Genomic DNA, 250,916 nt, shown 5'->3' with positions numbered 1-250,916 from the left:
ACCCAACAGGACAGCATGGTGGTGCTTGTAGGAGACACTTTGTCACCCTGACTATATATTTTCCAGCTGAATATTTACATCCCTGTAATCAGTCAAAGGAATAATAAATCAAGATGAATTTATTAGTTTGTGGGAAACACTTCTACAAGCCTTTTGTTGTAACACAGGACCACAACAGTTGTTATAGCAAATGTACTGGTGCCTCAGTCTAACCAGACTTGTATTTTAAACATCCTGACACAACAATTGATTGTCAGGAAACCTATCTGAATGTACACATCAAAGTCTGTCTACAGATGTTGGAGAGAGAAAAAACAAGTCCTCCAACCCACATAGGTCACTTGTTTCTACTCTCTAATTCAACCCACACAGCATTTCCTAAATTAGTCCCCTTACCTGTGGCCAGAGGTTAACAAGTCTTCATACCTAAATGTATTAAAAAGGTGGTTACTGCTGTCAAAAAATTGTAGTTTGGGCATGAACAAGTTAGGCACCAAAACTAATTAGTTAAGTTTAGGAAAAGATCATGGTTTGGATTAAAATAGGGAGACCTACGTTTGTTATGTGACCTAAGTGACAAATGTAAGTTAACTTTCAAACATAACAGAATAAATCAGAGGAAACTGTACACTACACATTCATAAGAGTTAGCTCAAAGTTCAGTTTACACAGATAAAAGTAATTAGTTCAAATGTATTTATTTTATTAAATTTTTCTACTTCACGTGTTGTTTTAAATCCATTGCTGATGTTCCGACTTGTTCTTAAGATGGAGCAGGTAAAGCTTGCATAAAACATAAGATTGAGTGACCATGTTTACTGGTGACTTTATTAAGTTACATTAATGGTTGGTATTGATAATACACATTCATGAATATGTATTTCAAATTGATTATAGTTAAATTGAAGACTTTTTCGAGGACACTTGCATGGTATTTTTGTGTTTTTAACAGCTGCCATCACTGCGATCGACCAAGGTACATTCAGCAGTCACCAGTTAACACGGTCACTCATTAAAATGTAACACCGGTCATTATTTTAACAGGAAACTCCTTTGTGTTTCTTTGACTCATCCATCCAGCCCAGCCCCTTCTGATGCAGACTTTGTTGCTCTTTATACTACGTCACCTAGCTTCCTCCTTTGCTCCCATCATGATCACTACAGCCACTAGAGGTCGCCACCTAACAAAATGGGTCAGAATGAGCGGCTTTTAACAACGACCTATGAGGTTGTTTTTACAATCTCGAAACAAAAAAATAAATTGTTTAAAAACACTTTGTAGCTCGACAGTGATTAAAAAAATGTTTTGTTTTTCGACTGTATGTTGGTCAAAACAAGCAATTTGAACATGTTAACAAGGGCTTTTTACTATTTTCTAACATTTTATGTGTATTGTGTGTGTGTGTATTGTATGTGTGTATAACATTTAATTAATCAATTAATTTAAAAAAAGCAGCAGATTAATCAATAACAAAAATTACTATTATTTGCAGCCTTGAACTTAAATTCCAATTTGCAACAAACATGTAATCTTTTTTTATTGCATGCAAATTATCTGCCATTATTAACATTTTAAAAAAATCTAAATGATAATATGAGTATGCTGCAGTTTTGTGCCTCCAAGTCTGGTCTCTGCTTTATCCAAATGCTTCCTTTCCTTCTTTTACTGGCCGGACAGAAATCGATCAGTCAGTTTTCTCATTACGTGCTGAATAGGGAGGTAGGGCAGTAATTGTCACAAGGGGCAGGGTGAGGTTGAGGGTAGTGGTGGTGATAATGTCTGACACTAAGGAGCTGCAAGACTGCACAGTACAGCACTGAAATGGAAGTCTGCAGTCCAACAGCCATTCTGCTTTATTTTATACCCTATTTAACAGGGTCATAATGACCGAGGATTATCTTTGTGTTGTAGACCTTGCAAAGGAGAAGGTGGTTCAGTTGAAAACATGCAGACTCTAAAGTGGGGGGAAAATATTCATCACACCTGACAAATATCACATTATTCTTATATTTTTGACCCAATGATGCATCTACAAAACAGCAAATATAAATCTGCACTCTGATGCAGGTTGGCTCTTCAACTCCCGATCCATACCTCCCACACATCAGTCTTCTTAGGTCCGATTTAAAAAATCAAGGGCTGCATTGATTAGTGTGAAATATGACCTAAAGAGCTTGTTCTTTTTGCTCTCAATTCTAATTTATTCCACTGTAAGCCAATAGGCTGAAATGACCTTATTGCTTGTGAATGCATTTGAGAAAGTAAACTCTGAATAGAATAAACAAGACCTTATTTGTGGCTCTGATTGCTGTATTTCAGAAAAAGCAGCATTTCAGGCTTAATGAATGAAAAAAAAATCATCTGACATCGCATATTTTCCCTCCATTAAAACCAAATGTGTTGTTGCAGCATTAATAATCATGCAAATAAAAAGGAAAAAGTGGGATTTGATTATAATTGCAAATGAATTTTGATGTAAAAATATTCTTATAAATAGTAGATGTTTTTCTCGAGAAGTTGCAGAGTTGTTTTTCAGAGACTAAAAATGTTAATGCCAAGCATGTCGGTATTCCCAAAAGAAATGCGAACTAGTTGAGTTTGTTGAGTTGTGTTTACCATCATCCAGTGAGGCTGCGCTGATGAATATGGAAGAAGACAGAGTGTACCATAGATTTGAGCACGCTTTTGTCTAATTTTTTACACAAGCAACCTAAAGTAATATATTTGTGTGTGTGTGTGTGTGTGTGTGTGTGTGTATATATATATATATATATATATATATATATATATACACACACACACACACACAGTACAGTCTCATGTAATGTGTTTGTATAGTCTACCCAAATTAACATAAATAAGCAGTAAAGTAACACTTGAGAAATTAATTATAACAGACTTCAATCTAGTTGTAATCAAATATAAGAACACAATTATTATTTATTTGTGTTTTGTTAATGTATTTATCAACTACTAATAGTAATGGATGCTTCATGAGAAGAGTTATACAAGTTTAAAAAAAAGTTAATAAACATAAAAATGTTCTTATATTTTCATACAGCTACATTATTGTATAGTATAGTGCTTTATTTAATGCTTAACTGAGGGATTTCAGATATGTGTTACCAGCCATCACATAATCTACCAAAACTAGACTGATTAGTTGACCAATTATTTGTCAATTGACGGAAAAAGTAATCGCCATCTATTTTTAAAATTGATACATCGTTAAATAATTTTTTCCTGCAAAAATGGCAGAAAATGCTATTTCCAGCTTCTTAAATATGGATTTTCTGCATTTCTCTGTTTACTGCCATATTAAATTGAATATCTTTGTGTTTTGGACTGACAAATCAAGACATTTAAAGGCATCACCTCAGACTTTGAAAAACTTGGATGACAATTTATGGACCAAACAGTAATTGCGGAAAATAATCTGCAGACTAATTGATAACGAAATAAATCATAGTTGTAGCCCTAAAGCAAACCTCAATATTTCAACTTTCATAACAAATAACAAAACATAAACAAATGCTGACTCCACAGCACACATTCTCCTATCTGGACCAGGGTCAAACAACTCCTCCCTGAGAGAGCTGCAGGTCAGAGCAGGGTAAGTTATGTATGAGCTAGGAACACACCGAGGGAGAAAGCAGCAACTGCATGGCACATCTCTCCAGGAAGTAACCTTGATGAAAAATTCAGTTGTTTGCAGCTCTTGGCGTCCCTCAGGCATGAATAAAGTGAGGCCCAGACAGAGAGAAAAGACCTGGGCTCAGCTTGAAACTACTCACCAACCCACTGCTGGAGAACACACACATCGGCCGGCATTAGGAGATGGGCACGAATTAAACTTTAATCACACCTCAAATAGATTAAGCGACAGGAGCCGAGTCAGCGTTTCCGAGCCCTTGCTCTGCCTCTGTTGACCATCCTCCTTTGAACTCAGGATGAATTAAATACCCACAAGTTTCTTTGCACCTCAGATTAGCTTTTAAGCAAAAGAGGTACTTGAAACAAACCTGAGGTAGAAAGCAAAAAGCTGCACAGCTGCCCGGCCATTAATGTGATGTTATATATAAATCATCTCATTAAAGGGTAGCCCCAGAGATTTAGAAACCATAAAGTTGAGAGTGTTGTGAGAGATGTATTTACTGTCAAAAGTGATGCAGCAGAGGTCAAGATATCCTTTTAGTCCTATATGCTTTATACCTTTATTCCCCAGTGTAGGTCAAGGCCTACAATACTGCTTCTACTGGAGACATGTCAGTCGGAAAATAATAAAATTATGATGGCTCAATTCCATTTAGCTGCTTCAGTTTCAGGGTCCTGATTCCTTGGTTTCCCACTCACACAATAATAACAATAATTTAATGTTATGGCTGGATGGATCAGGTTCTGATAATAAATATAGTCAAGATGTTTGAAATGTTAAAATATTCACTGCTTTATAGCTGTTCCTTTTGTCATGATTGTGAATGGAAAAAAAGTATTCTTGCAGCCACTGTGATAGCTACCTGATCCTGCAACACAGGGCGGGGCCACTATGCCACAATTGCCTCACCGCTGAGTGATGGTCCAGGGTCCAGTCTTAATGGTGCCTTATTAACCATGTTTCGATTCACACGTTTTATGCACTTTTTTTATTGGAAAATTGCAAAAAAAAAAACAATAATACTAAAAAAGATTTGATGTGTTTAATAGAGCATAGAAAGGCCAAATAACTTCCAATGTAGTGAACGTTTAACTTGTGGCTGATCAGCCATTTCTGCTGCCAGCATCGTCCCAGATAATATATTTAATTGTCTTTATCTGCAGGCAGCATGAAAGTGATATCTGATATGAAAGAACAATTAAAACTTGAACCAAACTGAAGACCTGTGTCAATTTTTGACTCTTGACATGTGTTAGATGGCCAAGGCAACCTGTTCTGTTTCCTGTTCTCACCGTTACCAGATGACTGAATTTACAGCATGCCTATCCTATACTGCCAACTTCTGATGAAGCCTAGTTTATTTGCTCACTTAAGTGAGCATTAAATCACTTAATGAAAAAAAATCAGCTTAAAATCCACTTGAATTCAATTGAATTGCAACACATTGACAAGTGTCAGACCATCAAGACTTACAGGGACACTTTAATAGAACCAAGCCATTATGCAACCGTCTTCACAGGCCGAATCTTTACATGCAAAATTAGGGTAGCGGCCCTTTAATTTAGCTCTGGCAATGAACATGATGGCAGTATGTCAGTAAAACAAAGATCAATGTAATTGTTTTATCTTTGCCCAAACTTAATCCAGAAATCTGTTTTAGTTGCAATGGTCAGAGAGCGCAGACATCTGCCAAGGCCAATGGTGTGTTCAAGTGCTTGGGTCCATTTCCCCAAATGGGAACCCATTCTAACTTTGTTGTGTTTGTGATGTTATAATGTGGAAACAACATGGATGTTACAAAGAAGACGTGTTGCATTTAATAGTTCAGAGTGTTTAAACAACAGGTAAATACCTGTTCTCAGTGTTTGCGTAATGACGAAGACAAAGGTAACAGATCAGGTGAATCATAAAAAAATGATCAGGAAACTCATATTTTCTCATTACTATTACTACTACTATTATTTTCTCACATATGAGTGAAGCACAAATACCCTGTTTTACAATGTAAACAAAAGTTAAACAAGTTCTTTCTCGGCCCATGCTACACCCTTCCACCAAGTTTCATGACAGCTGTGCTAGCAGTATTTCCATATTTTTGTTGACAGACAGACTGACTGACAAACCTCTCCGAAAACATAACCCATATCGGAAGAAATAAAATATTTTTTATGGAGAACAGGTGAACTAATGTCGGCCCTGTCTTTGCACCTTCATTTACGTCATTTTAGGACTCAAGAATAGCTTGGTTGGAGATGGAGATTTTATGCAGTGTTTTCCTGTTAGTTTGAGTAAACAAACTTCTGCCTTTAACCCGGCAGCTTGGCCTGTATCTTGTAGCTAATGATCATTTTTACTGTGGGTAAGCTGGATGTGTCTTTGTGCAGCTGAGGCTGGGTCAGGGTGAAGGATGACTGATATGAAGGGGTTGACCTGTCACATAGCATTTGACTTACTATCCTTGGAACAGGATAAAAGGGGAGCCAAATGTCAAGTGATACAAGTGACGCATCCACACACATACACACACACACGTACACACACAGAGCAGGTTGAGGAGATGAATGTTTTATAATAAAACCTAAAAACCCACAAGCCATTCTGTGGATGGCATGTAAAAACAGTAAGCTTATCATTTCCGTGGAAATAATAGTCACCGGTGGCACTCGCAGTGTGTGTCAGCCACAGGATTTCCATGCCCTTTTCCGTGAGTGTGTCTGTTCTTGCTGTAGGGCCCCTGTAAGCCCTTAGACCTCTTGGCAAAGCGTGGGCTGTGCCTGGTGGGGGGAGATGTGACGGATGCCAGAGCCTCGGAGCCCGCTAGCTGCTCTGTGAATTTTCCCAGACTCATTTGCATTCATAAAGAGCCTACTTCTTGTCACAGAGTGTTTTCTTTTTTAGTCTGCCTCCAAAAATCCTGTGCGACTCCTGGTGGGAGTGCGCCGGGAAAATCCGACTGTCAAAGACGACAAGATGAATGAATCCCTGTGTCAGACAAGTGTGGCTTCAACGATGACAGATGGAGGAGAGCTGTCCCTCCGTCGATCAGTAGGCTTCATTTTGGAATAAATAAATCTGAATTTCACCCCCTCCCATAATTACAAGTGTTGCTTTATTTGACAGCTCTCTGTGTTTGTTGATGGGAGTGCGTCTGTTGTGTTTGTGTGTGTGTGTGTGTGTGTGTGTGTGTGTGTGTGTGTGTGTGTGTGTGTGTGTGTGTGTGTGTGTGGTGGGTGGAGGCACTGACCAGGTGACAGCTTGATTTAATTCCACATGGGAGGGACCGCAGTGCGGTGCAGTGGTTTTCAATTCTGACTTTTCATTCTAGCTTTTTAATCAAGCACTGATTTACACGTGGAACAGCAGGTGAACATAAACATGCAATTATATGTAATTATTTTCTAAATTCTCCACTCTCCTCAGGCATCTGCCTTGCTGAAGTGTCCTTGAGCAAAAAGCTGCATCTCTCCACCTTTAGTAAGAACGTTTTGCATGCAACCCTGCACTCTGACCTTTTGCGGGAGAAGGGTAAGGACATCACAAGGAATTCAAGGGCCCATTATCATTATCTTTTAAAAACCAAACTGCGTTACAGTGAACTGCTGCTACTCCAGGACCCGGAACATTAATTTCAGTGATTTTTCTAAATGCAGATATGAAAAAAAAACAGCTACACAAGGCTGTTTGAAGAGCTTGTCGCTTTTCCACAAAACAGGAGAAAACAACAGAGCAAGTTGAACGTGAGCGACACAGATTCCCTAAACCTCAAAGAACACGGCGCAAGTGGAGGATGATAAAAAAGGAGAACATCTGGTGAGCCGAGCACAGTGCCAGGACAAGACAAAGCCATGTGTCTGGCAAACACTTACCTACACACATACCTAAACACACACACATATACACACACAAACATTTATTCATGCATGCACACACAAACCCGCCTGCCCCCGAACTTGCAAACAAGCCCCCCCCCCCCCCCCCCCCCCCCCTTCACACACACACTCACAATCACACACATACACGCACGTTACATTCATTGTGCCAGCACTCACGCACAGCAGGGTGCAGTTAGAGAGAAAGAAAAAAGAAAAAGAAAAAGTAGGATGTGATTGGAGAGTCCGCTGTTCAGACAAGACTAATCTGCATACTCAGAGGCTTAGAAGTGAATATGCATGAGAGAATAAAACGATATGCCTTCAAGCAGACCACCCGCTCTCTTTGGATTACTGTGCCCACCTCCGAGCCTTTTATCTTCTTGTTGGCATGCAATCAAGCTGATTTAGTGTGCACTGGCTGATGGTTTCATACAATGGATTGGACTTAAGAGATCTTAACCTGTTGAGAAAAAAAAACACTGTAACCAAAGAAAATTCGAAAAAGGCTTTAAAATTTGACCAAAAAAATGTACCAGAATTATCCTCGAGGGTGGTTTTTGTGCATATTTTTCAGGCCTGATTTGATTTAAGTGTAAGAAGAACTAACTGAAGACAGAAAAGCAAAACAGACAGAGAATGGGTATTTGGAAGAACTGTGTAGTATTAGACACAGAGCTCTGATGACCCATCAAATATTGAAGAAATGTCTGCTGGAACCGTGAATTCATATTTCAGACAGACTTCCTCTAAGACTGTCCTCGCCAATGAATGAATATTTCATTTCAGAAAATAGAGTGGCCCTGAAAGGCACCATTACCAAATCCTAATGTCAGGGGGAAAACATTCTCCACGTTTAGTTGAAAGTTAGGGTGAAATGATAAGAGCCGTCCATGCGTAACACAATCTGATGGGGTAATGCATTGGCATCACATTAGCATGACTGTATTTGACTCCATGGCAGCGCAAGTGTGTGTGTGCGTGTGTGTGTGTGTGTAGGTTTTCCCAAAGGACTCAAATGAGAAAGTGGGGAACTCGCAGCACAAGGGTTTTCAATTTATCATCTCGCTGGTGAGGAGAAGGAACAAAAGTCAAAAATGTTTCATAACTCAGCTCACACAGAGTCAGTGCATTAACATGTAGAGTAATGATCTGATCTTTTCAGTAGTGATCTTTTTTAGTAAAGGTAGCTTTTCGGTTTTTTTTAGCCACCTCTTTATTTGACCAAGTATACCAAGTTCTTCAGGCCTTATAAATGTGAATGAGAAATTACTATATTGAGACTTTTCACATGTTACCACTACACATTTTTTGCTTTTCATCTGTCCTTTCCCACATTCAGTCTTTACTGACTTTTATTGTGCAGATCTGATTTTCACAATATCAGATCTGGCAGATCATTAGTTATGTTTCCATCAACAAATTTCTATGCGCATTCTGAAGATTCGCATGAGAAAAGCTTAATGGAAACAACCAAAATTTGATAAAACTTTCGAAAAAGCACATCAAAATTCTTACACTCTTGCCTTTTTGAAAAATAGATAATGCGGCAAACGGGAGATGAAAATAATTTTTTTGAATAAGTTCTGACGAATCGAACATTTAACTCACATTTAACTGATCAGCTGTTTCCGCTCTGCTGGTCAAGACGAGCTGACATGAAAGAACAATTATAAGTTGCCCAATTGAATCCAATTCCTGATGACTTCTCTCCATTTTCTCTCGTGAATGGCCAAAGTTAGCAAACCCTTTTTTGTTGTTGTTTTCTTCTTGCACAATCTTCCTCTTCTACTCTTCACTGATGGATTAGCCTACAGCAATACATTACACTGCCATCTTCTGACCAAAGTACGTTTACACAGCTTTGTTTATTTGTCCTAAACCAGTTGATGGAAACTTCGCTTAATCGCATTTTTTAAATGCCAAAATTTTAAAATTTCAGCTCAAAATTCACTTCGACTTAAATGGAAACACGGTGTGAAACCGAAGGTCAATGTTGACTTCTTTACATTGATTACTGATCTAATGTAAGTTGATGTACTTATTTTAACCCAAACCATGATCTTGCTAAGTCTAACCAAGCAATTCTGTTCACAACATTAACCACGTGTTAAAACTGCAACCTTAGTGGAGCAACAACTCCCTTATCTCACACTATTTCGAAACCTATTAAAACATTTTTCGCAAATACTCAAGTACTATAATATTTTAATGGAAGTACTTGACAATGGAAATTATTTAAAGTGCCCATCCCTAGTAGGAGGAAATCTGATTACTCACCAGGCTGAAATTAAACTGGGGTTTTAGAGTAATCAGACTAATGCGACACATGCAATTGCTTTATTTGATTTCCCACCTTAAATTTATTTTTTATGTGCGTGCATTTTAACACAGCAACTCGTGTCGTACTGCAAAGTGTATATCAGATCAGCCGGAGAGGTCACCCCTCAGCAGCAACACCTACAAAGTCTCTGCTTCTCTTCCTCTCCTGCACATACAGAAAGACAAAGCAAGGGCGAGAGGCACAGACAGAGATGTCCGTGGTGTGGAAATAGTTAAAGCCATAAAGACGTACAGTACCTCAGCCCTGACCCCATGCCCTCCTAGGTATCCCCCTGCGCAGAATTCTTATTCCCTACCAAACTGACAAAGTGTTTTTAATCTTTTCTTTCCCTCTCTCCTGGAGATTGGGGAAACAAAAATCAATAGCTCCTGGCAGGCGATCTAGCAGGCCGGTGAATTACAGGGTCTGCGCTGCAACCAGAGCGCTGCATCATAGGGGCCTTGGAATGAGAGACCTTGGGAGAAGCATCAGAGACACGGAGGTTGCAGGGTCACTCTGGGTCCGCAGTCTGAGGAGCGGGGTATTTACTGCCTAGGCCAGCTCGCCGCGATGAAAAATAACTGCCACACAGCAGAGAGAGAGGGATGGGTGAGGCGAGAAAGATGGCGAGAGAGACTGATAAGACGGACAGAAAGGAAGAGGGAGAGGGAGGTTGGTGGTGCATACGAGCAGCTGAAGTCTTGAGAGAGTTGCAGTGATTTGTGTGTACCCCCCTCATGTGCTGTGTGCAGTACAGGTATGATGTCAAGCAGATGACTAATGCTTTTTTCCTTCTCTCTCCCAAATGGGAAATGATTCATTAGCGTTTGGTTATTTAGAACGTGGCAGCGCTGGCCGATCAATATGCATGGGCCCATCTGTCAATACGTGATTTCTGCTGGTAATTAGCTGATGTGGGCCAGTGGTTGTGAATATTGCCTGGCAACTGACAGCCTGGTTGTTTCTGTCATCACTGGGGGGTGCACAGGTGGTAGTAGCTCACTGCCGATCAATAAAATACTGTGCTTCAAGGTCCAAACCAGGTTCATAAAGACATCCTCCTTGATAATATATGGAGTAAAGAGGCATTTCTAAATTTTCATTCATTCCCCTTATGAAGGAGGGTTTTAGATTTATGTTTAAAAGCTAAAGTCATTCAATCATGAATCATAAATAATAACAATGAAAGTTGAACAGCCATTTCTGTAAACATACATTTGCTCCAGAGGTGGAGGCTGCTTCTCAGGCACTATGAAAATGTGTCAAATCACTCAATTATAACAACTCAAGACAGCTGGCAGCGAGACAATTAGGAGTGTGAAAATGATAATGATGATTATGATGAACAAAAATTTTAATTGCTTTGTTTTCAAAGCGAGGAGATATCTACAGGCTAGGGTGCAACCTCGAGTCTGTCTGTGGCTAACGTCAATGTCTTGGTTCAGTTGTATACTGTCACCTGGAGTAACTTTTACAAAGATCATATCATCGCTGCTTAATCAAAAAAGCTGCATGACTTAAAATCTGGAGATTTAAAATTTTTAAGATAAACTGAAAGATTAAGTGTTCCTATATGGGTTGAGATCATTCTAATTCTTTAGCAGAAAAAATTCTTCTTGGAAAGTAAATCAATCCAATACAAAGAGACACAACATCATCACAAACAGATGCAAATAGACACAAAACAACCACAAAGAAACATTAAATATTCACAATGAAACGACGACAAAAAAACAAGAAACAACCGCAAAGAAACGCAAAACGGCCACAAAAAATATGAAATGACCACAAAGACACAAGGAACAACGAAAAGATGACAGATGATCACAAAGGGACAAAAAATGACCACAAAAAAAATGAGATGACCACAAAGTGGGCACACAGAGATGCAAAAAAGCTATAAAACACAAATGGATTACAAAGAGATGCAAAACCATCAAAAATAAACATGACACGACCACAAAATGATGCAAAGTGGCCACAAAGACGAGCAAAATGACAAATGCGATGCAAAACAACCAGAAATAGATGCAAAATTATCTCAAAGAGACATAAAATGACTACAAAGAGAAACAGAATGACACAAAGTTACACGAAACAACAACAAAAAGATGCAAAATGCCAAAAAGAATTGCTGAACAACCATAAACTTGGTGCACGTCTAATAATCAGTCCATGACTGTGACAAAAGGGCACCTTTTCTTTATTCATTAGATTCATTGTTTTCACAGTACAGCGACAATGCAGTTTGCTGACGACAGACGTCTTTATGTAAAGAAATCGCCACTATATTACTACCATTATATCGGAAGTACTGACTTTGTTTTGGCTTCTATTTGCTTTCCATTACACTAGTATCAGCACTGTGAGAAGTTTATTGATCCCGTGTCAATAAAATGATGCTGTTCATTGAACTCTAAACATTAAATCCAGAGAAATTCACCTATGCTGTTAAACAAGTTGCCTTGTTACATGTGCTATATTCCTTATTTTATCCTCACAATATATGTTCAAGTTCATAAGTTCACTGTTTGAGAAAAGCCAACAGGCAGAGGTGGTGTAAACCCTGCAGAAGCATGCCTCTCTGTCTCTCATTGGCATTTGCATATTAGAGTGTTTTCTGGGGAAAATGAGCTGTAGAAATTAATTCAGGATTAATTGGTGCCTTTATCTCGTTAGGACAATCTAATTTAGGGGATGATGGAATTGTTTAGACTCCCTTTTGCATAATTGGATTGCGGTGAATGGCTGTCATTACCGTCTTTTTAGCATCGTCTGTGGGCCCCCTCTCTCTCTTGCAGGCCCCAGCCTCATAAAGAGCGATGATGTGTTACGCCAGTGTTTTGCTAACCCCTGGAACACACCAAGCATGCTGCAAGAGGCAAGCATGTGGCTAACCGCGCAGCAGTGATTAACTCTCTTCTCAGAGCCATTAGCATTACAGCGAGCAGCACGCTGTTGAGGAGATTTCACATGAACACATAAGCATGTGGCTAACAACACGGCGATCATCGACTGTTAGAGACGGCGATTAGTTTTTACTCTCAGACGCTGTCACGCCTCGTGGTCAGTGGTGGAATGTAACCAAGTACATTTACTCAAGTACTGTAAGTTCAATTTTAAAGGTGCTATACTTGAGGATTTCCACATATGCAACCTTATAGTTCTACTCCACTACATTTTAGGGGCAAACATTGTACTTTTTACTCCACTACATTTGCTGACAGCTTTAGTTACTTTACAGGTCAAGATCAATTTAAAACGATTTATAAAATAAACCACAAAAAGTATATTAAGTAGTTAAAATTAGCCCTACCTGGACAGTAAAATGCAGCTTACACAATAATATATTTGGAATATATAAAAAAAAATCTGCATAACAACTTTTACTTTTGATACTTTAAGTACATTTTGATGTTGATAGTTTTGAACTGTTACTTGTAGTGGAGTCATTTCACAGTGTGCTATGAGTACTTTTACATAAAGATCTTAATACTTCTTCCTCATGGTTTGTGGTTCTAATAACATTACCTAACCCCCCCAACCCCCCAGAGGAGCTGGACATGACATCCTAAAATCTCTCAATCCCTTTTGAGAGGCTTCTATTTTCTCTTCTTTTCTTGTCCGGCACATTTCCGACACATCTCGCCCTTTCATTACTTCCACAATATCTCTGAGACAGTTTGCAGTGGGCTGTTTTTTTGTGTGTGTTTTTTTTTGTTCAACGTGGGATGAAAATCAATAGCAGAGGAGCAAAGCTCATGTAAAGGATCACTCACTGGAATACCTGATCTTCTCACTTCAACAACATTGATGTAACTATGGAAACAAGTTCCCAAGATGAACAGGGATATGCCTATCTCCTGACAAAAGCCTTTTTTATATCTCTCCAAGCCAGTTACCCTATACCACAACACAGGAGAAGCTTATATCTGCTGCTCCCCTGCTATGATACCATCATCATTTTTCTGAAAGCACAAATTGTATAGATATTATTCTGCGGGCCGCTCTCTGGTAAACAAGGCAGAGTGAAATCTAATCTATGGTGCTGATACTCAGGCTGTGCCAGGCTAATTGAGTTGATGTAGTCTGTCCCTGGAGGAGCTGGACGTACAGTAAAGACGGACTCTATCAAGTCATATAGCTTGTGTACTGTACTTACTGGAAGTGACTTGCGTTTATTTTGTCACAGTTGTCAACGAAACTACTCAAACTGCAATCCGATTACTTGCATGTTATTATGAGGAATAAGCTGCAGAAAAGAAACAACATGCTACAGTGTGTTTCCTTATGTCTGCCGTCATTCTCTGTGCTCCCCCCCTCTTGTCCGTGATGCATACTGTGTCATGCTTTTGATGCATTTTAGCCCCCCTCTCCTCGTCTAGTGCCATTTCCATTCTTTGCATAAATGCAGTCTAACAGTATTAAGTATTCATGCGTGTTGGGGAAGGTGGTGCCTGTCCTTCAGGGTAAGTGTCAGGCCTGCGTGCGGCACAAGAAAAGCCCCGGGGAGAGGAGAACATTAGGATCCATCAGCCTGACAGACAAATCATTCTCTCATGTAAACATAAATATGAGGGTATGTTTCCACCGCCATCCCACTATCTGTTGCTAGGCTACCTTGCATTAAGCAGTGTAGCTGTCCCTGTTCATTTTGCTCCAGGGATTCCAGCAATACCATCATATAACCTGCTGAGTCTTAATGAGAAGGCCTGCTCATATGAGTGGATATGAACATGGTGAGATGTGAAATTTATTCAAAACACAGGAATTCAGCTGTCTGTCAGCATAGTAGCAGCGTGGAAATGTTTATGAATTTGAAGTGTTTTGGAAAAAGAAGCTTTGAGGGGAATATTTCTCCGCTGCTGCACAAACGCACCTGACACAAGAAAAGGTCACAATGGATCAACACACACACATGCATGCACTGATGCAACACACATTGGCTCACACACACACACACACACACACCGCACACAATAAACAATATGTGACGCCGAGCTCCATAAAGGTCATTTGTTGTTGAGAAATCACTGATCCCCAAAAGCATTAACAAAGTCAATTAACTATTCTCCCGCAAAGAAGAAAAGAACCCATCTCCAATAAAAAAAAGCATGGAGCGTTGTCCAAGCACCCCCACAATTATAACAACTCCGTGTCCCCAGATAATTATGTGAGCCATAAATGGCGAGAGAAAGACAGTAGAAGGCAATGGTCACTGAGAAGAAAGAGCACGGAGATGAGGGAAAGGAGCGCCAACAGCTGGTTTGAATAGATTGTGTGTGGGATGAATTAAAAAGTTGAACCTTTCCCTGGCCGTATTCAGATGTCTGCCTCTGGGTGATTAATCATGGCCGTCAGGACCTGTAATCCTTTTCAATGGGAAACAAATGCAGCCACTGTCCTCTCTTCTCCAAAGCGCCAAGGGCCCAGGGCCACCAGCCCGCCTGCCTGGTCACAATACCTGCGCCACAGAGAAGGCACCCTGGGGAGCTGGGATGTGTGGACACACTGTAATCTGCTCCGAACATGATGGGATGAACAAAAAACGGGGGATTTCAACAAAATTGTATGGCACCCTTTATTGGTTTTGTACATCCTTTTTGTATCTCGCAGTCAATAGTTGATGCAGGTGGCACGACTGCGGGTCCAACTGGTGAAACGTAAATGGAGCAGCGATTGGAAAAAAACAAACACGCCTTCGGGGATTTAAAGAAGGCTTTCAGATGACAGAGGAGTTTTCTCCCTGACTGATATCAGACCTCTTCTGCTTGCAGCTGCTTTAGTCAGTGAACTTCATGTCACGTTCCTACACAGTGGTAAACAGCTGATCTAGTTTAGAAAAGACAGTGAGAAAGTCAAGAGCCAGCAACATTGAGAGCCCGGGAGAAGAAAGTGTGTCATCAGCATAAAAATAGAAGCCCTCTAACGAATTCCTAATCATATCCCCCATTTCCTCAAGGGGCTATGCTAAAGAGGTTAAAACACCAGCCGGTAGATGAGAATATGTGGCGCATTAGCTCTAGAGATTAATTCCTGGCATTCCAAAGGTTTTTGCTGTTATTGATTGCTAAATTCACCATTATCTCCTCAGAACTAGAAAACATGACTATTCTCTGTGCAGCCATGTGTCCTTTCTGCAAATGTTAAAAGCTCAATAATGGAGAGTAATTTCTCCTCAATGTCTCACACTAGTGAGGGTATCAGGGCTGCTTTGTGCCTACTTTGTCAATCAATCAAGTGCAAATAATATCTTAAAAGCAAAATGCACTACTTACACATCAAAGGCAGAGGGCAAGCATCAATCTCGACTTAAGCTCGACTGAATCAAGTAATGCCTGTGTGGTTTTTACGAGTGAATAAATTGAATGCCCATCAAAAGAGCGCCCCCGTACTGATTTTAATGGTGTATATGGCCTCAGAGTGATCACCTACAGAAAAAACATAGTATTAAAAAATCTTTTGTATCCAACAAAAGGCAAATGTCAGTGTTCCCACTGAGGGAAAGAGTGCTTTTATATGTGTGAAAGGTTGTGAGGGTAGTAATTCAGCGCGGCCGCAGAAGGTGGTGTATGTTGGCAGCATGGCAGACTGTGGAGAATGGGCCACGGCCAGCCGTTTCCAGAGCCTTTGTGTGTCTCTGTTTGACCAGGCGTCTCCAGGTCCACAGGAGCACAGCTTCAACACATCTAGCAAAGGAACAAAGCAGCCATTATCAGCCCTATCTCATCCCCACCCTGCCTCGACTCACTGACACCCAGGGACAAACAGTGGCAGGGCCCAGCCACTCAGCTTTGCTGGGGGACTCTGAAGCGGACACTGAAGCGGACTGGGAGGTCCATTAAACACATAGGCGACACCTTAGCTGTGGACAAACATCAACACAATAGCATGCAGCGCTGGTTGCCACGGAGATGGGAGAAAACAGAGTACAGCGCCAGCGGTGACAAAGAAAGGGAGGGGTCAGGCATCATGGGCCACTGGCAACTGAAAAGCCTCTGCGAAACACACAACAGCCTTTCTACTTTGTGTCACAAACACTGTATACTTAAAGCAGCCATTCAGTTACATGTGAGGAATTAACAACAAGTCAGCTGCATGCAGGATCTCTTCAAGGAAATTACTCTGCAATAAGGCAAAGTGTTTGCAAATTAAAATAGAGTTCTCCAAAAAAAAAATCCTGAAACGTGTAGTTTATAACCTCAAGTAACTCTACTCCTAAATTAAATGCTCTTAATATCAGTGGATCTCCTGTTAGCGAATAAACATTATACATTATTCCTTCGGTAAGTTAAACATACCATGCTTTGTAGCAGAGCTGCTCCAAATAGTGACTGTGATGTTGTGAATCAAAACACTACATACTATATGTATTCATCTATGTTCAAGTAATTCAATTTTGTCAATTTATCTTTCTATAACTGGACATTATGGGCTAACCGCAGTAGCCAGGAGCGAAAAAAAATTATATACACACACACATATATATATATATATATATATATATATATATATGCCCATAAAGTTGGAATCATTTTGTTTTCAGACACAATCCTGTGTTAATTGTGGTTTCATTTTCATTGTGATATGTTTGGAAGAGATTGATTAATAACGTTTTGAGAAGATCACTCTTATCTTAGACTCTTTATCTGCCAAGAATAAATCACATTGTCACAATCATTTCATGGAAAGAGGTAAAAAAAATATTTTATTCCAACTTATTTGATGACCATGTATAATTCATTTTTTATTTATTTTTATTTTTTTGTTAATGTTAAATATTTAAATACTATCCGATTACTTTGATTTCAGCAGGTCACATTAATCAAATTACAAATTTCTAAAATACAAGCGGTCGCATCTTACTCCATGTTCCTGCTTCTTCACAGCTTCATAGCAATCTGGTTGTATTTCAGAATCAAAGCATTTTGCCTGCATTATTTTGTTGATTTTGTAATTTTTTTCTTGATGTTTGTGTGTCTACCATAAGTAAGTAAATAGCCTACTCAGTTATACGGTTTCTGATTTGTCTTTTGATTGTGTCTGTTGTTTGTTGTTGATTGTTATGCCTTTGTTGTGCTGCAGCGTACTAACAAAGTCTTATAACTTTCTTCTCAAGCTTCACATTAAATCTCATTAAATTATCTAAAGAAGTGCACTGTCAAAAAGCCTAAGTCAAGCCTGTTTTATAACTTGATCAAAGGAGTAAATTTTGCAAATAAATGGCTTGTATTGGACACTGAGAATGTGTCGTAAATTTTGTGCCATCAATCTGTTAACAGAAGCTGTTTTTGTTTATTAATGATGGATGGCTCATGATGCCAACTGCTCTGACCTTTTAACAACCACAAATGCAGTTCAGTGAGTTACATGCACTGTTTTTAATTTTAGCACGTAAAATGGGAAAGTAGAGTGAGATGAGAGAATTAGCGTGCACAAAAAAGAGTTTACACATTTCTGTCCGTATCTTTAGTGACTGTTCATTTGAATACTATAAATTAATTATCACGACATGGCTGTAATATCAGTATAATGTGCTCCATACTGAGGCATTTACAACTGACCAGTTGTATGTTGGGTATTTTGCATTGTTTGCTGATTCCATGCCTGCTAAATTATTGTGATTTCTTGCTGGGGTGCTAGAGTCAAATACTCTGTGCCGATGTCTAGAAATGCCAATCATGATATCCATAAATCATACAGTATTTACCAATGAAAGGAGTTGAGGTTTTGCCTTTAGATGATAATTCAAAGTGTAAATCCAATTCAAAAGCGGTGTGGGCCAAAATAAATTGGACACGTTAGCTGAGGTAGCAAATACGCTGAAATTTATAGAGTGTGTGTGTGTGTGTGTGTGTGTGTGTGTGTGTGTGTGTGTGTGGAGTTTCTTGCCTTCATTCAGTTTTCATTCAGCACAAACTGCATGTGGTGATTCATGGTCCTTTTCTGCATCACAAGCTTTTGCTGTTCAAGCCTGCTTTCTGTCTCTTTTTCACTTATGACCGGCGAATAAAACCCGTCGATACAATCATCCCCTCTGACCTCTGAATCTGACAGCATGTCTGCTAAACACTTCAAGTATAAGACTCAGAGAAGCAAGTCAGTTTTTCTCTCTCCCTCCCCTCTCTGCCTGTGCTGCCTGTGTGCACAGCTTTTCCTTCTCTCCACCTGCCTGAGCTGCTGTGGCCTTGTCTGAATCCTCTGAATTCCCACTCCACTGCAGTGTATCCGCCTGGAAACACCACAGATGCCAGCACTTGGTAAGTTGCAAAAAAAAAACAAGTAAAGTGATAGGATGAAGATGTCAGTTATGGCAAATAGAACTCTGTCACACTCCTGTAACATCTCTGTCACTGATTATCAGACCGGAGAGTCAAAAACACACACACACACACTCACACACAAACAAACAATGTCGGGCTGTTAATCAGAAGCACAAGATGAGCTCTAATAACACAGAAGGAACCAGGTGACACAGATTTGGAAATTAAATATGAACAATGAAGGGCACTGTAAAGTGGTTGACACTGGGAAAAATTTAGAACAAATGGCAATCAGCTGCAAAGTCTTCTCAACGTTAGGACCAGCTAGTTGTGTTTGATCATCGCCTCGCTAATTTAGCCTTGTTCCCATAGAAACAGAACAGTGTTTCAAACTGGTTTGATAGGAAAGCCGACAGAAAACCACATCATACTGCTAGGTGTCGCACTGGACGCCATTTGAATTAGAATTACAACTTCAGTCCACTTGGTGGCGCTAATGGCTCACCTTTTGTCCAAAATGTTAACATATTGGTGCACTTTTAGCATTTAACGTTGAGCCCTGTGTTCTAAACAGACTGGTCTCCCCTTAAAAAAACGACCCCTTGGGTCATTTGTACAGGCAGCAAAATACGACCCATATTTATGCTTGAGACTGTAACCCGCTGCCCTCTAGTGGCCATAATGGTAATAAATGACTCCGAGGTGGAGTTTAAATGGCGGAATTCATACTTGGGGTGGGGATGAGGGGAGGCGAATCACCAGGGTGGAACGGGGTTCGTGTCCCATGTGAAAACAAAAGTAAACCACGTGATTTAAACGTAACCGAACTTTCGTGCCTCACGTTTTGTGGTTCACGTTTTTACCTAACTATGTCACCAGTCACGTCACCCTTGTAACTACTTCACTTCCGGCATTTACGTGCATTTATTTACAGTCATTAACTGTCATTTATAACACCTTACCAGGGATTTATTTTGCCCTAAACCTAGATCAGTGGCCTTGTAGCCTAAATTCAACTAAACTGTTGCCTTTTTTTTTAAACTGCAAACTGTTCATATATGTATAATGACATGTGTGCTATTTTTAGAACGCTCTGTTCCGCTCTGTACCGCCAAACGAAAAATGCTCATACGGGTAATTTGGGTTGGAGATCTTGTTGGTTCTAAAACTTACTATATGCCGAGAGAAGAGGGCTAAAATGTGCTGAGATTTCAGATTGTAAAAAAGTAAAAAGTCCGTTGGGTGACACAGAACTAAACGTTGCAAGTCATCTGGCAGACTTTTGCTTGCAGATGCCATCCATGCATCCACTACCAGTGCTAAAAGGGCACAGAGTCAGTTGAAAAATTGCTTTAAAATGCATTAGAAACACTCTATTAGTGATTAATCCCCAAATAACATGATATAGCATGCGTTTACTTGTTGTTTTGATCGTTTGTACAGCCGTGACAATAGATGTATTAATAGAAGAAAGAGGCCCACTTCTGTCCAGGTGTTTGTGCTGCCCCACTGGAAAGAGACAGAGTGCTCTGAGAAAACAACAACCTGAGGACCCAGCATTGATTTCATATCTAATTTATTTCAGTGCAGACGGGTCTGAGCGAAGGGAATGTCTTCAGCACTTGGGTTGTTTTTCTTGAGTCCTTTGGGGTGGGAGGGAAGGATCACGGGGTGAGGAGTCAAGGGGAGGACAAGGTGACTGATTGAGCTGAGGCATTAGGTCAGCGTCGGGCAGCTGAATCCAACCCAAGCAAGACCCTCCACACAACTAACTATGATCAAATACATCATCCGGCTCTGTCAACATGTGTCTAGCTGGACGCTATATCACTTCCACATGTGCATATGGGCCGAGCTACACAGCAACACACATTAGCGGCCTTATCAGCATGCGGCTCAAAGCAGAGCACTGACAAAAGCAGCGTTTCAGCTGAATAATGGATGCATGAAATCAATCTGCGAGTCTCAAAAGGTCATAATGTGCAAAGAAACCATATCATCTCTAAAAGGGTCCACAAAGAGAAATCCAACAACAGGACATTAATTGGAAACGGGTGAACACGAGTCGAGTTGTTTTAAAATTCAAACCGTGTGTGCTTTATACATTAGCCAGATAATTAATGTGCTGCAATCATCACTAGTCGCTATTGGGATGAGAATTAATCTACACCAATAGCTCCATTTCAAAGAAAATGTATCACAAAGTACATGATTCTTTTCAGTATTCTTCCAACATTCATCCACAGTATTTTCAATACAGAATTCAATTATGCGGAACACCTGAACAAACAATATCTCACAGCCAATTATTCAGCGCCTTGGAGACCATTGGCAAACAAATTAGCAATGTTAATGTGAAAGAGTGTCTTGATATTTTTGGCTGTGTGTGCTTACAAAGGCAGCAGCACAGCTCCCCCACTCTCCAGCTCTTTTTGGGCTATTGTTGACTGACGAATTAAACAGATCGGACTTGATTTGAGAATAAAAAAGGAAATTTCAGGTGTCAGTCTGCCCCCTCTTCCTCAGATGAGAGTCATCTCCAGACTGCGACTGCTGCGTTCGTTATTGTCAGAAGCTTCTAGATTACGAAAAAAAAATGATGTTTTTGACTACAGACAGCAGTATTTCAGCTCCAGTTTGAGCAGTGCTGCTCTGCTTGACATTTCAGCTTCCAGACAGAACAATGAAAAGCTACCATGAGATATCTTGGCAAGGCTATTGCCCTGTGTATTGATTGGGCAAAGGCCCAACATCCCCTCACTAAAAAGAGATTAAAATATCAGACTTGTCTAAGACATTTATGGAGTCTGTGACCTCAGCCAATGCTAAAGTGGAGTACATACATCATAGTCCATCTCTGTGAGCTACACTGAGTCTTGAGTAGCACTGACAGAGAGAGAGAGAGAGAGAAAGAGAGAGAGAGAGAGAGAGAGAGAGAGAGAGAGAGGAAGGAGGCTGAACATTCACCTTCATGGGGCTGGTGTGGAAGGGATTTAGCTAAAAAATCGTAGGTGTAAATCAACTTAGCTGCTGTTTCATTAAAAATTCACACCACATCGTTGCATGTAAATGTTTAACACTGTGAGCTGTTGTCTGGGACGCTTCTCTTACACCTTCTTTTTTTTGGTTAAAATGGATGAGATAGATTCTGTGGGAAAGGCAGGGAGACAAAAGCGTGAAAGATGTGTGTATCCATTCACAGCTCCAGAGGACCTTCATTACAGAGCAAGCAGGTCCTGTCAACGTCTTTTCATTACATGGTCCCATATATCCACCCCTGGTGTCCAAACGGTCCGCTCTGTCGCCTGTCAAGAAAAGGCACTCTCGGGGAAAGTCCTCCTATCTCCCCGATCCCCCTCACCACGCCTGATTCCAGACTGCGAGGCGGGAGAGGCCAGGCAGAAAGGGAGGAATCGTGTTTGCCATCAACAGCTCAAGAGAGTAGCATGGCAGCAAGATTGATGACACCCTCCCTGAAAGTAACAAAAGAACTCCTGTGCACGAGGGCCCGCTTATGGGGCTTGATAGAGTTGTCATCCTCTTAATAAACAGCTCTGATATGTCAGCGGCAGTGGCAGCAGGGACTACGCCATGCTCACCCACCAAGCCATGGGCAGGACCACCTACTGGCATCACCACACACATCCATGGGCAGCGTCTCCATATGGAGGCCCCCGTGGGCGTTAGCGGGGCGATTACTGGAGATGAATAAATAACTGACAAAAGCATTCCTGTCTCTTGATTTCATTCTTGTGCAAGAGAGGCTGAAGGTAAATTATGCAATAACATCTGTGAAAAACATTCATCCTGGTTCTGCTGTGGTTGAGTTTATCTGTGTGACACAAACAAGTGGCTTTTTTAAATTTTATTTTAAACTTAATGAATGTGGGAGAACAGGGTGGGCTCTGGAGCAAATTAAACAAGCAGATAAAAGGTTTTCACTGAGGGGGCGGTGTGTGCTCACAATGCAAATTAAACCCACAATATTCTAAAGTTTTCAGCATAAAACCTCTTCTTCTTGTTGATTGTTTGTTTTTTCCCAATGAAGATGCCTTTTTTCAAAGTTTCATGCTCTTTGTCCGTCTCCACCCTAGTATCATTGGTCATAAAGGCCCACACCAAACAGACACCAAATAGATCGCCTATGTCTGAGCCAAAAGGTTACACTTATCCACTCCCCAAAGAGTTTTGTGACTGTGCGGCAGAAAAATCCAGCAGGTGGTGGTAGTCTGTATTTATCTTTAAAAAGGGAACCCAGAAGAACTACGATGGTTAAAATGTTTACATGAAACAAAGCAGCATTTGCCGACCATTGTCACACTAATTAGTTGGTCTTCAGTTATTCCAGGTGGCCAAGTCGTTGTGAAAATGTTTGTGTATTGGAATAATCAGATGAGATGAAGATGAAAAATGAAAAGAGCCTTCTGTGTGCGTCCTCTTGGCTTAATTGTTTGCCTGCTTTCCTCACCTCCATTTTTCTTCTCCTGCATTCATTCACTTAAGCTGAAGAGCCAATCAAAGTGATTTCGCTCACGGACAGAGTCCACTGCCAATTGAAGCCACTGACAAGGGCCAACGATGAAAAACACACCATGAAACTTGGGCAAAAGTCGTTAGCTGGCCGATGTAGTAACTGAAAATTATACAATATCACTCTTTATGACAGCCTAATTGCAAGCCTATACAAAAAAAGAATAAAAAACTTGCTGTGACATCGCTAATGTTTTATCTGGACAAATTTTCCCGCTCCATCCACCAGAGACTCACTCTCATTACTACTATTTATGCGTTTTATGAGAAAAAACAGAACCTTACAAATACAAACCAAACCACTTCCTAATGTCCATTTTGACTGGTGCACCAGAAAAGAAAAAAAATCATAGAAGCAATTGTTACAGGTATTGACATTTCAGGGGGGAAAAAACACTAATTCACTGTCTCGCCTCGTTAGATGAGAGGATTGAGCCCTTCAATATGGATTCGGAGTCAGGAAATGGTTGGTAAAATGAGGCACAAACATTCAGTATCATGCTGGCTTACTGGTATAGCTAAAGTTAGCTAGGATTATTTGTTTGATAAGCTTCTCTCCTGACGTAAAATATCTTCTAATAATCTCATTACAATGACCAACTGGAGGAATCTGTAATGGTCTTGTTTGACCTCATGCTGCAATCAAATTTTTTCAAGTTAAATGGACAGAAAACTGATCGTCTGTAAAATAAAGAGGCGGTGAATACATATAAGTTAAGACATATACAGGTTATAAACTATAATAAGACTAACAATATTAATATAGTATACCAGTTACTATAATGAAGCATAATACTACCCTTTCCTTTTTTTTAAAAAATGGGTTCAAAGGAGCATGAATTCTGTGCTCATTGTTCTGTTTCAATACAATTCTTAATTTAAAAAAAAAAACAGTACAAAGGCAGCAGATTTTATCAGCTGCAGTCATCCCCATGTGAATTTGAGAGACCAAGATGACAAACACACAAATTCATGCCGAGAAAATGGAGCAAAAAATCATTTTATATAGTCTGCCACTTACAATATTCACTTATTTTTCACCAGAAACGTTGTTGTCTCTGTCACGATTCAATCTGCAGCACACTCCCCACACGCTGTATAATACCTAGTTAAAGCCAGCAGGGTGTGAAATGGTATTTGGAAGTAAATGAAACTGACTATGAAACAGTGGAGTTGGGAGATATTGCCATGTCAAGATGACAGACAAGTCCTGGAATGGAGCAAAAAAGTTATTATCCCAAAGAAGAGCAAGGCTGGATTAAATATAACCCATGATGCCTCATGCTGCTCTGCCTTCATCCTCACTGATACCAGAGAGAGAATATAGACAAAAATCATGCAAAGGCAACAATCCCAGCAGCAGCAGCTCGTGCTCCTGCTGATTTTCATTTGAACAATCAATAGTATTTCATGCTGCCGTGCCAATAAGTGTTATTGCAAAGTGTTTGGTTATTGATGCTCCACATAAAGTGTTTTGAAGGAGCTTTAGAGGAACACAATCCCTCGAGGCTCCTCCTGGCCTGATTTACAGCTGAACCGATGAGTCACAGAGGACATGCTGGGCATTGAAATAGCGACAAGTATGTTGTCAGCCTTATTAATTTTTAAGGTAGAGTGTTGTCCTGTGGTTTAGCAGAGGACATGATGATATATGACGGCAGAGGGATCGCAGGGGTTAGGGCCTAATTGTTATAAGGTTGAGTGGGGTGAAGGAGTAAGATGTGTGGAGGGTTATTTATCAGCCTCAGTGCTGAGTGACCGAGCTGCAAGCCAGAAGGTGAGTTTAAAAGTCTGGGGAGAAAGTTGGTTTTTTTAAAAATACTTTTCTGAGCATATAGACTGAAACTAAATAGCTATGCAGGAAGAGTAACGCAGTCAAAAAAAAAAAATCCTTCTTTTACATCTCTGACTGATACATAACAATAACACGATTGCAGAAAATAACCCCACTGAACCTCGTCCTCTCACTTTGCTTTCCTATATGGAAACCTTCAATTTTTGCTTGACAAAACAATTTGCATTATATCACACAAGATCAGACATGTTATAATTTTCATCAAAGTGAATGTTGAATACTGCCTTTATAAATAAAAAAAATAGAACTACACTGAATCCAATAAATAAATACTTTAGGTTAAAATGTCCCTTTAGTTGCTCAATGGTTCGGTAACAGAAACTCTAGTGCTGCCACATGAAGTTCTTTGTTGGTCGTTGCTGCCCTCTGCTGGAATATCAGGTGATTCTCCAAAACAAAGAAAGTTCCATTTTCTTAACAATGCCAAATTATATAATAATAATAATAATAATAATAATAATAATAATAATACTAACAATGATAATAATAATAATGATAATAATCTTGCATATTCTAACCTTTTGTCATGTGTACCTTTGATTAAAAGCTGTGCAGTGAAACTGATCTGTACTGTTTGTGAATATCAGGTTTTGCAACACAAACTGTTCTTTGTTATATGCTCAGATTAGGATGTTTAGTACAGCACCTAACAAGTGCAACTGTTTAGTCTACTAAATCAACAGCTACGACTCAAGGAAACTAATGTTTTTACATTTCTCAAACGTGCAATATCTGTGATATACAATATAAACAACAAAAACAAACAACAAAACAAAAAAATATAATAATATAATATAATAAGTGCCAAATAGCAGCTATGGAAGTATTTATGTATATAAGGTCGGTGTATATAATTAATGTATATTATGCATTCATATGTCTAATTTTTTCATTCTTTATTCTGTTTTATATGTTTGTAAACTCCCCTCCCCTGACTGTAACTTGAGCTGCTGTGACGACTATTTCCCCACTGTGGGATAAATAAAGTCTCATCATATCATATCTTGTTTCATTTAAGCAGATTCTCATTTAACATTTGTCAGTTGATGAACGTAGGTATGCAACAATCCAACTTTTCTCTAGACTTAGAGCTTCTGCCAGTACAGGAATACCAATATAATATCAATGTTCACTGTTTACGAAAGGTAAAAGCTATAATCATTTCGTTAACATGTGGCCAGGAAGGCATCGAAACCTCGACTGGCTAAATAAAACTGATGGAGTAAGCACCGAATTTCATGTTGGCCTTGATGAAGAAACTCTACTTAAATGGATAGTTCACCTAAAAATAAAAATAAAACATATTTTTTCTCATATCTGGGATGCTATTAAATATTTAGACGAATTTGTTGTGAGGTATCAGCTATACAGATGGTTGCCTTCTCTCAAAAAAATAAGTGGACTCGATATTACTTAATTTTCTTTCTGCACGGTGATATGGCTGGTGGGTATAGTTCAGTATAAAGAAAATAGCTCGTAGATGACACTGCTAAGGTCTTTGGATTATCTTGACTAACTGGGTAATGATTTCTGGAAAGAATCATTGCTGCTGAGTTTTTCAAATGTATTTTTTGGCACTTTGAACACCATGAGCCAAGAACCTTCTAGCTTCATTATATTAGAGAGAAGGCAGACATCTCTACAACTGATATTTCCAACACTCAACAACTCACACCAAAACAGTCTGGAATGACAAATAACGCTACAAGTGTTATGTGTCCACTCAGTGGCATCATTTGTTGGCGTCAAATAGGAGCCGTCTGGGCTTTCTGCTCTTATGAAGTCACTCATTTTCTTTGGTATGTTTATATGCATTTGGGATAATAAGTATGATATGGTGAACTTCAAAAGACGTAAATGCAGGAAAACTCCTTCATGACACTTCAGTTGTATTATGAAATGAGTGTCCTCATATCAAAGTGGCTGATAAGACTCGTACTGACAGCCACATCAGATTCCTACATTATCAGCAAGTCTACACTCTGCACTGACGTATTCTGTTGGAAACGTCTAAAGCACAGCACGTTATATTACCCTGAGTTTAAGAGATAACTCAGAATTACTAAAATTTTAGCTTTGTGATGAAGAACGGCCTGGCTACTTTCAGAAAAAAAGTATCCTGTTGATGACATGCTCATGCAAACATCCACTAACTGTCTAACCTTTAAAAAAAGATGATAATTCGACACAAAAATACATGGGCTGAATCCACAAATCCTCTAAATGCTGTAATTGCGATTTAAATGTTTAATAAATAAAATGTAAAAACTGTGGATTGCATTAAAATGTCTCTGAATAGTGGGAAATCTTCTTCTCTGTTCTATTGTTTCCTTTGTGGCTGACTTCACTGGACATGTTTCATTTTAATGTAGTTCTGCCTCCTGTTTTGATGCAGATAGAGTGATGATTTTAGCCTCATGAAAAATAACACCAATTTGTTCGAGATAACCAGAGATATGTCAGTCTGACAAAACACTGCCGTCAGATAAGCTGAGAGTGAGAATGAGCTGAAACGTGAATATTTACTCTGCTTATTAAAATGGGCAAACTGGTCCTAACAGCTACCAGATGATTGTGATGAGACAAATAAAGCCCTGATACAGGACTGGAAACACCCCTTTTTGAACTGTGAGGTGTAACATTTCTGTAAGGAAACCTCACAAAGGAAAGATAAAATAATATATAAACCTGAAACAATTTCAAACTACAAAATGCCTAAATCATCTTCATGATGCTGGCCACCTATATGGTAAAATCACCTACATCCTCAGTTGATCAGATCATGTGATTTTACCCCTTTAAGATCATCACTTCTTTGACAATTTGCCACATTCATAGGCATCAGATAAGAACCCAGCAAAGAAAAGCTATAGGGAGATTGTTTAGTTATCACTTTAGTTTATCAGTGTTTTATTGTTGACACTAATATTGTCAACACTTTACTCTAAGGTGTCTATATAAGAGTGACATGAGCGTGTCATAAACATGACATGGGATGTGTCATGAACATTATTGACACTTTGAAGTAACATTAATGCTCATGATACTTGTCATGTCATGTTTCTGACAGGCTTGTGTGACTCTTATGTAGACACCTTCAAAATAAAGTGTTACCATATCTTGCTTAAGTCACAAAGGCATGTTCGAAAAATTGCCTAAGTCATTTATTTCTCTTAAGTTACATAATTTACACACAGTGTTATAAGTGTTATTATTACTATGCCAGTGGCCATCCTTTGTTACATAATTTTTGAGTGAAATGATCAATAAATGTCATTTGTTACACTTTTGGTGAAGTTTTTTGTGTTTCCTGCAAAACTTGAAAAAATTAGTTGGGGATTATTTTAACAGGGTGATGATATGTAGGAGAGTCATGTTACTTCAGATACTCGTGGTATCTTCTCTCTATGTCAGGCCACATTTCACAGAAAAGTCACAACAAACTGGTGCAGCAGCTTTTATTGTGCCTTCAGGAAAATGTGGCAATGATTAAGAGGTGAAAATTGAACATGTTTGTGTCTGAGAACGACGAGTGACTTAACATGAGCTGTGATTTCATCATCCACTGGGAACATGATCTGATATTGAATCTGATTATTTTATAACTTCCTTTGTGATAATAATAGATATTGGAAAAAAATATTTGTACCAATATGTATATTATAATATATACTATACGTATATATTATCTCTTATATTATCTGTTGTATTATTACCGACATATTATTACATGGCTGCTCAGAAAGTTGGAATAAAATATTTTTTTTACCTCTTTTCATGAATGTGATTTATTCTTGACAGATAAAGTGTATATCTCAAAGCTTTATTAATCAATTCCAAACATGTCACAATGAAAATGAGACCACAATTGACAGAGGACTGTGTTTGAAAACAAAATTATTCCAACCTTAAGGCCAACCATTTATATTTATTTTACTTAATCAAATTGTCTGTTTATCTTTTGTGTTGTTTTATATGGCATTGTTACATTATCGATTTTTGTGTGTGTGTGTGTGTGTGTGTGTGTGTGTGTGTGTCTGCATGTGTATTGTTAAATGTTTTGTCAAATCTGTGTTATATTGCATTGAAAATGAAATGGCACATCTCAAGGGGCTATTCTGAATAAGGAATTTCCATATATAATATCAGGATATTGATTTTACACATATTGCCCAACTTGAGTGATTCCGACTCACAACTGAGGCGCTTTTTGGTCCTACCTGTATTTGTATAGAACAGGTAGTGACCTTCCCCTTCTCAGGTCCTCCAAAGGTCCTGAAGATCTGATGTTTCAGTGTTAATGAAACAGAGTCTCCTCATCCTCATCTTCATCTGCTGCTGTTGAGCTCTGAGTCCATGAGGTGGTGCTGTCCTTCCACTGAACTGCAAGTTAAAACAATAGCATAGGTTTCTCAGGATCACTTCATGATGTAATACAATGTTTAAGTGTATCGGCAATGCAGGGCATCAGATGTATTCACAGAGGGGGCCAAATAATTAGTTCTATGTCAATGTTTTTCATACATGGAAGAGTATGTTGAAATGAATACTAGTACTTTGTTGCTGAATTCACTTTGCACACTCCCTGCTCACCAGTTCGAATTCAGGGCACAACATTACCAGAGGGCTGCAGGCTTATAAGAAGCATGTTTGTGGTTCATTCCTGCCTCTAATGAAACCAAGACTATCTGCAATAACACTGTTGTCCTGATCCAGCTGCAGAGGTCTGGTGGGAACATCCTCTGTCTTTAGAAGTTCAAAGATGTGTGTGTCCAGGTCCTGCCACAGTCCCAGATGATGAAGCATGGCATTTTAGCTTGAGGACCAACCAGTGTGTCAGCAGATGATCCCAAGGCATTTTACTACTCCAGCATAACCACAACAGACCTGTTCATCCATGCCCCCCTACAGCACCACCCTTTCTTACAGTTACTTAAAGGTTCAAAGTGAGCTTAATGCCACAAGGTTGACAGGTATCTTAAGGAATAAGGTCTGATGCAAGGTCTTCATGCTCTTTGGCACTGAGGTCTTTTCAGTTTGCTTTGCAGCCACAGAAGGTATCCAAAAGGTGCATCATTAATGACATCAGTGTCCTCACCAGCTGATACCATCAAATTTACAATGCATGTACAAGGGCACAGTTATATTGTGAAGTAAACCAGTACAATAATATGATCTGTGTGTGCTGCTTCACCTCTGCACCAGAGCTGGAAAAACCACTTGTCCCCTTACAGGAATTCTTACTGAAAATTGATGCAAAGTTATTCTAAGTGATCATCTTTATCTGAACATGAAACATTTCTATCCTGTTGGAGGGATGAAGTGTTCTCCTAAAGGAAGACGATGTCCAAAATCAGGGTCATATGCCGTGGCCTTCACAATCACCCGATCTCAACCCAGCTCAACACCTATGGGAGGTTGTGGACCAATGTGTTAAACAGCACTCTCCACCACCAAATCATCAGAAAACTTAATGAAGGAATATTTTATGAGGTAAAGAAAAAATCTGAAAAAACCTGCCTCTCACCTCAATTTTGAGTGAGCATGTACTTGCTGCTTCTTGGCTTTGCAGGACAGCACAGATGGCTGGCAGATTAAAGGAAAAAAACAACATTAAGTGTCTAAATGAGGTGTTGGGATACCACAAGCCTCCGTAACAGTTTCGGCGCTAAAGGGCTTATCACTATTTTTCCAAAAGGCATTCCCTCATGGGTTTTTTTTTATGATTTGGTGGTAGAGAGTGCTGATAAAAAAAATCTAAGAACCAAATAGGTGTTCAGATAGGTCGAGAACAGGAGAACACTTTCAACAGAATAGAAATGTTTCATCATTAGATAAAGGTGATCGCTTGAAGGTGCATCAACTTGAATTGAGACATGTTTTTTGAGTTTTTCCTGTTCTTATGCTAGGGTGAAGCAGCACACGGAAATGTTTTTTGTACAGGTTGATTTTACAAGATAAATGTGCCTTCGGTATCAGCTGGCAAGGACACTGGTGCAGTTGAGAACGTACCAGCCTTTTTGGATACCTTTTGTGGCTGCAAAAGGTATCCAAAAAGCCACAGCTAGCTTTAGCTAAAGACACATACTCCTACTCCTTTTGGCTGTTTCCTATCATTGAAAAGTCAGTACCATTCACCCAACATTTTAGAAACCAGTCAAATCCTAGCATGACAAAAAAGTAATAGCACCTAATCCACTTGTATAGCTGCTAAAAGTTTACTAGCGTAGCCAAGTCTAGCATTAGCAGAGTAGCTACAGATATTGCTTCAACCTACATCTTTGGCCCTGAACCCCTCAAGGTTCAAAGGTTTGTTTCCTCCTAAATAATATGAAGAGATTAAGTGCCTTTGTACACAAGTAGAACCACTAGGAAATTAAATAAATATGAATAAACAAATCAAATGTGGTGATCATGCTATTATTAAACCAAAATATCACCATTGATGCTGATGAAATACTAACATCACATTCATTTCAGATAGGAGTCAAACAGACCTCTGCATTGTTTGAAAGGAATATTGTGGGTTCATTTAACAGTTTGCTCACATGTGCATCCAGGGATAAACCGGACTGGACCAGACCATTATTCTTGGTGACATTACATAATATCTCCCATTAAAACCAGTGCACTGCTGCAGTGTATGTCTTCTACCACAAGGTGGCGTCTTGCACTGAGAACAACCTGGTTGCTGGGATGTTGTACATTTTGACCCACGTGTTTGAATCCGTTTCCAACACCGAAGCGCCTTTTTATAGAAAAAAGGGATTCATCACTGCATCGTTCACATATTTTGTTTATACTTTAATTCCTTACACGGTATCTGCATGTGAGGAGGAGGATGCACGCACAACTCAGCAGCACGCGGCTGAGCTGAGCTCCTGCTAGAGGGCGGTGCGGCTCCGTGTGCAGCCTGTCCAATGACCGGGCTGCATGTGCCTTCAGTCAGCCCTTGGAGTAAACACACTACCGCCCCTCCAACCAATCAAAGACGCGACGTCCCAGTTCCTGCTCTTATAAATGTGCACGGATCCCGCAGACTCGGTACCGGAGAATGAGAGAAGCACTAGCGATACAGCTCACGACAAGACATTGGACCTGTCAGTCCTTTAGTTATTATTTCGATTTTTTCCCAGGTAATTATACTACTTTTTCACTATTTGTCTTAACTCTGGGGCAGCAGCTTGAACTCATTGTCCCAAACTTTTTATTGTTGCAGACTTTAGACAATTAACTCTTATATTATTTGGGTTTTTTTAATCCCTTTTCAGTGGCATCTTGATTAGTCTCTTTTTAGATGTGATGTGGTATTTTAGTTAAAATAAGGCTTTTATTTGTAAGTAGCAGGTGATGGATTACAACGAGCAAGCTATGATGTAATATTGTCTCAGTGTTACCCAGCTGATACCATGACTACGACAACAGACAACAGGATGTACACTAAAGATGTGTTTTTAGCTTTAGTTGTGGGTGTTTGTTGCCTTGTATTGTAACGTGGTTTTCCATGAGGCATCCTTTGTGAGCTGGCAGTTATGCACATGCGGTAGCAAGTGGCTTTTCCCTTTGTTTCCAACCTTGAGAGGGGGGAAAAGACTGGAAAATGTGGCTTCTTTTACATCCTCAACGCGTTTTTTCATCTCTCCTTTTCTGGAAGAGAAGACAATGGGGTTGTTGTTTTTTTGTTTTTTTAACTGCGCCCTCCCAAAAAACCCGGTTATAGCAACATGTGATCCAGAGCGCACCGAGGTCTCATCTCTGCTCTTCTCTCCTCTGCTCCTCTCCCTTCTCTCCTCAGGTGTGTTATAGTAGGAAATAAGATGGCCACGTCCGCCAGCGCCACGTTGAGTAAAGCTGTCAAGAAGACGTACATGGAGCTCCCTCAGGGGGATAAAGTCCAAGCCATGTACATTTGGATTGATGGGACCGGAGAGGGGCTCCGCTGCAAAACCAGGACGCTGGATTTTGAGCCCAAAAGCATCGAAGGTAAGCAGTCTCCTTACTCTACCTGAAACTTTCTTATTTTTAATGTATCACAGTGTAGCAGCCTAATATAGCTTTACTCCATCTCCTCGTAAAGATCTACCTGAGTGGAACTTCGATGGCTCCAGTACATACCAGTCTGAGGGATCCAACAGCGACATGTACCTGATTCCTGCTGCCATGTTTCGGGATCCTTTCCGCCAAGACCCCAACAAACTGGTCCTGTGTGAAGTGCTCAAATACAACCGCAAACCTACAGGTAACAAAATGCAAAACCTGAGGAGTTTTAACTTGTAATGAATGGAATCAATAAGACACAATGTACACAGTAATGTAACAGAAATGGCAACTATTTTAAAACTCTATTTCCACCTAAAGTAAAATGACAATAAAAAGTAATTTTAAAAGATGCTGTAACTGTTGTTGAAAAGGCTTGCTTAACATGGGGCGGATTTGATTGGTCTGACAGTGCCAGGTGGGTGGGTCATACTTTATAGGGAGAACAGTGAAGGAGAAACTTGGATCTACAAATGTGCAAAGCTCAAGCCAAATAGTTGCAATAAATTTACCTTTATATAGGCCTATTGGATAAAACAAACATGTAATGTGACCTGACTGTGGCCACTGTCTGTGCTTCCCCCTCAAAATATTCAGCTATTAAAAGATTGAGCCTGGCTGTGTTTCATTCCTTGTAGGGAGAGGGGAAAATGGCACACAAAAATGACCAGTTATGCACAAATTTGGATGCCTTGACACTTGTTTTTATATACAAGCACTCATTGATTATGTGCATACATTTACAAACTGAGGCTTGTACATGAAGGAGAATATTGACATTTTAGCAGTTTTAAGAGGACATCCAACACTTTCTCCAGAAGCCTAAAGCAAATTTGAAATGGTTGCATACCTACCATGTACTACTTAGCTGACACTAAAGGTGCTTTGCAATCAATACTGGCCCAGGGAACTGGATTTGACTTCTAATTTTATGAATTTCTTTTGTTTTGTGCAGAAACCAACCTTCGTATCACATGCAACAAGGTGATGGAGATGGTGGAGGACCAGCATCCTTGGTTTGGCATGGAGCAGGAGTATACTATTCTGGGCACAGACGGACACCCTTTTGGCTGGCCATCTAATGGTTTCCCTGGACCACAAGGTAAGCAGCTAGTTTAAAGTTTTTTGTGTATATAAACATGAATACATGTCTGGATGGTTTGTGTAATAATTCACATATTTACAGGTCCATACTACTGCGGCGTGGGAGCTGACAAAGCCTATGGCAGAGATATAGTGGAAGCCCATTACAGAGCCTGTCTGTATGCTGGAGTTGATATCTGTGGCACAAACGCAGAAGTGATGCCCGCTCAGGTAAAGATAAAATCCTAATCCATGGTGGGACTTCAAACATGTTTTGATGGTTTTAACAGCCAAACTCATGATTGTTTGTTGTTTTTCAGTGGGAGTTCCAGGTTGGACCATGTGAAGGGATCAAGATGGGCGATCATCTGTGGGTGGCGCGCTTCATCCTGCACCGCGTGTGTGAAGACTTTGGCGTCATTGCGTCGTTTGACCCCAAGCCAATCCCTGGCAACTGGAATGGTGCTGGCTGCCATACAAACTTTAGCACAAAAGAGATGAGGGAAGAAGGCGGCTTAAAGTGAGTGTCAGAAGCATCATGGAGGTTGACTTGACAGCTAATGCAGTGTGCTGCATGAATGAATGATTATACATTTCTGATGGGGATGTTTCTTTTCCTTTCAGAGCCATTGAAGATTCCATCGAGAAGCTTGGGAAGAGGCACAGCTATCACATCCGTGCCTATGATCCTAAAGGGGGCCTGGACAACGCTCGCCGTCTCACCGGCCACCATGAAACCTCAAACATCCACGAGTTCTCCGCAGGTGTAGCCAACCGCGGCGCCAGCATCCGCATTCCTCGCAACGTTGGCCAGGAGAAGAAGGGCTACTTCGAGGACCGCCGCCCTTCAGCCAACTGCGACCCGTATGGCGTGACCGAGGCCCTGATCCGTACCTGTTTGCTGAGCGAGGAGGGGGATGAACCCACGGATTACTAAATCCACAACTCAATGACTGACTCCCACTCCCCCACTTTTCTTTAAACTAGTACTGTATTTTTTTTTTCTTCTCTCCCACCGAGATGATTTTAACCTACGTTTTTAATGGCTTAAAGTTGGCTGGTCAACTTAAAAATATGACAAGGTAATGATATCCTTGGTAGTTATGCGCTGGTAATGGCAGGGTATGTCTTTCCCCTCTTTAGAAGGGATCGACTTTTGTAACACTGTTTTATAGCCCATGTCATATCTTTCCCTTTCTGTCTCTTGACTAAAATTAACTAAAGCACATGGACACTGAAGAGTAGAGCTGCTAAGGCTGGACAGCATGTGTAACTTAATAAATCTGACTAGTTCATGTAATGTTAATATATGTTGACCTGCCTTTTCAAGTATCCAGTCTTCATGTTACTAATTCTTTGATTTTATGAAGTGTCTATTTTTTAAATGGCAATGTTTGATGTCTTCAGATTTTTTGACACACTGGGTCAACGTGTATGGTACACTTTGTAGATGTCTGTACCCAGACGTATGTTGTTCAAATGTGGTGGATCTGTCCATAATGCCATTTGTAGATTTCCTCAAGGAGTTTTATCCTTTTGTTAACTGCGATATTGTAATGCACCTGATTTGGTAAAACATCATGTTTACTGGACCTGGTGTTTTTTATTGATACATTTAAAACTTTTATTTTTATCACAACATGGCTGTATGACTCTTCACTTCAACACTTTAAGGTATAGTTTGGGCAAATATACTTACACACTTTCCAAGAGGTGGAGCCTATGAATACCACTCAACAATGCAGCAGGTTAGCTTAGCATAAAGAGTGTAGAACTAGAAGAACCAGCACCTTAAGTTTTCTGATCAACACAAATTTCCTACCTTCAGACAGAGCCAGACTAGCAATCTCCCTTTCTGGCTACAGAGCTGCAGGCCAACAGTTAATCTGCAGCCCAAAGCTTTTCAACACATGAATTGGTAATTATGGAGCACGTCTCCCATTAAACTCTAGTGCTAATTTCTTACAACTTGGTCTAAAGATCTTGTGCACACTATAATTTAACAGAACTGCCCACAGGAACAGCTGAAGCTGGTCTCTTGTCTAAAATATAAACACACAACTGTAAAAGCTGTTCAAACAGCTGGTGATGGCAATTATCTGAATGAACAGAGTAAAATGAAATGCACCTGAAGGTAACTTTAGTAAAGGCTCTCTGGCTGTACTTTCTATTGCCAAATGTTCTGATGTTTCAGTCTAGCTGATATCTTGGCAGGAGCTCAACAGCAGCTTTGTTCTGGCTGGTTTTTAGGACCCGGTGGGAAGTAACTGGAAACTGGTGTACTCACTAGACAGTTACACAAGAACAGCCTGAAGCCCACATTCCCTGTAGTGCTGCATCATAAGCGACAACACCTCTGATTGTTGTGGCTGAGAATGAAACTTGCCTCGTCTGGACCCTGTTATTAACTAAACAACAAACCAGACAAGTTCAGACTGCAGAAATTGGGTTATTTTATTTCTAGGTAAAGCTCTATGGGACATGTGAATCTTTTTTAGGATCAGTTCCTACTAAAAAAGAGCAAATCAATATATATTTTCAGTTGCACATCTGTTTATAATCAAAATACAGGTAAAGTGTAACTTTGGCATGCTAATGAAAATATTTCCTAAATACCTAAGTATATTTATAGTACCTTCCAATCTGCACATAAAGTTTGTGACTCAGCTTTTCAGCCTGTTAAGAACAACAATATTTGCCAATTCAGCAGTATTTAACTCAAAGCTGCCTTTAGGAAAAAGTTGTAAATCACAACTTCAGTTACAAAGATTTCAAAGATTTTTTTTGTTTTCCTACGAACAGGGATATATTTCAAACATATTTCCTTCTAAGAAGCACACACCGTCCTCGTTTTACTGACTAAACATTTTTTTTACAAACGTGTCCTCTCTCACCTCGGGGGAAGGGAAACAAGTTTGCTTTGAGACCTTTCCCCTACATCCAAACTGCCCTCACAACAGCATGTTAATCAGCTCTCTGATTGGCCTTGCCAGCAAAAAGTTAACCAATCATAAAGTTGAGGGCAGGCTCAGTCTCCTTTCAGAGGAAGTCAGCTGGACTAAAACCAACACGTGTTCTAACTTTGTTTTGGTCTTTTTTTTTGGCCCAAATCTGGAACATCTCTGATCGTTAGACTTTGTTTTGTATCTGCCTTTGCAATTTCCTAGAATCTGTGGAAGGCTTTTCAGTAAAAACATGCAGCTTTAGGGAGAAACAGCTTAAAAAGCGTCAAGAAACCACAATGCTTTAATATTCTATACAGGGTTCATAGAGAGTCTTGAAAGTTTGGAAAATGTTAAATAGTTTATTTTCAATATTCCGAATTGCTTTAATTTGAATATACTCTTTGAATAATGCTTTTTCAGCATAATCTGGTTTTTCTTCTACACAATCACTCATGTGAACCAAAAACCTTTTTCACAATATTGTCATTATTTTTTCACTTTCATAAGTAGAGGATGGTTACATAATATGGTTCACAGAAATAAAAAGCAAAACAAACAAGTAAACAAAAAAAGAAAGAACACCAGCTCAGTTCCATATAAATAATACTTGGGGTTACAATAATAATGTGCGGTATGAGCAGTCAAGAAAATCCCTGCAGCATGATATTAGAGACATCAGGCTCTACATAGTTCAAATAGGGTTCCCACACTTTATAGAATTGGTCTGTTTTTAAATATACATTTAAGGTACTCTAATGGCACCAGATCAAACACCACTCTTTGCCAGCCTTTAACAGTTCGTACTTTTTCATTAATCCACTGTAAGAAAATATTCTTCCTTGCTGCATAAGTAAGAATACAATATAACCTCTTATTATGTTTGGATGTTAAGCGTCGGCTTGGGAGGCCCAGTATGAGAGACACAGGGTCCATCTCCAGTTCTAAGCCCAATATCTTTTCTATGTCAGATAACACATTACACCAATACATTTGCAGTTTCAAACATGACCAAAAACAATGAGTTAATGTATCAATTTCTATCTTGCATTTAAGGCACATGGATGAGAGAGTAGGATTGAATTGATGCCTGCGGTAGGGGGATATGTGCATTCTGTGTATAATCTTTGACTGTGTTGCTGAAATTGATTAGCATGTGTTCAGACATCCTTCAACCAAAAATCTTTTAATATTTGGAATGAATAACACAGTAGCAATATTTTCTCTTGAAATATAAAAGCATGAAATAATCATGATCCAAATGTACAATTAGAGCAAACAAATATTGGGTAAAATAGAGAAAATGTCTAAATACACTGATTGCTGTGGGTATAAAGGAATAATGTAAGTTATTTTTCACAATTGCAATCATAGTAAAATTTAAAGATGATGATAAGGGCTTTGAGAGCTTTTGAGTACCTTGAAAGAGCTTGAATTTTACTCTTAAAAGCTCAAACCCTGTTTATGCAGAATAAGTCCAGAGTAATCCATATCTACAGCAGGGCTAATGCAACAAAGACATATTCTATTTCTGCCTACATTTAAGCCGCGTGTTGTGCAGTTCAGGTGGCAGATAGTGTAAGAATAGTGAAGAAAATGCAGTCAAACTCCCTCCCACATGCACTAATTCTTGCCATGCACCAAAACAGACCCAAAACATCCAAAAATTCCATCCACTGACTGCTTCACACAATTACAGGGGAATTAAAGTGGCCCACACACAGCCAATTATTCACAGGAAAACGTCCGGCATTCCCAGAGGCAAACAAGAACACAATGTTCTTTTCCCCAGCCTACTCAATCATCCCACCTTTGCCACTATTTTTTCATTCCTTTGACCATGTGGATAGTCAAAACATTACCAAAAGGACATCAACTTCAATCTCTCCCTCTAGCCATGTTTCCATTTATATATGTGTCAGAAAACAGTACACATTTATTGCATTCTGCTCTTTTTTTCCAAGACTGTGAGTGTTAAATGCCGTTGCAGGATGTGGGGAGTTTACCACCTCGCCACGATCTGTGAAAAGCACCTAATGACATTCAGTCACCGTCTTAACTCCCTTTCACTTCTTCGCTCCAAAGCTCAATTAAGGGAGGGGGGGGCTTCGATTTGCATGCAGAATCCAAAACCACCTTCCGCCTGGGAAGCTCAAACGATGGGGAGACACTGGACAAAGGATGGAGAGGGATGCTGCCCTGTTGCTATGACAACCACTGAAATGTACAGGCTGGATTGCGGTGGTTCTGTGTGGAGTGGGAGAAGAAAAAAAAACGCATGTTATGTAAGGAGGGGAGGGGGGGGCATGAAATAGGGTCTCATAAATGGAGCTGCACAATAACCCCCCCTGGCCAAACTCAGTGAGGATGCCACTCAGTTGCAATTTTCACATATTATGATGACTGATGTTTAGGTAATCTAACATAAAAATGGCACATGCAGCAAGGGGGGAAAAAAGCACATGCACGGAGCAGCTATTATTTTTTTGAAAGGTTGTGGCTTTGCTGTGAGTGCATGTAAAGTATGACTGTCCTCACTTGTGCTGTGTTGTTGTATAACTCATCATACTAGTTCAAACCAGCCCTGGCTCTTCTTTATACAATGTGCAACAGAGGAAGGGAACTCTGCACTAAAGCCATGAGTTAGGATGGATGAGGGGATGATGAAATGTGCAGCTTAAAAAGGAAAAAAAATGTAGCTTGTTGTTTTGTGCAAAAGACTAGATAAGAAAGATACAAGAGTTGGAGGTGTCAGTGGAGGACAGAGTTGTCTCATGGCTCATTTCTTGGAGAGAAGCATGTATAATCCTATTAAAAAGAAAAACACTACAGGTTCAGTTTGGGCTGAGAGGTTTCATTATTGCCGTTTTCATGGGATTTAATCAATAACCAAATATGTTTTTAGAACATGCTTTCTGGCAGAACCCCCTCCCACACATGTACAAAATATTCCCTCTCACATGCCTTCACACACTAGAGAAATCTGATCTGATGGCACGTGCTCACGTTAGCTCTGGAACACGTTGAACACAGTGCTGTCTGCAGGGGCTGAGAATAACAAGCTGCTGCATGTTTACATCCACAGTGTGGTCACACATTCGCACGGTTTGGTGTTTCCACACAGACAGATGTTGTGCCCTCACTCCACGCATCCTGATTGGCTGAGCACTCTGATGTGATTGGCCTAATGCGAGATCCCCCTTCAGCCAATCTTGCCTACCTGCGCTGTGATTGGTCATGCCATTACGTATGACACAGTGACACAGTTTTGACTGTACTGCTGCAGCGCAGACACAGTTATCTGCCTTTGTTCTTGCAGAAAGCAGATAGGCAGTCAGAATAGATGACATGGTAAAAAAGTTGTATAGGAAACAATAAATCAATGTAAGTGTCTTTAGAGCTTTTGCACAATAACGCTGTAAATGTGGAGTAAAGCACAGATGCTGGTTCAGTTATTAATAATGTTAAGTAATTTCCACACGTAAAGCATTAAGGATTATAACCCCCTGCTAGAAACTGTGGTGCCATACTTGACCTACTTGGGTTTCTGCATTTAAATTCTTTGCGCTTGAGAGAACATTGCATTTGCACAAAGATCCAGCAATGCTAAGAATGTGCTAAACTGTTTAAAGGATTGTTTATCTACTCCTGTGTGTTACTCATGGGAGGAAAAACAAGTAGGGAAAATATATTTAACCAATTTTAGCACACAAACAGTTCTGCTCAGTTTCACCAAAGTTCAAAGGGTCCACACTTCCATCGCTTGAATAGTTGGCAGGATGAATGGCCAGAATCCAGTGCTCTTGTGATGCCAAATTCACAAGAAGTGCACCCCCTTCCTCCCCAAAAGCTTCCCACTGATTTATCGGCAGGGGATGTCCCTTCTATAACACACAAGACAATAAGTGACCCGCAAATATCCTGACAGAGGAAATGCTTTGCTAGTATGTTTTGTCCTCATGTTTGTCCGGTAAAACTGAAAAGAAAAATTTAGAACTGATATGAAACTTTTGTAGGGACACTGGACAGTTGCAGCAGCATAAATATAAAATAACAGATGGCAGGCAAAATATCAAAATGCAACTATTTAAAGGATCTATATGCAACATTAAGAACGTTAATGTAGCAGTAAACAACTTTTTACAATGCAAAGGTACAGTGGAGTAGTCGAGTTTCTCTGTTGGTTGTTTTGGTAGCTGGTCTGACCACATGAGCGTGTTAGTGCATGTGAGTCCATTACTCCCTTTGTGTTCATGTCCCACTGGCTAGCAAAGTATCCTAGCTGTGAGCATGTGGGAGAGCGGAGCTGCTTATATGGGGTATACTGCTAATAACAGCCTCACCAGCACTGCTAGTGTAAATTTGGCTGTGTCAGGTTATTGAATTTGCATACAAGGAAATGTATCTTGGGTAGTAGCATACAGAACAGCATGCACAACAGTAGGCTACACAACACAAATAACAACTACAACCACCATATCTATCGTCACCCTGTTAAAATAATCGAATTCAAAAAATTTTTTTTCAAGTTTTGCAGGAAACACAAAAAACATATGACATTTATTGATCATTTCACTCAAAAAGGATGTAACGAAGGATGGCTATTGGCATAGTAATAATAACTTAGGAGAAATAAATGACTTAGGCAATTTTTTGAACATGCCTTTGTGACTTAAGCAAGATATTGTAACACTTTATTTTGAAGGCCTCTCAGAAACATGACATGACAAGTATCATGAGCATTAATACTTACTTCAAAGTGTCATTAATGTTCATGACACATCCCATGTCATGTTTATGACACACTCATGTCACTCTTATGTAGACACCTTAGAGTAAAGTGTTACCAATATTAGTGTCAACAATAAAACACTGAGAAACTAAACTGATAACTAAACAATCTCCCTCTAGCTCTTCTTTGCTGGGTTCTTATCTGATGCCTATGAATGTGGCAAATTGTCAAAGAAGGGATGATCTTAAAGGGGTAAAATCACATAATCTGATCAACTGAGGATGTAGCCGATTTTACTTTAGGTGGCGGGCGTCATGAGGAGATGATTTAGGAAGAGGCAGTAATCTTTAAGAAGAGACTGAAGACCCAACTCTTTACTGAACACCGTCACACTTAACCTACACAGATGACAACGATAAATAAATTAAACAAAACAAACTGTTTGCACTGACCGCTCGCACAACCTAAAAGCACTTAAACATGGACTCAAACTTAAACCATGGCACTTACTCTTGTGTTGTTTCTTGACTTCATCTTTGGTTGTGTTGTATTAACTTCCAAATGTAAGTTGCTTTAGATCTGTCTGCTAAATGACATTGTAGAATTGTAATTAAAGTGATAAGTGAATCAAAATAACACCAAAATTCATGAAACTAAGCAATATTTAACAATATATATTTAATTTTTTCCCATGGCAGCCATTATACTAAAAATGTTTGCTGAAAAGATTGACCCACAAACAGGTCAGTGTTCTGGGTCAACTAGAGCTGTGAATGGGCACTTATGCCAAACAGGCGCTTAACGAAGAATGCCGCCTTCACATGAGTCAGCCATAAATTCCTGCGCGCCAGGAGCTCCCTCCCTCACACCCACTCTCAATGTTAGTCACAGCTGTACACACCTTTTCTAAATTAAAAGCTGAATGACACCACATCACCAGTTTTGTTACGTACTCAGCATTTACTCACATACCTTCAGGCTCATCGGCGATTACCAGGAAAAGTTTCCATGCATCAAATAGGGCAGTAGTATCAGGGAAGGGCGGAGGTGGAAGAAGTTTTAGGATCCTTTACTTAAGTACACTGTAAAACCCACTTGTTGTTTCAACTTAAATATTTGAGTGTCAATGCTGCAAAATAATTTTATGTCAAGACAACAAAGGCAAAGGAGTTACCTCAAATGAATCTTGCTATTTGAGTCAATATTTTAGGTTAAAATGACTTTTTGCACAGATCTTGTTGTATTGAAAAGGAAAATTTTGTTATAATAACAAAAAAACAACATTAGGTTTTACAGTGTACAGACACAAAAACAAGACTGTAAAAATGCTTGTTTACAAGAAAAATTATGTTGATGATGTTTTTGAATACTGGTGTGTTGTTGCTGGGTTTTAATACTGTAACTGGTTGAATGAGCTGGTTTAACTCATAGGCTGTGTAAGAATTGGTTGGTACCCACCGTGATGTCACCCAGTGGTTTGTGGGCTATGGTTTTGAAACCTTGAGCCTGGCATTTTGGCCATTGCCAACTTGTTTTTATTTTTTGGAACCAGACGAAAGGTCGTATCTGAGAACCTGAGGACACTATGCACACTATCCACCTTGACAACTAACCAGCACAGCGACTGTCAGATGAATGTAGTGGAGTAAGGAGTACAATACTTCAATCTGAAATGTAGTAGAAACGTGACAGGAGATTGCTTGAGTAAGCACACTTACTTTTGACCACGGATGATTGAAAAACAGTGGTGCACTTATGTAATGTCATCAGTTATGACTTTGTCTGGGTGAGACAGTGAGACGCCATCAGATTAGCCAGTCACACACAAAGAGGAACCAATAAAATCTGCATGGTAATAGCTGCTGCCGTAGCAGAAGTGAACAATAAAGACATATATGATACATAAACTTCTATATTTGTCACAAGACAGATTTCCACCTTTCGCTTTCAGACACGCAGGTGGCCATTCATCTCAGCTCCTTCAGATGCAGCATTTAAAGGTGCAATGTGTATAATATGGCCAGATTCTTGGTTTAAAACATTATAAAACATTATCAACAGCATGTGAAGAAGTAACAGTGTTGTCATGTATTGTGAGATAGCTGTTTGTCTTGTAATTCAGCATGTACGGTAGTAAGTCACTGTAGCATCCAACTGCCCTCAGAGAGGACATAGAAGTAGATGCAACCACACTGTAAGCTGTATAACAGTTAGCAGCTTTTTTTTTTTTTACACAAAACTACTCTACCCTATAACTAAAAAAGTAAGCAGCTCAAGTGAAATATATTATGTTTTTTTGGACACAGTTTATTGGTATGATGGAACGGGGTGGGAAAACAGGGTCCATGATGAAAATAGCACGGTTTATATTTAAAGCCCTGACAAGAGCTGCCTGAGTAAACTGTACTGTAGCTTAAAAAAAAAATCAATGACAACTGCAGCAGGTAATCCATTTCCGGGGATTAGGATCAAAAACTTACTCAGCATATGTGTCTTTCATGTTTTACATTTCTCTGGATATTACACACAAACATCAGAAATGTTGCCCTCTCTGTTCTTCTTTTTCACAAAGTCTGATAAACCACAGTAGCTTTCATCAAGAGTATCAGGTTTTAGAAGCAACTACATTTGTATCCAGACAACATATGTGTAGGCAATATTAGTACATTTGATGTGATGATAGAGCAACACAGTTATCGGTTTACTACCACAGTAGTGTGCTTACTAACATGCTTGCTTCACTGCTTGACAGAATTTGGGTCAGTGCAGCAGTCAAAAACTTTTAAATATATAAAAAGAAAAAAAAACACACACACACACACAAACACACACACACACACACACACACACACACACACACACAAATTACTGCAACCTAACATCTCTGCAACACATACAATACACACAGTTGATGCCTTTGACATAATATCAAAACGTCGTCACATTATGTTTATGATGTTAGTTAATTCCTTGAATATTTTAAACAAAAAAAATCTAACACCAGTGTACCTTTAACACCGAAAATATGTTAAAAACTGTGTCAAAAATCACTCCCTAGCTAATTCATCACTTCCTTATAATAAACACTTACTACTACACTTATCAAAGTGACTCAAACATTGTGACTTTGGATATTTTGCGTCATCATTATTGAATGTTCTGCCCATCTATATTCGAAAGGTTTTTTTAGAGAACAACGAAGTGGACACATTTCACACTCTTTGAAATACATAGACAGCGAATATACTGCACCTTGCGATAAAAAGAGGAGTGATTTAGTGATTTCTTTAACATTAAAATCCTGCAGCAAAACTACTGGAAATGCTACCACAGTTAGAGAATAATACTTCCTGATATCTAAATGTTCGGAACATATTGTACCTTTGGCACATATTTATGTAACCTATTAACTTCCTGGTGCCTCTCATGTACTTGTATTGAAGTCTCATGTACTTCTATTGAAGTTAGTCAGAACTCAATGAGGAAATAAGAGTAATCAAAAATGTTACTGGAGCAACAACGATACAGACACAACAGACACAAGAATCTGAGAGCTGCTCCTGTCATTTAAAGGTATAATGTGTAACATTTCTGCCTTAAAATGTCTAAACACCACGAGATAGATGTTTTGTTAATTTGTGTACTGACAGTCTAAATATTTCCAACGATGATCAAACACAAGAGAAATTGTGCAAATTGATTTTAAAAAACAGTTATAGTGTGTTTCATTGAGTCGCTTGTCAATGACATCATATAGCCTTTAACCCTTTAGTTGCTCTAACTTCCAGGGAAACACGTCAGAGTCCATGGGACGTCAGAGAGTAATTTTAAATCCTCCAGCAGAGACCAGATTTATTGATAGAATATGTCAATGTCAGTCCAGCTTACTGTGTGCCACAATGGCAAGTGAATCATGCCAGCAACCAAGCAATGGTAACATTATAACGTTTCAAAAACATTCAACACACTCATAAGGTGGTTGTTGATTGTTGTAATGACAATAACAACTCCCATGAGCCCACGTAGGCTGAGCTCATTCCCCGTTTGCAGTAATACATACGAAAAGTAATGCACTTGAGCGACACAAGGCTCAACTCAGTTGCGACTTCTAGTGGTCATTGTGATTAGGATGGGATGGGAGAAAGCAGGAAATGAGAAGACGCAGTATAAAGATCGAGAAAGGCCATTTAGGGAGATTGGAAGGGTCAAACCAATCCTGGATGAAAGAAGAGGCCGTTCTTAGCTGTAAATAAGCTAAAGATGTCACCTTGTATGACACGTTACCAATGTCACCTTCATAACTGCATACAAATAATAAATATGGAAGCAGTTATAATAACCCATTCTTCTTTCCTAACCTTTACCAAGTCGTTTTGGTGTCCAAACTTCACCAAGACATTACGTTTCACAACACAAACAATCATCGTTCATGTGACTGTTTCACAAGTTTTGACAGATCATATTTCATAAGATATCGTATGAATTGTTGGTATTAAATTATCACATGATACTTCATGACTTCATCAAAGTCTATTTTTTTGGTTATTGTTTTGATTGAGAGACCCCTAATGGCAGACATTACATACTGTACATTGTAAAGACTTCCAGGACTTTCTTTGAAGGCAGATGATAAAGGGTATCATTTACTACGTGCAGCTTAACTCCAATCCTACCACCTGCTTCTGCCCCGTCACCACACCAAACAACATGCTGCATGTCCCGAGGATATTAAGACAAGGCTTAACTGTGCACAAGGCAAACAACCTGGGTAAAGTCCAGTGTTGGTTATGGTGCACAGGCACTTCTAAGGCCCAGAGAATGGGTAGTGGAATAGAGTAAAAACACAACTGCTTTGTCTTCTTTTGTTTGTCCATCCATGTGCTTCTAGCCCTGACCAGTTAAGACAGGAGAAGCCCATTTGTCGTTTCCCTATTGAACACCTCTCACTATTGTTTAAAGGCCTGACAAAGGGAATGCTTATTCTTCCAGGATTCATGTTGACCTGGTGTTCACCGCCCTTTAAGCATACACACATATGCCAACACGGATGCTACAATGCACACACGTCTCTGCAAACATGAAGCCAAATTGGTACGTAAAAAGTAATGTCATTAAAGAAACTCACAACTGCAGGGACAAACCACAATGTCAAAGTGTTTTTTCATTATTAAGTAACACAACACAGCATGCCCGACCTGAGTCTTGATAAGAGTCACATGGAAACATAACAGTGAGATGGAAAATAAAGAGAGAGATTATGCATCATATTAATTTAATCTTGAGTCTGTTTGTTAAAGCTTTAAGATTAAGATACGACGGGTTAATGTTACATAAGATGTCTGGGTGATTGGGTGTGTCAGAGAGGGGGATGACGTGACTTTGACATTTTCTTTTATTATTTGTCCTCCCTTTTCTTCACGTCACCAAGTTAATCATACTTTATTTTTGCATTGATGTTATGTGTCGTTTATTTTTACATTATGAAGAGTTCCTTAAGAGTGCTGGAAGAAGTATTCAGATTAAACTGCAACCCTAACCCTGCATTCTTTTTTATAGCCAGCGGGGGGCGACTCCACTGGATATAAAAAGAAGAAAATTACCCTACTTCTCACTTGATTTATTACCTCAGTAAAAAAATTCCTAATGTGTTTATGGTCTCAATCTTTAGTTTCAAGTCCACTTCAGTATAGCGTGGAGTTATTTTGGAAATTATGGTCCCATTTAGAGGAAAATTCAAGCAGGGGATGCTTTTGGGCAGGACTATCTTGTGATTGACAAGTTACTATCACATCTGTGTTTTCATCTTAGAACTTTGTACTAAAAGACACTCTAAGGCAGGGGTGGGCAACATGAGATACTGTGAAGGTGGCAGAGGGCCGGACCAATACTCTGAACTTAATTCTGCTCAATATTAACTTCATTGCTTTATAAAATGCAGTAAATTATATGGTTTTGAGCAGCTACTGGTAAGAATACATGTTATGATAATACTATCTTAATGTGGAGAATGTCAAATATAGCAGTAAAAAACACATGCACATATGTAAATTGCCTTCAACATAAAAGAACTGCATTTGTATTCATTTCTAATTTCCAGGTAACTTCACGCAGGCCTCTCCATTCAAATATGGTCAATTCTGGCCATCGGCTAAATTGCTATTCAAGCGTACACTTCTTGAGTGAATGTACTTGTTTCCTACCACTGAAAATTTTCCAACATCATAATCACACCCTTGTTTCCAAGTAATGAAACCTTTAAATTTCACATTACACCCAAATATGTAGATAAACTTGTTTCACAGGAGACAGGAGACTTACTGGGATCCTCCCCAGTTAGTCATGTGGAGGCGGATGTTTCAGGAAACGACAAAAGTCCTGTCAGTCCTGTCAACCAGCTGAGCAAGGCTCACGAGTGCAGGTGATTTAAGAACAGCTCACCGTGTGACCAGCTGAGGGTCTGAAACCTCAGATAACCTTGTGGTGTAAATAGCTGATAAAGTTAAAAATGTAAAGGTTCAATTAGTAATGATAACAGGAATAAAGCAAAAGTAATTTTGCCTCATGTATTGCTCTGCACCTGTGTTTACTCCTTGTCTCCCATGAGTGATGCTGACCTACACTGTGATTATGTAATGCTGTGGATGTATGGCCCCTGTGCTTCAACACAAGGGCTCATTTTACACACATGATTCGACATATAAAACACACTGACCCTCTGTTTAAAGCGGGTGGATTTTGTACCCATTCACATAATTGTTGTCCTTTTCCATTCATGTTTACATAATGCAAGAACTGCTCCGTAGCCACTCGTGTGTGAGATGACATAAAAAGCTCATATGACGGCTATAATTTGATGATTACATAATTATTGCATTGTGAAAGCAGCCCATTTTACCAATTAGTTTCCAGTTACTGTCAGTGCATTTGCTTTGTTTCTCATCTATGTGTTGTTTATTGTCTTAATTCAATCCAAGTATCCATTCGCTACAGTTTAGATCTTCAAATTAAAGGAGCACTACACCAATATAAGACATAAAGGTCAGTTTATTAGTCATAGAGAGTATTACTCAGCCTGAGCAAACAGTTGTGTAATGTCCTCTGTGGCTCTGGCAAAGATTTGCTAAATCTTAGAAAATAATCTCAGTTAAGGCTTAGAGAAGGCAAATTTCAAGCCAAGCCAAAGATGTGGGTGTAGGAATGGCAATGTTGGTCAGTCAGTCAGTTGTTTCTTTAAGGTCACCACTTTGGTCCAGACTGAAACGTCTATAACTATTGGATTTCAATGCAATTCTGCACAAATTATTGTAAAACTAATGATATTACAATAAGGTCAACACACGGGGCGTGTGACAAGCATGACACAAAAGGGTTAAATACTCGCCTGTGAATATTTCACGTTAAAGATGTTCAAATCGACAGCAATGCTTAGTTGCAAAAATTTTTCAAAAAAAGGTTGGAATACATTTGTGTGGCATCCCATTGACCCAGAACAGCATCTGGCAGTCTGAGTTGCGGATTCCCTGAACTATTTTTTTTACAGTGAAATGCTCTGAGGGAATTTAAGTTCCCTCTCGTAAACAGATACACATGCGTCTGAGGCTTTTAGGTAACAACAGAGGGATTGGATCTGGCATAGTAAAGTTGCAAATAATAACCCTCAGCTACACTGGTGTGAACAGTAATGCAAATTTTGAATATGTACGTAACACACAACCTGATTGTATGAGGCCTTTATTCACAGTGTTAAAGCCCATACAAATCATCTTATTGAAAGAAAATTATTGCTTTTTCAGCACTATTCAGATATATTCGTTGTGAAAGTACATCTGATGTAGTGGCATGCAAATTAATCACAGGAAAAACAGCTTCAGAGGTAGTTTATGCCTATAAACTATATATATATATTAGTATTATCTCAAAGCACTGCTGTGCCTACAGCCTCAGAATCTAGACTTCCTTAAATCTGTCTGTTGTGAGTGCTCCAGCTTTATGGAATTACTATATAAATTGCTGGCATACCCCTTTAACTAATGTAAACAATATGTCCTCATTTAATCCCAAATCATTAAAGGATAGTTGGGTCAGAGTTTTTGTCAGTGCTTTTGAATACAGAGCCACATTTGAGTATGTGTATTTACTGGGTACATGGGTTTTTACTGGAAAAAAATGTGTGTGTGTGTGTGTGTGTATATATATATATATATATATATATATATATATATATATAGAGAGAGAGAGAGAGAGAGAGAGAGAGAGAGACTGAGGTCTGTTGTTACATAATCGCAGCATTTCAGGGTTAGTGAGCCTCTCAGTCAGACAAAAGATGAATAGACACACACACACACACACCACGCTGATGCAGTCATGCAACTTTCTACGTCTTTTGTGATTCTTGCAATCTGCCTACAACGGCGGGTAAATCACTTGCTCAACACTCGAGGCCTCGCTTTAACCCAGAGATTTAAAAATGATTACACGAAAGCAGTGCCCTTTCCAACCCCCTACACTCTCTTGAGCTCCTGTAAGATTAAGGGCTGATCATGTATCTGATGGTGCCACAGCAAGTTTCCTACTGCCATTAGTCTGTTGCAAGGACCTAATCCCAGCAAATCCTTTATTTTCCTCAGTACATCCAACACACACACACTGCTGCCAGCCTTAACGGCGGCACAACAACAAGTAGGGTAAATGAGCGAAGTAGGAGTGAAGAGTACAAACTGCTGCATCGTCACTCAAAGGATTGTCATCATGGTGAATCAATTTTCTTCTAATCCACAGCCAGTAATCAAAACAGAATGATGCAAAGTGGACAGGAATGACGCATTTTACCATAAGGCTGTGTTCGTCTGCGACCTGTTCAGAGTAATAGGATCACCCCGGTGGAGGGCAGAGGTTTGAGGGAGGTCATGAAGCAGTGGGGGTGCAGGGAGACCGCTGAGAGTGATCCAGTGATTGGACAGACACACGTCTTGTACTCTTTGAAGACAAAACACATGCGTCAAAGCATGTGTTGAGAGCTCAGCGTGAAAGAGACTTTCTAAAGCCACATCTTGACCATGTGAGTTGCAATAGTTCTGTTGTAGTGCTTTAAAGCCCCATTATTATAACAGCAATCTGCAATTCAAAGCCAATTAGACAAAACATAGCAATAAATACAATAAGTTAAGATATTTAACGCAGTATTTTTCTTACTAGAGTTGAGTATTGAGCTTTTATTTTCACACTGAGACAAAAACACGGACAACAATCAAAAACAAGTTCACAGCTATTTTAAAGAGCCATGGATATGCATTCCTACACCCTAAATCATACCCAGCTTTATCATCTATTTTGCTCTAAATGGGACCATTTGGTGATGGGAATGTGAAGTTATATAAAGAACATGATACTGTATTAAAGATGACTTGAAACTAGCGATTGAGACCATAAACTCATTGTGACAATGTTTACTGAGGCAGCATATCAGGTGAGAATTTGGGTCATTTTCTCTTCTCCTCGACTTCTACACAATCCCATTTCTTTTTGCAACCAGTGGAGTTGTCCCCTGTTGGCCAATAAAAAGAATGCAGGTTTAAGGCTCTTTCACATTGACCTCGCTTTTCAGGCCAAGAGGCTATATACACATCTTTGATACAGTCACTGTTTGGTATGTTGTTATCAGGAAGATTCATATTTTGATTAAAAAAAACCTGTGGTTCATTTGTTGCTTTATTTTTAGATAATCACCAATAACAATCTCTACTCTTCTTCTGTCCTCTGAGTAACGCACCAACCTTGGCAGCTCCTCTGAATGTACCGTACCCATTCAGGGTTATTCCTCACAATGTAAATAAAGCACATATCAAAATGATAATCACTCCTGTGAAACTCCGGGCAGAGCAGCTGTCTCTGCAAGACAACCTACGTCAGCAGCAAGGTGAAATAACTGAGATTACAGTGTGGAGAGACGGTTCATAATCTTTCTCACAGATGTTTGACTTTTAGCAACTCGAACAAGGAGTCGGGGACATGTGACTCTACCCTTTCGATAAAGAAATCTTATCAGTTTATCTGTATTTTAATGCAAGCATTAGTGTTTTTTCATGTCTGACACCATTTGTAGTTATTACTTGTTGGCTGATTCGTGCAGTCATGCCATATAGTGGCTTTCCAAGAATTGATGTTTCATGTGGCAAAAAATATGATAACTTTGTGGCTAATGGCTGATAAAAAAGAAGAGCAAGAACTTGTTGAACCCTTTTTTTTCTCCCCCAGATGCAGCTATATTTTTACAAGTGTGAGTTTGTTGACCTGTCACTAGGACATTTCCAAAACTTTCCAAAACATTTACAGGACAAACAAACTTTTTACTGAGAAACAAAGGCTATTTTCTTTTGGAAGTGATTTGCATTTGCTGCATCTTTTTTATCATTATTATTGTTATTATTATTAGTATTATTATTATTATTATTTTATTTTTTACCCTAAATACTGCTATGGAATATATTGAGCTGGACATACATGGACATGATTGCATAACGTGAAGTTATGTTTATATTCAAAATATATATTTTTTAGGGGTTTTCTAAGGGGATTAAAATAATTGGTCATTGGAGGATATTACTTCATCCAGATTTTTTTTACAACAATAAATATAATTATTTATGATTTACAGTTATAACTAATACCCAGGCATCTCAATGACCACTTAAGAATCTGTGTCAGTAACAGAAATGACATTTAAATAAAATCTTTTGGTAATCAATTATTCAATACACTCATGAGGACTAAAAACAGAAGCAGTCTACATAGCCATACTTTGACACACACACACACACACATACACACACACACACACACACACACAACAACAACAACAACAACTGCTACGAATAAACTAAGCGTGCAAATGGACAATTAGAAAGTACAAAGAAAAACATCATCATCATCATCATCCAAAACTGTTGGATGATCTGTTATATCTACAATAAGTTGCTGTTGATCCGCTAAAATAAACCACAGGCTCATGAACTCCACCAGAACATGTCTAAAGTTATGAAAGCATTTACATTAAACTATTATTACTTTCAAATCACACACAAAGTGAGGTGCAGGCCAGGGTCAGCTTTAATGCAACTCTATCAAAACTATTCTTCTGTAGTACACCAGGCTTTATTTACCCAGCGTTTTCGGCAATCTTGCCTTCATCTGAGTTTGTTCGTCTCACCAACTGGAAAAACAGAGGTGTGGCTGATTCTCAATATACTATTCGTGGGAATCAGCAGACGGAAGGGGAAAGCCTCTGTGTTGGCACAATTGAACACTGTGACGGTGAGGTCCTTCTTCATTTTAACAACTCCAACCAATGTCTGCACAACTTTGTAGAGTGGTAGAATGACAGCACAAACGGCTAATGAATATACATTGTGCTGTCTGCCATACATTCAAATAGTTTTGATCCATTCTAGCGTCAGACAAGATTATGTGCTTATTTGCATGGTGATAACAAAGTTAGAGCGTCAGGGAAGACGTTACAGACAGATGTAGTATCATGCTGGGCATGTTTTTCTAATTAAAGTATCAGATTATGTTTAGAAAATACAACTTATATTCAGTTGACAGAAGATGTCTAATCAGTGCTTTTATTCCTGTTCTACTATATCCCCTGAGGTGCACTGTGTCAAATCTCAAGACTCAAAACCAGTGGAACCACTGTGAACACTGAAGCTAGGGATTGCCCTCCAGTGGCCAGAGGAGCGGGGATTTTGCAGAAAGAGGGGACAACCTCAAGGCTGCAGTGCTCATGAATATAATAACTGCTTAATGTACCTCCTGCAACATCAGAGCAAAAGCAATTACATAAATGCAGCAGTTTGGCAACAAACCAAGCAAATCAAAATCTGATGAAATTATGGTTTATTATCTACGTTTCATCTTCTAGTTTTTATAAACTATTTAACTTTACAGTGATGTTTATCAGTCTCATTAAAAGACCAGATGTTTGCAGTTGCTCGGAGAAAGACTGCAGGAGATAAAACTAGAAAATCCTGTTGCTACTGAAAGCACCAGAAGTTTGGTAGGGTACAGGGTATAGGGTAATGTATACATCTGGATCTTTTCTGTGTAAATTATTTCTGGTTTATATGTATGAAACAAAATGCCTCTTGTACTTTAATGTAAGTCTGATGAGAACACTTAATTATATTTCAAGCAAACATTACAAATTGAAATCTGTTCATGTTTGGTCCAAAATAAACATTAAAAGGAAGCCTGAAGGGTTTACAAATCCCGCCAAAATAAAGTTGCCTAAAGGGAATTTCTTCCAACAACTCAAACAGCCTGGAATATATATTTTCCACTTATTGGAAAAACACACACCATGCCCTAGATGACCTTTTTGCTCTCTTTTTGCATGTCTGGGCCAACTTCCTCTGCAGCATTTTCACATCTTCTTTGTCATTTTGGGGTTTCCAAAGAAGGTTTTCACAATAGAATGAAAAAGGCTGTTTCTTTCTACCTGCATAAAGCTTCCCCTGTCCTTTGAACTCTCATACTGACGTGTAAAAAGGTGACATTGTCTGCTTATTTCTTTGTATCTTAAAGTTTATTCATCGACCCTGTTCTCTGGGTGTCATTTAATCACTCTCCTTGCATGCTCAGCTGCTAAACAGACACTCAGGTAAGCTCACACTGGTGCTCTCTTACAGCACCAGTCACATTATGTGTCCCAGGTTGCCCGCTGCACCGTGGGAACTGTATTTGCGGAGTGCAGTGCATTGTGGCACAGGAGCTGTCAAGAGGGACAGCGAGATAAAACAGGAATTGTCCTTCAGCATGGACCCAATTCATTTAGCTGGCAGACAGCAGCCTGTTCGTGTAACATCACCCGACTCAACCCTGGACCAAGTCAGGCTCAGAGCATCTGATTGTCCCTCTCTGGGGTCCAACACTGAGTACAGACTGAATCTGCTCTATTATTCAATCTTTCATGATACAGTGAAGAGCACACACACACACTGACAGAGACATTTAGCTGAGCCATCTTAATTAAAACTCCTACACAAAGAAAACAAATGGCCTCTTTATATTTCCCGGAGCTGTGAGAGAAAATCTCTTGAACAGGAACCAAGATCAGGTTAAAGTTTACAATGACTCTCTGACACCTTGTGTTTTGTGGCAGGAGTTGAACCTTTGACAGTGTAAAAATTCAACAGGAGCTTTTATTCATGCGAATAAAACCAGCCTTGTTTTCACTTTCATTTTATTGCCACTTTACTATTCTTACTACGATGATTAACTTTTTGCAACATTACTTTGAACTTTTAAACTGCGTGATCAGTTACGAAAGGTTGGAGACTGTCCTCCTTCTCAAGTTTGTGCAAGCAGCTTGCTACAGCCTATATTTACACTTCTATTAGGCAGTGATCTCTAGTGGATGGAGTAATAACGACAGGAGTCAAAGAGGAAATCAGGTGGTGTAGTATACAGAGCGACAATGTCCGCTGATGGAGGAGGTCGAAGTGGATTGATGGGTCAAAAAAGTGTTCCATATGTGAAACCAAAAGTCTATTATTATTTCTAACATTTCTTACATAATGTAAACTATGTAGCATACTTGATGTAGGCTAACAAATTGATCTGCAACATTTTTAATATTCAATTAATTACTACAGTTGTTTCTCAAATGTGAAGGGTTGTTGGATTTCTTTGTTTACTCCGACAAGCAGTTAAATTTTTATTTTTTAGCAGCACGATTGCAGAAAAACTACTGGCCTGATTGTCAGGACTTGGTGGATAAGGGTAGCATGGGCCATAGACAAACCCATTTATATTTGGAACAGAGACAAATCACAGGTTGGATACACAAATATTTTTTCACTTTAGTTAAAATTGCGAGAGAAGTACCCTTCTAATTTTAAATAATTTATCAATTTGGTTGATTTGGTTTTTAATTGTTTTTTTGGGACAAAATAAAAAATATAATAAGAATGAATTCTTATAACTTGTGATGGGGAAAAAAAATAAGTTGCAGCCCTCAGTACAACTCACTAATCATCTTATAATTAATACATTTTCATTATTTATTATACTGCAACATATATTCTCAATTAATTGGTTAATTGTTTTTTTTTTGTTAAAGACTACAAGTGATGCCTTTAATCTGGCTGGTTTTTTTTGGAACACCACACCAAACATATATAGTTTATGATTAAATGAGCCAAATCTTCCCATCTGAAAAGGTGGAACAAGATAATGTTTTTTTCCTTAAAATTAGTTTCAGATTTTCTTTTATGTACTATACCATCAAATCATACACTATCGTAGATATATTTTAACCTCAAATTTCTGTGTAACATAACACAACCTTCTGTTTTAGTTTATTTCTGGAGCTATCTTTGCCCTTAGGTGACTGTGTGTACTGGTTGACTTGTCATGAGGTCAAGGACAGGTGACAGCATGAGAAAGGGCAATAGCTCAATAACTTTGCTCTTGGACCATTGGACTGAGGATAACCTACAAGAGAATGACCCCAGATGACCTGCACCCAGTCATTGTACTGTACAACAGCACTGAGAGGTACATGTATGTTGCTTACTTTGAAAATCAGATCAATATTTTTTAATCCTATTATTGCGTTTTATCACAAGATGAAACTCATGCTTACTTCCGTGCAGAGAGAAAATAATTGGCAGCATGACTAAATCACCACGTTGCAGTGAACAGCAGGATGATGTCACTAAATGTCCAAACCCATCATAAAAAAAGTCCAAACCAATCCTGACACCATGAAGCTCAACTCGGAAGCCCATTGTTCGTAGCGATATGATAATTAGAGTTGGCCCTGCTAGCTGTTTATGTAAGAGGGGCTTGTTTATTCATAGTGAGTTCAGCCCCATCGGATCTCAATGGCTCCATTATTAGGCGAGCGCTTAAAGCCTCTTTCAAACTTCAAACATAAGAAGCCGCCTACTCATGCAAAACTGGCCTGGTGATCTGCTAAAACTGAATTGTATTGGTCCTGCATCGGTGTGCAGCATAATTACATAATCTGAATATATGAAACATGTTCTCTATCAATGTGTCCCACAGTGTTACGCAACTTTTTTACCTTTGATGAGCGGTCCGGAGAACACCTGAGCACGCCGTGTTCCTGATGCACTAAACAACATGCAGCTGTGGTTCATCTGTGGCCATAACACCACAGAAATATTCAAAGAAACAGCTGAGGACGCATTATATTTCCTCTGATCGCTAACAGAGCTTTCCATATGTTCTCCATAACCGAAGTGAAAAGGACCACACACAGCTGGGTCATTGTTCTTGACAGGGGGGCATAGAGTGTGCAAAGCCTCATTAAGAGCGGATATAAGCCTCTTTGACTGTACTCTCTGCACCGGCAGACACTGAAGGTGGAGTGAAGTGAAGTGCACGGTAAAACCAGAACATTGCGTGTCAAATCCCGGTTTAAGGAAGAAATAGTTCAGCTCGGATATGACCGAAATCTTAATGCTTTATTGCCGGGTTGTGTATGGACCCACTACCTATCACCCATTCATGGTAGTGAAATCTGGTAGAGGATTAGCTCACTAGGAAAACCTAAAAAGTAGAACAAAAATACTCTTACTCTACCTTTTGCACACGCTTCGCCTCCATTCGCCACTGCCGTCCTATTTTCCAAACAAGTCATCCAAACCTTACGACCATATAAGATGTTTGTTCCTACCCTCAAATAAGTCCCATAGGAGTGTTTCCTAAATTAGCGGCCCCCAACTGGTGGCAGACAATCGACATGTCTTCATAATGGTCGCCATTTTAAACACGCTGTTAACTTTGTGAAACAGTCATTTTGTTTCAGGTGTACATGGTTTCGTTAAGAAAAAGATGGTTAAAAAAAGTAAAATAAATAGACAAAACTAAAAGAAGTGAGGTAGTTACACTGGTGATGTAAGACTTGATATAGACTGTGACATTGTTATGCACAGGTTTATGTCCAGAAGTTAAGTTACATAAAAATAAAAATATTGGCTTTTGTTTTAACATGGGACACCACAACAATCTCCTGTGTCATAGTCTTGTGTTTGTTCAACCCTTCCACCCTCCCTTAGTGGACCTTGTTGTTCTTTATACTCCATATCCTTACTTTTCTCTTTGGTTTTACACTCTGTAACATCATCTTCACCTTGGCATACTTCAAAACTAGTACAATAGTTGGATTAAGCTGCTCGTGGGGTCGTATTTTTGAGGAGGAAAGTCTAGCACAGTGTTGATTTTCCTGTATATAGAGGACACTCCCAATACAGTCAACTAAGTGCCATAAAAAGTATATAAAAAGTATATGACGCTCATGCACTGATCTGTTCAACAATCTTTGTTGAAACAGTCTGATTTCGCCGAGACAGAAAAAGAGGAGGATGCTCTGATATAACAGATGTGTGAATCTCATTCTCATCATTCTGGTGCATTACATCAAATCAAATGTTATTATGTTGTCAAGCTGTTTACAATGTTGTATCAGGAGCCACGGATCTGAAGATGAAATGACAGGAGCCATTCATCTCCTGGTTGTGCGACAGCAGTGTCTCTTTATGGCCTCTTGATTACGCTGAGCTCACCATCATGCTGGCTGCATCACATGGCTCGCCTTATGCAAATCACAGGGTAAGGGACAGTGACACCGGGCACAGCAATCCTGGCATCTCTCAAAGCCTTTGAGCTCAGCTGAGAGGGGAAGTCCACTGAACTAAATGACAACATTATACCAAACTGCAAAGAACACTCTGCAAGAGATGTCACTTTCTAGTTGAGGTGATTTCTAAGTGCAAAAAGGGAATGCAATGTTCTCAATAAGTTCGTTTCCATGCACCTGTTTGAATGTGTATTTTCAATTTGCACAATAAAAATTGAAAAACAAACAAAACAAAACAAAATTCGAAGTATTTCAAACACTCAAGCTTCCTCTCTATGGGAAAGACAAAAACTGAGAGCAGACAAAAACATCAGATCAGATTAATTATCAGGTTTAATGATTTTTAAATATTTTTTTATTAACTTTATAATCGAGGTATTGTTTTTACTGTTGGTTCATCATGATTATTTTCACACAGAACTCAAATTTTACATGGTGAAAAATCTCTTTTATCACAAAATGACGTGTGTGGCCATTTTGTCTTCAATTCCCTATTGTTTGTCCATATTTAACTCTCTATTGTTTGTGCTCCATATCAATGTGATAACAATCATGCTGTTTGGAGGTTACATTGGGGCATGGCATTGCTTTAAGGTAAATGCAAACATCAGCATACAAACATGACAATGCAAACCTGTTCAGCAGGTATGATGTTTATCATGTTCACCAGTTTAAAAAATCTTCTTCAAGACAATTTGATGTCAATAGTTCAAATAATGGCCCCATTTAGAAGAAAATAGAAGATAAAGAATCATATAATTTGTGGCCTGGTTACCCTTGATTGACAGGTCACTAACAAAGCGAGCCATCATCAGGAGAGAATATAGTTATATAGAGATATTAAAAAAAGGATGTTTACCAGTTTGGTCTCATAACTTTGACCCTCTCACACTGTATTTTCACCTAATGACATTTATTTGAACGTTTTGTTCAGCGTTGGACTAACAGACACTCCAAGGAGTCGCTGTTCATTTTTCTGTTTTTGTTTTTTGCTAGCCAAAATGAACATCCCAGTTAACGCTAACATGAATTAGCAGTGGCTTCTCTCAGTCAGGTTGAGGTGTAGAGAGGCGTGTACTCAGTGTCGTCAGATCTCTCTCGCTCCTCCGCAGTCCAAATATGGTCTGCTCCCCGTATTGGAAACAAAATGGCGACGAGTGTAATGCTGAACTTGATGCTTCCAACGGGCAGTCCACAAACCAATGGGTGACGTCACGGTCACAACGTCCATTATTTATACAGGCTGTGTCCCAATGTCAAGGATCCTTCCTTGGTAGGATCCTTCCTTCAGAGTCGTGTCCTCCGAAGGCAAGGCAAGAGTCCTTCCTTTGACTGGTGTAATGCACAAATGGGACAGCCTTCGGAGTGTGCAGCTGTGCGTCATTGCGTAATTGGACGTCCTGCTTAACTTCAGCGCCGCTTTCGGCCCTTTGGCTAAGATCAAGTGTAGCATCTGTTCTTATCAGTTTAATAAAAAAAAAAAAAATAAATTCAGCAATTTCAAAATCAGTTCACGACATGAATGTGTCTCTGGCATCAGCACTCTGACACATATTTGTGAAAATGGAAGAAGATGCTTTAAGGTTGAATCTCCACGATTTATCAAGTAAAAGCCATAAAGTCGACTAAACCTGAATATTTAACTGATCCTGGCTGAATTCGGCCGCTACTTAGTGTCATGAATGCAGCGGCGCATAATTCATCATGGAAATATGTTCTGTGATTTTTTATTTTTTATTTTACAGTACAGTACAATAACAGTTATTTATAAATAACAATAACGGATAATAGCGGACTTTCGGTCCCTGTAAACACAATAAAGAAATGTATAACTTTCTGAATGGCACAGTTGCACATAGTACATCATCATCGGACACATATAAATTAATAAACAATAACTTTAGCGACTGAAACGGCATTAATTAACTTAACTGGCAATGTATCAAGATGACGTTTATTATCTTTAAGCTTAATATTCTGGCATATGCTTATTCATATGTTTATTGCTTGACTTTAAACACACGTTTTGTAAGTTATGTGATAACATTCAGTGTAAACTGAAAATATCTACATATTTAAATGCATATTGCGCCGCCGGCGTCGCTGTTTCTACGCTTGCCATTTTTAAATCTCCCGGTAGGCCGGTGTGCGCAATGCTTTATGGGTAGTCGGAGCGCACGGAGGATACACACATGCATCCTCGGAATTTGGGCAAAAGAAGGACTCTGTCCTCCGGAGCATCCTCGACATTGGGACAGTCCTTCGGCGGATGTTGATGACGTAGTGTCCTTCAAATCCAGCCGTTTTAGCATCCTTCCTTGACATTGGGACACAGCCACAGTCTGTGATATAGATGGAGTCCTAACATCTCCCAAAAAGTAAAGCCAAAATATCTTGATCGCCCCTGGTGGCTGGGAGTAGTATATGTCACAAACCCCGCCCATCACAAACTTAAAACTCAGAGTTGATGTCAAATTCATTTTTCCCAAAGATGTTTTTTTTGTCATTTTAGAAAGTCCTTATCGCACTGATGTTTTTCCAAGTGTTCATTTTTCAGATAGGTTCGGTTTTAATTAAGTTATTGATGCTACAAAAAAGGGGATGTAAAGTCATAATTGACAGCTAGCATTATGCTCTTTAATGGTCAGCTGTATAATTTGGCGAGAATTTGATACTGTGGTTCTACTCTTTGTCACTACTGCACAAACTCCAAATGATCACCTGTCACTAGTTAAAGATGGCACCGGAGACATGTTGTCCATCGTTAAATATAGTCTATGCATGTAGCCAGTGTGCCAAACTAAAAATGTATTTATTTTTTTCACACCGCTGAAGCTGTTAGACTTTACACAAATGAGAGACAGTGTTGATCGAAGAAAAGCTAAGACAAACCAACAAATATGACAAATGTGTTTTGTGTACTACATGATTTAAAACACATACAATATAGTAATTTTAAACACTATATTTGTGTATGTTTACTTTGTTAAACATCTACATTACTGTGCAAAAGTTTTAGACAGGTGTGGAAAAATGTTGTAAAATAAAAATGCTTTCAAAAATAGAAATGTTAATAATATATTTTCATCAATTAACAAAATGCAAAGTGACTGAAGAGAGGAAAAATCTGCCTTTTGCCATTTACAGACTTTTGCAGAGTATATCTTGGACTTTGTCTTTCAATTTTTATGTCTTGTTACCCTTCCTGGACCATGAGATCCATTTAAAGTTTGTATTTCTGTGCAAACAAGAAGGAAGCAGAGTAGCACCAATATTTTCACCTTTTTTAGGCCTACACTACGACATCTACAAACACGAAGGAAGGAAAGGGGAAAAACCACCACCGACTGCCTTCACAGTGTCAGACATCTAAGTAAGCAGTATGTGATCATGATGCAAGGGAGGTGACTTAGTTCTTCATGAGTCAGCTGTGTCAAAGCCATGAGTCAGGGAAAGACAGGGAAACAGCTGCATCCTTGTGTTGCCTGACTTTTTTTTTTAATTTCCACTGTAAACCCTGGAAGCTTTTTAGAGCAGTTGTAAAGCTATATTTGTATGTGATCCATCGACCTTCCAACATATAGGACATGGTCACGGACTCAGGTCACACTGTGCATCATGTAATGTCTCATTTAGCTGCGATCGCATCTACAAAAGTAGAAAAACAACGTTTGGTATGACCCATGAATGACCAGGTGCTATAACAATAGTCTATTTAAGTTCTTATTCGATCTCAGTTACAGGCCCTAATGTCTGGTTTCCAGTTTCATGCAATTCTTTTTTTTTCTTCTTCCTCTCTGTCTTTATTTACCACAGACACCAACAGGTGGATGCATGTAATCAGATCGCGAAAAGAGGAGGAGTTTAGTTGACTAGAACACAGACTTAGAACAAATTTGATGGGAACAGAACAATAATTGATTTCACACAGGGCCTTTATTTCACAGCATGTTGTTCGGAGATGAACTCTCAAAGGTCATTTCTTCTTTTATTCCCTTTTGGATCTGCTCCATATGCTAGTGAGAACGAGATAACTGTGACTGTCATTTGTCATTGTCATCACAGGAGTCACATAAGCGGCTATAAAGGTAAATGCTAGCATGCTAACTGTTCAGCAGGTATAATGTTCTCTATATTAACCATTTTAGTTTAGCGTGTTAGCATGCTAACATTTGTTAACAAGCAGGTGTTTCTTGTGTTTGTTTGTTTGTCTGTTTGTTAGCAGGATTACAGAAAAACTATTGGCCCAATTTTCATGAAACTTGGTGGAAGGGTTTAGCATGGTGCGTGAAAGGAAAAAAAAAGTTAAAGTTTGGAGAGAAACAAAAAAAATTTCACTTTCATTAACATTGCAAGGTTGGGCATGGCATTGAAAGACATCTGCGCCCTCCAAGTTTAGTTTTGTAAATTAGACAATTAAATAAATAGAGATTTTGACTTGATGGCACTAAAGCAAAAAGTTAAAAAGTCACCAAATATATAACAATTCATCCCGAAGGGGACATGAATGTCAGAACCAAATATCAAGACAATCATTAATTTGTTGTTGAGACATTTCACCCAAAAAAACACAAATGTCAACTTTAAATCACAGAACTTGTATGGGAAAAAAATGCCGAAACATACATTAGAAATCTTTGCCAAGGAGGTGGTGGTTCGGTTTGTTTGTTTGTTTGTTTGTTTGTCAGCAGGATTACAGAATAAATACTGACCCGATTTTCATGAAACTTGGTGAAAGAGTATAGCGTGTACTGAGGAAGAACCTATTGCATATTGAATTATTTGTCACTTCACCCTTTACCCTGTTAGATTAGGTGAAGATGTATGCTTTCTTAGTGTCCTTCTAGTCCAGTCCCCCAAAAAAATAATAATTAAATGATACAAAAACAAAATAAAACATGTATAAAGTTCATTAGTTACTTATCCTTTCAATCATTTTTATTCCTTTTTATTTGGGGAGAAAGCAGCAGTGGTGATTTCACCAGCATGGATTAGGCAGATAACAGAGCAATGTCCTGGACAGGTCACACAGGTTTTTAGATAACAGAAGAACATCACAAGATCAAACAACCTACATATGCCGTGGGGGCAGAAATAAAGAGTTATCTGATTTGTAAATTGTCAGTATTATTATAAAGTCATATTGTATGACGCCAGTGTTTAAAAAAAAGCTTAGACAGAGCACGTACTTAACATACATACCCTTTTGATTGGTTATAACACACACACACTCACTCACAGACACACATACAGCTGGCTCAGTAAGGATTTACAGCTACAGCAGGGATTATATTTTATTACACATGCCGTCACTGGCTGTAATCCACTTTAACAGGGCCTTGTTTGCTGACACCTCACAGAAAGAAGATACAACTGAAATGGAAAATTATGCTAAAATTAGCATTGTTAACTTGAGAAACTTGTGTCAGTTATGATGACGTTACAGACACATAACTTGTTGATGCACAGAATTAATGAATGTTTTTATACACTGATTTATTAATGCTTAACTGATTACATAAATTAATGTTTAGCATTTTAATTAAAATCTGATCAAATACTGTCCACAACCTCGACATATTTTAAAAATCTAAAAATATTATTTATAGCAGCAATGTGGTCATCTATTTTCATTTTAAAAATTCCAGGAGATTAACGCTGTGGACAGAAGCTAACTCTACTGCGTACCCTGCCTCATGCATCTTAGTGGTTATGTAAGTGACTTTAAGATCAACATTTCTCATGTGGAGCCGACATGCGGATTGTGTTTGGAACAACTATTGTTGACATTTCTTTCCTGTTTCCATTAAGTAGAAATATGTATACCAGTATCACCCTTTGGTAATTGTCCAGTTGTACTTCTGTCAACAGGCAACTCCAACAAAACAGATAAAGCTGTGCAAAGGACTTGGAAGGAGACAGTGACCATGTGATCATTGTTAGCCACTTAAATCACAGCTCTGGATATTTACTTTTATGAACTTGCCAACAGAAGATCTAAACAAGAACAAGTACCTGGAAACAAGTGCTATTAAAATTCATGTGATAGAACAAATTGCATCATGTGTTTGCTTTAAACTGGACATCCTCTGGCTGATGGGTCAGGGTTTACTAGTGAGAGTAGGTGCACAAACCCAAGTTTGGAGTTTTGGAGGGTGTTGCAACTTGTCCATGTGTTGGATTCAGAGAAACAATCAAACCGGGATAAGAGAGGGGGCTGTGGGGACAATACCAAGGCTGTCCCCTGTAGGCCCCATGCCACATAAAGACCTGATTATTCCCTCCCTGTTGGCTGGCCTTTCCGAGTGGACAGACAGTGGACTCAGTATTTCCCTTCCTCTGTTGAGCAGTGGGGACTCTCCTCCAGTCTCAGCCAGGGCAAAGCAATTTAAGGGGAGCTGTTGTTTTGGAGAGCCACTGTGGGAAAGTCATTAAAGTGTAAAGCATCTCTCTTTTATTTCCTTCTAAAGGACTCTTGGAAGAGACATCCACCAAGGCGGTGGATGGTAATGAGTGCTGACATAGACCGGCCACCCCCACAGTGCCGTGTGTGCCGATAGCCGCTGCCATGGCAAAGCAATTCTCTGCTATGAAACCGGCCGCACAGCAAGAAGGGCTTCCTCTCTTCGACAGGTGGCCAGTGTCTACCAGTAAACTACTAAAGCAAACCTTTGCTTCCAACCGGAAAAAAAAACTTTCAGTCACTTTGGTAGCCTTTGGTAGTGTGTTGCAGAATGTGTACATAGAGAATAGGACTGTGACGTAAAAGGCAGTAAAAACGCAAGGCATTGTGGGTTTGTAAGATCAGAAGCTACAGAAGAGAACATGTGACAGGCTGTGGCAATCAAGAGTGGATGGGAAATACAATTTTAACATGGATTAAAATTTGACATCCACCAAGTCAATGTGCTATAATCATATGTTATAATTAATTAGCTTATCTTATTTTTGTTTACTTACTGCAGTGCGTGTTATTACAGGATATCAGTTAGGAGATTAATAGAGACAGATGGCTAACATTAGCCCTCCAGCTGTCACAGTCAGATTAGCTTCAACACAATGTTTTATCAACTTACATAATAGTAGTAATTTTCAATTACGTGACACTGTTTACTAATAAACTGTTAAAAAAAATGGTGCCAGTTACCAATGCTGTTAGCATGGTGGCTAACCACCGTATTCAGGACATGACGTTACTGCTTCAGGAGCTTCATGGAGACAGCTAATGTTAGCTCGGCCTTCAGCTGTCATCATAGACTCACATTTCAACTTCTAGTAGCTGTAATCTCATTAATGTGACAATCTGCAAGAAACAGTCTGCAATAAAAAACACTCAAAAAAAGTTGGGACAGCACAAGCTGCCGCAGTTATCAATGCTGTTAGCATGGAGGCTAACCCCTTGACATTGGTGGTGCATTTCAACATGTTGTAGTGTGCAAACTGAGGACCTTTGCAATAGACCCACTTCTGTAATTGTTAGATGTTTAATTTGAGATTTCTATTCTCTGTTGTTGTATTTGTCTTTGCTGTGTGCTTGTGGTTCAAAAAGAATGACTGAATGTAAACAATAATGTGTATCATGCACATGTTGTCTAAGCTCTATTCTGTAATGTGTTCCAAAGATCAGCCTGTCATTATTTATTTAAAGGCGACTTAGTGAATACATGATGCACAACACATGGCTCTTAGGGATGCTGAGATGAGGCCTTTAATTTAATCAAGGGTAGTTCTTCAACCGTCTCCTCTTACTGATCATATCATTATCACTCCATGCAATATGTATTTAAGTGGTGAACTGAACAGTGTACAGGTACAAAACTACTTATCATCCTTTCTCCAGTGAGATGACCCACATGGCAAGCTATTATCATGGCATTACAAAACCACAGAAGGAGACGCAACAGCATGTGGGACAAGGGCACAATAAGTGACTATTTGCACTGCATTGTAATGACTGAGATTGCCTTTACTGCGAAACACATGTACAACTGCTGCACATGAAACAATCAGAGGTGCTTGCCAATTCATAAATGATAAGAAGGTGTCCACATCACAGTGGTGCAATAAGGCACAGAAAGAGCTGACAGATGAGTCCAATGTTGAGCTTCCGAGTGTGACAACCTCCCTTAAATGTGGAGCACACAAACCGGTCTGAAGCAGTCTGCTGTGTGGAAGTGTGGCTTCAGTCATTGCCCCTGAATTTCTTTGAAAAATGGGGGCCTCTGCTGGAATCCATTGGTACAACATGTTGTTTACCAACGCCTTTGCACCCCAGGACATCCCAGTACAGTATTCATTCATTTTGTTCTTGTCACCATAACATGCAGCTGTCTCATTAAACGTGATCCATTAAAAACACTGTTCTGTACACATTATCCTGGCCTAGACACAGGGATGTAGATTTCACAGTTCCTTATCAAATCACGTGCAACTCACTTCAGTTATGTTTACTGCACAGCCTTACAGACAAAATATTGTTTTGGCTTCTTGGACTCACATGTTGAATATTTGTCTAGTAGTCATCTTTAAATATTGGCACACCACCGTTCTATTTTCGGTCTGTGTATTGATTTTCTTGGTTAAACAGTGGGCCATGCAAAAGGATAACATTCACAGAACAGGTCAGCAACACCCAGTCATGGTGAAGAGAAGCAGGCCTGGCTGTCGACACAGAGTTCATGGTAGCCAGGCATTACTAAAGCAACTGAAAGCAACACTGATTGTGTTTGTTAATGGTGGGATGTATAGGAAAGAGTGATTGATTTGACTGCCTCTGCATTAATGCTACTCACATCAAGCTATGTCCTGGTGGTCAACCCTGTTACATGCTTGTGCTTTTATAATTTCCCTGAACTGCATTGGGATCCCCTCTCTGTGCGCTACTGTGTATGTTTCCTTCTCCCAGGGCCCACATATAGGCTTGTGAAAAGCGAGGTTATGCAACACTCCGGCCACTTGAATAAACTGCCATTTACTGAGGGTGAATGGAGGAGTTAAGAATGGCAAGGGACCCATTGTCAGTTGTCATTGGTATGCAGAGCGCTGCAGCATTACTATTAGGACCCTCGTTGGTTTTGATCAAAATCTGCTGAATCTTTACCCCCTGATCTGTGGGGTGCTTTATTCTCTATGCCGCCCTCAAACTGCTCCTGTCATAGAGACCAACGAAAACAGCCAAGCAGTCACGCCAATGCATGGTACATGGAGGACCAAAACACCCATATCAACAGTTTGTCTGATATGTTTTCTGATCAAATCACATGTTCAAAGGTACTCAGAGACCAATCTTGAGTAAACACTGCCCTGCAGGGCAGGCCTGGATTGTGATGTGCTCACTGGTGCAATGAAGCAATAACCAAAGTGGACACTTTGTCAATAACAACAAAACCATTAGCATTTTCTCCTGGACTACAAAAGGGCAATGATATTTCTGACAAAACAATATGCAACCTCCTTATTGACCTAGATTGAATAAGAATTTGATACTCATTGTCATCTGAGTCGACAGTGTGTGCAGATAACCGATGGCCACATTCATTTTGGTCCAAACACAAGGATTCACCCCAGTTCAGTAAATCCCTCCATCTCCCCCCGCCCCAGTCTGTCATGGAAGCGGAGTGAACTGGGTTGGGGTTATATAACCAGTGTCTGCTCCCATAGATCCTCAGCAGCTCGTCTTCCCCTAATCTTTTCAGCTTGATTACACCCTCCATCCCCCTCCTCCGCCGACTCATTCAATTGAGAGCGTTCTCACACACAAGCACATCCACATAGGAGCAAATGAACAGTGCGTCGAGATCCGCCACACTCCGGTTTAGAGCGGATCGGATGCTTGTGATTGCAGGTAAATGTGTGGCTGCAGAAGTGTTTTGTCATTGTGCAGCATCTCGTCATGATAAACAAGAAGGCATCTGAGGGAAGCTGCACATGTTTGCCTCTAATCTCCAGATTTTTTCGGCTGTTTACACCATATCTTAGCTTCACAAGCATCAGTGTCAGTCATTGCTGCAGCTTGATATCTATGTGAACAAGAGCAATGTTACAATCTGCTCAAAGATGTCAACAAGGAGAGACTGAACACTGATATTATTTGACGTACCAGCAGCCTTTCGATGGTTTTGCAACACTGTGGTGCTGGGAGAAGCATGCTGACACTGGAGGTGTTCCTGCAATCTATCAGTATGGATGCAACATGCAAATAGAATGTTATGAAAGAGACAAACAGTGGTAATGTCAACATTTACAACTGCTTGTTTACAGCATGCCTGCTCCATTTTAAGTGTTTTTGCCAGGAATTTCTAACAGAAATCAAACACATTGCCAACTGTAGAGCAAATATTTTGCAGTCACCGGGTGCATGTGATAGCTGCTGTGATAAAAGAAAAACTAGGCCAAAGCATTAGACATTGTGTCAGCTGAAAACATTTATCATTACCCATAATTTGGCATGAAACAGTCACGCCAAAGAAGCTATCAAAGAACTATGACTAAATCTTAGCAATAAGGAAGTCTGCATTCATGTACCGTACTGTTCCATTCAAAGTAATATTTTGTGGAAACCACTTAAAGTGCTTATAAAATGGATTTTAAGAGATGTCTGTGGTCAGAAGGGAGACATGGAGGTTCAAAGGGCAAAGGGTGCATTACACTTTGTCCTTTTTTTGTAACAAGTAAGCGTAACTGCAGCGGTAAAAGCTGACCCCTCTCTCTGACCTTTGCTCACAAAGAGCACAGACATGTGAATATTCTCCTCAGGCTGCAGCTTACCTACAAACCTGTGCACCTCCAGAAGGCAATAAATCTTCCAGCCTCCAGCTGGCTAAACATTTAATATATTTTATGAGCCTCTTCGGTGAAGGCCAACAGGCAGAAGATGCAGGAAGTGGGCATGTTTAACAGTTGTAATGCAACATAAACCTGGAAGCTGTTAAAAGGTGGAGAGGGACGGGTTTTAGCAGCATAGTGCTTCAGCAGTTTTCACTGCTACTGTTCTGGTGCAGGAATAATCACAGAAAATCCCATTATATGCTGCAGAGCTGCATTTTTTGGCTCATACAGTGACCAGTGATTGTTTTGCGTACCTCATTGCTACTGCATGTAAAAATGCATCAGGCATCATTAGGAGCAGAGCAGAAAAAATGGGTCAGACACAATCTTGTTGTTTTTATATGTATTATAAAACCAAATCAAACTAGATTTTTTTAATCGCTAAAGCATCCCCTTATGAATCAGCGTCTCTAAATCCCATTAGCCTTTATTCTTTTGCACTACGAACCGAGACTCACCGAATGTAAAACTCACACTGTTAAACTTTTATAAAAATGCCAACTGTGAAATTTAAATCAGCCGTTTTTGGAGCCTCTCTGATAGATATAGAAAAAAAAGAGAGATCCTGATTCTGTTCTGTCATCTTAGGGCTGCCTCAGAAAGTAGGCCACCCCAGATCTATGCCATCATCATCTTCATGAGCACAGTGGGAGCTTTATCAGCATAGTGGACAATCAAAATCACACTCCCATTGCATCGTGTCATTAATGCTATCAGCTGAGATTGCCAGACACAATCGACTCTCACAAAGCGATAAGAAATCTTCTGAAAGCACAATGTTGGCACGATGTCGACTACTGACACTTCTGTCAGGTTTATCTTGCAAACTTCACAACACAATGCTTGCAAACGCAGAAAACAATAGCAAATGATTTTGCAGACAAATAATCAATATGACGTTTGCAATGTCACCAAATTTACTTAAATGTAATCTACAGCATTTGTTCTCCTGACAGTCTCAACAGGAGCCAACAGTTTATTATGACCTACTGACATCTATTGGCTCGATGTAAAATGACAGCCACATTTTATATAACCTCACTGGAACTCATAGATGAGGCTCTGGCGCCCTCCAGTGTTCAAAACTTTAAATATACATACGAATATCTACATGAGCCAGATGGAGCTCAGATGGAGCTCTTTACTCAAACGCACCTTGATGTGATGTGTGAGCAAGGAGCATTTCTTGTTTGTTTCTTCACAACAAATTTTCAACCAGCCCGACCTTGAATTTTCAAGGCAGAGGCAGTGCCATTTTCTAAAGATTAATTCAATAAAATATTTTGCAGAGGACACATCTATTTTCATTTGTAAGTAGAGCATAAATTAAACTTACTTAAGATTTCTTCACTCAAGTTTTAAGTCAAAGTCAAGATGGACAAGTTCCAAATTAGAAGAAGAAGAAGAAGAAGAAGAAGAAGAAGAAGAAGATTACTTGTATTAATCCCACAATGGGGAAATTCAACCTCTGTATTTAACCCATCCTTTAAATTAATCCTTTAAATCAATTCTCAAGTCGAGTCCTTAGTCAAGACAAGCAAGATATGAGTCAAGTCCCAAGTCAAGACAGAAAAGTCCCAAGTCAAGACAAGCAAGACCCTAGTAAAGTCCCAAGTCAAGTCTCAAATCAAGTCCAAGTAAAGACAGACAAGTCCCAAGTCAAGGCAAGCAAGACATGAGTCAAGCAAGTCCCAAGTCAGGATAGACAAATCCCTAGTCATGTCTCAATTCAAGTTCCAATCCAAGACAAGTAGGACCCGAGTCAATTCCCAAGTCATGACAGACAAGTCCCGAGTCGAAATAAATTTGTAACTCAAGTCTGACTCGACGCCTCTCATAATTTGTCAAGCAATAATGCAAATAGTTCCAGTTTCTCACATGTGAAGTTTTGCAGCTTTTGTCTGTTTTATGACTATAAATTGAATATGTTTGAACTGTTGGAACAAATAACAAGTTATTATTATTATTGTTCATTATTGTTATTCAAAATAATAATCTGCAGATTAATCAATAGTGAAATATGTGACACTGGAAGGAGCCTTCAGGTGAACAGGAGGCTGGTTCGGCATGGAAAGACAAACTGGAGCGCAGTCGCCAGCTGTTTTGCACCTTTTTTTTCCCTGACACATCTGGGGAATCATTTATGCTTTATGTGTTGTTGTTTTCCTACAAACTGCTGTTAAACAATCTTTATAGACTCCATCTTGGAATAAATAATGCTTGTAAAGATGATTGCGCCACACGAAACAGCTGCTATCCTCCAAGATCACACTGAACTTGTTTGAGAACATATAACAAATCCAGTTGGACATTTTTATTCATTTCACTTGATGATGACACAAAATGCAATATAGCAAGAACACGGTGTTATGCCGCACATACATAATGAGCAACCTCATGTTCTACTGAAAGAGCTTTTTTATTCATATCTTTTGAATGATTCACATTTGGGTAGTTACTTTTTTTTTTTTTTTTAAATAAACAAATTATAATCTTCACAAAAATATTCTATCCTTTACATTTTCCAGATTTTTGTAGAAGTGCTTCACAAACTAAAATACATAGATAACACCAATAGTTCACAACAAGGTGTTTGCTTTTCCATGAATCAGTTCTCTGGACATGCAAAAAAAAAGCTCAGCACAAGAGGGAGAGCTTTGGCAGAGAAACTGGTCCTTTTGAGGAGCTGTGTCACAAATAATGAAGGTTAACACTGTATAAGGGAGTGCTGTGTATCTGTACACAAGTGTTTACTCTCCTGCTACTCCATATATATTTCTGCTGAAATGGAACATTTAAACCATTTGCATGCATTTGTTTCACCCACAAAAAAACAAGAACTTGTTGAGGCTTTCCTAACAATATGGAATAGAAATCCAGAGCCAAACAAAGGCTTTCTGAAGAGAAATGCTGTTGTGCACTTTTGTTGTAGCCCTCATTAGTTTGATCCTGATATCTCAGTCTAAGGCAGCTTTCCTTTCAAAGGAAATCAGGGTTTTAATGTCTTTTTAAACCAGCTCAAAACTGACAAGAAGACATCACAGTGATGGGGAACAGATACTTTTTATGCAATCTGAAAATCTAAACTCAGTGTCAGACTTCTTGGCTTGCCTATATTGTGTATACAAGGTCCAGTGGAAGTTAACTTAATGTTTCTCATAACAGGCTTTACAAATAGGAATTCAGTACTGTGAAATTAATATGGTTCCATTTGTAAAACATTCTTGTCTTGGGTCCCACTGCAGATACAAATCCATGATTATAAATATCATTATGGTGCATTTTATGCCTTACATTGAGGTAAGTCCCTAATCCACTCAACTGCATTACACTGTATACGAATTACTGAAAATATCAACATGACCTTTAAACTGAGTTTCGACTACCTTTAATGTAAGTCTACGTGTGAAATCAGGAAAGAATGTATTAACATTCACAGCATTTATGTTGGTGTGATAACAGATGTTTGTGAAACAACGCTTCCATGATCCAACATTGCATTCCATATACTGTTAAACACTGTTGTTCGTTACAAATGTATTGTTGCATGTAATCACTTAAAAAGAAGAATAAATGCAGAGAATTAAATCTCAGGTGAGAGGATATTGCTTTGGGACCCCTGTGACCTATAATATCTTATGCCCCCAAAACAAGTTCAGCACTGAGTACGGCACACAAAATGCCAAATGTCACTACAAACGTACCTGTACAGTTCACTGTTGACCTTTCACATCTAATCTTTACGTTTTCAGAACAAATTAACAATCATATTTTTCATTCCAGCCCTCTGAAATCACTGCCGACAGGTGAGGTTTCCACCAGCCAGAGAAGCAGTGAAAGATAAATGTTCATAGTTTCAGACAGTGTTGATAATGCCCCACTTTAAAAACAAAGACCTGTAGGAGAAAAACAGCACAAGAGAGGTAGGAATTTGAATTCCGAAACCTATGAGCCACAAACACTTGGATGTTTTATTAACTTTGCATGCTAATCACCAGTTGGCTGCACAGCAAGAAGATCAAAAGCATACTGTTCACAACCAGAAATATGGCACCACGTAAACTAGAGGACACGATCACACTCAGCAAGCCCTCAGCCAAGAAGAATATTTACACTGGCAGCACACGGCCTTGGAAGAGTTTCTGCTCTGCTAGGTGACCACTTCTTCACGTGGCAGGTTGAGCCTCACCTCCCCTCCTGCTGCTGTGGAGGCTGAGTAGACTGCAGTGGCGGAAACAGACGAAGGGCCGTTAGTCTCCATGGTGAAGAGCTTGCAGGGCCCTGGTAGGGCCACATCAGGAGCCTCCATTTCTGGGCTGGATGCCCGGGATGATCCAGGGGATGACGTGGGACTTAGCTGCACAGCTGTAGTATCCTGCAGCGTGTGCTCACTGGTCTCTATTTCGAACGCTGCCCCGCCAGCCAGCCCGCCATGTCCCATCAGCCCGCCACCCCTGCCGCCCACCTTCGACCTCCGTGAGCTGTGGGGAGGGGGGAGGCGGCTGCACACGCAACAAGCCCCGAAAAAGGAAAAGGCCACCAGCAGAAGGATAGGTCCGATGATGATTGGGGGATTGGCAGAAGGCACCAGTGTGCTGAAGGCGAACGCTCCCACCAGGGTGATGTTGAGTCCAGCCAGCATGATGCATAGGCCACAGGCACAGCAGAGGGCCGGAGAGGGCAGGCCATGAGGGCGAGACTTCCTCCTCGTCTTCTTCTGGGGCTCCTTCTTAGGTACAGGGGTGCCGCTGTTTCTGTCAGTGATGACCATGTCTTCACCTCCAGAATCTCTCTCCAGAATCTCTCTTCCGCTGAGTTGTCAAATCTCCTTGTGTTTCAGTCCAAACTCTTCCCCATGGCAATGTTTAAATAAAATCACAGCCAGGAAACGTCTTTGTCTGTAATTGACAAGGCATGACAGCTGAGTTAGATACACAAAATAATAATAGAAACTCATTACACCGCTCTTGTTCTGTGCACCAGCGTCACTGCACTGCTATCTAATGATCACTGTGGGTATAGTGAAGTGTCTTCTCTGTGTAATCCATGAGCTATGAACATGCATCTGCCCGACACATTACACATGTCATGATACATATATAATCTAAAAGCAGAATACACCGGCCTGCATGTAGGTGATCTGTGCAGTTAAAGTGGTTCTTACAGTATAGCTGTAGTCTATACTGGTGACACCAGAAGCTTGTGGAAGAACTGCTGAAATATTTAAAAATGAACAATGTTTTTAAATAGGAATTAACTCACACAGTCAAAATTATATGCATGCACACTGTGACACTTGTACCACCATTAAAAGTCATAAGTGCTTTTTACTAATTAGGCCAGACACTATTAGCAAGAACATGTTTTTTATGCACTGGACAATTCTGCATCCATAACATGTTTTCTTTCAGACCAGTGCAAAGATAAAAATCCAGAATACACATTTATGTGTTTATTTTACGACACGTTGTGTACTTTTGTCTGTAGATTTCACCCCAATTCACCAAATATTACCATTAGATAATGCTTAACTTTTATATTTCAAAAAATACTATTTCAGAAAACATGTAATTTAAAAAAAATCAATCAACTAAGAAAGTTTGATGGTGATATATATTAATTCCTTTTCACTGTTCACCTGTAGTGTCAAAAAAAGAAGTGTGACATTTTTTAATACAAATCAAAATTCATTTTTCTTTTTCGAACTCTGATCCAGAAATCTTCACGTCAGTAAAACTTACACAAATCAAATCAGCTATATTCTGAAGGTTTTAACAGAGAGGTTTGTTCATAAACCATTCATAGCCTGATTTATATAATTTTATTATTTTATTTATTTATTTTATCCCTAAAACATTTTTTTTTCATGGACGTTGACAGTATTTTATTTTTATTTGTTGATTAAGAGATAAGAAGAAATATCCAAAGTTCTCTCTGTAAAAACCTTTGACTCTAATATGTCAACAAGATAACATTATAAAAACCTGGCTTTGTCCAATGTTCAGATTTCTGTTCTGGAAATGCATGCAAATTAACACATATTTAATAAGAAATGCACCATTTGCATATTTAAACATAATATTTCAGAAAACTTGTCATACAAAACACAATTGTTTTAATGTAGGTAACTGTAACATTAGTATAAAAAAAATGCTACCCAAATCACCTGTGGTGTCTCCGTCTTACCATTATCAGAATTGCTATTTATTTTATCTTGTTATATGAAATGTGGGCAGTGGCACTGCAGCTGCTTCATTTGTGCCATGCTAGGCCACTGTGTGAATGGCATTTCAGTATTTAGTTGCAATCTAATCAGCCCTGTTATTCAACTGTGCATCCATTCAATACAATAGTGCAAAAAAAGAGGGGATGTGGGGAAAGGATTTTCAGTTTGTAATTCTATGACCCTGAATATATTACATACAGTACGTTTGATTATGAACTAGGCTTTGTGAAGAACACATTTAAATGCAAGCCTACTGCACTGATGGTGTTGCATTCCTGTAAAAGTAACCCATAAAAATCCCCTTACCCTTTATGTCGATGAACTGATGGTCTTTCCATTGTCTGATGAGTAGATTTTCACCGAGATTCCCAGTCTAATTACCGGGTGTAATTGCTGAGAGGTTGAAAGGACGCATTAACACCAAACGAGGGATTTTCATCCTGCTTTCGTTGCTTCATAGTCATGAGGGCACAAGTCATGACAGCCATTCAATCAGCGGCCATGGAAACACAAAAGCAAAGCGATGCGACCTGCTGAAGGATAAAACATCCGAAGGGAAGAGAGGAAAGATCACTTAGGTGAGATGGCATTTCTTCTGAGTTGACACACAGACGCAACAGCCGCGCGCTGCTCCTGATGTGGACCGATACGCACGTAGCACCTGACAGGTCATCCTCCTGCAACGGAAATGGAGGGAAAACCGCTATTATATGCGAGGCATGTCTCCGGCAGTCGGTGTGATATCGTCATATTTCATTATAACATAAATTTTATTTTTCGCGCAGAGCACCTCCTCTCCTCTGTGGACCTCTGGATGCGACTCTCTCCTGCATCCTCCTCACCGATCCATCCTTCACCGTCTTCAACCTGGTGTGTGTGTGTGTGTGTGTGTGTGTGATGATGACGATGATGATGATAAAGGAGAAGGTTGTTGCACCTTGTAACTCAGCCAGCTCACCTTTATTTACTTGTTGCAGCTTTTTCAAGAAGAGCATGTAAATGTTTCATCCACAATCACTGCTTGAGGCTATTAGTATTTTCAAAGTATTTATTTTAATATAATTCTTTTTTTTTCTTTTCTTTCTTTAAAAAAATTGTTAATGGTTTATTGTTATATTATATTTCAAGTTCTTTCTTGTTTTCTCTTCTTTGTATATTACTGTATACAAGGGTGGGCTGGGGATTGTAAAGCACATTCCCTGTATGTCCATGCTCCTGACATTGCCATCCTGTTGATTCCACACTGCACAAAATAATATGCACGCTGCACAAATATATATATATATATAATAAATAAAATAAATGGTCAAAAGTCCCCCAATAAACCAACATAAATTAATATAATCCAATTTATTAGTAGAGTTCAAAAGGTCAAAGGTCAAATTGTCCAATGGAGGAGTCTTTCTGACAGAGGTAAAAAAAAAAGAAAAAAAACATTAAATGTAATCCTGTAGGAGGATAAACACCATTTGGCTACTCAACAGCTGATAAATGCTTACAAAGTATCACTTATTAACCATAATAAACTTTACCTGGTGAAATTAGCACCAATAATACCTTTGAACTGGGGTCAGCAGTTTATTCATTGGGCAAAGATTCCATAATAACCTTAAAGCATATTGTGAATCTATAGTCTGAGAGATAACTAGACTTCTGCACTTCTTTTTTGCTCTGTTTTCAGGCTTTAGAAAATCTAGCCTGTGACGGGAGACTTGGTGTTCTTGTTAACTGTTCTACAAATGCAGATGCACATACATGTCCCTTCAGATGATGAAAGCCTGATTCAGTAGCGGAAAATCCTGCAGAAAAAGCTGCTATTCCAACATTGACAACAGCTGCAAATGGACCAAAAAAAGGAATACAGACCTATCAAAAGAGTCTAAAGGAGAGTCTGACAATTAAAACAACAAACCATGAATGACACGAATGTAGTGTTTTTTGTTTCAAGCCATTCATATTAGATTTGAGGTTTATTTAAAACTCTTTGCATGTTTAAAATGTCAGTTAATGTGTAAAAGAGAGTATTTCCAGCACAACTTCACTGACTTCCCAGCTGATTCAATCATTACCGGATTAATGAATGGGCAGTTAACAGCATCCAATCAGCCTACTCTACCTCATATAGGTCCAGTTTGTAATCAGCTGATTTAATGGGCTGCTAAATGAACATGTATTGTTGGTAGCGTCCTCTAGTGACCATAGTAATCATTAGTAATTATGCCCAGATCGGGTGGACTTCCAAGGTGCATAGAGAAGGTAAATATCTGAAGAGGTAAAACTCCTTAGAAGACAACAAAAACACCCTTACTATCTATAAACTAAAAAGACCATAAACATAGTAAATGTAGTTTGCATCCCAACGCAAAATTACTTTAAACCACCTTTCTTTCAGGGTAATGAAAAAAATGTGGTTTAAATGTTCCAGTTTTGTTTTTAAGGTGAGTTTTACTGCCTTAGCATGGTGGGAAACGTATCTGGGTACAGCTGAATGATTTATAGGTGATAATATTGTTTACACATTATGGTTTTAATTCCGCCTTTTATTGAGGGGAGTTTTAACTGTCAATCACTTTAACCCATTCTGAATTGTGTGCAATTAAGCATTTGTTACGCGTCCCCTCTGTTATTAAACATCACACAGACGCAGAGGGATTGTGATTTGAGGCCTCTCAATCAGACTGCTGGTTGTCATCAAGGCACTGCAGACTCCTCGGGCTCCTGTTGCCGACAATATTCAGCCTCACAACATGCCACAGTTTTTGTCAGAGCACAGCGTTTTTCCCCACGCCACTTTCCATGCAGCAGCCATTCTGCCTGTGCTGTCCTGAATATCAATGTATTATGTTTCACGGCGGGGGTGCAGTTCGCTGTGTGCATGTAGCGGATGTAGCTGTGTGTGTGTCTGTCTGTACACATGTATTCCAATTTGTGTGCTCATGACAAATGCAAGCAGGGGAACTCCAGCTAAATCTTGCATGAGTCCCATCATCACATAACGACCATAATCATTTGTTAATTGGTGTCTGAGAACATTGTGAGATGATGAGATGAGCTGCACATAAGTGAGACCACTGGGTTTAATTTGCTTCATTCATTGGCAGGAAGTTTGGAAATACTTCCTTCACAATCACAATTCAATCTTTGGAGATGTTTTATTAGATCACATTAGTACAATATTATGAGCCAATCTCAACAAACAGGCAAATTAAGCTGATATTATGTTCTGTTCTGCAGATATCAATACCCTTTGTCCCACATTTGAAAGAAACCCAATGAAGAAGATTTAGCAGGGAAGTTCAATAATATTGGTCACTGGTCAGTTCAGGTGATGACATCATGGCAGGTCTTGATCAGTAGGTTGCTGCTTAAGTTTTCGTCTAGATAAGACGTCTGGCATGTCTGTAGATGCCCTGCAACACACCAGAGCATGACTCACATAAGCAAGGGGTGTTGTATCGTCTGTTAGAGTCTGTCTGTTTGTCAGATGAAACTGAACTAGAAACATCTCTATAATAATTAGTGTATTGGTATGAGCATTTGTACTGTTTTAAGAGTATGAGAGATTGCCCAGTTAACCTGCTATTTTCTTCCAGAGGTAGAAATCAAAAGACTTAAAGGGGACATATCATGAAAAACTCACTTGTGTACATATATTTGGATATCTGTACTTCCTACTAACCGACAAACTGTGAAATAGGACAACATTCAGTGTTTTGTGGACTGCTTAATTCAGGAAACATTGGATTTAACAAGCTATTTAGATTTGTCATATGTAGGCTCATTAGAATATACCGCCCACCCATGGCTTGAGAACTACCTTTGCAATGGTGTGCATATTTTTCTCACATAAGAGCAGATTGGGCTATTTTGGGAGGGGGCAGGTGTTAAAATGGGGCATTTCAGACTGAGGATGAATAGAGGTATATTAGGGCAGACAGTATGAGAAAAATCTTGTTTTTTGATTATTTAAAGCATGTTCCAGTAGAAACCCAAATCACAAGTAAGGACATGAAAATGAGCATAATATGTTCTCTTTAACTGGACAGGCACTCTGAGAGAGTAGACCTCTGCCAGTAGTTTTTATATAATCCTGCTGATAAACAGACAAACAAACTGAACTGAAAACACAATTTTGCTATAATAAAAAAATATATAAAGAAATATAAGGATGAGATTCACTTCCTCATGTTGCATGACCTAATTAACACCATGCAATTTATAGTTAGTGATTCATCATTTTGTTCATGAATCAGTGCAACAGCTTCATCTTGTCAAAGTAAACTGAGTTTGTGGTATATCATCACTTTTCTCTTTTTAACAAGAGCATAAAAAATGGCTCCTGGACATACATATAGAAAGATCAGCAAGAATCCGATTAATTAGGCATCAAATCACGTATATCAAATCCATATCAACTCATACTTCAGAGTGACTGCCTCAAACACAAAATTGACTCTGTGAGATGAAAGCAGACACACAGTGTAGGTCAAATAACTGCATTACTTTGAAGTCTCCGTCTGGCAGGGCATCATAATCTCATAACAGTTAAATAAAAACATGAACACATTCCTACTGAACATTATCCAAGAAAATGTGTTAGTTAAATTGATAGGATAGGATAGTTCACTGCTAACGGCTTTATGGAAATTTGTCACTTTAGGTCTTCAGTTAATTCATTTTGGGGGCATCTACATTAGAATGTGTGATGTATCCAAAATATTCCTGCAATATTTGTTGACAAATGACATAGATTGATAGAAGCAACTTTGTTAAGGTTAGGGAAAGATCACTGTCATAGTTTAAAGAAAATAATGTTGACTGTTGGCAAGAAGCACGTGCCTGTGTTTTACCTGTGCAGGTATTCTTTTAGTGTGAGTGTCTCTTACCAAGAATAATATTTATATGGAACAGTACAGCGAAACCTAAATAAGGAATACTTGCATTCAGGAGGTTAAAAGCACTTTGAGATCAAGGAAATACATGGATTGTATACAAGAAGTAGACCCAGCCACCATGACCTTCACCCATTTGTGGACTACGGTTTTGAAGCCTTGAGTTTGGTATTTTTTGCCACATTAGCTTTTTGGAGCCATGATTTTATTTTGACAAGAGGATGGAGCTGGGGACCTGTTGTACACAGGTTACAAAAGGCCAGGTACCGTTAGCATAGCAAATGCTACCAGCTAACAATAGCATTAGGTAGCTAGCTAGCTTGGTTAGCAAGGTGCATCTGTAATTTATGTTTACTCTGATATTAACTGGGATTTTGGTTTGTGAAAAATGCACTAACTGTAAAAAAAAAAAAATTATACATTGCTACGCCTTTATCCTGATTGAGAGGTTTATGTTGTAATGAATTGTCTGACACGAGATAGGATTCCCTGTTTTATCATCTGTTTTAAATAGGACCATAATTTACATTATGCTGTATTGGAGAAGACTTAAAACTAGTGATTGGGACATTCTGACCATGTTTACTGAGGTAATAAATCAGGTGATAGGTAGAATAAATTCTCCTAAACTTCTGTACAGACCAGTGGAGTTGCCACCTGTTGGCCACTAGAAAAAATGCAGGTTTAAGGCACTTCAGCAGTGACTTAACTTCTGGTAACTGTTTTTACGTACCCCTCATCTGGGTTGGTCTCAGCCATCGGTCCACCTTCCACAAAAGTTCCCATTCGACTCTTAGAACGCTCCAGGTTCAGTTGACTCTGAGTCCCTGCAGAGCACAAGAGGGAATATCAACATGCTGCAACATTCAGTATAACATTTTATGATTCACCAGTCTGTGGATGTCTGAGAGTTGCATTGTGCTATGATGGTTGGCAGGTGAGAGAAAACATAGAGGATAGAGATACTTGGATTGTCCATTATGTAGTCACTATTCACCTATCTGTCTAGATAAAAGCCTCTAAAAAATAAAGAAGAAAACACCCATCATATAAGTGTATGTGTTCAGTTAAATAGTATTAACAGAGGGAATTGCTGTGTGAGGAAAAGAAGGGAAAAATTGGATTTCAGTTATTTACTCCATAGATACTAACTCACTCAAAAACTAACTCATTTTTCTCATTTAACCAGTGAACTCTATCAGAAACATTTGGGTTTGATTTAAAAAAAAATTGCATGTGATTTCTGTAAAAAATGTATGAATAAAATTCATTTCTCATGCACAAACACCAGTGTGTCAAAACTCTCTTTTAGAAATTATCATGGTTGTTTGTTAACTTTAAATGTCTCTTTTTTTATATTTTTATATTTTATATTTTTATTGGCACACAAACATGTATGTCTTCTTTTCAAGTTCTATTTATCTATTTGTCTGGCTGGTTGCTCAGTACTAAAACAAAGTTTCTTGTGATTTGTAATGACAGTGCATTGCTATGTGATGCTAATATCAAGTATATGCTGTCTTGATTTTTTGATGAAGTAACATTTAAATGAAACTGTCGCAGGTGTTACATTAATGCAGTTTTAGTCAGATTCTATCAGCATAGTGGCTCTTTTTTCTCTTTCAGCTTTCCTTGATCTTATAATGTTTTCCATCTAGGTCAAGAAAAAAGTGGTTATGAAAGAAGAAAACATGTCAGTTTTTATTATTCAACTGCACCCCATGAGATATTAGAGAGAGATGACTGATGCTCTGCAATAACGGGAGACACAAAACCTCTCTCACTGGCGTTAACTGCTCTCCGCTGTTCAGACAGCTGGCAGATTTGCTATCAACAAGTAACCTTGACGGCTCACTATCAAATAGAAAACTGAACAACATATCTTGTTGTATGACACCTGTATGTGGTTAGCTGCCTCACTGGTGAAACATTAGGGGATATCCTCACTCACTCACCTTCTCTTCTTAGTGTCTCTACAGGTTGATCAGGAGCTGGAATGGCAGGTGTCGGATGCACTCTGAAGTTTCCTGCAAAGTTAAGACATTTTCAGAGCCAAAATTATGTTTTACTTGAAATACTTATAGGTATATAGGTTTTTCCTGTCTGTGTACTATCATTTTAATTTGATATCTTTGACATCTGGACAGGCATTAAAAATATCTACATAGGAAGCCAATCTTGTCACTGAAGTGGAAATTGTCTCCTACATACTTACTGACAAATGCAGTAAGCAGTACATACCACATATAAATCACTATAAACAGTTTGTGCATGCTCTGAAATTAACTGATTTTTGCACTTTTACATATTAAATTGAATTTGGTGTCTCAGTACTTTTGTGCAATAACAATGGAAGAATTATAATTATAATTGTAAGTTATAATTTAATATTGTTGATGTGTTACTGATTAATATATGTAAGACTGGCAGTTAGATATACCCAAAACAAATTACACTCAACTGCCACTTTATTAGGTGAAACTGTGCAACTGTTTGCTAATGCAAATATCTAATCAGCCAATCACATGGCAGCAACTCAATGCATTTAGGCATGGAGACATGGTCAAGACGACCTGCTGAAGTTCAAAGTGAGAATCAGAATGGGGAAGAAAGGGGATTTAAGTTAAGTTGTTGGTGCCAGACGGAGTATTTCAGAAACTGATGATCTACCAACCATCTCTAAGGTTTAGAGAAAATGGTCCGAACAAGAGAAAATATCCATTGAGCGGCAGTTCTGTGGGCCAAAATGCTTTGTTGACGCCAGAGGTCAGAGGAGAATTGCCAGACTGGTTGGAGACGAGTGGGAGAGATGCAACAGTTACTAAAATAACCACTTGTTACAACCAAAGTATGCAGAAGACCATCTCTGAATGCACCACACCTTGAACCTTGGAGCAGATGGGCTACAGCAACAGGACGCCGCCATTTTATTAGGTACACCTTGCTAGCTAATAAAGGAACCAGTGCATGTATTCCTCATGTTTAAACTCTACAAAGATACAAGAGCCAGTGGCACATTTCAAAAGGACTTGACGAGATAAAGCTGTTCTTGGCAGAGTACTATGAACATGCACCCTAAATCACCAAGAGATTTGAAGCTTAAACAACTAAATTCTTGCCTGAAAACAACATCAAGCTGCAACGACAGTATTTTTTTTTTTTTAAATGATAACTTACAGCTGTGCCTTTTCTCTTCCACCATTGGCAACAGATGGAAACTGTAGATAAGGTAGACTGAGACTGAGATTTTTTGTCCTACTGCATATATTGGTTTTGTTTGCATACTACTTACTACATGCTACATTTTGGTCAAATCAGTTCACACAGTTAATAACGTATGCAATTTCTAAAACAGCCGTGGTCTGGTTTGCTTATTTAGGTCATGACTGTTTCATCACAAGCTACGAAAAAAACTTCTTATAGCTGCTTTAAATTACATGTTCATATAATGAGTAAAAATATCAAACAACTTACCAAAGGATGGAAGAATATGGTTGATGTTCAGCCAGGCTTTTATGAAAGGGTAGATCGATATGAGCAGGCCTGGAAAGCAGACAGCATAATTAATTTGATGAATGATATAAAAATGCTGCTTTGTGTCCTAATTGCTATTGATTGAGTAAATAAGAAGTAAGAACAGATAAACTGCAGTGTTTGTGTGACTATTTGTCACTATTTTAGCTTCAAAGGAGATGATTACCAATCAAATTTATTCTTTGACCTGAATGTGCTCTGTAGTGGACTGATTCAAAGCCAGGAATGGAGGAAAAAATTGTGTACTGCAGGCAAAAAGAAAAAAAAAAAATCTTAAAGATATCTGCTTATCAATCTGCTAATTTAATTTGCCATAGATTACATGTGAGCCGCGCCAGAAGGTAGAAAAAATGTCTTCCCTTTTTTCATAGAAGTTCTCATACTTGCAGACATCACAACCAACAATAAGACTCTTTGATGAAATAGCCTTCAGATTATTTTTTAGTATGGTAGATACAGTGTGTGATGTTTCTTCCTGTTCAACTCCAAGTATAAAGTAATATCTGAACTGTGGGGCTTGTGTGCCTCTCAGTGGCACTCTGCTCCAATTCAACACAGTTATTGATTTCCCTTATAAGCCACAAGAGCTGGCATTAAACCATTGCAGGTCCTGAGGGTGGCTGTGATGCATGCATGTGCTTAAAATGTCATGAAACTGCAGAAGGAGTGAAAAGAATCTGCCGAGAACACTCAGTTCATACTCATTAGTCAGCCTATGTGTCGGAGGAGGCATCAAGGCACATAAGCCCCAAAACACATAATTAGATGCTACTTAGCTTCACAAGTTCTGCCAGAGTGAATGCCTCCGTCAAGCTGCTTTGCACATTTTTGATTTGCCAAATTCTTGTGCACAATAGAAACACAAATTAATTATTGAAAGCTGATCAAACCATCAGTAAGAATGCATTGCCCATTAACAATGCATGCTGATGTTGTCGTTCCTTAGATCAAAAGCCCTGCCCTTTGCTCTTTCTCTTTCTCACTTCTTTATCTTGGCAGTGCAACTCCTCAAGCTATCAGTTGGCTCCAGTTACACTGTTGTATCAAATGCTCACATGGTGTGTTTTTCAAGATCGAGGGAGGGAAAATGTCACAGGCCACAGACCTTACACTTTAGAGGGAGATAGTTCAGATTCGTTCAGGTGGGGTTGTTTGAGGTACTTATCCATAGTCAGTGAGTTGCCTAGTCAGCATGCCCCGAGTTTTGAGAAGCAGGAAGAGGTACCGACACGTAAGTGAAGCAATGTGCTTGATAGGGGCAGCAGCAAAATGTATTTTAGCCACAAAAAATTATAAATCAATATACTATATATATATATATATATATATATGTATATATATATACACATATATATATAGATAGATAGATAGATAGATAGATAGATAGATAGATAGATAGATAGATAGATAGATAGATAGATAGATTGATTGATTGATTTATTGATTTATCTTTATCAATTTAAGTTTATCACTTCCAATGACTTCTGCACACTGTCTAACCTACAAGGCATTTGTTTCTGGCAACATTTCAGGTGCTAGACTTGATCAGACAGAAAAAAGCCTTTTTTGTATTTATGATCTACTCATGCCTCTCCTAGGCACCTGTCTATGAAATAGATTTGCAAAGTTTTTCCTGTTTCCAATGACTATAAAAAAGGACATATATGACCATTGGTGTTTTAAGTTGTCAAATGTTTGCAGTTTTAAACAGATGTTTAAGGGTATTAAACATATAAACAAATGCTTAATGTTAGGTTAAGGCAACCAAACTATGTGCTAGTTTGTGCTAACATTCTTAGCCTATGTAAAATCAATCGAACAAAAAACATTTTTGCAGAAAATTAGAATATATTTAATGATATATATTTTGTATATGCTATGAATGAAAAAAATGTATTCCTTTTGTTTCCCAGTAACTAATTTATAAAGGCTGTTATGTAGAGAAGGTTTTCCTACATAGTGATATAACCTGATCCCTGTTTGACCCTGACAGAGTTGACAGTTTAGTGTGCCGGGTAACCACCAAAACATTTAAAAGTATGGCTACACTACATAATTTGATGTGGAGGAGTGGCAGCGGAACTTTATGCAACTGAATACTTGCATTCACATGAAGGGTATCAATGGAGCAGGAAAAAAAGTATCAGATTAAGTAATCTTTTGGTATCAATATAATTTAAAAGCACCCAGCCCTAATCACAGACACAAGTTATGTAAAAACAAAACAAAACACAATTGTTTTACCCATGTATGACAGCTGAAAATATGAAAAATAAAATAAAAAATAGGAAAAGTCATTTAGTATCAGGGCGATAAAGTTGTTCACACAAATCTTTCATCAATATTCAGTGAAACAATAAGATAACCAGTGACTTTTAACTATTATACAAAAACATTTTTCTAACAACCGGGTCAGTAGACCCTAAAAAGTTTCACATACACTCACCGAGGCCTCCCGCTCCCAGGAAGATACCTCCTACAGCATCAGCGTCACACTCCCTGGACACCCCAATGATGATGCAGCCCGCCACAATGCTGAGCAGGGCTGAGCCCACCCGCAGCCCATGGTACTCCCCGATACTGACGGGGTTCATTCAACAGGTGGAGACCTCCCACCTGCCCCTCATGGACACACACACACACTCACACACACTGAACAGTCCTGACACTGTGCTCCGCTTTGGGCCCTCGCTGCCACTACCAACTTCACTGTTATCTGCACAAGCCTTTCCCCTCCTGTTTTTTCACTCTCGCTGAGACAGAAACACTTTCTCTGGCAGAGCCTCCATCTCCTTTCTCCGTATCTCAAGACGTCTCATGCATCTTTAAAGATGGAGCTCTAGTTTCCATTGCCACCGAAAATTAGAAAGCTTGGGGCGCTGACTCTTATGACAGCGATACGTGTGCTACAAATCTGATCATAGCCCTCTTCCTACCAGCGCTGGCATCTTGTATCACAGACGCAGTGAATGCCTGGAGTGTAATTTAGGAACTAAGCACGCTAAAACGACAAACAGCACTAAGGTCCTAAAAGTAAGGCACAATGGTATGAGCACAAGGGCAGAGCAGCAGAGACACAAAGACAGAAGGGGGTCTGGAAAGAGAGACAGAGACAGAGTTAAAGTATGTGCTACTTGTGTGATTTGTCTGTACGCTTGAAGGGAATGTGTAATGAAAGGTTCAGAGAGTCCTCTACGGCGGGGGCCCGAGGCCATCCACAAAGGCCTGCAGTTGCCATAGGAATAGCATATCCATGGCAACAGAGGGAAAAGAGGGTTAGCAGGATTAACACCGGTGAAAAGGATAACAAATGAACTTAGTGGGGAGAAGAGAAACAGTGGCACATTTCCTGTTCAGCAAATCTGTGTTGACATATACAGTGGGAGAAGTATTCAGAAGTATTCAGATCCTATACTTAAGGGGAGATACTACAGGTGAATAGGGTTTTTTTTTTAAAACAAAAAACTTATGGATATCACCATGAAACTTCTCCAGTTTGTTATACACATTAAGACAACTTTTTTTTCCATCACAAGTTATCTGAAATGTTATCTTTAGATATGCAAATTAGGTGTGAAGTCATTAATTATGCAGTAATTTGCACATTATCTGGACAGAAATCGGAACATTGGATACAGCAAACTTCAAAGTTATTATATGTTGTTGATATTTATTTGATTCAGGGTTTAGGGTTTTTAGTCATTTCAAAAATCATAAAATACTGTCAACAGTCATATAAAATCGATTTTCGTCATGTTTTAGGAACAAAATTTTATAGTACAGAGTATGAATGATATATAGACAAACCCCTCCATAAAAACCTTAATAATATAGTCAGGAATAGAACTGATAAGTTTTGTGTATGTAAGTGTAGCTGAAGTTGAGATTTATGGTTCAGAGTTTCAGAAAACAGACGTTCCTAATGGACATGATTCCCAACAAGATCTATGTTATCTTTCGGAAGAAGGTATGGTGTTGCTGAACGGCATATCTAGTGCTAGTACTAGTGTTCACAAAAATGAACACACTCAATCAACACACCTTGAGCTATCAGGGTGAGAGGCTGAGCACACTAAAGCCATAACCATAGCTAAAGCAAATATTAGATAATAACACAAATGTATCTAAACAGTCTCTGGGGTTTCTTGCACTATATCCTCTCAAAGGATGTGGGTTTAAGGGTCTATGGCTTGCTCAATGCATTCATCATTAATAAGAAATGCAGACCGAACAAAATAGCATAGTGATTATCAAGTAATTACTTGTCTTTTCCAATGTATTAAAATGTCTTCATTCGTTTTCAAATTAAGACTGCATTATGGAATAACATACATTGACTTAACTTTGTTCCAACAACTTGGTAATTCCCTTTCAGGGAAGGGTAAGTAGAGAAAAGTTCTGCGTTGGCCGGGAATCGAACCCGGGTCAACTGCTTGGAAGGCAGCTATGCTAACCACTATACCACCAACGCCTTGTAGATACATTTTTTTAGACGCATCATGGTACTGAACAGACCTGACATGTCTTCGTGAATTAATTCACATCATTGACCCAAACGTTTTTTCTGTTGCAAGCCAGTAACGTTGCCAACGACTACCCCGCGGGGCATCTGGTATGTAAAATATGTCAGATGTTAATAGAGTTTCATATAGAAAAAATAGCGTAAATTGTATATTTAGTCAAATAACAACATCATAATCTCCCTCCGAGTACTCTTAGATACAAAGTATAAAAAGTATATCATATAGTCTGTCTATTATTATTCCAGCTGCTGATGAAATGTTCAATGTCTTGTCCAATCAGAAAGTTGTTTTGCAATTTTATTTGCTTTCAACAGCGGACTTGTAAAACATTTTAATTAATTAACCAACTGACTGATTAAATTCAGTAAATCCGCATTTTCCTTACTGTGGATGTCTAATGTCAAGTCCCGATGAAGTCCACCTGGCGGCACTGTAGGCTTCATGTAACTTAACCATGGCTGAGGATGAATGAAACAGAACATCGTGCTCCATGTATGCGTACAGCAAATGTCCTTCTCTCCGGAGATCAATAAAACATTTCTAATGTTTCTAAAAAGACATGGCCCGTACGGGGATCGAACCCGCGACCTTGGCGTTATTAGCACCACGCTCTAACCAACTGAGCTAACCGGCCACGGTTGACTATTTTGCAACTATATTGGAATATTACAGTAGAGGTAGAGCAATGGTTACTGGTGGTTTTATTTTTCTTTTAAAAAATATATATAATATAGGCGACTGACAGAGCATCCTAATGCCAAAATGTATGTCATATATTTGTTTACACTTTTTATCTCCTTAAAAAACAACTCGGTCTGTTGACGTTCACTTATGTTTATAATTTATCTATACACCTATTGTGTTTCAGACCTCGTGGCGCAACGGTAGCGCGTCTGACTCCAGATCAGAAGGTTGCGTGTTCAAATCACGTCGGGGTCAGTTCTTTTACACTTATGAAAGTAAAAATTGAACAATGCGTTAATATCGTTAGGAGACGAGACTGTGGAGGATTCATTTTTAAAAGTTGGTATAGTACATTATTTTGGCCTTACTTCACTAGTCAGACCTCTTGACTTCCCACCTGATGAAGACAATGGACAGGATCATACTGAGACCTCTGGTGGGCAAACAGCTGGACCCCCTACAGTTTCCTTATGGTGTCGCTGCTTCACCTGGAGGACAGCGGTAGCATATCAAGTCAAGTCAAGTATACTTTATTTGTCCCAACTTGGGCAATTTCTTTGCAGTCTAGATGTATAAAATACATTAAAAAAACAATACATTCCAACACACATACATACAACAGATCACAGCCTCATTATATATATATATATAAAGATAAAACAAACAAAACAATAGTGCAACAGAAGGCAATTCCAGGCGAAGTGTCAACCACATAAGTCCCCAACCTTAACATCAACAACATCATCCTCATCGTCAATATCAAACTCATCGTCATCATCATCACTATGACTATCAACATCACCATCATCGTTTAACCAGGTTCAGTTCCCTAATGGAAGTGGGGATGAATGTCTGACATTCATGACATCTATAGTCACATCTTTTGCTTCTGTTTTTGCTGCTGTGACAAGTGAATTTCCCCGTTGTGGGATCAATAAATATAGTATAATATAGAAACCAGGAATCAAACAAAGAATAAACCCAAGCAAACAAAAGATACAGCATGGAAAAATAATTAAACTTGAAATATTTCAGCTGTCGACACTACACTGTGGCACACAGTGCCATATTCTTACTTACTCGATTCCTATGGTCTATGTCTAGTACCATCAGGTTGAATGCACTTATTGTAAGTCGCTTTGGACAAAAGCGTCTGCTAAATGACATGTAATGTAATGTAATGTAATGTAATATTCACTTACAGCAGGATAGATATGAACACAAGACAACACAAAACAAAAATTGGGCTCGTCCGGGATTTGAACCCGGGACCTCTCGCACCCTAAGCGAGAATCATACCCCTAGACCAACGAGCCGATGTCGTGTACAGCGAGAGGGAGACTTCACAAAGCTCATTTCATTATTTACTTAGCAGTTAAGCGAAAGTCAATAAACTAAAGTCTCTATTTAAAACATACCTTCAATGTCCCTTGTTTGGTTTCACATTTGTTAGAAAAGCACATTGTGTTCTTTTGTAACATTTAAGAGTGACAGTAAGGTGTCGCGAAAGGCAGTCCCAAAACAGCGTTAATTATCACCATTGCGTGTTAGCTAGCTATGTAAAAATATTGTTTGTTTAATTATTGTATTAGAACTTTTTTGAAAAGTGTTACTTACCATGAGCATTTGGAATCACATACCGGAATTCATAACATTAGTTTTATTCTGTAAGGTCGAGAAACTAACAAAACCAAGCGCCACTTGTTGTATCCTTCAGTGCTGATAGCTGCGCTCATTAGCTTGGTAGCTAATGTGTCGTTTGCACCAGTTAGCAGTAGTTGCATTAAAAGCAGTTGTCTACATTTACTGTTAAAGTGTGTAAGTTCAGAGTTTAGCAACAGTTCAGCAGTAATATCAGCCTAAAGACAAATGTTTATACTGGTACTTAGGTAACTCGACAGTGATATAGTACAAGTAGTCGGTAAGTCCGCCACTAACTTTAGGTTGAGCGTTAGCTTACTGTCAAATACATACGAGTAACCATAGCAATGACCGTGTTAATTATAAACTTGGCCAGACTAGCCTATCAAGGGGCACACTTTGGTTTGCATTTGTTTGTTACAAAAAGACAGAAATTGTACAGATAAATAAAGTAAATAATAATAATTAAAAACAAACAAACAGAGAGAAGCTGTTGTTTATTTTCAATTACACTAAAATAAGAATACAATCAAATATAGAAATAACATATGGAGATTTTAAAAATACAAGGCAAAGTGACAGTGGCATGGTTAGAGTTATAGTAGTATTAATTGATAGCAGCAGAGTCAGCAAGTCTATATTAACAGTGTAATATAAATATTGTAAATAATATGATGCAAAAGTCAGAATCCAGAACGTATTGACACAATATAGTATGATATAAATTATGATGGTATGGGATAAGTGTTAGGATTTAAAAAAATATATATTATTATTATTTTTTATAATTGTAGTTACTGATTTATAGCAGTAGTCTATGCAGTCACTATTGCCTTCAAACACATTTAAAGAGTGTACAGTAAGAAGCTTACATTACTGTGTACATTGGCTTCTTGGGGGTGGACAAATGCCATATCCCTTCCTGAATACTTTGGATGTGTAGAAAGAAAGTAATACCCGCATTGTATAATCGTCACTTCATGAAACATGGTTAATATGACTGAATGCACTGTGCACAGCAGGCGCATATTACATTAAAGTGATAAAAAAAAAAAACAATGGCAATGTCCACTTCGTTGTTTGAGAATACGCTCCAGTCAGCAAATCTGTCCAGAGCATACGGGTTTTATCAGATGTCATGTGACCAACACTCAGCCATCTTGTGGAAAACGAAGAGAGAGAGAGAGCCCAGAAAGAGCCACACAACTCGCATACAAACCTTGTGCTGTCAGATCAAGCAGAGGTAAGACAGCCAAAGTTTAGGACACTAGCGAAGGCGAATCGTACATTTAAGTAAAGTGCCATGTCAGAGGGTCATATTACGATGAGCTGCGGTGCTCGGGATTGTTGTTAAACCACCATGTTTACTTGGCCTAGCAGCACCGGGCCCCAGTGGCTCCGTGTGCGTGTCCGGGTCGTGTGAACTGTGGGACGGTTTGACAAGGAAATGTTGTTGTGGATCCAGGCTGCTGCAAGGCCGCATGTAGCTAGTTAGCCAACCTGTTAGCATGCTAGCTACAAGTGCTAAGGATAGGGATTAACTCCTGTGTCAGATCTGTGTTATATTTGTCTTACAGCGTAATAATATATGCAAAGATGTCTTCTCCTTTGGTAAACGAAGTTAATGTCAATGTTTACGTCTGCCTTTTCATATGACACGCATATACTTGTTGGGATAAAACGCTGCTAGCTAGCTAGCTAGTTGGCCAACTGCAGATAGCTAACGCGCTAGCATAACCACCGTTGGCTAGTGAAAATGCCATGGTGTGGCAGCAGCATGTTGTAAGTGGCACTTTAACTATAAGTCTTCTGCCACCTTTCAACATAACTACACGTCTGCTGTCAACTTTTAACAGTTGGGAAATGCTAATGTCAGTTACTAGTGGCATGTGTTTGACGTTATCTGAATCATCCATGATAGCCTGTTTATTAGCTAGCTGCGTTAGCTCACGCTATGTTGTAACCGAGGATGATTTCCACGCAACCTTCCGGAGTAACAACCACGGCTCTAGCCAACTTTTAACATTTATCAGTAACTTTATGTAACGTTAACAATATACGACAGCAGGGTGGGTAGGCATGACAAACGTTAGGTAATGCTAGCCGTTTGATTTTAACGTTACATGGGGAAGTCAACCTTTTACCACAAGGTAACAGTATGTAACTGTACAGTTTTTTCCGCTGACTACACACTCGTTATCAAAAATAAAACTCTGACATAACCAAACTGATAATAGTTGTTGCTTTGAACAGATTGGGAAGTTTGGCGACTTTGGGCTGTTTTCGAAGAAGTCATAACCTTTTGTAAACTCAGCCAGTCGTCCGGTTTTTAATTTAGGTGAATGTGCAGAAGAACAAACGCAAATATCGCTAACTTAGATGCAATTGCATCATCTATTTCTTTAACTACCAATTTACACGTGGCTTGTCCTGGCACCCATATGGTCAGTGGTACTAAGTGTCCACTGTCGCTGTATGTGGCCGATATTTGAGGAAGCCTCGCTATGTAATAAATCTGCTTCCAAGCCTACAGGAAAGTCTTGATAATGTAAACATGCATGTAAAGAAACAAAAAATTCTTGTTGGCAAAACACGATTATTTTTGTTTGTTTATTTGCAGAAGTATAGGCAACCCCCGTTGTCAATTACAGGTGTCTGCCATACTCTCTGCAGACTGGGAGAGTTCCTAAAATAGCTTTAGCAGATTGAAACTGAACCCTACTTGTGTGCTAGTGGGAAGGGCCATATATCCTGAGGAGTTGTAATACATTAGAGCAGGTGAAAAAGCCTGACTTTTTTTTTCAAGTTCTGTCTAGCAGAATTATGCTATGGTACACATGTATTTAAAGTGGTATGATAAAATAACTTTGGTAATCATAATACACATAGCATGCTTTCTGGACAGTCAATCTCTTTGTATACTCCTGAGTGAATTAAGTTTTGAGGATTCTCTCATTTGTCTGTTTGCTTGTGCGCTGCCATCAATGTTGTCCTTTTGATTAATATATGCATTGATTTAACAATTTTAAAAAGTCTATTGTAATGACTACTTAAACTATCAATGCCTTTTTTTAGGTACTGGTGTTGGAAATTTGCTTTTCTGCACCTGTCTTTTACAAATAAACCTATAAATAAATATATTGAAGTAAGAAATGTATTGCAAAATTAACTTAACTGTTTCAAATGGAATTATAGAATAAAATAAATATAAATACATATATACATCAGATTTTCTTTTAAACTTGAGTTAGTATGTGCTTGTAATTAAGCTGTAGAAACCTATACAGAATAGACATTTTATTTTTGTTTTAACAGTATTTATCGTTCTATCATCCAGTCCTAAATGTTTTTGTACGTATAAAAAGTGTCAAAAATGTTATGGGTAAAAATGCATAAAATCTATTTTGGTAAAATGTATACAGGTGACTGTTGTATCACTAGTAAACCACCACTTAACTATTACTAAATGTTTGTTAACCTATTTATTCCAGCAAATCTACCACACGGTTACAATTTGTACATTTATTTTTCTTGAATTTATTCAGCATTTGTTGTGCTGTTCTAACAGCGGCATGTACCAAGTTACACTAATCCTTTTCCTTGTCATATTTGCAGAACTTGAAGGAAGAATGGCTGAAACCCAGACACTTAACTTTGGACCAGAATGGTAAATTAACTGACATGAATTCATGATAAGTTAGAGAGAAATTATTTGTAGGTTGTGAAACTGGTTTTCTTTCGGTTGGGGCGCAGTACAGCATTTCCATACATGTCCAGACATGTAAAGTGCCACTTCAGCTTAAGTGTTGTCTCCCCTTCCTCTGTCCCTTCTGATTTAACTACCCTTTCTCTCTCCCTCCCTCTCTCTCCCTGCAGGCTCCGTGCCTTGTCTGGAGGTGGTGGCAGTGGTGGTAGTGGAGGCGGCGGCTGTGGGATTGCCTCTCCACCCCTCTCACCTGCATTGCCAAAGTATAAACTTGCAGACTATCGCTACGGAAGAGAAGAAATGTTAGCACTTTATGTAAAGGATAACAAGGTTGGTAGGCATATAACGTAAGCCTCTTAGCTCTAAATGCAGCCTCCCATCAACATGATTTGAATACAAATTACGTCGCTGTCAGGATCAGATTTACATCTTCCTTATTTTGATGTGTTATAACACATTCTTTCAAACCCTTATACATCCTAACAGTGAAGCCTGTGATTGTTTGTCTCTCCTCCAGATCCCTATAGACCTACACGATAAGGAGTTCCTGCCCATATTGCAAGAGGAGCCCTTGCCGCCTCTGGCACTCGTGTCTTTTACAGAGGAGGAACAGGTAGGAGTACTTGCATCAGGTCTCTATCTTGATATTAAAAACCGTTTCTGACGTGTCACCCAGACCAAAATAAATTATGTTTTGACCTCAGGCCAGTTAGCTTCTTATTTCCAAAAGTACTGTATAATACAGGAAATTACTGTAGGTTACCAAATAAGGAGCAGGTGCAAAAAAGAGAGCTAAAAACATGCCTTTTGTCCCCCTTGTTCCCCCTCCCCCGTTTGTGTTTGCAGAGAAATTTTTCCATGTCTGTAAACAGTGCAGCTGTACTTCGGCTGACAGGGCGAGGAGGCGGTCCGATAGTAGGGGCACCAAGAGGCCGAAGTACCTCAAGGGGTAGAGGTAAGAATTCAACCAAGATTATAAATGTATCATGTGTCATGTTTCCTTTCTCATTTCTTTTTTCCCCAATGAGCATTTATTTAGCTACTCAACTATTTTGTCTATGCAGTTTCAGAAGTCACAACAACTGCAAATAGTTTAGATGCCTTTGAAGAATCCCACCAACTGAGACAAAGAGTGTAATATAAGCGCTCTGTAGGTGTTGGGCTTATTCGGCATACTCTTCAGCAGCTGCTTAAACTATTGATGTCCCTCAAACATGGAAAACCCTGTTTGTAATTGTTTTAAGAAGTTTGCAATATCCTGTCAGGCCATGGGTTGTGTTTACTGTAACAGAAAAGAAACACATCTCTTGTTTATATACAATGCCATCTCTCATGGTCATAACCAACTGCTTTCTGGAGATGCACTTCTGGGAAGGCAACAGGGCAATAGCCGCTCAAAATTGAAAAGCGTTAATGGAATATTACCACTAACTGCTAAAACTCTGGTTTATAACTTACTGCACAGCTCCAAGAGCTGCATCATGATTTTGCTAAGTCATTGGCCCTGTCTTTATCAATCTGCTCTCAAACTGAACATATAACCCATTTCAACTAATTTCTTCACAGCTTAAGATCCTATGCTCTGTACTGTTGACCACTTGATTCGCACAGACCAAGTTCACATTCCCAGCTATAGGTCCACACAATGGATAGAGACTTAATGTCTATGTCAGCTTCTGTGTACAAATGAAATGTGTTATCTGACCATGTCAGACACTTAAGTCGTTCATATAACTTTCTCCTAACTACCTAACTTAAAGGTTGGTCAAGAAGCCATGTCATGTAGAGGGTTTTATGAAAAACAGTAAGTAGTCATAGGTACAAATCACAGATGTTGACAGCAAGTGCACAATATTGTTGTTTGTCATCTGAGAGATACTGTGAAAATCTGAGGAAAATACAATGGCATACTACAGCCAAACTGCTGTTAGAGGATATTGCCTATGAGTCATGGAGACAGATAAATTAAAAACCGCAAGAGTTTATTGGCCTAGAATGAAAAGGGAAAGGGGAGTACAGCATCATGATTCAGCAGATTTTGTGCAATGGGTGATGGTGGTTCAGGTGTATTTGTGCGTGTTTGGTAAAGTTTATTCACCTGTGACTAATGGCTGCAGTAAGTGGAGTTTTTGATCATCTGTCATGGTTAATCTGAAATGTGTTGTGCAAACCCCTTCTGATGTTTGACCCACACTTGATTCTTTGATAACAATGTTAAACATCTTACCTAAAGGCCAGTTCATTTTAGCAGTTGCACACATTCAATATCAACTCGGCCTCTTCAGGTCACATTAATCTGATTGTGATTATTTTCAGGCCGGGGAAGAGGAGATGGAGGGTTTTACCAAAGAAGTTTTGATGATGTGGAAGGTTTTGGTCGTGGAGGGAGGGAGATGCATCGCTCCCAAAGCTGGGAAGAAAGGTATTAAGTCCACAGTTTTGTTTTTTTTTTGACCGTGTACAGCTATTCAATAAGTTTTTCTCTGGACAGAAAAAAACAAGAACAATGTGTTATGCCTCTACATAATTACTTTTATTTCACCAGGGGAGAAAGGCGATTTGAAAAGCCAGGTCGAAAAGACCCAGGTTGGTGTTAACTTCTTATCTCAAATAATCAATACATGATGTATTCATTGGCAAATGCAGTGGCTTATCTTTTGTTGCTCTCTGTCACCCTAGTGGAAGTTGCTCCGGGACACTTTCCGATGAATCACAGTAAGTGGCCCTTTTGTAGTTTAATATTAACCAGTGAGTTCAGATCTCTTGGATAGGTGTAAATGACAGATGACGTGAGTTTAATAATCTAGCTTTAAATGTAAACTATCTACTAACTATATCTACTCCCTACTCTCTACAGTCCGGAGCAACTATGAGGATGCTCTACCAGGTCTACCGAGGAAGCACGACTTCACGCGTTCAGAGAGTGAGAACTGGCGTTCTTCTCAGAATGGTGAGGATGATGAGGGGGGCTGGCGCGTGGCGGGGTCTCGACGGGACGGTGATCGGTGGTGCCCCCCGAGCCCAGGTGGGCACAGCACTGACCATATTAACAATACATCTATAATTGATAAATGTATTTGTGGTGTATTGCTGTTTTGGTTGTGTGGTTAAATTCAGAATGAGGTACATGTGTGTGTTGCACTTTGTACGCCATTTTGTGTCATTTTAATTGCGAAAAAATTACTACTACCATACAACCAGCTTGAATTATGGGTTATTCTCCATTTCCACTTTCATGTTCTGTATTGTTGCTAGTTTGTCAGCTTGGATATAAGAATGATATTGCATACAATAGATTAAGGGCACAACTTTCATGTAAGAGAGACAATTCAATGATGCACTTGTGTCTCCTTTCTTAACTTTCCTGCGCTTTTGAATTGCACATATTGATGTATACAATACAAATAATACTGTTACTATGTGGATTCCCTTAAGTAGCTGGTAGACACAACATTAGTCCATCCTGCTGAAGCTAAGGTAGATCATGAGATTAAGATTGGTATTAAACGCTTATTATTTTCCCCAGATGGGCCTCGGTCAGCAGGATGGCGGGAACACCCAGATCAGCGCCGCCGCTTTCCATTTGATGCAAGAGAAGACGAGCGCGGCTACAGGAGGCCTCGGTCAGGCAGTGGCAGCCTGGAGGATGAGAGAGACAGCCTGCCAGAGTGGTGTCTGGAGGACGCAGACGAGGAGGCGGGCACCTTCGACTCATCAGGGGCCTTTCTCTCGCTCAAGGTAAGACGAGACCTGTGTTGACTAAATCAATGAATGACTAAACTTATTGATCAAGTATAGATGTGCCATTTATTTATATAAATGGCTTGTCCTAACTTAATATTATGGAGAAGACCATTCCTAAGAATGAAATCTTTATTAGATAAAATAGCGTCAGGTTACTGGAATTCTGTTCTTTGTTGTAATATACAGAAATCCTCCAAGGAGCCAATCCTGGAGGAGGCAGAGCTCGACTTCAAACCCTTGGAAGAATGTGAAGAGGGCTTGGAGGACGATGACTGTCAGCCCAGGGAGACCAAAGAAATGGAAACGGAGGCAGAACGAAAAGGTTGGATAGTACTGATAGGTTTTGTTTTTTTAAATCAAGAAACAAAGTTCTATTATGATCTCATCTCACGTCTTTACAACATTTTTTTCTAGAGTTTTCAAGAGCATCAGAGGAAGCTTTACCTGTGGCTCCACCTGTTGCTCCTCCAGTCTCAGAGCCCCAGATTCCTGTCCAGTCTCTGTCCCTGAGCCAACCCAACAGAACAGAAGAGTCTGAGAGGCCGGCTGAGCGGCAGCCACCCCTGGACCTTCCACCGGAGCCCTGCAAAGTCCCCCTGCATGTCCCCACATCCCGAACCATGAACCACATTTCTACCACCCATGCAGGTTAGATTTTGGTCTTCAATTTCACTGTAAATAGGACTTTTTTGCCAGTTGGATTCACCTACCAGAAATTGGAGGTGGGGAGCGGATACAACACAGTATTGCGATATTTTACGTAGCAATATTATATTGATTCATGGCGGCCAAGTATCGATATTTTTTATCATATTAATTGAAATATGAAGTTAATTTTATGGTACTTAGAATAAAATCGTTTTTTTGTTGTTCAGTTATATTCTGGTTAGGTCAGTAGAGGTGAAGGTCAGCATGAAAGAAGAAGTTGGTACAACAAAGATGGAGGCACCTGAGAATGAAATGAGGGGAGCATCGTCCATGCTTAAGTCAAATGTGTGGACTTATTTGGGATTTTTTAACAAGGAACGGACGAATGAGATGGATATGACGCGACATGGAGTTTGCTAAGAAGTGCTGCATCAAATAAAAAACTTGGGGAATATAACTAATTTGCTGGCTCATCTAACTCGCCACCATCTGGAGATGGCATCACTGATGAAGGCAAAGCCAATGCTAAATCAGCACGGTTCAAGTGAGATGAATAGACTGAGAATTTTCTTTTATTTGACAAAACAATTCTTAAATTAATTTAATTTTGTGGACACAAAATGCAGTTAAACATTTCAATCGCAATACTCACCATATCGCAAAATGCTTAAAATCGCAATAATATCATATTGTGAGTCAAGTATCGGGATAAAATCGTATCGTGAAAACCATCTCAATATGCTTAAATATCTCAATATTTGCTTTTCTCTCCTGCTGTTCTGTACAGAAGTTTCTGCTCCATCGCCCAGCGTACAGCTACCACAAAAGCCCATGGAGGTTTCTGTGGCGATGAACAATCCTTTGCCCTTCTCTTCAAGTATAATGGCACCAATTGGCAGGCCCACTGCTGTGCCACACGACACAGACGAAGATGAGGGACTGAAACACTTTGAGCAGGTAACTTGGGAGACTTTTACCATCAAAATCTCAGATGGGATGGTGGGGCTGTCTTGTTTTATTGCCTGTCTTTAAGCACCCTTCCAAAAAAAGCCCAGTCTGATCTAATTGGTTATTGCAGTCATTGCAGCTGTGTCATGACTGTGACAGAGTATAGTAGCACTTTCTACCCTTAGGAAATCCCCAGTAACATTTTCTAAACCAAAAACTACAAAATCAAACATTTCAGCAGGAATGTGATCTGAAATTGGTTAGTTACCCCCACTATTTGAAACTTTGGCCAAGTGTCTTATGAATATCCGACATTCTAACATTATGAGTATAACAGAATATAAGGAGAAGCATAACAGATTCCCTTAAAATACTCCAACAACCAGGAAAGGAGGAAGCATGTTAGGTTTTTTTTTTATATTAGATGGGGGTTATGAGTAATGTAATATCTTTCTAAAATCCTCTTTGCTTCCATCCTTCCCCAGGAGGCAGAAAAGATGGTAGCGTACCTACAGGATAGTGTGGTGGATGATGACAGACTTACAGCAAAGACTTCAGAGAAGCCTAAACCTGCAGGCCTGCCGCTCACCCACGAGGCTGCTCTCAAGTGGTTTTACAAAGACCCACAAGGGGAGATACAGGGTGAGAATGGAATAGGTTTCATGAGCTCAAAAAAGTGACTAAAAGACTGTACATTAATTTTTCAAACTGCTCCAGCTTCACCCCTGACTTTCCTCTGCTCTCTCTCTGATCTCAGGTCCATTCAGTAACCAGGAGATGGCTGAGTGGTTCCAGGCTGGTTACTTCACAATGTCTCTCCTAGTCAAAAGAGGGTGTGACGAAGTATTCCAAGCACTTGGAGAGATCATGAAGATATGGGGGAGAGTACCATTCACTCCAGGACCTGCACCACCACCTCTACAGGTAAAGTGTGTTTGCTAAATGTGGCTTGCTTATGTCCAAAGGTTTGCTTAGTCTTCAGCACTAGTTGTCATTACTGGCCATGGCCTGCAGGTGGTGTGGTATTCCACTCTTCTTTTCGTTTTTTTACCGGTAAGCTGTGGCAAAAGGAATCCTTCATGTATTAATTGTTTTAAGACCCTTCCGCTCTCTGACTTTATGGAGTTTGTGTAGGTTTTTTGTGTCGCAACTAAGATTTTCTCTTCTTGATCACAAAAGGATGTAAATGCATTCAAGAAGTTTTTAAGATAGATTGAAATCACGTTTTGGCTGGATGTTGAAGGTTAACCCTTCATCTTGCCCTCCAAGATGCAAACATTATCTTGACTTCTTCATGTCAATAAACAATCTGTGGACTGCCAGACACTGTTTGATTTTTCGTAATACATCCATGAAGAGCCCAACTGATGCAGGACTTTTGAGGCCCATACCTTTTTTAACCCGAACCTCGGATGTCGTATACAGCACGTTTTGATATCGTAGTATGAAAAACAAATTGTTGATCATCACTTCAATCGTCAATATACAATCTGATCACCAATCAGGACAACCCTATGATCTATGTCAAAGTACAAATGAAAAAAACAATCAATTAAATAAGTATTCACCACGCTTGGCTGTTGATATTAAGTATATCCACTTTAATTTACTTAACTTTGATTTAATTATTAAAGGTGGTTATTTGCTTTTGCACAACCCGATGCTGCTCAAGTTCTGTCAAGTTGTTTAGAGGTCATGAGTTTTGACTTTGAAACTTGGTTGTTTGGAGATAAGTTTTGCTTGTTTGACTGCTATTATGTATTCTGAATGTGAATTTTTATGTTATACAGGGTGATGGTGATCAAGAAAGGTTGAAGAGGCAGCAAGAGCTCACTGCTCTCAACCTTTACCAGTTACAGCAGCTTCAATATCAATACCTCCTCAGGTACGGCAGGCCTACATCTGACACTTTTTTGTTTGCAGGTTCAGCACGATCACGTCTCATAACGAAAATATCCAAATACACACATTTACACACACACACTGCCTCACTTCCTGGACTTAATACAGGAATAGGTTACAATTAGTCTAATGACTCTCCACCACCTAAATGAATTGTGATTAAAAAATATATATTTAAGTAATGTCCAGTTTGTCTCTCATTTCTCCAAATTCTATGTCTTCTACCACTCAGGCAGCAGTATGCTCAGGCCCTGGCCCAGCAGAAAGCTGCAGCTCTTAGCTCAGCTCCTCTTCAACAGCAGCAACAACACCAACAGCAGATCAACCTGCTTCTACAGCAATACCAGGCTCTCAAGCTAAGGTTGATAATACTCGCACTGTTTGCAAAGTTATGCCTGTATCCAAGAATTCAAACTTTTCACCGTCTTTACCTGTGCTTCAGAGTTTTGAATGTGTGTGTGCATTTTCTTATGTTTTTACAGAGCGTCAGAGAGTCTCCTACCTCCTGTCACCCGGGCCCTGTCTGTACCAGACTCTGGTTCTGTTTGGGAAATGCAGAACCCGTCCTCTCAGGCTTCCTGCACACCAAACGTCCAACAGGCTGCTCCAAACAGTGAGTTTCTACCTTAAATTTGCCTCAAATCTGCAGTGTTGCTTCTTTTTTAACCACAAGAAAGAAATAGATATGGTCTATATAATGTTACAGCAGGTTTGATGCATTATATTCTGTCAAACTCAACAGCATGGGATGGCAACAGTGTGTGGGATTTACCTATCGACTCCATGGCACAGGCTCCAACCATCGAGCAGATGCAACAGTTAGAGAAGTCAAAGACTGCAAAGGTGAACTGTTTATCTGCTCACTTTTCTGTGTTGTCAGCTTGAAATGATTCTGAAAAAGTCTCATGTAAAGTCAAGACCTAGTTTTAAATACAGCAGCATCTGAGTGTCTTTAAAGACACAGTTCTTGAATCATAAGATGAAGTTGATTGCATTAAAGCTGTTAAATCTCAAAAAGATGCTGATGAATCTATTTTAGGATATAACATTTGTCCAAAAATAGGCTCTCTAACATATCTTGCATCCCTGCAGATAATATCACAAGTTTATTTTTATTTTCTCATGCGACAGTTGGAGTTGGAGTTGGCGATGGAGAGGCGTGAAGCAGAAATGCGAGCCGAAAGGGAGGAAGAGGAGAGGAAACGGCTAAAGGAGGCCCTGAGGGCCCGACAGGAGGAGGAACGCAAACGCTTGGAAGAAGAGGAGCTGGCACGGCAAAAACAGGTTGAGTATTCCAACAAAATCAATTTGAAGCAATTAAAGCCTTTGAGTTAGTGTTTTATCGAGACACTTTGCTATGATGGCGGTTAGCCTCACCCAGTGTTTTAAATCTTTAGGAGGAAGCATTAAGACGGCAGCGAGAGCAAGAGGAGGCACAGCGCAGACAAAAAGAGGAAGAGGAGAGAATGGCACAAGAGGAAGCTCTCCGTAGATTAGAGGAGAGGCGGAGGGAAGAGGAGGAGAGAAAGAAACGAGAAGAGTTCCTTCGGAAACAGGTATGCTAACAAAAATCTGTTACATACTTCCTACCTCCTTTCTGGATTTTGAAAGGTCTCCCTAAGGCCCCGTTTACACGAGAACGCTTGCGGGTAAAAACGACAAAATATTTTATCGGAAGTGCCTTTCGTTTAGACGGTGACGGCGTTTTGGGGGCTTAAAGACGCTAAAATCTGAAACCACCTTCCAAAGTGGAAAAGTTAAATACGCTCCGCCGTAGCGTGTCCGTCTACACTGCCAAGACGCAAAACTCTGCTCAGATCTGCTCACGTCACGTATGTGTTTATGTCACATACATGCTCCAGTACAGGAAAATAAACAAACATGTGGGATTATTTCCATGCATCGGACCTTCAAGCTGCTCTGGCAGCTCTAATAAACTTACAGGAGTCTTTCCACCAAATGTACAGGATATGTAGAGATAGTATTACTGAACAGAGAAGGATCTGTAATTACCTCCATCACATTTTGGATGCAGCAATTCGTCGGAGGCGAGCCAGACTTCTGTGAACGAGACCTGGGAGATCTAGTGGATGGTGGATAACTTTGTGGAAGGAGTAGCTGATGAAAATGTGTGGCGTGAAAACTTCTGCATGCCCAAAGATGCTCTTATCGCTTTAAGTGATGCCGCCTGGCTGCATACAATCGAATTTCACACACTTTTGCGTCACCGTATGCACGCAGATTTCCTCCCGAAAATGCTTGTCTAAACGAGGAATAAAAAGTGAAGACGCGACGCCACTTTTGCGTTTTCTGTTCAGACTGTCCTCGTGTAAACGTAGCCTAAATTGCAATGTTTTCTACCTCACCAGGAAGAGGAGCGCAGGAAGCAGGAGGAACTTGAAGCATTGAGGAGGCACGAGGAGGAGAAGCGAGCAGAGGAAGAGGCAGCTGCCGCAGCAGCCGCAGCTGCTCTGGCCCAACAACAATTGGAGGAGCAAAAGAGAAGAGAACAGGAGGCCCAAAGACAGCAGGAGCTGCAGAGACAGAGGCAGCAGCAACAAGAGGCCCTCAGGAGACTTCAACAACAGCAGCAGCAGCAGCAGCAGCTTGCACAAATGAAGGTAAGGGCACAGTGGATTAGTCAGCAGAAGTAGACCGTAAAAAATACATTTAAAGTTGATAAAAGATCTCGTCCTGCTCTGCAGCTTCCATCCTCTTCAAAGTGGGGCCATCAGTCGGTCAACGCTATAAACCAGACTCAGAGCGCCCTGTCACTGGCTGAGATCCAGAAACTGGAAGAGGAGAGAGAACGACAGGCGCAGGAGGAGGTAAAGGCAGCCTAGTTGTATTTGGTGGCTTCATCACCAGCAATGTTTAAGTCCCTCTCCTGGGAAAAAAAGTAATGTCTTTTATGCTAATGCTAATTCATGTCATTGTTTTCCCTCCACCCCACAGCAGCGACGTCAGCAACAGGAGCTCCTGAAGCTGCAGCAGCAGCAGGCCTTGCAAATGGCTCAGCAGCCCCAGGCTAAGCTGTCTGGTTGGGGTAGTGTGGCCAAGCAGCCAGCTGCTACCAAATCTTTGCTGGAGATTCAAAGGGAAGAAGCCCAGCAGATGAAACAGCGGAAGGAGCAGCATCAGCAGCAACAGCAGCAGCAGCCGCAACCACACCCCATCGTCAGCCAACAGATCCGCACTCAAAACAGAACTGTACGTGACCTCCATGATGCCATGTCTTATTGGCCAAAAGAGGATAAAAGCTATGTAGAGCCTCAAGGCTGGGTGTGGATTGTAGTGGATTCAGCAACATTTAAATGTTAAAATTTAGGAATAGCAGCTTGAAGGCTTACAACTGAATAGTTGTGGCTCTTTGTGTTCCTGGTTTTTTAACAGTTTCACTTCACATTTTTTGGGAAATTTAATCTAAAATGTTGTGCTCCTCTGTGTATTATATGAAATGTTGTTTGAACAAAAGCAAGTTGTTTCCATCAAATTTGGTTTTAGGAAATTATGATGGGCATTTTCTGACTTTTCATTGACCAAAAACACTGAATAATTAAGAAAGTACTAAGAAGATTATTCACAAAATGTATTATAACCTGAAGCCCTGGAAACAATTGTTATGTCAGTAACGGTATCTTACTCTTGTCACAGACGCCATCTCTGAGTAACTCGGTGTGGGGGTCTGTGAACACCAGCACTAACTGGGGCTCAGACTCCAGCAGTATCTGGGGTGACACCCACAACTCAAACATGGGCTTCTGGGACGAGGCTGTGAAAGAGGCTGTCCAGCAACCTCCTCCAACCAAGAAAAGCAGCACGCAAAAGAATAACAAAGGCAACGCCAACCTCAGGTATTTATCAAGAATGCCAAAATAGATGCCTTAGTCACAACCTCCTGATGAAAAGCATGACCATATGAAGGATATGAGTAATTCACAGATCTTAATGAATTCTCTTTGTCCTCTTCCTGCACTTTTCTGTACTTGTCAAGTAACTCTGTGAGTGGGCGGGCCAATAAGAAAGTAGAAGAGGAGGAGAAGCTGCTAAAGTTGTTTCAAGGGGTCAATAAGAGCCAGCAGGACACCTTCATGCAATGGTGTGAGCAAACCCTGCACACTCTCAACACAGCCAACAATCTGGATGGTAAGACTTTAAAAATAATCTTTGCAATAGCACTCCACCCACAACTATTGATCAACCACAAATATCACAAATATCCTCCATCTGTCTCCCTGCCAGTTCCAACGTTTGCATCCTTCTTGAAAGAAGTGGACTCTCCATATGAGGTGCACGACTACGTCAGGGCCTATCTGGGGGACACTCCCGAGGCCAAGGACTTTGCCAAGCAGTTCCTGGAACGTCGTGCCAAACAGAACGCTAACCAACAGAAACCGGCACAGCAGAACCAACAGCAATCCCTCAAGCAGCAGCAGGTGAGCGCGACTGAAATGGTACCAACGAGCTCAGCATATGAGGTACCATATGTTTTGGACCTATTTTTTTTCGCCTTGTTAAGCCATGCAAGTCTTAAAATGGGATTAAAAAGACAGACGTCTGTCCCTTTTGCTCCAAAAAAATAGTTTGCGCTCTGATGTATTTCTGCCTGGCATGTTCAAATTAATCCGAGCAAGTCATCCGACACAGTCGGTGACGTCATACTCCAGGGCCACAACTGTTATTTACATTTCTGGTGTGACACTCTCGATCGCATCACAATTTTGGATCGGACCCAAAGATGTCATTGCACTGTTAATTCCTTGTTTCCTAATGGGAATGAAGACCAAACATGTCCATGTGGTCCTCTAATGTGACAGATTTTTACTTTTATAATTCTTTGTGTGTTATTCCATGGTGCTCAGAGTTAGAGATCACTGAGCAGGACGCCTTTATGGCAGCATTAGATTTTAAATGTTTGATGTCGGGATGGGAATAATTAATTGATTATGGGTCGTTAAGAATTTTGTCGACCACATGGAATTTTTAATCGATCTGTTGTTTTTCTTTTAAATTAATCTATGACTGCGCATCAACACTTACTGAACTGAAACACTGCCAAGCTTTCAGTTCTGCAGCCGTGGGTGAATAAGCCAATAAGATGAGAATTAAGTTGGATAAAGCTACAGTTTACAAACTGAAAGTTACAATAACAATTATAAAAAACAGAGAAATACAAGAGTATTAAATTAAGCAAAACTAGCTTAATGTATCAAACCTTGATAACATGAATTACTAGGTTAATTTGATCCAAAACTTATTTAAACACAAAACACACTTAAACATGCAAGATTACTGTGAAGACTAACCTCATGCCTCTTTGGGGGCTAAAACATAAAATATTGAACTCCTTGACATTATCTTTAAAGTTTAATCTCAGTTGAGTTAGTTTTAAGATCGTCAGGAACAAGTCTCCTTTCGTCCTTTCAAAATAAAAGTGTCCATTATTAAACAGGCTTTTGCATACTACTGTGTGTATATATATCTTTTATTTCGCACATGTATGCATGCAGCGATTAATCGATTAATTGATCGTTAACATTATAGATAATCGAGTCGGCAGGTTTCTTCCAAACGCCCATCTCTAGATGGATGCATCGGGGTGGATTTGCTGTACTTGCCAGGCTTGTGATTCACTTTACTACAACACTACATTTTGATATGTCAGTGTACCATATTTAATTTTTTTCACATTCAAAGCTTCTAATGAGGTTTTCAAGGAATTCAAATGTTTTTTTTATTTTTGCATGCTTCAGCAAAAGTAATGCTAAAGTGACACTAGCAGATTTTTTCTCAAATTTGACTCTGTTCAACCAATCGCCGCACACTTTCCTTACTCATTTTATTCTGAAGTAGGAGCTAAAAAGTCCTCTAGAAACAATCCTATGCAGCCATTACGGGAATTTAATTATAGCACTATACTAGTATTAGTGTAGCGTAATCTTTGAGTTTTAACAGAATGGATAAGCATGCAAAAAATAGAGGATTGTATCTACACCACCCACATCTAGTGTGTGCACTTTAACTTTTAAAGGGCAGTATTGTCTTCATCTTGAATATTCTGACTGTCTTCAGGCAGCTTCTTTACCTCTCTTTAACCATCAACACTTACTCCTTTGCTTGGCACAAATGGTACTTTGAGCCATTGATCTTACATCTTCAAAAACCACACTGAAAACTGGTTTCAGTAATTGGATTGCAACATTTTGACTTTGGTGGTATCATGGGAACCTAACAGAGTAGTCTTATATTTCTATTTTGCCCAGGATTCTGTATGGGGTGGAACAGGCTCATCGTCACTCTATCAGTCCAACCACACGAGTGCTCAGCAGCAGCGATTTGAGACCGTCACCTCAGGGAAGAAGAAAAAGAAGCAGAAGATGGTCCGCGCAGACCCCAGCCTTCTAGGTGAGCGCAAACACCCATCTGCTAAATCTGTTAAATCTGCAACGACGTGTCACTGCTTTTTATATCTCATCTGCTAATTGGATCTTATTCCTGTTTTCATCTTCAGGTTTTTCTGTGAATGCGTCATCTGAGAGATTGAATATGGGAGAGATTGAGACTTTGGAGGACTTTTAAGGGACTGCAGCCAAGCAAACCCCACTGACTGTATCCGATTTGAACAGCAGCTGTTTTACCCGAACCCCCTGCCACGGCCCCTCGACTGCTTCCACAACTTTTATCTTTATTTACAGTTTCACATTTATCAGATGTACTCTGGTAATCCCTCATAAATTTTGAATTGTGAACAAACTGTGACCTATAAGACAGGGTGTTTTCCTTCTGCTTACGGACTTAAAATCTGATGAAAACCCTCGAGAGAAATGGACTGGAGCAAACTGGCCAGTGAAACATCCGACCAGCCAAGAGAGCAATCATCAGAAAACTCAAGTTTCTGGAGAAAGTCTGCAGAGGCGCTGGTGTCTGTCGGGCATCAGCTGCTTGGCCCCGAATTATGTCCGGAAATTCAGTGACAACAAATTTCAAATTTGGCCTCCATTGTATGGGATTTCTTTAAAGTGTGGATATATGGGTGGGGTGGTTGGGTATTATTGGAAAGGTTAGAGAGATTATATCCATTTTGTTTTTGTTTTATTTATTGAAAGTTTTCCCCGTTACACTTTAATCCCCCTCCTCTCCTCTTTCCCTCCCTGTTTTCTGCTGGGTGTTCATGGATAATGATGGCAAAGTAGAGCCCAAGGATTCGTGCCCACTTATGTCCTGTTTTAAGGACATGTCAAAAGTTCCAAGTAGTTATCTATTTCTTGTAAAATACTAGGCTGTTTAAAGAATAAACTTTCAATTCTGCATCTGTATTATAATATATGAAAATGATCTGCTGGAGTCATACTTTTTTATTGCAGTATGAAATAAACAGTCTGTGTGGGCTGTTCACACCTGTGTCTGAACTATTCAGAAAAAAAAAATGTGCAGAACTCATTTGATTCACACACACTCACCTGGACACACTACGATATATTGCATTTTTTAAAGATAATGTTAAAGGAATATATTGGATTATTTAATTGGGGTTGTAAGAGGTACTTTGCCATAGTCTGAAACCATTATCTATGTATGAAATGTATACATTTAAATTAATCTTTTCCAGGTGTTAAAAAGAACATGAGTGTAGCCAGGTATCAACTTTCACAGTGTTAATGTAAATAACATTTTTAAATTCCTCCAAGCATGAGAATTTAGAGATACTTTTTTTTTTTTAAAACGAGTAATTATATCACATGCTGTATTCCCAGTGATTGCTACATATATTCTGCTGACTCATTCTTACATGCTATGTCTGTGTCAAGCAGACGCAACACATTATCCCCACAGGAGATGAGACTGATGTGTAAAACGGAAACTAACACAGACAACTTTTCAGGAAGTAAAAGCGCATCACCTCACCGCTCGGTTGTAGTGCATATTTGACAATAAATTAGTCATGGTTTTTAAATCCACAAAGAGGAAGTGAAACCTATCAAGTCTTTCTAATGTAAAGCAAGATCATATTTCTATGCACGCACATGGATTGCACCATACTGAAGTGAAAACCTTTTTCAAAAGCTTTCGCTGCCAAACCTCTGCACCAAACCTTTGTTTTCTCAGTCTGATTGCTCTTCGGCTGAGACAACACTTGTGACTTGACTCTCAGAGCATCACAATGAAAAAAAGTGAGAAAATGAATTAAGAATAACACTTCTAGAAGGGAAATACTACACTTTCACTTACTTTACAAGTTTAATTTGACAGTTAAAGTTCATAGACTTGAAAAAAAGAATAGTGGACCTAGTCACAGATCAGGTTTTGAAGCCTCAAGTTCAGGAACAACAATCCAATGATCGAAAGCAACACAAGGAACTGTATAATGAGTTTATTTTTGAAACTTGTTTACATGTTGCTGCAAATAATCCTACTTATAGATTTTGACACTTTTAGATCTCAATACTCCTGCCATCGTTTGATTTTGAAAATTCTTTTTTTTGCTGTCACAGATTTCCTATATACAGTAGTGTTCAAAATAATAGCAGTCCAACGTGACTAACCAGATTAATCCAGGTTTTTAGTATATTTTTATTGCTATATGGCAAACAAGGTACCAGTAGGTGCAGTAGATTCTCAGAAAACCAACAAGACCCAGCATTTGTGATATGCATGCTCTTAAGGCTGTGCAATTGGGCAATTTGTTGAAAGGGGCTCAAAAAATAGCAGTGTGGCATTCAATCAGTGAGGTCATCAATTTTGTGAAAAAACAGATGTGAATCAGGTGGCCTCTATTTAAGGATGAAGCCAGCACTTGTTGAACACACATTTCTCTTTGAAAGCCTGAGGGAAATGGGTCGTTCAAGACATTGTTCAGAAGAACAGCATACTTTGATTAAAAAGTTGATTGGCGAGGGGAAAACTTATAAAGAGGTGCAAACAATTATAGGCTGTTCGGCTAAAATGATCTCCAATGCTTTAAAATGGAGAGCAAAACCAGAGACACGTGGCAGAAAACGGAAGACAACCATCAAAATGGATGGAAGAATAAGCAGAATGGCAAAGGCTCAGCCAATGATCAGCTCCAGGTTACCTGTAAGTGTTGTGACAGTTAGAAGACGTCTGTGTGAAGCTAATCTATTTACAAGAATCCCCCGCAAAGTCCCTCTGTTAAATAAAAGGCATGTGCAGAAGAGGTTACAATTTGCCAAAGAACACATCAACTGGCCTAAATAGAAATGGAGGAACATTTTGTGGACTGATGAGAGTAAAATTGTTCTTTTTGGGTCCAAGGGCAACAGACAGTTTGTGAGACGAGCCCCAAACTCTGAATTCAAGCCACAGTACACAGTGAAGACAGTGAAGCATGGTGGTGCTAGCATCATGATATGGGCATGTTTCTCCTACTATGGTGTTGGGCCTATTTATCTCATACCAGGGATCATGGATCAGTTTGCATATGTCAAAATACTTGAAGAGGTCATGTTGCCTTATGCTGAAGAGGACATGCCATTGAAATGGATGTTTAAACAAGACAATGACCCCAAACACACAAGTAAACCAGCAAAATCTTAATTCCAAACCAACAACATTGATGTTATGGAGTGGCCAGCCCAATCCCCGGACCTTAATCCAGTTGAGAACTTGTGGGGTGACATCAAAAATGCTGTTTCTGAAGCAAAAACAAGAAATGTAAATTAATTGTGGAATGTTGTTAGAGAATCTTGGAGTGGAATAACAGCTGAAATAGTTTTGAGTTTGTAAAGTCAATGGCAGACACTGCTATTTTTTGGAACACACCCCTTTCAACTAATTGCCCAATTGCACAGTCTTAAGAGCTGCACATCACAAATGCTGGGTCTTGTTGGTTTTCTGAGAATCTACTGCACCTACTGGTACCTTGTTTGCCATGTAGCAAAAAATATATAGTAAAAACTTAGATTAATGTGGTTACTCACATTGTACTGCTATTATTGAACACTACTGTAAAATGTCCAGCAGAGACCTTTATGATGTGACCCGGCCAAGGTCGGCATCTACCGAATGTTTACCCCTCACACCCAACTATGTGTGCCGGAGGAGTTTGGAGTGGGTGGGCCCCACGATGATGTGCTCACAAAGTCCACACTGTCCAGATAGTCCTGTGCACACCTAGTCCCACCCCTTCTCTCACCCCTCAGCTGCCTACCTCGCTCCCTCCTGCGTTTCCCCCGTACTCTTCTCCTGTTCCTCTCCCAGGGCCAGCTACTTGTTTGAAGTTTGGGGACGCTTTTCCTCTGTTAGACATCTCATCCCTCACAGCCATCATGGTTCACATCTGTAGATTCCTCCTGCTGGTGCTCCTCGGCCTCTTGGTAGCCTTTGCACACACAGGTAAACCTCCTTTTGAGTGTGATTGATATGTTTGTTTCATTTCTGTAGTTGAGTGACAAATATGCAGCCTTACCTGTATGTGTGTTGCAAGTTATTATGGTAGAAATGATGCAAGAAACAGAAAAGGACAAAGCATGCAAGACCTGGGTCTGAATTATAGAGAAAATGAGGCGGTCACCCTCAAAAAAAACCAATCGAACGAGCAAAATCATTCCCAAAAAAAACAAGGTGGCAAAAAATTGTATCAAGAAATTTTGATTTGCACCACTAGCCTCTTGTTATAGAAAATTTTAAGTCATTGCTCGTCTTTTTTCCACTGTTATGCTTTGTCCTTAAACAAGTGGAACATTTATAAATATGCAGATTTAACGTTATTATAAATAAGTTGTTTGCTTATGTTATTCATGGTCTGATGTTTGGTCCGCTGTAGGTATCCAATCAAAGATGTGTGTATACGTGTCATTTATGCCCTTTTTTTCCAAACACACACACAAACACACACGCTCACAGGTCTGGATGTTAGTCTGCAGCCCGATGTAAATGATGCAGTTGTTGAGACTCTGAGAGCTGTGAAAGCTGCTCTTTGACAAACAGGATGATTCAGTTGCTTTAATGATGTCCGATGTTCATAGGAAACTGAATACCTGCCGCCCTCACACTCCAGCTATAAATCTGAAGTGATTCTGTGTAGTATCTATTAGAGGTACTGAAGGTCCACAGGTATGGAATTTATTCCATGTGAATGGATATATTTTGGAGGTGGTAAAAAGAACAATTTTTTTCATATTGTAGCAAGTGTTTACACCCAACATCAACTGGTTCTCGGCAGAAGTGCTATTTATGACTTGACAGATCCACACACTCACTCACCTTAACTTTCACTTACCATTTTTCTCTGTTCCTCTTTGCGACATCTGTCGAATCAACTTGAAAAAAAGCTTTGGACGCAGCAGAGTGGCTCTCAGGCCCAGAGGTCACAGTAGAGGTGAAGAGGGCAATGAGACGACAGGGATGTAGCGAGTCGGCAATGTCCTGTCAAAGATAGCATTGCTGTCACCTTTTACAAAACCTACTGTGACAGAAAAAACGGCCCTGTGCCAAACACTATGTCAGGGTTTCTGACACAAAGGTGCCATGACCTGCCTGCCACCTTTCAAATAAAAATATGTTGTTGCTCTTCTTGCTTTGTACAATTTCAAGGTGGAAACATTTTTTAATACCCAACCACACTCAGTCAACACAACCAAGAGAAATGGATGAACATGTTTCGATTCTCACAGAGTCTGCAGCACCCTCATATCTGTCTGTGGTTATCAGGGGGAGTTTTCAAGTAGCGCCACTAATTTTGACCACATTAACAACCAACCCTGCAAATGTGGAATTGCTGCCACCACTTATAAGTTAAAGAGGGTGAAGCAAGGACACACAACATCACCGATGTCATGTTTGGGCTGCGGTTTTCGATGCTTGGCCTGGTTTCTTTTCACACAAACCCGTCTGTGCATTTTGTCATTTCTCTGGTTGGTGTGAAATCCTGACCGAAGAGGCCTGAGGTACCAACAAATGGCCTTCTGTGTTTTTAGTGTCTGAAATCCACCTTCCCTACAGTCTGCCAGGCTTTTATGAGTCTGGACTTTTGTATGGAGAAGGAGAGTTTTTGATTGACATGTGGAGTCATGTCTTTAAAAAGTGTGACTAAGGGCTGTGATTCCCAACCGGTGTCTCCTTGGGGGGACATCTGTAGTTAACAGGTGATACATTCAAAGCTAAAATAACTGAAACCAACCCCTAAAAATATTTTTGATTAAATTCAAATAAACATCAACATATAAAGTGCTAAGAAGAAAAACAAATTTGGTGTGATTAATCTTGCCTCTTCCTAACCTGAGCCTGAGTCCTTAACTAAGTTTATGGGAAGAGAAGTTGAAATAATTAGCTAAAAGTACTAAATAAATGGTTGAGATAGTTAGACTGGATAAACAGTGGAATTAGTTAGTTAAAAGTAATGGATGAAGAGATGATATGACTAATAGTAATGGATAAACAGTTAAAATAATTGCATAAACAGCTAAAAGTAATGCATAAACAGCTAAAAGTGATGGATACACAGCTAAAAGTAATGGATAAACAGCTAAAAGTAATGGATGAACAGCTAAAAGTAATACATAAACAGCTAAAAGCAATGGATAAACAGCTAAAAGTAATGGATAAACAGCTAAAAGTAATGCATAAACAGCTAAAAGTAATACATAAACAGCTAAAAGCAATGGATAAACAGCTAAAAGTAATGCATAAACAGCTAAAAGTAATACATAAACAGCTAAAAGCAATGGATAAACAGCTAAAAGTAATGGATAAACAGCTAAAAGTAATACATAAACAGCTAAAAGCAATGAATAAACAGCTAAAAGTAATGGATAAACAGCTAAAAGTAATGCATAAACAGCTAAAAGTAATACATAAACAGCTAAAAGTAATGGATGAACAGCTAAAAGTAATGGATACACAGCTAAAAGTAATGGATACACAGCTAAAAGTAATGGATAAACAGCTAAAAGTAATGGATACACAGCTAAAAGTAATGGATAAACAGCTAAAAGTAATGGATACACAGCTAAAAGTAATGCGTAACAGCTAAAAGTAATGGATAAACAGCTAAAATAAATGGATAAACAGTTGAAATAGTAACCTAAAAGTTATCAATAAACAGTTGTAAGGCATAAAGTATTGGATAAACACCTGAAATAATGAGCTTAAGTTAATAAACAGTTGAAATAGCTAAAAGTAGTCGGGTTGTCTAAAAGTAGTGGACAAATAGCTGAAAGTAGTGGATGAACAGTTGGAAAGTATTGCATAAAGAGTTAAAAGTAGTGAACTAAAAACTATAGAAGTGATTCTTCAACAGTAATGTTCAAGTGACACACAACATGATGGTCAACAAGTTGCCACTGACCGAGGAGCAGCTGTCAGCTAAGAAGAATGATTTTTTTCTCCTTGAGGCTTCAGTAATGTTAATTCCATTAAACAGAAATTATAAGCTCAAGTGAACTCCTCGTGGAAACAAACACCAACGGAAAACATCATGTTATAATTTTTTGCCTTCTTATTAAATCAAGCTGTCCAGAAGGCACAGCCTTTCACACACAGGGACTATTTAATAAACAAGTTTGTTTGACATCCAGTGCCCAGCCGGTGCCTGGTTTGGGCCTGGCCGGTTGTTACTGGTTGCAGCCTGCCGCCCTCCGTGACCACACAAGCTCCCTTTTGTGCCCTCTGCTGAAGGCCTCATTGATGGCCGCGCTGGAGTAAGGCCCGGGCCTCCAAACCTTCAGCCAGCTCCAGGACAGGAAGCTGCACACGACTCCAAGTCAACACAGCAGCATCAAAATACTCACATCAAAAGTGCATATCAGAAATGAGAAGATACTGCAGCAAATATGCTGACGTTAAAGACTTGATAGTATTTCCTGTGCACTAGTGTCTATGAAGTGGTGAGAAGAGATAATAAGAAGCCTGATAATGAGAGAGAAAAGACCATAGAAAGATGTAAAGCAGGGTGAAGGAGTTTACTGAGGGCGTCAGAGGCTACAGAGTAAATATGTAGCGTTAAATAAACTGAGTGTAAATATGTTTGGATTACGGTTTTGTTGGTATGCGTAGAGTTGAGGATAGGATAAGTGAATCAGTGAGTGGGTGGGCTTATGTGTGAAGAGTTTATTTTCTGAGGGAAGAAGTTTTGCCTCTGTTCTTCTGAAATGTAAAAGAAAAACTGTGCAGCTGTTCGGTTACCACAAAGACGTCAGCTACAACTCATTTTGGTGGTTTAACCTCAATTGGGGCTGCAAAAGAGTCGCGTTAGGAAACGGAAACATGCCGAGAATGAGACCTTGTTTTCCTGGCGACCTTAGAAGTGTGAAAAGTCTCAGGGTAACTTCATGCTCAGACTGGAGGAATGTCAGAGGACAATTTAGGATGGAAAGAAAACAGACATTAATTGACAAAGAGAGAGAGTAGAGCACAACCGGAGCTTCATGCAGTCTCCTACGGGCATAAAATACACTTCTTAACTGTATTCATTGGTCAAACCTTGGTTGAAGGAGTTTTTAGACAATAGACAAGCCTGGTTGAACTCTTAAAACATGTCAAGAAACTACCTGTAGCTCAAACGGACGAAATGTCCATCCTCTACAAAGACATCTTTATGCCTGGGCCTGAGCCGTTAGCCCAGTAAGACAGAGAGAGGCTGTTGGGGTCATTACAGACAGGGCCATGTGTGCAGCTCTGCATCCCCGAGGCCTCCGCGTCCACAGAAAAGTCAAACAGAGATTACAAACAGACATTAGCAAAAGCCGGGGAGCCTTGTCAGTGAAATTACCACCTTAAGAAAACATACAGTAAATCAAATACTTCACAGGGATTAAGTGACTGCTTCTCGATCAGCCTAATTAAAAAGAAGCACAAGTTGTCCATTGTTTTTTTTTTTGTTTTGTTTTTTTCAGAAACAATCTCCGACTCAACAACCAGAGACAACCAGGACACCATGTCTGGAGAACCACCCAGTGACGTCACCACCAAAGATCCTTTCCGGGACATGACGGAGCACTCCTTCACCTTCGACTACGAGGACACCACACACTCTCATACCCTGGACGAGGAGGAGGGTAAAAACATACTCTGTATTCACCAAATTGTAGTCCGTTTTATGAATTGAAATAACTAAACCAGTGTGTCTCTGTATGTGCAGGGGTGCTGGGGCCAGGGGCCATCACAGCCATCGTTATAGCGGTCTTCCTGGGAGCGTCGGTCCTCCTCGCCCTCATCGTCATCACACTCAGGAAGTTCACCGCCTCCTAGAGTGAATACATCTCCCCGTCTTGTATGCATGTGTGCGTGTGTTTTTCTTTTGTCTCAACCTCTTGACTCTTTCTGTCAAATATGTCTTTCGCTTCACAGTAGATGCTGAAAATGGTGGCAGGTCCCTTGACTGACTTTTTACAGATTTCCTCTTGTAAACACACTCTGATTGTTGCTCAACATGTCCACTTGTTACTGAAGGTAAATGTTAGAAACTGGCTGGCTCTTCCAGTGGAAATCATAGTATGTCCATGTCATTCACTTTGTTTTTCTTTTTCTTTTTCTTGCATGCTTTACTGTTTGTGGGCTGTCTGTTTCCTGATGTGTCCTTTTATTTGTACATGACGTGTGTGTGCTTTTTGTCTGTCTCAGTTTTTTTCAATAAATGAGAAAGATACACATTAGTTAATTTTATACTAGTCTTTCATAATGATTTTAACTTGTGCCAAGCTCATGTCGAAACATTCCCTCGGTGTCACCAGTGTAAAAGTTTGTATTGCACCATTTACAAACATTTGTAGAGTCAAAATAAGAAGAAAACATTTTAGAAAGGCCTCTTCGATGAATGTAAACAGGGTAGTCGGGTTGTTTGTTTGACCTGCAAATATAAAGTTAGAGCGTGGATGAATTTCTGTTAGCACTCAAGTGTTTTGTGAGTCATTTTTTATGCAGGAGGTTGAAAAGTATTTTAGTAACATTTTATCTTTTTATACACGCCTCAGAGTGCTCAGCCGTACAACTGCCAGGATATTTTGTGAGGTTTAAATTGAATAAATAAATCTAATAAATCAGATGACAATGTCTGTGACTATTGTGTGGGTTTTTGTTGAGCACATGACTACTGAGTAACACAGTGGGGGGAAAAAAGCTAATTATGGAGGATTTTTTCAAATGTATTTTCATAAGCATAACCTTTTGTTGTTTTTGGTTAGCATTTAGATATTATATCAAAAACTGTGTAATGCCATTTCCAGTCCTAGTGATTAAAAAAAATAGATTGATATGAAATAGACAAAAGATAAACAAGTCCTGCACAACAGTAATTTTATAGTTATAATCTTTAGCCATTTACAACAATTTATAAACACATTATTGTGAAATACTTGTCATGTATTGCTGTTTGTGTTCTTTTAAAATGTACTTAAATAATGCTATAGTAACAAATGATGCAGCATATTCTAATTGTAAAATTATTTTTGTCTCAAGTAAGGACAAAAAAAGTCACAACAGTAGGTGGCAGTGTGGCTGCCAACTTCATTTGCATTTACAGAAAAATGGGCAAAGGTTTTCCCTTGAAAGAAAACTTTCTCACACTAACATGCCCTAAACCTTCTAATTTTTTCTACTTCTAGAATATTTTTCTGTTGACCTAGTTCAAAGTTCAAACGCTCCTCTAGATTAAAATCGTCTTTTATTTCACTTCTGAATAAAAGAGCCCAAAAAACAATCTTCTTACACTTTAAATACAGTTTAGTCATCTCAGCACCTGAAACCAGGAAAACCGCAAATGTAATCACAGTCTGAATCTGTCTGTGCAGCATCTCACAGGCCTGAAACAAGAACGCTTTGAATGTCTCAGCTTTCGGTGCCTCTTTGACACAGGAAGACTGATTTGCACAGATACAGTGAGACTAATAGAAATACTAATAACAGTATCAGTACACAGATTATAGCACTGGGGTCATCAAACTTTGAAACATTCACACTTTGATGAAAAGATGAAAGCTAACTAAATAAACTAGTCTTTGGCCTTATATACAATGACATTAAGTCACCAGGCTTTTGCTTCATACATGTTTCAACATCAAGGGGCTTTCTTCATCATCTTTTTAGTTTGTGCACTTAAAGTCACAAGATGCAGTGAATACATCTAATATGACATTTTTTAAATTGGTGATGGAAATTCCAGTCTGAGGAAATATAATACCACAGTCTTGACATGTGATAGACTGACATGACAAACATGTGATGAAGGCCACAGTTACAACTAAAGTTTCCACAGTTTTGTCCTGTTTAGGCTTGTGTCCTTTTTTTTATATTTGGGTTGCTTATCTTGTCTTTCAGGTCATTTCTAGTCAAACCACAAGAGTCACAAATTATTTTTGTAATTACTGCTTAGTTTGAGGAATATTTTTTGAATAATAATTTTTTTATGTCTAGAAATAGCAAAAGAAAGCCCGCCACAATTTCCAAGATAAGGCCAAGATGATGTCTCTGAATGTGACGCTTTGTCCAGGCAGACGTTCAAACCATATAGAATCTTCTCTCTTCTTGCCGTTTGCAGTGATCATGCATGCATGCATCTCTAAAAAGCATATAAAAGTAATACCCGCTGGACCAGTTCACCTCAGCTTAGATTTTTAACGGCTATAATGCACATCTGAACACATACGCATAATATGTGCCATGACTCAGGAAGTGGTGATGAAACAACAAAGAGAGAAAGCAGAAGTGTGTCTGGCACAGCACAGACTGTCAGACAGACACAGTGAAGGTTCCACTGAGGGAACTGGCATGCATGAGGTAAGAGTCCAATTACATTTTCCACTTTATATATAGCCGAGAAAGTGTGTTAAGGTTAAATGTAAATAATGAACCAAACTTTCATTTAAATGTTAAAATCAAAGGCCAGACTTTCATTGTAAATACGCTGACATTTCAGGATATAAGTAAGGCATAAATAAAAATTAATTTTTCAATATGTAAGACTACTCATTTTATTGCAAACAACATTGATCTAATTGCAAATGTCCTCATTGTTGACCACAAACATACAATATATTTATAATATTTTAATGTTTTTGTCTTTTCTTTGCATTTTTCACTCAGAGTAGAAATAGTCGTGGTTTCCTCTGTCACATTTCCTCCAGTGAGGACTGCAAAAAGACCTGAATCTTTGTATTAAATTGTATAATGTGGTACTCTTTATGAGTGTTTGATTGAAGTCAGGTGCACTGAAAAGGTCAAACATCTGAGTCAATATCAAGCTAGATTCATTGAAAACTAAATTAAATTAAAAATCTGAATAAGTCACCAGTTTACTTTAACCTATACCAAAAGTACAACTTTTAACATTGAACATACAGAGCATGGCATCAAAACTGATGCAATCTCTTGGTGTATTTGGCCTTTACATCAGAAATCAGATACAAAAACAAGTTCACAGCTACTAAACCCACACAGGTTTCACATAGCTTGGCATATAACATATGTTTTTTGTGAGGGGAAATACAAATTCACTTTGATATGCCTAAGGAGCTACTGAAATTATATCAAATCAAACCATTTCCTCTGCAGCAGCGGCAGTGACACCATGCAAAGCAACTGTTCAATGGTAGGGGTGGACAACCTGATGAGATATTTGGAGCTGATCATCTACATGCCCATCTTCCTCTTTGGTCTGATTCTCAATGTTGCAGCGCTCTTGGTGTTTTGCATTTTTCTGCGGAAATGGACGGAGTCAACGATCTACATGACCAGCTTGGCTCTGATGGACCTGCTTCTTCTCTTCCCTCTTCCTTTCAAAATGCACGCCGCCAATAACCTCTGGCCCGCCTACCTCCAGCCTCTCTGTTCGGGCTTGGAAAGCCTGTATTTTATTGGGATATATGGCAGCATCTACACCATCATGTGCATAGCCGTGGACCGATGGGTGGCTATCTGTCACCCGTTCAAAGCCAAGCAACTGCGTTCACCCAAAGCAGCTCTGGGGACCTGCGTGGGGGTCTGGGTGCTGGTTTTGGCTGCGATCTCTCCAACCAGCTATCGCTTCAGGGAGGCCGGGCAGATGGACTTCCACTGCTTCCACAGGTTTTCACAGAAAGGCTGGAGCCCTGCGGTGATCATTTGCGTGGAGGTGTTTGGGTTCCTGGTGCCTGCGCTGGTGGTGATTTACTGTTCTGTTCGGACCATCTGGGCGCTTCAGCAGTCCGGTCAGCGCAGCCTCCAGAGCCGGGCCTGTGTGAAGATCATCTACAGCAGTCTGAGTGCCTTCCTGCTGCCTTTCACCCCCAGCCACCTGGCCATCCTCCTGCAGTTCCTGGTGAGAGAAACTGCAAGTTCATTTTAAAGAAAACTGAACTCTTAAGTAAAAAAAAGTGAATCAAGTACATAAAAAACAAAGGTGAAAACCATCTCACCTCAAGGTCCTTTAGAAGCTGTTTCTGGAGCTTTTCACAACACATAGTCTTCATCAACAGATGGGGTTTGAAACAAGTTAATTCTATTTGTAGAAGTCTTGATTTCATTCACGAGTGGAAGATTAATTCCAAAATACAATGTGTACATTAAAAAATGCATAAAGTCATTTCTGAAAATATATATATGACGCAAGATGTTTTGTGTCACATTGCAGTCAGTTGCAATTCACACTGTGTCACATTGCAAGTTGCAAATTTATATGTTTTTATATTACTCTTGTAACCATGGTTTTAGAAATAATATTTAGTATTTTAGTTTTAGTTTCAGTTTTTGGGGGATTTTTGTTTGCTTGGTTTGGAGAAATAACAAAACCCGTGGGCGTTTTTAATTTGAATATTACAAAATATGCATACAGTGCCACAAGAGCAGCTTATTCAACCAGTCGTGCATGTTATGCACTATTCTTTTTTTCTTTTCTCTTTAAAAAAAGCAAAAATCGCATCAGTGACTTTTCTATGTCAGCCACACAAAGAACGGCTGCAACGATGCTGTAGCTGAGACATAAAAACTAACTTTAAAAGAGTCAAACTAGTGAAAACTGACGGTGATCTGGCAGACTGTTTAAGCAAGTGCAGCAAATGTACAAAGAGATCATCTTCAAAAAGCCTGATAAGAGCATGACAAACCACAGCACAGTGTACACTGCTCTGGTTATTTTTAGAACCATGATTTACATGCATGTAGGCAGGATGGTCGACTAATGTTTCTCTGTCCACCACGTGGGACTCTCCACGTAATTCCAGGTGCGCCAAGGAGCAATTCAAGATTGCAGCAACCAGGCCAGGATCAGCCTGTTCATACAGATAGCTATGTGCCTGTCCAACATCACCTGCTGTCTGGACGCTCTGTGCTACTACTTCATCGCTCATGAGGTGAGGAGCACCAAACACTCCTTCAGGATATCAATGATCAGCCAAAGAAGAGCCACCTTCAGCACTTCAGAGGTCTGAACATGAAAGACTATTCAAGTAAATTTGTTGTCAAAGCACGGTGATCGTGGTGAATCCGAGATCTGGCTTCTTGAGTTTTAGCAGCACAGTGAAACTTGCAAAGAGCCCGTGTTGTTTCCCGTCGTTGGGGCAAAGTGAAGCATTCACTTTGCGCAAACGGTCAGAGTGCAATCTCAATTAACCACAGTGCTTGAGAGTAAAGTGAAAATGTAGTACAGAGAATCAGTCCAGTGACAGGAAGCACGTAGACATCTCTCTAACCTCAGAGAGCTCTTAATGTAGGCGGTATAGCGAAAATCATTTATGGGTGCACGATAAGAAACTGATGCTGGGCTCAAATCATTCCAAGCAGTAAAACTCTATTTGGTCTAATGTATATTATGCCCAGGAAGGCAAGTCAAATGAGCTCCTCCTCCTCTGAAGATCAACCATTTAACGTTAGGGTTGACTCTCTTCAGACCATTTTGGTTCAATAGATACAGACATTAAATTGTGAAACATTTTCATAATGCACAACTAATTCTCATAAAATTCCTATATTTTATATAGCATCTCTCAATTCAGATTTACTTTGATTTATAACTGACATGTCCAAATATTAATTGAAATATTCACTTACCTAGTACATGAAGTGAAGACACCGTCCAGTTGAGATCTGAAAACACAAGAATTTAGTTGATTATTATCAATTAAGAATTGTTTATAATTAATGACAGCAGAATCTTCAAAACTTTAAATTATATATTAAAACAATTTATGACTATTCTAAATGTCTTCTTGGTTATCTGAATTCAAAGTGCATGTATTTACAAAACAAAAGTTCATCAATTTTGAACATTAACCTCTTAAAACCTGCCTGCCTGGGTAGGTTTAAGGGAAGGGGAAAGGTTAGGATGAGACCAAAAAACTACATCTACCAGTAATCAATAAGAAACTGGAAATATAGCATCAGCAATAAATTAATCAATTTATACAAATTTAAATTATTATATAAATACAGCCTGAGGCTCAGTGACTGAAATGTTTTACTTGTATAGATTTTTAATGTATCTCAGATTGTCCTGATACGAATGAGGAAGCAAATAAGTGAAAATGTCTGCTGAACATTTGATGAATGCAAACAGTGTTTGTTATCAGCTTCCTTAAACTCAACACAATGTACAGCCTATATCTAACATGCTATTAGTCATGACATATGGAAATGTAATTTTATATGTATTTGGTATTGTATTTTTTATTAGATAACTCTTTTTATACAATGTAGCTTTAAATGTGCAATAACATTATTAAAACAGTGTTAAAAGCCAGCTGTTCCTGGCAGTCGGCCTGACCTGTGTATTTACACTGTTAATAAGACTGTTTTGATATTAGTATGTTTACAGGAGGACATTTGATTTATGTGAAAGTAGTCAAAGCTAAACCCAGATGGAAAGTTGCACATGCAGTACATTAAGCCGCTCTGCCTTATTTTGCTCGTGTAGAACAGAGTCACCTTGTGGCAACAGTGGTAGGTGTTCGTAAGTCTCAATTAGGGGATTTACTGTACATTGATTATTGTTAAAAAAAAAAAATATTATTATTTAATTAAAACCCAATATGTTCTAAAACCAGTACAAAATGTGAAACTGCCATGTTTTGCATTTCTTGCATTAACTGCATCACGTTACTTTCGTTTTGCACAAACCTCCACTTTGGTGAGTTTCATTGTTATTTGTTTGTGTTCAACTCAGCTTTTTCTGCATTAATTTCAGTTTCTGTTGTTTTTCCCCAAGAGAAAATTGTTTTAATGAAGCCGCGGACAATCTTGGGCTGATCTTTTTCTGTTCTTTTGTGTAACTGGTCTTTTTGTCAACCCACAGAATATGCTTGTATTTTTTATACCATACAAATGTTCCTCTTCCATTTTAAAGTGAAATAAAACCAACCATAGCAAATTCATCTTGTGATGCGTGTGTCACATTGACCACAATGCCGTTGCAGTTTATGCAACACATTCAACAGAAACTGAACTGATCAGGGCTTTACCTTTGTCCCCGTTACATTATGCCTGGTAGTCTTTGCCTCCCTTTACAAAGACTAGCTGCCATATTATTTATTATTTTTTACAATGTTTAGACATTGGATCATTTACTCCAATTATTCTACCCCATAATTTGTAGATCATGATGTGCATGATTTACTGAAACCATTGTTGAAGAAAATCCAAAAGACAAAGAAAGTTTGATCATTTATTTTTTTACAGCAGCGAGATATTACAAGAAAAATCGACTGTACATCGAAATAAAGTACCCAGGACGATGGATGACGAGCACATCATGGGTCTCTCTCATCAGAGACTTTTTTGCTCCAGTGTGTTTGAAAGACACCCCAAATCTTTTTTTTTTTTTTTAAGTTGGGACAAATCAACATTGTAGAGATAATAATGCCAAGATAGAAAGGATTGGGGAAGTGGTCCTGCTTAAGACAACAGGCAAAATCCAAGTGAAGGAGGAAGAGCAAGACAAAATGAGATTTAGCCTTTGATATCATCTACAGTAAGTGATCTAAACTAAAAAAGCAATTCCTTCTAAATATGTCATATATCCTCTACATTAAGCATAGCATCGCTGACTGCAGACTTTGGTTCCTTCTGTCCATCTAAAGCATTGCTACCAATTACAGTCTAAAGCCATTATATCCAAGGAGTAGGAAAGTGTGATACCAAAGGAATTTAAGAGACAAACCAGAAAGAAATCATTCACAAAACAAGTCGATTTTAGATAAAAATCTATGCATGTAACAATATGAAATCCAGAAGAAAATCAATTTACAGTATATATTGCTTAGGAACAATCAAAGGTATATACACCATTCATGAATGATACAAACAAGCAAAGAAACATCTAAACTACATGAGGTATGTTTTGCCATTTTCTGACATTCAAAAGAAAAGAACAAACATAAACAAATATAACATGAGTACACCGTGCAAGCAGCATTCACAGTGCACTGAGTTACTAAATAATAAATAAAAAATAATAGGACAAGTTTAAAATCAAATTAAATCAAGTCCTTTGATGAAAATGTCACATACGGACACATTAACATCATATGCACAGCTTGACAAGCTACAGATATATCCAAACACATTTATAACATTGTCCAAATATACAGACTGTCTGAATAAAAAAAGACATTGACATTGTACACGAACCATAAAAGAGCATTTCCAACTTGAAACAAAAAAACAAACATTAACACTGAAAAGAAAAAACTATCAGACAAAGACTTGCTCTTAAAGTGCAGTTAAAAGCCTAAAGAATTCAAGAGGTATGGTTTTAAATTGGCTTCAGAGTTGGATGGCTGTGATTTCCGCCTCAGATTTAGAGCCTGTCGCAGATGACGGTCTCAACCACAAAAGTGTTCTCGAAGTGACGAATGCTGTGGCACCTCTTTGTCTCGCGCCTCTCAATACCTGGAAGAAGAAAAGAAAACTCATTTAGAAAATCTGTTCGGCTTGCAGTGCTCATATCTTTTCTACTGCTACCAAGCCCACGGCTGTGCATTTTTAATGAGCAGTGGTGATCCCCGCAAATCTTTTCCTTATATGTACTCGGGAAGTCTTTTGCATCATATCTCTCCCGCCAATCAAAGGGAGCATCACTACCACCTCCATAGTGTGTGGATGTGTCCACTGCCAGTGACTCACGTAGCAGGAAGTTCCCAGAATGCGCCCACATACACACACACACTGACAGGCTAATCAGATGGCCAGGCTGTTAGAGGAGGATTTTACACTGCAGACACTCCGTCTGAAATGATCACTAGGAAGCCCCTATTTGGTTCTGGTTGTAATCGTTTTCTGCATGGTCACATGACTCAGTATCTCAGAGAGGTTGGGGATGAGAGGGTGATAAATTACCGGAAATGACCCATCACTCATTATTTGGCATCTCATATTGCCTGAGTAGATTGAAAAAGGAAGTGTCTTAGACTTACGTCTGCGCTGATTGCGGCGTCTGAGGCGGTAGGTTTCTTTGCCGTAGCAGAGTCTGTGGATGAACGGGCCCAGCTGCCTCATGTTTCTCACCCTCCCCGTCACCATCATCTCCTCCTGGATGATGTACGTCTGAGGAAGGTACGTCCCTCTCTGTGGCAAAGAGACAACACAAATGAATCATTCAGTTGATCGGTCTGTGGGAGGAACACTGCAGAGCGGAAGATGGGAATACGCTGTCCTTCACTCTTTCAGACAGCCATTCATCTCTAACAATGCTTTTACAACAGCCTTCCCGGTGACATCAGTGGCGAGTGTAGCGAATGCCTCACCTTGACATTGACGAGCAGCTCCCACAGGTTCCGTGGAGGCATCACCAAGGTTGTGTTCAGCTCTGTGATGTAGCATTTGTCCAAAGCAATGTCATGATAAGCTGTGAGCCCCTGGAATCAATTAAAAAAAAAAAGATTTTAACACAAGCTTTAATGAAACACTTTGACAAGAAAATGTAATAAGAACAAACCAGTGAACATATGGATGCTTTAACCTACCCTCTGAAAGTCGTGGATGATATCAGCTGGGTCACTGCCTCCAAAGTGTGGCACGGGTACACTGATTTGCTCATAGTTGTCATCAAGATAGATGCCGACATTCTCCTCCAGTTCTTGACGGCCCCTCAGAGGAGCATATACAGAGTCCTCGTAAATCACCCGGCAGTGAAACAAGCTGTCTTCTGGGATCTGCTAATGGCCGCAAATAGAGCTGAGTTAGCATGTGACAGATCATTTAGGTTGTGTCTTTTTTTAATATGCGTGTTCTTTAAGGAAAAGGAAGGTAGAGTGAACTGACCTGAGGTATAAAGTAGTAGCGATAGACGTAGACAGAGGCCAGCACCAGTCCTGACAGGAAGACCACCAGGCCAAAGGTAAGGCAGCAGAGGCCGGTTGGAAAAGGCTTCTTGGTCCTGACAGGAAGAACCAGCTGCTCCTGTAAGAGAAAAAGCAGTTTGGTTAGAGGACAAGTCGACGAGGAAAAGATAGCTAGTAAACAGAGAGATTGTAGGTTTTACAATAATACAAAATATGTGCAACAAACATTTGAGGTTTTTCCATTTACTTTTAGTTTGATGTTAAAGTAAAAGTGTAGAGAAAGTTTTAATAATTGTGATCCCTTTTAATCTAACTTCAAAGCTACTTAAAGAGATTTGGGCAAAACATTAGGAACATGGCTTCGTAGTTAACTTGAAGTTAATCACATCCAGTTCTATGATGTATTAGTGAACGTGATGTCCTCTCACACTGCCATGCTTTCCTGTGCCAAGTTAAAATCGTAACAGAATTAATTATGACGAGAGGCAGTTACAAACTCGTCAGCCAGGCGAGGAGATCTGGTAGACGTAGGATGGACTGAGATGAGACATGCCAGATGCCCACCCACAGTCTCTCAGTCAATCTGCTGCCTCTCCCTACTACTGTTGCTATGGCGAGCGGAAGCAGGGAGAACAGATTGTGCCAGGTTCTGACGAAGATGCTGGCACGTGGCCGTCTGGGTCTATTCTTGGAAGCCTACTTCCACACTCCATATTTGTTAGTTCCCTAGCACCCACAGTGGGAGTCAAAGCGAGAAGAATTGCGTGGAGGAGTCCCTCAGCAGAGGTGGACATATTAATAGATCTACACACATTGGCTCTGACGCCTTGGCTTCTCTCACAGCCAATCAAATTCCACACAGCCTTTTAGATCATGTCTTATTCTTCTGTTGACGTAACAAACAGGTGAAAAGAAATGTGTTTGAAGACATGGATGCGTCATCAGGATGTATTGGGAAAAGAGACGTAGCTTAGACAGGCTTACATCCATTCTGTGCCAGATATCTAATTATGTTTTCCTCCTGGGAGGTAGTCTAGAAAGGAGTCTAACAAAAGATGGATTTATTGCGACAAGCCTGACTGCCTACACATTTAATTCAGATTTAAGCCATTCTACAAACCCAACTCAGAGATAACACGATCAGGCCAATTTAAAACTTGTTTAAAAATAAAAACAGGCACAATAAACTGATTTTAAAGCTCATTTTTATTAGGATTAAAATGTTGCCACACTACTGTAGCCCTATAATTGAGAATAAGAGACTGAAAACTAAGGACTTGATACATGTCATGTTGCAGAACGCATGTATCATGGAATCAGTTGATTTTGTTAAGAAAATGAGATATTCAGTTCCTTTCTGAACTCCCTTCACATTAACTCCAGTGAGTAGCCCCTTAAGCTGCTACTCAAAAGATAAAGCTATAGCTAAAACTATAGACATTAATGTTTGTCCATATTTTTACATATTTTTTGCCAAATTTGAGAAATACAAAGCTAAGATATCCTTAGATCATGCACACTGTTTACGTACTGTATAACACACGTTAATCCTGGATTACCACCCTCAAACAGGCGCTACCTGCAGGATTCACGTGCTATAACACCTCGTGACGTCACTGACTGGTGCAGTGACCGCATCTAACAGCTCAGTTGTTTTCTCGTTTCGACCAAAAGCGGGAGGAAAGCTGAACTATTTGCACATCTGCCTAGTTAACCGAGAGAGAGATTTTTTTATTTAATATATGCATACGTATATACAGTTTAAATTACCATAATGATAACCATTTTAGAGTAATGGTGTCATATTCTGCTGAAGGCACATTTACATCTGCAGTGTGCCCTCGCGGTGGCCAAACAAGGTGACGTAATGTCAACATCCCCAGGCTGATATGACCTGCCATGATGGGTCATTTCCCTTGCTGGTATAACATTATAGCAAAATAAGCTTTTTTCCTGTCCGAAATAGTGTCCTTTATCAACTGCACCAGCAAAATCAAGATGCAGTGCGTGGAGTGTTTTTAACCATTTAGTTTCGTTGGGTAAAACATAATTGCAACATATTATTTTAAGCATATACTGGCTTTTGTTTGTATACACAAGGTTGTCTGCATAATTAAATTATGTCAACAAATCATATATTCCCAGTACAAAATCAAATCCCATCAATTGACACGATGCATGGACAAACACATCAAACATTACAACTAAGAATCAAACAGATCAACGTTAATCTACTTTGCTATAACCTTTGCAAAATAAGCACTAATCCTATACTAAGACACAAGACAAATGCACAAAACAAAAGAAAGAAAAACAAAGTGTGCAAACTCACGTGAGCCTGAGGTATAATGATCTTGTCTTCATCGATCTCTTTTTCCTGCTTCTGCGCCGAAACTGGCTGGAAAGTGATCTTCACCATGTTTGCTTGTGTAGTGTGTGTTTGCTTTGTCTCGTTAGCTGATTTAGTGAGCTGGTTTCATCCACCGAGCCGGGAAGATTATATAGCTGCGGACTGGTGTCGCCCCCGAGGCTCAATGACCTCAGAAGAGCGTCTTCTCTGACGAACAAGCACTGTGTGGGTCTGAAGGAAAAGCCGCCTCGCCGCTGTCAAAATAAGAGTCCATGTCCGGCTACAACGTTTAACGTTAACAGGAAATACGCCGATCGAGGGAACTTGGCTAAACAGATAAATATACATGAAAGTCAAAGCTGTTTAGCTTGAAAAAAATATATTTTTATCACTCGTTTGTTGATATTAGACTACACCGTGCTCTTATTCTGAAGGCAAGTGCCCAATATGGTAGTGCTTTCCGTATTTTATTTAAAGCTGCATATCCTCTTCTCAACACTATCATCCGGAAATGTAAGGATGTTTCAAACTCTCAGCCAGCTACTAGACTGCAATAAAGTTAGCTTTAGGTCAGTTCTAGTCCTAATAATAATGATGATAAAATAGCAAAAATAGATTTTTGCATATGAGCACCGGCAAGGCATGCAATGCATACAGTTTAGTACAATACAGTACACAATGTACTGTACAGTGTGTGCTGTAGTACAATGTGTGCCTTGGTTTGAGTCTTAAATGTGTGGTTTAACATAGTATAACGTAGTGCAATGTAATTTTAAAGTTTAGTATAGTATAAACCTGTAAGAGGACCTTAAAGCAAATTTTCTTAAATAGGTCACAGCATGTGGTTACAAAGTGGAATATTATACAAGCTAAAGTTGAATTTCATCATGAATAAAACTTTGAAATATTACAGTAAAATCATCAGATGTAATTTTTATTTTTTTCATTAACTAAACTAAAATCTTATGTCCATCGTTTAAACCCAGCAGCCGGAATACCATTTGATCACTGCAAAACACGTGTAGTCATACACGTAGTTACACTCAAAATGCAAATTACACAACACATGCTAATTTACAGACATGGGAACATCTTTCATCACCATATATGAATAGCCATGACAGTGTGTTCACATGACTCACTACATACATAAGACACACGGTGTGAGATCTGAGCTGATGATACCACAAGCACTTTTTCTGAAAAGCTCCATTTACAAATTATGCTAGAGTATGTAATGGCAATGTGTTTAGAAAACCTTTCAAATACAGGGATGATCTCTTTTTCTGCCAGCCCCGTTTCAGGCTGTTTGTTCATTTCAAGAGGCCTTTACACTCTTTACACAAGAGCACTGTACTTGACAAGTGGCTCTTACTGTCCAATTCACATTAGTTGCTTTTTTTCCCCATTTACAGAATGAGTAGAGCACTAGCCTAGTCTGACTGATGGCTAACAATCAAGCATGAAATGGGCCAAGCTGACTAATGATGTGAGAATTAGCAGATACATGGCCCATTGTGGTAGTACACATTAAAAGAGGGCGCTTAAAATGTTAACATTTAAGGGAAAATGTTGAAGTGTTGTGTTTTTCCATGATGAGCTTTATGTACGGGACTCATCTACATGTCTTTTACCACGGTTGACAACTGATGTGTTCACAATATATTTACAGAGATTTTTTTTTAAGCAGTAATAATGTATAATGTATAATATCAGTGGAATATTGACTAAGTGGATAAAGGCAGATAATAGAACAGCTAGAATAGTCTAGTAAGTTCAGGAAAATTGCAGAATTGTACTGTAATGCCAAAGACAAAACTTATATAGACCCTATATAGTCTCATATTGCCCAGCCCTAGTTGTTGTCATGCAATTCTATCCAAGATAAATGCTTCTTCCCCCCTCCCATTTCGTCACACTGTTAAAATAATCGCCCAAGTCATTTTTTGTCAAAATATTTTTTTTTGCCTAAATCATCTCCTCATGCCGCCGGCCACCTATGGTAAAATCGCCTACATCCTCAGTTGATAGATCATGTGATTTTACCCCTTTAAGATAATGGCCTATGTCAAGTGTGTAACTTAAGCGGATTTATTATGCTTAAGTAAAAATAAAATGTGACTTTGGCAATTTTTTGAACATGCCTTTGTGACTTAAGCAAGATATGGTAACACTTTATTTTGAAGGTGTCTACATAAGAGTGACATGAGTGTGTCATAAACATGACATGGGATGTGTCATGAACATTAATGACACTTTGAAGAAACATTAATGCTCATGATACTTGTCATGTCATGTTTCTGACAGGCTTGTGTGACTCTTATGTAGACACCTTCAAAATAAAGTGTTACCATAGGGTGAATTTGGGTAATGTAGGACACTTTTTGCAATTTTGACTTTGTTATATTTTTCTAAATTAAAAAATATTGTATGTAATTTCAGTCACATGACACCCATGGTAGACCAATAGTAAAGGTTTTGATGACTATATTTACTTTAAACAGGAAATAAACCAGCGAAACCTTAAGTGTCCCACATTACCCGAATCCACCTTATCTTGATTAAGTCACATGCATGTGCCAAAAATTGCCTAAGGAATTTATTTCTCTTTAGTTACATAATGTACACAGTGTTATTACTATGCCAATAGCCATTCTTTGTTACATCCTTTTTGGGTGAAATGATCAATAAATGTCATGTTACACTTTTGGTGAAGTTTTTTGTGTTTCCTGCAAAACTTGAAAAAAACGAGTTAGGCGGTTATTTTAACAGGGTGACGATTTAGTTGATTGCTTATATCTAGTTTGTTTCTGTTGTTGCTATGGAAGTTGATGATCACCTTTGGAGCCACTTATTGATGATTTTAATCTGCATGTATGTTCAGACCATAGACTGTATATAAATAAGGTTTAGACTGAAGTTGGGGACAAAAGCTAGCATGACCACTGGTGATTGGCGGGTACGAGCGTTGCGCGCCCTCGTTGTGTCTTGCTCTCGTAGCCAGTTCCCCCATTCACATGTAAATGAACCGTCATATATACCTAGTACATGCCCCCTCGGAGCAGCAGTAAGGAGCCCAGACTCTCTGCGAGCTTTGTTGGCCGCTAGGATCCCCCGGCCATCTGTCCCATTGACAAGCTGTAACGGCTCTTTGGATTACACACACCAGCCTCCAGTCCAGAGGGTTAAACTTTAACAACATGGCCCCCATCCGTAACAACACAAACGGAACGGACAGAGGTGATAACTGCAGCGGAATCAAAACGGACCGAAAGGTAAGGCCCTGTGTGAGCACTTAATATCAAAATGTGTGTTTTTAACTTGGCTGATAGCTGACAAAGTGACTCCATTGTCCTGACTGTTTTGGCAGATGAGGAAACCTCTGGTCGAGAAGAAAAGAAGGGCTCGAATCAATGAAAGTTTACACGAACTCAGAGTTCTCATGGCGGATGCAGACGTAAGATAATAGTTCACACATTTGCCCTTTAGCCCCTGTTTTGTGTAGTTTTCCCTCAGTAATATATGAACTAAACTGGTGTCTTGGTTCAGCTAGCTTGTGTTGCCAGCATTACTTACGCTTTTTTGTCACCCGCTGCAGTTACAATCAAAGATGGAGAATGCCGAAGTGCTGGAAATGACAGTGAAACGGGTGGAGAGCATCCTGCAAAACCGGGCTCAAGGTATATCTACGTAAATCATTGTATACACTGTATGTGATAGATACGCCACAAAGCAACAATTCATTAAATATTCTACTTTTGGCCAATGAGTACAGCCTTAATAAGCACATTGACTACATTTCACCCTTCCGCCGAACAATATAGTTCTTAAAAACTGGCCCACAAATTAATTTATGACTGTTAGTGCATTAATATTCTAATTAACTGTGATGCGGTCACAGGTGCACGTGTGCGTCTTCAACCGCTTGGTCAGCCAATCAGAGCAGAGAGTCCAATGTTTGTCTAACTTCTGAGCTAACGGTTCGTTCTGTCTCGTCTCTCCGTAGAAGTGGACGCCGTGAACCGGGAGGCCTGTGAGCGGTTCGCCGCAGGCTACATCCAGTGTATGCACGACGTGCATACTTTTGTGTCCAGCTGCCCGGGTATCGACCCAACAGTAGCCGCAGAGCTGTTAAACCACCTCTTGGAGAGCATGCCCCTGAACGACGAAGACCGCTTCCGGGTGATGCTGCCGGACTCAGTGGCAGACTTCCCCGGCAGTAACAGCACTTGGTCGGAGTCAGAGAGCCTGGTGTCCCCGGCCCCCTCCACCACCTCCAGCGATGACCTCTGCTCAGACCTGGATGACACGGACTCGGAGCAAAGTCATGTTTCTTCCTCAGAGGAGGGTGACAGCCAGGATGTGTTGTCCTCGCCTTCCATCACTTATTCCAAGTCAATGTGGAGACCATGGTAGATATAAAAAAAAAGGAATAGCATGTTTTAAACCACACTAGATGATTTAATGCTTTGTGTTTGGATGTTTTATGAGGTAGGCCTCAGTACAATAACAACAGCGTCGAGAAACTTGTTGAAAGGCATCTGAGAAGCTCTTTGTGTAATTATTGGGGAACTTCATTTAAACTAAAATGTATTTAATAAATAAGATATGTAATTAAATCTGTTTTGCAGAGGTCAGAGATTTGTAGGGTCTTCACTTGGAAGTGTATTGACCCTGTAGGGGCCTGCCTTCAATGAAGGGGTAAATGCATATGTAAATATTTACTTGTTGAATATGACTGGGCTCTATAGACGATAGCTGTCCCATTAGAAAATGCATTGTTAGTTGTGTGTAAATTATTTTGTATTTAGGATGTTTTTAACTTTGTATTTATAAGTGTCTGAAGACTTTTAGTAGGCTACCTCATCTGATATGCTTAAGTTTCAACTTTTCAATAAATATCTCTTTTTGACTTTTAAATTCTGTTTGTGCAGCTTCTTAAAACAAAAAAGGCCACATTTCACACACAAGGATCCCACTATCCACCCACCTACGGCTGTTTGCAAGATATTAGTTATTACTCTGCAATTGTAGGCCATTTGTGTGCACTCCCTCTCTCTCTCTCTCTCTCTCTCCAAGATCCCTTAGCACATCGTAGGCATTTGTGAGGTGTGAAATGAGTAATCCACTCACTCCTTATATAGGCCTAGTTGAGGAGTTGACAAATGGGTTTTATAACTCCACTTGACTTCAGCGTTTTTTTATGGTACAGTTTTAAAATAACATGGGAACAAATAACTTGCTCAGTCATGGAATGGGCCCCTAAGCCACCAACGCCAGTTTCTCATTATATTGTACTATATTGAACTATAAATGGGGCTTTCACAAAAAGACATTAACAATGTGGTGTTTTGCCAAGTAGTTCAGTGCATATGACTAATAAAATGTACAAGTTTACTTATAACCTGCCTGTAGAACTGCATAACTGCCTGAACTAGGAGTCCCATGCTGATTCTCCCACAATTTAAATGCTTGTCTGCACCCTCAGACATGACCCCTGTGGTCCCGGTGAGAGCCACAGACACTGTTCTGCCTCTGCACTGTCAGCTGCTTCAACTACAAATGAATACGAAAAGACAGCAATCCTAACTCACTCTTAATCCGTTTCTAGTCAGATGGCTCCTCTGCTGTTCCTGTGATGTCCAAGTGTTATTTCTTACGCTTTCAAACTGAGAGGGATCGTTCGTGAAATGACAAGAAAAAGATTAACACTGAGATTGGAGTAGAGCAATTCTGCTGTTAAGCCTTACTTATTTCTGGAAAGTAACTAATTACTCAAGTGCTGTAGTTACCTGCAGTTATCGGTTACTTTGCAGATTGTTCAAACAAAATATAGGAATAATTGTTATAGATTAACTAAGATATCTCGACAAGCTACAACATACTTCTAGCATTTATATTTCAGGGTGAAAGTTGCACTTTCTACTCTATTATAGTTTATAGTTACTTTGAAGATTTAGATGTTGCAGAAAAAAATCTTTACACATGATAGATCAACAATAATATATCAAATAATGAATGATAATATAAACTTGTAAGGACATTCTGCACAGTGGGCAAATGTAACTAAGAATATTTACTCAAGTACTGTACTTAAGTAAAATACAAGTGCCTCAAAATTATACTTGAGCATTTCCATTGTGTGCTACTTTCTACTTTTACTCCACTACGTCGTCCGCATATGTTTTCATGCAAATGTTTTAGTACTTTTACTAAAGTATTGCATAATGAGCAGTGGTGGAAGAAGTGTTCAGATCCCTACTTAAGTAAAAGTACTAATACCACACTGTGGAATGACTCCACTACAAGTGAAAGTCCTGCATTCAAAACTTACTTAAGTAAAAGTACAAAAGTATCACCATTAAAATGTACTTACAGTATCAAAAGTAAAATTACTCCTCATGCAGAATGGCCCCACATATTCTAAATACATTGTATTATTATTATTGATGTATTTATGTAAACAACATTTAACTGTTGTCCATGTAGAGCCAACTTCACTTATTATACTGTTATGTTTTAATTTATAAAAATGCTTTATTTTAAATCTATGTTAAATCTTGACTTGAAAAGTAACTAAAGCTGGCAGCTAAATGTAGTTCAGTAAAAGTACAATATAAGCCTCCCCAAAATGTAGAAGTAGAAGTATAAACTTAAGCTACATACATGTAAATACTCACAATTGTACTTAAATACAGTATATGAGTAGGCCTAAATGTACTTAGTTACATTCCACCACTGATAATGAGAAAGTAGGTCTACATTGTGGTGGCACTAACTTCTAAAACAAGCAAGCAAGAAGGAAAGAAAGAAACCCCAGGATGACGAACTTGATGCAGTCCGTCAGTCTGCATGTGTCGGGACCAAACCGGATTTGCGGATCTCCAGAGGTGCAAATGACCGCTGCAGGAGGGCGGTTTGTTAATTTTGTTCAGGTGTGAACTGTGGAGGGGAGGAAGGGGAGAGGGGTCGCTTTGATCCGGCCTGCTGAGCCGTGGACTGGAGGATCTGACTGTCTGCAGAGAAAGACAGCAGATTACATCTATGCTATTGTTTGAGTGGTCGGGTCAGACGGCTATTTGCATTGGGAAGGTGAATGTCACGACTTCAGGATGCAGGGAAAAGGCTCAAGTTTTAGCTCCATATTTATTATTTAAAAACGTATTTGTAGTAGTTGTTTTTGTCACTCAATTTAAATACCTTAGGCTATATTACATTATGTAATAGATCTTTCCCTTCTCAACATTTGTCAAACATCGATACTCTGCTAACAAGCCATCGTTCCCAAGGTCGTTTATACTCATTAATTGCTAGTCGTCCTTTACAGCTACACACCTGACTAAGACCAGTATTTGACTCATTTAAGCTAACAAGCACTTTAACGCCTGCATGCAAAGAAGGAAACGGTTTTCTGCAAACATTTCACAACACACTTGACGTGACTGTAAATTCAGCAACATTTTATTTAGCGAAAATCTAACAAACATAAGACAATATTTGAAAGAAAAACAAAAAAGTTGCATTGTTGTCAGTGTCTGTTCAAATAACAGAAAGACAAATGACAAATTGAGTAAATGTTCAAGAAGAGCACAGTTTCGTCTCGAACGACGAGCTTCAAAGTGAAGGGAAGCGCTCCACACAGTCACTTGACATCTGTCTGAGCTGCTTTATATCCGTGCAATAACCCTAAACTTCGACTTCTGAGGTGACCACACAAAACGGTAATGAGCTTCAGACACTTCCACAGGATGCTCAGGAGGCTCTTTTCCATATTTATGGGGGGCAACATCAGACCATTTCAAGTGTTATGTGGCACACTTTTAAAACTGGGGGAAAACATCAATATTCTCCTCACTTTATATTTATCACCCACCATAAACAACATGCTACTTTCCTATTTTACAGTCCATGGGTGGATTCGTCTTTGTGTTGATTCAACAACTCACATTTAAAAAATAGTATTTACAGTAAATATTATTCATCTTGGTCCTGCTTTTTTCTTTAAGCTGGATTTTCCATAAATAATTTATAATCAAAAATCTCTTTATACAGAAACAATTACTGTACGTAAAAAAATGTATATACACTCAGTCAAAGACTTGAAAACATTCACACAAGCATTGAAAATGCATTAAATAAACCAGTTTTCACAGCTGAAACTGAAACAGAGACTAAATGGAAATATGCACAGAGAGGAAAATCCTAAAGCTGCATTAGCAGTAACATAGGGGGCTTGAAAAATGCAAATTTTGAATGACAAATTTGCAGAAACAATACAACATGATGGGGTTGTGAGTACATGTAGCTTTACAGTATGTGTTTCACCTGATTGCCCTTTTCTGAGTGCAGTCTCAAATGTTTTCACCGCCTCCATCCTGCCTGGGGATAATCAGTAAAGTATGTAATTTTCCAATTTATGCTACTTTATACTTTACAAAAGAATACTAGGGACAGGTATAAGTGAAAAATCCCAATTGTTTTGCAAGATATTAGTTATTTGCATTACAAAAAATAAAGTTGAAATGTTGGGAATAAAGTCTAACTTTATCTAAGAAGTTTTTTTGTGCATTTTTAAAATAAAGTCAAAATGCAAAGAATAAAGTTTAGATGTTGAGAATGACGTCGGCTCAAAAGTTCGACTTTAATCTCTAATCTTTAATCCTTCTCTGATTTATTTTTTCCTAGGTCTGGCAGTAACACTAAGCATTTTTTACATTATTCTCAACATTTCAAATTTAATTTCAAGATTTTTTCTCTTACTTTTCTTCGTGTCTGGCCTCTATTCTCTTCTGTAATACTTCTATCATATTTCACTTAATTTAAGAGGAAAATATTGTACTTTTTGCACTTTATTGTACTGTCTTTTCAGTACTTAAGTGAAGAATTTGAGTTTGTTTAACAGTGGGGATGGAGGTGTTGAAAAGCTATAGCCCGTGACGGTGAGTCCATGTCTGCTCACTGCTGTAAACATGAGCAATTTTGCATTTAAATTTGTGACTAAATGCAAAAAGAGCAGAAGCACAGGAGTCTCACTCATGTTTCCCCCTTTTCTTTCAGTGAGGCCAAAAAGTGCACTTGTGCGTTCGTTTGGTGCTTGACGGTTATGCATGACCGGAGTGTTCTTGCCACATGCTGACGTAGCAGAGGGTTGTTGTAACTGAGGAAAGCACGTCACAAAACGCTGAATTCATCCATTTACCGCAGCAGTGAGAACACCACAGAGCCACTTCCTGCCATGTGAATGAAGGTATGTGTGTGTTTGACGTGTTTGACTGTGCTGCCTGATGTATGAGCACATATTGTGTTTCACTTAATGGGCTCAGCATCTCCTGACTAGTGCATTTGCTGCGCTTTGTTAAGTGCTACAAAGAAAAGAAATAATGAGAAAATACATAGTCACAGAGTCCAGCACGTGCATATTCACATTCTTCCAAAGTTTTGACTGTTTCTCTGACATTTAGAGAGCAAGACAGAGACAGTGTGATGCCTCATGTAAAGCAGGTCCCTCTTCACAGTCGTACAGAACAAGAGGCTGGCGGGTGATGAATGTCACTATGAAAGTCTGGAGCAGTTCATTTTCTAGCTGGAGCTGGAGGGGCAGGGGCAGGAAATATTCGAGGGACCCTCTCTGGGCCTCGGATGGCGGCAGTCCTCCCCTGTGTCTGTATCGCCCATGTCAAGGTGCGTCTGATCCTCCGCCACCGCCGCTGCTTCCTCTGAGGTGATGTTACAGCAGTAGCACGCCTGGGCAGCACAGACAAAATGAGAAGGTGAGATGTCATGTAGAAAAATGTCTGGGATGCAATGAGAAAGACAGGGATGTACAGCGTTTGCTATTGATATTTTTTTTAAGAAACCTCTCAAACTAAAAATTATATTACAAAAATACTAATATAAATATACAAATAACAATAGAGGGCTAGTTTATTTATATAGCACATTTCATAACCAGAGAATTAAAAGTGCTATACATAAAATTAAAAAGACAATTACATACAATTTAAAATAAAGTTTAAAATGAGAATAAAATAAAATAAAATGAGCGCCAATATGTGCAGCATCAATATTATTCATTTCTTTAAGATGAAAACCTCAAATGCACTCTCTACCAATGAGTGCTGAGCTCTCTGGAGTTATAAAAACCGAGAACAGAAAGTCCTTTTCCCAACGGACACAGAATTAGCCCCCGTCTGAATAGAATTTTAAAAAAGCATTTCTCCATCACCTGAGAACATCTTACCTCAGGTGTACAGCCATATATTTAGAAAAATACTGTTTCCTTAAAAGGTGACATATTCAATTTACTTTCACCTTTTGTAATGTATCCACAAACTGAAATGCCAACCATCTAAAATCAATTGGCAGATAAATCAAGTGTCAATCCATCTTGACTAAAACCTGAGCTTTACACATTCTATTAAAATAAAACCAGCTTTTATGGACTGTATATTGTGGGTAAATTAACGCCATCTATTGGAGATTTTATTTACTTACACCCTCTTTAAGCCGCAACACCATGTCCAAGTGAAAGCATGCTATTGGTGAAATACCACTATGAAAGGACAAAAATGTTCCCAAAGGTTTGTTTGACTTAGTTTTCAAGAGAGTGCCTTTTAATTTTCTCGTTATTTGTGTCAACATGTGTCCTTATCAAAAGAGCATTTAAAAAAAAAACTCAATTGGAGACCAAGAACTGCTTCTCCCCCAAAAATTTTTTAAAAGCCAAACTACTTAAATTGAACATTTTTTTTTAAAAGCCATCCTACCTTGATGTCTATTGCCTTGGGCAGACCTCCCTTCTTCATCCAGGGGTGCACCTCCATCAGCTCTTTCCTCTGCTCCTCTGAAAAGCGCGGCTGGTTCTGGTGCAGCAGCCTCAGCTTCTCTCGGTCCTCTCTGAGCACTCGCTGGACGTCACTACAAACATAGCAAACACAGCCACATTTAATCATCTACCCAACATCCGTACACTGACAAAACTTGAAAGTGAATACATTCTCTTTGTTGGAGAATCACTGATAGTGAAAACAACAATGCTTTGATGTTTTATCTTGAGCTTTGAAACCTTTGATACAAATCCATAGTCAATGTCAGACGCCTCTGACTCTGTGGTGTTAATGTAAGGACGACATCTAGTGGTCAAAACTGTCCCTGCAACAATCATGCTTCCTGTCTCTGTGTCTATTTCTCTTACAAATGAGGCAATGCAACTGAAGGAAATATGCAATTGTTCTGTGGTGAGCATTGATTCATGAACAGTGGAGTGGAGCTGTAATGCACTACAGATGACAATGTGGAAGACAGTTTGCTTTCTTGGTTCAGACTACAAAGCATTGAGTACTTTTAATGCAAGTTCTCATACATGAAAATTACTTAATGTATCCCTGAATTCTAATCCACCATATTGCAGGATTCATTGTACTTCACTATTTGTCTGTTGACTCTCTAAGCTTTTTTGTCCTGTGACAGTTATATCAGACCTTATTGACTCTGAGAAGGATTTTGCTTACAACTTGTAAAGAACTGAGCTGGATCAAATTAAAAAAGTTTTACTTCCCTCTAACAACTCACTGTATTTCAATGCAGACAGCGTCCACAGATAAGCTAAGCTCTCAGAAGGTTGATAAATTATTAAGGGGAGTTTATAAACGGCCACTACCCTACACCTCACTGGCTATATCCTTATCCTCCTACTCAAAGCGAGGGCAGCTGGTAGGTCATCATAACCTTGCCATCTGTGTTGGCAGTGATCAGCCACAGTGTGACAGTACTTACTTGATGAACTGTTCGCTCTGCTCCATCTCCATGGGGTTTCCTTCGCCAGTGCTCGAGTGATCTTTGACCTTCTGGCTGTTCTGTGACGAGTCAATGCTGCCAAAGTATTTACTGCTGTTGTTGCTTCCTGAAAAAACACCCCAAAGACGAGATATTTCATTAATACAGAATTGATACTTTTGAAACAAAGATTTTTTTACAAAAAGAGAGCAACACTAAAAAACTAAAATCATTATTCTGTTCACACTGGTGTTTTCTACTTTCCATGCTGCTACTTGTATTCATTTTTCCTGCTCATTTCTCCATGAGAATGTGTGAAGTTGACCTTATCATATCCATAAGTTTGAAACTTCATACCTGTTCCGCTGCCGGATGTCCCACTGGCTGACATCCTGCTCTTTGATGTCCCGCTGTTGTACGTCCCGCTGGCTGAAGTTCCACAGCCGTTGGACCCTGAGCCGAGGGACCCCGAGGTCGCCGAGCCGGTGCCTGAGCAGGAGTCCTCATCTGGAATAATGTCCAACAGGTCGCTCGACAAAGAGTTGGCATCACTGTTGTTCCCGTACCCTTGTGAACTGGCCTGCAGAAACAAAAACAATAAAACGATACTATTAAAGAGGGGCTTGGCTTCACAGCATTGGCCAGCAAACTGTAGCACTTCCTCCATCTCCTGCATCTTCATGATACATGCAGGTGCAGCATCACTGGTGGTGTTGCATTTTTAGACTCAGGTGGGAGTACATTTCTGCAGTGAGCAGCTCATCAATCACCTGGTACACAATGATACCATGTGATCACCACAGCTACACAGTAAGGTTGAGCCTAGTTAAAAAAACATGGTGATTCTGATCCTTCTGCAGCTGATTTAAAGTCATATCATATAAATCACGACATCACTTGTTTTCCACAACGTCAGATTATGTCTTTTTAAAGTTTCTCAGTCTCATGCTCTAGTAAAAACCAATGTCACTGTTGGCAAAAGGATTTACTGGATAGTCAAGGACACTGCAGGATTAAAAAAGGCTAATTATAAGTCATGAAAAGGAAATAAGTGTAACAGTAATAATTGACAAATGGAATCGGGGAGGAATGGGATTTGAGAAGTGTGAAGGCTTTCCAATGGTTTGCCTACCTCTTTGCTGCAAGCCCTCAGCCTAGGGATCACTTTATCCCAAGACATACGCTCACAGACACAGGGCGAGCTCTCGTAATACAACGGTCCAGGTGGACCAAGGAGACTGAGAGATGGCTAAAGGGTGTAAGGGATAACATCATGTGTTAACACCCTGGGCCACATCTTATCTGAGGAGTCTAGGCTGATTTGACTTTACATGGCATAGCATACAATGGCGAAAATACTGCAGCACTTTATTACTGTGAATAAAGTGGAGGAATCACTGTGAAGATGGCATTAAATCGCAAAAGGCTGAGAAACATATGAATGGATGTCTCAGGGGAACATGCCACAGCCGCCCAACGGGAGGTAAAACAACCCACAATGATAAAGTTCAGCGAGGCATTCACATTTATCGTGACAGTTTGAGAATGTTACAAGTGAAGAATGTCAGTGTTGGGAGACTTGGGGAGGGAGAGGAAAGAAAAAGAAATGGGAAGAGGATAGCAAACAAAAGAGGTTTGTTTTATTTTTATTACCTGCTTCAACTCCCTCTTCTTGGCCTGGCTGCTGCTTGCTTTCTCCCTTTCCGTTGTGTTATTCCCTTGTCCTCCAGAGGAGAGCGCTGTGCTATCCTGCCGGTCCACAGACAGCTCCAGCTCCAGCAGGTTGAGGGGTGAGCTGCAGCGGGATTGGAACAGGGGTGGGGACGCCGGGCCTCCGCCTCCTCCAGACTGTGGTGTAGAGGAGCGAGACTGGCCCTCCATCACGGGGGCCTTTGGCGCTTCGGAGGATGGAGGGAAGTTGAACATCGGGGTCAAGAAGCCTGCTTGAAGAGCTGAGTGGTTCTGGGGGTTGAACTGGTTCTGAACACTGAAGGAGGGTGCGGCTGTGAAGGGGCCCTGGGTGTGAAAAGCAGCCTGACCGAAAGGCTGCAACTGGGTGGGGAAGCCGCCAGTTGTTGCGTGGTACACTGGCTGTGGAGGTGGCAGTCCGGGGCCCATTGGAGGGTAGGGTATGGGCAGCATTAGAGCCACAATAGGTGTGACCATGGGGGCGGTATACGGAGGAGGATGGATGGCTGCAGGACAGGGAGGGGCCTGCTTGCCCTGATTGTCCCCAAAGCCTTGGAGAGTGGCGTCTGTGTGGGGAGCTATGGAGCCGGCTGTGGGGTAAACCTGGAGGGGGTAGCCGGGCATCACAGAGGGATAGGCCATGGGGAACGTTGACTGAGAGGTGTCAGAGAGAGACCAAGAGGTCGGGTTAAGTCCATGGTTTTGAAGACGTGGCCGCAGATGCTGTTGTCTGTGATGGGACACCGTGCTATCTGAGGACTCCATCTGCTTCGCTCTCTTTGACTTGGTCTTCTTATTCCGTGTGCCTCGCCGCGCACCCTGCTTGGAGGATTGTGCAACGGGTGCAGCTAGAGGTTAGAGAGAAGATATAGAAATTTTATGAGTGAATTTGTGTAATGTGGTAATTATTGAAAACTTCAGAGTTATTGTTCTTATTGTGGAAGGCACTGAAAATGCAAATATGAGTCTGCAACGAAAGAGATAGAGTGAAAAACTTGGGTCTTATTTCTGGCCATCACAGCTAGTGTTTATTATAACAACATGTTCAACATAGTAACTGCAGAGGTCAGAGTGATGTCCCTACAGTAAAGTCCAATGGATGTGCAACACAAGCAGTAAAACACAGATCTAGGCAATTAATTTGGTGAAGTTGGTAAAATATCATCATTACAGAAAAACAGAGAAACTACAAAAATAACATCCAAGTTGTAATGAACTGGCATGATCATTAAAAGGTTTCTGATATGATGCGTCAGTGTGGTGGTGAGAGGTACCTTCGCCGGCGACATGTTCTTTCTGGCGTTTCAGATACTGAGAGCAGTTTTCTTTGAGTGCTGTGAGTCCTCGAAGCTCCCTGAAGCGATACAGAAAGGTCTGCTCTTCCTTCTGCGTGTGGGCTGCCAAAACCTGCTTGGTTAACCCCAGTTTCTTATAGAACTCCTTCTCCTGACTGGGAGGTGAAACAACAGAAAGAGGAGCCCCGGGACTTTGGCTGGATTCTACCGTCTCTCCTGTTCCTTGGACATCCCCTATCATCTCTGTATGTCAAAGGGTGACAGTGGTGAAAGGACTTTAACACACTCTAAAGCAATGACAGGTGGAGTTTTATGTCATACACGTTTGGCATTGGCAGTGACAACGACAAAAGCAGTGCTGATCAAGCATTGAGCTTGAACTGGGACATGAACGGACACCACTGATAAGACTTACCCTGCACAGCAGCTAGATTCTCCCTATATTGCAACATCGCAAATCCATCTTACCAGGCTCTAAGTAATGCATTTGAGTCGCACCACTGGAGGTCCTGACAAATCAGCGTCCTGTGAGGAGCTACTGGCATCTACGCGTTTGTAACGAGAGGTTCGTCTATGACGGCTTATAAAGAGGTTAGATGCTGCAACAGCCTCAGTTATATAAGACTATATGGTAGCTATAAGAAGAGCAGAGAACGACATTTAAGGCTTTTGCTCTTCTTCCAAGTGGTTTCAGCATGGACAGTGATAAACAGATTGCGTCTTCAAGGTATCTGCGCTTTTGCAAACAGTTTCCAATGACAGCTTCTCGGATGGTTGTGTGAAACAAACCATCTGGCAGTGGCAGGTTATAAAACAAATACCTTGTTATGTCATGTTTTTTTAATTGAAATATATTTAGTTTGTACTGTTAAAGATTTAAAATAATCCAACAAGGGCCGTGAAAACATTTTATAGTCCAAGGTGGTGATTTACTCTTTATATACGCTGTATATACGAGTAGAAGTTGAACAAGTGGCTTCCCTGACGTCATTAACTTGATGCTCGCTGCATCATGTTAGCCAGTGAGCACTCAGCTATAGGCCTGTGGTGCTGCATTAAAAAACTATATTAACACAAAAGTATTATATGTCCATTTTCATCACTTTTGTTGTAAATACTGAACTTTTTGCATTATTGTTAATCCGATCAACGTATATTAAATATTAACAAGGTTCCTAAAATTAACTTTTTATCATATTTTCTCAAACTGTCACTATATTCTGACAGTAGTACATGAGACGCATAATCTGTGAAACATTGTTAGTTAACGGTTACACCAGCCGAATACAGGCGATAAAACATAAAAAAACAGTGAAAGTGAGATTCGAATATATGGCGCCAAAGAGAAGGAAATGGAGGTATTAAGATTGTAATTTTTTTATACTGAATTGAAAAACAATGTATCGCTACCATTGCAGTTATTTTGTACGGGAACCAATAACCCTACAAACGTTTGGTGCCCATAAAGTGGAAGAGTTTACTTTTCTTGTGTTTCACATACAAGCTGCCAAGCATCCACTGATAACACACACATACACACATACAAAGACACGGAGAAAGAAGCCCGTACACATATAGATGTGAAGTTGGATTCATAGTGCTGTGAAAAACCAATTGCCCCATTCCTGATTTTGTTCTTGTCTGTATATCGGTCACACTGTGTAGTTGCAGATCTTCAAAAAGTAGCTGATGCTCGTAAATTGAAAATTGGGTTCAAATTTCACACTCTGATATCAAACTTTTGAAAATATGAAGTTAATTCTGCTAATTTGGCCAATAACTTTAATAACTTCTTAAAGCAACTACAGGGACTTTTTCCAGATGCCTCTATATGACTAACATAAGCGAACGAGATCATCAGCAAGATTGGCTATTTGTATTATTTTTAATGCCCCCAGGTCTGATTCCTCAGCGACATCAGATGAAACGTTTTACCGCACGCCCACCAGAAGTTTACATTTTCCCCGACAAAGTTTAACAGTGAGTCTTACGTTACAGTTGAAAGGAAACAGAACAAGATTTTTCTTTCGAGAATTTAATTTTGGATGTTATTTTTGGTCAGGCCGATACCAGGGAGGGATCAGCAAGAATTGACTAAAAGAACCAAAAACAAAAAGCTAAAAGAGCACGGGCGAAAACACAATTCATTCAACAAATGAAGAGAACTGCTGGATTTGAAATCATTCAAAACCAATTGTCCCTCTTCCTTTAAGACAGGTATGCATGTCTATTCTAATTATAAAAAAACATTGTGATATATGGTTATAAATCAATATATGAAATGACGTTGGTCGCAAACGCAAAGTTTACTTTGTTTCACTATCATCATGTCACAAAAAAAGTAGTGTAAAAATAAGTTGCTTCTTTCTTTCACTCACTTCCAAAACAATCGCACGGGATAGCCAGATGAAAATCTTTACAACATGAGGCATCGTGTCCACAGGGGGTACCAAAATCACCGCAAAATAAAAGTCCCTTGTAGTTTCTTTAGGTAAATGATAATCTATGTTACAGTATGATAAATATGCAACACTAGAAGAAATCAGGTTGGAGGCAAATACTTCTTCACGGCACTGTACCTGACTCGGGTCGAGGTTTCTTGTCCCCAACATGCACAATAGTGCTACTGTAGCTACACTGGCTGGTTATGGACACCACACTTTCTGGTTTGCTAGGTACAGGTAGGGGCATCGAAGTGCCCACTACCGCTGTGGCCGCGTCACTGGACTTTTTGTCTCGATCCTTCAACAAGGCGGGTTCTGCCAAAGAGAACAGAGAACAAGAGATACTGACAAGGAACCGGCATTGTAGAGTCTGAGAGAGAAGTTTAAAGTAAAGGCCGTAGGTTTCTATGATGAGGTGATAATAAGTATCTATCTATCCTTACTTGTTAGGAACTGAAGTGGTGAAACATACCTTCAGACACCTGCATGCCGTCGGGTTTCTGTTTATCCTCATCTGAGTTAGAGGAAGTGGTGGTAGAGGAAGACTGGCACTTCCTCTTCATTGTGAGGGGAGCACTATAGCTCTCCAAGTACCTGCAGAAATCATGACAACACACAATCAGTTATGCACAACTTATCTGCAAAAGTGAAGCTCAAAAATCCACAAATGTCCCATGTGAGGACCAAAGGTGAGGTGTACAAGGCTGGGTATAAATAGAATCACGACCATCATTTTTCGTGATCACGTCTTCATCATCGTACCTGACAACACTGTCCAGACAGCTGATCTGCTGGTAGGAGTAGGCGGTCTGATCATTAAGGGCCATTTCCTCCTGGGGAAAGGGCCTCCTCTCGTCCATGGCGGCCCCAGTCTCCATCCAGTTAAGGGGAGCTGCTGAGTCTTTGAGTCGCACCACCGCTGAGCTCTTCTGTACGGACTCTACTGGAGAAAGGCCAGGAGTTAGGGGTCAATTTCAAAACAAATACGACACTTTCCCAACAACTTTCTTACGGTCTCTGACTCAGGCACACTTTCTCAACAATTTTTATAGTAGTTATCAGCTTAACTTACTGCCGTAGCTTTTCTTGATGTCTAGCTTGGTTGTCTGCTGCTCCTGACTCTTCTGAAGATGTATTCCTTTGCAGATTTCCTGGAAAGTTCGCTGTGAAATAGAGACACGAGAGCAATTTGATTTTAAATATGTTGGTGACACATTTTGGTAAGATGTTTCAGGCAAGTACACATCATATCATATCATCCATATCTAAACTCTTAGTATTTCGGTTTTACTCACCGGTCTAGCTTTGCCGCTAATTTCCTCCTCCTCTTGTCGGATCTTGCTTGCATTGCCGTTGTTGAGGCTCTCGCTGGAGGAGCTCATGCCAACAAGATGGTCATTTCTGTTCAGACTGCTGTAGCCACTGGACCCACTGTTATGGACTGGCTGATCACAGATACAGAGAGGGAAGAAAGTTGAAAGAACACTGTCTTTACAATATCCAACCTCGTGTGTGTGTGTGTGTGTGTGTGTGTGTTATTATGTCCTTAATTTGATTTGATTTGTTGGTCTGTTTAAAAACCAACAGAGACTGCATGAAAAGATGGCTTTGGTTCAGTTTTTTGGTCCGCATCAGGGTTTGATTGACTACTTTGACACCAGTCCAAATTAACTGTACTATCCAGGCAAACGGACCTGGGTTTATTTTTGTTAAAGCATCCTGAGATGTGTCTTCCTCAGCTGTATATATTAGCATTTTTATCTCTCCTTTGATTCATCATATCTTAATTATAATCACTGTGCACTGTGTCTATGATTTCTACACCTCCTTATCCTCTCTCACCTGTAGCAGGAGCCGATGGATCTGCTCAGTAATCTCCTGGATGTCCGAGTCCATTGTCCTTAGCTCTCTGTCAGTGGAGACTGGGGCAGCAAAAACATCCTCATTCACAGGGCCCCTGGTAAAAAAAAACACTTCAGCAGGTCAAGACATCTCAAAGTGCTATTTGTTTACAAATGCCTTTATATGTAAAAACTGTAACAGAGCGTATATCAGGAAGACAGTGATACTCACATGCGCACTTTGTGTCTTCCGATAACGAAGGAGACCTTGCGGCTCCAGGGGTTGACGAAACTAGACCAGCTGGTGTCCAGAATGAGGTATTCCCCATTCCGCGCACAGAACCGGATAGACGAGTGGTCGAATGGTTGTCCTGCAAATTGAACAACTGCAGAGAAAGACAAAACAATTAGAAATGCATGACTGTTATTTTGTTGGACAATTCAACTTTTTGAAAAGTCAAATTTCCTGTGCAGACACGGAAAATTCTTTAATCTATTTCATTCTGCTGACTTACTCTTTCTGTGAATAGCCAACATAATCGGTCGGTCACTGGGATGAAGGTGGAGGAGGATTGGTGTGCCAATGAGGTCCTGGGGGAGGTACCCAAGAAGAGGAACCGCCCTGATACACACAAACACATGATAACCCGGTCAGTTAAGTTATACTCTGATAGTTTGGTCATTTGCATGCGAACTCTGAACTTTAAGCTTGGAAGTAAACACATCTTGTAATGGCTTACCTCTCATCCACATCCTGAAAGACACAACTTGGAGTGTGTGTTGTGGTGAAGACGCGCTTGTCTGTTGGAATTCTGGGTGCTTTAAGAAAGAGAAAAGATTATAATTATAAAGGTCGCTGCTGTCCCAAATAAGTGTAGGGACTATTTTAGCAAACTTTCAAAGTCATGAGCTGTCAGCAGAAGTAAAAATGAACAGATATAACTGATAATTTTGACACTAGAGGAAAAAAAGAGATATTTGGGCAAAGCACAGATGGTCTAAAGAGGTTGTTTGTTTTATGGATTGTTAAGCCGTTTCAGATGAACTCCAACAGCAAATTTACAGTGTCAAAATGACTGAGGACCTCCATTAAACAAACATGAAATGTTCTTACCATCATAACCAGAGTGAACTCTCTCAGCCAGCAGGAGGCAGCAGAACTGGTCTTCAGCATGCACTGTGTCTTGGACCTTCATCCGGTAGGGTGTCATGCGGAAAGGATAGTACTGCAGATCGCCCTCACACTCCTTACCACCACTAAAGATGAGTTAGAAGAGAGAAAAGAGAACTTAAAGCAATATTTTTTTATTCAAGTTTCACAAATAATCTTCACATGGTTTGTGAACTACAGGTTTCATGCTACTGAACACTAGGGGGAGATGTTTAGCTATATTATCAAACATATCCCTTTACAGTTAATGAAAGTGATGGGTGCATTCTTTAATTGCTGTGATGACACTCATTTGTATGGAGTATATAGTAATATTTTGATTACAGACCTGAATCAGCAAAGTAACTAATAACTAATGTTTTCAAATAAATGGTGAAGTAAAAAAATTACAATATCGCTCTCAGAGTAGTAGTAGTAGTAGTAGTAAAGGAGAACAATAAAGTAGTGTAAAATGAAAATTACTCAAGTTAAGTATCTCAGAATTGTACTGAAGTCCACTAGTGGATTTAATTACGTTTTTATAGAAGGTTTGTATATATGTATGTATGTATGTATGTATGTATGTATGTATGTATGTATGTATGTATGTATGTATGTATGTATGTATGTAACACTGGCCCTGCAAAAGCATACGATTACTGTTCAAGCGTATGATGTCACAAACTAACTGGAAAACATCTGGAGTGGAATGAATGTATGAATAAAAACTATGAGCAGGCAGCAGCAGATGGCTCAATGTTGCGTTTGAACCAACGCACACCCACCTGATACGACAGAAAAAGGACTTCTCCTGCATGCAGTCAGGCGGGGATGACTCTGAAACGGGAAAAAAGAAATGTTTTAATTCAAAAGCAACACCATCTGGTCAAATGCTGATCGAGGTCTAGGCTCCAGCAGGTGATGAAGATTAATTCCATCAAAAACACGATGCAGAGCGCAGCTTTAATGCAATGAATTTTAACAAAGTTTAGGCTGAATTTAGTGCTCAAGACAAAATATTTCCAGGAAAATGGGGGGACAAATCACAACAGATAAAGGGCAGCTCTGCGTCTGATGTGTAGAGAAGATTTAAGGTCACAGACCAACAACATTGTCATTATCAGAGGATTAAATGAGCTCTCTGAGTTGCTGAAAAAAAAGAAGGGGTGTGGCAGTTGTAGTTTTTATTCTTCTGTTTTTTGGAATAAAAATCTATCACTGAGTGGGAGTGGGATTTAACTTTAGCACCTGAGACCGCTCAGTCTGTTCAATCCAGCTTAGTATAAAAGGGAAAACATCATTAGTTTTATGAAAGAATAAGGTCAAGTCAACATGAACCTAATTATTATTATTACTATTATATATTATATATCATATTGTTTTATATATTATATTATATTATTTTATTTATTTTTATTTTATTTTATCATATTGTTACTATTTCTTATTACATATTATTATATACATTATTATTATATACCGTCTGGTCACTATAGCATTGTTGCCATCATATCATCAGTATAATTACCATCATCTTGCCAACCTACCAACTGATCTTCTTTTTTTAACTTCTTAAGTGTCCTTGTTCTATCCTGTGTTTTTTTCTGTTGTTGTTTTTATTTATTCTACCTTAGTATTTTATTCTATTGTATTTTATTGTACTTGAATACTGGACTGCTGTGACAACCGAATTTCCCTTCGGCGATGAATAAAGCAATCAATCTGTCTGTCTGTCTGTCTGTCTGTCTGTCTGTCTGTCTGTCTGTCTGTCTGTCTATCTATCTATCTAGCTATCTATCAATCATTTGCAACCCTACTACTATGATCTGTGATCTGTCTTGCTGTTATATATGTACCTGCTCCAGTGCACATGCTCCAGGAGGGCAGGCGGTACGGCGTCGTGAAGCTGTAGAACACACTGACATCCTGTGGCGTCAAGAACTCCACAAACTTGCTGTTCTTGAACACCTCTCTTTTGCAGTTGAGGATGGACGCAGCCTGATCAGAAATGTAGACTATCCTTCCTGTGATGAGAGACACCGCTACTGCAAAAAAGACCTGTTGAGGAGACAAATGGAGGGATGATTGAGAAAACTTGTACTCAACTGCTCAAACACAAACATTTAAAGGATTTTTATATATTATTTCAAAGACAATTCTGTGACTCACGTTGTTTTTGAGGGTGTATTCAGAAGTAATGCTGTCGATCTCCTCTATTGTGTAAGAGGATACGTCCAGGCCTGAAGGTTGACTGTCATTGGACATCAGCAGCTGGTAATACTCCTCGTTGGCTGCAACACACAGGAGGAGCTTATATTAAAGTCTGATCACAACATAATATACAATACAGAAAAGATGGTGTGTGCATATTATACAGGAAACAACAGTGATGAAACTGGGTAAGGAGCACAGCAAAAAAGATGATCTGTTCATACTGACGTCACAGACATTTTTTAATCATGAAAAATGTCTCAGCGCTAAGCTAGAGTGCGTCATTCTCTGTTAACACCAAAATGTTAGACCTCTAGCCGCCCATTTCTAACTGTAAACATTTAGGTAGGGTAGAATTAAGCTTTTACAGACCATTACCCGTAGATCTGCCAACACAACATTCTCTCCCACATAAAAGTTATGATGTCATTTCATTTGGCTACTATGCTTCCTGATTTCCAGAGGAAAGACATTCTTGTGGGTCAAACAATAGCTACGATCATGAATGGACTCATGGATGTTATAACTGGCATAAAAAGGAACAGACTGTAAAAAAAGCACACAGTGACTCATGAGACATGCAGAGAGAAGACAGATATAAATGTACTTTACCTTCCACTTGTTTAACGCAGCGCAGTGCATACTTGAGGGTGTTCAATGTGGAGGACTTGCTGTTATGTCTCTTCTCAGCAGGCAGGTGAAGTTTCAGCTCTTTCAGAGTTTTCATAATCTCCTTCTGGGTCTTGGCTTTGGCGGACTCTTGACTACTGCAAGTTGCACATTACCACAAACGGACAAGTCAGATATTGCGAACGTGAAACAGAAATAGACTTAAAAAATGGTAATTAGTGATGTCTTATAATGAAAACCATAATTTAGGCCTCAAGTCATTTTGTAAGTTGTATTGGTCATAAAACTAGACCACTGTCCTGTAAAATGGATAAGTGTGGTGGATGATGCACTAACCTGCAGCCACTGGTTGAGGGGTTGTCCTGCTCTGAGCTCAGCAGACTGAAAGCGTTTGAGCTGCTGGGAGGGGATGGACTGTGGGAGTTGGAGCTGTGGAGAAGAGAAGGACGATGGAATATATTTATATGCAATCACCTCAAGAGAGACAAAACGTCATCACGTTGGTAAAACCTGACTGGGTAGAACAGGTTGGTATTATTTTAGGATATTTCTGAAGCATGTGTTTCTGAAGCATGTGTTTCTGAAGCATGTGTTTCACAAGCATGTTACACACATCTCCTTTTCACCAAGCTCAGATACTTACCAAGGTACTTGTTAAAATGAGCCTAAAAAAGATACATAGAGATCTGCCTTTGTGAAAGTGAATGGGGAACAGAGGTGGATGCAGCTTAATAACCAGACTACAAAAGAAAGTACACTTGAAGTCTGAGGTCACTCTCACCTCCCTGGAGACTTTAAGTGTATCTGTAGCTCAAAGGGTTCACAGCAAGAAAGCATCAGTACAGCAAGAATTAAAAAAAAAAGAGTGCAAGTACAATTCCTGCACGCTCCAGGCCATGTGCTTCTTCTGCCCCTTACTGTGAGTATTTAATAAAAGTATTAAATAAATAAAAATACATGAATTAGTGGTCCACATGTTCTACCAAATTGCAGTGAGTATATTTTATATATAATGTATCCCTCTCCTACCTGCGTATGTTCCTATATCAACAAGCAGATCAATACAAAGTAAGTCCTCTGCTGGTTAAAGCTCAATGTTTTAAAAAACTGGACTGGGTACAGCTGACTGTAAACTCCAACCAGAGGAAGACTGTGAGACGGCTTTAATAGTTAAAAGTAAGTGGACCTTTGGATAAGTTTTGTCGAACTTGATGCTGGAGTAATCATTTGTTTGTGGTGGAGATACAATGAGGTAAGACTCATGTAGAAGGCCTGAAGAGTGTGTGATACACCGCATTAACCTACAAGCTTAACACTGCACTGAAATATAAAAGCCCTCTGAGACACTGACTCGGCACAACTCAGGTTACTATGTATAACCTGCTTACCTGGCTAAGAATAAAGAACGCCTTTACAAATAGCCTATTTAAGCGATAGGATGAATCTAATTCCATCAAAAATAGCCCTCAGTGCTCAAGAATACAACAGCTAGAACGGCAGACTAAGAACTAAGGGACTTAGAAACGGTTTATCGCAGTAGGCTAATTAAAAGTGTAGTAGTAAGTCTGTATGCCACCCCCTGTGGGCATGTTACCAAATAGGGGGCTCAAAGAGCCAAGGGAGTATCTACTTAGTGCAGGACGTTTCTCTGCCCAAGGTGAAGATGAGGAGAAGGCGGCTTTAAGACCTTAAAAGACCAAGAGACCAGGCAATTTATTGGTATTTGTTTCCCAAAAAAAGAGCAATCCAAATCTAGAGTAACTAAAAGAGATAAACATATTGAAACATGAATGCAGAATATGTAGACAAGGGAAGCATTTCAGTGTTTCAAAGTACAAAAATGATTTTTAAAATAGTTGCTAATCTAACTGCAACAATAACTATCGTATGCAAGAGGAAGTCTTGGCTTGGATATCAGTTATCAACACCAGAACGAGAACTATTGGCTGTTGCCACCAGATGCTAAATCATTAGACTGATAGCCGAGGTGGTCCCAAGACTGCTTAAAGAGAGAACACACAGAAACCCAAACTAAGTTAAGCCATTTGAATTCAAGGCCAGGAATGTATTATAGTCCAATCTATTAGCCAACAAGCTTAACGTAAAACTATTAACAGCTGTTTGAGATACTGACTCACCTGAGCTACAACTCAGGTTACTATTAATAACCTGCTAACCTGCCTTAGAATAGAGAACAGCTTTACAAGTAACCGCTCTAAGCACCAGCAGGTATCTAATTCTATCAAATATAGCTTCCACTGCTCAAGAATGCAACAGCTGGTTTTAGACTGGACAGACTTAACATGTATTAGTGTTCAGTGGGCTAATTTGCTACACTGTAGGAAGTCTGTGAGTCATGGAAAAGAAAAAAGGATTGGTTTCTACTCTGCTTGAAGTGAAGATCAGTGGAAGGTGGCTTTGTTTAGAACAGTGCATAGTGCAGCTCAGGTTTGTGTATTTGTGGCCCACTGCAATAGCTTACCAGCTTATCGGTGCACCAATACACTAAAATCAGTAGCTCTCAGGAGACACTGATTCACCTTTCAGATACAACATGTTGCTATAAATAGGCTTAAATGACTTAGTATAGACACAGCATTGACATATAGCCTCACCAAGTTCAACCATGGATCCAATTATACCAGTTATCAGCTCATAGAGGTGCACCTGTACAATATAACATTAAGATTGTGTTTAATTTATGATAAGTCAAGTCTGGTCACTCTGAAGTCTGGACTGTAACTTGATATACACGTATCGCCAACTTTATCATTTGGTAACAATTCAATGCATTTATACATGTACACATGGTCAAGACATGCTTCTGAAGTTCAAACCAAGCATCAGAATGGGAAATAACTGTAACTTAAATTACTTTGATTGTGGCATGGTTTATCTTTCTGGATTTTCATGCACTCTCATCTCTTGGGTTTACAGAGAATAGTGTGAAAAGGTGGAATTGTCTTGTTGATGGCAGAGATCAGAGGAGAAAAGCCAGGTTTGTGTGCAGCTGACAAATTAGCAGTGGGCTGCAGACGGGTGGGCAGAGGAAATGGTACATTAGCTTTTGTCCACAGAAGCCAATATATTCTGGAAAAATTCCAAACCACAAATGGCGGCATAATAAACCAAAATGAAACTAAATCAAAAACTGTCCATATCTCATGAAGTAGAAAAAAGTTCTAGACAGAAATGGTAAAAAAAAAAAAAGCGTGGAGAGTGTGGTTTACAAAAAAAATGGATACAAAAGGATAGAAGTTCAGCTGAAGAGAGGGAGTGGTGAGAAAGTGAGAGAGGCAAAGAGTCCAATATAGGAACTGTCAGCAGATGAGGGAGCGAGCTGACGTGTGTGCGTGTGTGGGAGCGAAGTATGAGACAAGTAGGAAGAGGGAGTGGTTACAGTGGTCCCCACCCAGGGACAAACAGAGGCAAACATTGCGCTGCCATGGCAATAACAATGTAGAGAAAAATGCAATAGTGCAGTGGCAGAACTGTATGTCAAGTAAATCAAAGGAAAATGCATTTCATAAATGCTAAAATGGCCAACCGTGCTCCTATGGTATAATTACTCTAAGTATACCATGGGATTGTAATGTAACAGAAAAAAAGGTTAAAAAAGGTTAGAAGTTCAGCTGAAGAGAGACACATTGCACTGCCACGGCAATAACAAAATAGAGAAAAATGCAATAGTGCAGTCAAGTAATTCAAAGGGTATTGGATTTCATAAATGTTTAAATGGCCAATTGTGTTGCACAAAGAGTGCAATATAAGAACTGTCAGCAGACAAGGGAGCACGCTGACGTGTGTGGTAGAAGTACCGGCCAAGTAGGAAGAGGGAGCGGTTACAAAAAAAATGGGATCAAAAGATCAAGTGAGGTAAAAGAGACGGCATGCAAAACTCCAGCCAGGGATAAACAGAGGCTAACATTGCGCTGCCATGGCAATAACAACCAGTTTTGTGACACAATCCATCTGGCATTATAAGAAAACCAGCGTGATGACATCATTCCAGTCTTCATACTGGGAGCCACAGTCATTTCCACTACTCGAGATCGTCTCGTGGGCAGACTGCTTTGAGCTTGAACCTATTTTTGGTCATGCTATGGTTACGTTTCGGAAGAATTTGGGAAATTTTCTATTAGGATTCAACTAAATGTCCACTTCTGCAGTAGAACTCATGTGTCTGAGAGCAAAGGATGTGGCTGACTGCAAGTCTTCAAAAAAGTGGCCCGAGAAAAGCATGTGGCTGAAAATCTGGAGCTCAGTTTTCTAGAAAAGGCAAAACAACAGAATCTGAAAATACAGCCCTCCTCCTGCAGCTCTCCCCTCTCTTTGCAAACCCATTCAGAGCATGGGGAAAAGCAGGCGCTTCATGCAGTAACCCGTATGAGTACTAGTCATTTATTTAAATCAACCTGATTTTAACTGAGATTCTGGTGCTGTTATAAAGTGGCAATTCTATGAGAATGATAATCATGTTTTCTTTGGTAAACTTGTGACCTACAAAAGCTCTCTAAGACGACAGGATGTGATTCAATGATTCACTGATTGGCCCAGAGAAAATTATTATGATGGACAGCATGACTGACTGTTGTGTATTTATATGTGTTGAGCTGGCAGAATGCCAGTGGAAGCAATGCATTTAAAAGCTATTATTCAAATGAATTTCTGTTCACATTTTTCTCTGCAGGAAGACTCTCATGGTCAGAGACAACCGGTGAACAGGTTCACTTATGTTTCAAACACACTTCCTGGATGGCCCTCACTGAAGCCTTGGATTGCTCATCTACTGACATTAGTCAACGCTGACCAACACATCCGATGCTGCTGGCTGCATTAATTATGTCCAGACTGTAGTGTAGGAAGTCAAAGTGGGCATGAATTTTCATCTTCTACGCCTGAAAGACGTCAGTCTATATGAATATGTAGAAGTTAGCTACGAGGGCAAAAGGAAGAGAAATTAAGTCCAGCAGCCATGACCAGTTTTCGAGAGCAATGACAGCTGTCGTTTGCATTTACTTGTTGCTGCTTTCTTTGCTGCTGACCTACTGGTAGATACCTGGCATAAAAAATGTACTGGTATTGGCAGTCAGCTTACAGACTTTCTTGTGTGAAAAGAGTAACTTTTAGGCTATTTCACATCTCCTGCTGCTCCTAAACGTTACAGTCCTAATCAGAGTTTGGGGAAAGTTTAACTCAAGAGAGTTTTATCTCGAATTAGGAATCTGTACTTGGTTTTATTGAAACTGAAGAGGGTCAGAGAGTGCTGACCAGATCAAACATCGTGAACACTGACCTCTTGTTGCTTTCAGATGATTCCAGCAGTGCAGAATCTTTACTGGTGCCATTGGAGCTGCCCATCGACGCATGCCCGTGGCTCTCATTGCCATGACTCTCGTTCCCGTGGCTTTCATTGCTGTGCGATTCAGTTCCACTCCCGCTGGACCCACTGCTCTTCATCTCCACATCCTCCTCGGGGAGCGATCGGGAGCGGGCATTTTTGCGATGCTTGTGCGGCGAGGTGGGGGGGTCCTGACCGCTGCTGTCGCTGCCCTCTGAGGGGAGGCCTAAGTCAGGCCCGCCTTGGCTGTAGCCACCTATCCGGTGCAGCTGTGCCATGGAGCTGCACCCTGAGGCCCCCCTTGGCATGGAGCTGCATGATGCTCCATCTTGGTCCTCCAGCACCGAGAAGCGATAGGGCTTGGAGTCTGAATCTTCCGACATAAGGAGACGTGTGGTCCTGCGCTTGTACCAGGTTAGATATTATTGGATGATGAACAAACACAATCACCCCATTTTAGGAAGGGTGTTGCTGGAGAGAATCAAAGGACGCCGACTGATCTGTTGACAGAAGGAGATGATACATGTAAGTAATGAAATTAAGGCCTGTCCATTGTAAGTTATGCATATTCATATAATTGAGAAAACAAATGATTTAGTGGCCATATGGTGAAATCCTATAACTGATAATAGATAATTACAAAACTAAAGCAATTCACCTAGAGATAAGTAAGTGTCACATCTCGGCAAGAACATTTTGAATGCAATATTGATATGAACTGAAATCAGTGGTCGCCTAGACAGCAGGAACACAATTTAAACTTGCTTTTGAAAATATGCAAATTACACATATTTTGTATGACATATGCAAAACCACATACACACACACACACACACACACTCTGTGCAATGAATCAAAGCTTTCATCAATCCTCCTTCAAAAAGAAGGTTTTCTGACTTATGTCTGGTGTGATATCAAAGCACATACCAGATTTTAACCCCTGACCTCTGCAGAGCCCTGCAGGTGATTCTCTGATGTACAGTCAGAGATAGTGTGGCCTTTAAGAACAGTAGGTCTGGCCCATCTGAGCCCTCCAACCCTTTCAAAGGACCATCCACACTGGGACACATAAAACGCCAGACAGAGTTGATCTGAATTTAAGAATAGGTTAGTGGCCAACAGTGTAGAGCTTTGGCTGTTTTCTTTCGTTTCATGTAGCTGTTCTCAGATAATGAAGCTATATATAGATATAGACCAGTTTTCAGTAGAATGACAAAGAGGAATATGTAACTATTTAGTCTATTCAAACCACCCAGTGCTGACCACATCTTTCCTAGGTTACAGACAGAGACATGTGTTACATATTTGGAATATAAACAGTGCTGAGGTTTGGAATAAACACAAGGAAAACTGGTAACCATAATCACAGGAAGAAATGCATATAGAGAAAAATTCAATGGCAGAACTGGATGTGAAGTCAATCAAAGGGAAATGCATTTAATAAATGCTAAATGGCCAAACGTGTATTTAGAATTTAGTTTAAGAGAGACAGACTGAAGATTTCCAAGAGACTTTGTGAAGTAAAATCTATCTGTCAGGAACCATATTTAGAGTTTCATGTACTAAAGAGCGAGATCAAATCATTGAGATGAAGAAGTAGTATACTGTATGAGCTGCCTCGGTCCATAATGATATATAATTAATCTAATTATACCATAGGATTGTAATGTAACCCATGGTTCTTATGATTGTCTCTGTGTGAAGTATCTTTGTACTTCAGCTGCAAAGTCACCAAATTGAATTCTTCTACATTTGAAGTTACAATTATTAGTCTAACCTGTTAATCAAAGAAAAACTTGAGATTAAGAGCACAGGGGAAACATTAACACTATCATTTAAATAAACCCACTTCTGGGCAACATGCAAAGGTCACATCGAGGCCACAAGGTGTCCGTGTGTAATCTCCGGCCTGGCTGTTTCCCAGGAATACTTTGGCTAAGCAGTGACATGCCTTCCTGCCCTGCGATGGAAAATGTCTATTTCCTACTCTGACTGAGGACACACAGCTTTATGGCCTACTTGATTTACCTGAGCTCTAAAAGTATGCCCTTACTTAGTCTGACCAAGTTAATCTTGAGCATCAAGCCCATACAAGTGAAGGCTTTTCTTACATAGTGATTTTCTCATGTGATGCTCATGTCTGGTAATGAACCGTTATAAGCTGAGTTGGACTGCACATCATGTGTGTATGTGTTGTTGAAAAGGTAGAACTTTTTTTTTTTTTTTTACATCAGACAAATGTGGCTGACGGAAGGCGGAAAGCTTAAAGCCTCATTAGGTTTGGTTTTAAAGCAAAAGGCCATGTCCAAATGTTTAACGTTGTTTCCTCTTAATAAGGAATTACTGAAGCATTTTTAAAACCCTTGGTTTGTTAAGATTCTTTTTGTGTTGTGTTTGTTTTTAAAAGTTTTATAGCATAATACTCTGAGATACTCCTTACTTCTGTTGACAGTGAAACTGTAGAAAAAGCTACAGACTACCATTTAAAGTTTCATCTCTCTTCCTACCTCCCTCTATCTGTGTCTTAATTACTCTAAACACACAAAAAAAACATGGGCCAAATTATACCAACTGTACTCAATAGCAATGAAAAGCATAGCTCAATTTGATATTCATTTGAAATATGTTTAGGGATGAAAAACAATACAAAAAGCAGACCACAGAAGCAAAAACAGCAACAAAAAAGGTAATCTAAAAGACTTCTTTTTTTCTGAAAATCAGCTCTTTCTGCAAAAGGGTTGGGTGAGGAGACAACAGCAGCCCGACACTGACTTCGTATTAAAATGCTGATCACGTAATTAGAAACTTTCAGTGCATATGGATGACACCCCAGCTGCCGCTGATGACCATTATCATGTGGAGGTCAGAGTCTGTGAACTACGCAACATGACACACTGGTCATGATTTGAGCAAATTACATTAGTAAAATACTTCCCTTATAATCAACCAATCTGTTGGCCCTTTCAGATAACATAGAAGAGTTCAAAACCCCCAATCTGCTCATCAGTGACCTGCCGCAAAGAAGTTTTTTGACTGTGTGAACTGGGTCATCACACAGCGAAATAGCCGAGACAGTCAAGAAGAAACAAATCAGCAAATACAGTTTCTATGTTTCAAAGACTGCTTGGTAAGATGAACTGGAGAAATGAGTTCACAATGACTTGTCTTCTTGCACTTCAGCCTGTCACTGTGTTTAAGGTATTTATAAGATAAAAAGATAAATAGCCACATCACATGAAAAGCCTTCGATGACGTGTAGTGTGGACCAGAGAGATGTTACTCAGCCAACATACTGTTCATTCTGAACATTCTGCACAAACCGCTGACCGTGAAGTTTTTGTTTCACAGAGATGTGTTTTGGCAGGCAATGCTACTCCAAGTCTGCTTCAAAGATCATGAGCTGCCTGCCAATGTGCCCGATATTCATTCAAGTCCAAGAATTCACACAAGTTACCAACTAGAGCAACTGCTAGACACTAACCTCATTAACTTGTTATCATGGCTAATCTGATGGCTCAACACCAGCAGACAGTAAGAGACAGCAGAGCTATAAGAGAGCTGTAAGTTTAGCATGGGCCCCAAGATTCTTAAGGATGCATCATCTTGTGTGTGTGTGTGTGTGTGTGTGTGTATCTGAGCTGATCTCTGGGTCTATATCAAGCTCAACATGAGCTTCTCCATACACTTCATCACAACAGAGGTTAGACCAGTGTGATGGCCCTTGGCCATCTTGTGTTCTGTTGGCCTCTCTGTGCTCCTCCCTTCCCAGGTTTTCCCTGCCTGTCTCTCTCTCACCTCGTTTGGGAGATTCACCCCACCTGTGGCTCATCTATAAAGGCATGGCCTTTCCAAGATGGCACTCTCTCTCTCCCTCTTGGAAGGCTGGTGCCTCCAGGCACACCAGCATGGTTTTGTATGGTTTGATTGGGTTCTGTTGGCTCTTTTGTTTGTCATACTCACACACACCTTACACATGCAACACCTTTCACCACACCACTGATTACTGACCTACACTTAAATTTTGTTATTTAAATAAACTTTTGGTTAATTTAACTGATTGCTGTGTGGTTCTCCCTTTTTGGTTGTGCTCTTGAACGAGCTGGGCATAACAAGTGGGGGCTCGTCCGATTTTGATCTTGGGAGTGTCAATGTTGGCACTTGTGTGGCAGTAGAATTGGGAGCCTCACAGTGGTTTGGTTTTTGTATAGTGTTAACCAGGGGGGTAAATGGTGTGATGCTCTTTGTTGACCTACATTCAGAGAGTGGTGGTTTTAAGTTGCACTGTATGTGGCTGTAGGGAGGTTGTGGCTGGAGCAGTTGTATCCCTCAGGTAGGCTGAAGTGGCAATTCTCTCACAAGGAGGGGTTGCTCTGTTTTTTGTTTTTTTGCAGGGCTGTTTGTTGTTTTGGTGTGTTGTCCGTGCGGTTAGCAGCAGTTGTCTCGGGAGCACCCCAAAGTATTGGCTGGGACAAGTGTCTTCTCCAATACGAATGGTTTTAAGGTGCATAAATACCCGCCGCCAGTACGCACATGAAGACTAGGGTGCAGTTACTTAGTTTGGGTTAGGCAGATAGGAGGGGGCGCTCCTTTGTCACTTAATCTCTCTGTGGCTGTGTACTGTGTGATTTATTGCTTTCTCTTTTGGGTGAGGTCTATGAAGTTTGCATTGCTTGTGGTTTAGGCTGACAGTATGGATACTGAGCACAGTAATACACTAGTTTCTGAGTTCCTCCAGCGACCATCTCGTAGCACTTTAGCTCAGTTTGCCAAATCAGATCTGGTGGACTTGGCAGTACACTTGGGTTGGTCTAAAGATAAGGGGGTGCCAAAAAAGGCTGAGCTACGGGTTATTGTTGAGGGGCTGGCTGTGTCTGCCAATCTTTTGGAGGTGGCTCAGGCTCCAGTAGCTCTTGTGGGTCCAAGTGTTGGGAATGGGGCTGGGTCGTTTGAGCAGTGTCTGCAATTAGAGAGGGAAAAGGCGAAACTGGAGCGGGAGAGGTTTCACTTTGAGTTGGAGCAGGAAAAGCTGAGGGCTGCAGCAGCGTTGGAGAAGGAAAGAGTTAAAGTAGAACGACTGAGGTTGAAGCTAATGGATGAGGGTAGAAATGTGGCAACAGGGATGCATCGTGGCTTCGATGTTACTGAAGGGTTGCGTTTGTTACCAAAATTTGATGAAAAAGACCCTGACACATTTTTTGCATTGTTCGAACGGGTAGCAGGCATGAGGGGCTGGTCGGATGCCCACCAGACTTTAATGCTGCAGTGTATATTCACAGGCAAGGCCCAGAGAGCTTTCTCTGCTCTCAGTTCTGTGGACAGTGCTAGTTATAGCAAAGTTAAAGCTGCAGTCCTTAAAGCATACGAGCTGGTGCCAGAAGCTTATAGGCAGAGATTTAGAAGCTGGAAGAGGGGAGACCAGCAAACCCATGTTGAGTTTGTTCAAGAGATTCTGACTCATTTCAGTCGGTGGTGTTCGGCATCCAGTGTGGAGTCGTATGAGGATTTGGTTGACCTGATTGTGTTAGAACAGTTCAAGAGTTCGTTGCCTGTCCAGCTAGCCATCTATATTACTGAAAAGAAGGTTAAAACGGCGGCCGCAGCAGCAGTTTTGTCAGACGAATATGTTTTAACGCATGGTAATGGTTTAGCTGGTGGCCAGGGCCAGAGAGAGGGACAATGGAGGGATAGCTTTAGGTTTAGACCTAATAGGCCTCCAGTAGCTCATGAGGGTTCTCATGCTGCTGTCAGACATGTCCCAGGGACAGATGGGAGGTTTGATCCAGGCAGGACTTGTCATGCTTGTAAGAACAAGGGACACTGGAAAGGGGAGTGTCCAATTAGCAAAGCTGGTCAGAAATCAGCAGGTACCAGTGTGTATGTGAAGCCAGTTGGCCTGGTGACTTCTATACTTCAAGCTAACATGTCTGAATCTGTTCGTCCACCAGGGACCATGTCATCTAAGAATGTGGATGAATTGTATACACCTTTTGTTTCAGATGGTTTTGTGTCTTTAGATGGACAGGGGAAGGTACCTGTTAGGATTCTGAGGGACTCGGGAGCTAATCAGAGTCTTATCTTGAGTAGTGTGCTGCCTTTTTCAGCCCATACAGCTACTGGAGGAAAAGTTTCTGTACTGGGTGTTGGGATGGTTACACTCTGGGTTCCTGTTCATCGTTTCCATCTTGATTCTGATTTGGTGTGTGGTGAAGTTGATGTAGCCATCCGTCCTGAGCTGCCAATACAGGGGGTTGATGTCATCCTGGGCAATGATTTGGCAGGGTCAAGGATCTGGAAAGGGGGTCCACCACTTGTGTATGTGGGTTCAGTCTTGCAGGTCCCTAAAGACCCTGAGGGGTGTGCTAAAGAGAGCCCTAAAGTGTCTTCCTCCTGTGCTGTGACCCGGGCCAGGAGTAAAGCTCTGTCAGAACAGTCTGAGCTTTCTGAACAGGGTCAGTCTTCTCAGACATGTGTCTCTGAGGGACAGGAGTCATGTAAGTTCTTTTCTATTCCGTTGCCTGTATTTTCTAGGGACGAGTGCCTCAAGGAACAGGCTGTAGATCTTACACTGGGGCCTTTGTTTGAGATGGTTTGTTCAGAGGGTGATCCCAAGAGTTTCTCTAGTGGTTATTTTCTCAGCGATGGGTTATTGTTGAGGAAGTGGACTCGTGTGGTGAGTGGGGTACAGGTTGACAGTGTGGTCCAGGTCGTAGTTCCTTCCAAGTTCAGAGACATGGTGTTGAGCACTTCACATGATGGTGTGGCAGGCCATCTTGGCATAAAGAAAACGTATGATAAAGTGCTTCGCCATTTTTTCTGGCCTCGACTTAAAAGGGATGTTGCTAACTATTGTAAAACCTGTAAAACATGTCAACTAACAGGAAAGCCCAACCAGAATCTGAAGCCAGCTCCCCTGTACCCAATCCCTGTTGTGGAGAAGCCTTTTGAGTATCTGTTGCTTGACTGTGTGGGCCCGCTTCCAAAGAGTAAGATGGGTAACCAGTACCTATTGACAGTGATGTGTAAGAGTACACGTTATCCTGCTGCTTTCCCATTGCGCTCGATAAAGGTCAAACCAGTGCTGAAGGCACTTACTTCCTTTATTTCAACTTTTGGTGTTCCAAAGATAGTGCAAACGGACCAGGGCAGTAATTTCATGTCTCATACTTTTTCCCAGGTGTTAAAACAGCTGAGGGTTGAACATCATGTCTCTAGCGCCTATCATCCGGAGTCTCAGGGTGTTCTGGAACGTTTTCATCAAACGTTAAAATCTATGTTGCGTTCCTACTGTACTGAACTTTCTCAGGATTGGGAAGAAGGCCTGCCATGGTTATTGTTGGCAATAAGGGAGGTTTCGCAGACCAGTACGGGTTTCAGTCCAAATGAGCTAGTGTTCGGTCACTCTGTCCGGGGGCCGCTAGCAGTTCTGGGAGGGGATGTGAAACCTGAGGAGCCTCCTGGAAATGTTTTGGATTATGTGAATGACTTTCGTCGTCGACTGTACATTGCTTGTGCTACTGCTCACAAGAATCTTGGTGCAGCGCAAAGAAAAATGAAGGAGGGCTTCGACCAAAAAGCTGAGTTTTGGCTGTTTGAGCCAGGGGACCAGGTTCTGGTTTTGTTACCTGTGATTGGTTCACCATTTCAGGCAAGGTTTAGCGGGCCTTACACAGTGAAAAGTAGGATGTCTGAGAGGGATTATTTGATTGCCACACCTGACAGGAGGAAGAAAGTGCAGTGGTGTCATGTAAACTTGTTGAAATCCTTTTTGACTCCCTCTGCCATGAAGGATAGTGACACACTTCCTTTAGGTGATGTTCCTAAGGGCGTGGCCACAGCTGGTGTTGGGACCAACTTCTCCACTGTGGTAGCTCCACTGACAAACCTACTTAAGGAAAATATGCCTTTTGACTGGTCCTCTCACTGTCATACTGCATTTAAATGTGTAAAAAGTTTGTTATGCTCTGCTCCTGTGCTCTCAGCTCCAGTCTTCCACAAACCTTTTAAAATCCAGGTGGATGCCAGTGAAGTTGGTGCTGGGGCTGTGCTCCTGCAGGAAGGGGAGGGGGCAGTTGATCATCCTGTGTGTTTTTTCTCACGTAAGTTCAACTGTCACCAGCTGAATTATTCAGTAATTGAAAAGGAGACTCTCGCGTTGATTTGGGCCCTGAAATTTTTTGAAGTGTATGTTGGCCCATCTCTGCCCGTGACCATTACACTGACCATAACCCTTTGACCTTTTTGAGCAGCATGCACAATGCCAATAGTAGGCTTATGAGGTGGTTGCTATTTTTACATCCTTACACCTTGAATGTATGTCACATCAAAAGAAGCGATAATGTAATGGATTTTGCACAAGTCCCTGTTAGTGGGGTCTTGTGTTTAAGGGGGGGGGTGTGATGGCCCTTGGCCATCTTGTGTTCTGTTGGCCTCTCTGTGCTCCTCCCTTCCCAGGTTTTCCCTGCCTGTCTCTCTCTCACCTCGTTTGGGAGATTCACCCCACCTGTGGCTCATCTATAAAGGCATGGCCTTTCCAAGATGGCGCTCTCTCTCTCCCTCTTGGAAGGCTGGTGCCTCCAGGCACACCAGCATGGTTTTGTATGGTTTGATTGGGTTCTGTTGGCTCTTTTGTTTGTCATACTCACACACACCTTACACATGCAACACCTTTCACCACACCACTGATTACTGACCTACACTTAAATTTTGTTATTTAAATAAACTTTTGGTTAATTTAACTGATTGCTGTGTGGTTCTCCCTTTTTGGTTGTGCTCTTGAACGAGCTGGGCATAACACCAGTAAGTCTAAAATCATCATCATCAGACTGGTGTCAATTCATCTGCAAATGCTTTTCTCAGAAAAGCAGAGATAGCATCTGGGCCCGTGGACTTGTTGAAATTGATTTTCTTATGGACCTTATTGACGTCTTAAGGGTCAGTCTCTCGCATGTCAACATCACCAGTAGAAATACAATCAAGCACCATGTTGCTTTTAACACTGTAATGGTCACACACAGTTTAGCTGTGGCTGTGTATGCATGTTTTACATTACAATGGCACTTACAATACCTGGCAATTATAATAAATGCACCGAATTGAACTTGAACTAAGACAAGACAGAAAGAGTGAATTAAAGGAAGAACGAGGTCTAAAAAGAAAAGGAGGAGAAGAGATTTGTGCAGCTTTAGACCAACAGGTACAGGATACTCCAGCACTTTGACTGGACAATCAAATATTTAGTTTAGCACCACTAAAACATTAATGAGGTGACGTGTACTGTACAGAACAAACTAATTTATATGTTTACAGAAACAGTGAACTTAATCAAAATAGAGCAATCGCTAATGAGTAAAAGTAGTCAGTGTGCAATAAATTGCCTCTGCTTTAGGAGTTACTTGAGGCTACTTCAGTATCTGTGATCTCTTTCCCCCGGTCGTTAATGGAATCTATTTCCTCCTGTTGAGCTTCTGCAGGGAAAGAACTGGAGGACAGCAGCATGGATGTGCCCACCAATCGTTATTTTAAACTGAGTTATCTCAATGGGAGCTTGATGCCATAGCTTTGGGAAGCATTTCCAGTCTCCACAGAGGTGGGTACAACATGTAACAGGTGGCTAACAAGGTAAGATAAGAAACAGAATACAATTACAGGTTATATGTTACTGCTTGTGGGCGCTACCAGTCATTTTAATGGAATCAAAGAATCATTCTGGTCTATTAAGGGATGGAACAAAACATGATGCTCACTTGGCCTTTCTGAAGCTAAGGGGACTTTAAAGGAGGTGATTTAAAATACCTCTTTTCATTGTAAAAAGGATGGAACACTCCATTCAGACATGGCTTCAAACCATTAAAGTAAAGGTTGTAATCACGGTTGGAAATTAATGTTGCAGCACTCTGAACAGTGCAGTTTTTTAACGATGTTCATCATGCTGGAGACATTCATTTTCTTAATTACAGTGTGTAGCCACCATCTTGTACAATGGACTCAATTTGCATGATGACTTACATAAGTTTACATGAGTGGTTCAGATAGAGTGGCACACTGCATACTTAGTTTTTATATCAAGCTAAAAATGGGGATGCTACCCCATAACAACTGTAGCATCTGAAGAGCGCTGACTAGCCACTACTGTACAGCTACTGTATTGGAGTGTTTAAATGCTGCACTTGCTAAGTCAATAAAAGCATTCAGGCTTTGTATTATGAGCTGATAGTAGACCATGTTTTAACAGCCTATTGCGTCACTCCTTGTGATTTCTTACAGTTATCTGGATAATTGTGCATAGGCAAACAATGTGATTGATGTCTTGACTAAAGTTGCTCTACAGTGTTGTTTCCTCATTCATTGACCTACATCTATTTCCAAGGGTACCCTCAACAGTCACAATAAATTAGACACACACTGCACACTATACTGCACCTTCCAAGACCACCCAAGGTTTTTATCTGTGGCCACAAAAAGAGCAGAGGTCTTAATGTTCAGATTGAGAAGGAACTCTCCCATCACAAATGGGTAATTAAGTTGCCTATGTAGTTTTCAGTTCTTAGACCACCAGAGTTCAGTTTGGGGACTGCAGACAGAGCCACTGACTAAGAGGAGAATTTATACTAAGTGTCCGCACAAAACTGTCCGTAGGCGTGAAAATGTTCCACTTATTATAAGTGAGATAAACAAGTTGAAAGGACTGCTCCCTTTCCAGCCTGACATGCGTCATCATCCTCTCTCCTCCCTTTCCACTCAACAAGGAAAAGCTGAATATGGCTGCAGCCACTTCATACCTTCTGCTTATATTCGGCTTGGTGCTAGGCTACCTAATGCTCAACTTCATGGAATTGATTTCCATGTTTCAGTGCTAAATACTGTTTTAACAGTATTATCACGGGGCAAAATGTTATTTTATTGTGTCATCTCAACCACAACATTTGTATCACCAACTATTGATTTGTGCATTGCTTCTTCCTTGACTTGACTTTAGGTTGCTTTAGGTTAAAGCCAATGATCTCTAATCATGCACAAATGTCCAAATACTTTAAATTCATCTCTATCTTCTCCCTATTCAGACTGGCATCAACTTCATTAATAGATAAGAGAATTTAAAGCAATTCATGTAAAAAAATACTCCATTCTTACTTTCACTTTGAAACCCAAACAAGTATTACAAAAAACTGCAATCAGGTATCAGAAGTGAAACCTTCAGTGAGTTTTATTATTAATACACTCACCAATGAAGAGTATTTTAAACATGAATGCACAAACCCAAAACTTGTCTGACTGTGATACCTGGGATTTGGGTACCTGCAGATTCTGAGTACCGATCTGTAACCAGTGTTTAATTAATGAGCTGTATGCCTCACTGAGTGGAAGTGACTCAGATCATTATTTCATGTGTGAGGCAACAGCAGGCTTGCGTTCAACATTGCTCTCCTAGATTTGTAACAACAAAACATGCAACAAAATTATGCATTGCGATAAATGTAATGAAAGGACAAAATAATAAATTGTGAACCAGCAACTTGGTAAAAAGAACTAGAACAGGAATTAGTATTTACGTGTAAACCTTTTAAATCCAGCACTCAATACTTAAACAGGAATTTAAATCCCAGCGTAGAATGTATATAAACAGAGAATTAAACTGAATGTAACGGCCCCACTGTCACCAATACACTATCCAGCTATTTCAGTCAGTATCAGCCAGAATCGGTCCATCACTCATTTTAATGCCCTAACTCCAGCAGTACTTGGTACTGTCAGTGTCAGGTGACACCTTGCATCTCCAGCCTTGAGAATGTCCTCATGTTATCATGTTGCAGCTGCACAGGTTGAGGCATTCTCCAAACTTCATTTTTAAAACTCTGTACATAATGTAAAAAAAATGTGTAATCAGGCTAAAATATCCAGCAAACAACATCTTAAGGAATGTAATCAGTTACTGTGCCTGCATTTAATCACCCTACATACAGTTGAGTACCAGCATCAGACATAGCCTACTTTCATAAAAATAAAAATAAAGACTTTCAAAACAAAACAGTACTATAGTAGTCGACTTTAAAGATTCCCCACCTGTGCCACAGAAAGCTGAATGGTGAAAACAAAATATAAAGAATGAATGACAGCAAAGGGCATTGTCTTCTTTATGTAAGCTTGTTGCCTCAGAGCCCACTACGCCAGCCGCCTGACTCAAGCATCACAGCGTGATGAGACAGTCCCTTCGAGGAAAAAAAAACGTTCACATCTCGCAAATTCTATAATCGGTGCTGCGTACAACCTTCTGCCATGTGCTGCTGCAGTAGACTCTTTATGTAAGGCGTTGTGCCGGAGTTTTCATGTGACAGTGACTCCAGAAAGCACGTCTACAATGCACCATATGTAACTCCCGCGGCTCTGGTTTTATAACAACTTTGCAGCATCGTCATATGGTGTCAATTTTCCCTGCGCACTGCACTTACTCTTGTTATGTGAATAAGTTCCTATGAGCGCAGGTTACTGGTGGTATTTCAGCGTAGGGCACTAAAGATTACTGCCCGAATTACGTCGCCGCTGTCATGTGGGCAGTGCTGGTGGCCTGCTGTAGTCTACTGACCGGGATTGACTCTCACACTGACACAGTTATGCAACTTTCACGCTTCACGTTTACATATAGTATTTTACATAATCCAGACCACATCGCGTTAAGGGTGATGATACATTTATTTGTCACATATTAAAACATATAACATATAAAAACATGTTTTATCGAAAAGCAACACCAATAATGCATCTTAATGTTACAGCTTGCATACATAACAAAACTCCACCAACCTAGCGAAAGGCAAATCCTCCACTGATCCCACTGTCACCGTGATATAACGGCTTGTTTTTAAGGGTCTTTATGGTCCCAGATAGAGGAAGCGTACTGGTTCCGACGGTCCTAGTCTGGTCTGACACACTGCTCTCTCCCCGTTCAGGTTTCTGGATACGCCGGGATTCTGCCCTGGATCTCCAGCAAAGGCAGTGACCTCATTTTGAGCCACGCCTCCTCCTGCTTTTCGCTCATTGGTCTAAAGAGCCGTCTAGCTTAGCGTCACCGCGCAGTGAACCAATCAGTGCTGCCCGCCCCCACAAGGGCGGTGACAGCGGTTGCCGCTCCGCGCTGCTATTGGTCGCCAGTGCTGTCAGTCATTTTACATAAGGATGTCACCGCTTTCACGTGGAAACCCACGGCCTCTCGTCTCGTGTTTGAGGCAAGAGCAAATCACTACGAGGCTGCTGCCGGTGAATGAAGCGGTGCTAATGGTTGGCTCACAGCGGCTCAGCACGGCCGGCTGTTATCTAAACGGTTATACAAGTGTGTGTATGGCCAATGTGGGTGAACTGTTTAGTGCGCAGTCATTCGCGGAAGCTTTACAAGTTCCTTGACTCTGCAAAAAAAATGTGATATAACACTGGATGTCTTTGGCTGTTATCTAATTTATAGTCATCATTATATAAAAAACACTGCAATGTTACAAATATGTTTTTGCAGCGTTTTTTTTGCAGTTACATTGCAAAAACAACATGTTATATTGTGATAGATAGCAAAACACATTATTATACTAGTATATGCAGTGGTGGAATGTAACTAAGTACATTAAATGAGCCCTAAAATCTTACATAAATGAATCAAGAATAATGATCCAATATTACATTTGGATTATATAAAACAATCTGAGTGGGGCCATTCTGCATAATGAGTACTTTTACTTTTGATACTTTAGGTACATTTTGATGCTGATACTTTTGTGCTTTTACTAAAGTAAGTTTTGAATGCATTTACATTGGTCTATTGGTTTTTAATTAAAGATATGTCACTGTTGGAACACCTAGCATATTTTAAACATCAGTTCTTACATATTAATTACCAAAATGAAGACATACATATATCAAATGCTATTTTGTCTGTTAAAATAATTTGAATATTACACTTGTTGAAAATGAAATGTTACTGTCTTCCTCTCTTTTCCTCTTTGTGATTTTTCTCCCAACAGTCATCACAGGTCACTATGCATGCGTAATTCACTAAACCTTGAAAATTGATAATAATTTTCTGCGCATTCGTTGATGGGGAAATGAAGAGTCCAAGACGTCCAAGTTTCTCAGTTTAACAAAAGTTTTATTACAATACGTCAAAAAATGTGCACTTTACAGAGATCTCCGGGTTCAAAATTAACTCATGTCCCTGAATACAAACAGACGTGTTTCAGTTCGTGAAGTCTGAACCACGACCCTCTCCCTGGAACCCATTAAAATACTAACATTTGTTTACAAAACATGCTGGATACTTGCAAGTGAGTGTTACTTGATATTGCAGCATTACATTTTACTGAAATCATTTGTGTGCAAATACTGACAATATATTTTTTAAGTAAATCTTATGAGTTATATTTTTTTCCCAGTGGAGAGAAGAAAAGAGAAGAAAAGAAAAGGGCAACTTGCTTGCTACAAACTGTATGTAATTAATAATGTAATTTTTTTTTGGATGTTTGAACTCACAATCTGCCTGAATTTATATTCTTGCCCCAACATTTCTTGCAATTTATTCTCCGATACTGATTCAGTTATCAGTGTACTGAGATATTTTGTGTTACATTTTGGTTTCATTTCCACTGAGTGTGTTTCACTATTCTACAGTAAATGTTTTAAAGGACCAGCCACTGTGGGTGAAAGGGGGGTGCCCCTGGATTTACCACGGTTGCCCTGTGTCCTTTTGCTGTACATTAACTGCACTGGAAGCCTTCTGTCCACACAGGTCCAGGAGACATGACAGCTCCAGACAGAGAAAAGCTCTGGTAAGAGTGTAAGACTCTCTGATTGTGTGTGGCTGAAGGTCATCAACAGGAAGTGGACAGAACCACGTTGGGCAAGTCCATATCAGGTTAAAAAAGAGCTGTGAGAATCATACATTCATGAAAAAATCATATTCATATAATCAATTGTTTTTGACATGATATACTGCAAATTTTTTTTGATAAATGGGTACAGAAAGATTGTTTTGGATACGGCTGTGTTGTTCTGTTTGGCTCTGCTATCTCTCTTTATAGTGCTCTCTGTTCTGTGTCACCTGGAGCCGAGGGGGAGAGTGGACGTGGTAATATTACTATATTATGTACAGAAATTGACATATTGATGACACAAGCATAGTGGTGTTGTGTGTTATGTGTATTTCTCATATCTGTTCTGTCTGTGTCTGCCTCATCTCCATGGTCATCGAAGGTAAAACCCTTTCCCCATATCAAATGACATTATCCACTCTGAAATGCTTTGCTGCTCACTGATATTGCTACTATTCATAATTTTGTTTGAGTTGGCCGAATGAATGTTAGGCCAAAAGAGGGAATTGTCAAAATAATTTGAATATTACACTTGTTGAAAATGAAATGTTACTGTCTTCCTCTCTTTTCCTCTTTGTGATTTTTCTCCCAACAGTCATCACAGGTCACTATGCATGCGTAATTCACTAAACCTTGATAATGTCTATCTCTATGCATTTATATTAATCAGGTAATATGATTTTGATAACATTGATTGTGTTTGTGTGTTAATATTGATGGAGAAAACTATGATTACTTTAATTACATATATTCCATTTGCTTAAACTGATTAAGATTCTATAAATCACAAAGAATGACATCCAGATATATTGATGCACAGTTTTTGCTGTGTGTGTATGTGCATTTGTGAGTGTGTGTATGTGTGTCTGGAGAGGGGAGACCACAGAAGGCCGAATGAAAATCCCGTGTGAGAATCTCTGTAAGTCATAACAAGGAAAAAATGTTTGTGCTAACAAGTTTGTTAGTAGGTCAGGGCAAGGCCTGGTTTCGGCAGCAAGCAACGAGGTGGCATGACGTGCCGTTGTATGCATTAAAACTGGCGAATGAGCGGATCAAGAAGGCGGAACTTCCTGGAAGAAATCGACCAGCATGTTTTGTAAACAAATGTTAGTATTTTAATGGGTTCCAGGGAGAGGGTCGTGGTTCAGACTTCACGAACTGAAACACGTCTGTTTGTATTCGGGGACATGAGTTAATTTTGAACCCGGAGATCTCTGTAAAGTGCACATTTTTTGACGTATTGTAATAAAACTTTTGTTAAACTGAGAAACTTGGACGTCTCCAGCTCTTCATTTCCCCATCAACGAATGCGCAGAAAAATGGTGAGGTTTTTTCTGTTGGTGACAGATTATCAATTTTCAAGGTTTCCTCATGCAATTTTTCTAACATGTCCAATCACAATAGTCTCAAACTGACTGCTTGGTATTGTTTTGAAGTCTGTTTTTCTGAGTCAGTCAATTGTCCCTCTAGTGGTTGGCTTTAGCCTCATATTAACTGCTGATCAAACCACTTCTTGATGGTGAATTCACCACTTTGGCGCCAATGACAATGCTTGATGCATTTGACACACTGATCTTATTGTGTGGTTTTGTTTATACTTTGAGATATTATTTCTTTCTGCCCTCTATTTGCAACATATGTCAAATGTTTACCCATCCTAAGTCTGAAATGTGTTGCAGTGGAGTGGTTGCTATACAACGACTATTTTGCTGTTTTCATTATATGTGTTCACAACTGAAGCCAGTAAAAAATGAATACTGAGAGCCCACATTACAATAGACTATGTGTCTTATTGATCAATATTTGTTTACCTGGACTTTGGCTCTATTTCCATACAGACAATGAGTATCTATGTAAGGTTTACATGTGGAAGACACATGGGTGAAGTTTATGTTACCAGTCATTTCAATCTATTTTTCTTCTCTTTTTGTCAAAGATATGAAGAACTACTGGATGTTGCAATATTCTCCAGAACAACAATAATTTATCCTGCACTGAAATGACTGTAGATTTAAAATGTGAATTACAAGGGCAATAGTAAAAAGTAAAGACAGTCGCAAAAACACAAACATAGTTCTTTGTGAAGAAGGTAGCTAAATATTTTTAAAAGCCGATATTTGAGGCTACAGAAAAGTTTCTGTGTCAATTTTTGGGTGGATTATAATTTAAAGATGCACATCAGTGAAAACTTCTGCAATTCATATTTCAGTATGACAACTCTGAATCAATGACCACCACTGCTTCAAAAGAGAAACTTGCATTAAATGAAATTGGTAATTATCTCTCTATCTATAATTCTTTTTTAAGGGATAGTTGGAGTCTTGAATAAACTTGCATTTCTAGACAAAGTGTAAAAATGATAAAGAACAAGTTTAAACTGTAAATATACTGTAGGAGTTATAAAGCATGACCCAAAAACAAAGAGTATCTTGCCTTTAACCAGTCATACATATTTCCATCCTGACACACTGGTGTTAAATGAATAGATCTCTCACACTATACTGACCTCCATTCACACATTTAGAGACACTGCTGTGACACTGTCTTACCATCTGCTCTAGAGAGACGCTTTGCATCAACTGAGTGTCAAGACAAGGCAGTGATTAATGCAAAACAATGAGCTGTAAGAAATCATCACTTCCCAGTTATCGCAAGATGCTAATTTTAGTTTCATTTGCATTGATCTGTAAGTATAATGCCCATGTTATGTTTTTTATATTGTTGTTTTTTAAACACAGGGCAGACGTTAAGTTCTAATTAAGCAACTTACTGCTAAATATAAAATAGTTTGGGGCAATTTATTATTTATATAATTAAATTAAAAATTTGATTGTTAGCTGCTTTAACAAATTGAACAAACCTAACAAATTAACCAATAAATAATGGTTGTTGTCTTCATCCGTCATCTGTATCTGGGCCGACAGATGGAATATGGAAGATGGAGTCTACAAACTACAGATGGGGTCTGTAGTGTGATCTATACTTGCACAGAAAAACATCCTTTCAACATAAGGAACAGACCAGCAGCAGATGGCAGAAAAAACAAACCAGTACTGACTGGTTCTGCCCTGTTAGAAGTGTCTAGCATGTGCGGCCCCAAAAACAATTTGCATGCACATATTTTTAGAGTCCCACCTCCGTCCCATGCTTGCCCACTCACATATTCATGTGATATGCATTATGGGTGCAACTAATGATCATTTTAATTATTGAACAATTAATCTATAAAACAAAAATCTGAAAATAATGAAAAATTCCCTTTTTTCTCAAAGTCAAAGGGGCTGTCTTTAAATGTGTTGTTTTGTCAGTCAGTCAAAAACCCAAAGATATTCAGTTTAATCATATAAAACCAGTGGTGGAAAAAGTATCAGATCCCTTACTTAGGTAAAAGTACTAACTGCAGAATTACACCACTACAAGTAAAAGCACTGCATTAAAAACATACTTAAGTAGCAAATGAGGGCCATGTAATAGGACTCTTTGCGGATGACATTATTATCTATCTCCAAAATCCTAATTCAACACTCCCTAAACTCATGGTGACTCTAGATGAATATGACCAAAAGTCTGGTTATAAATTGAACATAGCTAAGACACAAATTCTCTCTTTTAATTACACACCAAGTAAAGACATTAGGCTGAAATATAAAGTGAAGTGGGAAGCAACATCAATAAAATACTTGGGTGTGTTAATTAGTCAGAAACTTGATAAAACATACGAAATAAACTACAAATAATAAATAAATGACAAGATACAGGAAGACATTAAAAAATGGTCCACACTAGGGTTAGACTTCAGTTCAAGGATCACAGTTTTCATTGTGGGACAAACAGTTATCAAGGTTTATCTGGGCTGGCGCAAGACCAAGGGTAAGGTTTAAAACACTTCAAATTGACAAAGAACATGGTGGCCTTGCAGTACCAAATCTAAAGGAATACTATTATGCTGCCCAGATGAGATATTTTGTCTATTGGTGCTCTCCCGAGTACCAAGCTAGGTGGAAACACATTGAACTGAACTTGGTTGATTCTCCACCTCAAACCAGGTTAGGTGGAAAACAACACACAGACCACAAGGGAGAAAATCTAATCTTGGAGAATGCTTTTAAAAATTGCTATGAGATAATCAAAAAATATAAACTAGAAGGAGACAGTAAACTTTTAATTTGGCCTTCACAAACATCTCTGTTTAGTCCCGCTGCAACTGACATCACATTTGCGAGGTGGAGAGAAAAGGGGATTACAGCGATGTGTACACTCCTAGAAGGAAAAACTTTCAAATCTTTTGAAAAACTCAAAGGAGAATTTGGTTTAGATAATGGGGACCTGTTTAGATATTTACAGCTAAGACATTTCCATGAGACAGAAATCAAAAGAGGAGTTTCTACAGAAGAAAACAAAGCGATTAAAGTATTCACTAATGCATATAAATGTATGCCTGTTAAGATTGTCTCTAAGCTGTATAGAGGTCTACAAAAACAAAGTGGAAGGAACTCACTATATGTGAAATCTAAATGGGAACGAGAACTGAACATTAAACTGTCTGAGACTGATTGGCATTCTACGTGCAGAACTCAACAAACTTCCACCTGCTCTAAAAGATGGAGAGAGTTCGGATGGAAGAATTTAATTCGCTTTTTCATCACACCACACATCAAAAATAAACAAACAAGTGAACAGCAGCAATGTTGGAGGAAATGAGGGCAGTTGAGTGCCAATCACGCATGTTTTTTGGTCATGTGTGAAACTGCAGGGGTTCTGGGACAGAGTGGTTCAGACTCTGGAAAAGATTTTTTCTTACAAGATACCCAGAGATCCCCAGACTCTGTATCTGGGTCTGTCTCCAGAAGACACTATTCAAAAGAAGGACCTGTATCTTTTCAAAATACTGATCTTGGCTTGTAAAAAGGCTATAACAAGAAACTGGTTGAAAGGTGACCCTCCAAGTCCAGGGCAGTGGCTGGATATTGTTGAGGAGATTTACTTGATGGAAAGACTGACTTACTGTCTCAGAATGAAAGCAGGGACCTTGGACCAAAGGTGGCAGAAATGGTTTGTGTATATGAAAAAAGAAGAGTCTAATATGCTGCAGACCTAATGGACAGGGATGAAAGCTGTCACCAGAGTGGTGTGCCCCACCTCCTTGTCACTTATTATTTCTTTTCCTTTTTTTTTTTCTTTATTCTTTTTTTTTTTTTTTTACTTTTGCTCTGTTTTTTCATCTTCTATCATTTTGGTAATTTGCATTGTCGTGCAATGGCTTTTGTTTATGTAAAATAAAAAAAGCAAAATAAATAAAGAGTTTAAAAAAAAAAAAAAAAACATACTTAAGTAAAAGTACAAAATTATCAGCATTGAAATGTAATCAGTATCTAAAGTTAAAGTACTTGTTATTGTTTTATATACTCCAAATGTATAATTGCATTATTTTTGGTGCATTTATGTAATTAATAGTCAAGGTAGGGATCATTTTAACTTAATATACTTTTATGTGCTTTAATCTATAAACATACATAATAATTTTAAATTGATCATTTTTTCATGTTAAAGCTTGACCTGAAAAGTAACTCAAGCTGCCAGCTAAATGTAGTGGATTAAAAACTATAATATTTGCCACAAAAATGTAAGTAGAAGTATTAAATAATATAAAATTGAATTATTTTAGTAAAGCCCAAGTACCTAAAAATCGTACTTAAGCACAGTATTTGAGTAAATGTTCTTACACTACAGGTCAAAAGTTTGGAAGCAAGGACAATAAAGGTCAAACAACTTCAATTTCCTGTTCACAATGACTTGTTTAAAAAAGACTTCGTCTAAAGAACAAGAAAAAGAAACATGAGTGGGCAAAAGCACACAAAAAATGAACCTATGATGACTGGAAACAAGTTCTCTAGACCGATGAAAGAAAATTTGAACGATTTGGCTCAAATTGCAGAGTCTATGTCTACAGACAAAGTCTCAAAGCAGCATGCATAACTCCCACAATAACGCATGGAGGTGGTAGTGCCATGGTGTGGGGAAGTTTTCAGGTGATAGAGTAGGAGATCTGTTTAAAGTAAAGGGTATCATGAAGAAGGAACAGGACCACTCCATCCTCCAGCATCACACAGTTCCATCTGGACTAAGACTTGTGGGTCTTGTGTTCTTGGAAAGATGGTTTGGCCCCCCCAGTCTCCAGGCCTCTCTCCAATTGAGCTTGTGTGGGACGAATTGGATCGATCAGTCAGAAATGTGCGCCCCACGAATCAGCAGTATCTCATTGATGAACTTAAGAAAGCTTCCTGGCACATACCTTAAAAAACTTGTGGAACAAATGCCTCGTATATGCCATGCTGTGGTTAAAGCCAGAGGAGGTTACTTTGAAGAAGGCAAAGTCGGAAGAAAAAAAAAGCCCAAATACTATATATACTATTTAATTGCTATAAAGACAAACAGATGCATAGAGCTATGTATAGATAGACAGCTGTAAAGACAGATTGTTTGATATTGACAAGTGGTTTTAAGCATTGTGGAGTGACATTGCGGTTAGGCCGGGCTATGAACTGGAAGTACATATAAAGTACTGAAGTAAGGGAATTCAATTCAGTAAGTAAGTAATTTCAGTTTTTCCAGACACACCATTCAAGTGAACGATAAAGATACTGTAACATATTGCACACAAATCAAACAAAATGCCCTCTCATTGGGAGTAATTTCATTCCATTACAAGTGAAGCCTGAATAAAACCTGTCTCTCTGCATTTAAAAAAATTCCATCAACTTGGCGTGACATGCAAGTGTTTTCAGTGCGGCTGAAACAAGCCTCAGCTTCCCTACAGCTAATCCACTTTTACGCAGGCAGTGACGCAGGCATCCTAATATGTAACTGGACTATGATTAATATTATCCATGAAATCAACTCATGGCTCCAAAACAGGATGAGACATGATGATGAAACACGTGTTTCCCTTGTTTGCAGCCTCAAAATAAAAGTGTGACAGTGACGCAAATCAGCGCAGCAGTCCTTGTCGTAGTCGAGGCCTCCATAAAAAGAAGGGCATCCCCGGTTTGAGTGGGTGGTGTGAAATATCTTCTACATATGATCAGTATCACTACTAGCATCACTCAAAAAGCATGCTGAAGGCATCACGTAGTGAGTCTGGCAAATTGATTGCTGTCAATACTAGTATGATCGTGTGGTAAAAGGGACAGATGACCCCAAAATCAATAATATTGTTTGTCTCTTACCTGCAGTGCCATTTATAAATCTAGATTATTTAGGTGCAAGTTGCTGAGAGTTGGAGATATTAGCCTTGCTGTGAATGGTTTCATGTAGCAACTCTATTAAAAAGAAAATAGTTCCTCTTGTCTTGGTTTTGGTGGTTTGAGCACCACAAGTAAATTCTCATATAAAATAGAATTCGAGAGAAGGGATGGTGGATGTCTCAAACACCAAAACAAAATCTAAATCAATAAATGGAACTGCAGGTATGACAAAAAAATATGAATGTCTGAAACCAATTTAAACGGAGGACGGGAAAACAATGTTATACACTGAGGCCAACAAGGCTGCCGTCTTGCTTAGAGAGACTTAACTTCAGGCTCTTAAGGTAAAGCTCTGTAGCCGAGCGCGTGGAGGGTACTAACCCCGGGAGTCATGTGGTAAAAAATATCTATGTGGTAATCCAACAGTTTAGCAATTTGTTTGAAGAGAGTAAAGCAATGCATTTTATTGAAATGGATTGAAATCTGTTGTTTTTAATATGTTGTTTTCCTAACTGACTAAAGAGGAAATTTTTTTCAATAAGTTACATTGTTACACACATGCCTTAGCATACTATACCACAGAGGAAGAGAGGAAGTTTCTTCATATCCATGCAGAATATCACGAAACTGGCATCCTAATTTACAAAAATATATTTTCTACTTTGGGCATTGAGATCCTGACAAATGTGACACAGTGTGAATGGCCAGTTTTAAAATCTGTGTGCTATCCTAAAGCCATAAATAACTTAAAATGTGGAGGTTGTGTGTGCAGGAGGAGGCAGAAGAATACACTCCCGCAAGATTAAAAAGTCTGCAGTCTTCCTCCCACTCTCACATGAAGCAGTTTGAACTACGTCACTAGCAGAGACTGCTGCCAGATGATGTGGGATACTTTCATATCCAGGCTACAGATAAGAAGCACTATGGGATGGACTTCTGCCAGCTCCCACTCTTTCTATTTTACATTTCAGTGGTGAGAAAATATTTAGCTGACAGTTTTTAAAAACTGTTGAGTCTCTTAACAGAGCCTGAATTATGAAAAAACTAAAGAGAAATTGGCAGATTATGGTGTAGAATCACATTTCTTGATGTTATAACACTGGTGCACAACACACTGGTGCCACCTGCCACCATTGGGAATTTATTCACACACCGAAGAACGCAGCATCGGGAGCAATTGGGGTTCAATATCTTGCTCAAGGATACTTCGACATGTAGCTGCCATGGTCGGGGATCGAACCACCAACCCTGTGGTTACTGGACACTAAGTTATCTTTTACTCATTAATTATATGGAAGATATAATACACCTAAGGTATATACTAGTGGCTGTAAAAGCAGAACAGAAATCTTTTTAGTGCAATAAACTCGGCAAATTAAGACAACTGGGAACTGAGCAGACTGATAGACAGATTTTGAAAACAGATTTTAGAACAGAAAATATCAAAAGATCTTGTCACCCCAGCAGCACTATACCAGCAGCTTTGAGCTAGTTTGATTCTCTCACACACACACACGCGCACGCACAGCTCTTTCCCCGTTAGTTTCTTGCCTGATATCAGACAGAATCCATAACTCATTCAGCCGGGTGGATTGGATGGACTCAAAGGTCTGGACCCAGGCAACTAAGTTGCATACCAAATCAGTAGAGGTACTTTAGCTTTGTCTCGATCTAGGTTGATGCAAAGACCTGTATTTATATGAAGTCAGCGTACAGTACATTAACCCGTACAGTTTCATCTGATTCACAGCTGAACCCCCCACCCCCACCCATCTGATTGTAGCCATTTAAAAAAAAAAGTAGATGCTGTGTTTCAGATATCTGCCTAAAAAAAAAAAAGGAACTAAAAATGTTTCTCCACCTCATACTCTTGGATTAAAAGCAGTTTATATTTGACTATCTTAAAATGTGCCAATAAACAAAACATAACTGTTGTGTACTATTCAACACAAGTGTCAACCTAATAAAGCTCAGACATTTTTCATAAATCAGCAACTCTCCATCCCACAACCAATCAGTCAGAAGTGATTCAGTTTCTAAACCTTGTAAGCATTATAAGGATCACCCTCAATCTGACACCCATGGCTTTGGAGAAAATATGCACTTTAATATGTCCTTTAGATTTGATCAGGAGCCTGGGCTACTTACTTGCTTGTGCACATGGCATTCCCTTATTAGACTTGGAGCCCAGACCGCCTCCATCTGTGAACATACTCCCTCCCACATTCAGTTTGTCAGTGACACGTAGGCAGGTGTCAGTACTCCTATATGAAAACTCATGGAATTTTGCCGCAAACGTGATGTATACCACAGATGCCATTATCTTTTCGTCAGAGGGTTTATTGTAGCTGTTGCCCACCACCTATAGCCAGGTAATATCTCATGCCATGCTAAACCAGGTGACAGGTGAGTGTAGAAAGTTGAAGATTGAAACCTGGTATTAGGTTTAGTGCTTGCAAATGATGAATGAAAATCAAAATTGAGATACTTTTCATTAAGAAAACATTTTTAAGAATTACTTAAAATTGGAGCAGTCATGTTCAGCATCAACACTAAAAAAAATAGAGGATGTTGAGATTGCATCTGTTTTTGGGACAGTATTGACTGGCTAAATTAAATGGAGATTAGAGAAGCTTTATCTTAATACATCTCTATAGTTTTTTATGAGGTCAAGAATATTGCTGGTTTGTTTGGTCAAATGCCCTTCCTACTCATGCCAATAAAATCATATGTCTTCACATTACAAGGCACTTTAAGTTTTTGGTCATGTCAGTTTCACAGGCAGAGAGATTCCAAATAATTTTGGGATTCTGAACAGCTTCTCAAAAGATTGCATTTCCTGTATCCTAATTCATGGAACTACAAAAGACAGGATGTCCATGCCCCTTTTATGGCTCAGTTCCTGCTACTGCTCAGTGGATGCAGATCAGTTATTTCCACTTCTAGAGTCTGAGAGGATCCCACTCACAACATGGTAGTCAGGAATTAAAGATATTAGTCAGCAGGCTACAAGCACCACTTCACACCTCAAACTACTCTGTTGTTCAGGCCCTCTCACAGTAATGACGACACATCTTTACCATTTCAATGCACGTTTAAACGAAACGTGGGACGTGTGTTAAGGTCATCCACCTCATAAAACAAAAGCAAGGGTTGTTTTGAATAAATTACTTTGATCATTTAGTCCTCAACAGTTTATTGATGAAACGAGAGGAATAGAAGATGTTTTCTACATTTATTTGGAAGGGCCTCTTCAAAACTGGCACAGGATGGGAAATTAATGTGTTTGGCAATTGGGAAATCACTTCTCACTATTATCATCACTATTATCTCAGGTAGGCGCTAGATGTAGATGTAGGCTAGGATGTGAAAAATTCTATAAACCATTTTCAACATCTTTTTTCCACTTCCATGCTGCAAAATCATTGATTGAATCAAAACTAAAAACAAAACTAAATAAACTCCATTTGTTTACACACAACATTTAATATGGCTCATTTAATTTTTAAACACAAAAAACACTTGCCACGGGGTGGTCCGTAGCGTAGTGGGTTACACAGGCGCCCCATGTATAGAGGCTACAGTCCTCGCTGCGGTGGAGCTGGGTTCGAATTCGGCCTGAGCTCCCTTTGCCGCATGTCCTCCCCTCTGTCATCCCCTTTCTATCTGTCTCTCGCTTTCAATAAAGCATGTAAAATGCCCCAAAAAAAAAAAATCTAAAAAAAAAAAAAAAAAAACACTTGCCAGCTCTAACAAACCCTCATTTATCCAAATTAGTCCCTTACAAAACACAAGTGTCAGCCTAAAAGGAGATTTAATATTATCTTATTAGGCTTTTTCTACTCAAGCAACTCTCCCTCTGCAAGACAATTATCAGTTAAAGTTATTCAGCGCCTCCATCCATCCACTTGTTGTGATAGGCCAAGAAGTGGAAGGTTAACTTCAATCTGAGACCCATAACAGCTAGAACATGTCTTTAAAAATGTGTATATACCATAAACGATTCTGTCCGTGATCTCTAAGATGCCCGTGTTTCCTGCTCAGCCATGAACGTGGTATCCCTTTATAGTACTTGGCGCCTCAGTCTGTGAACACACTTCCCACATGCAGGTTGTCAGTGACGTGTCAATACTCTATGTGCAAACTCATGGAATTCTCTCTGACCAAACGTGACGTATGACACAGATGGTGTCGGCTCTATCGACAGGTACAGTCTCACCATCGCCCACCACATACTTCCTATGCCAAATGATATATAATTCAGGTAGTTTTCAATGAATTATAACCAATGCTTTGATAACGCAACAGCCCAGATGACGGGTTGATTCAATGTCAAATGACACATCTGATCATGTGGATAACATAATTACATGTATACATAAAATATTCTCAGAACTGAAGGTGGAAATATTAAGGATGTAATTCAAGACACACACTTCATAATAATGTTGAATAACCTGTTTGGAGCATGCATGTGCACATCACTAGCCACCACAATGGCCTAACTATTCCCAATTATGGTTGCAAAATTCCAGGAATTTTCAAAGTTGGAAATTTTCCCTGGGAATTAACAGGAATAAGGTGATACTTTACCAAATTGAAGGTTGGCCCATAACAGGAGACTTAAATATAGTTGTGGAAAATATATTTTAGCATAATCTTGACTAGAACAATCTAATTTATTGCAAGTAGACTTGAATATCTCTGCTATTCCTCAATCACATGCACATAACACACTGTTTACTGCAGGGCTACTGAGGCCACGCCTCCTACATGCTCTATACATTCCTCCATCACATGTTCAATTCAACATTTACATGTTGGTGGGAGAGGGGCTCATTTAATTTTCAATGGAATGATTTGGGGATTGTGTGTGCTTGAGAATGCTAGTGTGTATGAATGGGGAGGCAGGAGGGATAAGTAATATTTAACTCAACATTCATGTTTTTGTTTAATGAACAAATTGATTGTTCAATAAAATTAAAACTTGATAAAGTTCAAATTACAAATAAACCTGTTGAAATGTCATCTATTTAATTGTATTATTTTGCATGATGGATGTCCACTTATGACAAAATGATGGAAGATGGAAAGTGACTGATTTGGAATATTTCCCAAATTCCTCAGCTTAACTTTCCATGGAAAGTTTCTGGAAGTTTACCGGAAATGTTCCACACCTTTGAAACCCTACTCCAAATGTCCACTCAAATGCTTCAGTGCATGACCTTTGGAAAATGATTGATATTTGAACTTAACACTGAAGAATGCAATAGTGTTGTTGAGCTCTGTTCAAGCCACTTTGTTTCCCTTTTTACAGAGACAGTACATGAACACCAGATTTTCTTCCCCCCTCTGAAATATTGTCCAGTCCAGCATGAGTGTGAGTCAGCAACAGATCAACCAGTACTAGTCTGTGCTGAATAAGTGATGATATGGCTGCTAGATTTCTGACTCATCAGATTAGCCTACATGTGCTCAAAGTTCAGATTAAAATTCATCAACTGGCATTAGCACTATTCAGAGTACACCAAAAGCCTAGTAAAGGCTGGTACAGCCCAGCCATGATACTGGGCATAGATCGCCCTCTGCTGGCCTTAAACACCCAAGACACAGGTGTGTCTTAACAGTGTTTTAAATAGACCAAACTAGATACGATGATTTAAGAAAATACTTGTCAAAATTTAGATAATGAAAGAATAGTTATGTACTAGCAGTCTTTTTTCTCAATTAAAAATAAAAAAATGCAAAGAAATATGAGATAATACAATTTAATTAATCTTTCTATTAACATGTACAGAATGTCAAGTTAACAATGTTTAAGAGCAGTCCCCGTGAGGTGACAGTGTTTTAACAAACCCATGGGGCAAAGCACTGGCTTAATAAACTTCTGATTTTAACTATGAAGGAATGGCAAGGACCTTTCCTCCCTTCACCCCACAAAGTGTGCAAATTTTACATTTCTGTCACCCTAGTGTCTTCTTCAAGTGTTGACTTAATAGTCAAAACGCTTATAATTTTTCTATACATCTAATAGCTTGAGGTCATCAAATCCATTTCACCCAGGTGTAATTAATATAAGTGAACCACAAACTATATAAATGTAAAAAGTGAATATGACTCAAGTAGAAGTGGTTTGTTGTGGGGTCAGTCAGGTCGGCTGTTGTGATTTACATCTCAAACATTAGGTGAATAAATAAGTGGCAATAGGCACAGTCCCATTGATGAATACCAGATCAGAGAAGTGATGGATTAAGAGTTTCCAGTAAAATTAAAGGTCAGTAGTGACCACAGGAGTGACCCCGTGAATGAGCAATGTTGGGCCCAGGTCTCGACTCAAAACGTCTAGCTGGTGCAGGTAGGTACTGTAGCGGCTTGTGTCTGCTGGTGGCCGGGGCAAATACAGGAAACGCACAGCGGGCTGAGGGGCACCATGACTGCGAATCAGGTTGTTGACAGCACAGATATACTCATCTGTCAGCTGAGCAGCATTACTGGGAAATGTTTGGATACCACCTTCCTTGTCATCTTCCTCAATCTCTGGTCTCTCCATACTTTCCTCATTCTGTGCAGCCTCTACTAGGTTCCCTCGATCTCGTCTTTCTCGTCTCTGCCAGTGTAGCGCCACCACCTGGTCCCATGGCACCATCTGCACATGAGCTGAAATCCTGAGCTCCATCAGCATCATCCGGAGCTTCTTCTCCTCCTCTTCCTTCAGACTGCAACCAGCCTCCACACACAGGAACAGGCGGAGTCTTGCCTGGCTCCAGGCACGGGTCTCTTTCAGCACGGAGGCCAACTGCAGGAGGAACAGTGAGCAGATATCAACATATCCACGGCTGTCTGGTAGAAGAAGATTCAGAGGCCACACGTCAACGTATGGACTTGTCATACTGCGGTGGCCTCGAATTTTTCTTCCCGACCCTAAGACCTTCTCCCGGTTGAACAGGTTGAAGTAACGAGCAAGTGTCACATTCTTTCCCATTTTTACAGCATCAGCAATCACTGACACATATTCCTCTTCGTGAAGGTCTCTGAGTTCGTCAGCACCACGCACATTTGGGAAGAAGGGAGACCGTTGCTCTCGGGGATCTATGGAAGGGGTCACGGCATCCAAGCCAAAGCCTGTGGACAGGAGAATTTTACCTTGGAGGTGGTCTTCAGGGGAACAGTCATCATAGAAACCCAAGACAAGGGTGTTTGGCCTCATTCCACCTAGGTAAAAAACAGAGTGTTTTGGAAAAAAACTGAAGTAAGTAACACAAAATTATAGAACAATGACAAACATCCTCATACAGCAGTAATGTAAACTTGCCTACCAAAGCCTGTGATGAAAAGTAGGTTCTGAACTCCATGTCTGACAGAATCTGCCAGCGTAAGGTTGACAAAAGCCTTGATGTTTAGGTGGTCCACGAGAGAAAGCCATGAGTCATAACGGCTCTGCAGAGGATCATAGGGCAACCCATCTGCACAATCACGCACAAAGAAAGACAAAATGTCAAACATGGGGCAAAGAGCACCATCTCAGTCTGTAAAGGGCAGCATGTGTTTGTTGCAAATTACCAACATGAGCAGATTCCTGTATAAAGAATAAAAAGTTGCAGTGTATTTGGGTGTATTTTTTTGTGAAGGTATGACCCTTTCCCCCTCCCTATGACCACTTTTGAACATTATAATTAATTAAAACTGTCACAATTCAAACTTGTCATGGCTGCTGTAACTTATACACTCCTAAAGACAAAGGACATAGCTACTGAAGGCTTTAAAAGGTGGCTGTTTGGATGTTAGTAGCGGAGTATTTAATACTAAAAAAAATAAAATTGGCGGTTTTATGACCAATTTAAATGTTTATATATATATCTCAGTATCATACCAAGTAAACCCAGCTTCACATGTCCCAGTACATAGAGGCCACTCTTCTTCAGGTCATTAATGAAGGTCATGAGACCTGTACAGCTGCGAGGATTTGCCACCATCAGCAGCAGCTGCGGCCTCCAGAACTTCACATGGTCCTTACGCACATCCAACCTCAACAGGTACTTGCGCACCTGAGTAATTAAAAAAAAGAGTGATTATTTGGTAATTCATGCAAACTCACATCATATTGTTGCTTCAGTAAGAGACGGTTTGTTTGTGACACCTGGTGGAAGATGAGAGCCTGGCTAATGTAGCCCCAGTTGCTGAGGGGACAGAGGTAGTGGATAAGCATCAAGAGCAGCAACATAAAGGCTATGCTGGCAAATGCATAAATGGCACTGATCAGGAACATCATGACCAGGCTGCCAAGAATGCCCAGAGCGCAGGTATGCCATGTAAAACAACGGAATGATGGTCTAAAATGAAAAACAAAGACAACAGAATATGTAGTAAAATTATATTTTCTACCACAAATTAAATTCAAATTAAAAAGCCTGCTAATAACCAGCTCCATACCTGAAGTTTGGTGCAGAAGCCCATTCGAGAGCCAAACAGGCCAGGTTCACAGCTGCATAGACCAACAAGAAGAAGATAGTGACAATACCAGCAATAGTGTTCAATTTGCCAGCAAACAGCACCACCTAGTGGATGGAAAAGAACATTAATTTTGCTTACATATCTGATCAATATTTTGTATCTTGTGCTGTTGCTTCATTTATGTAAAAACATTAAAACAAGAATGCAATAATTCTAGTATTAACACAATAAAACTTCCTATAGCTGGAGTACAAGAGTAACTTTAGATCTCTGGATGTCCCTTGACCACAATACATACAACCTTGATAAAGAGCTTAACTGGTTAAAATTATAGCTAACAGTACACATGCCCATGACTTCATAAGAATAATGTTAGAAAAAACCCTTGCTATCTAGCTAGTATACTTATGCTAAGTGACATGGTAGTGAAAAGAGAAGTTCACTTACTAGTTTAACAGGTACCCTGCTCTGTATCCCTGGCAAAACATTTCCAGCTTTTAATGATTTTCATTTGGCAAAAGGCAAGCCTATTCAAAGCGAGGCACGAACCGTTTAGCACCGCAATGTGGTAGGTGAAAGACCACTAGATCCAAATATACACACATACACTCAAGTGTTACCCTTACTTCAACCGTACACTCAGGGCAGCACTGTATTTTTCACAGAGATATTTCCAAAAAACAAACAAGTAGTGACAATATAGAGGATAATGTCAGCGTTGATGTAATTCCAACAATTGAAACCACAATTAAAGACGAATAGAGTGTCTATGGCCATATAGGGAGATTTTTGTTGTTGTTGTTGTTGTTGTTGCTGTAAACATGCAAGTGTAAAGGAAAATAACCATTTGCAAGTTGAAGAAAGAAAAATTTTCATATTTCAAAAGGTCAAATAAGTTACTTATCTGCAAAAGAGAAAATATGAATAGGATGATGTTGAGGGCAAAAGAGGCAACTCTGATCTTTTTAGTAGAGCTCAAGCAGAGTCACTTGATGCAAAAAACAGTCACCACTTCTCGCATATAGTGTACAAGCCTACCTGTACAAGCAACCAGGAGACAAGCACAGAGACCCAGGGGTTCCCACTCAGAGAGGTTTTTCTCACTAGCGCCAGGACACCACCTGTAGAGATTTAAAACGTTAACAAAAGCAAAAGTCACTCTGTTCTTGCTCATGGTCCTAAATCAGATAAACAACTTAGTCATCCTGCACTCGTCCTTAAGCCAAACACACAATGAGAGGATTTTTCTTCTGAGAAAGTCAACACTGCAAGCCATCTGTTGTCAAACGATGCTATCCAAATTAACATGCCTCCACTTGGAAAATGAGACATGATGAAATTAATAACAAGTGTCAGTTTCTCACATTTGAGATGGGAGGCCTCTTTCAACAGATGGCTGATTATTAAAATGTTGACTCAGCTTTATAGAAGACCAGCTGGAGTTGGATATCCTTTCATGTACTCGGGATCAACTACTTAGCCCTGATCATAACCTAAACAAGAAAGATTAGTAATTAAAATCCTCACTACAGAAAGGGTCAAAGGCCACGTCAGCTAGAACCACACTCTGCCAATAAAACAATATTTTGCTGTTCATTGGTATGTTAATCTTAATCTTGGACAACAGGCAAAACCAATCACAAACACTGAGCAGTATCTCACCAAACAGATTGTCTTTGGACAGGGCATACAGGATCCTGGAGGCTCCTATCAGGTTACTCATGGAAGCAGACATGGTGGAGGAGTAAATCCCAATAGTCACCAGGGGCGGCCATACATTGATGTCTCCCAAGAAACTGTAGTCTTTCTGGAGAAGGTGACTAAGGATAATGGATGGAAGAAACCTCACATTGTTAAAAATCACTTGATGTGTAGAAATGAATCAAAGAAAAAAATTAACTACAACTGAGAATTTGTCTAAAATGGCAGCATAAAATATACATGAGAGAAAGTTATCAAATGCAAAAACTTAAATATCTAACTGACCAGTGCATTATGGTAGTTTTTCTATAGATTCAGGAAACTTTGTCTTATATATTTCAGGGTATTTGTGACAGTACTACTTCATATGTTTGACTGTGTGTGTCTAACCGATCACAGGACCATGCAGCCAGCAGACTAAGCAGATTGTATGTGATGAAAGTTGTAACAACAGCTGCAAGCGTTCCTCTTGGGATGGAATAGCTTGGGTTTTTCAGGTCGCCTGGAAATTACATGACAAGAGTTGTGTCTTCAAAAAACAACAAATCTATTAAACACATTCTGAAGTTCTGTCAAAGTTTGCTTTTCCCAATTGTGTCTTAAATCAGGGGCTGGATCCAACAAAGTCTTCATTTCTATAGCTGCCTTTATTCTGTTGTTACAGGGCTCACCTCCAAAAGAGAAATGTCATATCATATGGCCATGTTGTTTAATTACTAGGTTTTTCTTTCAGCTGGTCCCTTGTCAATGATAAATATGTTATCTGCAGCCCAGCTATGCTGTTGATCTATAGACTAGAAGACTATGTAACAAGATATATTTCCACAGAATTTGACAATAATGTGTTGACATCACAGTCTGTACTAGATTTTGTTAACTTTAAATGTTTATTAGGACCACATGAATGCAACATTAGTTTTGGACCACCAGGCTGGAACATTTGCTTTGGAGGCTCTTGAAGCTTTTATCATCATATCTAAATTGCTACATTTAATGCAGTTGTGAAAAGGTCTATAGAATGTGTGTAAAATACCAGGAATAAATAAATACTTAGGTTTTTAACAGAGATGTGCAAGATAATTTCATGATCATTGCAGGATCCAGCCCCTGAAATTGGACACAGCTATGGGTTTTCTTCCTGAATTTATTTTGAACACCATCTTACCTGACATGTTGGAGCCTGCCATGATCCCAGTACATCCATTGAACATGACAGCGAAAACTGTGGCAAAGGTCATTGTGGCACCAGTGGTGTAGTCTACTGTGTAACTGGCTAGAAGGATATCACAGGAGGCTTGATCATTTGTACAAACAATTTAAAAAAAAGCTTCTGCTTAAAAAAAGTTGCATACAGTTCCAACAATTTAAATCAGGTTGAAGATTATCAAAGCATGTATAAAACTTACGCAGTAGGTTGCTCTTCAGTGTGTGTAGCTTGAAGCCAGTAAAATTGGCGGTGCTCAGGCTGGTACCGTTTAACCCAGAACTATCTGGCAGAATCACCACAGTGGGCCTCACAATGAAAAAACTGACAAAGATAGCAGCCAACACTGTTGTGACGATGATGACGATAATGAAGGTGGCTTTAGCATAGATGTGGGCTCCCACCTGTAATGACAAGCCATTCAAATTTAGGAAATACTTATGCTGTAAATCTAGATATACATCCCTTCGCACCACTGTCAAGTCCAATTCTTTTTTTGACTGTCAATCTTGTCCAAGACATGGTATCTTGTAAACTACCATATATCTAGTTTGCTAGTGGATATTCATGGTCCTCTATGGACGCCCCTTACCCTTCCTTTAGCACCTTTACACAACATATAAGAAAGTACTTTATTTATCCAGAGGCAAATTGTTGGAATTGATAGAAACATCCATACAAGCCTTGCTCTTGGTTGAGTATTTAGCAAAACATAGTTCTTAGGAAAATAAATCACATTACCACTATTTGTATATGCAAAGATCAGCTGACAGCAGAAAATTAAGTTAAATGAAACCAATGAAGTCTCACCAAGCAGACAACAAAACACACGAAGAGCAGGATGGTGCCATACAGAAGAGACCACCAGTATCCGGAGGGCAACACCTGATGGGGACCTGCAGCACCCTCTGAGGGACAGTAAAAAAAAAAAAAAAAAAAAAAAAAAAAAAAAAAAAGGGCTGATTAATGTATTGACACACTCACATGCCTAGATGTCTCACTATATCCCAAATGTACCTACCTTCCGGGATGCCAAAAGATGACATGATGGCCTCAACCAGACCCAAAACATAGAGAGCACTGCCACACACATTGGCAAAGAAAAACATGATCCCAATGCTGCCACCAAACTCTGGACCCAGGGCTCGGCTAATCATGTCTGGGAATCAAAGTTAAGGGATTTCTGACTTCAGATTTATAAATATAAACTATGACTGGAAACAATATCTCACCTTAATGAAGATAGAAAAAGATCCAGATTTGCTATTGGTGGATAAGGCGAATTTATGGGGAGAAATTAAGAGCAGGGACATTTTTCCAAAATCAATGTTAGGCTCAATCACAAAAAAAACCCACAAGCAATGCTTTTGATACTGCACACATCTCTCACATCAGTAAAGGATACAGTATGCACCACCAGCATCTAAAGCCCCATTGGTGGAGATGGCACAGACAGAAAGCACAGTCATAGTGATGATAAAATAGGCCACTAGAAACATGGCAATGGCCTGGTAGAGCCCTGCTTGTCCCACAACAAATCCTGCAAGGTAGGAATACATGGAATAAATTAGTACTTTAGACAATCATTTCCCGAACTTGTTACCATTGAACTAACCGCCAACCTGGTTCAAAGTGAACCGGAAGGACATTTAAGAGGATACGTTCATTATTGTTTTAGTTTAGTCTAATGTTTGTAATTTTATGACACGTTTTTCCATATTTAAAATCAACTTTTTTTGCCCCCCTCTTCTCACCAATTCGCAGAAACACGACGACGCTAAACATGGACAGTAAAGTTGGTATGACCACGCCAAACACCACTCCGAGCTTCCTTGCGGTGTTGTCCTTGGTCCGTCGACCGTCTCTGTCCGCCTTGGTCCCGCTGTGTTTGGACACATGTTTCGGCTCCGGGCCGGGGCTGGTGGTGAGTCGGTAATGGAGAAGAGGAGCCTTTTCTGACATGGTGGCTATGTCGTTGGCGGTAAGTAACGGTAAACGAAGCTCGCTAGCATCAACAGAAAACGTGTTTAACTACAGCCTAACGTCTTTTCCTAGCTATGATTGTATTTAGCTAACGCTCCGCTAGTCGAGTAGCCGCCATCATCCTCCGGTCCTCCACTGCACCGAGCCCGGTTTACCTGATGCAGGTAAGGACGGTTCCCTAAATTAATTAACAAAAAATGACGTCGCCTCCTGCAATTGGTTCATCCAATCAGTTCGTTCCTCCTTCATTACTTCACTGCTGTTTGTATACAGTTGAAAGCGCCACCAAGTAACTGGTTAGCCTAGCTAAATAAAAAAAAAACGTTGAAAAACCCTAAAGGTTATCTACCTAACGTTACCTTTCCTAAAAAATAATTTAGTAGTTAAGCCACTATAGGCCACAGGTCAATTTTGCGGGCTTTTGTGCTATTTTTATTCCAAAACATGCGATAACATCTGTCAGAACAGTGGACAGAAAACATCCAAAACAAACATAGGTGTATGTTCTAGACCAGAGGGGTGTTCTATCAAGGAAAAGCCTGGTTTAATATGATAAATCTCGCTAATTTAAGTGAGAGATGCGTTCCATCGAAGTGGTTTATGTGACTTCATAAAGTTTCATAAAGCTCCTTCAGCGTTGCTTTCACCACTTTTTGCGACATCTTATTGGCTGCTCCACGATCGATTTATACGGGCTGCTTATATACTCCGCGCTCGCGCACATATGCTAGTGTCGTGCCAAAAAGTGATTGCCTGCCAGAATCTGATTTCTGGCCGCGGGAGCGCGCACGGCAGCCCGTTGAGCGGTCAGATCTTTACATTATGAAGTTCATGAATGAGATCAAGTCATATTTAGGCAGAATTAACCTTTGAGTAACTGTATCTGGCCTTCAATCAATTTTTGGCAGGTGAAAATGCCTATTTTGTGTTGTAATGGTCCTTTAAAGGGATTCTAAGCTGTCCTGTGAGCTCTAGTGTTTACATTATGAAGCTCATGAATGAGATCAAGTCATATTTAGGCAGAAATAACCTCTCAGTAACTATACTATGCCTTCAATCAGTTTTTGCGAGGTGAAAACTGAAATAGACGTGTCTATCACGTAGTTGCCATGTCTGATTTCGCTACAGACTACACTTCTTTTGGCCACAGTTGTAATAATTACGCAACAACAAACGTTAAACTTTCGAAGCCACATGCCTTTGCTATAAGTACATTATAATACAGTTGTGTGTATCTGCATATTAAGACCGTTTAATCCAGAGAAAAGCAGACGTGGCAGGCAATCACTTTTTGGCACGACACCGGCCTTTATAGCCTGGGTTGAGCTGACTAGACTCGGCTGAGCTGAGCTGCGTTAGTGGAACGGTTTTAGCCTGGAGTTAAAGTTGGTGTTCACTCTAACCAGACTTTTTCAATGAAGCCGCGGTTTGTTTAGCCACGTTGATGGAACACCCCTCAGGGATGGGCAACTTAAATGCTGGAGGGGGCCACAATTTTTCATCGACATTACCACAGGGCCACATGTAGGACCGTGCACTTAACCAGATGTGATGAAACTCCAATTTTAATTTTATTGTTTACAGTGCAGTAACTTAACATATTTCATGCTCAAATTAATGTATAACAGTATAAATAGGAATACAAAAGGTTTGAAGCAAATAAAAAATGACCACTTACTGTGATTTCTTTTTTTTCCCCAGTGTAAGAACAGCAGACCGTTCTAGATGTTACTTGTATTCAAGAAGCCATTTCTATTAAGAATGTATGAAATCTTTAAAGGCTGTTTTCTCAAGATGATGTTTTTCCTCATGCTCTGAGCCAGGAATCTCAACTTCAGCTACACTTATACACCAAACTACAATATTAACTATATTCTGAAGGGTTTTACAGAGGGGTTTGTCTATATATCACTCATACCCTGATTTATATAATATTTTGTTCCTAAAAACATTATGAAACTGTATTTTCTTATGGCTTTTGACATTATTTCCTAATTTATGAAATGATAAAAGGAGATGTCCCAATTCCCTTATGTAAAAAAACCTTTGAATCTAATATATCAACAAAATAAAAATAATACCTTTGAAATTTACCTTATCCAATGTTCATATTTATGTCCTGTAAACATATGCAAATGTGTGCATATTCAATGAGTTCACACCTATAAACATAAAATATAAAGAAACATACAACATAACAACAAAAATATTGTGCTAATGTAAATAAACAGGTTAAAAAAAAAGTTTTTAAAAAATTACCCTATTCACGTGTCTCCTCGTAAATAAATGGTTGTATAAAAGCAGAGTTTATTAATTGTTGTATTGGCTTTGTATCATAAACAACATTGTATCCATTTTCAGCAAAAAGTTCTGTCAAATGCAAAACTTTGGTATTTACATTCAGGAATATACAAAGATAGATTGAATTGTATAGCAATACATAGAAACATGCACACAACTACAGCAAATCAATAACCTTTCAAATAAAAATGTAAACAGAGATAGGATCTAAAAGTGCATTGAAAATAAACACAACTGCTCACTACATTCATACCAAAATGAATAGCAACACTTTACAGTCTATATTATTCTCCAGTAAGTGTCTTTGGTTTTTAAATGCAGCTAGTGTGCAAGAGGCTGTCTAGCAGTATTTGCATAAAACTCAGAATGGCATTAAAAATAAAACAGTTTGGGGACTGGATATGGCCTGTGGGTTTCAATCCACTTTGCAGAGACCTTTGAACCACTGAAGTAGCAAAACAAATCTGGCATGAAAACATTAATCCAAACAAGTTGACTTTTCGGTTTGGGTGACTCAACAACATCTGATGTACAACAATCATTGGATCATGACAATTTTACATCCTGTGCAACTTGGATAAGCTGCCTGTAGGATCTATACTATAAAAAGAATATAAAACCTGCCTTTTGGCAGATTGTAGGCTTGTATTGGTTCTATAAGCTTACAATCAAATTCATAGGAATACTTCACCCTCAAAATCGATCAATTGTATATTAATTTCTACCCCATGTTGCCTTGAAACAGTTTTTCTTGCATGTCTCCAGGGTGAATAAAGAATCCAAAACTTGAAAATTCTTGATGATTGTTGATGAAGTACATATAGGCCAAATATACCAAAAGCAAAACGAAATAAATGTGCTTACAAACTCTTACAGAACTTGTGTAGTATGATCATGTTTTCCAGTTGCCTGTTCAGTACTTCACAATAATATGTATTTTTGCTAAAAGAAAAAACCTAAAAAAAAACGCACTGATGAGTGGCATGGCTGCACAAGCCTGTGACTGTTGGGATTCTTTGTTCAACATGGAGAAATACGAGGAAAACAGTTTTCTTTACAAATTCAAAGTAACACAGGGTGAGTAATTGATGCACAAATGATAATTTAGGGTGTGAATTATTACGTTAAAATGTCTCTAGTTTTATGTAAAATGATACAAAAAACTGCCTGATGTCATACATTCATTTGTCCGTGATACTTATTATGGCAGACATATTGCTGTCTTTAATTTCTCCCTACTCCTACAGCTGTAGTTCCTCTTAATGACCAGCAGGGAAGGGTATATATCTTCTTTTTACTCTTAAATATTTTCACATCACACTATACAAAATATATTCTCACATCACACTATACAAAATATATTCATATATTTAAAAAAATGCAAAAGAAAACAAGGGAAGGAGAATATTCAGTTCACTCCAGCTGCTGTGCTCTGGTGAATTTGGGCAACATTTGAACTCATAACTCAGTCCCCAGTCTATGAAGAACACTGGTTCTACTGGATTTGTTCTTGTGTCACTGGGAAGTGCATCTGTCTTCCATGTGAACCATGAACCTCTCCAGTTTGCCTGAAATCAATTGGTTGTAGTTCAACAGGACTGTGCTCAGACTCTGAGTGCTTCGAGGAACACATGACAGTGCTGGACTCACCACTGGCCCCTGCAGGTCCAAGCAGAAAACACAACAATGAAGACAGCTTTAAAAATGAGGAATAGGAGACCGGAAATTAAGCCAAAAAGGAAGGTAACACCCAACACAAATCTTTGAAGTGGTACTATTTTCTGATAGGAACTCTTATAAAAAAAAACAACAAGAGCAATCCACAAATTAACTTCCTGAATTTTAGGACATTATGTAAAACACCAATCACAGGACATCCATCTTGCACAGTGTCTCACTGGGAAAGTATGCACTGTTATCGTCTTCTTGTCCTGAGGAAGGAAGGCTTGGGGTCACACAACATAACATCATCACTTCCAGCACACAGATACTCCAGAAAGCCACTGATCTATGAGAAACCAGGATATTTCCACACCAGAGGAAACTGATAATGCCTCTGAATCAGATGCAAACCAGAGAGAAGCCCATCAACACGTTTTCACTCAATTTGTGTGAATGTTCCTCAACACATTGATGAATTGTATTTGGCTCTGTTTGTATGTGTGTGAGTGAGTGACAAAGACAGACTGTGCCTGGTTAGCTTTACAGGTCAAAAGGCATCCAGTCGATGAAATCAAAAGTGAAACTTTCTTGGAAGCAAAGGCTGTTTCAAAAGTATGTTAATTGTCTATGCTGATGTGCATTTGGGAGCTTCAAAACTGTGAAATAGATATTTAATTGGTTATATCTATCCAAGACACTCAGAAACTTAGCAGCTTTATTCATAGCATTTTAACCTTGATATGTAACAACAAATTTGTTGGTTTGCATTTGTTTGCATGTATTTTGTCACTGTGACTGCCTCTTACACTCAGCTGAAGGTTTGTTAGAATGAGCAGGTAGTTGTTAATGTTGTTCTCCAGTCTCTGCAGTAGCGAAGTGGCACATCCTGGTTGGCCTGGGGCCTTCACGGCCTTCACACCTTCAATAAGAAGCCTCAAGGATGCAACTATTTCTCCTCTCTTCTCCTGGTGCTGCGGTAACACACACAAGTACACAAACATGTGGGAATAGATGTGCAATGAAACCTATTTTTAGGACTTTTTAAGTGGGATTGTGTGACGTACTTATCCATAGTCAGTGTATTATATAGAGTAGATAGCGGTCGGCGCGCCCCCAGTTTAGAGAAACAGGAAGGAGGACCGGCGTGGAAGCTAAGTAATGTACCACTGTGGACAGGGGCAGCAGCAAAACATATTTTAGCACCTTAATTTGGTGAATCTGAGCTAATCCTTTAAAACACCAAAGTCACACACTAACACAAACCAACTAAAAAATAAAGGCAGCGGTAGACCAGCAACTCCACATTCAAGAAGGTAAAATTACCATTTTTGACGAGGGAGTCGCTGGAGTTGCTTTAAAGAATGACTTGAGTTTCCACAGCATACACTTACACAACAAGGCTGTATCACCACAAAGTAACAATTGAAAATATTTTAAATTTTGCATAAACCTGAGCTTTTTAGGTACACCTCTTTCTAGTTGCCTAAAATATATTTTTCTGTTGCCCCCATCCTCAACTTTTAGTTGCTTAGCATCTGTGCCAGACCTCCTGCCTGCTTCTCCAAACTGTGGGCATACCAGCCTGCATCTTCTATAGGTAACACATTGTCCATGAATAAATACATCATACAACTCCACTTCAATAAATCTGAAGTATCTCTTTAAACCAACAGTAAGCAAGTAAAAAGACATTGTGGTAGAGAATTTTGGATTCATACATGTGCCAACATACTGATTTGTTTTCCCAAGATGCTACATGAAGCTCGGTACAGGGTAGCTGAACTGGTGTGGAGAGAGTCGTCAAGCCAAAACATTCAACCTGCAAGGGAGGAAACATGGACGAGGCAATTGACAGAAGCTAGACGAATAGGTGGACTAGATAGAGAAAGACTGATGGGAGACCACAGGTGACAAAAGACAGGCAGGAGGATTAGATGCATCACCCCAGCAGGAGGAAGACAGATAGAGAAATTTTGGGAAAATGTATGTGTAACAGCCATATCCTCACCAAAGCCCTCTCCATCTCTGCCACAATGTTCATAGCCCTCCTGGCGCCTTTATTACACACAAATTCTATGGGTCTGGTCTCAGCATCCCACACTTCAGAGGCTACCATACAGAGCAGCAGGAGTCCTGGACAAACGCATAAACACACGCACCACAAGCCATCTTGTTCAGCTTATAACAAGTGCAATAAAATCCTCACAAGTCAAACTTTTTAGGCTACTCACTGCTTAAAGCCATGCCCTGCTTGGCCACTCCCGATGAATCCACATTTGTTCCATTAAGAATTATGCCAGGTGGAAAATGCCCTGTGTCCACTGTCGAGGAGCTGTGTGTCCTTTTTGTCTTCTCACCACTTGATTTCCCACTTTCTCATTCAGCAGTGGGAAGTGCGAGTGTTATCTAGCCTGAGAGCAGGATGCGCTCCAACTTCCCTACTGCGCATTATCACAAAAAGTTATAGACTTAAAATGGCATTTCATTGATGTTAGTAGGAGTATTTGCTCCTGGTATGACCACAGTAGGCTTTCTGGGCATTGAAGGGACAGCATGCTTGCTGACTAAAAGGTTAATGATTTATTATTGTGAAAGACTCCATTTACACAGCTGACATCAAATCCGGTCACTCCTGCTCGAAGCTATTTACTTTTTGTCTCAGTTTGCTCCAGCCAATAGAGGTAGCAGCTTGGGTTCATATAATTTACAAAATTGATGTCAGAGGAAGGTACACAGCCCACATACAGCATGTGGGTGTGTGTAAGTTACATGTGGGCGTGTAGCCTGTTTGTGTCGACTTCTCTGTGTCTATAATGCATAAATGAGTTGAAAAAAATAGTGTTTATAGGATTTTAAATTGCCACAATCCCATGTAGAAGGATGTTAATTTACAAACCAGGCTTTTTCACATTTAGATTCAGCTTATAAAAGATTTTAATTTTGCAACTTTTTTTGTAATTATAATGATTACATTTTCTGCTTCATGTGTTCTTACATGCCTGTGTCTTTGCAGGGAGGACAAGGTGAAATCACTGCCAACGTGATTACCCCTCCAAGGATCGTTTAATAGCCTTACTCGCTGTATTTATCACCCAGAAGGAGAAGTGAACAAGTGGTCTTTACCCGGATACATGCAATCATCCATCGGGTTGTAATACCCCAGGGGCGCAGCTGGAAGAGGAGATGGTGCTACAATTCAATTGCCATTCGGGTGGGGGGTTGAGGAGGTATAATAGCTGTCAAAGACATGGATAAGAGAAAACATGGGGGAATGCACCATCCATTCTCATTTCAGACACACGTGCTCAACCCCCAGCACCCCACTGGACATTGACTGAGCCCCTGTTCTCTTTTATTTGCGCCCAAGCCGTTTATGTGCCATGATCAAGACGCATGACGTCTAATATTAGACTCCAAAAGTGTGTGCACGTGTGTGTGTTGTCACATACAAGGAGGAGGGGGGTGCAAAGAGGGAGAGCTAGCGAGAGAAAGAGAAAGAGAGAGCATGAAAACTAAACACATGCTTTCCTTTTCTCCTTCCAAGCCTTCTGCTATCTCTGCAGACAATCTCGACCGCCGGTAATTAAGACGAATGTGTGCCGCGGCTCCGCAGATAATGACCGGAGCGCCTGGATTTCTGCACACAAGGAGAAAACTGCGGGCCATGGCATTGACGGTACCCGCATTGCATCACGGACACGACACCCGGTACCCCGCTGTCTCCCTCCCACCTCAACTGGAGCCGATGGGGAGACTGTAGCATCTTATCATAGAGTTTCTTTGCCTCACAATCCCATGCAGCCGCTTTCAGACGACTGTCTGTTGTCGCTCCTGGTCTCCAAATCTCGCCAACAGCTGCCTGCTCCGCCGTGCGCTGCTCTGGAGACGCAAAACCGGTAATTACGCGCCGTGTTGACAACTTTGGCGCGGCGCTGTAAGGATTGCGCATCAGCAACGGGCCAGTTTGTAGGATCTACCGAGATTTCCCCTCCGGTGGAGTGAAGTGTGATTCCGCTGGCCATAGCATCATCGATTTCGTGTGTGCGCTGCAACCTGTGGCTGCGTGCCCCTTTATTTCAGTCATTGTTCCGCCGAGGCACAATGGAGGGACACAGCTGACGGTTCTGAATCTGTAGCCCGGAGAGGAGAGAGGAAAAAAGAGGAGGAAAGCAGACTCAGGGGAAAACGTAAGTATGCTGTGTCCTGACAAGACTGATCACTGTATCATTTCTCCAAAGTGTTTGTCTCCTGAACTTTGACTATATCTGGCTCAAGGGCAAATGGTAATTGAAGGTCTGATTGGTTGTGGCGTATTTGCTGGTGTTCTGGTGTCATTTGGGGGTTATTTAGGACAGTTTGAGTTTTTTTGTTAGTTGAAGCCAACAGGAATTAATAAAAAGTGAGAAACGTGTCATGCAATATAAAAAGGGACACAGGTGGTTGTATATCATAATGTTGTGCACCAAGGACTCAAAGTCCTTGTAATACTGTAGATTTATTGCAATAAAATGCACAAGTGAGAAAATTCACACATTTCTGCCTACACTGTCACATTAAGTTATTTTTACTGTAACGTACAGGTCAATGATGCAATAATAATAATAATAATAATTACAGATACAGAGATTAATTTGTCTTATATTATTCCTCTGATCTCCCCAAATTTAAGACATAAAGCTTTCCCTATAAGGACGAACAATTCATTTAGAATTTACATTCACAATTACACCAAACTAAACCAAACCTTCAATTCATTCAAATCAAAATAAATGCTGTAAACAATTTTGTTATGAAGTCTGGAAAAGGAATAGGTTCATTTCTGGGATTGCAGCTATTTAAATTCTACATTAAAAATCGTTTTAAAAAAATGATTTCAATTATCAAAATCAAGAGCAGGATCGGCAACATTGACAATTTGACCCCATGGCCTGGTACAGTCCTGAAAAATACTGCAGTTTATATTATACTTGACAATGTAGCCTGTCTTTTAAAAAAATGTAAATGACAGTTGTTGGAGCTTAAAACCAACAATCTCCAAAACAAAACTCCATTATCGATACCAATGGCATAGTCTTCTGTGCTAAACAAAATGTTTGAGTCAAAAAAAAATAAAGTTGTGACCTTAAAACCGAAAGCCTAATTGAATTATTGGTTAAGAGAACTGTGACATGGTTATCATTTTCTCATGTGGACGTTGAGCTCACTTGAAAAAACATTGATCTCTGCCTTCACAGTCATAGGCTTGGAGACATGTTGTTTTTCCTCTTGTAATTTGGTACCAAACATCCAAGCAGAGGTGGGTGGTCTATATTTCTAAAGAATCCTGTGGAGATGGAGAGATGTGGGTCAGTGTGCTGGTGCTCGGGGCTGCAGAGCACCCAGTTTCTCTCCTGTCGGGGCCACAGTACCCCAGCCTGTCAGCGGCTGCCAGCTCCCTGATAAAGTGAAGTCGGTGACACTCTTTTCCCTCTGTTATGAGGGAGGGAGATGATGTGAGGACAGGTTACAGGCGCAAGGTGCATGTGAACCTGAATTGCATGAATAATGAGATTTATGAATGATGTATTTGTGAGAGTGCTTTTGGTTGAAGTTCCTCCCATCACTCAATGGTCTCAGAGGCTCTGGTTCATTCTGGTGCCTGTGGTCCAGCGCTTTGAACTGGTTGCCTTGCCAACGGCCAATCAGCTGCAGTCTTGTGCAGGACTGTTTTATCTGTCAACCAGTCAGAGGCATTGACTCCCAGAGGAGTTTAGTCTTTTAACCTGTAACGGATCAGAGAGTTTGATATTCAAATGCACGCTGTGCTGGCCTGTGACCACTTAAACTGTTTAATGTGTTGCCATCCATTTAAAACTGGAATTCATTAGTGATCGCTGCTTTGGTGGTACAGCTTTAAAACAATGCTACGAGTGGGTATAGCACACATATCTGTTTGGCCCTGAGAAAGTTATGAATCCCTGAAAATATGAACATCATGAATTTTGCATTCAACTGAGGGCATGTTGGCCAAACAGAGAGTGTTTGGCTCCTGACAAAGCAGCAGTCAATCTTTTCAACAGTGGTTATCTCTCAAGTGCGAGTCTCGCTTGGCACCACATCTTTCATTGCAATAGATTTCACTGCCAGTGAGTAGAGCCTCCGAAAAGTACTTCAGTGAAAGCCCAGAGAGATGAGCTCACGGCATTGTTATACATGTGTCATCTGAGGAAAGGAAGTGATCTGAGAGTGTAACAAACCTTCATGTGTGAGCTTTCAGTGTTGAGGAATGTGAGCCTCAACAGTGACTGTGGCGGTGCCCATGAGCACGGCGCTTCTCTGTGAAATGCTCCCGATAGGGCTGTTGGTCAGCCAGTAGTAAAAGACTGTGGTTCTCCTGTGCAAAATACACTTGGATATGAGCCAATCCATAAACTCCAACATACTATTTCTTAATCAGGTGTTGTGCTTCTAGGAAATTTGTTTTGAAGCTCATTTGCATTGATTCGACAAGTCTCTGGACTCTATCAGAGGGATGAACACCATTCTTCCATATGATATTCCTTCATTTGTTGTTTGATGCTGATTTTATGGTGCTGTCTAAGGGCGCATGTATATGTGAGAAACTGACACAGAAAGCAGAGGAGAGGAAAGAAGCAGCGTGACAGCAAAACTGGACATTTTTTTCTGATTTAAGCTGTTTTTATGGCATCATGTTCGCTAAAATGTTGCTGACATTCTTATGTTAACCAACATGAATATGAATGGCTCTAATTCATATCATTTCTACTCTGATTGTGCCCTGTGGATGCTGGAAAATCACTTTAATTTGTTCGCCATCTGTACATCTGTATTCTGTGCGTGAGAAAGTAGATAGGCAGTTGAAGTCGACATTTTCTTCACTTTGGTATTGTTTTTCTTCATGTTATCCATCCCTCAATAACCACTTATATTGTCCCCAGAAAGCACTGAATACTTATTGTTTTCATTCTTTAAAAAGAACAAAAAAATGATAAGCTTTTATTGATACCAATGCCATTACCGATAATACTTATCTATCAGATTCTATATTGATTCCTTATTCCAGATTTATTTTCTCTGTTGGAAAAAGTAGGCCGACATAGCTGTTACTGTATTATCTCTGCATCTAAACATAGTATGAAATGAGGGAATATTTGTACAGCATTCATTTTCATTTAGGCTTTAGTGTTCATGTAAAAAAAAGATGCCCAGAAAACAGGAACCAAACCAGGAAAGTTGTGTCTCTCATAAGTTAAATGTTTAGTACATAGGATTCCTGGAATTCCTGGAAAGCACATTTTACAGGTTTTTCCATTTATGTTTCCATTGTAATTTCACAGACATTACAAATAACTGTCATTCTTTCTTTAAGCAACGAAAACACGCTTTGGACAGTTTCTTTCTTGACTTCTTCTTTGTTGCAAGTTCCGAGCAGCGTGGATGCAGGAGTTTGACGCATGAATTTGACTTGTTTTGCAATGCCCAACTGTCAGGAAAACATGCCAGCATTGATAAAAGGAATTTATAACTCGGAGGCGTACGATTCCGGTGGATAAAACAATTTGTTCTCAACTGGTACCAGTTCTTGATTCCCATCTCTAATCAACAAGAAAACTTTTAGAGAGGCTTTCCACCTCATTTTTACACATTAATTTCAGCTAAGCAGTAGCCTTTGAATATTATCTTGGTTATCTCAAGTTGTGCTCTGAAACTTTAAACCTTGAATAGATAAGCCTCTGGGAGGGTTTAATTAAATACATTGAATTGCAATTATGGAAATCTATGATCCTGTTTTTATGGTGGTCTCCTGCTGCTCTGACTTTGACCATTCTTTATTAAATTTGACTTTTGTGAGACGCCTATCTTTGCCTAACAAGTAAAAAAAAAAAAGAAAGAAAGAAATAATCGAATGAGATTTGAAACGATTATCTCAGAGCAAATTCAGAAATTATACAAAAATACTGGGCCCAATTCACTTGAGACTACTTATTCTGTTGTTCTGACTGTACGGTACAAAGATTAGGTAAAAGGGCATATGAAGTCACTAATGCGTGGTCAGGCACCATTCAATTTCTAAAGCAATAGATCTGTAAAGATCTCTTTATGACATTGACAGAGCCATATATCCTCCCAACACAAGCCTCACCCTTGTGAATTACTCATCACACTTGATCAAACCAGTGATGACTCAAAGCGGGAGCAAAGGACAGTTGAGAAATACCACGCAAGAATAAAAAAAAAAAAATCATACCCTACACATCATAATTTGTCCAAACAGTCTTTTATTACACCTGCACCTGCACACGCCTCCACACAAAAGCACAAAAACATCATCAGATCCAGTAACTCCAGAGAGAGACAGTAGCACAGAGAGTGGAGGAGGGAGGCGGTGTTTTGCAGTCAAACCGCACCAGCGCTGCTGCGAGGCGACAGCCGGCTATACTCTCATCTGGCGCACGCACGCACGCACGCGCACACACACTCGCTCTCTCACACACACATACATAAACATCGCAGTGGCGGCGGTGCTTTGCATCATGCAGGAGGACTCATGATAACCTGTTACACGCTGCACATGTGATGGCAGGCAGCCGCGCCGGGTCCTCCTCCGCAGATTAATTAGCGGGCGGACTTACGACTCCTTAGAGTCTCGGATTGTGTGTCTTTAATGAGGATATTGCGGCAATGGTGAAGGACAAGGCCGAAGACCGGACGCTTCAGTATCAGCAAACTTTGGTGAGTTATGGATGAGGTCATAAATGGGGTTTTCAGTCATGTCGGCCATGTAGGGGTGTCATGGATACTGGTTTGGCCGGAGGATGGAGACACAGCTGCCGGTTGCTCAACTGTGTCCTGTATGAGGACACGAGGAGAATGTGTGCAGCTTTTTATGGAATATTCCGATAAGAAAATCTGAATTAAATCGTCTTGATTTGCTGTTTTTTTTCTGCTCCCCCCTCCTTTCTGCTGTGCTGCTTCCCATTCATTTTACCTTGATCCACAGGTGTTGCATCACTCTCATCCTCAGCCTGGCCGCCTCCATAATTAATTCTTATCAATTTAGATTTCACCAAACCATGTCAGATTAATTTGTTCAGCTTGAAGAAATGCATGTTTGGCTATCTCTGATAACTTTATGTGTGGCCTAATCGGTCATTATTAAGATGTTAATATCCTTGAAATATAAGATTAGAGCCTCACTCTGTTTAGTGAGCTCCAATGTATTTTGCTCACGTCCTGTGTCTACCTTATCTCCTCTATTTCTCCTGCAGATCTTGTCCCTCGTCGTGCCCCCTCATGTATTCCCTTTGTCATCTTCCCCTCAGCCCTTCCTGTTTGTTAAAGCGGCCCATTCCACTTATGAACCAAAAGTGGAGTATTTCTGAATATTAATTGCCTCATGCACCAGTTTTCCTCACTCATGTCATTGCAGGATTGACAGTGATACCCTGGGGCACTCCAAGCAGGGATATCTATATTCAGATAAAGGGACAGACGGAAAATCTGGCAGTCAGGCAAACCAGTGGATTAAAGTGTCCTTCCATTCTGATTTGTGTGTCTGTGACTGCAGTTATCTCTTATCTTCCTTTCCTCCCTTCTCTTTGTGTACATGTATTCTCACAATCTGCCGGTCAGTCCGTCTTGGTGCAGCCGCGTTGGGGCCCAAAGAGGTGTTTTTTCTACTCTTTGTCGGTGTGAAGATCAATGCTGTGCTGCGTGTCTCAGTGCAAAGATCAATAGTAATGTAAAATGGCAGTCGGACTCTCTGAGGATTGGAACGTGCCGTCTGCCCCTTCCCTCTCCTTTGACCATATCACTCAAGATCAATGGCTCTATCATTCACTCCCTGCATACCAGTCCATTAAGCGTGCCTAAAATAGATTCAAGTGTGTTTCTGCACATGCAAGTGAATGTGCAGCTACTTTATAAGTGCAAAGTGGCAGCACTATTCATTAAATACTTTCCCTCTGGTAAAACAAGGCATCTGTGTTGTCCTCTTTGAATGACGTGCCGAGATAGATATTAACCACAAATTTAAATCAGATAAGTGAGGGCTCACAGAGTTTATTGCCCCTGTAGCTGCAGTCTAAAATTGGATTGTAATGTTGACAAAAGGATCCTCTGTGTTTTATTGTTTGCCATCAGCAAGATTCAGAGGATTTTCAGTCATGTGGTAGCTTGAATTTTTGGCAGCACGGAACCACTGGTGCTGTATAGGAGGACTGAGCAGATGACATGTAGAAGATAAAGAAAAAGGGAGATCTCTTTGATAACATTTCCATGAGGAAGCAGCACAGAAATGTCATCTCATTCACAGCTATTGTACGAACAGTCGCCATACCCCTCCAGCATTTATGCATTTCTGGCAATAATCTTTTTATAGAATCGGCAGGGGATTGACTAGTGTTTACCGAGACAATGGAACAAAAACAACTCTTTAATTTATGGCTTCTGTCGGTGCTTGAGTTTACAATCAATGAACATTGCTATGACAATCCATTAAGATAAAATGTAGTGGGTATCATAAACTTATCATATAAATGGGCTGAGTAATTGATATAATTACATTGCAAATGGCCATGATTACATTTCCCTTTGTCAAAAATGATCTCTAAAGAAAACAATTATTTGATATGTAAATGATATCCATTCATATATCATACACAGCAGCACTGATGCTGCATTTTCAGCCCCTGCAATGAACAGATTTTTGGAAAGCATTCCCACTAACCTCTCTGAACTCATTATCCAAAGGGAATAGTAAAACAGAGAATAAGCAGGCTATTTATAACCATTACGCTATTTAGTGCATAAAACAGTGTAGAAAGTCTTGATTTTTCTTTTAGGCAGCAAGCTGTTATTTTCTGTGTCCTGTGTGGCAATGCAGGAGAGGTCCTTTGAGCAGCGCCTGACAGTTGTAAAGCAACCAGGGTCTGGTGCATGGGTCAGTGGCTTCTACAACTGCTGTCAGGTGCAGTGCATGCTGGGACAGTCGGTGGTGGCTGTCTGCCTCCCCGGCGTCTTGTGGGAAGGAGGGATTGAGCAGGTAGAGTGGATAACACGCAGGTCAGAGACTGAAAAGACAAGAAAAGGGACAGACGGTGTTGTGGTGACTTGTTGTCAGAGTGTTGCATCCTTCCATCTGAACTATTTTCTTTTTTCAGAGGTGTAGGAGGTCTGGATGTGTCATCGGGTTCGCGTGTATGCATGTGTTTTATCTTTTACAGAAGCGTAGGCAAGTTTGCTCCATAGGTCTTGCACGTGCCGTGTGTGTGTGTGTGTGTGTGTGTGTGGGTGAGTATGCATGGCGTACCTGCCTACACATGCGTGCTTAAATGAGTGTGTGGTAAGTCTCTGTCAGAGCAGATGTTAGAGACGCATGTTCATGTCCTTTCAGCAGCGGGAGGCTTGAGGATTTGGCTGCTGCAGGGATCAAAGTCATGATCCACCTGAAGAGGAAATGCCACACACACACCTTCTCTACCTTCACCCCACCCCCCACTCCCCCGCCACAGGGCACTGCAGCACCGCGGAATCGATGCATAGCACACAAGCTGCCGGCCTTTCTGATTATATACATATGTGTGTTTGTTTCTGCGCAACCTGCTGCACCGACTATCAAGACACACCGCTGAGAAGATCTCACCCTTATGTATCTCTTTCCATATGTCTGTGGTTGATGAATAATTAAAGCAACACTGCCGCAATGAAGATTTATGTAAAAATGCGCATATAGTGGTGCAGATAAAAGCAGTACCTTTTGTCTCAATAAGACAGTTTTGCCAATTATGATTCCTCCAGGTACAAACAATTAGAATGGATACAATTGCCAACAAAGCATTAAGACTGCATATATAGTTGCACACTGTTAGTTTGCACTGTGCAGCATTGTCTCCTGAACAGCCGTGAGAAAGATCTCTGTCCACAAAACAGCGGACTGTGAGATCTGTTGCCTCCTTCGCTTCTCTCTTTTGTATTGTTTGGTGTAAAGTGTCACAGACCAGTTGGGTTGGTAAATATGAACATGCTGTTTGCAGTTTACTTCCACCGCTTTAGAGGATTTCTGTGTTTTGTAATTAAATAGTGCTACCGTACATTCATCGCCATTTGGTGCAGCTATGGCAATAAGCTTGATGTAGAAAACTATGAAGGTATTTTGAATAGTCATACACGTCTCTGTTGTATCTCAGCATCTCTCTCTCTCTTTCTGTCACTGTTACACACACACACACACACATAAAATCGCTGTCGCTTCAGGGGGGTCTGGTTCCTCATAGTCAGCATTCTGTCTGTTTCTCCCACACAGAAGCTGGCTTGAGTCCATTTCAGCTCCTGTCACTTCCGAATAGCGCTGTTACCTGCAACCACTGAACGGTCCACTGCAGAGACACCAGACAGAGAAAAATCTATCTCAATTCATTTGACTGTTAAAATAGATCCCATACAGAGTGTACTTGTGAACCCAAGAGCTAACTGCCAAGATACAATATACTTGCACACTGTTATAAAAACCCTCACAGGATGCAGACGCTGATAATGCCTTATAATAAACATTAGTTTAAAAACCAGAATGTATAAATATATGAATAGTTTTGTGAAGATAAAATTGTTGAAATTATGAAAGTATCATCAACAACATGCCCTTTTTAAGTAAGTTGTATATTAAATATTGTACTATTATTTACATTACATTTTAGTCATTACATTTAGTCATTTAGCAGACACTTTTATCCAAAGCGACTTACAGGGAGAGTAGAAGCAAACAATCAAGGTATAGTGCAATATGAGCTATTAGTGCTAGTTTCCTCCATTATAGGTTATGTTTCGTTTTGTTTGTTTGTCAGCAGGATTACAGAAAAACTACTGGCCCGATTTTCATGAAATTTGGGTCCAGCACGGGCCAAGGAAGAATCCATTAAATTTCATACGTGATCCAAATCATGGGGCAGATATAAGGAGAATTTTTTTACCTTTTAGTTAACATTGTTAGATAGGTCATTTGTGTAGCATTCATATGATGTGGAAGTAATCAAAAAAATGAGTTCCCAATCATATTTAATGGCTCAGTGGATCTCAGATTTTCTTAGCTTTTCCATTGTATCACAAACAGGGAAAAAAATATCAATGTGCCGTTTAAATGCTCTGAGCACTAAAAAACATCACATCTTCTTTGCAGTGTTTTACACATTACAACTTAAAGCTCGTCCTTGATCAAGTTATGCATAATCAAGGACGTCCCTTTGGGTCCTGTCGGAGGTAGGTTTTTTAACCTTAACCATGGCCTTTTTTTCTAACCTTGCAGAAGAAGTTTTAGTGCCTAAACCTAATGAAATAATTCGATTTTAAAACCTATTTAAGTCAACTACTGGTAATGTTTGGTAGGATATCATACTAAGGTTATTATAGTTAACGAAAACTAACGAAATAACGAAAACTAGAATTGAAAAAACAATTTCGTTAACTGAAATAAAAATAAAAACGAGAGTTTTTAAAAAAACGATAACTAACTGAAACTGTATTGTGTGGTTACAAAACTAACTAAAATTATAGTGAAAATGTCCTTAGTTTTCGTTTTTGTCAACTTTTTCATTCATAATTCAGTGTTTCTATTTGAACATGCAACACATGGTAAATATGCTTACTAAGACTGGGATGTTTACACTAGAACCAAAATACAAAACACCCAGAACTGTAAGAGTTAATAACCTTATTGGGGCTGAGATGATAAACCAAAGGAAATAAAGGAAACATTCATTATGACCTCTTTGAATCACGCACCAAACACGTAGCCCATTACAAAAAAACTAAAACTAACACTAAAACTGATAAAAACTAAACTAAAACTAAGCATTTTCAAAAAATAAAAACTAAACTAAAACTAGAAAACTCACTCTAAAAACTAACTAAAACTAACTGAATTTGAAAACAAAAATTCACAACGAAATTAAAACTAAAACTAATGAAAATCCAAAACTATTATAACCTTGTATCATACATAGTCCCCTCTGTTCATGAGAGTACACCCATAAAGTTGGAATAAATTATTTTTTACCTCTTTGCATGAAATGATTGTGACAATGTGATTTATTCTTGACAGATAAAGTCTATATCTTCTCAAAACTGTATTAATCAATTTCTTCCAAATGTATCACAATGAAAATTAAACCACAATGAACAGAGGATTGTGTCTGAAAACAAAATTATTCCAACTTTATGGGCGACCTAGTCCAATGGCCAAGATGGTGACGGCTGGAGTCACTAAACTGAGCTTCATTATGGCTCTTTAGAAGCCTATGTGGGACGTCATGGAGACTATGTGTATATTTTATACAGTTTATGATACCACCACAGGGGGAAAAAAAAAACTGCCATATTTTTTTATGGTGTGTGCACTGTTTCTTATCTTAAAACCATAGACAGACTTTCAGTGTGTTTATTTCCCTCCTCTGACTCTCAGTAATGGTCATTTTAAGCCTGTTGCAGACGTAATCTCTGTGGATGAGTGTTATGACATGCAAAACAACCAGTTTAACAACCCTTAAGTCTTTTTCTGAAAAGATGTCACTCTCTCAGCTTGATCCCTCAGTCTCTCTTGACATCACCCACCTCCCGACACTCCCCCATCCTTTGTGCTGCTCATACTAATATGATCAGAGTGTGTGTCGGTGTGTTTTCACTTGTCTGGGTGCACAGGGCCTGCTCGACAGCATCAAGGTTTTTCATGTTTATTCCACTGTCTGTGTGTATGTGTGTGCGTGAGTTCTGACTCATAGGTAACTATTCTAAAAGCAGTCTCCGCTATCTATATTAATGCAAATGTAGACTGCGGGATGAGTCAAATTTGTCACTTCCTCTTCTAATTCAATTTTCAATCGTGTCCCTGGAGGCTTCACGGCTCAGATTAGCCCGAGTGCTTTAGTCCTCCTGTTATTCCCCTGGTCTCATCAATACACACTCAGCATGCGTCTAAGTAATCACAGTGCGACAACAGTATGTAGGAGTTTAAGGGTCTGAACCATCCATCTTTCTCTCCGCAGTGATTGGTGCCTTCACTCACTCACACACACACACACATTACAAAAAAGAAGAGATTAAAATCATCTTATGAATATTTATTAATAAAAAGCAGCAAGGAGTTTTAGATGTTAAGCCTTCATCATTAGAGTGTCAAATATTTGTCCTTGCTGTCTCCTCACAATGAATAAATTATCCTGCGGTGCCTGGGGAATAGCTGAACAATAAAGAACTTTTCGTCTCATCTGTTGTGCTAGGCTTGCACATGGTCCGGCTGAGAAAGGTGGCAAAGTGAGTGATGTAGCAGTAAAGTGGGGGGTCTGACGCAGTGGAAAGTTTGTGAGCATGTGGCGCTCTCTTTGTTTTACTGGAAAGTTTTCACTCGGAAGGTGCGGTAATTGCACTTGTGTAGTAATTTATACTGTAAAGTGACAAGTAATGGTTGTAATGAAGGTGCGTCCCCTGTTGGTACGTAGAGGTGTCAGCCCACAGCCTATAGCACATCTGATAATGGATGTTTCAGGCGGATATCAATATAGAGTTCTAGAGGAATGAATCCTCCCGGTTCCCTCGTCACAAAGGGACAAGGGAAGGTTAACACAACCTTTAGAGATTTTCACATTTTGTTCGACAACATAAAACACATCAGGAAGTACCCCAGACACTTGTTCTTGAGACAAGCTGTTATGTGTCTGAATAACAAGTGGATAGACTACAGAGGTTGTATTTCCTGATGTTACAAAGTCTGCTGCCATGCAATTTACATTCAGTTTGATTCGTGATATGACACGATATGCCAATTTAACACAGTCAGCTCCATTTATATAAATTTACAAAAAGCAACTACATGATGATGATGATTGACAGTTTTATCAGAATTTCACACTTACCAAACATGAAGTTGTAATGGTGACACCTTTTTTAAATTACCTCAGACTTAGTTCGGCACACCACTATTTCAATATGGAAAATTCATGTTTAATAAGGGAAGACTGTGTTTATTGTGAAATAACTGAGATATAAAGGTTAAGGTCACACTCATCCTTATTTTAGTATTGTTAGTTATCTCTAAAAATGTAGATGCAATGTGGGGATTGTTTTTCGTGAGATAATTGAAGGTTTTTGCAGGTGCAACTGGCTGAATTCACACTATTTATGCATGTTATTGTTTCATCCCAGTAGAAATGTCATTGCCTCATATTCCAAGAATATCTGGACTGAACTAAAGCTGCACATCTGAGTGGAAAAGCTGCTGTAAAAAGAGTCTGAGGCTGCAATTTTTCACCAAATGCAAAGTCAGTATTTTCTTTCCACAGTTTTTTTTTGTGTCGTATAAGTTCATTTGAGTTCTTCTCATTTGTTTTCTAGGTGGAAACGATGATAATTATTGTTCATATAAAGAGATATTAATGGTATAGTTAAAATTTATTGAAGGTCAGTGTAAAACAGTACAAATAATCATCACCCAGTCCCAGGCATCCAGCTGACAACACATTGCATACATGCTGTACATCTAACTTTCAATTGATAACATTAACCAGAAAGCTTGTACATAAAAATAGCCAACAAAAATACATACATAAATAAAAAATAATAAAACATAATCCTAAAAAAACAAACATAGCAGTAAAGATAAAAGTTTTGAGTTACCCTTTTGACCAAGGCAGTTCGAGGGCCGGTTTGGAGCTGGTGCCTAATCCTGCGATTCGACAGACAACAAGACAAACGAAAACATTGTGACCGCAAATTGTAAAAACACAGACATTCACTAGGGACGTGACATCAAAGCAGTGGTGTTTGGATGCCAAGGCTCGCAAAGCAAGAAGCAACATTTGAAGAGAGATGATATAGTACACCATTATTGTTGTTATGCTTGAAGTTGGCGCTAGCGTTTTTAGAAAGGCGGAGGCATATACAGTGACTTAATAGGTTTCCACTGAGTATTTTTTGAATACTTTCTGGAAAGCGGCTGAGTATTTTGGCTACGCCCACTAGTTAGTTCCCCTCTGCCTCTGTTCCCATACAGGAAGTTTTGTAGCGGCTAACCAACGGAGTTAGAATGTGATGTAAATAGTTCTGCAACACTTATGTGATTATTCAGTGACAATTTTGACCATGACATCAGTGACACAACACAGACAATGGACCGCCGCAGCAAGTCGAGACATCTTTTTCTTTTGTCCATTGTCTTCTCTTCTTTGTTTTCTTTGTTTTCTTTGTTTTCTTGTTCTCGATTCTCGCATCTCAGTCTGCTCTGTTTATTTCTTTCAAAAATGGCGCTGTTATGTTGTGGTAGTTTCAAGTTCTTCTCACATCATATCCCGCCTCAACCGTATCCAATCAGCGTAGACTAGTTTGTAGCGGCTCAGTAGCGGCTGAGGAAGTACCTACCAGAGGCAGGTACTTCCTCAGCCGCTACCTGAGTCGCTAACCGGTGAAGTTGGACAGATCTTGGGATCTGGGATCCTCTCTCCCAAGCCACACCCATAGCGGCTCACTAGAGGGAAAAGTACCTAATAGAAACGCGCCTAATGATGTGACTCTCTAGCCTGTGGAAAAGCAAACAGATTCTGCCCAGCACCAGCACCAGAACTAGGTTTGCAATGGTGGAAAGTGACCCAGTGACGACAGTTGCAGGTTTCTCAAAGAATGATAGAAACCTACCCCATATTTCATTTAACATTTTCACTGACTATTGAATAGAAACACTGATTTTTAACATGACATTTCTTTATTCAGTGTTTTTACCAGTTCTAATGAATGGGTCCATTTGCTTTTAAGAGGAGGGTCCTCGGTGGATAATTTGGCTTGTGATTAAAAACTCCTGAATGAAAACTGAAGGAATCCTCACCAGGAGAAGCTGACACCATTGACAGCAATAGTGGTGGTGAAGACAACAACTCCCATGAGCTAAAAACATCACAAAGCTCCGTCTTTTGTTATTACTTTGATTAGGAGACACCGAGAGGCAGACAATGACATCTTGTGCGTTTGAGGATGACGATTTTGATTTGAGCCATGTTTGATTGAATGACAGGTGACTCAGCTTATCACAGTCAGACATGATAGCTGCTGCTACTCAAGCTACCTCTACTTTTTGTTAGAGGATTTGGATTTCCTGGATTATCTTGTTCACACAGATTTACTTGTGGTTAAGACGATATCTACCCTTGTGAAGCTATTTTGTACCAAATTGGAACCCTACTCTCTGTTTACACAAACCAGTCAATAGCAATCTGTGGGAGGCAGGAGTTGAACTGGTGTAGAGGGTTGCAATGTAGGAGGTAAACTGACTAATGTAGATACAGAAGTTGGTCACGTGGGAGGTGAACTGGTTACAGATAACAGCTCATTTAACCCACAGGGTCCCACCTGCTGCTCTCCCGGGGGGCCGTGCTCCAGATGGCCAGTGATTGCTTTCACACAGGCCTAAGAAAGAATCACTAACAGGCCGCGTTTATACTCCCAGTGGGTGTTTGTCTAGTACAAGTGGTGGGTTTGTGTCTATACTGCATGTGTGGGTGAACGAAAATTTGTTTGCCAACACATATGATTCAGTAAGAAAGATAATTCTTAATTTCCCAGTGTAGTGATGATAAAAATATGAAGTAACGGGTAAACAAACAAGTGTCTGGCACTTTTACTCCATGCAATACTTCACCCATTTATTCCAACTGTGCAAAATTGGATTTTTGTGTCAAATACGTAGAAGAGGAACCAAGTTTGCACAGGCAAACATACAAAAGACTGAATACCAAAATGGCAACTGATTATATAACATTTTTGAGCTGAAATGAAAATAGACCTTGCCTGTGTGGACTGTGTACCAATGTAAGTATGCAAAGGCTCTCAGAAGGCTGCCTTCTTAAACAGATATTCTACAGTGTATTTTATTCACAACTACATCACCATCTTTGGAGAGGGAACTTTTCCTAGGTGGCATCTATAGGTGATTTTATTTATTTATTACATTGGATTTGTCCAGTGCTCTACTGGACAAACTGCATGATATTTCTGAATCACAACTATAGATGTTCTTTAAATAAACATTTAAAAGTCTAAATATTAGTGCATATTGGACAACATACGGCAATACTGATATGGATATGTTTATGATAGGCCAATATTGGCTGAACAATATATCTGTCTGCTGTGCAGTGGAGATGCACAAATTTGATTTTCAGTATGGTATCGGACTGATATTGGCCAAAATCACTGGATTGGATGAAAAAGAATATATAATCTAATTGGATCCATAGGCCTAAACTATTGCGTGGATGCTTCATTAAACTTTGGGCGATCTGCTGTAGAGTGAGGTGAGTAGCATGTGTCACATGATCATGATCATGTTTTTAGATGGCCAGGTTTAGCAAAGAGGATTCTGAACAAAAATGTTTTAACAGCAAAGATGTTTAAAGAAAAAACTATTGGACTGGTATTGTACCGTCCCCACTGTGCAGAGGATTTTTGGTCAGAACCAGTAAAGTATGCTGGCTTGCATAATGGTATTTTTGGCATTCTGCATTGGGGCATACTCAATCTATGGTAGTATGGGTATTTGAATGCATAGCTGGAATCTTAGACCAAAGATCACCTTTTGTATAATAGGTCCGTGTTGAACAGCCCAGTTTTGCCTGATGAGTATTGGTTTTCATTTCATTTGCTTATTAAGCATGCCACACACGCATGCAAACAGCTCTACATCAACCAGTTTGCGTTAATTGACAGCATTTCTAACCAGTGGCAAAACTTGTTTACATATCACTCCACTGACATGTTTACGCATGTCCACAGCTGGCACCTATTGGCCAATTCCTCCGAGACTTTGGCTTATAGATGAGGCCATGCGGCTGTCTGCATGTGATGTATAGCTACGTTTTGCTTAAATGCTTCCCAGCAGGTTGGAGGTTCAGGTGGATGGAGATGAGCATTCCTGACAGCACGGGCTTTCTTTCTGCTCGTCAGTCAGACTGAACCTATACGGCTGCTCTGCTTTCCCTCTGCACCCCCTGTGCATGCGAGCAGAAAGAGCGAGTCTGGAGGAGTCGTGATGCCCATCTCAATGAGAGGAGGGGGTGGATGGGTTGGAGTGGGACAAAAAGGGAGGTGGTGCGCAGAGCAGTGGAGGAGAGATGTTGCAAGTTGTAGCATACAGAGAAAACCTAGAGGGACTGTTATCAAAAAATAAAGAGTGAGAGGGGGAGAACAGGAAGGAGACGAGCAGTGAGCCTTGAGTCGTGATGCTCATTTTAATGTGGCTGTTTGAAAGATGTTTGAGAAAAGCTAAAGATTAAGAATTATGCTGTAGCACCAGTACTTTATCATCTCAGCTTTAACCATTTCAAATCGCAATTAATTTGCATAGCTGATAAGGAGTCATGTCTTGCATGTACCGTGCTATCACATTTCAGTTCAATTTAGACTTTGCAAGTATTCAGTTGTAATGCAACCTTGTGATTTCTCAGCACAAATCAAATGGGTTACATTACGTGTTCGACTACTATACACCGCCTCTGCACAAAATCTACCTCATCAAAAAAGGATAGCAAGTGCCCTTCAAATAGCAATTCAGACAAGACTCAGTTCTCAGCATAAGCTTTTAACAAGCTTTTATTAAAAGTCAAGGCCAGATCTAGCTGCCAGTGGAACTCTTCAGTCAACTCTTTGATTGGGTGTCAGAAGGAGAGGTTCTCTGCTCAGTCAGGATCACCTCTCCGCTTGAGACCAGAGCCCTCTGAGTTGAAACTTTCCTCACTGCAGCTCTTCCTGCAAGAGAAATAAAGTTATTTTAGATTTTACAACACAATAGACATTTTAATAGGAACCTAATAGAAAAACATGAAACTGCTGTTCATGTAAAGGTCCAACTAGGAACAAGAGTTAAGAATTTGTTAAATGCAGCACAACTTAACAGTATTAAGCTTTTACAATAATACTTTAGCTCAAGCTCCTCCAAAGTGACAATTTTGCCCATCTTACACCAAGAACCAACTTAGTATCAATTCAGTGTATCTGCAGATACCAATTACTGCCCCCCACCCTAAAATTTAAGGTTTACATACTCCCTTATGTAAAGGTAACTTAAGGCCAGACATGCCAGCAACAACTTGTTGGACAGCCTGCTGTGGCTTAACTAAGCTGACAGTAGGAAATAACATTAACAAACCGTCTAAAGTAGTTGCTGAATTATTAAATTGGTAGTTTGAGCTATACTCACGTTGCCGGTGGCATGGCTGTTCACAGGAGTTTGTGCTGCTGGGATAACACACTGCCGTAGCACAATGGATGAACACCTGAAAGAGTTTCAGTTGCATGTTTTGTTAAAGAAACTACAGCTATTGGAGTCACACTAAAAGGTTTGATTTCTTGGACCATGAATAACTGTACCGTGTCTTTCTGAGTAGAAAAGGTGTTCGGATCCACAAATGTGAACATTTTAACGATGAAGCGCTTGTGGTGCGTTGGGTAATGAAGCCCAGAGGAGCCACCCACAGGCACCACTGTGGTTAAATATTGGTCGTCATGGAAGGGACACCTAAAGCCAACAGGAGCTCATGTTTAACACAGTATGTAAACGCTGAAATTTACAGTTGTGTGTAATTATTTTATATACCCGTCAATTAGAAGATCCCACTGTGGCAGGCTGCTGGGATTGGGGGTGGATGTGGACCAGCAGTGCTCCAGGTTCAGGACAAGGTTTGGATCAGACCTTTCCAGGATTCTCACCTCAACATAGAGTGCTTCCCTCAACACTTTAGTGATTGGGTAGTCTGCTGCAGTGTAGAAGGAGCTATACGCTGCCTCTTCTGTGAGCGAAACATCAGTTTAGTACAAAAAAAAAAAATTGCACTAGCTGGCCTCATAATGGTGCTGCACCACTCACCCTCCACACATCCCTTTGAGTGACATTGCCCGTTGCCCAGTCTGAGCTCCACACTGAGGGGTCCTGCAGCAGCAACTGGCACAGGTGGAGGAACAGCATTCACCTCCATGACCAGAGCCTGCACAGATGTGCCAGAATACCTACACTGAAACAATAGCCTGTTGGGGAGAGCAGAGAGCTTTACATATCAGGAAAACCACAGTGGGCCACAAAAACCAATAAGGGAGATCGATTGTACACACTCAAAGTGGCTGTCCCTGGTGATTGATCCTCTGGGTCCAATCCCCACTTCATATGAGGACGACATGTGGTTCTCATACACTACGTAATCCTCTTCCTCCTGCTGGAGAAAAATAAAAAAGTCATGCGAGGATTTTCTGATTTCTCAGGTTTACATCACTAAATTGGGCCTTGGGCAGAGGAAACTCGGGCTAGGAATTTCTCAATCTAATCAAGGGAGTCGCTATGTTGAAGTAGTGAGACAGATGGGCTCAGAAGAAAGAAAAACAGATGCAGTTTTAGGCAATATAATGCTTTGATTTGTAAGTGTTAAAGTAGATTATGGTGGGTCAAGGAGGGGAAAAGCATGTAAATGATCAGCACACGCATGTTTTTGGGGCACTTTAGAACCAGTAGGCTAGGGTGGGATTTTTTTTACTCACTAATGGGAGAATGTGCATTTTTTTCCCCCTGCATTGCATATTTTGTTGTATAAATAAACATCCAAGCATTCTAAAAATAGCTTGGGCAAAGAAATGCCAACTTATACCTTGAGTATAGTACCACATGCAGTTGCTGGGAACTGAAATATGACAAAAGCAGAGGTGACGCCCACAGGGGAACAGGAGGGGTCATTTGTTTCCAGCAGGCTGACTGACTCCACATCTATGTGGGGCAAAGTGGCAGCTCGAGCCACAACCACCACAAACTGGCCATCCCTGGTACACTGCACAGTCACTGGATGACGAGAAAGAGAATTTACTTCCTTAGTTAGATATTTGACACTCACCATGAATCATTTTTGTTTGAGAGGCACTAGAAAGTATTTAGAGCTCAGATACCCGCTTCCCCATAGTAGCACTGCCGCCCATCAAAACAGCAGTTAATGTTTTCACACTGCTCAGCAGTGATATCTTCAGTCCCACACTGGATCTTGTTGCGTTGCTCCACCTGGCATTTGTCAAAAGGAGCTTCTGCTGGAGTGACTTTTGATTGCTGCTGCGGCCGCTGAGGAGGAAGAGAAGGTTGTTTCTGCAGAGGCATCCTCCAGTGAGGCTGGGCAGTAACATCACCAACCAAAACAACCACCACAACACCAAACAGACACTTCAAAAGCTCCATTATGGTATTAATAACTATCCACTGGCCAGAACTGCAGTAACAACACCTCTGCCTCAGACGCAGGCTTTATACATGATTGATTATGTGCCACGTGCAGAGAACTCCGCCTCTCATCGTTAGGAGTCAATTGTGTCGCAGGCCTGCAGAGTTAATCAGCTGGGAACTGACAGGTGGAGCTTATTGTCTGCTCATCTGTCTGAAAAGAAGTCATTACACGACTGTTGAGTCAAAGCCGAGTGGATTTTTGACTGGAGAAAAGCTGTTAATGCAGGCAGTGAATTTTCTAACACCTGGCCCTCTGAGTTTGAATGTCAGTGTGTTTACACAAGCTGACTATCTCAACTGTGACCCAACACTATTATGACATTTCCTTCAATGCCTCCCACTTGCACCACCTGTATAAAAGCTGTCTTTTTCTGTCTTTCATACACACAGATGTATGGGCGGTACACCCAGGAGCTGGGTGTGTATGCCAAGGAGGAAGCAGCCCGCCTACGGGATGGAGGAGTGCGGGATGGCGGAGGACTGCGGAGGAACACCAGCGTTCGCAGTCGTGCTGCAGACCTGCTGGAGTACGAGAAAGACCCCTGTGGAAAGTGCCACCGTAAGTGATTGTGCAACAAGCCCTGCATCTTCTGCAGAGCGTGCAGGAAGTGCAGTGCTCATGTTGTGAAGGTCAGACCAAAGCAGTGCTCATAAACAAAGTGGATCTGGAGTGTATGTGTGTGAGAGATTGTGGCACTTCAGCATGTGTGAATGTTGTGTGAAAACACCGACTTCTTTAAGTACAGCAGAGCGGCTACCTGACACGAGGGAGCAGGAAGGGATGTGAACACGATTGGATGTGACTGATCTGAGCAATGACCTCCAGCCAACAAGAGCTGTCTCAATGTCAGGCAAAGACAGCCCCCTCTGCTGGCTGCCAGTGGCCCACCGTCTACCAACTGTATGTGTGTGTGTGGGGAGAGATTTTGGCTTCGCTTTGTGGGTGTGTGTGTGTGTGAGCAGAACTCTGATCCAAACTGTCAGATTATCTTATGTCCACCTTCCCAGATGACTGCAGATAAAGGAGTGGCACCGGAAGAGTGCTCTAATTCAGACTGACGTTCGCCACAATAAAGAAGTGACAGATCCTGACTCTGTGTGTGTGTGTGTGTGTGTGTGTGTGTGTGTGTGTGTGTGTGCGCGCATCCTCCAAATGTGCTTATTTGTATTGCTTCTTTATTTAACCTTCAAGTAAAAGCAAGTTCCTGAAATCAAATGGATTCAACAGAGCAGCAGTGCATTACTTAAAGGGTCAGTTCACCCAAATTGAAACATTAGAAGTACTTTCTGCTGAAGAAAAAGTCCCCATAAAAACTATTCACACTGTCTCTGGGGATTATCCACAGTTACAAGGACATGTTGCAATGTCATTTTTCAATTCTGTAAGCTTCACTAACTAAATTCCCTTCGCCTCTATTGTCTTGATGCGGTAGATGAAACTTAAACCTCAGGAAATAAAAAGAGCAGTGTGAGAAGATGAGTCTAAATTTGTAGACGTTGAATGAATAAGTCAATAAAACGATTTTGTTCTTGTTTCTTGAATGTGACAATTTGTTATCTTAGACTTCCGTGCTGTTGAATTAAATGTCTTTGGGCTTTAGAGCGTTAAATATGCTTAAAAACACCATTCGTTGCACACTATCTGTGTCTTGACAACATATTGAACATGTCCCTGGTGTAACTTAGTGAATCCATGGCAATATTCAACTTCCTGTTTACATTCCCTTAAATATGAGAATTTCTTTCTTGATAACTATGTGGTCTCAGTGGTGGAATGTAACTAGATTTACTCAAGTACTGTAACTTAAGTACAATTTTGAGGTGCGTGTACTCAAGTATTTACATTTATGTAACTTTATACTTGTCCTCCACAACATTTTAGAGGCGAATATTGTACTTTTTTGCTCCACTACATTTAGCTTACAGCTTTAGTTTCTTTTCAGGTCAAGATTTAACATGGAAAACATGGTCAATTTAAAACAATCACACATTGTTATAAATTGGACCTCATAATAATATATTAAGTGGTGATATCAGTAAAATTCTGCTTAGATAAATGCATCAATCATAATAATGCAGTAATATGTAGACATGGCAGCAACAACTTGTTGGACAGCCTGCTGTGGCTTAACTAAGCTGACAGTAGGAAATTACATTAACAAACCGTCTAAAGTAGTTGCTGAATTATTAAATTGGTAGTTTGAGCTATACTCACGTTGCCGGTGGCATGGCTGTTCACAGGAGTTTGTGCTGCTGGGATAACACACTGCCGTAGCACAATGGATGAACACCTGAAAGAGTTTCAGTTGCATGTTTTGTTAAAGAAACTACAGCTATTGGAGTCACACCAAAAGGTTTGATTTCTTGGACCATGAATAACTGTACCGTGTCTTTCTGAGTAGAAAAGGTGTTCGGATCCACAAATGTGAACATTTTAACGATGAAGCGCTTGTGGTGCGTTGGGTAATGAAGCCCAGAGGAGCCACCCACAGGCACCACTGTGGTTAAATATTGGTCGTCATGGAAGGGACACCTAAAGCCAACAGGAGCTCATGTTTAACACAGTCCCTATATAAATGCTGAAATAAAAATAAATAATATATTAGGTGGTTTAAAATCAGTAAAATACTGCTTAGATAAATGCATCAATAATAATAATGCAATAATATGTATAATATATTTAAAAATCTAAGTGGGGCCATTCTACACAATACCTCTTCCACCACTGTTGTAAGTTGCACAGCTAAGCTTTGGTTGGACCGACCCCATAGATACAGAAACTCTTTCATCACATGAGATAATCTCAGTAAAAGTAAGCAAAGGAAAAAAGGAGAGTGTTTGTTTGCATGCGTGTTTGCACGCGTGAGCCAGTGTGGCTGTTTTCCAGCATCCGTTTCTGCCTCTTTGCCCTTGTGACTGGTGATCTGATTAAAGCACGATACATTGCACCATAGGTGAAAGCTACACTATATCAGCCTAGCCTTGCTCGCTTGCTGTAATGGAAGCCATTTAAAACAATCACTCTCAGATCAGGAGCCAGCCAGAGTGATTTGTGTGCTCGATGTCTGTGTGCCATGTGCTCGTAGATCAAGCTGTGTTTGTATTTTTAGACTTGTGTTCAGATAGACGCTCAGACTGCACGGACGGGTTCTGCTGTTGTCCTGTTAAGTAACATGTAAGGCGAAAACCTTCGGATTTGGTGGAAGTGGGAGTTTTAGTGTTTTCCCCTCATGTATCTGTGTGGGAACATCATCTCTGTGGGTGACGGACTACGAGTGTGCGCCTCGGTTGAGATCAGTAACTGGAGCCGCAGCTTTTGAAAAAGGCAGCCTACACATGCAGCCAAGGGCTCTGCTGCTGGTCGTGATGGAGAGCTAAAAGCATGTACTGCCTCAGCGCGTTTATTTTGACTCACAGAGGTGTTTTATAGCCGACGTTATTCAGATCTACTCCAAGCATCTTTATGTATTATGTCATTATGCACTTTTTGAATCTTCAGTTTATAGGTGAAAAAGATGTGTATTTTTAGTTTTATTCCTGATTAGTGCTAGTTGGCTTCAGGTGATGCAATGCAGGAATAGCAGAGGTGGAGAAAATGTCTGGCGTTGGGTGTGATTTTTCTTCTTCTTTTTTTTATAACGGGATCAGGAGAAGACATCTGTGATCACCAATGAGCCTGCGGATGTGAGCGCGAGCCAAGATGCACATGGAAGTATGTGGCTTTGCAGGTGCCAGACAAGAGGTGTGAGAGAGAAGCAGGGATAAAGAAAGAGGGGCTGTGGGAATGTGAATCTCCCCAGCATCGTCCACACATGGGACTGTCCAATGAACTGTGAAATAAAAATTATAGATCCAGTGAATTACATGGCAGTCTAATCTGATAGATGGATCTTTAAATGCGTCTCTGTCCACTGTGTGATGAGTTTTTCTGCACAAGCGTGATTGTATGTGTACGTTCTCTGTTGGCAACCTACCATCCGGCAGGTGGCCTGGCTGCTGGGCAGCTCGTCCCGTCATGCACACAGTTGTGTCCCACCTCCCTCTGAAGACTCAGCTTCCCCCCGTGACCTGAATCCTGCACCAGAAAGACTGCTGCAATGTCTGTCTTGTTTCATTAAGTATATCATTTATTCTGCCTACAGAGTGGCAATGTCCTTCAGACAACAAGAAATATTTATGTGCATTATCATGAAGGAGGGGGAGACTTTTTTTTTAAATAATTAACATTTTCTGCAAGAAGCATAGTCACACATTTTGAGGAAATGTAACAAATGAAAAGTACAATCATGAGGGGTTAACACAAGCCTCATACCATATAAATGTAATGTAAAATAATCATGGTTATGATTTTTCCTATGATCGAGCATTAATTATTCAATTCATCAATTAGATGATTGGCTATTCAGCATATTAATTAAGTTGTTTCTCAAGTAAAAATGTCAAACATTTGACTTTTCCTGCTTCACTAAAGAGAAATTTTGCTGTGTTACATTGTATAAAAACAATATTGTGCAGTTTTGGACTTTTAATGGGACAAAATAATACATTTCATGGTGTCATCTTGAGCTCTGGGAAACTGTGACAGGAATTTTTCACTGTTTTCTGATGTTTTCGAGACTAATAATTAATGGAGAAAATAATTGGCAGATAAGTGGTGAGGACAGTAAATGTTATTTGCAGCCCTACATAGCGAAGCTTATTTTTAATAGTTTTGGAACAATAGTGTGATAGAGGGCTGTGACACAAATGGATAATTCTGTCTGGCGATAAACAACCAGAGAAATTTGCAAAATCACTAACTGATCATTGTCTCTCTTTCTCTCTGTCTGTCTGTTTCCCATCACGCTGTTTTACTGTCATCATCGCCTCTGTTGCTCTGTTGGTTTCTTCTCAAATGCGACAGTTTCTCTGCGGTAAACGTCACAATGTGACTTTCAAATCAACTTGATGTATCTCGACTGTAGCATTTTTATGAAATATGGATCTGGTAAATGTGTTAGTGGCACATTTTAGCTTCTCTCGGGACGGGCACATCTATGAATGTCTGGATGTTGAATTCCAGGCTTTGGCAGTGTCCGCAGACAAGAGGGAGGAAATGAGTCCAGTGATGCTTCTTTTAGCTGACCTAGCTCAGAGTTATAGATTATAATGTAATGGTAGAATTTATAACTGTGACCCAGCTTTGTTGGGTCACTGTATTCTTTATATTTGAGGTGGATGAATGTCTCACTATCAACATATTTACCACACAAAAACCTTCTACTCTTTCATTGTTCTTTCACTCACACTGGGTGAAAGAGGCCTGATGTCTGCCATTCTACTCACTGTCCTTATTGTTCATTTTTCTTTAGTTTTTCATGTTCAGAATATTTAATATAATGTTCTTTGCACTTATATCTTAATATATTCTGTATTTTATCCCTAACATTTCTTATAAATTGGTCTGTATCTTTTCAATTTGTGTTTGAGTATTAAGTGTTATATGTTTATTTTCTGTTTTATTTACTTAATGCATTACTGCCATTATGAAAACTTTTTTTACACAATATATAATGAAACAAAACGCTGCTTGGTGTGATTTTTTTCCTTTTTTTCCTCTATTTTTTTAAACACTCAGACTGACACTGAACAGTAATAATGTTTATTTATTTATTTTATTCCTATTTGTTCTTTATATTCTCAGTTATCTATAGAATTGGCTGACAGTCATGCATTGTTTGTATAATGTATAATAATGTATAACAATGTTAAATATGTTTGGTAATGTAGCTCTCTGGGTACATTTGCAGAGTGGTGAAATATCTGTGCACAATCCACATAAAAAAAGTTCTATTTTCATTCCAGCACAAAAAACTACATTATCAACCATATAGAACTGTTCTAGATCTAGATCATCTATAACTGTTATAGATGAATTGCATCCCTCTAAAATCAGTTTCGGCATCCGTTTCAAAAATCCCTTATCAGTCGGGCTCTACTGCACATAAGGTGCTTTGTGTGTGACATGTTCTAGCCTTTGCTTCCCTGGTCTGAATCCTTCCATTCATCCGCCTCTCCTCCATCACTACAGATTCGTTTATTCCCCTCTGGTTCTGTTCAGTCTCGCACCAAAAAATATCTTTCTCCAGTCTCTTTTCACACCTTGAAGATTTGTTTCAAAGGTTTGACTTTTTTTCCCTCTGTGTCCTTCTGTCTCTGTGCCCTCAGTGTGTGCGTCTCGCTGCCAAAAGTTCCTGATCTCACGGGTGGGCGAGGACTGGATCTTCCTCATTCTGCTGGGGCTGCTCATGGCTCTGGTCAGCTGGGTCATGGACTACGCCATCGCCTTCTGCCAAGAAGGTAGCAAAGAGACAGGGGGCCAGAAAGAGAGAGGAAAGAGAAACAGATGGATAGACGGACAGTGAATAAAGGACTGTTCTCACAGAGGCAGCCAAGAATTAATCCGTGAGGAGCCATGTTTTATAGCACACAGCTAATAGACCTTGTCAGGTGTGAGAGTAGTTCTTAAAATATTAATACAAATTGACTGTCATTCTAACACAGAGTTATATTGATCTTGAGCTTGCTAACAAAGTGGCTTTCATTAATATTTCAAGGATCAATAAATATGATTTTCACTCCCATAAAACATCCGATGCATCAATCTTCACACTGACATTCAGATGAATTCACCAGGTGCTGAGGTCCAAGCTTAACCCTTAATAAAACACTTTACAGTGCACATGGTTTTGATCAATCGACTTCAGAAAGAAAAAGATGAATATTCTGAACCTTTATACATCTCAAGAGGCTTAATTGAGTAATTAATTCATTAAGTCTATTAGAGATTTATGATCACAACAACTTGTGCTGAGCTGCATCTCATATTCATCTTCAGGTTCCCAGCTTTTATGTGGCATTTATGTTTGATCTGCTATCTCCCCCTAAAAACCCACTGCACCCCAACCCTAATTCTCATTGAATTGTATTAACTTTAACAATGTAATACTTGACTTTTGATACTTAAAGTATATTTCGTTGATAACACTTCTACTCGGCTGTTTTACACTACTTAAAGTTTGAGTGCTTCTTCATCCACTTCCTTGACCAATGCACTCATCCACTAGAGGGAGTGTCTGTCTTTAGGTGTGAAAAATGCCAGCATAATGGAGAAGGAAAAGATGCATTTTCTGGATGTAGATATTTCCTTGAAGAAGCGCTTCCTCTATTGTGTTTCACAAAATGGTAAATGTGATAGCGAGGATGAATGAGTAAGAGCCGGCACCAAAGCTGCCGTAGGTGCAGAAAAATGCATGAATAAGGCAGAGATGGGAGGTCAAAGGGCGCTAATGGGGAACAGAAGAATTTAGAGCAGATAAATCTTGTTAGAGTTTTCTCCTGCATTATACTGAGATGAAGTTGTGTGTGTCTGTGTGTCTGTGTCTCTGTGTGTGTGTGTGTGTGTCTGTGTGCAGCACAGAAGTGGATGTATGGTGGACTGGACAGTAACATGCTCCTGCAGTACATCGCCTGGGTCACCTACCCTGTAGTGCTCATCACTTTCTCAGCAGGATTCACACAGATACTGGCACCTCAGGCTGTGGGTAAGAAACACACACACACACACACACGTTTAAACAATTTCTGCATAAACCTCTGTATTCATATCTCAAATTCCTGGTCATATATCCGTGTTTGAATAATGCAATTAGCTTTATAATGCACCACAAGGCCACAAGGACATGAGCCGTACGTGTCTCAGTGGCCACGTCTTCAGGAAATCCATACAATATACCTGTGATGAGATGCGCATACAGAATCTATATGAATATCAATCAGCTTCTTAGCTCGCACACCTTCCTCGCTCTTCATTTATTCTGCGCATCCTTCTCTCTGTAATTGCTTTCTTTCAACTCATCTTTTCCCTCCAATCCATCATCCTACCTGGCATCTCTTTCTTTTTCATCCCCCAGGTTCAGGTATTCCTGAGATGAAGACAATACTGAGGGGGGTGGTCCTGAAGGAGTACCTGACGTTCAAGACGTTTGTGGCCAAAGTCATCGGTCTGACTTGTGCTCTGGGCAGCGGGATGCCTCTGGGGAAGGAGGTAGGGGCTTTCCTTTTTCCTTCATCTGTTCTCTTCGCAGTCTTCCTGGCTGCACAAATTACACATGACAGATTGCTTGACAGTTTTTGAAGTTTCCTGTCGGGGGAGGATATAATAATCTTGCTTGGTCTCATTAAAGTCGCGGCTGTGATTTACTGCTAATAACACTTGCATTTTCCCATTTGGGGGTTATAAAGTTGTTTGAATCTGAGTCTGAGCAGGATTTAATCATGCAAGGTTTCTGACTAATGCCCCTGAACCTGAGTGCAGCATGCTCCACTAGAATGTGCTTTCAGTCACATCCTGTCTACTAACATCTTAATCTCTCTCCATCCTCTCTCTCAGGGACCATTCGTTCATGTTGCCAGTCTGTGCGCCGCTCTCCTCAGCAAATGCATGGCTCCTCTTTTCGGTGGGATTTACATGGTGAGTACAGTAACTATATTTAAAAAAGGGAGACCTTTTTGAGTTGTTGAAGGACCTTTACAGATTTTGTTTCTAATCGAAACATTCACAATAAACAAAATGTGCCCTCTTAGAGGTCAAATCATTGATTTTTCTTTGTTAAAATATTGTTAAATTGTTGGTGTGGCTGTTTACACCGAAATATTTTAGGTCACACGTGTCCTGTTGATGATGTAAATGCAAAATGTCTTCTAATCACAGTTCTAATTAAAGTTCAGTGAGTCTGCACAACACACAAAAAATCTCAAGAATCCCATTAAACAGCAAATTACAGATTGCAAAAGGAACATTTTGTAACAGGAAATTTAGTATTATGTTAAAAGATTGTTATCACTTTTATTTCTGTGTGTTATCTCTCCAGACTTGTTAATGGAATAAAAATGAACATAAAATCAACCCTTTTCCAATTGGGGACACAGCTTTTGTCCAAAATTAGATAAGTCACCCCAAATTAACAGGTTTTTAGCTTGAATTGTGCACCTGTAGTTAGTCAGGAACAAACACACACAGAGGGAAATTATGTGACAAAGCTTTCCATGTGTAATCGAACAGGGATTATAGCAGTAACATGATCACCTAAATGCATCTTTTCCATTTAGTTTTATTATGACTACAGCTGTCTTTTATAGAACCGCCCTATTTACACGCATGGAAGCTGACACTGCAAGCGTAAAGCAGCAAAGAGACAAGGGCTACCTTTTGGGGATCTAATCAGGGACCATCACGTCACAAGCACGCTCTTCAAATCTTTAGGCCACCGCGGCTCCATTTATGTTCCCAAAAATAATGGAATTCTTTCCGTTGACCTGGAGGAACTTTTGTTTACTAATGATAAATTAAAGGAGCTACTACAAACTTTCATTTTGTGTTGATTTTGCGCCCCCTGTGGACAAAAGCAGTAGTGTTTCCATGAGCACCACTGCCTTGTGTGAAAGACTTGGCTATACTCTGTCACTTTTTTAGCTTTTTTTGTACTTTTGTCAATTATTTAATTTCTTCTCTCTGCCAATCCTACCCTAGTATCAGCCATTAACACAAAATATAACAGCAATTGTTAAAGTGTCTTAAAAAAAAATTCCTCCTTCTCCCAACTGGCTAACGCATGACTCACTGCCAAACTTTGACTGAAAAATGTAAACAAAGACGCTACCAGTCTGCATACTGTAAATAATTTCACCCGATTTTGTGGGGAATCAAACAAAATTAACTGTATAGAAATGGCCAATTTTCTTGCTTGTTTTGGTTATTTATGTCATATAGAGGCATCAGTATTAAACTGTTTCATAACCAATGAAACACTCTTTGTAGTATGTTTAATTATAGTTTTATTTTTTTAATTAAAAAAACATATTTAAAGTATTGTTGAGTGGATTTTTCCCTTTACTTCCACTTATTGTAAAGCTGAGGTTGGGGCAACATTAACCGGCCATTAACAACATTAAATATAAGAGGAAGAAAAACACACACAAACACAGTTAAAAATCCCCACTTTTTGATGTTTTACTTGACTTTCTGCCGTTCCCCCAGGACGCACTCTCACCTCCACTCATGTGAGACCACACCCTGGGCTTCTGTCTATTTCTGCAGTGGACAGTGTCCTCCGTGCACCAGCACCAGCGTCACCATCAGTATGGAGGAAGATAGACTGCAGTGATGAGGAGGAAGAAAAACTCATGTCAGCACAGTTAGAAAGACTGAAATAGTCCAGGGGTCGACTGAGTCTTTAAATATTATCAGTCCGGGAAAATGTTAATTCAGTTCACTGCTGAATGGAGAGTGTGTTTGCTGAAGCTCATTCGCCACTTGTTTGATTTTGTGTGTTTTGGATAATAAGTTGGATGTCTTCCAGGAGCAAAAAGAAAAAGGTAACCTCCACCTCCACACAGATCGCACTCACACATATCTTTGTCTGTTTTTTCTACTTTCACTGCTAAAGGAAGAGCCCTTTGAGGGAAGCAAGGTATGAAATCACGAGCGAGATAGTTTCTTTATTGCCAATTCCATCAACATTAATAATCCATGCTGTCCATTTTAGAAGCAGAGATAGATTGATGCTTTTCCATTTGTCTGATTCTGTTCAGTGAACCGTCACAGCGAGGCATCGATCTGTGCCATCTTTGCTTCTATACAAACATCTCATGATTTCAACACTCAATCCTGGGTTTTCAATCATGGCCTCCCACATCCCACCACTCATATATGTAATCACAATGAATGAATGAATGTGAAAAGATACGGCAGCAGCTTCACAGAGAAACTGTTGCATTTGTAAACAGCTGGCGAATTTGTTTTTTTCATTAGAAATGCATTTGTTGTGTGTTTGTGGCACGTTCATGTACACTTGTTGGGGTTTGAATGTGTGTATTTGCCTGAATGCATGGCTTTGTGTGTGTTTGTGTGTGTGTGTCTACCTGTGTGTGTATATCTGACTCTTGTTGGACAGAACGAACTGAGGAACACAGAGATGCTGTCGGCCGCCTGTGCAGTGGGTGTGGGCTGCTGCTTCGCTGCCCCTATTGGAGGTAAGACAACATGGCTGCAACCACTGATTGAATGCTATCTAATTATGGGAGATAATTGCGGTAGCTAATTAGATGAGGCATATACGTACCTCGCTAGCTGGAGTGCGGTTGCCAATCTTGGTCATTTCGTCTGTCTAACTCTCTGACTCAGAGTACTGTATCTCAGCAACTTTTAGCTGCATAAAAATTATCATATATATTCACGTCAGAGGATGTTTCCTATTGTATTAGGTGACCCCTGTGACCTCTCGTTTAGAGCCACTGTCAGGTCAACATACTTATGTCAATAAATAAAGATGACAAACTAAATTGGTGATCTGTGTTCTTGAAATGTTTACAAAAGTGCAAAAAGAAAAATTCTGATGATCCATTTTCTAAATCTGATTTAAATCATTGACTGTGAAAAGGATGGAGCACCTCCTCCTCCACTGTCCTAAAATGAAGTCAGCTTCTTGAATAAATGTGTCTGAATGCCTTTCACGTGTGTTTGTTTGTGTGGTGCAGGGGTGCTGTTCAGTATTGAGGTCACTTCAACGTTTTTTGCTGTGAGGAACTACTGGAGGGGCTTCTTTGCTGCCACCTTCAGTGCCTTCATATTCAGGGTGCTGGCAGTGTGGAACCAGGAGGAAGGTGAGGGAAAATCAATAAATTACATTTTGGTTCATTGGAGTCCTTATTATACGGAGCCCCCCAGGGGACACTGGGGGAAAAAAAAAAAAAATGATGGGTGAAAAAAAAAAAAAATGATGGGTGAAAAAAAAAATGATGGGTTAAAAAAAAAAATGATGGGTGAAAAAAAAAATGATGGGTGAAAAAAAAAAAAATGATGGGTGAAAAAAAAAATGATGGGTGAAAAAAAAAAAAGGACGGACTTTTGCGAGATCCTGAGATACTTTTGCGAGATCCCGAGATATGACACATCAGAAGTGGTTTAGTGTTGATATCTATAAAATCAAGTGAGCTATTACAAAATAAAAGCCTAAGATATGAAATAATTATATATACTGATTACTTATGCCTTTTTAAAAAATTGAAAGAGTTTTTAATGACAATAAAGGGTTGTGGGAAATCCACAATGAATTCATGAACACATCAGAAGTGGTTTAGTGTTGATATCTATAAAAACGAGAGCTATTACAAAATAAAAGGCTTAAATATTGTACACACTGAATAAAAGGAATTGAAAAGGTGTGTATTGAAAATAAAGGGTGTGGGAAGTCCACAGTGAGTTCATGAACACATCAGAAGTCGTTTGGTGTTTATTAGATGAATTTCCAGTGAGTTATTAAAAATAGAAAAGAAAGACGTTGCACTTTTGCCACGGTCCCTAAGCACTCTGGCTGCCGTTGGGCACTAGGACGTATATTCGGCCCGGTTACTTTAATCTTTCGCCAGTCTCGCTGATTTTGGGGAGTTGATCAAGCCTGTGAAATGTCAGTCTTAGTTTTCTGTACAAAATAAAACCATCCTGGGGGAAATTGGTGCGGTTTTCGTGACGCTATTCCAGTTAGAACGCCGGAAAATAGGCGAATATCGCTCCTCCATTGCTCCTCTTCTTTCGTCAGTATCTCGGGATCTCGCAAAAGTATCTCGGGATCTCGCAAAACTATCTCGGGATCTCGCAAAAGTATCTCGGGATCTCGCAAAAGTCCGTCCTTTTTTTTTTTCTTTCACCCATCTTTTTTTTCCCCCCGTGTCCCCTGGGGGTTATATATCTATATTTGTGACTTGCTATGTGTTTTGTGGTTCTTATTGATAATAAATACACTGACACTCATAAAGTTGGCATGACATAATTTTTTTTTACCTTTTTCCATGAAATGATTGTGACAATGGGATTTATTCTTTACAGATAAAGTGTATATCTTCTCAAAACGTTATTAATCAATCTATTCCAAGTGTATCACAATGAAAATGAAACCACAATGAACAGAGGATAGCATCTCAAAACTAAATTATTACAACTTTATAGACGACCGTGTGTAATCCCCCCAAAAAGTTAGGGGCTATTTCTTGAGATTTTTATACACAATAGAGACTGGGATGTCTACACGACTATGTGAGTCAAAACTAAACGAAAATTAGGCATTTTCAAAAGAAACCCTAACTAATTAAAACCGAATTAGTAAACAAAAATTCCCAAAACTTCAGGGGCCAAGCAAGGCATTTCCTTATAAAGCTTCATTGCTTGGCCCCGGAGGTGTTTCTCCCGTCTGTGATTCATGCCAGTCTGACCCGCCTGCGTTCGTTCGTTCGTTCGTTCGTTCGTTCGTTCGTTCGTTCGTTCGTTCGTTCGTTCGTTCGTTCGTTCGTTCGTTCGTTCGCTAGGTCGTCCTGGTATTACTGCTTCAGTGTTGTCAGGGGGCGTGCCTGTTTGAAGCATGTGGCCATTCAAAACACCTGCTCGATTAGAGCGAGGGACTTCATTGAACAATAACATGTTCAATGTCCTTCCTTAGTTTTGTCCCTTACACAAAACAGCAACAAAACAATCAAACAAATGTGTTTCTGAAATACATTTTTTGAAGTAAATCTTTGGGTTCAAGAGAATCTTTTCAAGCTAAGTTGGTAAGGTCATTTTGAATATTGTTCTACTCGTTAATGAACAAAAGGATTTTGTTTTAAAACTCTACACAATATGCATGGAACAGACATGATATTATAAAGTCTAGCTATTTATAAAGTTCTCAGATACAGCGATTTTCGTCTCACAACATCACTGAATTCATCATTAACTATTCACCTTAACAGTTTCATCATTTGAAACCCCCATGTGCAGAATTCATATCACACAGTGATGTGATTCTGTATTTGTACGCAGATATTTAAATAAATTGTATACTTAATTTAAGGGCTGTTATGTAATTATTTTCATTAACTTGATGAATCCTTTGAGCAAAAAAATGTCAGAAAAATGGTAATAATTGTCCATCCCAGTCTCTCAAAATCAAATGTGATGTTATTACATGTCTTGTATGGTCACTCCAAAACCCAAAGAAATTATTTTTAATGTGATATAAAACAGAAGAAAGACATTATGTATAAAAAATTGAATGGTCAAAATAGTTATCAATTAACTTTCTGTCCATTGACTAATTTAAAGGCAGTGTAATCAGCAGTGTACATCTTAAAAAATATTTATTCATATTGCTGTACAGTTTACACAGTGCCAACAATCCTCTTTTTCCCCAGAAACCATCACTGCTCTCTTTAAGACCCGGTTCCGTCTTGACTTCCCGTTTGACCTTCAGGAGCTGCCGGCGTTCGCCATCCTCGGGTGAGTGTGTGTCTCTGGACTGACGCCACAATAAACTGAGTCTTGCTCCCACAGCAGTTTGGCGCCTGAGTATACTGAAGAGATCTGAGCCTCCCTCTGTTGTCTCCTCCCGGTCACATTCACATTCCTGCTGAGAGTCTGAAGGTTGATTTGTATTCGATGAACGGGGCATGAAATTAACTTTTTACTCTGCTGATTACAAGTAGAGGCTGTATCCACATCATCACATGCCAAATTAGATTAGTTTGATGCCAGAATATTTTCATAGAGAGAAACAAGAAATTTACATTATGTTGGCTCTCTGTGAAAGAGCCACAGAAAATCGACTCAACCAGGCGCAGTGAAACTATTTCAGTTACAGTGTGATAGGTTTTTTCGCTTTATCTGGTTTTGTTTTTCTGTTTCACCTTCAGCAGACCAAACAGGTGTGTCTTTGTCTGTCTGTCTGTATGTCTGTCTGTAGGCTTGCCTGCGGTTTCGGTGGCGCTCTGTTTGTCTACCTGAACCGGCTTATTGTAGAGTGCATGAGAAAGCAGAAGACTATTAACAAGTTCCTGCTGAGGAAGTGAGTATCTGATTCCTTCACGACATTTACACTTTTGTAGATCGTAATTTTGGAAAATTCGAAATGTAGATGGAGAAGTCAGTTATTCTGTTTCTTTAGTTCCCTTTAAACAGAGCCAGGCTAGCTGTTTCCCTCTCTTTGCAGCCTTTATGATAAGCTAAGGGCTAACAAGCTTCTCATGAAAGAAAACGAATATGCATATTTCCCAAAATATTCTCTTATTTCTTTAAAATCCCAATAAATATTCAAATTAATTGGAAAAAGCCACATTTTCACCAGTTAAACTGTAGTTAAACTGAAGAAGGATCAAAATCCTGCTCATGTGCCCCTAAACGTGTGTTTAAAATTGGCTCGGTGTCACAGTTTGAATGTGATATTGGGAAATGTAGGTAAAGTCCTTGTATGAATTAGGTCAGTTTCGCACATCAGAGGAAGCTATTTATAGATCCTTCCATCCTCATCACCCAGCAATCAAACATGCACATGCAGTCTGACAAGCGCACCCATTAATGACCCCGCAGTCCCTCTCTTCCTGTCAGGCGTCTGGTGTATCCCGCACTTGTCACCCTGCTGGTCTCCACTCTTACGTTTCCTCCGGGCTTCGGGCAGTTCATGGCCGGACAGGTGAGAAAATTCTTTCACACTGTAATGACAGCATGAAAGGCGGCCTTGATTGTTGTTAGAGGATTGATGGTAATTTTAAACGAAGTGAGAGTTGGTTGTGGGTCATTTGTGCTCCTTTTATTTTTTCAAAAAATCCAAAAATTTCAAAATCCATGTTTGCTGATATGGATTATTACGAAGACAAAGCAAAATCTCAATAGTTTCTGGCTGCAGGGCTCCAGGCCCGGGCCCATAGAAGTGTATGATATATTTAGATGCCACTGTATTATAGGTTACATAGAGGATGGAAACGATAACATGCACTCATTAGTTTGATTAACACTTTGTCCACATGTAAACAGGTCATTTTAAATAACTGCTGGAGTGACATTTCACAGATTACGGTTTTGTATTACCTTCCTGTCCTGTTTTTTTTTTTTTTTTTTACTTTTTGGAGATATAGGATAGCAATGTGGCAAACATATGGTGATTTTATAGAATAGGATGCATTTTTGTAGATGAAGCTACCCATCTGTATATAAAGAAGTTAATAACACCACTATAGAAAAAAAAATGCAACAAACACATTAATACAGCAGTGATATTTATCCAAAAACAACCCAGATTCCAAAAAAGTTGGGGTGTAAATAAAAAGCTCTGTTTTTCCCCACATTTCTTTAAAAGAAATCCCTGACTTGATGCAAAAACACAATTGAAGTGCTGAGAGCATGACAAACCAACAGGCGCTGATATAACCCAAATCCAATATTTTGTCTTTTCTATATCTTTTGAATAAATACAATCAACAGAAAATGTTTGTTGTCATCGTCTTGGTATCATATTCTCATTTAATTAATGTTCAGAGATGCTAAACACAAATCTTTCTTGATGCAACACTACAGAATTATTTTTTTTTAAAACTCTCAAAGCCTCTGGTTTAGATTATATGGCTGCAGACACATTGTACCACTACTGAAAGCGTCTGACAATTGACACAACAAAGTGAAATGTAGTTCGAGCACTCAGTGTTTGTGCTGGTGTTGCATCTGCCGCATTGCACAACTGTCCTGCATAACAAGCCTTTCAGACTGTCAGACAAGAAAAAAACACATCAGCTAGTGAGATGAAAGAGTAACTTTTATTTGTCCTGTGCAGTTTTCAGACAGTCACAGAATAAGTTGCTGAACCAGCATAAAGAAAGTTACACTTGCTTCTAGCTTGTTTTGTAAAGTGGACGAAATGATCTGATCATTTTATTTAATTATTTAAAAGTCAATAACACCCAAAATTATAGTATATTTGTAGTGCACAAATTACAAAAAAAGATTAAAATTCCATTCAATATACTTTACTTCACCAGATTAATACACTCACTATCATCAATGCTGTCATTAGGGGATTTATTGAAAACAAACTATCCAACAATAAATCGATTAAAACACACATGGTGGATTAAGAAACAGGCATTCAGGTAACTTTTCTCTTTCATGTCAACTCGCTAGCTGACGCAGCACGAGTCTCTGGTCGCCCTGTTCGACAACCGCACGTGGTGCCGTCAGGGCGTGGCGGAGGAGTTTGACTACATCAGCCACCACCACGCCTGGAAACACCCGCAGGTCAACGTCTTCATCACGCTCATCCTCTTTATCATCATGAAGGTAGGCCGTCCACGCAGTATGTCTTGAAAATGTAGCATTTGAGGAATTTTTATGATTCGCTTGTGTTTCTGTCTCAGTTCTGGATGTCTGCCGTTGCTACAACCATGCCTGTTCCATGTGGGGCCTTCATGCCAGTATTTCTTATTGGTAAATAAATGTTTCTACTGCAATGCTAAGATCCCGCCCAAATACTTTAAATAAATAACAAATAAATTACTTCTATCTGTGTGTGACGGACAGGTGCAGCATTTGGAAGACTTGTTGGTGAGATCATGGCAGCCATGTTTCCTGATGGCATACATGCTGACGGCAGCGTGTATCCCATAGTTCCTGGTGGTTATGCTGTAGTTGGTGAGTTTTAATTCTCCATCTTGTATCTGATTTGCCTTATTAGCTATTTTTCAGGCTGCTTCTCTTCTCTCCTGTGCAGTGGTTGAGCTGAGTACAATTAATTTAGTTCTGCACTTAAGTACAAATTTGAGATACTTATTGTATATCTATTATAATATGATGAGTATTATCATTTTATGCAGCTTTATACTTCTATTCAAGGAAATGATTGTACTATTTACTCCACTCCACTACTACTATTTGTCTGGCAGATTCTGTTGCTTTGCAGGTTACAGTTTTGTATTACCTTCCTGTGCAGCAAAATAAACTCTTTAAAAACCTTCCGAGGGAAAATACATCATCACAAAACTGAAAACAGGCTGTTTTTCTGACTTTTTGAAGATGCATGGTTCTCACAGGATAGCAATGCATCAACTATATGACATTTATGATATATATGATGCATTTTTGTAAATTAAACTACCTAACAGTATAGCAGTTAGAATTAACACAACTACAGAAGTAAAATGCTACAAACACTTAATGCAGCAAAATTAATCCAAAAACATCATGTATTCCAACCCAGTGAAAAGGTGGGATGTTGTCTGAAACGTTAATAAAAGACAATGCAATAACTTACAGATACGTTGTACAGTTTTTAATTGAATACATGTAATAGACAGTATGTTTTATGCTCAAATTGATACTCTCATTCTGAATTTGATGCTGATGTCGTAGTCAAAACACTGATGGAGAACATTTTATTGCACAGTCAATACTTTTGCTTTTCATACTTTCATTACATTTTGCTGAAAATACCTACAGATTTTTACTTCAGTAGTGTTTTGAATGCAGGATTTTACCTTGTAGTGGAGTATTTTTACAGTGTGGTATATGTACGTTTATTGGAACAAAGTATTTTAAATTTTATTTTTAAGTATTTTTCCCACCACTGCTCCAGTGTGAACCCTGGTACAAAGCTGCAGTCTGCTGCTTTTTAGGTTCATTTCAGCTTTTAAAATGTGACTGATGAAAACCGATTCCACTTAAATTAAACACTACATTTCTGCACCGAAGTTAAATAGAAATATGTTGCATACAAAAATTCCCATGGCCGTGACTCACTGGTTAGTGTTACATTAAGGTGCTAAATGTTAAATGTCATTATAAATGTATTATAATGATATCCTGCAGAAAATGTGGTCTGGACTTGCTTCTCTGATAAATAACACACAGATAGTTTGCACTTTTAACATCGCTTATTAAAACAGTCTTATTTTTAATTCCTGTTCAATGCCGAACCACAAACTAAATCCTCTATTAGCTGTATGTGAATGGCTTTTAAAGAGACTAAACAGATTTTTCTTTAATTCCCTCCTACATAGGTGCTGCAGCGTTGTCTGGAGCAGTCACCCACACTGTATCCACTGCAGTCATAGTGTTCGAGCTGACTGGTCAGATCTCCCACATCCTGCCTGTGATGATCGCTGTGATCCTGGCTAATGCTGTGGCTCAGGCACTCCAACCATCACTGTACGACTCCATCATCCGCATCAAGAAGCTCCCTTACCTGCCTGAATTGGGCATGGGACACCACGAGTGAGTCTTTGTTTGTTTTCAGTGAATCCTCAGGACAGCAGGTGGTTTTTTTCACATGATTCTGGGCCCTCATTTGTTTTGTATCTCCTCTCTCCCTCTCCTGTTCCCACATCTCCCTGCTCTCGCTTCTCACCACTTCCTCCGCTCCTCCATGTTTCAGGAAGTATAATATCCGCGTGGAGGACATCATGGTCAGGGATGTGCGCTTCATCACGCTAAACTCTTGCTATCGCGACCTTCAGGAGATGCTGTTGACTGGTCAGCTCAAAACACTGGCCCTGGTTGAGTCCAGGGGTAAGTGCATGGCAAACAAAGTTTATCTGCAGAAGTCTCAGGTTCGACTCCATACTAGTACAGCAATCCTGTCAAATTTCAATTGCAGTGCTGATATATTACCTGAGTATAAAAATCAAATTATGATACTTTATCAATATAATATCAATGGAAACATTTTTTATCCACAATCTATTTAAATCTTCTTCTTTTTTTAACAAATTAAAGCCAAAACAAAACAGACTTTTCAAATGTTATGAAAAACACAAGCTCTTTATATAAAATTGTATTGTAAAATTATGATTTAGAAACTAAAAATAACTGATCCAACTAATCAGGGTTAGTTTGAATTCACCAAAGTCACACAAAAACAAAAAAGAACTAACTGACTAAGAAATGTGAAATGAAATAAACATAAATGCACCACACAGACATACAAAATGACTACAACGAGAAGAAAATGACAAGAGACACAAAATGAGTACAAAGAGACAGAACATGACCAAACAGGGGCACAAAATGACTACAATGAGACAAAAATGATCAAAGAGACACACAAAACAAATAAAGAGACAAAGAGACAAAGAGACAAAAAAAATACCACAAAGACACAAAATGACAGAGCAAGATGCAAAACAGCAAAATAAGTTTCTTGCTCCAATGTAGGAAAGATGTTGGGGCCAGTTTTTTACATCCATGATTAGAAAAACCTTTTGCTATGACACAATACACTTTCAGCAGAACAGAAGAAGTTGAATCATCACCTCTTTAAAACAGTTCAAACAAAATCTAAATGTTATAACCTTCGTTAAAGGTAGGATCTACTGCGGGTCTGTTGTATTAGACTGCTTTAGGTTTACTCTAAGCGATTTACTGGAACTTTTATGTTCCACTTTAATCTCATTCTCTTACAAATTTCGTGTCACCTTTTCCTCCCTTCAGACTCCATGATCCTACTGGGCTCCATTGAGCGGCTGCAGCTCCAGTCGCTGCTCTCTCTCCAGCTGGGCCGCCAGCGGAGGCTGGAGTACCTCCGCCTACTGGCCCAGGACAACGGCACCCACGACCACCTGCCCAGCCTCACCAGTGACAGCACGCCCAGCTCCCCCTGCTCCCACACCCACATCAACGACTCGACCAACACCAGCGCTCGCCAAGCGGTCCGCTTCCTGGTGAGCACCCAACAGGTGTGAGGCGTCCGGGGGCGCCAGGGCTGGGCTGGGTTGTAGCGGTAGACTAAAAGTGGATCAGACACAGCATGTGTGAAGCATGTAGCAGTAGGTAAAGGCACAGATGGAACTGCCGTGGTAAGTGCGTGCTGTTAACTCTATAAACGTGCTTTATTTTTCAATTTAATTAACACATGTCTTCTGTGTCTCTGTCGTCTGTGCCCTTACCTGTGCTGTCCTGTTTGTTTATGTGCATGTGCTCGTATTTGTCTTGTATTTTCTGTGGCCATGTGTGTGTTTGTGTTCGTGTGTGCACGTGTGCTTGTGTCTGGCTTCCTCTGTTAATATATTTTCCATGTAGATCTCCACAGAGGAGTCTTCCTCCTTCAGCCCGGTGGTTTCCAATGTTCAGCTTCCTCTGAAATCTGCATTGAAAACTGTGTCCGCCATCAGCGACACAGAGACGCCAAATAGTATGTACTTTACAGTGCTGTAAACACACACACACACACACACACACACACATATATATATATATACACACACACAGGATCACTGATGTGGGATACAAAAATTAAAAATATTTCAAATCCCAGTAGAATAAAAACAGATTTTCGTTTTTCTCCCCGAGGCTCTCAGACCCTCTCCTGTGCAGACCAAGAGAAGGAGCTGCTGGAGGTAAGAAAGACAGACGGATACATTACAAGTGTGGGTGCAAGTGTACTGTATGAATGTGACATGTATCGTATACGTGGGTGTCTGTGCTCTCTCTGAGTCCACGCATATGGCGTCCACCTCCTCCTCCTCCTCCTTCTCCTCCTACTGCTGACAGGCAGGATCCATCCACAGGCAGCAGGGGTTTCCTGTGAGATTTCATGCTGTGGAGTTTTGTTTAAAAAACTTCTGAGTCATTGCCCCCTCACTACACAACACTCTCACTGCCAGTCAAACGCTTTTTGAACATCCTACATGTTAGCATTTTTCGGTTACACTTCAAAACAATGACAAGTCGTTTTTAACTGGTTATGAAACAGTCTTATTTTAATACTGATGCCTCTGTATGACCTACATGAACAAACATGACCATCAGCAAGAAGACTGGCTATTTCTACCAGATTCCCCAATAAATCAGGTGGAACCATTTACAGCATGCAGACCGTAAGAGCCACGCAAAGTTTGGCTGTGAGTAGTATGTTAGCCAGTTAAAAGGAAGTAGGAGAAGATTTTTATTGAGATGACTGTATTTTGGCGCCCCCAGTGGAAAAAGGTGGTAGTGTTTCCACAAGCAGCACTTTCTAGTGTGGTAAAGATCTGAGTCGTGCATTTGTTTTGGAAGAGAGTGAAAGAAAGGCACAGCTTATTTTTTTAATACCATTTTACTTTTTTAAACACAGGTGTTAACAAGATGCATATTGATGTATGTACTTTTGGCTATTTAAAGTTAATAACTTTGATATGACGATGGTAAAACCGTGTCAATTTTGTTCAAGCCCTCATTGTGAATTCATCCATTGATGTAAAACCATGCAAAGTGTTTCATAATTACATAGACATATTTCATACCTGTCGAAGAGGAAGAGGGTCAATTCAGGATTGGTTGTCAATCTTTTCAAATCAAACAATTCTCTCCATCTGTTGAATGACCGACCAAGGTTGACTCATTTTTCACACTGTCCCTTTTTAGTTTTTGTTTTGTTTTGTTCTTCAGACAATTCTATCCTTTTGCTCTTTGCTTCCACAACCACAAAATGTAACGCCATCAATAAAATTCTTCTCCTGCTTTCTTTTAACTAATACTAGTTAGAATACTAATTACACCCAAATTTTGCCTGGGAAAATGTAAATATAGGCTGCTGCAAACGGTTTCGTCTGATTTCTTGAGGAATCAAGACCCGGACACAGGTATTAAGAATAAGTATATAGATATATCTTCTCGCTGATGGTCTGATTTGCTTATTAGCATTAAATTCAGACTGTTTCATATCCAGCTACAGACTCTTTGTAGAACCTTTAATGGAACATTTTGGAAACTAGTAAATAGTAAAATGTAAGGTGCTTAAAATCCTTTTATCTGGCAGTGTTTCTATCATCCAATGTTGTGCTAACATTGGGTTCCATGTGCAGATTTTGTGCCCTCACCTTCATCTGTGGTGTCGTAATTATACCCTCTCAGCGACATTGTGCTCACGTCTCAGAGACTTCTCCCGGCAGAAGTCGAACTGGGATCCAATGTTGCCGTGACACAGTGTAAGGCGGTAAAACTGACTAACGTTGTGCTGTGTTGATACCTTCTCTCCCCGGTTGGAAGAGCCCGGCTGGGCCGGCTCCTCCTGAAAAAAGAAAGCCCAAGCCCAAACGTGTGAGGATCTCCATGGCGGTAAGATTGTCTGCCGCCTAGAGACTGTTGCTTAGTAACCGTTGCCTTGCGACACGCACGTAGTGAGAGCTGGACCAAAATATTTGTGGTGCACCAGTCAAAGCATCAGTGCGGCTTTGCAGAGAGAGCGAGAGAAAGTGTATGAGTGAGAGATGGGGTAATTCTTTAAAAGTGGTTTCAGTGTTAAACTAAATGTTTCATCAGCTTTCACTCTGAACTGTTTCTCATGCTCAGTCTGTGTGTGGTGGTGTCATCATGTGTTTTGGAGAATTTGTTTTGTGTTTATTTTAATGTTATTGGTGTTTTTATTATAGTTTTCTGGGTACTGGGTTCACTGTTTGACCCGTAAACCAGACCGTTTGCTCACCTTTACCTCAGAAACTCTCGAAACAAGTGATTCATCAGGTTACAGCTCTGTACAAAACCTGATAACAAAACATTTGGGACGCTGTGTAAAACAAAAATGAAAAAGGAATTAATCAAATTCAGTGTATATTAACAAAAAAACTAAAGTTTATCAGTTTGAACCTGGTTTCAACATTAAATTATTATTTTTTTAAAAGTTTTCAATTGAATAAATGTCAAAATTAGCTAATTGTCGCATTCTGTTTAATTTCATTCTGATTTGTTTTAGACACCGACCCAACTTCTTTGGAGTTGGGGTTGTATTTTACATACTACACTGACCCCAACAAACAGACCATCCCCTTTAGATTGCTCTCTTTGTTCTGTGTATGTGTTGGTACACTAAGAAGTGTACACAATGGTGTAAATATGTTTAATAAACTTGTGTGTTTGCATGAGCAGGGACATTGGTTGTCTCACTGTATTTTTTTCTCTTAGGACTCTACTGAAGTGGAAGACGGCATGACTCCTTCAGAAGTGAGACTAACAGAAAATATACAGAAATTAGTTTACTCAAAGTATGGAAGTTTCTTGAAGCGTCTTGTCCTCCTTCTCGTTGCAGATCGGGGAGTGGGAGGAGCAGCAGCTCGACGAGCCGGTGGATTTCAAGAACTGCAAGATTGATCCCGCTCCCTTCCAGCTGGTGGAGCAAACATCTCTGCATAAGGTGTGATATCATCGAAAAGCCATAAACGACACTGATCTTTTTACGATAGGAGGCAATTTTCTTCCTCATATGAATATTTAATAATAAATGCCCAGAAAACGAGATAACTTTTAGTTTTAGACAATATACTTGGCAGTTACCTCACCGAGTGATGTTACAAATAGACAAATTACACAAATTTGATGCTGCAAAGTGTAATTTCATTTTGAGTTCACCACTTATGGCCTCTGGTGTCACAGCTAAACATACTGTTGAATAATGTAAACAGTGAACAGAAGTTAATGGAACTTAATTATTCTATAATTCTTAACACCTTGTTTCCACACACAGTAGCTCTGTGTATGTGTGAGGCAACTGGAACCATTTGTTCCTATGAGAAGCTTTGTGATCTTCTATTGTGTTTTTTAATCTCTTCCTTACAATTTATTTTTATTCTTGCATGCTACACACACTCACCCTGAACCTAGAAGTGACCTTGAATGGTCTCCCTTTCATTCTTAAACCAGTTAGATTACATACATTTTTATGTAATGTAATTTTTTTCTTATTACCTCTGTGCCTCACAACAAGATGTAAAATGTTTCCAGCTATGACTGGTTGATGTCTCACGGAAGAATATATGAGTGTTGCATTGCATAGTCTAACATAATGAGTGTCTCAAAAGGCATATCACATGGTGTGATCCTGGTATAATAATTTCCATAACCCTGATCCAAAATGCAAATTAACCCCTCTGAGTTTGAATCCAGGCCATGACCCATCTCTCCTCCTCCTCCTCCTCTACAGACCCACACTATCTTCTCTCTACTGGGTCTGGATCACGCCTATGTGACCAGCATGGGACGTCTGGTTGGAGTGGTCTCTCTCAAAGAGGTTTGCATGTGTTTCCTTCAGTTGTTTAAGTTTTTGATAGAGAGTCTTTTCCCCTGTATATTATAGGGCTGGCTGGGCAATTCAGGATGATTGTGGTTTATAACTTTGATGACAACAAAACACTTAAGATAAAACAATAATTGTCTTGCATTCTGTTTCACAATGATGCTCTTGTTTTGTCTTGTGTTATTAATCCAGTTCACTACTGCCCTTTACAGTGGGACACTTGCAACCATTTTCACTGAGTTCACTGACAAGAATATATTGAATATAATCTAACAAAATGTTGAAAATATTAGTAGTAATAGTAGTAGCTTCATATGTTTCTTTTTATCTAATTTCTTTTTATTTATAACATTTACAATATTTATCAAGTTAATGTTTATATTTACATATTATCTACTTTTTTATCAAGTTATCTCTCTCTCTCTCTTTTTAACATTTAATTATGTATTTTTTCAGTTGAATATATTTAATGTGAAGAAAATCTGCTGTTAAAAAGACAAGTGAAAGAAATGCATGATTTTTCCAAGTTCAGTGGAGTAGTTTTTTCTAGTAGACAGTCATAAATGCTTACCTCCTCTTCCTTTCTCTTTTTCTATTCCTTCCCTCTTTTTTTTACTGCTTTCTTCCTTTTCTCCCTGCCGGCTGCGGCTCTGGATCAACAGCTGCGTAAGGCCATCGAGGGCTCAGTGACAGTGACTGGTGTAAAAGTGCGCCCTCCGTTGGCCAGTTTCCGGGACAGTGGGAACACCACAAACGTATCCGAGGTCACAGAACTGCACAAGCTGTGCATCCGCCACAGGGGGCTCTCTTTGCCACGGGAACCCAACCCTCCGGACGTGGAGGACCAGCCAGATCTCCCGTACAAAGAGATCCCCATCAACTTCTCGGACCAATCAAATTTGCAGTTTGAAACCAGCCCCGGTGACGTCTCGAGTCAGTCGTCGGAGCTGGTGCTCCAGGAGAGCCCATCGTTCACCGAGGACCAATCAGAGTTTACTTTTGACTGCAGCCCCTCCCACACTGAGGAGTCAGAGCTAGCCTGTGACTATGACCCCCCCACCCACACTCCCGAGCCGGACGACACGGAGCTGGAACGGGGGAGTCCATCTCTGAACAAGGACCAATCAGAACCTGAGGGAGAGGGTGGCGCCGCCAACACTGAGGATCCATCAGAATGACCGGAGGGGATCCATGATGTCGCCTCATGAATGTTGACGTTTCTTACATTTGTAGAGGTCACTCACGCCTCCAAGTCCAGCCTAGATACCGTGTTTCTAACGTTGTTGTGTAGCGTGAGTGAGCGAGTGAGTATATGTGACATTCATAAGTGTGTTTCAAACTGTGCAAATGCTTATTTTAAAGGAAAATCTGGTTTTATTCTATATTTTATTACTGTCATCAAATCCCATGAAAAGACCAAAAACAGGTTTGTCTGTCTCTGTCCTCTCTGCGGCTCTTTCATTCCTATTGAAGCCGTAAATCTTTTAAGTTGCAATCTTTAAGACTTTGGTCCTGGTTGATTAGGTGATAACAGTAAATGCGTTTAATATTACAGGTCACAGAATAATGGAGGCAGCAGAACAAACTATTGTTGTTTGGATGAAGGCATAATTTAGCTGGAATGCAGACAAATCTGCAAACTCATGTTTTATTTGCTCTGCCACAGGAATCTTATTACTCTCTCATTTAGACAGACTTTCACCCGACCTTGCCCTCACTGGACCAATCAAAGGCATTTATCTAATATGAGGCGGGTTTTATAGAATAAGGTGCTCTGGATGTCAAACTAGGCAATACTGATCAGATATGAATCAAGATATAGTTACTTTTACTTTCCTCAAATGTGTTTAAAACTACTAATTTTAGTGTACTGTTCACCAGTAATGTGTTTCAAATATCTTTATTGTGAAGCATTATTCACTGAAGTATCTGAACAGGGTGATGTTTGCTTTTTTTAAAAATTAAACAAGGTATAAAAATAAAAAAACACGACAGAATCATCTGATTGGGAAATACAAATGCAGTAAGGCCAAAACTAAATAAATAATAACAATGTCAAACAACAGAATTTAGAGGGAAAAAAAGTAAATAAAAATAATAAATTACGAAAAAATGTCATACCATCACTCATGTCATATGCGTCACTCAACGCTACATTGCACGTTTCATTGCTCTGATTGGTTAATCCAGGTGAGCGTTGAAAATTTGAAAATGAGCTGAGGTTCCAAACAAATACTCATTTGAGAATTAGTCCAGCAGTGCCAAGATAATAATGACTGGCCTTTTCCCATCAGTCTGTGAGCAAACCTGATCTGGTTATAATGCCGCACTAGAAACTGGAGCTGTGCAGCTTAAAGCCTTAAAGGGGAATTTGGGTATTTTCTTTGCTATTTTATTTATAATTATGGGGATAATAAATGAAATTGGTCCAGTGTTGAGGAACAGCGAAACATATTTGCAGTTTCTAACCTTATTTATTATGATCATGTTATATTAGTTATACTACTTATCTGCTTCCTTTGTAATGCAGCCTTTGATTTCGCAGCCAGTGTTATCAGAAACTCTTGATTCCCAGCAGACTGAGGCAGAAAGAGACTCTCCAGACACACATAACACTGTGTCTTTAAGGACACCTGCCAAGTTTATATGTTCCTTCATCTGAACTTCTTTCAAGATCCCTTTCCAGCCTGGCAGCTGTGGGATACACATTTACAAAAGACAGATGCTCTGTGTGAATTCAGGTTTTCAAGTCTATTACGTTTCTACAACAATTCCAATTCAACACTATTTCATAGGATCTGTTGACAATAAAGTCGGAAGAGAGGAATAGAATATTACCAGCTGTATCTTTAAAGTGTGTGTGTGTGTGTGTGTGTGTGTGTTCGAGAGACTTTATGACACTTTCCTCACCATTCTCAGATTTAAGTCCTAATGCCAAAATAGCATCTTGTACACATGACTTGGATTTCAATTACAAAGACAGACACGGAAAATTATTGAGGGGGAAAATACAAGGAGCATAATATACAAGAAAGCACACAAGAACAAAGCAAATTATCCTAATGAGCACATGATGGCATGGACTCAGACTACCTATTCTCTAGCACTGCACTATACATCAGAAGGCCAGAGTGAATGCTTAATAATATGAAGATATACTGGTGTGGGTTAAATGTCGGCTGATATGCAATAAATTTACAGTAATAATGGAGGAAATGGTGGTTTTAATAATAACGGTGGTATAATTAGTTTGTCCAGACTCTATTGTTTACAACACATATTTTTATTTTACTAGCAAATACAGTATGGTGTCCATATCAGCCCTCGAAATCCTCAAATCAGCTGGGATCTACTGTTCAAAGGCAGCTTCCTAAGGTCCACCGAGCTTAGTACAGGGCTCAGAATAACGGTGAAGCACATTGTAATTACCATGAGTATAATTTACTGCACATGTAGCCTTGTTTGGCTTTATAGGGGCTCATTCGATAAGGGCACTCTTGTCAGTCTTGTCACTTGAACCGCCTCTACATTTTTCTGCTATGTGAAAATTTAATTGCGTGTTTAACGTGTTTATAGCATGAAAAAGGAACAACCCATGAGCTCCGAGTGAAGGGAAGAAACTGGCTGTTGTACAGAGCACACACACACAAACACACACACACACACACACACACACACCCACACACACACACACACACACACACTTACAGGCGCACTGTAGATATTAACAAAGTGATATGTTACACGTATCTTTATGACGGAGTACATTTAATCCAGCCTGGCCTTTAATGCAATGTTGAGAAATGTAACTACTGTATGAAGCACAGTGATACCCACAAACTGTCGTAGAGCAAAGTGTGTGTGTGAGTCTGTGTTATGTTAAGTATTATAGCTTCATGCTGTTGCATTTTTGAGCCATACTTCTTACGTGACATCACCAACTCATTTTTGTCCGTGTTAAACATTCGTGCAACAATTTATGAACGTCTTAACTCTTTTTCGTTTGCATATAGAATGTGAAGTAGTGCTCGCCATATAAGATAACGTATAAGGAGTTAAATGTAGAGAGTGTATAAGCTAATTTCCAGCGTATCTAGTTAAGCAATAAGTCTGTAGTATCTCCCTTTATATGGCACTGGCCTGTATATGCTTTGTACATATGAAAATACACGGATGAGATCTAAGTACATGCTATTGTACATAGGAGAATTATTATGCATTTGAAATCCAACAGCCATTGTTATTTTTCAGAGAACATAAAATTGTTTTTGTACATGAGTGAATGATTAAATTAAAAAACACCTTTAAATGATAAGTTGTGTTTGTTTAGTTGATGTGGAAGCCCTGAGAGGCGACTGAGAGAAAAAAAGTTCAGTGGTGGCAGTAAAGCAGACTAACTCACCAATCAGAGGCGTCGTTTTTTATTCTTTAGGATTATGGGAAGTGGAGTACTTTTCCATGACATCACTAATAAAACATGCCTCTTTTTCTTAAGGAAGCTAAGATTTCTTGACATCTGTAGGAAGATGCTGCAGATGTTTTATCAGTCTGTGGTGGTAGTGTGTTGTTTTATGCTGCAGGTTGGACACACTGGAGGAGGTGGTGAAGAGATACACTGTCAAGATGTTTGAGGCCATCCTGAAATACCCGGATCATCCGCTACACAAAACCTTTATGGACCAAAAAAACAGCAGTGGACGGCTCCTCTCTCTCTGTTGCAGGACGGAGAGATTCAAAAGATCCTTTGCTCCTACAGCCATCAGACTGTCTAATTCTTCCAGAGATTCTACCAGACTAACTGAATTTCCCCTTGGGGATAAATAAAGTAATTTTGATTTTGATTGATTGATTTTGCTTTTGTTAAAACAAGGTTGATTTCATGCAGACTTGTGGATTCTGCAGGAGCGTTTACCATCGCTTCAAAATCTCATAGCTTGTAGTAAGTCTACCTCAAGATGGTTAAGACGTTACAGCTCATAATAAAAAGCCTGATTCTTTTTATGAATGGGATTTTCACATCTGGATGAAAAAACTCCATTGCAGCAAAATATCCCCCAGCAGCACAAAAAATGATTTTCCCCATAGACAGACAATAAAAAAGAGACATCAGTAAAGCTGTTGATGGTACATGAATGTAAACTGCAAGATTAATTATGATGGATTAGAATTCTTTCTTCTTAATTCTTACTGGACTAATTAGGCGCCCTTT

The 250,916-nt window shown here is 39.8% G+C and overlaps 13 protein-coding genes, 1 long non-coding RNA gene, 4 other non-coding genes and 1 pseudogene across 23 annotated transcripts; 8 read left to right on the top strand and 11 right to left on the bottom strand.

The window, feature by feature from the left end:
• Positions 1–32,479: 32,479 nt before the first annotated feature.
• Positions 32,480–36,208, top strand: glula (glutamate-ammonia ligase (glutamine synthase) a). The gene is made up of 7 exons (XM_059344978.1): positions 32,480–32,632; positions 33,292–33,479; positions 33,574–33,735; positions 34,489–34,635; positions 34,720–34,847; positions 34,937–35,136; positions 35,241–36,208. The coding sequence occupies exons 2-7, from the start codon at positions 33,314–33,316 to the stop codon at positions 35,551–35,553; spliced, it is 1,116 nt and encodes a 371-aa protein (XP_059200961.1). The 5' UTR covers positions 32,480–32,632; positions 33,292–33,313; the 3' UTR covers positions 35,554–36,208.
• Positions 36,209–60,368: 24,160 nt separating this feature from the next.
• LOC131981148 (U2 spliceosomal RNA) lies at positions 60,369–60,587 on the top strand (annotated as a pseudogene).
• An 11,495-nt stretch (positions 60,588–72,082) lies between these two features.
• On the bottom strand, positions 72,083–76,584 carry tmem275a (transmembrane protein 275a). The gene is made up of 2 exons (XM_059345211.1): positions 76,316–76,584; positions 72,083–74,681 (listed from the first exon to the last, which is right to left on the bottom strand). The coding sequence occupies exon 2, from the start codon at positions 74,552–74,554 to the stop codon at positions 73,934–73,936; it is 621 nt and encodes a 206-aa protein (XP_059201194.1). The 5' UTR covers positions 74,555–74,681; positions 76,316–76,584; the 3' UTR covers positions 72,083–73,933.
• A 2,449-nt stretch (positions 76,585–79,033) lies between these two features.
• Positions 79,034–87,029, bottom strand: kncn (kinocilin). Its single transcript, XM_059345212.1, has 5 exons — positions 86,882–87,029; positions 84,376–84,444; positions 82,857–82,928; positions 81,635–81,728; positions 79,034–79,419 (listed from the first exon to the last, which is right to left on the bottom strand). The coding sequence occupies exons 1-5, from the start codon at positions 87,027–87,029 to the stop codon at positions 79,344–79,346; spliced, it is 459 nt and encodes a 152-aa protein (XP_059201195.1). The 3' UTR covers positions 79,034–79,343.
• Positions 87,030–88,834: 1,805 nt separating this feature from the next.
• On the bottom strand, positions 88,835–88,906 carry trnag-ucc (transfer RNA glycine (anticodon UCC)). The gene has a single exon. It is a non-coding gene; the product is annotated as a tRNA-Gly (tRNA).
• Positions 88,907–89,518: 612 nt separating this feature from the next.
• On the bottom strand, positions 89,519–89,592 carry trnai-aau (transfer RNA isoleucine (anticodon AAU)). Its single transcript has one exon. It is a non-coding gene; the product is annotated as a tRNA-Ile (tRNA).
• A 233-nt stretch (positions 89,593–89,825) lies between these two features.
• Positions 89,826–89,897, top strand: trnaw-cca (transfer RNA tryptophan (anticodon CCA)). The gene has a single exon. It is a non-coding gene; the product is annotated as a tRNA-Trp (tRNA).
• A 989-nt stretch (positions 89,898–90,886) lies between these two features.
• Positions 90,887–90,958, bottom strand: trnap-agg (transfer RNA proline (anticodon AGG)). Its single transcript has one exon. It is a non-coding gene; the product is annotated as a tRNA-Pro (tRNA).
• Positions 90,959–92,421: 1,463 nt separating this feature from the next.
• On the top strand, positions 92,422–109,539 carry gigyf2 (GRB10 interacting GYF protein 2). Of its 2 annotated transcripts, none has more exons than XM_059344856.1 (29): positions 92,422–92,526; positions 94,899–94,950; positions 95,160–95,319; positions 95,507–95,602; positions 95,836–95,944; positions 97,306–97,411; positions 97,535–97,575; positions 97,669–97,704; positions 97,847–97,939; positions 98,516–98,727; positions 98,920–99,055; positions 99,148–99,381; positions 100,169–100,338; positions 100,815–100,971; positions 101,087–101,253; positions 102,120–102,214; positions 102,464–102,592; positions 102,714–102,844; positions 102,974–103,074; positions 103,363–103,515; positions 103,629–103,787; positions 104,601–104,852; positions 104,937–105,059; positions 105,187–105,441; positions 105,886–106,085; positions 106,226–106,377; positions 106,474–106,667; positions 108,495–108,636; positions 108,743–109,539. In XM_059344856.1, exons 2-29 carry the CDS (start codon positions 94,913–94,915, stop codon positions 108,808–108,810), a joined length of 3,909 nt encoding a protein of 1,302 aa, XP_059200839.1. In that variant the 5' UTR covers positions 92,422–92,526; positions 94,899–94,912; the 3' UTR covers positions 108,811–109,539. The 2 variants fall into 2 exon arrangements, with proteins under 2 accessions (XP_059200839.1, XP_059200838.1); XM_059344855.1 differs by having other exon boundaries at positions 97,847–98,014.
• A 2,930-nt stretch (positions 109,540–112,469) lies between these two features.
• On the top strand, positions 112,470–117,870 carry snorc (secondary ossification center associated regulator of chondrocyte maturation). Its single transcript, XM_059344332.1, has 3 exons — positions 112,470–112,584; positions 117,084–117,245; positions 117,329–117,870. The coding sequence occupies exons 1-3, from the start codon at positions 112,518–112,520 to the stop codon at positions 117,436–117,438; spliced, it is 339 nt and encodes a 112-aa protein (XP_059200315.1). The 5' UTR covers positions 112,470–112,517; the 3' UTR covers positions 117,439–117,870.
• On the bottom strand, positions 113,532–133,879 carry LOC131980146 (uncharacterized). 2 transcript variants are annotated; one of them, XR_009395196.1, is made up of 3 exons: positions 133,360–133,879; positions 123,208–123,243; positions 113,532–113,616 (listed from the first exon to the last, which is right to left on the bottom strand). It is a non-coding gene; the product is annotated as an uncharacterized LOC131980146 (long non-coding RNA). The 2 variants fall into 2 exon arrangements; XR_009395195.1 differs by lacking the exon at positions 113,532–113,616 and adding an exon at positions 121,577–121,625.
• LOC131980142 (G-protein coupled receptor 55) lies at positions 120,752–124,522 on the top strand. The gene is made up of 2 exons (XM_059344328.1): positions 120,752–121,480; positions 122,382–124,522. The coding sequence occupies exons 1-2, from the start codon at positions 120,752–120,754 to the stop codon at positions 122,586–122,588; spliced, it is 936 nt and encodes a 311-aa protein (XP_059200311.1). The 3' UTR covers positions 122,589–124,522.
• itm2cb (integral membrane protein 2Cb) lies at positions 124,804–129,926 on the bottom strand. 2 transcript variants are annotated; one of them, XM_059344330.1, is made up of 6 exons: positions 129,766–129,926; positions 127,414–127,551; positions 127,116–127,304; positions 126,897–127,007; positions 126,567–126,717; positions 124,804–126,042 (listed from the first exon to the last, which is right to left on the bottom strand). In XM_059344330.1, exons 1-6 carry the CDS (start codon positions 129,850–129,852, stop codon positions 125,951–125,953), a joined length of 768 nt encoding a protein of 255 aa, XP_059200313.1. In that variant the 5' UTR covers positions 129,853–129,926; the 3' UTR covers positions 124,804–125,950. The 2 variants fall into 2 exon arrangements, with proteins under 2 accessions (XP_059200313.1, XP_059200312.1); XM_059344329.1 differs by having other exon boundaries at positions 127,116–127,307; positions 129,766–129,923.
• hes6 (hes family bHLH transcription factor 6) lies at positions 132,538–134,703 on the top strand. The gene is made up of 4 exons (XM_059344331.1): positions 132,538–133,058; positions 133,154–133,240; positions 133,382–133,463; positions 133,790–134,703. Exons 1-4 carry the CDS (start codon positions 132,984–132,986, stop codon positions 134,197–134,199), a joined length of 654 nt encoding a protein of 217 aa, XP_059200314.1. The 5' UTR covers positions 132,538–132,983; the 3' UTR covers positions 134,200–134,703.
• A 2,519-nt stretch (positions 134,704–137,222) lies between these two features.
• On the bottom strand, positions 137,223–171,093 carry per2 (period circadian clock 2). The gene is made up of 24 exons (XM_059343907.1): positions 170,958–171,093; positions 158,115–158,659; positions 153,155–153,247; positions 152,801–152,955; positions 152,147–152,268; positions 151,834–152,035; positions 150,763–150,814; positions 149,942–150,084; positions 149,568–149,646; positions 149,343–149,449; positions 149,060–149,213; positions 148,829–148,943; positions 148,282–148,431; positions 148,059–148,149; positions 147,749–147,929; positions 147,459–147,580; positions 147,122–147,301; positions 144,522–144,785; positions 143,212–144,095; positions 142,691–142,807; positions 141,916–142,138; positions 141,559–141,685; positions 140,550–140,700; positions 137,223–139,527 (listed from the first exon to the last, which is right to left on the bottom strand). Exons 2-24 carry the CDS (start codon positions 158,540–158,542, stop codon positions 139,363–139,365), a joined length of 4,305 nt encoding a protein of 1,434 aa, XP_059199890.1. The 5' UTR covers positions 158,543–158,659; positions 170,958–171,093; the 3' UTR covers positions 137,223–139,362.
• Positions 171,094–186,001: 14,908 nt separating this feature from the next.
• Positions 186,002–193,748, bottom strand: LOC131979855 (solute carrier family 12 member 9-like). The gene is made up of 14 exons (XM_059343908.1): positions 193,360–193,748; positions 193,011–193,145; positions 192,627–192,764; positions 192,416–192,513; positions 191,808–192,009; positions 191,567–191,674; positions 190,792–190,903; positions 190,363–190,520; positions 189,739–189,821; positions 188,680–188,804; positions 188,387–188,579; positions 188,120–188,294; positions 187,566–187,712; positions 186,002–187,461 (listed from the first exon to the last, which is right to left on the bottom strand). The coding sequence occupies exons 1-14, from the start codon at positions 193,565–193,567 to the stop codon at positions 186,518–186,520; spliced, it is 2,826 nt and encodes a 941-aa protein (XP_059199891.1). The 5' UTR covers positions 193,568–193,748; the 3' UTR covers positions 186,002–186,517.
• Positions 193,749–197,404: 3,656 nt separating this feature from the next.
• On the bottom strand, positions 197,405–200,500 carry thpo (thrombopoietin). The gene is made up of 5 exons (XM_059343814.1): positions 199,783–200,500; positions 199,560–199,684; positions 199,284–199,370; positions 198,358–198,522; positions 197,405–197,548 (listed from the first exon to the last, which is right to left on the bottom strand). Exons 1-5 carry the CDS (start codon positions 199,793–199,795, stop codon positions 197,405–197,407), a joined length of 534 nt encoding a protein of 177 aa, XP_059199797.1. The 5' UTR covers positions 199,796–200,500.
• A 5,411-nt stretch (positions 200,501–205,911) lies between these two features.
• Positions 205,912–250,022, top strand: clcn2a (chloride channel, voltage-sensitive 2a). 2 transcript variants are annotated; one of them, XM_059343809.1, is made up of 25 exons: positions 205,912–206,284; positions 221,223–221,391; positions 227,040–227,171; positions 228,287–228,415; positions 228,785–228,918; positions 229,264–229,344; positions 231,320–231,343; positions 231,827–231,905; positions 232,410–232,535; positions 235,098–235,182; positions 235,646–235,747; positions 236,269–236,371; positions 237,853–238,008; positions 238,086–238,155; positions 238,249–238,359; positions 239,724–239,937; positions 240,098–240,231; positions 241,153–241,397; positions 241,741–241,852; positions 242,011–242,057; positions 243,688–243,756; positions 244,600–244,638; positions 244,724–244,828; positions 245,615–245,701; positions 246,370–250,022. In XM_059343809.1, the coding sequence occupies exons 1-25, from the start codon at positions 206,234–206,236 to the stop codon at positions 246,883–246,885; spliced, it is 3,120 nt and encodes a 1,039-aa protein (XP_059199792.1). In that variant the 5' UTR covers positions 205,912–206,233; the 3' UTR covers positions 246,886–250,022. The 2 variants fall into 2 exon arrangements, with proteins under 2 accessions (XP_059199792.1, XP_059199794.1); XM_059343811.1 differs by lacking the exons at positions 205,912–206,284; positions 221,223–221,391; positions 227,040–227,171 and adding an exon at positions 227,257–227,276.
• On the bottom strand, positions 218,158–220,813 carry LOC131979790 (zona pellucida sperm-binding protein 4-like). 2 transcript variants are annotated; one of them, XM_059343813.1, is made up of 8 exons: positions 220,508–220,813; positions 220,216–220,403; positions 219,689–219,786; positions 219,447–219,604; positions 219,177–219,369; positions 218,951–219,098; positions 218,781–218,856; positions 218,158–218,329 (listed from the first exon to the last, which is right to left on the bottom strand). In XM_059343813.1, the coding sequence occupies exons 1-8, from the start codon at positions 220,785–220,787 to the stop codon at positions 218,220–218,222; spliced, it is 1,251 nt and encodes a 416-aa protein (XP_059199796.1). In that variant the 5' UTR covers positions 220,788–220,813; the 3' UTR covers positions 218,158–218,219. The 2 variants fall into 2 exon arrangements, with proteins under 2 accessions (XP_059199796.1, XP_059199795.1); XM_059343812.1 differs by having other exon boundaries at positions 219,689–219,789; positions 220,508–220,812.
• Positions 250,023–250,916: the final 894 nt, after the last annotated feature.

This window comes from Centropristis striata, chromosome 11, assembly GCF_030273125.1.
Source record: "Centropristis striata isolate RG_2023a ecotype Rhode Island chromosome 11, C.striata_1.0, whole genome shotgun sequence".
NCBI lineage: Eukaryota > Metazoa > Chordata > Actinopteri > Perciformes > Serranidae > Centropristis > Centropristis striata.
The sequence above is the reverse complement of the archived record's forward strand: the minus strand, read 5'-3'. Positions and strand labels throughout refer to the sequence as shown.

Bases quoted from the DNA above. Each gene is read 5' to 3' on its own strand.
- gigyf2 (XM_059344855.1), top strand. From the start codon at position 94,913: ATGGCTGAAACCCAGACACTTAACTTTGGACCAGAATG. The intron at 95,320-95,506 runs GTTGGTAGGCAT...TCTCTCCTCCAG, and splicing joins TTTATGTAAAGGATAACAAG to ATCCCTATAGACCTACACGA. The intron at 98,728-98,919 runs GTAAGACGAGAC...TGTAATATACAG, and splicing joins GGGCCTTTCTCTCGCTCAAG to AAATCCTCCAAGGAGCCAAT.
- clcn2a (XM_059343809.1), top strand. From the start codon at position 206,234: ATGGTGAAGGACAAGGCCGAAGACCGGACGCTTCAGTATCAGCAAACT. The intron at 231,906-232,409 runs GTAAGACAACAT...TGTGTGGTGCAG, and splicing joins CTTCGCTGCCCCTATTGGAG to GGGTGCTGTTCAGTATTGAG. The intron at 244,639-244,723 runs GTGAGACTAACA...TTCTCGTTGCAG, and splicing joins ACGGCATGACTCCTTCAGAA to ATCGGGGAGTGGGAGGAGCA.
- LOC131979790 (XM_059343812.1), bottom strand. From the start codon at position 220,787: ATGGAGCTTTTGAAGTGTCTGTTTGGTGTTGTGGTGGTTGTTTTGGTT. The intron at 220,404-220,507 runs GTATCTGAGCTC...CTCGTCATCCAG, and splicing joins GTGCTACTATGGGGAAGCGG to TGACTGTGCAGTGTACCAGG. The intron at 219,370-219,446 runs GTGAGTGGTGCA...TTTCGCTCACAG, and splicing joins CTCAAAGGGATGTGTGGAGG to AAGAGGCAGCGTATAGCTCC.
- per2 (XM_059343907.1), bottom strand. From the start codon at position 158,542: ATGTCGGAAGATTCAGACTCCAAGCCCTATCGCTTCTCGGTGCTGGAG. The intron at 147,930-148,058 runs GTAAGTTAAGCT...GCCTTTCTCCAG, and splicing joins CATCAAGAAAAGCTACGGCA to TAGAGTCCGTACAGAAGAGC. The intron at 140,701-141,558 runs GTAAGTACTGTC...CTATGTTTGTAG, and splicing joins CAGAGCGAACAGTTCATCAA to TGACGTCCAGCGAGTGCTCA.
- glula (XM_059344978.1), top strand. From the start codon at position 33,314: ATGGCCACGTCCGCCAGCGCCACGTTGAGTAAAGCTGTCAAGAAGACG. The intron at 33,736-34,488 runs GTAACAAAATGC...TGTTTTGTGCAG, and splicing joins ATACAACCGCAAACCTACAG to AAACCAACCTTCGTATCACA. The intron at 35,137-35,240 runs GTGAGTGTCAGA...TTTTCCTTTCAG, and splicing joins AGGGAAGAAGGCGGCTTAAA to AGCCATTGAAGATTCCATCG.
- LOC131979855 (XM_059343908.1), bottom strand. From the start codon at position 193,567: ATGTCAGAAAAGGCTCCTCTTCTCCATTACCGACTCACCACCAGCCCC. The intron at 192,514-192,626 runs GTAGGTACATTT...ACTGTCCCTCAG, and splicing joins ATCTTTTGGCATCCCGGAAG to AGGGTGCTGCAGGTCCCCAT. The intron at 191,675-191,807 runs GTAAGTTTTATA...ATATCCTTCTAG, and splicing joins ACTGAAGAGCAACCTACTGC to CCAGTTACACAGTAGACTAC.
- thpo (XM_059343814.1), bottom strand. The intron at 199,371-199,559 runs GTGAGGATATGG...CCTCCCTTGCAG, and splicing joins CAGAGATGGAGAGGGCTTTG to GTTGAATGTTTTGGCTTGAC. The intron at 197,549-198,357 runs GTAAGAGGCAGT...TTGGACCTGCAG, and splicing joins TAACAAACCTTCAGCTGAGT to GGGCCAGTGGTGAGTCCAGC.
- kncn (XM_059345212.1), bottom strand. From the start codon at position 87,029: ATGAACCCCGTCAGTATCGGGGAGTACCATGGGCTGCGGGTGGGCTCA. The intron at 84,445-86,881 runs GTGAGTGTATGT...TCTGCTTTCCAG, and splicing joins CCTGGGAGCGGGAGGCCTCG to GCCTGCTCATATCGATCTAC. The intron at 82,929-84,375 runs GTAAGTTGTTTG...TTAACTTTGCAG, and splicing joins CCATATTCTTCCATCCTTTG to GAAACTTCAGAGTGCATCCG.
- LOC131980142 (XM_059344328.1), top strand. From the start codon at position 120,752: ATGCAAAGCAACTGTTCAATGGTAGGGGTGGACAACCTGATGAGATAT. The intron at 121,481-122,381 runs GTGAGAGAAACT...ACGTAATTCCAG, and splicing joins CCATCCTCCTGCAGTTCCTG to GTGCGCCAAGGAGCAATTCA.
- hes6 (XM_059344331.1), top strand. From the start codon at position 132,984: ATGGCCCCCATCCGTAACAACACAAACGGAACGGACAGAGGTGATAAC. The intron at 133,059-133,153 runs GTAAGGCCCTGT...CTGTTTTGGCAG, and splicing joins GAATCAAAACGGACCGAAAG to ATGAGGAAACCTCTGGTCGA. The intron at 133,241-133,381 runs GTAAGATAATAG...CACCCGCTGCAG, and splicing joins TTCTCATGGCGGATGCAGAC to TTACAATCAAAGATGGAGAA.
- itm2cb (XM_059344329.1), bottom strand. From the start codon at position 129,852: ATGGTGAAGATCACTTTCCAGCCAGTTTCGGCGCAGAAGCAGGAAAAA. The intron at 127,308-127,413 runs GTCAGTTCACTC...TGCGGCCATTAG, and splicing joins GCTACTACTTTATACCTCAG to CAGATCCCAGAAGACAGCTT. The intron at 127,008-127,115 runs GTAGGTTAAAGC...AATTGATTCCAG, and splicing joins TCATCCACGACTTTCAGAGG to GGGCTCACAGCTTATCATGA.
- tmem275a (XM_059345211.1), bottom strand. From the start codon at position 74,554: ATGGTCATCACTGACAGAAACAGCGGCACCCCTGTACCTAAGAAGGAG.
- snorc (XM_059344332.1), top strand. From the start codon at position 112,518: ATGGTTCACATCTGTAGATTCCTCCTGCTGGTGCTCCTCGGCCTCTTG. The intron at 112,585-117,083 runs GTAAACCTCCTT...TGTTTTTTTCAG, and splicing joins GGTAGCCTTTGCACACACAG to AAACAATCTCCGACTCAACA. The intron at 117,246-117,328 runs GTAAAAACATAC...CTGTATGTGCAG, and splicing joins TACCCTGGACGAGGAGGAGG to GGGTGCTGGGGCCAGGGGCC.